Below are 288,358 nucleotides of genomic sequence, written 5' to 3'. Positions count from 1 at the left end.
CAAAGCAGCTGAATGAGCAGCATAGAGAAATTGATATGAACCAGGGACCAAATTATATGAAAACATCTTACTTCCAGAACACTAGTCCAGCAACATTGCCAAAACTAATTATCCCACAGATGAGCCCCAGAGCCAAAATCAGCATAAAATCTACAGAAGAAAACTAAGTTTTAGTGCCCTATTTTGTCCTTAAATATACACATTGTATAAATTGTAAATGTTACCAATGGACAACTAGTGAATAAGCTTCTAGGTATATAGTTCTTTCTATGAGTCCAGATATATAATTCAAGATTTAAGGAAGAGCTTCTTCAACATCAAAGCAATAAGAAACTATAATGGAATACTGAAGAAAAGTGAAATAGGGAGGAGAATTTTTTACCTCTGCAGTTTTTAAGAGAAAAAAAAGTACTTATCCAATGTCTTTATAGGGCCTGCTCTGACATAAAAATAGATGGTGCCTTCCCGCATGAAGAGGAATTTTATGGATGCTTGGGAAAGTCCATCCCTGGCAAAAAAAAAAAAAAAAGTACCCTCTTAGTCTGCCTTATTACCTGAGAATTTCAACATTAGTTTCTTTCAATTTAGACTTTATTGCCAGGGGACCTCAGAGCTAATATGTAAACAAAGAAGTACAGGATCAACATAAAAATCATTGCCTTTGAGAAATATATTAATAACTAGAGGCATGATGCATGAAATCTGTGCATGGTGGGGGTGTCCCTCAGCCTGGCCTACACCCTCTCCAATCCGGGACCCCTCAAAGGATGTCTGACTGCTGGTTTAGGTCCGATCCCACAGTTGAACATCCCTCTCATAATCTGGGATCACTGGTTCCTAACTGCTCACCTGCCTGCCTGCTTACCTGATTGCCCCCAACTGCCTTTCCCTGCTAGCCTGATCTAGCCCCTAACCACCTCTGCCTCTGCCTCGGCTCCTGCCACACAGTAGCTTTGTCAGAAAGGAAATCAGATGTCCAGATAATGTCTCATCCGTCGACACTGTCTAATTAGCATATTACTCTTTTATTAGTATAGATAACTTTCTAAATAACATCTTACTTGAATAAATATAGTGTTTACTTATGTGGATTACTATGCTACATATTTTAGGATACTATCTAATTCAATCTAAATTATGAGGAAGGTAATATTATTCCTTTTTTGCCAATGGAGAGACCAAAGCCCCAAGGTTGTAAGAGACATGGTCAAGTTCAAACAATTTGTCAGTGTCAAACCCAAAACTCATTATATAATTAAATATGCATTTTTAATTTTTTAAATTTAATTTTATTGTATTGTATTGTTGCTATTAGTACATATGTCACCAATCTTTCGCCCTTTACTGCTTTCCTCACAGGTCCTAAGTCCTGCCTCTTCCCAGGCCTTCACCACACTATTGTCTGTGTCCATTGGTTATTCATATATGTATATAACTTCTTTGGTTAATTTCTTGCCACTGCCCCCTCTCTCCTAATATATGTCAGTATGTTCCATGCTTCCATGTCTCTTCCATTTTGTTCCTCAGTTTATTATGTTCATTAGATTCCACTTATAAGTGAGGTAACATGACATTTGTCTTTCTCTGACTGGCTTATTTCACTCAGCATAATACTCCCTAGAACAATCCATGATGTTGCAAAGGGTAGGAAATATTTCCTTTTTTGTGCTACATAGTATTCCACTATGTACATAGTTTTTTAAAATTTAAATTATATATTGCTTAAAGCATTACATAAGTCTCTTTCCCCCCCACCCCCCGCCATTGACCTTGCCCAGGCCACCCCTACCCCCAGCACATGCCCTCCCACTCCCCCGTCTGTGTCCATTGGTTATGTTCATATGCAGGCATACAAGTCCTTTGGTTGATCTCTTACCCCCAACCCCCCCTCCCGCCTTCCCTCATAGGTTGGACAGTCTTTTCAATGCTTCTATGACTCTGGTTCTATTTTTGTTCATTATTTTATGTTGTTCATCATATTCCACAAATGAGTGAGATCATGTGATATTTATCCTTCTCTGACTGGCTTATTTTGCTTAACATAATGCTCTTCAGTTTCATCCAGGTGTTTCAAATGATAAGAATTCTTTTTTTTTTTTTACAGTAGTGTAGAATTCCATTGTAGTACTCACTCATCTACTGATCCACTCATCTATTGAGGGCACTTAGACTGTTTCCAAATCTTAGCTATTGTAAATTATGCTGCTATAAACATAGCATATGTTTATAGTATATAACTTTTCAGTTTGGTATTTCTGTTTGTTTGTTTTTGGATATATTCCTAGGAGTGGGATTACTGGGTCAAATGGAATTCCATTTTTAACTTTTTGAGGAAACTCCATGTTTTCTTCAGTGGCTGCACCAGTCTGCATTCCCACCAACAGCGTACTATGGTTCTCTTTTTTCCATATCCTAGCTAACACTGGACTTTGGTAATTTGTTAGTGATATCCATTCAGACAGGTGTGAGGTGATACCTCATTGCCATTTTAATTTGCATTTATGGATGATTAAGGACTTTCATAATTTTTTATATGTTTCTTAGTCATCTGAATATTCATTTCAGAACTATCTATTTAAGTCCTTTGCCCATTTTATTATTGGATTGTTTGTCTTCCTTTGGTTAAGTTGTATGAGTTACTTATATATTTTGGAAATTAACCCCTTATCAGATTTATCATTGGGAAATATATTCTCTTATGCATTGGGCTCTCGTTATTTTGTTGACAGTTATCTTTGTTGTGAAAAAGCTTTGTATTTCAATGTAGTCCCATTTTTTTCTCCTTTTTTCTGTTGTCCTAGAAGTTGTATTGGTAAACATGTTGCTATGAGAGATGTCTGAGATTTTGCTGCCTGTGGTTTCTTTTAAGATCTTTATGGCTTCACAACATACATTTAAGTATTTTATCCATTTTGAGTTTATTCTTGTGTATGGTGTAAGTTGGTGGTCTAGTCTCATTTTTACATGTACCTGTCCAATTTTCTAACACCATGCACTGAAGAGCTGTCTGGACACCAGTGTATGTTGTTGCCTCCTCTGTCAAATATTAATTGAGTATAATGACCTGGGTCAATTTCTGGGTTATCTGTTTTGTTCCATCAATCTATATGCATATTTTTCTACCAGTACCAGGTTCTTTTGATTATAATGGTTTTGTAGTACAACTTGATATCTGGTATTGTGATTTCTACAACAATATACTAGTACTTCTTTGTCAAGATGGTGGAGACTATATTGTTTTTTTTTTATGGTTCTATATAAGTTTGTTCTAGATATATGGAATATTCCATTGGTATTTTAATAGTGATTACATTGACTCTATAGATTGCTTTGGGTAATATAGACACTTTAATAGTGTTGATTCTAACAATCCATAAACCCAGGATAATCTTCCACTTGTTTATATCTTCCTCTCTTTTTTCTTTCAACATTTTGTAGTTTTCTCAATACAGATATTTTACTTCACTGGTTAAGTTTATTCCTTAAGTATCTTAATTTTTTGTTGCAATGGTACATAATATTGTTGTTTTTTTTCATTAATCTTACTGAGAATTCATTATTCTACATAATAAAGAGAGAATATGCTAATTGACCCTCATGTCATTGCAAAGATGGTGATGCCAACAGCCAATAAGGAGGAAATGTGCTAATTGACTGCCATGCCCTCAAATATGGCAGTTCCTACAGCCACAAGATGGCAGCACCCAGTCACCTCAGCCCCCCAGCTGCCCAGGGCCGGCCTGAGGCACAGGAAAGCCTTGGATGGAGGCTGCCCAGCTGATGCCCGAGGCATAGGCAAGTCTTGGATGGTGGCTTCCCAGTCACCCACTGCGGGCCCGAGGCTCAAGTAACCAGTGATGACCTAGACTTGCACTGCCAGCAAAGGCAGCAGCTGAGGTGTGATGGGGTGTTGCCTTCCCTTGGTCCCTGGGTTGCCTCCTTCCCCTGAGGGCTCATGGACCATGAGAAGGGGCAGACCAGGCTGAGTGACCCACCTCTCTAGTACATGAATTTTCATGCACTGGGCCTCTAGTTGATATATAAAAAACTCATCGATTTTTTGTTGTTAGTTTTGTATCCTGCTACATTGCCAAATTCAATTATTAAATATAGTAGTTTATGGCAGAGTCTTTAGGATTTGCTATGTACAATTTCATGTTATTGGCAAATAATATAGTTTTACTTCTGCCTGTCTAATTTGGATGCCTTTTATGTTTTCCTAATTGTCTTATATCTGAGGATCAAACATCCAATACTATGTTGAATAAGAGTGGTGAAAGTGGACATACCTGTATTTTTCCTATTCTTAGGGTAAATGGTTTTAATTTTAGCCCATTAATTATGTTGGCTGTAGGTTTGTCATATATGGCCTTTATTATGTTGAGGTATCATCATATATTCCTGCATTTCTGAGAGTTTTTATCCAAAATAGGTGTTGAATTTTGTTGAATGTTTTTTTCTGAATCAATAGTTATAATCATGTGATTTTTGTCTTCCAATCTGTTTATGTGATGTATCAAATTTATTGATTTGTGGATATTATAGCATCCTTGTATCCCCAGAATAAATTCCACTTGGTCATGGTGTATACTCTTTTTTAATGTACTGCTGGATCTGATTTGCTAATATTTTTGAATATTTTAGCATCTATGTTAATCAGGAATATTAGCCTATAATTCTCTTTATTTGTATTGTCTTGATCTGGTTTTTGAATCAGTATAATGCTGGCCTCATAAGAAGAGTTTGGAAATGTTTCCTTTCCTTGATTTTTTGGAATAGTTTGAGAAGGGTAGGTGTTAGTTATATGAATGCTTGGTAAAAATTCCCTGTAAAGCCATCCAGGCCAGATTTTTGTTTGCTTGGATTTTTTTTTCTGCTTCTATTGTATTTCATCACCAGGAGAGGTCCACAGGGAGCACATGCCAGAGAGATCTCCCACACATAAAGTTCTCACCTGTACTCCCAGAACCAGAGTCCCAAGATTATAGGTTGAAAGAAATTCTGTAACAAAACAAAGCCACCCAGAGATGACCCCAACTCTAAGCCCCAGGTCAATGCTGCCTTATCAACCTGGAGCTTCCCAGTGACTGATCCACCCCAGCCCCAGATCAGTGTTGCCCTAGAAACTATGAGCTGCCTGGCAATGGCCCCAAGACATTGCTGCCATAGCAACTGGGAACCAGACAGCGATTGCCACAACCACAGCCCCAGGTCATTGCTGCCAATGTTACTGGAAACAATCTAGTGCATGACCTGTCCCTGGCCCAGGAACCATACTTCTGGCATGACCTAGTGCACCCAACCCTAGTCACAAGACCAAACCTCAAGTATACTGCCTCAAGTACACAGTTCCAGTGCTACAAAGTGAATTGCACCCTAGAGAGCACTGGGCCTTCACAGAAAGTCGCAAACCAGAGGAAATGTGTACTCACTCCTGCTGACCCCAAACATCTAAAGGGGACAAAGGAGGGACCAGATATGTGGGAGAAGGGGGTACAACTCAGAGTAAAGCCAATACAGTTGTGAGACTCACAGCAGACCCAGCATCCAGGCTAATGAGTCCTGTATCACTGGACCACTAGGGGTTTCAATTTCTCAGAACTCAAGCAGGATGGCCAGGGTCAGAAAGAGAAAGCAAAAATGGAGAGACAAAAAAATAAAATCCCCAAAGAAAACAAAAGGAGAAATCGATAGAAGCAAAATGGAGGTAAGCAATATGACAGAGAAAGAATTCAAAGTAATGGTTATAAAGATGCTCAAACATCTGGACAAAAAAATCCATCAACATATGTAACAATCAAGTTAAAATTAAGATTAATAGAGTGTCAATAAAAAACACAATGGATAGTATCAACAGTATACTATAAGAAGCAGACATCCAAATCTGTGAGTTAGAAGACAGGGTAGAAAAACACCCAAGCTGAACAGCAATTATAAAAATTAAAAAAAATAATAAAAACCAGGAGGAGAGTATAAGAGAGCTTTGGGACAACATATAAGTGCCAAAAGAAGAGGAAAAAGGAATAGAAAACCTACTTAGAAAATAATGACAGAAAATTTCCCTGACTTGGGGAAGAAAAAAATCACAGAGAATCCCAAACAAGATAAATCCAAAAAGACCCACACCAAGACACATTGTGATTACAATGGCAAATATTAACAACAAAGAAAGAATCTTAAGGGCTACAAGATAGAAAGTTACCTACAAGGGATCTCCTAGCAGCCTATCAAATTATTTATCAACAAAAACTCATCAGGCCAGAAGGGAATGGAATGAAATACAGAAAGTGATGAAAAGCAAGGGACTGAATCCAAGTATGCTCTATCCAACAAGGCTGTCCTTCAAAATTGATGGTGAAATCAGGAGCTTCTCAGATAATAAAAGGCTAAAGGAGTGTATCACCACCATGCCAGCAATGTAACAAATGCTAAAGGGCCTGATGTAAAAAGAAGAAATATGAAGGGAAGAAAGAACATAGGCATAAAGAATAAAAATGACAAGTACTTATCAATAATAACCCTAAATGGCTGAAACCAGTTTGGCTCAATGGATAGAGCGTCGGCTTGGGGACTGAAGGGACCCGGGTTCGATTCCGGTCAAGGGCATGTACCTTGGTTGCAGGCATATCCCCAATGGGGGGTGTGCAAGAGGCAGCTGATCTATGACTCTCTCATCGATGTTTCTAGCTCTCTATCTCTCTCCCTTCCTCTCAGTACAAAATCAATAAAATATATTTAAAAAATAATAATAATAATAACCCTAAATGTACATGGATTAAATGCTCCAAGAAAAAGACATAGACTCATAGAGTGGCTGAATTAATAAGAAAACATCATATATATAAGAGACCCATCTCAGAACAAAGGACTCACAATGACTGAAAGTGAATGGATGGGGGGGAAAAAATTTCAGATAAATAGAAAGGGGGTGGAGGGTAAGCTGACATAGCAATATTTACAACTGACAAACAGACCTCAAAGAGAAGGCAATAAAAGAGATAAGGAAGGCCACTTCATAATACTAAAGGGATTGATACAAAAAGAGAATATATAGAAAGATATATGTACCCAATACAGGAGCACCTAAATACATAAAAAATAACTTATGGAACATATCAAACATGAGATTTGACAGTAATACAATTATAGTAAGGGACTTTAATATCCTATGACATCACTAGATAAATATTCTAGACAAAAAAAAAATCAAAAAAGAAACAGCAAACCTAAAAGACTCATTAGATCAGATGGATATAAGTTAACATCTTCAGAACATTTCACCCCAAAGCTACAGAATACACTTTCCACTCAAGTATACACAGAGCATATTCAAAGATAGAACACATAATAGGACACAAGCTAAATACATACAAATTTAAGAGGATTGAAATCATATCAAGCATCTTATCAGACCACAATGACATAAAATTAGAAATCAACTATAATAAAAACATTCAAAAACTAAATAGCATGCTATTAAACAATGCTTGGGTTACCAAAGAGATAAAAGCAGACATAAAGAACACCTTGGAAACAAATGACAATGAAAACACAGCAATCAGAAATCTATGGGACACAGAAAAAAACCGTCCTAGGAATGAAGAGCAAGGAACTAAAGGCCTATCAAATAAATAAATAAATAAGTAAAATAACTTAAAAAAAATAAAACAAATAAAACTAGTAATAAATTATCTGACCATACAACTTAAATAGTTAGAAAGAGAGCAACAAGATAAGACAGGAGTAAATAGAAGGAATAAAATAATAAAGATCGGAGGAGAAATAAATGACATAAAGATGAAAAAAAATAGAAAAGTTCAATAGAATCAATAGCTTTTTTCTTTGAAAAGATAAATAAGATTGATGAACAATTAGCCAGGCTCACTAAGATGCTAAGATACAGGGCACAAATAAATAAAATCAGAAATGAAATACGTGAAGGAACAACTGACCCCACAGAAATACAAAGAATAGTTAAAAAAAAAAAAAAATACTATGAGCAACTCTATTTCAACCAGAAGAACCTAGACTAAATGGACATATTCCTAAAATCATACAATCTTCCAAACCTCAATAAAGAAGAATCAGAAAATATGAATAGTCCAATAACTATGGAGGAAGGTGGAATAGTAATTCAAAAACTCCCAGGGGGGGGGGGGGGAGACAAAAAACAAAAAAAAACCCTAGTCTGGAAAGCTTCACAGGAGAGTTTTACCAAACATTCAATGAAAAAGCAAAACCTGAAGAGACAAAATGGTGGCAGAACAGATAGACCTGTTCTAAGCCTAGTCCCAGAGCAGATAGAAGGGGGGGTTAGTTGGCAAGCTAAGGGGTAGCAGAACTCTAAGAGAAGGTAGGGGTCTGCTGGACAGGATTTCCTGACCAAGCAGCCAGCACTGCGGCGGCAGAGACCTCTCCCTGAGCTACGGGCTCAGAGGCAAAACTACGCCATCTTACAAAGAAAGGGATCTTATCTGAGGCCTGAAAAAAACACAACAGAGGAGACCATAGAACAGCTGTGACGCCCCAATCAGCGCAAACACGTGGATTCAAGGGAGTTCTTTAATCACCCACAGAAAGGAGAAAGAAACCACATAACCAGACATCCTGAAAAGAGAGACCATGGGCAGACAAAGAAATAGCCCACACATGAAAGAAAAGCAGGCATCACCAGAAAAGGAAGTAAAAGAGTTAGAGGCAAGCAACCTACAAGAGCAAGAATTCAGACTAATGATCATAAGATGGCTAAAAAGAATGGAAGAGAGCCTAGACCTGTTTGGCTCAATGGATAGAGCATCGGCTTGGGGACTGAAGGGTCCCGGGTTCGATTCCGGTCAAGGGCATGTACCTTGGTTGTGGGCATATCCCCAGGAGGGGGTGTGCAAGAGGCAGCTGATCAATGACTCTCTCTCATCAATGTTTCTAGCTCTCTAGCTCTCTCCCTTCTTCTCTGTACAAAATCAATAAAAATATATTTTTTTTAAAAAAAGAATAGAAGAGAAATTTGACAACATGAGTAAGAACCAAGAAGAAATGAAGATGAACCAAGAAGAAATTAAAAAATGACATCACTACGTTGAAGACCTCAATAGAAAGCATCAAGAGTTGACTAGAAGAAGCAGAGGACAGCATCAGTGAGCTAGAGGACAAGATGGGAAAAAATACCCCATTACAGCAGCTTCTAGAAAAAACAAAATAAAAAGCTGCAGGAGAGCTTACAGGAGGTTTGGGACAATACAAAAGAAAACAATATTAGAATAATAGGGGTTCCAGAAGGAAAGGAAACTAAGGAAGACATGGAAAACTTATTTCAAGAAGTCATGACAGAAAACTTTCCTGAGAAAGAGAAGAAAAAACCCACACAAACCCAAGATGCTCGCAGAGTCCCAAGCAAAATGAATCCCAAAAGACCAACGCCAAAGCACATTATAATTAAACTGGCAAACACCAACGACAAAGTAAGAATCTTAAAAGCAGCTAGAGAGATACAGAAAGTTACATATAAAGGAACCCCCATCAGACTACAAACTGATTTCTCAACAGAAACTCATCAGGCCAGAAGGGAATGGGATGAAATATACAAAGTCATGCAAAGGAAGGGTCTGAATCCAAGAATACTGTATCCAGCAAGGCAATCAATCAAAATTGAAAGTGAAATCAGGAGCTTCACAGACAAAAAAGACTAAAGGAATTTATCTCCACCAAACCAGCAATGCAAGAAATACTAAAGGGTCTACTGTAAAAATAAAGAAATAAGAAGCAAAGAAGGAACACATGGGTATAGAATAAAAATGGCGTCAAATAAGTACCTATCAATAATAACTTTAAGTGTAAATGGATTAAATGTTCCAATCAAAAGACATAGTGTAACAGATTGGATAAAAAACAAGACCCATATATCTGCTGTCTACAAGAAACCCATTTCAGATAAAAAGATGCACACAGGCTGAGGGTGGAGGGATGGAAAAAGGTTTTCCAGGCGAATGGAAATGAAAAAAAAAAACAAAAAAACTAGGGTAGCAATACTTATATCTGACAAATTAGATCTCAAAGTGAAGGACATAACAAGAGATAATGAGGCCACTTCATAATACTAAAGGGAGCAATCCAACAAGAAGAAATAACCCTGGTAAACATATATGCACCCAATACAGGAGCACACAAATACATTAAAAAAATAAATAAAACTGCTGTGGACATTAAAGGAGAGATTAATAGCAATACAATCATAGTAGGAGATTTTAATACCCCACTGACACCTTTGGACAAATCATCTAAACAAAAAATCAGCAAAGAGCCGGGACTGGTTTGGCTCAGTGGATAGAGCGTCGGCTTGGGGACTGAAAGGTCCCGGGTTCGATTCCGGTCAAGGGCATGTACCTTGGTTGCGGGCACATCCCCAGTAGGGGGTGTGCAAGAGGCAGCTGATCAATGACTCTCTCTCATCGATGTTTCTAACTCTCTATCTCTCTCCCTTCCTCTCTGTACAAAATCAATAAAATATATTTTAAAAAAAAATCAGCAAAGAAACATCAATCCTAAATGACACATTACACCAAATGGAACAAATCAACATCTTAAGAACATTTCATCCCAAAGCCACAGAATATACATTCTTCTCAAGTACACATGGGTCATTTTCAAAAATAGACCACATATTGGGACATAGGCAAAGTCTCTTCAAATTCAAGAAGATAGAAATCATATCAAGCATTTTCTCAAATCATAGTGGCATAAAATTGGAAATCAACTACAATAAAAATAATCCAAAGAAATCAAACACATGGAGACTAAACAGCATGCTATTGAACAAGGACTGGGTTACCAGAGAAATCAAGGAAGAAATTAAAAACATCATGGCAACAAATGACAATGAAAACAAAACAATCCAAAATCTATGGGACACAGCAACAGCAACTTTGAGAGAGAAGTTCATAAAAAAAAAAAAAAGGTAACAAATTACATAACTCGACAACTCAAAGAGTTAGAAAAACAGCAATAAGAAAATCCCAGTGTAAACATAAGGAAGAAAATAACAAAAATCAGACCGAAGATACACAACATAGAGACCAAAGAAACAATACATAAGATTAACAAAACCAAGCGCTGGTTCTTTGAAAGGATAAACAAAATTGATAAACCTCTAGCCACACTAACCAAGAAACAAAGACATACGACCCAAATAAACAAAATCAGAAATGAAAGAGGTGAAATAACAACAGACTCCGCTGCAATACAAAGGATTGTTACAAAGTACTAAGAACAACTCTATTCCAACAAACTGGACAACCTGGAGGAAAGAGACATATTCCTAGGAAAATACAACCTTTCAAAACTCAACCAGGAAGAATCTAAAAATCTCAATAGACCAGTGACTAGGAAAGAAATTGAAAGAGTCATCAAAAAGCTTCCAGCAAACAAAAGCCCAGGTCCAGATGGCATTACAGGGGAGTTTTACCAAACATTCAAGAAAGAACTAAAATCTATCCTCCTCAGACTATTCCAAAAAAATTCCAATATTATGGTGATACTGGATTCATAGAACTTCCAAACTACTTCTATGAATCCAGCATCACCATAATACAAAAAACAGATAAAGACAATACAATGAAAGAGAATTACAGGCCAATATCCCTCATGAACATAGAGGCCAAAATCCTCAACAAAATTCTAGCAAATAGGCTCCAGCAGTACATCAGAAAGATCATACACCATGATCAAGTAGGATTTATTCTGGGAATGCAAGGATGGTACAATATCCACAAATCAGTAAACGTGATACATCACATAAACAAATTGAGAGATAAAAATCATATAGTCATATCAATCGATGCAGAAAAATCATTTGATAAAATCCAACACCCTTTCCTGATAAAAACTCTCAACAAGGTGGGAATAGAAGGGTCGTACCTCAAAATAATAAAAGCTATATATGATAAACCCACAGCAAACATCATACTCAATGGGCAAAAACTAAAACCATTCCCTCTAAGAACAGGAACAGAGAGGGATGCCCACTCTCACCACTCCTGTTTGACATAGTACTGGAAGTGCTAGCCATTGCAATTATACAAGAAGAGGAAATAAAAGGCATCCAAATTGGAAAAGAAGAAGTAAAGTTATCCTTATTTGCAGATGACATGATATTGTACATCGAAAACCCAAAAGACTCCATAAAAAAAACTAATTGACTTAATAAATGAATTTGGCAATGTAGCAGGATACAAAATTAATGCCAAGAAATCTATGGTATTTCTGTACACCAACAGTGAACTTACAGAAACAGAGACTAAAACAGCAATCCCATTTACCATCACACCAAAAAAACTAAGATACCTAGGAATAAACTTAATTAAGGAGGTAAAAGACCTGTACGATGAAAACTACACAACACTGAAAAAAGAGATATAGGAAGATGTAAACAGATGGAAGAACATACCATGCTCATGGATTGGTAGAATCAACATTATCAAAATGTCTATACTTCCCAAAGCAATTTATAACTTCAATGCACTCCCCATTAAAATACCAATGGCATACTTCACAGACTTAGAAGGAACTCTCCAAAAATTCATCTGGAACAAAAAAAGACCCTGAATAGCCACAGCAATTCTGAGAAAGAAGAGTAAAATAGGAGAGATCTCAATACCAGATTTCAAGCTGTATTACAAAGCCACTGTGCTCAAAACAGCCTGCTATTGGCATAAGAACAGACATATAGATCAACGGAATAGAATGGAGAATCCGGATATCGACCCAAACCTCTATACTCAATTAATATTTGACAAAGGAGGTACAAATATACAATGGAGTCAAGACAGTCTCTTCAAAAATGGTGTTGGGAAAATTGGACAGTCACTTGCAAAAGAATGAAACTAGATCACCAACTTACACCATACACAAAAATAAACTCAAACTGGATACAGAACTTACACATAAGATGGGAAGCCATACAAATACTAGAGGCATCCACATGCAGCAAATTCTCTGACATATGCCAAAAGAACTTCTTCACTGATACTGCCCCTAGGGCAATGGAAGCTAAAGAGAAAATAAACAAATTGGACTACATCAAAATAAAAAGCTTTTTTACAGCAAAAGAAACCATCAACGAAACAACAAGAAAGCCCACTGTATGGGACAATATATTTGCAAATGTTATCACTGATAAATGTTTAATCTCCAAGATCTACAGACAGCTTATACAACTAAATACAAGGAAGATAAATGACCCAATTAAAAAATGGGCAATGGACCTAAATAGAATATTTTCAAAAGAAGACAGAAGGAAGGCCAAAAGGCACATAAAAACATGCTCAAAGTTACTAATTATCCGAGAGATGCAAATCAAAACGACAATTGGACACCATTTCACACCTGTCAAAATGGCCAATATCAACAAATCAGCAAACTATAAGTGTTGGCGAGGTTGTGGAGAAAAAGGAACCCTCATGCACTGCTAGTGGGAATGCAGACTGGAGCAACCACTGTGGAGAACAGTATGGAGTTTCCTCAAAAAACTGAAAATGGAACTCCCATTTGACCCAGTAATCCCACTCCTAGGATTATATCCCAAGAAACTAGAAACACCAATCAGTAAGGATATATGCACCCCTATGTTCATAGAAGCACAATTTACAATAGCTAGGATTTGGAAACAGCCTAGGTGCCCATCAGCAGATGACTGGATAAAAAAACTATGATACATCTACACAATGGAATATTATGCTGCCATAAAAAAGAAGGAATTCTCATCATTTGCAGCAACCTGGATGGAATTGGAGAATATCATGCTGAGTGAAATAATCCAATCAATGAAAGAGAAACACCACATGACCTCACTCATTTAGGGACAATAAAGAACATTATAAACTGACAAAACAAAAGATACATATAGAGACAGTAAAGCAACAAGCAGACTGCCAAATTACAGTGGGGAGGGTAGGGAGATCTGGGGAAGATTATAGATCAACCGAAGGACTTGTATACATGCATATAAGTATAACCAATGGACACAAAACTCTGGGGAGGGAGGGCATGTATGGGGGGGGGGCAATGGTATATGTACACAGATAATAATTTAATTTTAAAAATTTAAAAAAAGAAAAAGAAAAGGTAAAACCTACCCTTCTCAGTCTATTCCAAAAAATTCAAGAGGAACACTTCCAAGCTCTTTCTATAAAACCAGTGTTACCCTAATTAACAGACCAGTCCTGGGAGGGAAGGGCATAGAACTAAAGGCCTATCTAAAAATTAATTAATTAATTAATTAATCTGGCAATACATTATCTAACCCTACACTATAAAGAAAATTACAGGCCAATCTTGTTGATGAGCATAGAAACTAAAATATTCAATAAAATATTAGCAAATTGTACCTTATAATACATTAAAAAGATCATACACCATGATCAAGTGGAATTGAATCTAGGTATGCAAGTCTGGTACATTATCTGCAAATCAATAAATGTGATACATCACATAAACAAATTGAGAGACAAAAATCACATAGATACATCAATTGATGCAGAAAAAAAACATTTGACAATATCCAACACCATTTCTTGATAAAAAAAAAATATTTCAGCAAAAGAATAGAAGAATCATACTAAACTTAATAAAAGCCATATATGACAAATCTACAGTCACCATCATACTCAATGGGAAAAACTCAATCAATTCCCATAAAAAGTGGAACAAGAAAGGGATGCCTAGTTTCACTCTTCCTGTTTAATGCAGTACTGGAAGTGCTAGCCATAGCTATCAGACAAGAAGAAATGAAGGGTATCTGAATTGGAAAAGAAAAAATAAATCTGTCATTATTTGCTGATGATATGATATTGTACATAGAAAACCAGAAATCGTCCATCAGGGAACTATTAGATTTAATAAATGAATTTGGCAGAGTAGCAGGATACAAAATTAACACCCAGAAATATATGGCTTTTTATTCACCAATAATGAACTCAGAGAAAGAGAAACTAAGTAAACAATCCCATTTACCACTGCAACAAAAACATTAAGATACCAAGGAAAAAACTTAAATAAGGAGGTAAAAAACCTATACTCTGAAAACTACAGGCCATTGAAAAAAGGAGATAAAGGAAGATATAAACAAGTAGAAGAACATACCCAGTTCATGGATTGGTAGAATCAACATCATTAAAATGTCCATGCTATCCAAAGCAATCTATAGATTCAACACAATCTCCATTAAAACACCAACAGCATATTTCACAAACTTAGATCAAACTCTCCAAAAGTTTATATGGAATAGAAAAAGACCCCAAAGAGCCACAGCAATCCTGAGAAAGAAGAACAAAGTTGGAGGGAGCACAATACCAGACATCAAATTATATTATAAATCACTGTTCTCAAAACAGCTTGATATTGGCACAAGGCATATAAATAGACCAATGAAACAGAACAGAGAACCCCGAAATAAACCTAAACCATTATGCTAAATTCACATTTGACAAATTAGGTAAGAGCATACAATGGAGTCAAGACAGTCTTTTTAATAAATGGTATTGGAAAAAATGGTCAGATACTTACAAAAAAATTTAAACTAGACCACCAACTTACACCATACACAAAAATAAACTCAAAATGGATAAAGGACTTAAACGTAAGACAGGAAACCATAAAAATCTTAGAAGCCATAGGCAGAAAAATACCAGACATTTGTCATAGGAATATCTTTACCAATACAGCTCCAGGGGCAACAGAAACTAAAGAGTAAATAAACAAACAGGACTACATCCAAATAGAAAGTTTCTGCACAGCAAAAGAAAGCAACAACGAAATAACAAGAAAGCCCACTGCATGGTAGAATATATTTGCCAATGTGACATCTGATAAGGGTTTAATCTCCAAAATTTATAGGGAACTCATAAAACTTAACAAAAGGAAGATTAAAAAATTAAATTTAAAAATAGGCAAAGGTCCTAAATACAGATTTCTGGAAAGCAGACATACAGAAGGCCAAGAGGTATATGAAAAAAAAAATGCTCAAGGTAACAAATCATCTGAAAGATTCAAATTAAAACAACAATGAGGTAACTTCTCACACCTGTCAGAATGGCTATCATCCACAAATCAACAAATGACAAGTGCAGGTGAGAATGTGGACAAAAAGGAATCCTTCTTCACTTGATGCTGCCACTGTGGAAAACAGTATGGAGTTTCCTCAGAAAAGTAAAAATGGAACTCCCATTTGACCCAGTAATCCCACTTCTAGGAATATATCCCCAAAAATCAGAAACACTAATCAGAAAGAATACATGCACACCTATGTTCATAGCAGCACAGTTTATAGTAGCTAACATTTGAAAACAGTTTAAGTGACCATCAGTAGATGGGTGGATTAAAAAACTGTGGTACATCTACACAAGGGAATACTGTACTACTGTAAAAAAAGAAAAGAAGAAAAAAAAACAAAAAACTCTTACCATTTGCAACAGCATGCATGGACCTGGAGAACATTATGCTAAGTGAAATAAGCCAGTCAGAGAAGGATAAGTATCACATGATCTCACTCATTTGTGGAATATAATGAACAACAGTAACTGATAAACAAAAATAGATCCAGGGACATAGAAGCATCAAACAGACCTACAAACCTCAAAGGGAAGTCAGGGGAGGGTGGTCAGGGAGAGACTTTGGGGGAAGAAGTAAACCAAAGAACTAACCAATGGACCTAACTATTAAACACAAACAATGGGGGGACGTGAAGGCTGGGCAGTAAGGGGAGGCAGGTTGGGAGAGGATAATTAGTGAAAAGGGGACATATGTTTCACTATACTAATAAAATGGTAATATGCTAATTAGACTGGAAGACCTTCCCGAGACCTTCTTGACATCCTTCTGGGAAAAGCCTTGGCAGTAAGGCCAAGGCACCGGTGGTTAGGATCCATCAGGCCAAGAGGGGAGGGCAATTAGGGATGATCAGGCTGGTGGGGAAACATTTGGGAGCAAGCAGGCCAACAGAGAGGACAGTTGGGGGCAAGACGGCCAATATGGGAGCAGTTGGGGTTGAGAAGGCAAGTGGGGAGGGCAGTTAGGGGCAAGCAGGCCAGCAGGCATGTGGTTAAGGGCAATCAGGCAGGTAGGCAGGTGAGTGGTTAGGACCCAGCAATCCCAGATTGCGAGAGGGTGCAGGCCAGGCTGAGGGACACCATCCCCCCGACCCCCCATGCACTTGTCAATAATAAAGAATTTAAAAATGTTCCATTACCAGTTATTATCCTACTCGGGTGTTGTAATTCTTCTTGGTTGAGTTTGGGAAGATTGTATTTTTCTAGGAATATGTCCATTTCGTCCATGTTTTTCAATTTGTTGGAAAATAGTGGTTCTTACTATATTTTTTATAGTCCTGTCTCTGGGGTCAGTTGTTACTTCACTTCTTTCATTTATAATTTTATTTTTTGGGTTCTCACTCTTTGTTTCTTTTGTTTTTGTATTTTTTAATTTTTTTATTAAAATATTACACATAACACATATATCTCCTTTTATCCCCATTAACATTCCCCCAGTCTCCCCTTAAGCCTTGTCACATGCCCTCATCCAACACCCCCGCCCCCAGTGTTTTGTGTCCATTGGTTGTGCATATATGCATGCATACAAGTCCTTCAATTGATTATTTCCCCCTCTCCCCAACACTCTCCAGCCTTCCCGTTGTAATTTAACAGTCTGTTCTATTCTTTAATGCTTCTGTATCTATCTTTTTGTTCATCAGATTAAAATGTTATTTTCCATAAATGAGTGAGATCATGAGGTATTTTACTTTCATTGCCTGACTTATTTCCCTTAGCATAATGCTCTCCAGTTCCATCCATGCTGCTGCAAATGGTAAGAATTCCTTCTTTTTTATAGCAGTGTAGTATTCCATTGTGTAGATGTACCATAGTTTTCTAATCCACTCATTTGCTAATGGGAATTTAGGGTTTTTACAACTCTTAGCTATGGTTTTTGCTGCTATGAACATAGGGTTGTGTATATCCTTTCTGATTGGTGTTTCTAGTTTCTTGGGATGTATTCCTATAAATGGGAATACTGGGCCAAATGGGAGCTCCATTTTTAGGTTGTTTTTTTTTTTTTTTTTAGGAAACTCCACAGTGGCTGCACCAGTCTGCATTCCCACCAGCAGTGTACAACGGTTCCTTTTTCTCCACATTTTCAACAACCCTTGTCATTTGTTGATTTGTTGATTCTGACAGGTGTGAGGTGATATGGCCTTGTCGTTTTGATTTGCATCTCTCAGATAATTAGTGACTTGAGCATGTTTTCATATGTCTCTTGGCCTTCCTTCTGTCTTCTTTCAAAATGTTTCTATTTAGGTCTGTTGCCCACTTTTTTATTGGATCATTTATCTTCCTTTTATTAAGTTATATGAGTTTCCTGTAAATATTGGAGATTAAGCCCTTATCAGTGGTAACATTGGCAAATATATTGTCCCATGCAGTGGGCTTTCTTGTTGTTTTGTTGTTTCTTTTATTATGAAAAAGCTTTTTATTTTGATATAGTCCTATTTCTTTATTTTCTCTTTAGTTTCAATTGCCCTAGGAGCAGTATCAGTGAAGAAATTGCTTCAGAATTTGTCTGAGATTTCTCTGCCTGTGGATTCCTCTAGTATTTTTATGGTTTCCCATCTTATATTTAAGTCCTTTATCCATTTTGAGTTTATTTTTGTGTATGGTGTAAGTTGGTGCTCTAGTTTTATTTGTTGCATGTGTCTGTCCAATTTTCCAAACACCATTTATTGAAAATACTGTCATGACTTCATTGTATGTTTAAGCCTTCTTTGTCAAATATTAATTGATCATAGTGGTTTGGGTTGATATCTTGGTTTTCTACTCTATTCCATTGGTCTATTTATTTGTTCATGTGCCAGTACCAGGTTGTTTGGAGAACAGCGGCTTTGCAATACAGCTTGAAATCTGGTATTGAGATCCCATCTACTTTGTTCTTCTTCCTCAGGATTTCTGTGGCTATTTGAGGTCATTTTTTTTTTATTTCAGATGAATTTTTGGAGAGTTGTTTTTAGGTCTGTGAAATCTGCTGTTGGTATGTAGTGGGCAGTGCATTGAATCTATAGATTGCTTTGGGTCTGTATGGACATTTTAATTATGTTGATTCTATGAATCCATGAACATGGTGTTTTCTCCCATCTGTTTATGTCTTCCTCTATCTCTTTTTTCAGTGTCCTGTAGTTTTCTGTGTATAGGTCTTTTACTTCCTTAGTTTAAGTTTATTCCTAGGTATCTTAATTTTTTTTTTTGGTGCGAAGGTAAATGGGATTGCTTCTTTAGTCTCTCTTTCTGAAAGTTCACTATTGATGTATAGAAGTGCCATAGATTTCTCTGTGTTAATTTTGTATCCTGCTACATTGCTGAATTCACTTATTAAGTGTAACAGTTTTTATTGGAGTCTTTAGGGTTTTTTATGTACAATATCATGTCATCTGTGAATAAGGACAGTTTTACTTCTTTTCCAATTTGAATGCCTTCTATTTCTTCTTCTTGTCTAATTACAATGGCTAATACTTCTACTACTATGTCAAACAGGAGTGGTGAGAGTGAGCATTTCCTGTCTTGTTTCTATTCTTAGGGGAAATGGTTTTAGTTTTTGCCCATTGAGTATGATGTTGACTGTGGGTTTCTCATATATGGCTTTTATTATGTTGTGGTGTGATCCTCCTATTCCTACCTTACTAAGAGTTTTTATCAAAAATGGGTCTTGGGTTTTGTCAAATGATTTTTCTGCATCTATTGATATGATTGTTTGGTTTATATCTTTCAATTTGTATTTATGATATATCACGTTTATTGATTTGTGGATATTGTAACATCCTTTCATCCCTGGGATAAATCCTTCTTGGGCAGGGTGTATGATCTTTGTGCTATACTTCTGGATCCGATTTGCTAGAATTTTGATGAGAATTTTAGCATCTATGTTCATGAGGGATATTGGCCTGTAATTCTCTTTCATTGTGTTATCTTTATCTGGTTTTGGTATTAGGGTGATGCTGGCTTCAAAGAAGGAGCTTGGAAGTGTTCCTTCCTCTTGAATTTTCTGCAGTAGCCTGAGGAGGAAAGGTTTTAGTTCTTCCTTGAATGTTTGGTAAAACTCCCCTGTGAAGCCATCTAGCCCCAGGCTTTTGTTTGCTAAAAGCTTTTTGATGAATGCTTCAATTTCTTCCATAGTTATCAGCCTATTTTGATTTTCAGATTCTTCCAGTTTGGGTTTTAGAAGGTTTTATTTTTCTAGGAATATGTCCATTTCCTCCAGGTTGTCCAGTTTGTTGGAACAGAGTTGTTTGCAGTATTTTTTAATAATCCTTTGTATTTTGGTGGGGTCTATTGTTATTTCACCTCTTTCATTTCTGATTTTGTTTATTTGGGTCCTCCCTCTTCGTTTCTTGTTGAGTCTGGCTAAAGGTTCATCAATCTTGTTTATCCTTTCAAAGAACCAGCGCTTGGTTTTGTTGAACTTTTGTATTGTTGTTGTTTTATTGTTTTTTTTTCTTTGTGTGTGCTTTTTGTTGTTATTGTTGTTGCTTGTCTCTATATCGTTTATCTCCACTCTGATCTTTATTATTTCATTCCTTTTGCTTACAAGGGGCTTTTTGTTGTTGTTGTTGCTCTCATTCTAACTCTTTGAGTTGTAAGGTTAGCTAATTTATTATATATATATATATATATATATATATATATATATATATATATATTTTATTATTATTATTTTTTTTATTTATTTTTTTTTTTTGCAGTAGGCTTGTAGAGCTATGAACTTCCCTCTCAGGACTGATTTTGCTGTGACCCATAGATTTTCGATTGTTGTGTTTTCATTGTCATTTGTTGCCATGATGTGTGTGTGTTTTTTTTAAATTTATATCTTCTTTGATCTCTCTGGTAAACCAGTCATTGTTTAATAGCATGCTATTTAGTGTCCATGTATTTGATTTTGTAGGCATCCTATTTTCTTATCTATCCAGCTACTCTATGTCTTTTGATTGGATCATTTAAGCCATTTACATTTATGATTATTACTGATAGGTAATTATTTGTGCCATTTTTATTCTTTATGTCTGTACTCTCTCTTTTAAAAATTTTTCTTTTTACAACAGTTCCTTAGCATTTCTTACAGTTCTGATTTGGTGATAATAAACTCTTTGAGCCTATGTTAGTCTGTGAAGCTCTTTATGTTATCTTTGATTTTGAATGACAGCCTTTCTGAACCTAGTCTTAGGTCCAGTCCCTTTGTTTTCATTACTTGGCATACTTCATACCATTTCTTTCTGGCCTGATGTGTTTCTATTGAGAAGTCAGTTGACAGTCTAATGGGAGTACCCATGCAGGTAACTTTCTGTTGCTAGCCTTTAAGATTATTTTTTTGTCTTTAATGTTTGCCATATTAATTATCATGTGCATAGGTGTAGTTTTTTAGAGGTTTATCTTGATTTGGATTATCCATATTTCCTGAACTTGACTGACTTCTTCACCAGTTTAGTAAAAATTTATGTGGTTACTTCATCAAGCAGGTTCTCTATTCCTTTCTCACATTCTTCTCCTTCTGATACCCCTATAATGCAAATGTTGTTACATTCCATATTGTCCCAAAGCTGCTTTATACTCTCTTACTATACTCACTACTATTTATTTTTTTTCTATTATTGATCTGAATGGATGTTTTTTTCTACCTTGTTTTCTAATTCACTGATTATTTTGCAGCTTCTTTTGGTTTACTGTTGAATTCTTCCAAAGTGTTCTTCATTTCAGCTGTCATTCCTCATTTCCACTTGATTCATATGCATTGTTTCAAGCTCTCTTTTCATGCTGGTATAGCACTCATTAAGACATTTATAATTCAAAATAAGTAGCTTGTATTTCTCACAGAGTTGTTTGAACTCCTTTATTGCCATTATTCTGAATTCTTTATCTGACAAATTACTTGACTCCATTTAATTAATTCCTTTTCTGGCGATTTCTCTTTGTCTTTCATGTTGAGGTTGTTTCTTTGTCTCTGAATTTTTGCTATCCCTTTGTTTTAGTTTCTATGTCTTCCATCAAACTTCTATGCCTCCCAGATTTTGTGGGGTGATCTTATGTGGTAGCTGTTTCTGGGACCCAGTGGTGCAGTCTTTTAGATCCCCTAAGCTGAGTGCTTTAGGAAAGCCTATTACTAGAGTTATTTGGTTTCTCCTGCTGTATTTAGGTTTTGAATGTTATTGCCCTATTCATGGATGGAGTCTCCTCCCAGCCTGGCTGACTATGTGGCTCAGCATGACCATGTCATGTGAGCTGTTGGGGAAGTGCTAAGTGAAGAGAATAAAACACAACACACACACAAAAAAAAAATGATACCAACCAAGAAACAAAGAAACACACAAGATCCATACAGCACCAACAAAAGGAACCACCAGAAAATAGATACTTAGGTAAAAGAAAAGAGAGAGAGGAAAAAAAAAAATTCAAACTAGAAAATAGGGGGGAAAACAGATAGACCTAAAATAAGAAAAGTAAAAAAGATGAAAAGGCAGTAGAAAAATAAAAGACAGAGAGAAAAGAGGAAAATAATTGAGTAGTGAAAAAATTGAGAAGGAAAAGGGAAGAGAAAAATTAGATATATGAATGAAACAATAGAGGCGAGAATGATAAATAAATCAGATAGATAAGAAGATAAATTTAAAAGGAGAAATACAAAGAAAAGAGAAAAAAAATTTAAAGAAAAATGAGAAAAAGGAAGAAAAACAAGAAATGAAGAAAACAAAGGTAGTATTATTTGTTTCAGTCCAGTTTAGTGCCCATGGGAGCTCTCTTTGGATCCTGCTCTTCTGTTGTGTCTGTCAATGCTAGGCTTCCTGTGTGGACTAAACACTCTCAAGTATGGTCCTCCTTTAGCTTTCAGCCACCTTCTTGAAGCTCCAGATTATCCATACCTATCTAACCTTTACATTCCTATCCATAGGACCTGACTGCAAGTAGGAGGGGCCAATCTACCCTTTAAAGTAGGTTTGTTAGTAGCAAGAGGCTCAGGGCTTTGTTAGTAAACTTCTCCTGATTCCCTGGGCTCTGCCTCTGCCCTTTTTGCCTGCTAGCTAGCTGTCAATATTAATCACTCAAAAGTATTTTCCTTAAAGGGCTTTAGGTGGGGTTAATGCCATTTAGTTTTCAGGAAATGTGGTGGATGTGTTTTCCAGTCCAAGAGCTACTCCTCTGTAAGTTACCTAAAATATAAGTCTGCCCTTGGCTGGGCAGAGATTTCTGTATGGAGTCCAGTGTGATTGTCTGAAAACCTGGCATTTTTTTAACATATTTTATTGATTTTATACAGAGTGGAAGGGAGGGAGATAGAGAGTTAGAAACATCGATGAGAGAGAGTCATCGATCAGCTGCCTCTTGCACACCCCCTACTGGGGATATGCCCACAACCAAGATACATGCCCTTGACCGGAAGAACCCTGGACCCTTCAGTCCCCAAGCCGACGCTCTATCCATTGAGCCAAACCGGTCCCGGCGAAAACCTGGAATTTTTATCAGCTCTCCTGTGCAGGAAAAGTGCCAGTCTGTTCCTCAGGATAGTGGGGCAGATGGCCCATGCTCCAATCCAGTCACTGATGCTCCTGAGACTTTTAATACTCATGATCTCGGTCTCTGCTTTTGTTTTATCTAAAAAAAGGTCAAAATGTATGGTGTGATATGCAGGGATCCTGAGAGTGGGGCAGGCTACATCATTAGGCTGATATTTTTATTTGCTTGCCCTGAGGCTATTTGGAGTAGCTACCGTGTTTCCCCAAAAATAAAACATCCTCCGAAAATAAGACCTACTTACAGGTTTCCTTCTGAGTGAAATATAAGGCATCCCCCCGAAAATAAGGCCCCCCCACCCTCAGTTTCTGTCTCAGAATGAAAATGAATTTACCATAAACTGGTCTCTAGGGCAGCCCCAACTGGCGTCTAGCAACCAGTGATGTTATGCAGAGTCCTGACATCACTGCTGTGTGGAGGCGGAGCAGAGGTCAGAGTGTGCAGTGAGCGCGAGGCTGGAGAGAGGAGGAGACTTTAGCAGATGCGTATAGAAGAACAGGAGGATTAGAGCAGATGGGACACGGCGAAGGTGGTGAGTGCTGGTCTGTCTTTGATGACACTACCTGATGCTCGCAGCTGCCCTCATGATGACTGAAGGTTCTCAGTCAGTGGCAGACCCTGCTCCAGCCCAGATCCAGGCCCCAGCAAGCCCAGTGACAGTCCCCAGGCAGGCCCCAGGGGGTAAATGTCTGATAAAGGAGTAGGGGGGATGTCTGCTGAAGGTGTTCAGTGGCACAGGGGTGGGGGGAGAGGGATCACTTAAAATGACACAGGAGGATCAAAAGGGGTTACTAAAATGGTAATCCTCCCTCTGATTCTCCTGTGCCATTTTGATTCCCCCCTCTGATTCCCCGCTATGTCATTTTAACTGATCCCCCTCCCCCCACCTTGATATCCCGATTCATTTTTTTTTTTACCCCTAGATATGAGCACAAAAAGAAAAAAAGCTACTCCATGGAGTACAAGAAAGGAATCGTGGAAGACTCTTGGGGCCAAAAATCTTACTGCTTTCTGCAAAGAGAAGATGTTGAGTATCTGATTGGTCCAAAAATGGCAAGCAGAGTATGGAAACCTCATTGAACAAGTGGACAAGGGAAATTATAAAAAGCACAAGTATGAATCAGGTCGGTAACCATTATTTTCTGAGCTGGAAGACCTGATCTGTGAATGGGTTGTTGACAGGAGAGCAAAGGCTTTGGTTGTGAATAGGGCTCAGATTCAAAAATTTGCCCTTGCAATGGCACCACAGTTTGACATAGCCCCTGAAGACTTCAAAGCATCACAACACTGGCTGGATAATTTCCTTCAGTGAAGTGAACTGTCTATAAGAAGATCTACAACATTGTTTAGGTTGGATGATACTCAAGTTATTAAGCGAGCACTTGCATTCAAGTCCTTTATTTATGATGCTGACTTCTCTAAATACAATCTTTCCAACATGATTGCTATGGATGAAACTGCAGTGTTTATACGCCAATCATCTCAAACAACAATTGAACAGCGGGGTGCCTCCTTAGTGTACATTCCCTCCACTGCTTAAGAAAGTGCACTTGTTTCCTGTATTTTGGCAATTTGTCTGGATGGCACTAAAATCCCACCTTTAATCATTTCTAAGGGCAAGAAGGAAAAGATTGAACATGTTTTGGGCGTTTTTATTCTTGAAACTGAAAAAGCCTGGGCCACACAAGCAGTTATAAGGAAGTGGGTTGATTTAATGCTGCCACTTGTTATGTGAGGGAGCCAAAGAGGTCTGCTAGTCTGGGATGCAGCCAGCACTCACCGCGCTAAAGACATGAAGACATTTCTTCACGAAAGAAAAATAGATCAGATAATGATTCCCGCAGGAATGAAGGCCTATCTCCAGACTCTTGATATTGCAATAAACAAGCCATTCAAAGACAATTTGCGCATGGAAATTAATGACTACACTGAAAATAGAATGGAAAGAAATCAGCATGGAAACTTTGTGAAACCTAAACTGCAAGAAGTTGTGACTTGGGTGAAGAATTCATGGGAGAAAATCACTGACAGTTGCCTTGCAAATGTACTGCGAGAAGGCTACCTTGACAAGAAGTACTCATTTAAAGACAGTGCTATTGCTAAACATGAGAGATTTGGTCCACTGATTCTGAAAGAAATGGAGTCACAAGAAATTCACCAGGAAATTCAGGAATTGGATTGTTATGATAATGTTCCATAAGATGATGACATGATTGTCATTGAATAAATGAGTAAATTCTTGATACTGTAGAATTCACAGTTTGCCTGGTTTGGGTTGACAACTACCATACTACCGTACTGTATACAGGTAATAAATTTCCTTTATTTTCGTTTAACAATAAATGTATACCATATTCTTCTTCATGGAAAAATAAGACATCCCCTGAAAATAAGACCTACTGCATCTTTGGGAGCAAAAATTAATATAAGACACTGTCTTATTTTCGGGAAAACAGGGTAGCTCCTCTCAGGAAAAAAAAAAAAAATGGTTATTTTGGTTTTGGGGTCTACAACCAAATATTCCTGGCTGATGTTTTTCCACATCTTCCCAAATGCTTCCCAACCCAGCCACTCCTTAGGCAATTTAAGTCTGAATCTTCATCCCTATATCAAAGCCTCAGGTGAGTACCTGCAAATGAAAACTCCTGTATAATTTTTTTTTAAAATGTTTAAATGAAACTGCAGCTTTCTCTCTGACTGGCTCTGGTCTACTGGCTCCAAACTCTTCCATAGCAAGCAGCCCTGCCACCTTTCACAGCTGGATTTTACTTGGACTACTGTTCTTGACTCTGCTACTCTGGGCTGTGGAGCCCAGCCTGGTTTCTGGGCCTCTATCTTCTGAGGGAACACACCCTCCTATAGCCAGGAACCCTCCTCACTATCAACCTGTCAGCCTGCTGCTCCTGGAAGGTGGGTCAGCTCCATTCGTGACCTTGCTCTTCCTCCTGGTCTCCAAGTGTTTTCTGTCCTTTCTTGATATAAGTCTCCTACTCAGCTGGATCTCAGTTGGTAATTTCAATTGAATTATTTCCAATTTAGTCGTATTTCCCTTCTATCTCTGTGAGGAGATGCATGACTGGTCTGCCATTTTTTCTCCCCAACACTATTTTTTTTAAATCCTCACCAGAGGATATGCTCATTGATTTTAAAGAGAAGGAAAGAGAGATAAGCATTGATGAGAGAGAAAAACATTGATCAGTTGCTTCCCATATGTGCCTAACCTGGGATCTAACACAAAACCTTTTGTGTATGGGACAATGCTCTAACCAACTAAGCCACACAAGTCAGGACAAGAAGAACACTATTTTTTTTTTTATTGAGGGTTAATACGATATAATAAAGAGCTAATATGCAAATGGTCATCATGCCCTCACACTGTCATGTCTTAATGGCTCAGTCACTCAACACTGGGGAGAGAGGAATGGGGACCAGCCAGGCACAAATGAGCTCACAAGAGATGAATGGGGACCAGCCAAGCACAAATGAGCTCATGAGGGAAGAATGGGGACTATCCAGGCTGCGGCCCAGGAGAAGGACAAGCCATCCACCATTCAGACCTGGGCACCAGTGACTGTGCCTGCACCTGTGGCAAGGGAAAGGGACAAGCTGCCTGCCCTGCGGTCCTCGGTGCATGTGCTGCAGCCCAGGTGAAGCCGCCTGCCCAAGATCCCCTGTGACTCCAGCCACTCTGGGCAAAGCTATGCCAGGTTCTGATTGCCTATGGCTGACCAAATGGAGGAAAGCCCAGGTCCCAGATGCCTGCAACTGGCTGGAGGAGGAAATCCTGGATCTTGGGTATGGGGTAAGGCAGAGGCAGTTAGGGGGCTATCAGGCTAGCAGGGGAGCAGTTAGGTGCAATCAGGCAGGTAGGCAAAGGGGTTAGGGATGACCAGGCAGACAGGAAGGTGAGTGGTTAGGAGCCAGTGGTCCCAGATTGCAAGAGGCAGTCAGACATCCCCCAAAGGGTCCTAGATTGGAGAAGGTGCAAGTCGAGCTGAGAAACCCTCTTCCCCCATGCATGAATTTCGTGCACTGGGCCTCTAGTTAATATATAACTTTACATTAGTTCCAGGTTGTGATTCAATATTTGCATATATTGCAAAATGATCACCACAATGTCTAGTTAACATAAGTCACATTAATTACTTAAAACTTTTTATTCTTGTGATGAGAACTTTTCAGATTGAGTCTCTTAGTTACTTTCAAATATTCAGTGTAGTATACTATTCACTATAGTTGCCAGGCTGTACATTATATAACCATGTCTTATTTTATAAATGGAAGTTAGTATCTTTTGATCCCTTTAACCAATTCACCCACACCCAACTGCTTGTCTCCAGCAAACAATAATCAGTTCTCTGTATCTATAAGCTTTCTTTTTTTCTTAGACATGACATATAAGTAAATCATGCATTAGTTGTCTTCTCTGTCTGATTTCACTTAGCATAATGCCTTCAACAACCATCCATGTTGTCACAAATGGCAATATTTTATCTTTTTTATGGCTAAGTGATATTCCATTATGTATATTATATGTCCTTTCACCTATGTTTAAAAATAGTCTTATTGATTTATTGAGAGAGAGAGGGAGAAAAATGGAGTGGGAGAAACAAATATCCATGAGAGAAGACATCAATGGGCTGTGTCCCATATGCCCCCAACTGGGAACTTAGCCACAATCTAGGTATGTACTGTGGCCAAGAATCAAATAGGCAACCTTTTGGTGCATGGGTGATGCCCTACCTACTGAATCACACTGGACAGAGCTCATTAATCTACTAATGGAGAACTAAGTCACTTCTATATCTTATTGTAAGTAATTGTTCAATTAACATAGGAGTGCATACATCTTTTCAAATTAATGTTTTAATTTTCTTCAGATAAATACCAATAAATGGAAGTGCTAGATCATGTTAATTCTATTTTTAATTTTTTGAGAAATTTTCGTACTGACTTTCATAGTGGTTATTCCAATTTACATTCCCATCAATATTTCACAAAGATTCCATTTTTCTCCATTCTCCAGAACACTTGTTACTTTTTTTTTTTTTAGATGCTAGCTATTCTCAAAGTTTTGAAGTGATATCTCATTGTGGTTTTGATTTGCAATGCCCTGATGATTAGTGAAGTTGAGTATCGTTTCATGTACCTGTTGACTATTTGAAAATCTTCAGTAAAATGTCTATTCAGATCTTCTGCTCACTTTTTAATCAAATTAATTGATTTTTAAAAAATTATCTTTAGTATTGAAGGTATTACAGATGTTCCCTTTTATTTTCCCATTGCAAACTTCTAGCTCACACCCGCCCCCTGCCTCAGGCCTTCACCACAGTATTGTCTGTGTCCATGGGTTATGCATATAATAATAAAAGTATAACATGCTAATTAGACTGGGCATCCTTCTGGATGACCTTTCAGATGAAGCTGGGGCTGCGAGGGAAGCCCAGGTCCCAGGTGCCTTAAGTGGCTAGAGGAATGCCCAGGTCTTGGGTGCCAGAGGGCAGCTAGTGCCAAAAGGTGAGGGAAGGAAGGCCTACTCTTGAAAGAATGTTGTGCATTGGGCCTCTACTATGTATATAAGTTCTTTGGTTAATCTCTTCCCACATATACACCCACTTCCCCCTTCCCTCTGATTTTTTTTTTTTTTTTTTTTTTTTGCTATTGAGTTGTATGATTTTTTTAAATTAGTTTTTTATATATTTTTGCTATTAATTCCTTATCAGATATATGATATGCAAATATATTCTCCCATTTATTAAATTGTCTCTTCATTTTGTTGATAATCTCCTTCGCTGTGCAGAAGCTTTTTAGTTTAATGTAATTCCATTTCTTTATATTTGCTTTGATTGTCTTGGCTTTTGGTTTAGATCCAAAAAATCATCACCAAGACCAAAGTCAAGGAGCCTACAATGTATATTTCCTTCAAGGAGTCTTCTGGTCTTACATTAAAGATTTTTATCTACAGTGGTGCCTCGCATAACAAACGCCTCGCACAGCGAACTTTGGACAGGTTTTTCATGAAACCATCGGCCAAAAAGCAGAAAATGGATGAAGATGTGCAAGATTCGGTAGACTCTACTTAGTCTGTCTTAAAATTAAAAAAATGTGTGTTTTTTTTAAAAAAAAAAAATATGTTTTTAGATGTATCTAAATAAAAATATGTCATCTTAGCGTATTTTTTTATGTCATCTTAGCATATTTTATGCTACAGAACGAATTATTTTTTTTAACATGTATTGTTATGGGAAAACGCGTTTCACATAACGAACTTTTTGCATAACAAGCTTGCTCCTGGAACGAATTAAGTTCGTTGTGTGAGGCACCACTGTATTTTTAATTTAAATATTTCAATTTTTATTATTTTATTGGGATGACATTTCTTAATAAAATTATATAGGTTTCAGTTGTACAAGTCTTCTTTTAAAATATTTATTGTTGAAAGAATTACAGATGAGGCCTTTTATTCCCCACTGATAACGTCTTCCCCATACCCTCCTACCACTCCAGGCTTTCTCCACACTACTGTCTGTGTCCATGGGTTATGAATATATGCATACAAGTTCTTTGGTTAGTATTTTCCCATCCCCACCTTCTCTCTGAGATTTGACAGTCTGTTCCATATTTCTATGTCTTGGGATTTTGTTCATCAGATAATTTTGTTCTTTAGATTCCACATATGAGTGAGATCATGTGATATTTGTCTTTTGCAATTTGGCTTATTTCACTTAGCATAATATTGTCTCAGTCCATCTATGCTGTCCCTAGGGTAAGAGAACAATATTTTTAAAGCTGCATAGTATTCCATAGTGTAAATATCCCACAGTTTCATTTTTGTGTGGTTTTTTTGTTTGTTTTGTTTTGTTCTGTTCTTTGCCACTATCAGGGAAATTTTCTGTCATTATTTCCTCAAGCAGGTTTTCTATTCCTTACTTCTCCTCCTCTCCTTCTGGTATCCCTATTCAGTGAAAGTTGTTTTGTTTTGTGTTTTCCCAAAGCCCCCTTAGGCTCCCCTCTTAATTTTTAAGTCTTCTTTCCAGTTACTGCTGTGTTTGCATGTTTTTTCCTACCCTGTGTTCTAATTCGCTGATGCAGTCCTCAGCCTCTTCTAGTCTACTGTTTAAGCCTTCCATTGAGTTCTTTATTGCAGCTATGTCGTTCTTCATCTCATCTTGGTTTCTTTTCATATTTGTGACATTCTCATTCAGCTCCTTATGGTTCTTATTGAGTTATGTGTATTTGTCATTGACTTGTGTGTATTTGTCACCCATCCATTTAAACATCCTTATAGAGGAGAGACAAGATGGCGACCAATCAGATGGATTAGTTCTGAGGCTAGTCCCAGAACAGATAGAATCAGCTTCTAAAAGTCTCTCAGGGAGTATAGATTGGCAAGCTAAGGGGTAGCAGAACTCAAAAAAAAAAGGCAAGGGTCCTCTGGACAGGATTTCCTGACCAAGCAGCCAGCACTGTGGCGGCGGAGACCTCTCCCGGAGCTACGGGCTCAGAGGGAAGGCTGCGCAATCTTACCAGGAAAGGAGGATCTTCTCTGAGGCCTGGAAAACCCACAGCAGAGGAGACCATCGAGCAGCTGTGACGCCCCAATCGGCGCAAACACGTGGATTCAAGAGAGTTCTTCAATCACCCACGGAAGGGTCAGAGTTTGCGGGGAAAACATGAGAGTTCTGGGTCACCGCGGCGCAGGCAGCGACTGTACCCACAGCGCGCCCCAGCAGCTCTACCCCCCAGCGCGTCATGCCCCAGAGTCCCCATGCTCCAGCAGCCCTGCGCCACTAACAACCCTAGCCCCACGAGGCCCCGCACCACTAGTGGCCCCATGCCTGGAGCTGCACCAAAAGAGACAGCGGCTGCAGAGAGAATCGCACGCTGCAAGACCCAGCACTAGGTTTCGTGTGATCTTCCCCCAAAATGGTGTCTTTTTTAAAAACACCAAGGGACACGGGACAAATTGTTAAGAATCTGGACCATCCCACCAAAAGCGGAACATCTGGACACCTTGGCTCAGAAACATCCTGCGCCTGATCCCCTTCACCCCCTTGCTTCTGAGTACCAGGAAAGGACTGTCCAGTTTGGCATATCCTGGGAAACTGCAGAGGGAAATTACCTTCCTGGAAACAGGGAATCAGAGCGAGAACAGACAATCTGGGATCCAGCACCCTGGCAGCCTACCAGGACAAAACATAGAGCCATAAAGAAAGAAGGCTAGAGCAACCAAAAAGACTGGGAAGTCAAACCAGAAACACTGCCACCTAGGGGCTGAATTACAAACTGACTTTTTTGTTGTTGTTGTTCCCCTTTTTTCCTTTCCTTTTTTTTTTATTTATTACTTTTAATTAATAAAAAAAAAAAAAACAGACACAAATAACTAAGATATAGCCTACTTAAAATTAAGGACTAACTTACAAAACTGAGGTACTATCATACTGGGATGCTGGGAACTGTAATACTGTCTGGACCGAGAATCAGGCGTGCCAAATAGAATAACAGAGGAAGTGAATGACCAGTACTGGACATTTTTATGCTAATTTTTCTATTCTTTATTTTATTTCCATTTTTTACATCTTTTACTTAAGAAACAAATTTTTTCTTTTTTTCCTTACTTGATTTTACCTTTTCAATTATTACATTTTTCAAATTCAATCATCATTATTACTACTGCTATATTGCATTTTTTGTTTCCTTTTTCTTTTCTTTTTTTCTTCAGAACCATTTTACTTTCTCTTTATTTTACATTGGGATTAGTCTTCATTCTATTTTAATCTCTACTATAGCATCATTCAACACTATCTCAACTCGACCTTTAAGATATCATTCTCTTACTAACCTTTACCCTTTTTGTCTCCTGTTTATCTTAACCCTTTAAGGGTTTAGTTTTTTTCTATTCTTTCTGTATACCCCTGCTAAAACTCTCACCATACTTATAGACCTAATTTCCAACCCCCTGCTCCAAGTATATAAATACCACTCTCTTCACAATATTAACTAGTTAAAAAAAAAAAATTGTTCTCCTCTCTATCCTTTTGTTGTTGTTTGCGTAAATATTGATTACAGTGAATTTTTATGATTTTTATTGAAATTGTTAGGCTTATAAAAAGTGTTGTTATTGTTGATTAGTATTTTTTAAATTACTTTGTTTTTGTTTGTTTTTTTACTTCTGTTTATTGTAGCCTTGCTTAATAATAGTGGATATTGTAGTTTGTATTAATCTCTAAGTATTATTGCTGGCATTTGCTAGGATTAGTGGTTGTTCTATGGGAATTTTCTCCATATATATATATATATATATATATATATATATATATATAGTTTGTTTCCCCTTTCTCTCTTAGTCTGCTTCTTGTCTCTCTCTCTCTCTCTCTCTCTCTCTCTCTCTCTCTCTCTCTCTCTCTCTCTTTACTTTTTTTCTTCTTGTTTCCAAAATTCATTTCAACATTACTTTTTTTCTTCTTTTTCTATCGCTTTGTCACTCCTTTTTTTTTTTTTTTCACCTTTCTTCTTTCTCTCCTATCCCCTAATTTGCCTTTCTCTAGTGGTCACCTTTAGTAGAGGTTATTAATATTGCAAATACATCCATGTTCAGTGCTTTTTTGTGTTGTACCTGATAGTGTTGTATTTTGTGCCTTTAAATCAACGCAGGAGAAAGATAACCACATAAACAGACATCCTGAAAAGAGAGACCATGGGCAGACAAAGAAATAGCCCGCACATGAAAGAAAAGCAGGCATCACCAGAAAAGGAAGTAAATGAGTTAGAGGCAAGCATCCTACCAGAGCAGGAATTCAGAGTAATGATCATAAAATGGCTAAAAAGAATGGAAGAGAAATTTGACAATAGCCAAGAAGAAATAAAGAAGAACCATGAGGAATTAAAGAAGAACCAAGAGGAAATGAAGATGAACAAAGAAGAAATGAAAAATGACATCGCAACTATGAAGAACTCAATTGAAAGCATCAAGAGTAGACTAGGAGAAGCAAAGGACCACATCAGTGAGCTAGAATACAATATGGGAAAAAATACCCAATTAAAGCAGCTTCTAGAAAAAATAAAAAAATAAAAAGCAGGAGGAGAACCTACGGAAGCTTTGGGACAATACAAAACAAAGCAATATTTGAATAATAGGGGTTCCAGAAGGAAAGGAAACTGAGGTAGACATGGAAAACATATTTCAAGAAATAATGACAGGAAACTTTCCTGATATAGAGAAGAAAAAACCCACACAAATCCAAGATGCTCGCAAAGTCCCAAGAAAAAGGAATGTCAGAAGACCGGCGCAAAGGCACATTAAAATTAAATTGGCAAATACCAAAAACAAAGTAAAAATCTTAAAAGCAGCCAGAGAGAGACAGAAAGTTACATACAAAGGAACCTCCATCAGACTAGCAACTGATTTCTCACAGAAACTTATCAAGCCAGAAGGGAATGGGATAAAATATACAAAGTCATGCAAAGGAAGGGTCTGAATCCAAGAATACTGTACCCAGCAAGGCTATCAAACAACATTGAAGGGGAAATCAGGAGCATCACAGACAAAAAAAGAGTGAAGGAATTTATCTCCACCAAACCAGCAATGCAAGAAATGCTAAAGGGTCTACTGTAAAAATAAAGAAATAGGAAGCAAAGAAGAAACACAGAGGTATAGAATAAAAATGGTGTCAAATGAGTACCTTTCAATAATATCTTTAAATGTAAATGGATTAAATGTTCCAATCAAAAGACATAGGGAAACAGATTGGATAAGAAAACAAGACCCATATATCTGTTGTCTACAAGAAACGCAGCTCAGAAAAAAAGAGGCACACAGACTGAGGGTGAAGGGATGAAAAAAGGTTTTCCAGGCGAAGGGAAATTAAAAAAAAAAAAAAAAACAAAATAAAACCGCTGGGGTAGCAATACTTATATCTGACAAATTAGATCTCAAAGTGAAGGACATAACAAGAGATAATGAAGGCCACTTCATAATACTAAAGGGAGCAATCCAACAAGAAGAAATAACCCTGGTAAATATATATGCACCCAATACAGGAGCATCGAAATACATTAAAAACAAACAAACAAACAAAAAAAAAAAACAACTGCTGTAGGACATTAAGGGAGAGATTAATAGCAATACAATCATAGTAGGAGATTTTAATACCCCACTGTCACCCTTCGACAAATCATCTAAACAAAAAATCAGCAAAGAACTATCAATCCTAAATGACTCACTAGACCAGCTGGAAATAATCAACATTTTCAGAACATTGCACCCCAAAGCCACAGAATATACATTCGTCTCAAGTACATATGCGACATTCTCAAAGATAGACCACATGTTGGGACATAGGCAAAGTTTCTTCAAATTCAAGAAAATAGAAATTATATCAAGCATCTTCTCAGATTATAGTGGCATAAAACTGGAAATTAACTACAATAAAAATAATCCAAAGAAATCAAACACATGGAGACTAAACAGCATGCTATTAAACCAGGACTGGGTTACCAGAGAAATCAAGGAAGAAATTAAAAACATCCTGGAAACAAATGACAATGAAAACACAACAATCCAAAATCTATGAGACACATCAAAAGCAGTTTTGAGAGGGAAGTTCATATCCTTACAAGCCTATTGAAAAAACAAGAAAAAATGGTAACAAATTATCTAACTCTACAACTCAAAGAGTTAGAAAAAAAAGCAACAAGAAAAACCCAGTGTAAGCAGAAGGAAGGAAATAACAAAAATCAGACGGAAGATACACAACATAGAAACCAAAGAAACAATACATAAGATCAACAAAACCAAGCGTTGGTTCTTTGAAAGGATAAACAAGATAGATGAACCTCTAGCCAGGCTAACCAAGAAACAAAGAGAGAGGACCCAAATCAACAAAATCAGAAATGAAAGAGGTGAAATAACAACAGACCCCGACGAAATTCAAAGGATTTGAATTTACTACAAACAACTCTATTCCAACAAACTGAACAACCTGGAAAAAATGGACATATTCTCAGAAAAATACAAGCTTCCAAAACTCAATCAGGAAGAATCTAAAAATCTCAATAGACCAGTGACTTGCGAAGAAATTGAAACATTCATCGAAAAGCTGTCAGCAAAAAATCAATAAAATATATTAAAAAAAAAAAAAAAAAAAAAAAAAAAAAAAAAAAAAAGCTCTCAGCAAACAAAAGCCCAGGGCCAGATGGCTTCACAGGCGAGTTTTACCAAACATTCAAGGAAGAACTAAAACATATCGTCCTCAGACTATTCCAAAAAATTCAAGAAGATGGAACACTTCCAAACTCCTATGAAGCCAGCATCACCATAATACCAAAACCAGATAAAGACAACTCAATGAAAGAGAATTACAGGCCAATATCCCTCATGAACATAGATGCTAAAATCCTCAACAAAATTCTAGGAAATCGGCTCCAGCAGAGCATCACAAAGATCATACACCATGACCAAGTAGGATTTATCCCAGGAATGCAAAGGTTGGTACAATATCCGCAAATCAATAAACATGAGACATCACATGAACAAATTGAAAGATAAAAATCATATAGTCATATCAATTGATGCAGAAAAATCATTTGATAAAATCCAACACCCTTTTCTGATAAAAACTCTCAACAAGGTGGGAGTACAAGGATTATACCTCAACATAATAAAAGCTATATATGATAAACCCACAGCAAACATCATACTCAATGGGCAAAAACTAAAACCATTCCCTCTAAGAACAGGAACAAGACAGGGATGCCCACCCTCGCCACTCCTGTTCAACATAGTACTGGAAGTACTAGCCATTGCGATCAGACAAGAAGAGGAAATAAAAGGCATCCAAATTGGAAAAGAAGAAGTAAAGTTATCCTTATTTGCAGATGACATGATATTGTACATAAAAAAAACCAAAAGACTCCATTAAAAAACTAATTGACTTAATAAATGAATTTGGCAATGTAGCAGGATACAAAATTAACGCCAAGATATCTATGGCATTTCTATACACCAACTGTGAACTTATAGAAACAGAGACTAAAATAGCAATTCCATTTACCATCGCACCAAAAAAATTAAGATACCTAGGAATAAACTTAACTAATTAAGTAAAGGACCTATATGCAGAAAACTACACGACACTGAAAAAAGAGATATAGGAAGATGTAAACAGATAGAAGAACATACCATGTTCATCGATTGGTAGAATCAACATCATCAAAATTTTATACTTTCTAAAGCAATCTATAAGTTCAATGCACTCCCCATTAAAATACCAGCAGCATATTTCACTGACCTAGAAAGAACTCTCCAAAAGTTCATTTGGAACAATAAAAAACCCCAAATAGCCACAGCAATCCTGAGAAAGAAAAGTAAAGTAGAAGGGATCTCAATACCAGACTTCAAGCTGTATTACAAAACCACTGTTCTCAAAACAGCCTGGTACTGGCACAAGAACAGACATATAGATCAATGGAATCGAATCAAGAACCCAGATATCAACCCAAATCACTATGCTCAATTAATATTTGACAAAGGAGGCACGAATATACAATGGAGTCAAGACAGTCTCTTCAATAAATGGTGTTGGGAAAATAGGACATGCAAAAGAATGAAACTAGATCACCAACTGACACCATACACAAAAATAAACTCAAAATGGATACAGGACTTAAACATAAGATGGGAAACCACAAAAATACTAGAAGCATCCACAGGCAGCAAAATCTCAGACATATGCCAAAAGAACTTCTTCACTGATACTGCCCCTAGGGCAATGGAAGCTAAAGAGAAAATAAACAAATGGGACTACATCAAAATAAAAAGCTTTTTTACAGAAAAAGAAACCATCAACAAAACAAAACAAGAAAGCCCACTGTGTGGGAGAACATATTTGCCAATGTTATCACTGATAAAGGTTTAATCTCCAACATCTATAGACAGCTTATACAACTAAATAAAAGGAAAATGAATGATCCAATTAAAAAATGGGCAATGGACCTAAATAGAATCTTTTCAAAAGAAGACAGAAGGAAGGTCAAAGAGGCACATGAAAACATGCTCAAAGTCACTAATTATCCGAGAGATGCAAATCAAAACAACAATGCAGTACCATTTCACACCTGTCAGAATAGCCAACATCAACAAATCAACAAATGACAGGTGTTGGCGAGGCTGCAGAGAAAAAGGTACCGTCATGCACTGCTGGTGGGAATGCAGACTAGTGCAACCACTGTGGAGGACATTATGGAGTTTCCTCAAAAACCTGAAAATGGAATTCCCATTTGACCCGGTAATCCCACTTCTAGGAACATATCCCAAGAAACTAGAAACACCAATCAGAAAGGATATATGCACCCCTATGCTCATAGAAGCACAAGCTACAATAGCTAGAATTTGGAAACAGCCTAGGTGCCCATCAGCAGATGATTGGATAAAAAAAACTATGGTACATCTACACAATGGAATCCTATGCTGCCATAAAAAGAAGAATTCTCATCATTTGCAGCAACCTCGATAGAATTAGAGAACATTATGCTGATTGAAATAAGCCAGTCAATGAAAGAGAAATATCACATGACCTCACTCATTTATGGATATTAAAGAACATTATAAACTGATGAACCAAAAGACAGATATAAAGACAGTAAAGCAACAAGCAGACTGTCAAATTACAGTGGGGAGGTTAGGGAGATCTGGGGGAGATAAGAGATCAACCGAAGGACTTGTATACATGCATATAAGTACAACCAATGGACACAAAACTCTGGGGAGGGAGGGTATGTATGGGAGGGGAAGCAATGTTAAAATATGTACACAGCTAATAATTTAATTAAAAAAATTAAACATCCTTATAACCATTACTCTGAATTCTATCTCTGATAAGCTGCTAGCCTCAAATTCATTTAACTCCCTTTCTGGTGGTTCCTCTTTTTCTTTCCTTTGGGGATTGCTTTTTTGTATTCCCATGTTTTCCTGTAGTGTTTTAATTGTAGATCCAATTGCTTTGCTACCCAGGTTCTTTTGGGGATGGTGCTACTGGCATAATCTCTCAGTTCTCCTGAGTTTGTTAATCTAGTGTAGCTCCCTACTTGTGCTATTTGGGTTCCTGTGATGTAGGCCTGTGAGCTTGAGAAGCACAACTGAAGTGTCTAGAAGTTAGTCGCCATGGAGGGGAGTGTCCAAATTTTTTATGTCTTGCCGAAACCGGTTTGGCTCAGTGGTAGAGCGTCGGTCTGTGGACTGGGGGGTCCCAGGTTCGATTCTGGTCAAGGGCATGTACATTGTTTGTGGGCACATCCCCAGTAGGGTGTGTGCAAGAGGCGGCTGGTCGATGTTTCTCTCTCATTGATGTTTCTAGCTCTCTATCCCTCTCTCCTCCTCTCTGTAAAAAATCAATAAAATATATTTTAAATTTTTTTTTGATGTCTTGCACCCTTAATTGAAATCACACGTGCCCAGTAGGGATTCACAGTGTCACCCAGAATCCATATGTTGGGGTTATAGGGCTCAGGGGCTCTACTCTCTGTAAATGCATGACTGTGGTGCCCAGAGTTCTGCAAACATGGGGTGGGCAGACCCAGCTTTTGCTGTTGCAGCTGTGGTGGATAGACACTGACTCCCAATGGCGGCTCACAGGAGAACCTGTGGTACATTTGCCATCAAGGCACACTGAAGGACTCTGAAGGGCCCTGGCAGTGTAGCCACACAATCGAGGTGCCTGTTGGCCGGTATCCAGTATGAGTTAATTAAAAATTTCTACTGCTGGGGTGTAGTGCACCCACGCTTGTTCAAGATTGCACCCAGGGAGAGCTCACAGTGGCTCCCACTAGCGCCCTATGGGTAGGTAGATAGGCTCAGGGTGCCTGCCTTATGGAACTTTGCCTCTGCGGGTTGCACTTTTCAGACACATGCACTCTGAGGGATGCACTGGAGTGAATGTGGGCATTTATCCAGGAAGAGGGAATTCAGAATTTCTACCATGAGGCTGCAAACCCTTGTCTTTGAAGAATCACACCCTCAGTGCTCTCAGTAGTTCCCAAGGGCTGCCGAAGGAGTGGAGTGCCCTGGCTGCCTGCACAGCTGGGCTGGAAATGTGTGGATCCAGATTGGAGTGCTCTGGCTGCCTGTGGGGCTGGATAAGCATGAATCTGGAGTTCTGCCACTGGACAGGGGGAGGGTTGCACTTAAAGCTGCTGAGCAGTGCACCTTTGGAGGTGGAGGCCCCAGGGTCCACGGGTCTGTGGGTAATGCAGCAGTATGTGGCTAGAGTGGCTGCTGGGTCGTGGGACAGTTCCAAGGCCTGTCTGGTTGGTGGTGTTGATGAGTTCCTAAAAAAAGGCCATACTCTCCTTCAAGATGACATGGGCTCCATGCTGGAGTCCCACCATCTGGGAAGTGCCCACAGCGGTGGTAGTCTCTTCTTGTCAAGGAGAGCCTGTATGCCAGCCCCTGCTGCTCCTGTGACATTTCACTTTTCTTCACTCACTCATACACACACCACGCACAACCATACACTCTCCTTTCATACCCTCACTCACTTCCTCTCCCTCACCTCTGTCCTGCCAGTGGCCATATTTTTGGGCTCCTGTCCCACAACTTTTTTTATCCATTCATGTACTGATGAGAACTTGGGCTGTTTCCAAATCTTAAGTATTGTAAATAATGCTGCTATGAACATAGGGCTGCATATATATATTCGTTGATTGGTGTTTTGGGGGTTTTATAATATATTCCAAGAAGTGGAATTGCCAGGTCAAAAGGAAGTTCCATTTTTAATATTTTGAAAAAAATGCATACTGTTTCTGTTAGTGGTTGCATCTATATGCATTCCTACCAACAGTATACTAGAATTCCTTTTTCTCCACATCCTCACCAGAACTTGTCATTTGTTAATTTGTTGATAGTAGTCATTCTTACAGGTGTGAGGTGATAGCTCATAGTTAATTTAATTTGCATCTCTCTGATTATCAGGGACATTGAGCATTTTTTCATATGTCTCTTGGCCATCTATATGTCCGATTTGGAGAAGTGTCTATTTAGGTCCATTGCCCATTTTTTTAAATTGGATTGTTTGTCTTCCTCTTAAGTTATATGAGTTTCTTATATATATGGGATATTCAATCATGATCAGATGTATCATTGCCAAATATGTTCTCCAATACAGTGGGCTACCATTTTATTTTGTTGATGATTTATTTTGCTGTGTGGATGCTTTTTATTAGGATGTAGTCCCATTTGTTTATTTTCTCTTTTGTTTCCATTGCCCTAGGAGATGTATGGGCAAACATATTGCTATGAGTGATGTATGAAACTTTGTTGCCTATGTTTTTTGTGTTTGTTTTTTTTTTTTTTTTAGGATTTTTATCATTTTGCATCTTACATTGAAGTCTTTCATCCATTTTGAATTTATTACTTTGTATGAAGTAAGTTGGTGATCTGGTTTCATTTTTTTTTTTTTTGCATGTATCTGTCCAATTTTTCCAACTCCATTTATTTAAGAGACTGTCTGGACTCCATTTTATGCTCCTGCCTCATTTGTCAAATATTTACTGAGAATAATGACTTCAGTTGATTTCTGTGTTCTCTGATCTATAATATATGACTGTTCTTGTGCCAGTACCACAATGTTTTGATTACAGTGGCTTTGTAGTATAACTTTATATCTGGTATTATGATTCCTCCAACTCTTGTTATACTTTCTCAAGATTTTGTGGCTATTTGGGGTCTTTTTTAGGTTCCATATAAAATTTTGGAGTATTTGTGCTGGATCTGTGAAATATGCCATTGGTATTTTAATAAGGATTGCATTAAATCTATACAGTAAATTGCTTTGGGTAGTGTGGGCATTTTAATGATGTTTATTCTACCAATCCATGAATTCCATATATTTCTTCACTTGTTGATATCTTTCTCTATCTTCTTTTTCAATGTCCTGCAGTTTTCTGAATACAAATAGGTGTTTTATCTCATTGGTTAAGTTTAATCCTAAGTATCTTAATTTTTTTTTGTGCAATTGTCAATGGGATTGTTTTTTTGTTTGTTTATCTTTCTCAGAATTCATTATTGTTTTTTAATGTCATCAATTTCTGGGTATTAATTTTGTATCCTGCTACATTGATGAATTCATTTATTAAATCTAATAGTTTTTTGGTGGAGTCTATAGGATCTTCTTTGTAAAATATTGTTATCTAACAATAATACAGTTTTACTTCCTTCTTTTCAAATTGGCTGCCTTTTATATTTTCTTCTTTTCTTATCACTGTGCCTAAGACTACCAGTACTATGTTGAATAAGAGTAGTGAAACTTGATGTCCCTGTCTTGTTCCTGTTTTAGTGAAAATGGTTTTAGTTTTTGCCTTTTGAGTATGATGTTGGCTGTAGGTTTGTCATATATAGCCTTTATTATGAGCCTTTATTATGTTGTGGAATGTTCCCTCTATTCCCCCATTGCTGAGAGTTTTTATCAAAAATCAGTGTTTAATTTTGTCAAATGCTTTTTCTATATCAATTGGTATGATCATGTGATTTTTGTCCTTCAATTTGTTTATGTGATATATTTCATTTACTGATTTGCAAATATTGTACCAGCCTTGCATCACTGGAATAAATCCCACTTGGTCATGGTGTATGATCTTTCTAATATAATTTGAAATCTGATTTGCTAATTTCTTTTTGAGGATTTTAGCATCTATGATCATCAGGAATATTGGCGTGTAATTTTCTTTCTTTGTAGTGTCTTTATCTGGTTTTGTAAGTAGGATAATGCTGGCTTCATAAAAAGAGCCTGGAAGTATTCCTTTCTCTTGGATATTTTATAATAGTTTAAGGAGTGTATGTGTTGGTTATCTTTTTAATGTTTGGTAAAACTCTCCTATGAAGCTCTCCAGAGTAAGGCTTTTGTTTGCTTGAAGTTTTTGTGTGTGTGTGTGTGTGTGTGTGTGTGTGTGTGTGTGTTTGTTGTTGTTGTTTTGTTTTGTTTTTTGTTTTTGTTTTTGTTTTTGGGTTTTTTTGCTGCTTCCATTTAATCAGTTGACATTGGCCTATTCAGGTTTTCTGATTCTTCCTGATTCAGCTTTGGAAGATTGTATATTTCTAGGAAATTATCTATTTCATCCACATTGTCCAACTTGTTGGCATATAGTGGTTTATAGAATTTTCTTACAACCCTTTCTGTTTCTGTGGTGTCAGTTGTTACTTCACTGCTTTCATTTCAGATTTTACTTTTTGGGGGTACTTTCTCTTTGTTCCTTGATGAATCTGTCTGAAGGTTCTTCAATCTTGTTTATCTTTTCAAAGAAACAGCTCTTGGTTTCATTGATCTTGTGTGTGTGTTAGGTTCTATGTTATTTATTTCTGCTCTGATCTTCATTATTTCCTGTCTTCTACTTACTCTGGGCTTTTCTTGTTGTTCTCCTTTAATTCTTTAAGTTGTAGGATTAGATAGTTTAATAATAATTTTTCTTATTTTTTAAGTAGTCCTGTAGTGCTATGATCTTTCTTCCCTGGACTGCTTTTGTTACGTCCCATAGATTTTTGGTTCTTGTGTGTTCATTTGCATCTTCTCCAGGATGTTCTTGATTTCTTTATTGAACTCATTGATAAGCCATTAATTGTTTAATAACATGCTATTTAACTTCCATGAGTTCGAATATTTTTTAATACATTTTATTGATTTTTCACAGAGAGAAAGGGAGAAGGATAGAAAGTTAGAAACATTGATGAGAGAGAAACATCGATCAGCTGCCTCCTGCACACCCCTGACTGGGGATGTGCCTTGACCGGAATCGAACCTGGGACCCTTCAGTCCGCAGGCCGATACTCTATCCACTGAGCCAAACCAGTTTATGCAAGTTCGAATTTTTTTATTGTTTTAACTGTATTTGATATCTAATTTTATGCCATTGTGATCTTGATATTATTTCCATCTCTTTTTTTCCTCATAATATGTGGCATATCTTTGAGAATGACCCATGTGCACTTGAAAAGAATTCATAATCTGCAGCTTTGGAGTGAAATGTTCTGAAATGTTCATTAAATCCCTCTTATCCAGTTTGTTATTTAGAGTAACTGTTTCCTTGTTGATTTTTTTTTTCTTTGTAAGATCTATCCATCAAAGTCAATGGCATATTAAAATCCTCTGCTATAATTGTATTGTTGTAGATCTCCCCCTTAAAGTTCTTCAGAATTGTTTTTTTTTTCCATATTTTGGTGTTTCTATACTGAGTGGTTACATGTTTTCAATGGTTATATCCTCTTGTTGGATCGATTTCTGTAGAATTATGAGGTGATCAGTTGTACAATTCTATAATACATCATCTGTACAATGTATTGTGTGTTCATCATCCCATGTCAAGTCCCATTCCATTAGCTTTTACCCCACCCTTTATCCTCTTCTACCTTCTCCATCACCCCTTTCCCTTTGGTAATCACCATGTTGTTGTCTGTCTATGAGTTTTTGTTTTGTTTCTTTGTGGGGATTTTTAATTAAGCACTATACCTTTTTCACCATTTCAAGTTAACTTTTGTGCATGTTGCAAGGTAATGTCCATTTTCATTATTTTGCACGTTTAATCATCTTTCCCTACACATTTTATTGAAAAGACAGTCTATTCCCCATTGCAAACTTTTGTCTTCTTTGTTGTAGATTAATTGATCTTATAAGTGTGATTTTATTTCTGGGTTTTCTATTCTGTTCCATTGATTCATGTGTTTCTTTCTGTGCCAGTACCATATTGTTTTGATTACTATAACTTTATAGTTTTGTTTTAAATCAATACCTGCACATTTATTATTCTTTCTCATTATTTCTTTGCCTATTTGGGGTGTTTTATGTATTTTTAAGGTTATTTACTCTTATTTTGGAAGAAAAATGCCATTGGTATTTTATAGATATTTCATTGAACCTGTAGTTTGCTATAAGTAGTATGGATATTTCAATGATATTATTTTTTCTGTACATTAGCATAGGCTATTTTCCTATTTATTTGCATATTTTTACATTTCTTTCAATAATGCCTTACAGTTTTCAGTATGAAAGTCTACACCTTCTTGGTTAAATTTATTTCTGGATATTTTAACTTATCAAATGAACAGAAAGAAACCTTAAAAGATTTTCTTATGTATTAAGAATAGGGTCTAAGAGCATTATTATAATAATTATAAGTAGTTGTAGGTGATCCAGATTGGTATTATTCATCATAACCTGGGGAATATGTTTCTTTCTACTTAGTGCCCTACTCTGTTTTCACCTGCTGGTTCAAAATAGCTGCTAGAGTTCCAGCCATTATTTTCTTATTTCAGCTATCAAGGGGGAGGTACAGAAGAATGGCATGCCTTCTCTTTTTAAGAACACTTCTTGAAATTCACACACCTCACTCACACATTTATCCCTGTGCTAATTACCTATTGCTGCATAATAAATTATCTCAACATTTAGCAGTTTAAAGCAGCTGTGGGTCAGGAATCTGGGCATGGCTTAGCTGCATCCCGTGTTTCATGATCTCTCTTTCATAAGGCTCAAATCAAGGGTTGGCTAAAACTATGTTTCACATGAATGCTCAACAGGGCTTATATCAGCTTCTAAATTTACTTACAGGAAAGGTGACAGGACTCAGTTTTTGCTGGCAGTTAGTTGGAGGTTGCACCCTATTTCTTGCCAGTTTTTTTTTCCTCCATCATGATCCCTTTGGTGAGAACTCAGTCACATATCCACACTCAGATTTAAAAGCACCCAGGACATGAGGTCTTTATTCTAGGTGGTCTTGTGACAAAATAAAATTAATATTTATAATACTATGAGAGAAGGATAGTATGGAATATAGGGGAACAATTTGTAGTTTGTGCAACATACATTTTATCTCATTGGTTATCATAATAATACTGTAAAGTAATCAATATTTCCCCCATTATACAGATGAAGACTTTAAGGCTCAGTATTTGTTAAGTAACTTTTCCAGAAATATAAAAGTAATTATGTTGGGTGGAAAAAAGAAAGGAGATAAAGGATGGGACAACCTTGCTTGAAAAATGTAAATTGCCTTAATCTTTCGATCTTTATGAGGGCAAGTACCTCCTGTTTTCCATATATTTCACAACTTGTAATTTAATAAAAATTAAGCTTCTATGCAAAGAAGTGTGTGATCTTGCTCAAATCTAGCTATTTTCAGGCATTATGAGTGTAGCATGTAATTATGATATATAACTTAGCCAGTAAGAAATGAAAAACCAAGGGGATTCTGCAAGCTACAATATTAAAAGAAAACCAACTGGATTGGCAATGTCTTTAAAGTAGCATATATTAGTTGGTGGTGGTGTGTTTTATAATTTACAAAGATACATGATGGTAATCACCACAAATTTATTGAAGTGCATTGAGGTATATTTTCTTTAAGCTGATCAAGATATTTTAATTCACCCATTGACAATTTTATATATGAGTACAATACAAAAGAAAATAAATGATTTACAGTGAAATAACAATGATGTTGATTATCCAGATGGCTGCTTCAATAAATTCAGCTGAGTGAATACCTGAGATTAGATTTGAACATGATTTTAATAGGTGAGCCCCGTCCTTTATAAAGTTGGAGATAATTTCATAACAAAAGATCCCAAACTAAGACTTAAAATTTGTTTGCACAAGGAAAGTAGAATTCAGGTTCTCTAGTGAGCTCAAATTCTGAGAAATTTCCCTTAACTAACTAACCCCTAGCCACATATAACTTTTTTTAATTTATTAAATTTATTTTTATTGTTTAAAATATTACAAATAGTAGTACATATGTCTCCTTTTTCCCCCATTGACCTTCCCCAGCTTCCCCTACCCCCTGGCACATGCCCTCACCCACTGACAGTGTCTGTGTCCATTGGATATACTTATATGTGTGCATAAAAGTCCTTCAGTTGATCTCTTAATCCCCCAACCCTCCCCTGACTTCCTGCTGTAGTTTGCAGTCTGTTCAATGTTGCTTTGTCTCTGTATCTATTTCTGTTAATCAGTTTATGATGTTCTTTATATTCCACAAATGAGTGAGATCATGTGATATTTATCTTTCTCTCACTGGCTTATTTAGCTTAGCATAATGCTCTGCAGTTCTATCAATGCTATTGCAAATAGTAAGGATTCCTTCATTTTTACAGCAGCACAGTATTGCATTGTGTAGATGTACCACAGTTTTCTTATTTATTTATTTATTTTATTATTTTTTATGTATTTATTGTCTAAAGTTTTACATATCTCTCCTTTTTCCCCACTTGATCCCACCACCCAGCCATTCCCACCCAGGGCAAACCCACACCGCCCAGTGTCTGTGTTCATTGGTTATGCTAATATCCATGCATACAAGCTTTTGATTCCTCTCTAACAACCCCCTTCCCTGCAATTTGTTTCTGGATCTATTCTTGTTCATCAAATTATGTTGCTCGCCGAAACCGATTTGGCTCAGTGGATGGAGCACTGGCCTGTGGACTGAAGGGTCCGGGGTTCGATTCCGGTCAAGGGCATGTACCTTGGTTGCGGGCACATCCCCAGTAGGCAGCTGATCGATGATTCTCTCTCATCGATGTTTCTAACTATCTATCCCTCTCTCTTCCTCTCTGTAAAAAATCAATAAAATATATTTTAAATAAAGAATAATAAAAAAAATTATGTTGCTCATTATATCTCACATATGAGTGAAATCATGTGATTTTTATCTTTCTCCAACCGGCTTATTTCACTTAGCATAATGCTCACCAGTATCATCCATGCTGCTACAAATTATAAAAGTCACTTCATTTTTATAGCAGCATAATATTCCACTGTGTAGATGTACCACTGTTTTTAATCCACTCACCTGCTGTTGGGGACTTAAGTTGTTTCCAAATCTTAGCTATTGTAAATTGTGCTGTTATGAACATAGCAAGCATATATCCTTTACATTAATGTTTCTGTTTTCTTGGTATATATACCTAGCAGTGGGACCACTGGGGCAAATGGTAGTTCCATTTTTAGTTTTTTGATGAAACTCCATACTGTTTTCCACAGTGGCTGCACCAGTCTGCATTCCCACCAGCAATGCAACCAGGTTCCTTTTTCTCCACATCCTCTCCAACACTTGTCACTTGCTGATTTGCTGATGATAGCCATTCAGACAGCTGTGAGATGGTACCTCCTTGTTTTGATTTGCATTTCTCAAATGATTAGTGACTTTGAGCATGTTTTCATGTCTCTTGGACTTCAAAAGTGTTTATTTAGGCTCTTGGCCCATTTTTATTGGATTATTTATCTTCCTTTTGTTAAGATGTATGAGTTCCCTATAAATTTTGGAGATTAAAACCTTATCTGAGATAGCATTGGCAAATATGTTCTCCCATGCAGTGGGCTTTCTTGTTGTTCTGTTGGTCATTTCTTTTGTTGTGCAGAAGCTTTCTATTTGGATATAGTCCTATGTGTTTATTTACTCTTTAGTTTCTGTTGCCCTTGGAGCTGTATCAGTAATTACTGTGACAAATGTCTGCTATTTTGCTTCCTATATCTTATTCTAAGATTTTTATGGTTTTCCATATTATGTTTAAGTCCTTTAGCCATTTTGAGTTTATTTTTTTGTATGGTGTAAATTGGTGGTCTAGTTTCATTTTTTTGTTTGCATGCATCTGTCCAATTTTCCCAACACTGTTTATTGAAGAGACTGTCTTGACTCCACTGTATGCCCTTGACTCCTTTGTCAAATATTAATTGAGCATAATGGCCTGTGTCACTTTCTGGGTTCTCTGTCTGTTCCATTGGTCTATATGTCTTTTCTTGTGCCAGTGCCAGGCAATTTTGAGAACCATGGCTTTGTAGTATAGCTTGATATCCGGTATTGTGACCCCTTCAACTTTGTTCTTCTTTCTCAAGGTTGCAGTAGCTATTTGAGGTCTTTTCTTTTTTTATTCCAGATGAATTTTTGGAGATTTTGTTCTAGGACTTAGAAGTATGTCCTTTGTATTTTAATGGGGATTGCACTGAAATTATAGGTTTCTTTGGGTAGTATGGACATTTATTGATGTTGATTCTACCAATCCATGAACATTGTATATTTTTTCATTTGTTTATGCCCTCCTTTATCCTTTTTTTTTTCAGTATCCTATAATATTCTGAGTGCAGGTCCTTTATCTCCTTGGTTAAATTTATTCCTAGGTATCTTAATTTTTCATTTATTTCAATGGTTAATTAGATTATTTTGTTAGTTTCTCTTTCTGTGAGTTCATTCTTGGTGTATAAAAAAGCCATCGACTTCTGGGTGTTAATTTTGTGTCCTAAAACATTGCCAAGTTCGTTTATTACATCTAGTAGTTTTTTATGGAGACTTTAGGTTTTATGTGCACAGTATCATTTCATCTTCTAATAATGACAATTTTTATTTTAATTTTCCAATTTGGCTGCCTTTTTTTACTTCTTCTTGTCTGATCGCCATGGCTAGTACTTCCATTAGAATGTGGAACAGCAGTGCTGAGTGGGGATCCCTGTCTTTTTCCTATTCTTAGAGAAAATGTTTTAGATTTTGCCCATTAGGTATGATGTTAGCTGTAGGTTTTTCATATATAGCTTTTTGTATATTGAGATATGATCCTTCTATTCCTACCTTGCTGACAGTTTGTATCCAGAAAGGTGTTGGATTTTTTCAAATGCTATTTCTGCATCAATTGATGTGATTATATGGTTTTTATCTCTCAAGAGGTTTATGGGTGTGAAGACTATAACAAGAGACAAGGAAGGCCACTTCTTAATTCTAAAGGGATTGACACAACAAGAGGATATAACTCTGGTTAACATACAATATATTCACCCAATGCAGAAGCACCCAAATACATAAAATAAAATAAAAAACACTTCTGAAAGATATCAAGGGAGTGATTGACACCAATGCAATCATTATAGGAGACGTAATACTCCATTAACATCACTGGATAAATCCTCTAGACAAAAAAAAAAAAAAAACAGCAAAGAAACAACAATCCTAAATGACTCACTATATCAGATCGACTTAATTTACATCTTCAGAACATTCCACCCCAAAGCTACAGAACATATATTCTACTAAGACTATATGGGACATTTTCAAAAATACACCACATACTAGGACACAGGCAGTCTCTCCAAATTGAAGAAGCTTATAATAATATCAAACATCTTCTCAGATCACAATGGAATAAAATTAGAAATCAGCTACAATGAAAACAATCACAAATTTTCTAACACTTAGAGGCTGAATAGCATACTATTAAAAATGATTGGGTTACCAAAGAGATCAAAGAAGAAATAGAAATAAATCTTGGAAACAAATTATAATTAAAACACAACAACCCCAAATCTATGGAACATAGTAAAAGCAGTCCTGAGAGGGAATTTGATAGCGCTACAGGCCTACCTAAAAAACAAAAACAAAATAAAATTTAAAAAAACACACTAAAAAGAAATACTGTTAATAAAAAATCTAGCTCTGCAACTTTAAGCATTAGAAACAGAGCAACAAGAAAAGCCAAGTGTGAGCAGAAAGAAATAATAAAGACCAGAGTGGAAATAAATGACATAGAGACAAAAAAAAAAATTTAAAAAAAAATAATATATATATATATATATATATATATATATATATATATATATACAAAAGATCAACAAAAGCAAAAGCTGGTTCTTTGAAAGGATAAACAAGATTGATAAACCTCTAGCCAAGCTCACCAAGAAGCAAAGAGAGAGGACACAAATAAACAAAATCAGAAATAAAAAGGTGAAATAACAACAGAACCCACTGTAATATGAATAATCATAAAAAATACTATGAGCAACTCTATTCCAACAAACTGGTCAACCTAGATGAAATGGACATATTCTTAGAAAAATACAACCTTCCAAAACTCAACCAGGAAGAATTAAAAAATCTGAATTGGCCAATAACTATGTAGAAAATTGAAGCCTGAAAATCTAAAACTGCAGCAACCACGGAATAGCTGGGAACCCCGGAACACCTCTACCCAATTGGCACAAACATGCAGATTCAGGGGAGCTCTTCACTCCATCATGGACAAGTCAGATCTCACCAGGGATAAGGAGAGAGAGAATTACATAACCAGACAAACAGAGAAGAGAGACCAAGGAACAGCCCACATAAGAAAGAAAAGCAGGCATCACCACAAAAGTAAGTAAACAAATTAGAGGCAAGCAACCTATCAGAGCAAGAATTCATATAAATGGTCATAAGGTGGCTGAAAAGAATGAAAGACAAATTCTACAATATGAGTAAGAACCAAAAAGAAATAAAGAACCAAGAAGAAATGAAAAAATGACATCGCTACTGTAAAGAACTCAATAGAAAGCATCAAGAGTAGACTAGAAAAAGAAGACTGCATCAGTGAGCTAGAAGACAAGAAGAGAAAAAAATACCCAAGTAGAGCAGCTTCTAGAAAATAAAAATAAAAATCAGGTGGAGAACCTGACGAAACTTTGAGACAACATGAAAGAAAACAACATCTGCATATAAGGGTTACAGAAGGAAAGAAAACTTAGCAAGAAGTAGAAAACCTGTTTGAAGAAATAATGACAGAAAATTTCCGTCATATAGGGAAGAAAAAACCCACACAAATCCAAGTTCAGAGACCCAAGCAAAATGAACCCCAAAAGACCAACGCCAAGGCACATTATAATAAAACTGGCAAACACCAATGACAAAGTAAGAATCTTAAAAGTGACTAGAGAGAGATAGAAAGGTACATACAAAGGAACCCCCATTAGACTAGCAACTTATTTCTCAACAAAAACTCATCAGGCCAGAAGGGAATGGAATGAAATATACAAAATCATGCAAAGGAAGGGTCTGAATCCAAGAATACTGTACTAAACAAGGCTATCAATTAAAATTGAGGGTGAAATCAGGAACATCACAGACAAAAAAAAAGGACTGAGGGAATTTATTTCAACCAAACAACAAATGCAAGAAATGCTAAAGGGTCTGCTGTAAAAATAATAATAATAATGATAATAATAATAATAATAATAATAATAATAAAAATTAAAAAAGGAAGCGAAGAAGGAACACAGAGGTATAGAATAAAAATGGTGACAAATAAGTACCTATCAATAATAACTTTCAATGTAAATAGATTAAGTGCTACAATCAAAAGACATAGGGTAAAACATTGGATAAGAAAACAAGGCCCATATATCTGCTGTCTACAAGAAACCCACCTCAGAATTAAAGACGCACACAGACACAAAGACTGAGAGTGAAGGGATGGAAAAAGGGTTTCCAAGTGAATGGAAATGAAAAAAAAGCTGGGGTAGCAATACTTACATCTGGCAAATTATATCTCAAAGTGAAGGACATAACAAGAGATAAGGAAGGCCACTTCATAATACTAAAGGGAGAAATCCAAAAAGAAGAAATGACTCTGGTAAACATATACGCACCCAATACAGAAGCACCCAAATTCTTAAAAAAATATATATATATATTCTTGGAAGATATCAACGGAGATTTCAACAGCAAGACAATCATAGTAGGGACTTTAAAACCCCAGTATCACCATTTGACAAATCCTCTAAACAAAAAATAAGCAAAGAAATATCAATCCCAAATGACTCACTAGATCAGATGGAATTACAATAATTGACATATTCAGAACATACATTTCACCCCAAAGCCACAGAATATACATTCTTCTCAAGTGCACATGGGTCATTTTCAAAGACAGACCATATGTTGGGACATAGATATAGTCTCTTCAAATTCAAAATGATGGAAATCATATCAAGCATCTTCTCATATCACAGTGGAATAACTCTGGAAATCAACTACAATAAAAATAATCCAAAGAAATCAAACACATGGAGACTAAACAGCATGCTATTAAACAATGACTGGGTCACCAGCGAGATCAAGAAAGAAATAAAAAACATCATGGCAACAAATGACAATGAAAACACAACAATCCAAAATCTATGGGACACAGCAAAAGCAGTTTTGAGAGGGAAGTTCATAGCTCTACAAGCCTAATGCAAAAAAAACAAGAAACAATGGTAATAAATTACCTAACCCTAAAAATCAAAGAGTTAGAAAGAGAGCAACAAGAAAAGCCCACTGTAAGCAGAAGGAAGGAAGGAAATAATAAAGATCAGAGTGGAGATAAACAACATAGAGACCAAACAATACAAAAGATCAACAAAACCAAGCGCTGGTTCTTTGAAAGGATAAACAAGATTGATGAACCTCTATTCAGGCTCACCAAGAAGCAAAGAGAGAGGACCCAAATAAACAAAATCAAAAACGAAAGACATGAAATAACAACAGACCCTGCTGAAATACAAAGGATTGTTAAAAAATACTACAAACAACTCTATTGCAACAAACTGGACAACGTGGAGGAAATGGACATATTCCTAGAAAAATATAATCTTCCAAAACTCAGTTAGAATCTGAATAGCTCAATAGGCCTCAATAGGCCAGTAACTTTGGAAGAAATTGAAGCAGTCATCAAAAACCTTCCAGCAAACAAAAGCCTGAGGACAGATGGCTTCACAGAAGCGTTTTACCAAACATTCAAGGAAGAACTAAAACCTATCCTCTTCAGATTATTCCCAACAATTCAAGACATAGGAACACTTCCAAGCTCCTTCTATGAAGCCAGCATCACCCAAATACCAAAACCAGATAAAGACACCACAATGAAAGAGATGCCAAAATCCTCAACAAAATTCTAGTAAATTGGCTCCAGCAGTACATCTAAAAGATCATATATGATGACCAAGTAGGATTTATCCTGGGAAGGAAAGGATGGTACAATATCTGCAAATCAATAAATGTGATACATCACATAAACAAATTGAGAAATAAAACTCACAGAGTCATATCAATTGATGCTGAAAAAGCATTTGACAAAATAAAACACCCTTTCCTGATGAAACCTCTCTACAAGGTGGGAATAGAAGGATCATACCTTAACATAATAAAAGCTATATATGATAAACCCACAGCAAACATCATACTCAATGAGCAAAAACTAAAACCATTTCCCTTAAGAACAGGAGCAAGACAGGGATGCCTACTCTCACCACTCCTGTTTGACATAGTAGTGGAAGTAATTAAAATTAGAAAGGAAGAAATAAAAGGCTTCCAAATTGGAAAAGAAGAAGTAAAGTTGTCCTTATTTGCAGATGACATGATATTGTACATGAAAAACCTGAAAGACTCCATCAAAAAACTAATATACTTAATAAATTAATTCAGCAATGTAGCAAGACACAAAATTAATGCCAAGAAATCTATGGCCTTTCTATACACCAATATTTATCTAACAAAAAAAGAGACTAAAAAATTAAGATACCTAGAGAATAAACTTAATAAAGAAGGTAAAAGACCTATACAAAGAAAACTACAAGACACTGAAAAAAGAGATGGAGGAAGACATAAACAGATAGGAACATACCATGTTCATGGATTCCTAGAATCAACCTCATTAAAATGCCCATACTACCAAAAGCAATCTATAGACGAAATGCACTCCCCATTAAAATACCAACAGAATATTTCACAGACCTAGAAAGAACTCTCCAAAAATTCATCTGGAATACAAAAAAGACCCTGAATAATCACAGCAATTGCTGAGAAAGAAGAATAAAGTAGGAGGGATCTCAATACCCGATTTCAAGCTGTATTACAAAGCCACTGTTCTCAAAACAGCCTTTTACTGGCTCAAAACAGACACATAGATCAATGGAATAGAATAGAGAATCCAGATATCGACCCAAACCACTATGCTCAATTAATATTTGATAAAGGAGGCATGAACATACAATGGAGCCAAGACAGTCTCTTCAATAAATGGTGTTGGGAAAATTGGTAAGATACATGCAAAAAATGAAACTATATCACCAACTTACACCATACACAAAAATAAACTCAAAATTGATACAGGACTTAACCATAAGACAGAAAACCGTAAAAATACTAGAGGAATCTACAGGAACCAAAATCTCAGACATAGCCAAAAGAACTTCACTGATGCTGCCCCTAGGGCAATGGAAACTAAAGAGAAAATAAACAAATGGGACTACATCAAAACAATTTTTTATAGCAAAAGAAACCATCAACAAAACAACAAGAAAGCCCACTGTATGGGAGAACATATTTGCAAATGTTATCACTGATACTGGTTTAATCTGCTACATCTACAGTCAGCTTGTACTACTTAATAAAAGGAAGATAAAAGATCCAATAAAAATATGAGCAAGGAACCTAAATAGAGTATTTTCAAAGAAGACAGAAGGAAGGCCAACAGACACATGAAATCACGCTCAGTCACTAATTATCCATGAGAAGCAAATCAAAAGGCCAATGAGGTACCATCTCACCCCTCTTAGAATGGCTATCATCAATAAATAAAAAAGGACATGTGTTGGCGAGGATGCAGAGAAAAAGGAACACTCATTCACTGCTGGTGGGCATGCAGACTGGTGCAGCCACTGTGGAGAAGAGCATGGAGTTTCCTCAAAAAACTGAAAATGGAACTCCCATTTGACCCAGTAATCCCACTCCAAGGAATATATCCTAAGAAACTAGAAACACCTATCAAGAAAGGATATATGCACCCCTATGCTCATAGCAGCACAGTTTACAATAGCTAAGATTTGGAAACAGCCTTGGTGCCAGTCATCAGATGATTGGATCAGAAAAATATGGTACATCTATACAGTGGAATACTATACTGTCATAAAAAGAAGGAATTTCTTACCATTTGCAGCAACCTGAATGGAATTGGAGAACATTATGCTAAGTTAAATAAGCCAGTCAATGAAAGAAAAATGCCACATGCTCTCATTTATTTATGGATAATAAAGAACATTATAAACTGATGAACAAAAAGATAGATACAGAGGCAGTAAAGCATCAGACTGTCAAATTACAGTGGGAAGGTTAGGGAGAGGTGGGGGAGATAAGATATCAACTGAAGGACTTCTCTGAATGCATATAAGCATAACCAGTGGACGCAAAACTCTGGGAAGTTAGGGCATGTATGGGGGGGGGGGGGCAATGGTAAGATATGTACACATATAAGACCTTAATAAAACAAAAGTGCCACCCAAGAAGCTTGTAAAGAAGACCACCATGAAACTACAATGTAAGCCTGATTACTATAAATTCTACTAATTGGAGGAAATATGTTAACTTTGAGCAGAGAGAAGAGATAGTTAATATCTCCAGTAGCTTTGGACTTCATGGAGATAAAAGGATATGAGGTAGATTGAATTTCCCTTGATTGAGAGGCAAAATAAAATTCACTGAATTTTCTTTGAATACTTAAAATTGCTAAAAGGTAGCTTTTTAAAACATAGAAATTTTATCAGTTTTTATCTGACTATCTTAACCTCTCAGTAAGCATGTTCTAAACTAATCTTTATTCAAAGTTGGATACCATTTGGTGAGAAGAGTAATTTAACATATTTAAATGGTCTTCAAAAGAGAATTCAAATGAGTTTTGTTTAAAGACAAAAAGCTATCTGACATGGTTTGCAAGGTAGGAAAAGGAAAAAGAAGGTAAAAGGAAGAAGTACTATTCACTATTTGCAGATGACATTATATATAGAAATATAGAAAACCTTAAAGACTCAACCAAAAATTATAACTAATAAATATATTCTGTGAAGTTGTACAATACAAAACTAATATATAGAAATCAGTGGTATATCTATCCTATATAAAAAAAATAGGTAATATGCAAATTGACCCTCGCGCCCTCACAAGATGGCTGCCTATGACCAGCCCAGCAAGGGGGTTAGTGAGGGATGACCAAACTACTGAATGAGCAGGCTGTGTGGGGTGACCAGTCTGGCAAAGGAGCCATGAGGGGTGACCAGGCCAGCAGGGTGAGGCAGTTGGGAGCAACCAGGCCAGCAGGAGGGGCAATTAGGTGTGACCAAGACAACAGACAGGGCAGTTGAGGGTGACCAGGCTGGGGGATGGGGGTAGTAAATGGTGACCAGACAGACAGGCAGGTGAGCAGTGACTAGGCAGACAGGCAGGTGAGCAATTAGGATCCAGGATTATGAGAAGGATGTCCAACTGCTGGTTTAGGCCTGATCCCTGGGGCCTGGATTGGAGAGGGTGCAGGCTGGGATGGAGGAACCCTCCTGCCTGATGAATGAATTTGATGCACAGGCCTCTAGTACAAAAATAATCACAAAATGGATTAAAGACTTAAATGTACTAGTAAGATGTGAATCTGCAAAACTCCTAGAAGAAAATATGGGCAATGAATTCATTCACATCATTCTTAGTAATAATTTTTTGGATGTGTCTCTTTGGGAAAAGGCAACAGAAGCAAAAATACATAAATGGGACTACAACAAATTAAGAAGCTTTAGTGCAGTAAACTATCAACAAGAAAAAAAAAACCTACTGAATGAGAGAATAATTTTACAAATGATAACAAATGGCAAGAGTTATATAGGTATTAATATCTAAAATATAAGAACACATACAAGTCAATATTTTTAAAAATCTGATTTAAAAATGGGAAGAGGACATAACACATACATATGGCCACAATACTTATCAAAAGATGCTCAACATCACTAATCATTAGGGAAATGCAAATAAAAACGAAATCTGTTACATTGGCTATTATAAAAAAGTCTCAAATAACAAGAGATGCAAGGATGTAGAGAAAAGGAATCCTCATGCAGTCTTGGTGGTATTGTAAATTGGTACATCCTTTATAAATAACTATAAAGTTTCTCAAATATTTTAAGAGAACCAGCATATGACTCAGAAATTCCACCTCTGGGTATTTATTTAAACTAATTTAAACATGAATTTGAAAAGATATATGCACCCCTATTTTCATTGAAGTATTATTTACAATAGGCAAAATATGGATCCTATATAATAATAAAAGATTAATATGCCAATTGTCCCCTCAACCAGGAGTTTGACCAGCAGGCAAACCGGCAAACCACCTATGTCCCCTTGACCTGGCCAGGCTGGCTGGACCCCAACCATCCATGCATGAACTCATGCACCAGGCCTCTAATATATATATATATATATGAGAGAGAGAGAGAGGCCAGATTATTATGATAATAATCTCGCCACTCAGAATATATATATATATATATATATATATATATATATATATATATATATATATATATATGCTAATTAGACCAGATGTCCTTCTGGACAAAGCCACAATGGTAGGGCAGTTAGGGGCAAATAGGCCAGCGGGTAAGGGCAGTTAGGGGTGATCAGGCTAGCAGGGGAGCAGTTATGGGGTGATCAGGCCAGTAGGCAGAGAGAGGTGGTTAGGGGCAATCAGGCCATCAGCAGAGCAGTTAGGAGCATCAGGCCAGCATGCAGAGTGGTTAGAGTCAATCATGTAGGCAGGTGAACAGTTAGGAGCCAGCAGTCCTAGATTGTGAGAGGGATGTCCTAATGACAGTTATCCCCCCAGGGGACCTGGATTGGAGAGGGTACAGGCCAGGCTGAGGGACTTTCATTTTATGCACTGGGCCTCTAGTATGTATGTGTGTGTGTGTGTGTATGTATGTATATATATATATATATATATATATATATATATATATATATATATATATATAAAAGCCTAAGCAACTGGTTGACCGGCCAACAAGCCAACTGCTGACCTTACGGCCATTGCTCACAATGACCACCAGGGGACTGATGCTCAAGGCACAGGCATGGAAAAATGGAGCAGACTAATGAATCTTAGAGGAAAGGGAGGAGTGGGGAGGTTGGGAAGAGACTAACCAAAGATCTTATATGCATACTAGAGTTCCCATGCACAAATTCATGCAATGGTGGGGTCCCTTGGCTTGGCCTGCAGGGAATGAGCCAAAACTGCTCTCTAATATTCCCTGAGGGGGTCCCAGATTGCAAGAGGGCTTTGGAACACTAGTGTATGTTTGTGTGTATACACACACACACACACACAAACACACACACACACGTACATGTACACATACACATACATATACATATACATATACATATACATATATATAGTTAATGTTATATATTTATATATTAAAGCCAAGTGACTGAAAACATCAGAACGACCAGAACAACTGGAACAACCCGTCACTATCATGCACACTTTGGCCAGCCAATCTGCATAAGCAGGAGCGGGGTGGACAGGCAACCTCCTGCAGCCCTTCCCCCTGGTCGGTCCTGATCAGCTCTGATTGGAGTGGGCTGGCTGGACCTCACCTGTGCATGAATTCATGCCTGGGCCTCTAGTATTATATATAAATCATTATATATACACTGAGTGTCCAGATTATTATTAATCTATGAATGCATAATAATCTCGCCACTCAGTATATATATATTAGAGGACTGGTACATAAATTCGTGCATGGGTATGGTCCAGCCAGCCTGGCCAGGGGGAGGGGACATGAGTGGTTGGCCGTCCTGCCTGTTGGTCGAACTACTGGTTAAGGGGACAATTTGCATATTAGACTTTTATTATATGGGATATACACTGAGTGGCCAGATTATTATGCATTCAGAGATCCAAATAATCTGGCCACTCAGTATATAATGTAATATTACTCAACCATACAAAAAGAATAAAATTTTGCCATTTGTAATAAAATGAATGGACCTAAAGAATATTATGCTAAGTGAAATAAGTCAGACAAAGACAAATACCATATTATAATATTTTACTTATATGCAGACTATAAGAAAAAAACAAAATGGACACAGACCCATATAAAGAACAAGGTTTATTTCCATGAGAAGAATGGGTAAAAAAGATGACAGGAATAAGTGATACAAACTTCCAGTTATGAAAACATGTCATAAGGATGTAATGTGCAGCATATGAAAAATAGTCAATAATATTGTATTATTAACTTTGTATAGTGACTGGTGTTTACTAGACTTTTTATTAGACTTATAGTGGTGATGTCCAATCATTCCAGTGTACATCTGAAATTAATATTATATTATATGTCACATATACTTCATCCAATACATTTTTTAAATAAAGCTAATATATCAGCAAACTAACAATAGCAACAATAATGCAGAAACCACTGAGATAGGCAATGTATATGCAACATACTGCCATGCAAGTAGGGTTAGGCCACTTGGGTATGCTTTTAATTGCAATCAATAGGCACAATTGTTGGGTTATGAGAACTTGCTTCTTAGTTTGCTCCCCAATTTCCAGAAATATTTAAGATATTTGCTCCCTCAATTCTTTCTTATCCTAGTTCTTTTTCCTTTAGTAACCTGTTTCCTTCTAGATATAATCTGATAGCATCACTTAAACTAAGGAATTAAAGGTTCGGGATGCTTTATTAACCCCCATGTATATACACATTTAGCAGGAGACTTCAACAAAGTATTCATCAAAGGGATGAAAGAATGATCAATGGTAGGAATTTCAGACACTGGTGCATGCTGTCTAAAAAGCCACTGGGGAGAAGGGAGGGGCTGTTAGGTATGATCAGGCAGGCAAGAAAGCAAAGGGGTTAGGGGAAATCAGGCAGGCATGCAGGTGAGCAGTTAGGAGCCAGTGGTCCCAGAATGTGAGAGGAATGTCCAACTACCAGTTTAGGCTTGATCCAGCCTGATTCCTGTGGGATTAGGCTTAAACCAGCAGTTGGACATCCCCTGAGGGGTCCCAGATTGGAGAGGGTTCAGGCAGGGCTGAGGGACACCCCTCATGCACAAATTTAATTCACTGTGCCTCTAGTGCAGCTATAAAAAAAGAAAGAACTCCTACCATTTGCAACAGCATGGATGGACCTGGAGAGTATTATGCCAAATGAAATAAGCCATTCAGAAAAAGATAAGTATCACATTATCTCAATCATATGTGGAATCTAGTAAACAAAATAAACTGATAAAGTAGATCCAGAGACATAGAAGCATGGATCAGACTTTTTGAGGGAAGGTTGGAGAGGGTGAGTGGTTGGGAGGAGATCAACCAAAGAACTTATATGCATGTCTATATAACTCATGGACTCATACAATAGGGTATTGAAGGCCTGGATTTGGGAGCAGAGGCAGGCTGGAGGAAGTCAATTGGGGAGTAAGGGACATATGTAATACTTTCAACAATAAAGATGTTTAAAAGGAAGAAGAAACTTAAGCCCTGATTCAGTTGGTTGGGCATTATTCCAAGCATGGAAAGGATGCTGGTTTGATTCCAAGTTGCAGGCTGGATCCCTAGTAAGTGCAGGGGGCAGCTGGTCAATGTTTCACTCTCACATTGATGTTTCTCTCTCCCTCTCCCTTCCTCTTTCTCTACAAAACAACAAAATGCTTTTTAAAAAATATATTTTATTGCTTTTTCACAGAGAGGAAGAGAGAGGGATAGAGAGTTAGAAACATTGATGAGAGAGAAACATTGATCAGCTGCCTTTTGCACCCCACCCCCCACTGGGGATGTGCCCGCAACCAAGGTACATGCCCTTGACCGGAATGGAACCTGGGACCTTTCAGTCCACAAGCTGACGCTCTATCCACTGAGCCAAACCAGTTTCGGCAATAAAATCTTTTTTAAAAGAATAAACTCAAAATGGATTAAAGACTTAAATGTTAAACTCAATAACACAATAATATAAAAATTTTAGAAGACATTGGCAGTAAAATCTAAGATATGTCTGGGTAGCAATATTTTTTCTGATATATTGCCTCAGCAAGGAAAACTAAAGAAAAATAAATAAATTGGACCACATCAAACTAAAACAATTTTTGCACAGCAAAGGAAACCATCAACAAAATGAAAAGACATCCCACTGAATGGGAAAATATTCACCATTACATGTGATAAAGGGTTGATATTCAAACTTTCTAACTCAACACCAAAAAAACAATCCTATGAAAAAGGGGTAAAAGACTTTAATAGACACTTCTCCAAAGAGGACATACAGATGACCAGTATACAAATGAAGATATCCTCAACATCACTAATCATCAGAGAAATACAAATTGAAACCACAATGTGCTATCACCTCTTACTGCCAGGATTTTTTTGTTTTGTTTTGTTTTTCCCCCCCAGTCTTACTAAAGGTTCAGCATTCTGGAGAAATGGGCTACATGTACATAATTAAAGAGTCTAAGGACAGCTGAAACCGGTTTGGCTCAATGGATAGAGCATTGGTCTGCGGACTGAAGGGTCCCAGGTTCATTCCTGTCAAGGGCATGTGCCTTGGTTGCGGACACATCCCCTGGTGCGGGGTATGCAGGAGGCAGCTGGTCAATATTTCTCTCTCATCCATGTTTCTAACTTTCTATCCCTCTTTTCCTCTCTGTAAAAAATCAATAAAGTATATTTAAAAAAAAAAAGAGTCCAAGGACAAAAGATATTTTTGAAAGGCATTGGAGGTCAGAGGAGCTTCAGCTAAAGGGAACTGAAGACTCTCACCTTGACCACTATTTTACTGTCAAATTTAATACTTTAACAACAATCTTAGTTTACCCTGTAAATATTAGTGGAAGAGATTTCAAAATTTTAAAATTTCTCCTTTTAATTAAATTTATAATTATAATTTTAAAGAGTATCTTTTTTGGCTAATTTGCATATACAGAGGGATCATGGGAGGCCATCAGTGACTTTCTTAGAAGACCTAATCAAATTGCTTACAAAGACATTGTCTTATTCAAAGGGAGGGGTTGGCCTTTGCTGTTTCAAGATGTTGGCCCCCAGGAGTGCAGCAAGCCATATGGCCAGCATGGTGGCTGTCTAACTGTTCTTTGACAGAAAAGATGGTTTGTTTATTCTCACAATAAACAAGGGAAGAGCAAACCAAAATTCCTAAAAGATACAGTCAAAATTATATTGCAGACAAACAGAAATCTCTCTAGCTGTTTTTGGTGGCTTTATTAGACTTTAATTGTTTATAAAAATATTGGCTTTTCATTTAGCTTAATTTATACAAGACCTTGATTATAATTTAAAAACCTAACTTATTAGGTAATTTAGGTAGGTATCTTTAATTAAAAAGGAAATAAAATTTAGTAAATGTTTATGTCTGATTCACAAGGCACAAACTCTTGCCCCACCACCATCCTAATTAAAAATGCAGGAAGATATGGCCTTTTTGTCTTTCAAATTCTGCTGTTGGATTTTAAGAAATATTTTGCCCTCCTTAGAGGCCAAAACCTTCATAATATTTGTAAGTAAATTATTAAATTTTTATTTTCTAAAGCTTTCCATGCAATGTCAAGTATATTAGATATGTTAAATTGCAAAAATATTTTCTTTAAGAAGAGAATGCACATTTCTTGAGTTACTCGAATCAACTCTCATCATCTCGAATTTAACTCGGAAAAATGATCAAATATATATATGATTTAAAGATCACAATACTTTTTCTCCCAATTTAATTTGAATCTTAAACTTTTAGAACTGGCAAGTCAAATATTTAGCAGTACTTTATATTTTTAAGAATGAATTTCAAAAATACAAGAAATAATCAATTAATAGATTCCATTATGTCCTCTAGGTTTTTCATGAGGCAAATTTAGATATTTTAGGATTTTTTTTTTCATTTCAAAATATCTAAACATTTAATTTTATTATTTATATATTGATAGTTAAGCAAAATTCCAAAAAAAAATTATTTTTTGCTGCCAAATTAGCTTGGAGGAAGTTTGTAGCCATTCAAATGCTAATTACCACATTCCTTAAAGATGGCTGCTGACTGGAACTGGTTTCAAAAGAGGCACCTTTTTTCTTTAAGTGTTTGCGCTGTGGGAAAACTACTGGCAGGGAGGGCGGGAGAAGGGGGTGGGGGTTGTCTATCTGTCTGCTAGAAATACCAGTCTCACTGCTGGTACCTAGCCTGAATTCTTTCCTTTTAGTCAAATCCAACATTTTTCTTAGGATAAAACCAGTCTTGGGTTTTTCATTTCTGTAACCCTTGTAAAGAGTTAAGTCCAGTGTAAGAGTTTATTAAAATCCCAAATCGAATTGTGTGCACATTTTGTCTTAAACTAGCTTTCTCTCTTTATACGTGAACGGATATCCCAGATGCATTTCTAAATTTTGTAAAAGTTTTTATGGCGAAAAGTTTTAAATCAGCATACTGGAAAAGTGGGCTTCCATATTGGCTTGCCACGTGTCTCCCTTCCCCCACATCCTGCATGCTTTGTGGGGGGAAGTGGGGGAATTCCAGTAACAGATCTGGCCTCATAACTTTTGCTTCATAGATAAAGACAGGTCTTATTTCCAAAGTAATTACTAGCACTTAAGCTTATCTTTGCCAAAATTTGCATTTCCCAGTGAGTTCTTCTATAATGTTTAAACAAAACTTAAAGTAATCTCATTACAGGAGAGCAGATTGCTCTGCCCTCTCCTGGCACCTTTGAATTTCTCCACACCAGAGGTGGTTTTGGCAGTTGGGTTTCATTTCTTATTACAGATTTTAGATTTCAAGTACAAATTAAGATTTTAATTTGAACAAGAAACCATATTAAAGATGACCACGGTACTCTTTTTTTTCGGCCTGATTTTTAAAAAGTACCTTTTGATATTGTTATGCCTAAGTGTCATAAACCCCAAAGACTACCAGGGAGCTGAATCCGATGCAATTGCAGAAAGCCTGTATTTATTTCGGACTAGTCCGAGCTCAGTCCCACTTACACCAAGGAGGGCATGGCTAGAAAGAGGAAGAACTTAACATATCAATGGGTTTTATTGGGAGGTTGGCGCCGCTACCTTGGCTGACCTGATTGGTTGGGTTAGGCCAAGGGTCAATTTACCAGGAGCTGGACCCGCCCCACCTTGCCCTCTCACCCCGCCCTGTCCTCTCACCCCGCCTGCCCTTTTACCTGGCCCTGCCCCCTCTCCCCGCCCTGCTCCCTCACCCCCCCCTGCCCTCTCAATATACCAATTTCTTTATAATTTTGCCTTTTGACCAAATTTTTCCCCATGATAATCTGACTTACACACAAATTATTTCCCAAGTACTTACGGATCTGTGGCATTCTGAAGCTGACATGGGCTCTACACATAGTAAATCTTCCACCACCAGGTCCAGTGATATTTTCCACTCAGGTGAATCCTTTATTCTCCAGAAGCACTCCATTAATATTGGTGCTTTCAGGGTTAGGTCCCACATTCAGGCGCCAAAATTGTTAGGGCCAGTCATTAGGGCGTCATAATGCTGGGGTTCTCTTCCCAGCCTTACATTCTGGAGAAAGGGGCTGCACATAGATTCAATAAGGAGTCCAAAAATGAAGGATATTTTTGAAAGGCATTGGGGGTCAGAGGAGCTTCTGCTAAAGGGAACTGAAGACTCTCACTTTGACCAAGGACCCTTTTATTAGAACAATTTGTCCTAAAAGCAAGGTGGAAATATACACTTCAAAGGGTAAGGTATCAAAGGGTACAGAAGCATTATCAGTTTGGGGAATAGCCTACAGCTGTTCAGGTGTTTGGCCAATAGGAGGCAATAAAATGCCCTGAGCTGTTTGGCAGTTAACAATCATATTCAGGTTTGGGAGAAGTGCCATTTAGCCATTTCCAACAGGTAAACTTCATATTGGCTCACCTCAAGTTCCATCAACCTTTTAAAGCAAATTTGTAGTTATTACATGCTGAAATTGGTTCTCAGCATCTTATCTGTCATATTGGCTATCATCAGCAACTGTTGCTCAGGACAAGGAAAAAAGTGAACCTCATTCACTGCTGGTGGAATTGTAGATTGGTGAAGTCACTGTGGAACACAGTATGGAAGTTCCTAAAAAAAACTAAAAATGGAACTGCCTTATGACCCAGTGATTTCACTTCTGGGAATTTATCTGAAGAAAACTAAAACACTAATTGGAAAGAATATATGGGCCAGTATGTTCATTTCAGTGCTATTTTCAATAAAATTTGGAAGCAGCACAAGTGTCCATTAGTATGAGTGGATAAAAGAGCTATGATGCATTTAAACAAGGGAATATTCCTCGGCCATAAAAAAGAAGAAAATTTTGTCCTTTATGACAGTAAGGATGGACCTAGCACATTATGCAAGTGAAATATGCTAATCAGAGAAAGACAAGTATCATGTGATTTCACTCCTATGTGGAATTTAATGAACAAACTGAACTCATAAGTAAGATATAGACAGACTTATAGATAGAGAGCAGGCAGACAGCTATGGTTGGGGGGTGGAGGAATTGAGCAAAACAGAAAAAAAGAAAAAAGAAAGAAAGAACTTATGGACACTGACAACAGTTTGGTGATTTGAGAGGGTAGAAGGAAGTGGGAGTGGAGATGGAAGAGGGTATGGGGGAATAAATGGTAATGGAAAATAGTAAAATAAAATAAAGAAGCAAGTTTAAATAAATAAATGAAAGAATAAATAGATAAAAACAGCCTTTGTTATGAGTTGGTTTATGTTTGTAAGGAGAATTATGTGGTAAATAGTAAATATGGTTAACAAATGAGAAGTAAGACTGCAAGGGTGAAGGTGAGTTATTATGTACTTTTTTATCCACCTCCATATAGTTTTACTCTTAACCTGTTTTTACAATGAACTTTTGTTATTTCATAATTTTAATGTAATATGCTCTTTATTTAAACTTACATTTCCATGACTACAATGAAATTGAACATGTTTTCACACACTTGTCGGTTACTTATATATTTGTTGTGAATTGCCCATTTATAGCTTTTGCTCATTTTTTTCCCCAAAGAGTTTCTTTTTCTCTATCAATTTGTGGGAACTCCTTATCTATTAATGAAATTAACCATTTTGTTACAAATATTTTTTCCAGGTCCATTGAATTTTTTAAGGGGTGTGTGTGTGTGTGTATGTGTGTGTGTGTGTGTGATCTAACCTATCAGTCTTTTCCCATAGCTCTTAAAATAATAAGTTATAGTTATATGTGTTGATGCCTATAACATATTAAGTGAAATAAATCAAGTTGATGACTAATATGTATAATATGATCCAATATGCTTAGTTTAAAATATAGAGGAAATATATTATCATTATGTATGCTTGCATAGATTTATATGAGCAAAAATGAAGTTATAGAAAGAAAATCCAGACAGTTAACATTATTTCAGTGGTATAAGATGGAGAGACAATTATTAATTTTTCTTTACACAACCCTATATGATTTGACTTGTGGCACCAGGTATATATGATTATAATAATTTTAAAAGATACAATAAAATTTTAAATTTTAAGTAATACCATCACTGTGTTTTCTGAATCCTCCTTAGATGAGAAGTTATTTCATGTAAGGCAAGCACCACTCTCACAGATTTCCCTTGAAAGCACTAGAAAAGGAATAATTTATTGAATGTATTCAATAACTTATGGGTGGATGAAAAGTATAGTCATTTAGACACATTCCCAGAGGTTACACACTACCCCATCCAACACATACACACACACACACACACACACACACACACACACGCTACCTGACCTTAAAGGTCCTCTTTAATGTTTCAACATCACAACTTGAAAAACAGAAGAGATGGAAGTAGATATTTGCAGATTGTACTCTGCATGGTAACACAGGATATGGAGGAGGTTATAGGGAAAGGAAAGGAGTGGTGGCAATGATAGCATTGCTTGGCATTTGCTCCACATATAAAAATAGTTAAGTCTTTGCATTCTAGAGAGAATCAAGATGGCAGAGCATGTAAATGCTGGTACTCACCATCTCCCACAACCACATCAAAATTAACAACTAAAATACAGAAAAAACTATCCCTCAGAATCACCTGAAATCTGGCTGAATGGAAGTCTTACAAGAAGAAAGCACATTAAGATTGGTAGGAGGAGCAAAGGTGCAGAACAGGCTGGTCCAACACCCACATGTGTGTATGTTTTTTTTAATTGGGAGGTATATCTAGTCTGCAAAGGCATCCCATGAGGACTTGGGAGTTCAGGCCCCACATCAGACCCTTTAGCACAGGGTTCCAGTGCGGTGAAGAGAAGTCCCCATAACTTTGGGCTGTGAAAACTAACTGGGATTGTAGCTGAGTGACATAGAGGCTGCAGAAATCCCAAGCAGTTCCTCTTAAAGGGCTGGCTCACAGACTTACTTGGACTCACTCTCTCTGAGTTCCAGCTCTGAGACATCAGCTTGTGGGAATTCAGGGACATATGAGGAGGAAGTGGATTATCTGGCACTGGGATAAGAACTCAGGGGCAGCTTTTTCCCAGACAAAAGTGCTGGCAGAAGTCATTATTCCTTTGTTGAGACCACCCCTGTCACAGAAGACTGGTAGGGACTATATCTGAGTTTCCATAAACTGGCTTTTACTGTTTGCTCCACTCTGGTGATTCTTTAAGATCTTGTCCCACTAAATTGTAACCCCTACCCAAGTTATTTGCAGCAGCTTTTCATTGTAGTGGGCCTGGGCTGGCTCATGCTTCAGATTTTTTTTAAATCTCTCAAATAAGCAGCAGATGGCTTCAGCATGCCCCATTCCTCAAAACCCCACTAAAGCAAGTCCTGCTCCTTACGGGTGTCACCTGCACAACAGCTCTTCCACTGTAGTCATAGCTGCTCTTACTGCCAATTGGCCTGGGGGTAAATTCCTCCCCTTGACACCAACAGTAATCAAGGCTCAAGTACAAAAAGACTGTCTACACTACCTACAAGGGGCACACCTGGAGTGCCCAGCTCAGGTGACTGGGAAGAGTGAGCCACTGGGGCTTACAGGACACCTACTACACCAGGCCATTCCACCAATTCCAGGAGACATAGCAGCTCTATCTAATAAACTGAAAAAACACAGGAAAGCAGACAAAATGTGGAGAAAAAGAAACATGACACAAATAAAAGAACAGAATAAGTCTTCAGAAAAAGAAATAAATGAAATGAAAGCAAGCAAACTATTCAATATAGTTCAAAACAATGGTTATAAGGATGCTCAAGGATCTTAATGGAATCTTAAGGAATTGGGCACCATTCAAGGGACTTAATGAGACTTTCAAAGATCTTAGTGAGAATTTCAAGGAAATTAGTGAGAACATAAAGGACATGATAAAGGACCGGTCAGAAATGAAAGGCACACTAACTGAAATAATTAACAATTTACAGGGATTAAAAGGATCAAATCAATGATTTGAATGATGCAGAAGCAAAAATACACCAATCTAAAGAGCAAAAAGAAAAAAAGAATCCAAGAATATGAAGATAGTATAAGGAGACTTTGGGACAACTTCAAGCATATGAACATAGGTGGCCCAGAATGAGAAGAGAGAGAGAAAGATATTGAAAACCTATTTGAAAAAAAAAATAGTGGTAGAAAACTTCTCCTACCTGGTGAAAGAAATAGACCTACAAGACGGGGAAGCACAAAGAGCCCCATACAAGAGGAAACCAAAGAGCCCTACACCAAAATACATTATAATTAAAATTACAAGGGCTAAAGACAAAGAGAGAATCTTAAAAGCAGCAAGAGAAAAGCAGTTACTTACCTACCAGGAAGCACCATATGACTGTCAAATGATTTCTCAACAGAAATTTTGTAGGCTTTAAGGAGTGGCAAGAAATATTCAAAGTGATGAATAGCAAGGACCTGCAACCAAGATTATGCTACCCAAGAAAGCTATCATTCATAATTGAAGGTCAGATAAAGAGCTTCCCAGACCCCTCCCCAAAAAAAGGAAGTAAAGGATTTCATCACCTCCAAAACAGTATTACATGAAATGTTGAAGGGTATTTCAGAAGAAGGAGAAGGAAGAGGAGGAGGAGGCAATAAATACTTATGTATCAACAACTGAATCTAAAAATGAACATGGACTCTAATGAACAAATTAAACTGACGAATAAAATAAGAACCAAAGTCATGGAAACATGAAACAGACCAACGAATCTCTGAGGGCAGGGAGGGGAGTAGGGAAGTTATTAACCCAAAAACATACGCATATATTCATTATCTATGGATACAAACAATAGGGTGTTGAAGGCCTGCAGTAGGGAGGGCAGAGGTGAAAGAAGTGTTTTTGTTGTTGTTGTTGTTGTTGTTGTTTTGGTTTTTTTTGTTTGTTTGTTTTGTGTGTGTGTGTCTGTGTGTGTGTGTGTTTATTGTGTGTGTGTGTGTGTGTGTGTGTGTGTGTGTGTGTGTGTGTGTGTGTTTTGGGGGGTGTATCTTTAATATTCTCAACAATAAATATTTTAATTGAAAAGTTTTGCATTTTAACCAAGTATAGAATTTGTTCTGTTACTTTATATAAAATGCAATTCCATGGTTGTGACTTCTCCTTAAGTTTGAAACAGAATAGCCATATTTTCTAAGTAAATAGTTGGACCACAAGATATAGGGAGAAATAATGGTATTTGCAAAGTGTTTCAGAATTGGAAAGATTTAGAATTATCTTATTTTAATCTATCTCCACATCTATGAGTTCTTTGTACAACCAGGGCAGATAACCATCTCATCTCCATATGAAATATTTCCATTTAGACTTCTCTCTTTAATACAACAGCTAATTTTTTGCAGTGATAATTACAAGAGTGCTCTTCCTTAATTGTTATGAGTTTTACCTTTTCAGAATCTCTATTCACCCAAAATAATGAAGATAATGACATAAGCCAGGCAATGAAAGAAAAATACCACATGATCTCACCATTTATGGAAAATAAAGAACATTATAACTTAATGAATAAAAATATAGATACAGAGGCAGTGAAATATTGAACAGACTGTCAAATTATAGTGGGAAGGCTGGGGAGTTTTGGGGAGGGGGGTAAGAGATCAACCGAAGAACTTGTATGCATGCATATAAGTATTGTACAACCAATGGACACAAGACACTGGGGAAGGTAGGGTGAGATGAAGGCATGTGCCAGGGGGTAGAGGAGGCTGGGGGAAGGTCAATGGGGGGAAAAATGGAAGGAAATATATGTACTGTTATTTGTAATACTTTAAACAATAAAATAAAAAATAAAAAATAAATGAAGATAGCTTCTTTGTCTCCCCAACTAAGCCTTCAAATCAAAAGGCTATACATCACAAATGTATAAATTGTATGATTTCTAAATTATTCACTATTCAACTTTCCCTAGTTTGGCAACTGTTTAATGTGTTTAAAATGTAATACTTTGAGATCATCTCTCCTCTTCAGATGTCTTGGCATAGAGTGCAATTAAATATCTGTCCTTTGTTTATAAATTTTACTGGTCTTTCTTATATCACTGCAATAATATATTAAAATCACCTTTTATTTTATTTTTATAACAAATATATGTTGTATTAGTTTTCTATTGCTACATAACAAATCACCTCAAAACTTAGCACTTTAAAACAACAAAGATTTATAATGTCACACCATTTCTGAGAATCAGGAATCCAAAATAAATTAAGCTAGTTACTTCTGACTCAGATTCCCTCTTCAGGTTGCAGTCAAGTTGTCATGCAAGACTGCAGTCATCCAAAGACCTAATTGGAGATGGAAGATCTGCTTCCAGGAGGGCTCACTCACACAGCTGTTGACAGGAGGACTCAGTTCCTTACCACATGAGCCTCTTGTCAAGTGTCTTCATGACATGGCAGCTGGCCTCCCCCAGAGTGAGGGATATGAGAAAAAGAGCAAGGCAGAAGGCAGATATTTTTTATGTCCCTAACTTTGAAGTCACATATCATCACGTTTGCCATAATGTATTGGTCACATAGAAAACCCTGATGTAATGTAGGAAATTACTTTATAAGGATATCATGAATACTAGGAAATGGAGATTATTGGGCACCCTCTTGGAGGCTGGTTACCACATGTGTAGGATACTTATTTCGCACAGTTGCAAAATTATAAATTGCATTTCCTTTTAATGCTTTAAAATTCCAAACCATAATTTTATTATTTTTTTATTGATTTTTTTTTGGTTAATTCTCACCTGATAATATTTTTCCATTGATTCTTAGAGAGTAGAAGGGAAGAAATAAGGGAGGGAAAAGAGAGAGAGAAAAAAACATGGATGTGAGAGACACATCAATTGGTTGCCTCCCATACATGCCCTGACTGGTGATCGAACCCAAAACCCACCTATGTACTCTGTCCTGGAACTGAACACGTGACTTTCCAGTGTAGGGAACAATGCTCCAACCAATGAGCAATGCTGATCAGGGCTATTATTTTTTAATTGAATTTATTGAGGTGACATTGATTTGCAAAACCATATAGGGTTCAAATGTATAACTAATAAAACATCATCTGCACACTACAATGTGTGCTCATTGCCCCGAACAAAGACTTTTTCCCATTCTCACGTTCCCTCCCCTTACCCACCTCCACCTAACTCTCTATCACTGTACTGTTGTCTGAGTCTATTGTGTTATTTATCTTACCTAATAATAGACAAACATGTGAATTATACATATGTCTGCTATGCCCTCAGCCAATCAGAAGTGAGTATGCAAATTAACTCAACAAAGATGGAAGGTTAATTTGCATATACAGGTGGGGAGTGACCAGCCTGGGCGGGATGCCTCCTATGAGGGGGAGGGAGGGGACGGAGGGAGCTACAGGAACAGTGCTCCAACTAGGAGAAAAGACTTGGTGGTTCCCAGGTGGCCAGGAGTGAAGCCAGGAGAAGGAAGGCCTATTCTTGCACTAATATTGTGCAACAGGCCTCTCATATATATAAAAGCCTAAGCAATGCTTATGATGGAATGACTGGAACAACCTGTCACTATGACACACACTGACCACCAGGGGACAGATGCTCAAGGCAGGAGCTGTCTCCAGCACACAGGCCCCAATTACTGATGGGGCCTGCTGGCCAATCTAGTCCCTCCCCCCCAACTAGCAGGTCTCAATTGCCCAATTGGGGCTGGGTTCCAGGCTGAAACAGGGAACTGGGAGTGAGTATCAGTGGACTGGGCAGTAAGGGAAGGAGAAGGTGGTAAGACAGGGAGGCAGGGAACCTTATCAGCCCTGATCATGGCCAGGCCTAGGGACCTCACCTATGTACGAATTTTGTGCACCAGGCCTCTAATATATATATTGGCTAACTTCTTCACCTTATTTTAAAGTTAAGTTTCTTGTTATGTTTATGGAATTATTTGTGGGTTTTGTTGTTGTTGTTGTTTGTTTGTTTGTTTGTTTTTGTTTGTTTGTTTTAACTTAGGTGCAAAGTTTTACATTTGTAACCATAAATGTTATCTGGTTGGGCTAGGCCTATAGTTCCAGACTCTGGCACAGAACGATTACCTACAGAATGACCCTGTGGCTTTAATGCCATAGCCCATGCCAAAGGGAATGCAAAGGGCCACAACCAAAAACAACAGTTTGAACAAGGAAGCCAAAAGTCAGTAAGAACTGGCTTAAATATGTGGTTTTACTTTGCCCCATTTCAGTTTGCCCCCTGCCTCCCTTTCCTAACCCCCTGATTATTCATCATTCTAGCTTCCTGTCAACTCCAGTCACATCTCTAGTTTGATCTTCTCAGCTGATCTGCTTCACTGCCTCCCAAACATATGCCTAATTTATTATTTTCCTCCTCTACCCTGTTCTGGCCTTGGAACACTTTCCTTTGAACTAAGCCTCTCAGTCCAAATCACTTTCCTAGCTCTACTCCCTTCTTGTTCCAACCTTGGAGTGCCATACCCAGGAAAAATGCTGTCAACCTATATATTAAAAAAAAATCTACCCAATTTGGGTTAATCAACAAAAGTTATACGCATGTCTTTAATATTTTCACCTAAATCATTGATAAATAAATAGAACACAGAGCTAAAAACAGAAAATATGTATCACGTTCCTTTGAGAGTTTCTATCCTTAGGATTCTAATTATTTTTCTCTAAATTTTAAAAAACCTATTTTTAAATTATTTTTTGAAATGTGTTTTATATATATTTTTAGAGAAAGAGGAAGGGAGACAATATGAATTTTTCCTGTTTTCAAATTTGTGGCATTCCTGATATATTCCAAAGATCACCACATTCACATCTCCGGGTTATTTTTTTATTATTTATTTTAAAACTGTCATTTTTCTGAACATGTAGATTTGCTCCTAACACCAGAGCTGGTTACTCCCTATCAATTTTCCCTCAGCTCTTCTCCTTCACTATTGTGTGGTATATCACAATAACTTTTGTTGAAATAATGTCCTCTCAGAATAGTATTGATTCTATGTGTATGTTGCTCTCTACAAAACAGAACCATGAAAAAAATCACTATATATATATATATATATATATATATATATATATATATATATGTAATTTCCAGATCACCAATTAGCTTTTCTATCCTTGCTCAGAAGTTTCTATCATTTCTCATTGTTTCCTTCATCTTCTAATAAATGAAATAATCATCATAGAATTTCAAGAACTTAATAGAGCTGAGCTGAAACCGGTTTGCCTCAGTGGATAGAGAGTCGGCCTGCAGACTGAAAGGTCCCGGGTTCGATTCCCATCAAGGGCATGTACCTTGGTTGTGGTCACATCCCCGGTGGGGTGTGTGCAGGAGGCAGCTGATGGATGGTTCTCTCTCATCGATGTTTTTAGCTCTCTATCCCTCTCCTTTCCTCTGTGAAAAATAAAATAAAATAAAATATATTTTAAAAAAGAAGAACTTAATAGATTCTGATTTTTCTCTTTGAAAAAAATCTAAGGAAATAATTTTAGAATTAGCTATATCTATATATTTCACCTGGAAAGAAATCATTGATACCTGTTGTGAAGCTGAAAAGTAGTGTAGGGTCTCATTCTTGTTAAAAGAGAGAGAGAGAGAGAGAGAGAGAGAGAGAGAGAGAGAGAGAGAGAACAAAGGGATAAAGAGAGAGAGCCACTTGCACGTGCATGTATGTGTGTGTGTATGTGTGTCTGTGTGTGCATTTTAGTAAGTTTATTGTCATTGAGAATAGTGTAGAAGGGTACATAGCAAATTGTTAACATCTTGAAGGATGGAGTGGTATTGCTGGTTTGTGATTTGATGGAGAAGTTAGAGATTGTTACCATTTACTGCATTCACCCTTGAATTTTTTTTTTACTTATTACAATGAATATATATTAATTTTGTAAAATTTTCTAATGCAATGATACATTAAAGATATGTTCTCTATAATTATTACTGCCTCCCCCAGTGGTACTATTATGACCTGCATTTAGTAAAGTATTGCTCATACTCCCACAACAACATTACTTCTGTGTGTGTTTTTTTCTTTTTGGGAGGGTTGGGGGCGGTGGGAGAGAGGGGTGGGAGAGGAAGGGAACCACAACCTTTTATTTTAAACCTTAAAATCTAAATGTAAATTGAAGATTTTGTATCAATTTGCATGAGAAAAGAAACACCATTCTTTTAGAGTAAATTGAAGCAGTGATTTTTAAAACAAAGAAAGCAAAACTAGAACATCTTAAATTGTTAATTATTTCTTTACAGTTTACCTAAGACCACTTTTGATTAAGAAAACTGTAGAAAGTTAGTAACTACTACAAGCCAACATCAGGTGATAGCCTGTGTCTGAAGATACTGCTTGGGGTCTCACATTCGCTGGAATCAATTGTGGCAGATTTTAGTCCACAGGTCATTTCCCCCCATATTTCTTTGTAAACACTTCAGCATTCCTACAGGACTTTTTATGGTCCTTAGAGTATTCTTCAGTTAGGTCAGCCCCAAAGGGGTGCTCAGGCTGAGAGACTGATTATCTGGTTGGTTTTTGTTGCTATCTCCAGTTTTCAGCACTAATTACTGGCAGACAGACCTGTCCCTTTTCAGGGATGTTGGGGTGATAGATCCTTTGTTTTAAATGTGAGATTTGGTGGTCTGGATGGCTATTCTGCTGAAAAGTTTATTTCTATTCTGAAGTACCCCTTATTATGTGGAGGGTTGTCAGAAAAAAATAAGCCCTTGGCAAGTCAAATAAGTTAGCTTCATTAACCTAAATGTTAAGGGAGATTTTCATTCTACATTTGTGGATTTCTTCAAGCTCCTCCATCAGCATCCTGCTTGCCACCATTTTGGATCTGGTGTTGCTCCTTTCCCAATGTGCATCTCAGCTGCCCTTCGCCCCCACTTTGTTGTCTTCAATCAAAATGATATCCATCTTATGTGATGTATTCTTTTCTACATAGATGAATAATTACTTGAATAATTACATAGATGAAAAGTTCAGTGCTATTTTTTTCTTCTTTCAGTTTTCTTTCTTTTTAAAACATGCACTTTCTAGTTGTAGACTGCTAACCACAACTCTTATTTCCTCAAGACTTAGTGATATTATGGAGATTACACACACACACACACACACACACACACACACACACATTCCTTCTATTTTTTTTCCTTTTTTTTAATGTTTGAGGTGACACTGGTTAACAAAATTATACAGGTTTGCTTTTTTAAAAAATATATTTTATTGATTTTTTACAGAGAGGAAGAGAGAGGGATAGAGAGTTAGAAACATCGATGAGAGAGAATCATCGATCAGCTGCCTCTTGCACACCCCCTACTGGGGATGTGCCCGAAACCAAGGTACAATCCCTTGACCAGAATCGAACCTGGGAACCCTCAGTTCGCAGGCTGATGCTCTATCCATTGAGCCAAACCGGTTTTGGCAATACAGGCTTTAGATGCAGAATTCTACAAGATATCACCTATACACTGTGTTGTGTGTTCAAATCATGTCAAATTTCCTTTCATGACCATTTATACCCCCATACCTTCCTCCTCCACCCCCACTCCACTTCCCCCCAACAATTATCACACTCTTGTTCCTGTCCATATGGCCACTCCCAGGCCCTTGAAAGTGCCCATGAGGAGCCTTGAGGAATAAGATTCATTAGCATCAAAATAAATATTTTCCTGTTTGTATTTGTGCTGGATGAGGGAGGGTGGCTAACCTGCAGGTTGTTAGGTTGAGAATTCCAAGACAAGGATAGTATGGCCTTCAAAGAAAGAAAACATTGAGAATAAAAAGGAAGTCCCATTACCAAAGTTAGAAATGTATCTGACTTTTGGTTTAATTTCCCTGTTTCAGTTATCTCTATAAAACAATTGTATTTTTATAGAGTAGCATTCCAGTTTTCAACATCAATAAGACCTATGCTCATCTAGGATCAGATTTCCCAGGCCCCATTTTAGAAACAAGCATAGCTCAAATCCATGCCAAGCTTAAGAGCATTCCATAACAAGTGGCAGAAGCTTTGCAAACTATGGTCAGAAGGCATATTTCATTAACTTTAGCCTGAGAAACATCAGGTGGCTTGTTGCTTTGTTCCCAGAAGAGTGGTGAATAAAAAAAATAAAAAGGAGTGGTGGCAAGAGTGTTGGGGACTGTGGCAGAAATCCTACAGTTGCAAAGATCTCTCCATAAAGAAGAAAGAAAGCCTTAAGACAGTCCTTTAGCCCAGTGGTTCCCAAAGTAGGTTCCCCCCTCTATAAGGAATTCCTGTGTCTCTTTGAGATAAACTGTCTTAATCCCTCACAGATATACTGGGAGGCATTGGACTGGAATGTTTGTAGTCACAAATGTGTGAAAATATCTTTTCAAAGAAGATTGCTATATAACCTTATTTCACTATTCTCACCCAGGACCAGTAATGTAGACAAGAAAACTTGTCCTAATAGAAGTTTGCATGAAACTAATTTTTATTATTTTTTGGAACTCTTTATATATATATATATATATATATATATATATATATATATATATATATATATGAGGTGTCAAGGTAGGTGAAGAAGAATAAATGACAGAACTTTTGGTGTGTTTAAGTGCTTAACCTGTTAACCGAGTGGGACGTATAAATATGTCAAACGTAAACAATATCGGGTACGGGTAGGACGTATGAATACGTCCTTGAAATATATGTTGCGCCCTGAAACGGGCGGGACGTATATTTCTGAACAACAAAGGTATTAGTCATCCATACATGTCTCCACATGAATTTAAGACACGAGGGAATCAGTATAATTTCGCTATTGAGAATGATGGACGTGTTCTGGGTGAGCAGTGACGGGTACGTACTTACACTTACCTACCTATTTTCATATTATATGTTATTTACTTATATTTTTTATATCTCCAACCTTTATATAATAAAAAAACATATAAAATTGATCCAATCATCAATTAATTTGTCAGAAAGGTTTAAAAGTTTTTATGTATGTGAACGAGAAATATGCATAGATGAATCTCTTTTATTATGAAAAGGGAATTTATCTTGGAAACAATATATATCTACAAAAAGAGCTAGATTTGGAATGAAGTTGTTTATTTTGAGTGAAAGCCAATCTGGATACGTACAAAATATAATTTTAAACACAGGCAAGGACACAAATTATGGTTCGAACTACCCACAAGAAAAACAATCAACAAGAATTATTTTGGAGTTAACACATGATTTACTGAATAAAGGGTATAGGATTTACTTAGATAATTTCTATACATCAATTCATTTGGCTGAACTCTTGTGTCAAAACAATACAGACATTGTTGGAACAATGAGGATAAACAGAGTCGGAATCCCCAGTGAAATAAAAACAAAAAAAATACAGAAAAATGAACATATGTAAGAATCAAAGACAAACTTACGGTTTTAAAATGGAAGGATAAAAAAGACGTATTGCTGCTCAGTTCTATTCATAATGACGAAAAGACAATGATTGAAAAGAGAGGAAGAAGGCAAGAAAAACCGAATGTTGTCCTGGATTATAACAAGAATATGGACGGCGTAGATTTGGGAGATGGAGTTATGGTGGCCTACACGGCTGCCTGTAAAATAGGGTAAAAAAATTTTATAAAAATTTTTTTCTATGATTAATTGATATGTGCTGCTTCAATGCATATATTATATACAAAAAAGATAAAGGTCATTTGGATCAATTACAGTTTTTGATAGAGTGTGTAGAGAAATTGGTAGATAACAACATAGTGAAAACCCACCCAAAGACATCAACAAGCAGCTCTACATCTAAACCATCACACTTAGTTGAAAGGCATTTTCCAGAACAAATGAAAAGCGATATAGGAAAAACTAAATCCAGGAAATGCCGAGTTTGCTACAAAAAAAGTGTTAGGAATGAATCTACATACTGGTGTCTGGATTGTAAGGTAGCACTGTATATCAACAATTGTTTTAAAATATATCACACGGAAGTTGAGTTTTGAATTTTTACATCTATATTTCAATTTTTTAAACTCAATATTTCTATTTTATTTGTGTGCTTTTGTTTATTGTTCTGTAATTGTTAACTTTTTTATATTTTTTATTGTGTATAGAAATAAAAAAAATATATTTTTTGTAATCTTTATAATTGTTTATAAAATTTATAATTTTTTAACTCGATGTTTCCATTTTTTGTAGGTATTCTTCTATATTTGTTTGTAATTTTGTATTTTCCTTTGTGCTTTATATATAAATAAATGAAAAATATATATTTCATTTATTTTAATTAAGTATAAATAAAAAAAATAATAATATAAAATTACTTCCACTGGGCTTGATGTACTGACATGTCCTAGTGAAAGAGTATGCGCCCGTTGTACGTTGCGTTATTAAAAAGGGAACTCCCTGGTTAACAGGTTAATAAATATTTAATAAATCATTTTATGAAATTCATTTTAAAAGAGTCTACTACATATTGCCAATCATAAGTACGCAAATGAAAAAAGAACAAAAAGCAGCCTAGAATCTTTTGAATCTATATTTTTCACAACATACACATGCTCTTGCATTAGTTTCTCTATAATATGGTTTAGTAATTTATATGAAAAAATATTATACAGTTCTTTGAATACAAAAACAAAAATACTGATTTTTGAGTTATTTTAGCAAAAAAGGTTGGCTGGCTGTACAAAGGAGGTGCTATCAGGGGCCAAACAGTGGAGATATGTACACTGGCCCTCTGGGAGATAAAACTCATAACCTTAGCCCCATGTCTACAGTACACCTACCATTTAATGTCTCAGTTCTGCTAAGCACCATTGCTCAAAAACACAGTCACCTTCAGGTCTTCACTGAATAAAGTTTCTTCTCAGCCAAAACACTCTCTGGAAGGAATGGGAATGGATTTTAATATTTTTAAAGCATTGAAAATTGCTGGGGGGTGTTCCTCTGGAACTTTCTTAAGCTTAAAATCCATTTTTCCCTATGAGGTGATCTACTTAGTAATCTCTGCTTAGGCAGGACACTGACTACTCTTAGGCTAAAACTGGGTTCCATTTCTTTTTATAAAGCTCTTGTTATTTCTGTTGGGAGGGCTTGAATACTGAAAGGGGGAAAGGGGAACTGGATAGCTCAGGGGACTAGCTAATGTCATCTGATCTCATTTACCCTGAAGCTTTTTTGAATTTGGCTCCTCTTCACACAGTCTCAAAATATGCACCAGCTCTTCAACAGTCATTGACAAGTAGGCTTTGGTATCAGACTGCCTGAGTGGGAAGCTAGGCTCCTCCAATAACTAGCTGTGATGCTTTAAAAATGGTACTTCATCTCTCTGTGCCTCAATTTATTTGCCTATGAAATGGAGTTAAGAACCTAGAATAATTTTTGACTAAATTAAATTAGATAATATATACAAAACACTTAGTCCAGAATATATAGTAAGCACTTAATAAATTTTAGCTATTAAAAAATACCAACAAATGTTACAAAGCACTCAGGACCTTAAGGTAACAGAATGGAATTGAGGGAAAGGGGATGGGTTAAATAGGAGACACAGAATGTTGGTATAGAAATTACTTCTGGGTAAGATTCAACCTGATAAATTCCTGGACTCTGGATGGACTAGGGTCATTTTCAGGCAGTTTGGGGTCAAGAAATAAAAAGAGAGAAAAAAAATAGCTTTGGAAAAGGATGGGGAAAGTGATGGTGCTGGGGTGAAGGGAAAAGAAGTCCTTAAGTTGGAAAATAAGTGCTCTCGGGGGCCATCTATTTGCCTTCTGGTTTGCTGGCTGGACTGACCTTCTCCAAGTGGGCCACAAAAATCCCCATAATTAAAGTTCACAAAGCAAAGTTTCCATGCCCCTCCTTGCTTCCATTTTCATTGAAAATACTAATAACTTTAAAAATGTGAAGGTTTCCTGTCATGTTCTGGTCAAAACTAATTGTGGCTAATCCCTATGGAGTCATGAAGCTGCTAGCCTCCCATAGAGCCTTGCAACTAGAGCCCACTGATATAGCCGGGATTTTTTTTTTCCTGGTTTGGACTTGTCCCCTTAGACAGGCTAAAACAGTCTATGCTATCCCCAGGCTGGGACATTTCCCCACATCCTATCTTCAGCAAACTGCATTCTCAAAAAGAAAGTCTTAACTTATTAATATGTCTTCCCTTTAGCAAAAAAGGTCTCAGAGTTCCTTTAAATGCTGTATTTCTTGATTCAATGTCTTAATTTCTGAAAAGTAGGTGTGTGTATAAAAATATAACTTTCTATTAACTCTCTCACCTGCCCACCTGTAGCTATGAAATGCTATTTCCAGACTCACATTTTGCAAGATCCAGAAGAGTTTTACCAATTATCTAGGGAATTTTAAACTGTGTTTTAAAGGGGCAAGGTTTTGTGAGTGGGGTTGTCAAGATTTAAATTCTTGGAAATATAAGTTCTGTATGGCTCACATCATATTTGAATTAACATAAAAATTTGATTCAGAACACCCGAATTTCTTTTTGTGGAGGGGTGGTAGCTGGTTTTCTCAGCACCCATTAACAGGAATTTTTCTTTATTTAGCGAGACATGATTCCTCAGACAGGCTGTTGTGATTACAGAGCTCTAAGACTCTCAGAGTTTAAGGAATGTAAAGAGGTCAAGCTCAGAAGTGATAGAGATACGAAATAAATAAAATCCACCAATATATAGAAAAAGTTAGAAGTGTGGGTCAGAAATAGTGAGCTCTTGGTCATTAGGAAGAATTATGTAGATGACTCTTCCTAGAGGAGATAGAAACTTCTTAATAAAAAGGAAAGAAAAAGGAAGCAAATCCCGGCATCAGGTTTCTACTCCGGATGGTCTGTGAGCTCCAGGGAAAGTAAGCAGCTTCAGGACATTTTTCTAAAATGCTCTTTGCAAGTGCAAGTGCTTCAAAATTGTTTAGTTTTATGCACAGACTTCTTTTCCCAAAAAGCCTTCAAAGGGAGACTTACTTCTCAAGGGTGAATTGCGTTTAATCAGATTATCTAAGCCTTGTTTCAGGCCCCTTGCACTTTGTGGGAGAATGGAGGTGAACAGCCTTGGCCCCCGGAAACGTTTTTGCAACAAATGAGCAAATGAATGAAACCCAGTCAGAAAGCTGGAGACCAGGAAGGACTCGGGGATTTTTTATGTGCATTGTGAGCGCGGGGAACTGCAAATTTAAGATCAGGTTAGCCTGGGCTTCAGAGACTGTCTCTCTTAATTAATCTCCAGCACCTGTAACAGGTGAGGTTCTGACTGCGTGTCCAGAGGCTGGTATCAACTAACTAGTTCCATAAGAGATGTGCTCCCCCCCCGCCCCCCAAGATGATTTCACACCGCTCCTGTTCACATAGCAGTGTCCTGGGCCCTTTAAAAGCCGAACTGTGGCGTATTTGTTGCTCTCCGCCTGCAAAGGATCTCTCCTAGGTCTGATCCCTATGCCAGTGGCAAAACATTTCCTTATCTAAGGATGAGCTTTTGTAATAAAAGGAGCAATAAAGTCAGAGGAACAAAAAGAGGAAATATACAACTAGAAAAGTTGCAAGCATTTTTAGGCAGATTGGGGCGCGGGCTGTTTGAACTGTGGCAGTGCTATGGGGCCCAGACTGGGAGCTTTGCAGATCAGGACCGGTTTTCTAGGGCTGGCAGCTGCCTCGCAAAAAGTTTCCTGTGGAACACTCTCCAGCAGGGGCGGGGGCAGCAGTGGACTTGGGAGGGAGCAGGAGGGCGGGGGAGGCCTTGAGGGGCTGGCTCACAAACCGTTATAGTTCGTCAGCACCTCCCTCCTGCAGTACACCCCCCCCCCCCAGCCCGCCTCCCTGCCTCGAGCTGGCTGCCCACCTGGCGACCTGACTCTGCACCAATCCCCTTCGAGCTGCTTGAGGAGGAGTGTGGGGGCGGGGGGGGGGGAGCCTCCTTGCACCGCCCCCCTCCCCACCCTGAAAGAGGCTCTCTCAGCCGGGGCAGACACTGCTCTCTCGCCAGAGGAGCACTCCTCTAGTTTCTTGGTCTTACAGATAGAAGCTCAGGCTCTTCTCTCACCTTAGCAAAACTTGCTTTCCCGCCTCTTAAACTCACGCTTCTTTCCACTCCTTAGCTCTTTTCCCTCCACTTTCCCCTCTTTTATCTCCCACACCACAAATCCCCTATTCCTTTCCCCCACTCTTTCTCTTCTCCCCCCGCCCTTCAACTCCTTAACTGCTTCCTCTTCAAACACCTAGAGTGTTTCTTAAATCCCTCAGTCGCCCACTCCTGTTCTACTGGAAGCCATGCCGGGACCTGGGGGTTGGAGGGACAAGGAGGTCACAGATCTGGGCCACTTGCCGGTGAGTAGAAGAGACCCATCGCCCCCCAAATTGCTCTTTTCTTTGGGTTCTGAACATCCGGGAGGGCACGACGTCCAAAACCTAGACTAGGCTATAATTTTGACAGGACCACTGGTGCAGGAAGGGACCCAGAGAGCAGGTTTTGGGAAAACGCGCCCCCCTGGACACTGGAGCCTCCCCAAACTCACGGAAAAGCAAAGAGACCAGGGATTATGGATGAGGGAGAATTGGCGGAGGTTATGCGGACTCTAAACAGTGGACGTTTTCTAAACGTGGCCCTTGCTATCTAGCAGCGTCCCTGTACCTGTGCAAGCTGCACTCCAGGAGAGGCCAAAGAGGGCAATTTAGAGTGGCTTCCCGAAAGCATTCCTTTCTGTCACCCAGATGCCCTATCCAGGTTTCCTTCTTGTTTTGCCAGCGAAGATGCTCACTCTCAGAATGACCTTTACTTGTAGATGATAGGGGGCTAAAAAATTAAAGCATGGGAGTTTCACTTTTCTTGCTTTCGAAAAGCACTTTCTAAAATCTTCTTACTCTGCCAGGGCACTGTTCCCAACTCAGTATTGTGAGAGCAAAGAACTGGAGGCCTCTTGAAGAAGTGAATTCTGCGTGCTTCATTTTAAAAACAAACGTATTGCCCTCACTAGCTAACCAGATTTTCTCATGGTTTTTGTTTGTGGTTCTCCTTTTTTCGGAATGCTCAGCATTCTTCCAAAGTTGTAATTGATTGGTGAGCTATTATCGCCATCGTTATTACTAGACTTATTATTTAAGCAGCGCCATTTATTTCATTGGCATCTGGTTTCTGGCAGATACTGGATCCCACCCAAATTCGTTTTTTAAGTTCTCTTTATCGAGTGGCATTTCACCCGCACCCTCTCTTGAATGCGAAGGGCCCCTGGATTCTGAAAGGGAATAAGCTTGCATGTGTTGGAATGATCCCCAGGCAACTGTAGTTCAGGCCTGCTTGCTTTGATAAAAGCTAAATATTAACCTTGAGGTTATAGGATTATTCAAGGACGCAGTGCCTCAATTTTATTCATATTTGGCATTTAAAAATTGTCTCCTTAATGGTGGCAGACGCTTGTTTCCCTCAAAAATAGGATACTCCCCCAAACCTCAGCTCTATAATTTTACACTATAATGGTGTGGAGCAGGAGGTGATGCACATGAATAACATTTTAGCAAATTGTTATTAGCCTTTGAATAATTACTAGCATTGTGGTTATTGGTGCAGTTTCATAAGATAAAGTCACAGAATTTTAAAAGATTAAATCTTTTTGTCCATCCTGCATGTACCCAGTGCATGCATAAATATGGAGGTTTCAATTGGTAGTTTCCTTTCTGAATAGAACTTTCATATTCCGACTAGATTTGCTCCCCCCAAAAAGGGGTTAAACAAAGGAATGAAATATCACTCTCTTCCAACATTTTCTGTGTTTGGTGGGAGAAAGAGAAAAAAAAGCAAACTAGCTCCTTGGAAATATGTAAAGCTACATATGGGTCAACTGAAATAATATCATTCTAAAATTGACTAAAGAGTGAAATAGGAAGGACCTCATAGAAATAATAGAGCAAAGAATCCAAATTCAAGGAAAATGAAGAAAAAAACATATCGCCACAAAAAAATGGGAGGGGGGTTGCCCGAACCGGTTTGGCTCAGTGGATAGAGCGTCAGTCTGCGAACTGAAAGGTCCCAGGTTCGATTCTGGTCGGGGACATGTACACTGGTTGCGGGCACATCCCCGGAAGGGGGTGTGCAGGAGGCAGCTGGTCGATGTTTCTCTCTCATCGACGTTTCTAGCTCACTATCCCTCTCCCTTCCTTTCTGTGGAAAATCAATAAAATATATTTTTTTTAAATGGGAGGAGGGAATGGCTCAGACTAGCTGACCAGTTCATGGTCCCAGGATATAAGAACTGGGTGAGAGTGGAAGAGATAAGGAGAAAGGCTGTAATCTTTACATTGCAGTCCAGTGAAATATTAGTTTTCTGAGGGTTAATGGTGGTGTAGAGGGAAAAAAGATAAGGTTGGTTTTTTAAGTAGGAGAAGGTTAAGACACAAAACCAAGCATTGATGCTTGGCCTTATTTTATAGACTTCACAAAAGCCTCATACATTTCTTAACTTCTGACGATTTCTAAATTGTTATTATACAGGAGTAATTTTATAACTCATAGTGAAGGTCTCTATAATATGAACAAGTTATGCATAATTATGCCCTATCCTCAGACATCCAGCTCTAAACCCTAAGAAATCCAGCAGAAAAGTAGCACCCCTTTTACAATTTCTTGTATGTCAAATTTTTAAAGATGTGAAAAGTTCACTGTTAATTTGGTCACTGGTGCATTGTTTTTAGTGATTCAGGATTTCTTTTCATTAGACTTATTTCCTGAGTCTCTGAAGAAGGAATAAAAGAAAATGAAAAGATCAAGCAACATCAAATTTAGTTCCTTGGAAATTTTCATTTTGATGAAAAATAAAGATGATAAAGTGAGAGAGAAAAAAAGACTGTATGTGATGGAAACCCTTTCAACAATTATCCTCAGTAGGATATATATGAAGGTTAGAAAGTTGGCACCTGTCAATATCAACTATACCAATTTGGCAACTACCATGTAATGGGGGGTGATTCAGACCTTAGAGTTTCATATTGATAAAACAATTATTGCAGAGTATATAGTAATTAAATATAAGTCTAGAATAAGATTTATATGTTATGTCATTGTTGGTTTGGCCAACTAAATAACCAGAAGACACGAAACCTTGAGAGAGGTCAAGCTTCTAAGCAAATTGGGATTTAAAAAAAGTGGTGGGAGGTTTTTTGTATTTTTGTTATTATATAGATATTATTGCTAAACCGAAAATAGTAAGCAAGTGTGAAATCTGGGGAAGCAGAAGAAGGGTGAGGGAATTGTATAACTTTTTTGCATGATACCCTAAAGTTATAGGGTATACCTAAAGAGACATACAAAGCCAACATAATAACCAGTAAAATGACAAGTCAACGGTATTTTGTCTGTTAATTGTTGGGTACTGTAATTTTTTCTGATTTATTATTGAATAAATATCTCCAATAGATGACAAAACAAAAAAGTACAGAGATTTATGGTTTGTGCTTTCTTTTTGAAAAAAATTTCAACACCATGTATATAGAAATTTATATCTAATCTATATCTATCTATTATATCTAATCTATATACATATATACATACATACATATATTTGTGTGTGTGCATGTATTTTTTCCACCTTGCTTGCCAGCAATACTTGAAGTTGTATGTATCTATCTATCTATCTATTTATCATCTATCTATCATCTTTTTTTCTTAGAATGCATATGTCACTCAATCTTTGGGACTGGAAACTATTTCTTCATCTCCAAATCTGGCATGTCTTCACTATAATAGTCGCCTTTGCCTTATGTGCCCAGTATGGTAATGACATTCCTCACAGTTGTGGCCTTGGTATTTGACACTGCCATGTGTAGTCCTAATCTATATTGGGGTCAGGATTAGACAGGCCTGGAGGACAGTGGTAGCAGAGGTGATCTGAAATAGCACATGATCTAAGAACTGTATTTAAATTACATTAGGTTTATATTTAAATATAAATCTCAGCTCTCTCAGTCTTCCACAACCCAGAACAAATCTGTTTTCCACACTGAGTCATGAGAAACTTCCCACTTATCAAGTCCCTTAGCCTCCTGCTTTGAGGCAGTTTTACTTTCTTATCCACAAGTATTGAAACATTCAGGATATCCTTCATTACATATTCTAGAGCATCACCCCAGCAGGTACTATATTTCACTCTATTTCCTCAGTCTTCTTTTCCAGTTTCTAGAACAGTTTATTTTATCTTAATGTACTAGAATAGTGCACAAAAATCATCTGGGGATCTTAAAACTCATCCTCAGATATTCCAATTTCATAATTCCATGGTAGTGACAAGGAATCTGTGCATTTAAATAAAATGTCCTACATGATTCTCATGTAGTGAGAGTTTATGTAGTCCACAGTTTGAGAAACACTAGTCTAGAAGAAGAGATTATTTTTCTGTTTTCAACTTGAATTGTGAAGCCTATTTCTCCACCTATCTCTGAAACTCACTCTGGCACTTCCAGTGTTATATCTGATATTTTCAGGTTCTCTTTTTGTAAAGACTTTTCACAAAATTGCTGGTTCATATTTAAAACAAAAGGTCAGCCTCAGTTATTCATCTATTCATTCTAAGTACTGTGTAATCTCTTTCCTTCCTCTAGCTCTCTGATTACTGGAACGTGTTCTCTTGGTCTGCTTCATTACTGCCCTAAATCAGAAATTTGTTTTACTCATAATGAACACTTAATGGTTTCCTTTTATTCTTAATTTAATGTCTGCCTTATTTGGTTCTGTCAATCAGTTTCTGTCTCTGAGTCTCATATAACCAGCAAACACTGCCTCCTAGTGGTTCTTTTTCTTCCTGTTATTCCCACCCCTGCCCTTAATAAAAGTAACCATCAAAGTGCTTCTTCTTTCTTCTCTGCTTGAATTCAGAAAACAGAAACAAGTCTTCTAAATGCTAGGTGTCAAGGGTGCAAACAGTCCAGGACGTTTAAATGTAACAGATAAATTACATAAACAAAGTCTGAAGTATTTGCCCAACATTTTATGGTTAAAAATATTTTAGTAATTTATTTTAAGAAAAATTTTTACAAATTAAAGTTTCTTAATTACTTTTTTTTTAACCAAACGGAACACCAAAGCATACCAAACCACCAGTTAACTTCCAAATTGATATAGCAGTCATAGAAATAAAGATCTTTCCTCATCTGCTTTTTAATCTTGGTGAGGTAGAGCAGAGGAGAGGACCAAGTAATTGTGGAGACCCCTCTCATGTAGACCTTTTTAATTTCACAGTAGTGACTTAAAAAAAAAAAAAAAAAAAAAAGAGCTTCCTTTTAAAAGCTTCCTTCCTTGGAAGCCCAGAATAAACTATTTTCTAACTATAATTAAGTGAAAATTTTGATATAAGAAAGTAATATTACCCTAGTAATTAAGATACTTCATTTTCCCCAGTTTGACAGTCATTTAATCTTAAAAATACTAGTGTGAAGAATGGGAATGAAATATATTCGATAAAACTAGTGAAAAATACTATTCGAATAGAGTAGAACATTATGCTGAGATGCCTTTAAGAACAAGAGAAAAAAATAAAACCTTTTTTATTAAATGTGAGCATGAGGAGAATTAAGATGTTTTGGTCATTTGTGAGCAAGACAAATTTTCTATACAACATGAATATAAATAAAATAAGACTAACAAGAATTCCACAGGTATTTTATTGTCTCTATCCATGTCCTTGGTGCCTTTTTTTTTTTTTTTTTTTTGAGTAATTAGATGCCTGAATTCAAAATTTATGAGCAAAGTACTTATGTCATTGAGAGGTTAAAAAAAAAAGGATTACTACATAAGTTTAAGATATTTTCAAAGATACAGAAATAAAATTCAGCTAAAATGCAGCCTTAACTATAACAAAGAATGGTTTTCCAATAGTAACCAGTTAAAATATTTTGATTTTTTTGACAGATGACCCAATGCTCTTTCTCCATAATTGATTATCTCTAATATAAATCCCGCATTGATATAATTCAAAGAAATATGCCAGTACATCTTCAAGTCAAACCCTAGCAACTCCTCTATTGGTTAATTGTTTTGCATAAAATTTTCAGTGAGTTATAACAAGAGTGATATGCTAAATATCAAGGCCATTATTGCAATATATATTTACTTCTCTTGAATCCTCAAAATTAGGATTTCAAGAAACTTTTGATTTTTCATGGGAGTATATTCCTTGAACTATTTGTTTAAAAAGATACAGTGCATATTGTGGCATTGATTTTGGTGATGATTTTGAGAAAGTAGGCTGCTGTTTTCTATAAAAATAGTTGTATTAATTCAGTGGAAACATGGATTTTAAAATGTTGGAATCTTAAATTTTGTCTTATAAGATTTTAGAACTAGAGCTGGAAAAGCACCCAACACAGCACCTTCATTTTATACAATATATGTGAAAAGTAAGTCCTGAAGAAAATAAATAACTTACCCAGAGTCATATAGTTAATTAATGGCAGAGCTAGGGCTAAACCTCCAGTCTCCTGACTATCCAGTGGAATACTTGTTGACTGAAGTAATCCCAGAATTTTGCTATTTTCCTATGATAGTTTTGGTAGATTATATAAATATCACATCAGTTTAAAGGAGTCTATAATTTCATATACAGTGCATATGCTCAATAGTTTTTCTATTTAGCTCACATTTGTCACAGTAATAAAAATGTTTTAAAACAAGGTTAAACAAAGTTTGTGTTTATAAAAAGTGCTTTCTATAGGTACATGAATTTCCAATAATTTGCCAACACAGCTACCACTTTGTGTATAAACTGGTATATATTTATACCTCAAATGAGTTTTGATAAAACAGTAAAATAAGCTGCTAGACCAAAAGTTTAAATAGTGATAAAAATGTTTTGTGGTGAATGAGAAAGGAATATCCATATTGTAAGGTAAGGAAACAATGTTCAAAGATGAATATGGAAGCCTTAGGAATTTACCCATAAACATTTTATGTTTTGTATTCTATGATGCCATATTTAGGCTTAAGATAAAGATTTTGTGCATGAAATAACATGCAAAGATTAGTTTAAAAGCAAACACCAACTTTGACTAGTTTTTTTTTAAGTGATGAACTTTTAGTGCCATAATCTTGCTTTGTGATTCATATTCAGAGATTATATTCTTTCTTAACAATTACTATTATATGCATAAGCTATCTAGATATTATATTCAGTATGTACACATCACTGCTGTAATCTATTCTGCCTGTCTGATTAGTACTAAAAAATGGATATTAAAAGAGCATTTCAATTGCAAGTAAATGAACTCATTTCTATTTTAATATTCTCTCTAATTATAGTATGACATGTACCTCAACTATACATAAAGGTATGCATTTTACAGTTTAATGATAATTAAGATACAGTTACTGTTTCTTTTTTATCAACGACTACACTTATAACAGGGAGATTGTGACATGTCTATTTATGTATTTATTTGTTTGTTTGTTTATTTTTGGTGAATGATACTTTGGTTTTTCCCATTCTAAGGGTCCAAGGCAAAATTGAAATACCATTCTTGATAATTGAATGCTTGCCTATTTTTCCACAAAGATTGACAATTTTTGTTATACATGTTTTCAGGATCCAACTGGAATATTTTCACTGGATAAAACTATTGGCCTTGGTACTTATGGCAGAATCTATTTGGTAAGTGTAAACAGATTATATATTCATTCTTACTTTTCTAATAACAGCAGTAACTGCAAGGTAAAAACCTACACTTCAACTCAAATACTACAAAACATATTTCATTTTAAGATATGAATCAAATTGAGATAGCGCAGTGATGCCTGGGACAACTATTAAAAAAGGAATGGATTTTCAATCTAGAATGAACCAGCCAACCAAACATAAGATGTAAAAAATTATTAGCAGAGAATTGATGAAATCACCAATAGGAAAGTAAACTAATTAAAATAAGATGTACCCAAATAAAAATATCACTTGTTTTATATTATACCTCCATACCATTCTAATTATTCACATTCACATTTTCAACTGAATCTTACAAAAAGGAAAGCATCCATAACATTCAGTATCATACATTGAATATGAGTGTGCACATGTGTGTGACAGTGTTTGCCAAAGAATCTAACAAGAAAAACTCTGCATTTATTTAGTAATTATTTGTTAAGCACAAAGTATGTGCCAGGCACTGTGATAATCTCTGGTACCTGTTCTTCTATGGCGTATGGTCTAGAAATGTGTGAGTGATTAAATGTGAGTATGTGTGGGTGGGTGGGAGAAACATATATATGTAAGCACATAAATAAATTACTGTATAATTGCAGTTGTAATATGTTTATGTAAGAAATTTACTAGTGATATGAGAGCATCCAACACGAGAACTTATTTTAGATTCAAGGGTAAGCATTGGCATCCTTGGGGAAGTGCTAGGTAAAGTGATACTAGCGGAACAAATATGAGATAACCAAACAAAAGCCAGGTTGATGCCTTCTAGGCAGAAGCAGGGCAATGTTAGAGATTGGGTTGGAGTTGGGGGTGCTTTAATGTCCCTATCACCCTGATCATATGCCTTCCCCCACTCTCTAATATTAGGAATACATATTTTATCAATCTTGTGTAAGTTTCTGTACAAATGCAGTATTCATCTTTTCCAAGCCTGTCCATAAAAAATCATATCACTGCTCCTAGGCTGATCCTTACTGTAGAATGACCACAGGTCCTCCACATTAGGGCCGTATAGAGGTGTATAGGTCAAGAAGAAGGGACTTCCTTCTAGTTCAGACAAGGGTGTCTTATGCTTGCCAAGTCTTATACCTTAAGGCTGCAGTTTCCCAGAAAGGGTTTCTTTTTTAAATTTATCTACCCAGGTTGGGATTGGGGGCGGGGAGGAGAGGTATCTTTAAAAATTGCACAAAAGTGCTCATAGCATAGAAGTTGAGTAGTAGAAAAAAATGATTGTGGAATGATCCTAAAAGCAGAAAGAATCTTGGTGAGTATTAGGAACAGAGAGAATGCCAATATTAATGACACAAGTTTTTTTTTTCCAAATCATTGTGTCCTTTCCTATTAAAGGAACCAGTGAACTATGGACAATTATGTTACAGGGATACATATACTGTATATTATTTATGTTATCTCTATTGAATATCAAACTAAATGATTAGTTAATATTTATGTGATATAGGTGAATTTTGCCACATGTGCATAAATACCTACACCTTATCTAAGGAAGTTCCTCTTCTTTAAGGCATAGTTATAATCTCCATATACCTATACACATTTTAATCCTGAGGTGTGTAGTGTGTGTGTGTGTGTGTGTGTGTGTGTGTGTGTTTTCTTATTTTTATTTGAAGGCATATAGCTCTCTGTACCACCATATCTTAAGAAAAAAAACTTCACTAATATAAGGTAAAAATCAAAGGTAAGGCCGAAGCCGGTTTGGCTCAGTGGTAGAGCATTGGTCTGCGGACTGAAGGGTCCCAGGTTTGATTTTGGTCAAGGGCATGTACCTGAGTTGTGGGCACATCCCCAGTAGGGGGTGTGCAAGAGGCAGTTGGTCGATGTTTCTCTCTCATCGACGTTTCTAGCTCTCTATATCTCTCCATTCCTCTCTGTAAAAAATCAATAAAAAAAAAATCAAAGGTAAGGTTTGATACCACAAAAATATGGTTTCTCATCATCAATCATCAGAACCATGATGCCATAAAACAAGAAAAATGAAGAGGGTAAAAAGGTAAGTTATGCATGATAACTTTTTAAAATTGGGGCTTATTGTGGTATACAGCAGGTCTTCAAATAATGTTGTTTTGTTCAATGTCATTTCACTATAATGTTGATGAGATGCCATAGGAAATTAACTATTGCTTATATCAATTAGCCTATTATAAAATTGGTTTCCATTATAGTACATCATTTCATCAAAAGTTAGAGAACCTATCAACATTAAGTGAGGACTTACTGCAGTTTGTATTCAGTAAAATTTAATACTGTAAATGTACAATTTTATGAGTTTGCACACATTCAGTCATGTAACTACCACCAGAATGATTGTTTTCAATATACTTCTTAACCTTCAACTAATATTCTACTTGAAATAATATCTATGTCAACTAAAGCCTTTCATATATCAATCATAATTATATTAAATTTTCTGTTTTGTACTTTATATCCAAGTTATCTATAAGTCTGGTTATATTGATTATTTGTCGAGAATGGGCTTTTCCCCTTGATTATTGCATCAGATATTTTGGTTTGAATGCCAGACATTATATGTAGAACAGTATTTATGTCTTGAAATGGTCACTCTTGTTCCGTTAGATCATTAATATCAGAGGTTGAGTCAATCTATTAATATGAGTTATGTTTTGGTTATGTTGTTGCTATAGTTACCTTCAGTTCACCACCAGCTTCAAATTTCTCTCTTACCTTGTGCTTGACATGAGAGTTTGTTTGCTGAATGCCTTTTCAAAATTCCCACTCTATCCCTATGCATCTGTGCCTCAGAGATTCTCTCTCCATGTTCTTGTGCTTCCCCTAGTGGTATACTGCTATTGCTTTCATGCTAAGTGCTTCTAAGTCTAATGGTGTGGGGCAGGGAGGTGGTCCCTGTTTTTCTGATTCAGCTTCAGTCATAGGCAGTTCCTGTGCCTCTTGGTCATTGGAGTTTGGCTTTATTAGTTATTGTGACCTTCTTCTCAATGGTCTAGTCACAGCACTAATTTCTGTCCCTCCCACAGAGTAGAGGGCTTGTGTTTTTGTTTGTTTGTTTGTTTGTTTGTTACATTTCCCCCAGCTCTAGTAGTTCTTTTTCTGCACCCTGGAAGTGGGGACAGGTTTTCTGCGCTTCCCCTAGAGATTCTATTCTTTGGAGGGAAATGAATTGGACATGATTGTATGCTTTTCTATTGCAATGGCTTCTGCTCTCCATCAGGTCATTTCTATAAATCCAAGGAGAATAATCTACAAGTGTGTATAAATTCTTCTTGTATCTGTATCTCTCAAGGGTACTGTACTCTCATGTCAGCCCTTACTTGGTCTTTAGCAGTTCATAAAAATTTAACTGAATTGTTTATACCAGTTTTTGTGGTCACCCTTTCCCCCCCTATAGCTACAGTTGAGCCAGTATTCATGTCCCATCTCTCCTTGAAGATTCTTGTATTTCTTCAGATTTTAGGCTGGTTGGTTGCTTTGATACTTCTTTTTAGGTTCAGGATAATATTATGACTTTGTAGATTATTCAGGGTTTTTGTTTGGGTGGGGGTTGTACTCTTTCAAGTTTTCCACATACACAACAGGAGCCAGAAGTCTATGTCAATTCCTTATAATTAGATCTTCATGAAGCATCTACCATATGCTAGATTTTATACACATTTATAATTCCTAATGATTGTATATGTATCTATTTACCTCCATGGATTGAGAACATTTTCTGCAATCATATCTTCAAAGGATGCACCTCTGTTTTGCAGAAGACAGATGACTACATACACTTTGTTAACATTAAATAGATTTCATGTTCTCATTCATTGTTGTGACCTCTTTTTTTCTTTTTCTTTTTTTATTCATTTATTATCTGTGTACATAATTTAACATTGCCCCCCTCCCATACATACTCCCATCCCTAGAGTTTTGTGTCCATTGGTTCTACTTATATGCATGTATACAAGTCCTTTGGTTGATCTATTATCTCCCCCAGATATCCCTACCCTGCCGGCTGTAATTGACAGTCTACTTGTTGCTTTACTGTCTCTATATCTATCTTTTGGTTCATCAGTTTATAATGTTCTTTATTATGCATAAATGAGTGTGGTCATGTGGTGTTTCTCTTTCATTGACTGGCTTATTTCACTCAGCATGAGGTTCTCCAATTCCATCCAGGTTGCTGCAAATGATGAGAATTCCTTCTTTTTATGGCAGCATAGTATTACATTGTGTAGATGTACTATCATTTTTTGATCCAATCATCTGCTGACGGGAACCTAGGCTGTTTCCAAATTCTAGCTATTATACAATAAATTCTGCTGCTATGAACATAGGGATGCATATATTCTTTCTAATTGGTGTTTCTAGTTTCTTGGGATATATTCCTAGGAGTGGGATTATTGGGTCAAATGGGAGTTCCATTTTCAGTTTTTTGAGGAAACTCCACACTGTTCTCCACAGTGGTTGCACCAGTCTGCATTCCCACCAGCAGTGCACGAGGGTTCCTTTTTCTCCGCAACCTGGCCAACACCTGTTGTTTGTTGATTTGTTGATGTTGGCTATTCTGACAGGTGTGAGATGGTACCTCATTGTTGTTTTGATTTGCAACTCTCGGATAATTAGTGACTTTGAGCATGTTTTCATGTGCCTTTTGGCCTTCCTTCTGTCTTCTTTTGAAAATATTCTATTTGGGTCCATTGCCCATTTTTTAATTGGATCATTCATTTTCCTTTTATTTAGTTGTATAAGCTGTCTATAGATGTTGGAGATTAAACCTTTATCAGTGGTAACATTTGCAAATATGTTCTCCCACACAGTGGGCTTTCCTGTTGTTTTGTTGATGGCTTCTTTTGCTGTAAAAAAGCTTTTATTTTGATGTAGTCCCATTTGTTTATTTTCTCTTTAGCTTCCATTGCCCTAGGGGCAGTATCAGTGAAGAAGTTCTTTTGGCATATGTCTGAGATTTTACTGCCTGTGGATGCTTCTAGTATTTTTATGGTTTCCGTCTAATGTTTAAGTCCTGTATCCATTTTGAGTTTATTTTTGTGTATGGTATAAGTTGGTGATCTAGTTTCATTCTTTTGCATGTATCTGTTCAATTTTCCCAGCACCATTTATTGAAGAGACTGTCTTGACTCCATTGTATATTCGTGCCTCCTTTGTCAAATATTAATTGAGCATAGTGATTTGGGTTGATATCTGGGTTCTCGATTCGATTCCATTGATCTATATGTCTGTTCTTGTGCCAGTACCAGGCTGTTTTGAGAACAGTGGCTTTGTAATACTTGAAGTCTAGTATTGAGATCCCTCCTACTTTACTCTTCTTTCTCAGGATTGTTGTGGCTATTCGGGGTCTTTTATTGTTCCAAATGAACTTTTGGAGAGTTCTTTCTAGGTCAGTGAAATATGTCGTTGGTATTTTAATGGGGAGTGCATTGAACCTATAGATTGCTTTAGGAAGTATGGACATTTTGATGATGTTGATTCTACCAATCCATGAAGATGGTATGTTCGTCCATCTGTATACATCTTCCTCTATCTCTTTTTTCAGTGTCGTGTAGTTTTCCTCAAATAGGTCCTTTACTTCCTTAGTTAAATTTATTCCTAGGTATCTTAATTTTTTTGGTGCGATGGTAAATGGAATTGCTTTTCTTAGTCTCTGTTTCTGTAATTTCACTGTTGCTGTATAGAAATGCTATGGCGTTAATTTTGTATCCTGCTACATTGCCAAATTCATTTATTAAGTCAATTAGTTTTTAAATGGAGTCTTTTGCATTTTTTATGTACAATATCATGTCATCTGCAAATAAGGATAACTTTACTTCTTCTTTTCCAATTTGGATGCCTTGTATTTCCTCTTCTTGTCTAATTGCAATGGCTAGTACTTCTAGTACTATGTCAAACAGGAGTGGCGACAGTGGGCATCCCTGTCTTGTTCCTGTTCTTAGAGGGAATGGTTTTAGTTTTTGCCCATTGAGTATAATGTTGGCTGTGGGTTTATCATATATAGCTTTCATTATGTTGAGGTATGATCCTTGTACTCACAACTTGTTGAGAGTTTTTATCAGGAAAGGGTGTTGGATTTTATCAAATGATTTTTCTGCATCAATTGATATGACTATATGATTTTTATCTTTCAATTTTTTTATGTGATGTATCACTTTTATTGATTTGCAGATATTGTACCATCCTTGCATTCCTGGAATAAATCCTACTTGGTCATGATGTATGATCTTTGTGATCCTCTGCTGGAGCCGATTTGCTAGAATTTTTTTTGAGGATTTTGGTATCTATATAAATGAGGGATATTGGCCTGTATTTCTCTTTCATTGAGTTGTCTTTATCTGGTTTTAGTATTAGGGTGATGCTGGCTTCATAGAAGGAAGTGTTCCGTCCTCTTCGATTTTTAGGAATAGTCTGAGGAGGATACGTTTTAGTTCTTTCTTGAATGTTTGGTAAAACTCTCCTGTGAAGCCATCTGGGCCTGGGCTTTTGTTTGTTGGAAGCTTTTTGATGACTGTTTCAATTTCTTCCCAAGTCACTGGTCTATTGAGATTTTTAGATTCTTCCTGATTGAGTTTTGGAAGTTTGTATTTTTCTAGGAATATGTCCATTTTTTCCAGGTTGTTCAGTTTGTCGGAATAGAGTTGTTCGTAGTATTTAGTAACAATCCGTTGTATTTCGGTGGGGTCTGTTGTTATTTCACCTCTTTCATTTCTGATTATGTTTATTTGAGTCCTCTCTCTTTGTTTCTTGGTTAGCCTGGCTAGAGGTTCATCAATCTTGTTTATCCTTTCAAAGAACCAGCTCTTGGTTTTGTTGATCTTATGTATTGTTTCTTTGGTCTCTATGTCGTGTATCTCTGCTCATATTTTTGTTATTTCCTTTCTTCTGCTTACACTGGGCTTTTCTTTTTCTAACTCTTTGAGTTGTAGAGTTAGATAATTTGTTACCATTTTTTTCTTGTTTTTTTCCAATAGGCTTGTAGGGATATGAACTTCCCTCTAAAAACTGCTTTTGCTGTGTCCCATAGATTTTGGATTGTTGTGTTTTCATTGTCATTTGTTTCCAGGATGTTTTTAATTTCTTCCTTGATTTCTCTGGTAACCCAGTCCTTGTTTAATAACATGCTGTTTAGTCTCCATGTGTTCGATTTCTTAGGTTCATTTTTATTGTAGTTAATTTCCAGTTTTATGCCATTATGATCTGAGAAGATGCTTGAAATGATTTCTATCTTCTTGAACTTGAAGAGACTTTACCTATGTCCCAAAATGTGGTCTATCTTTGAGAATGTCCCATGTGCACTTGAGAAGAATGTATATACTTGTGGCTTTGGGGTGAAATGTTCTGAAGATGTCAATTAATTCTATCTGGTCTAATGAGTCATTTAGGATTGATATTTCTTTGCTGATTTTTTTTGTTTAGATGATTTGTCCAAGGTTGACAGTGGGGTATTAAAATCTCCTACTATGATTGTATTGCTATTAATCTCTCCCTTAATGTCCTCCAGCAGTTTTTTTTTTTATGTATTTGGGTGCTCCCATATTGGGTGCATATATTTACCAGGGTTATTTCTTCTTGTTGGATTGCTCCCTTTAGTATTATGAAGTGGCCTTCATTGTCTCTTGTTATGTCCTTCACTCTGAGATCTAATTTGTCAGATATAAGTATTGCTATCCCAGCTTTTTTTTTTCATTTCCATTCGTCTGGAAAACCTTTTTCCATCCCTTCACCCTCAGTCTGTGTGCATCTTTTTTTTCTGAAGTGGGTTTCTTGTAGACAACAGATGTATGGGTCTAATTTTCTTATCCAATCTGTTACCCTATGTCTTTTGATTGGAGAATTTAATCCATTTACATTTAAAGATATTATTGATAGGTACTCATTTGATGCCATTTTTATTCTATACCCCTGTGTTCCTTCTTCGCTTCCTATTTCTTTTTTTTTTTTTTTTTTTTTTTTTTTTACAGTAGACCCTTTAGCATTTCTTGCATTGCTGGTTTAGTGGAGATAAATTCCTTTATACTTTTTTTCTCTGTGAAGCTTCTGATTACACCTTCAGTTTTGATTCATAGCCTTGCTGGGTACAGTATTCTTGGATTCAGACCTTTCCTTTGCATGACTTTGTATATTTCATCCCATTCCCTCTAGCCTGATGAGTTTCTGATGAGAATTCCGTTGCTAGTCTGATGGGGGTTCCTTTATATGTAACTTTCTGTCTCTCTCTGGCTGCTTTTAAGATTCTTACTTTGTCGTTGGTGTTTGCCAATTTAATTATAATGTGCCTTGGCGTCGGTCTTCTGGGATTCCTTTTGCTTGGGACTCTGCGAGCATCTTGGGTTTGTGTGGGTTTTTTCTTCTCTATCTCAGGAAAGTTTTCTGTCATTATTTCTTGAAATACTTTTTCCATGTGACCTCTTTTTTCTATCTCAAATTAATTTCCTTCTGTAAAAAGTTTTGGGTTGGTGGGACTATACATCATAACCTTCATGGAAAATAATTTTGAGAATGGAGAAAACACTTTAAAATGTTCATGTTTTTATACCAATAATTAAACTTTTGGAAATATATGATAAACACTAAAAATATATAAAAAGCATAAAGATATCCATTTTAGCAAAAAGGTAGTATTTTCTGGTAAAAAAAAAAAAAAGCCTATGTTTGAACTAGGCAGAGTGATTCAGTGCTTACGTGGCCATTAATTAGCTATGACCTTAAGCAAGTCACTTAACTTCTGAGTATAAATTTCCTTATTTATAAACTGAGCTAAATAATAGCTATCTCACAATATTTGATAAAATTTAGAAACAATGTATATAAAATGCCTTGTACATTGCAGATATCATTTAAAGGTAGCTATCAGTATCATCTTTACTGTTGCTATTATTTGTAAAAGGACAAAATCCTAAATGGTAAAAAATAAGATGGAGCCGAAACTGGTTTGGCTCAATGGATAGAGCATCAGTCTTTGGACTGAAAGGTCCCAGGTTCGATTCCGGTCAAAGGCATGTACATTGGTTCCGGGCTCATCCCCAGTAGGGGGTGTGCAGGAGGCAGCTGGTCGATGTTCCTAGCTCTCTATCCCTCTCTCTCCTTCTCTGTAGAAAATCAATAAAATATATATTTAAAAAAAATAAGATGGAGTAAATTGCCTTATATTCAGTCAATATATCATTCTCTGAAAAACAATGTTTATAAAGATTCTAGCAACATAAAACTGTGATTATGATGTTAAATATTCCATATCATATGTACACACTGTTTACAGTTATGTTAAAACATTCACATGAAAAATGGCAAATAATTAGATACTGGATAAGTTTATTCTATATTTTTCTATTCTATATTTCTAGTATCTGTAATGTTATATTATTTAAGTCAAGAACATATATATGGCCCAGCCAGTGTAGTTGACCTATAAACTGGGATGTCATGGTTCAATTCCTGGTCTGGGCACAGCCAGGGTTGCAAGCTCAATCCCCAGTGGGTAGAATGTGCAGAAAGCAGCCCATCAATGATTCAATCTCATCCTTGATGTTTCTATCTCTCCCTATCACTTCCTCTCTAAAATAAATAAAAACACATGTTTTTTTTTAATTAAAAAGAACATATATATGTATGTATATTTGATAGTACAAACCATGTATGACAAAATGAAAGCATGATACCATTCAAAATTAATGTCAGGTGACTCATAAAGTCCTTTGCTTTTGCTGTGCTGCTAACCACATCTCCTACTGGTACTTGTTTTTTGTTAAAGTCTCTCCAATGTCTTCCAGCTTGTTTCCAAGCCCTTGTTCTCTGGCAAGTTTCCAGCTGTCTGCTGAGGTCTGTGCACATTGAAATGAAGGCTGAGTCCCACGATTCACATTGTAAACCCTTTTCTTTCCTTCTTTTTCTTCTAATTAGGTACTTATCTTTTTACTCTCACCTACCCCCTGCCAGTACAAACTTCACTTAAAATAGTGGTTTTTATTTTTCTCTCTTGTTTTAAAAGAAAGTACTGCTCTTCCTTTTTTATTTCATCGAATATTTATTGAGGATCTACTTTATGTCAGGTTGTGGTAGGTACCAGGAATGCTATAGTAAGCAAAATATTTGCACTATATCAGGTAAGAAGCATTTTGATGCAAAAAAAGGAGGAAATCTAACTTACTGTGGCTTAGGAAACAATGTTAATTCTTTGGCTCGTATTTCTGAAAAATCAGAGAAAGACTTCATATGAGGCTTGATTCAGCATCATTGTCCTTTTTGTTTCCCCATTCTTTACTCCATAGCATCAGCCTCACCCTAAGCCTGGATCCTCTTGTGTTTCTGATACCTGGTAGTATCTCCAGGCTACATGTTTCTTGTTAAGTGCTCTTCTTTTTTTCCTATTAGTTATAAAATATATTTTAACTTTCAATTTTATCTGCTAGTCTCATGAATTAAGAGTTGTTATTTGAATTGGAGGAATTTTTAGAATTTGCCCAAGTGAGGCCATCCTATCTAATAAAAGAGTATTATGCAAATTAACTATCATTCTGCTATACCCACAAGCCATGCCCACCAGCCAATCAGGATCAAGTATGCAAATTAACCCAACCAAAATGGCTGAGGCCACAGAGAGCAGAAGGGAGGCTTGGGTTTCCCTGGTGATGGAGGAAGCCAAGTTTTCCTCACACCCTGGCCAGCCCACGCCTCCGCTTAAGGCTATAAAGTTTCAATTATAAAAGATAAATAAACCCCAACCTAAAAGGCTTCCACCATGGAGCAAGCAGAAGGCTTGGTTCCGCTCCAGGCTACAAAGTTTCAGTTGTAGAAGATAAATAATTCCCAGATACCAGGGCCTCTGCTTGGGTCGCCAGGGGGCATGGCTGGCCTCCAAACCACCACAGGTCCCTCACCCAGGCTGCCCCACACCCCAAGGGAACCCCCATCCTGATCCAGGACACCCTTCAGGGCAAATCAGCTGCCTCCCCCCCCCATGCACCAGGCCTCTATCCTATCTAATAAAAGAGTAATATGCAGATTGACCATCACTCCAACACACAAGTTGGCTGCCCCCATGTGATCAAAGATCCTGCCCCCATGTGGACACAGGATTGCCACCACAAGATGGCCAGCAGGAGAGGGCAGTTGGGAGGGACCAGGCCTGCAAGGGAGGGCCATTGTGGGTGATCAGGCTAGCAAGGGAGGGCAGTTGGGAGGGAGGGACCAGGCCTATAAGGAAGGGCAGCTGGGGGAGATCAAGCTTGCAGGGGAGGGCAGTTAGGGGTGACCAGGCCGGCAGTGGAGGGAAGTTGGAGTCAAACAGGCTGGCAGGGAAGCAGTTAGGCATCAATCAGGGTGGCAGGGGAGTGGTTAATGGGTGATCAGACTGGAGGGCAGAAGTGGTTAGGGGCAATCAGAAAGGCAGGCAGGTGAGCAGTTGGGAGTCAGCAGTCCTGAAATGTGAGAGAGGGCAGTCGGGCATCCCTTGAGGGGTCCCAGATTGGAGAGGATGCAGGCTTGGTTGAGGAACACCCCCCCCCCCCCGCCCCCGTGCACGAATTTTGTGTACTGGGCTTCTAGTATTAGTATAAAAGATAATAGGTTGAAACTAATTTATAATGGTACTATTAAAAATTAATTTCCTAAAGAATGATGTACACAGAGATACCACAGTTATTTCATAATATATTATGAAAGAGACCAAGATGCGTTAAGAGTGGCACTGTGGGTGACAACCTGAATCTCCTACTAACTGATACTATACATGTAACTTGACTTTTCTGGGCCCATTTCTTCAACTACAAAATGAATGTGTTACACTATATAACATCTAGGATATACTCTAGGTCTTCAATAATACACCTAGCACAGTGCCTGGAATTCAATAAAATGTAAGCTATTTTTCTCAATGTCATCAGCATAGTAATACCTATCTTATAATCCTTTCATCACTTTACAAATAGAAGTTGATTTTGGCTACTAGTTTGAGTAACCTCCATTTCACCAAATAAAATTATTTTCATCATGTTTTATTTCTATTCTTTCCTCTACTTTACCATCTGATAGAGATACCTAATATTTAGCTCAGTAATTTCTATGGTACCCAATGCAATAGTATAACTGGGTAGACGGTAAATTTGGAATGCAAGATGTTTTATTATATGTTACTACCGTGTTTCCCCAAAAATAAGACATCCTCCAAAAATAAGATCTAGCGCATGGAAAAATAAGATATCCCCTGAAAATAAGATCTAGCGCATCTCTGGGATCAAAAATTAATATAAGACACTGTCTTATTTTCGGGGAAACAGGGTAGTATCTAACACCATTTTTTTTTAACAGAATACTAGTGGGGTAAGACAATGAAGTGAATCTCCAAAATGAATGTACCACTTTGCTTTGACCTTAACAAAGTTTAGATTGGGGCAGGAGCGGAAGGTGGGGGGGAGCAGAAAAAAAAAAGTATATATATATATATATATATATATATATATATATATATATATATATAATTGATTTCAGAGAGGAAATGAGAGGGAGAGAGATATAGAAACATCAATGATGAGACAAAATCATTGACTGGCTGCCTCCTTCATGCCCCCCACTGGGGATTGAGCCAGTAACCCTTGCATGTGTCCTTGACTTAAATAGAACCCTTCTGTCTGCAGGCCAACACTCTATCCACTGAACCAAGCCATCTAGGGTTTTAACAAAGTTTTGACTGTACCCCTAACCTCAATTACCTATTCCCATCTGGGATCAAGGCAACTGGCTCTAACAAAGGAAAAATTAACCTGAAATGGGGTGAACTTCTACAATTGGTACTACCCACAGCATGATGCCTAGTTGAAACTCAGTTAATGCTGGTGTAAGGAAAATATTACCCCAAATATTTCATTGCTTTTGCATACCCAGGGAATAAGTAAGCAGCCATTATTTTTAAATATATATTTTTATTGATTTTAGAGAGGAATGTAGAGGAAGAAAGAGATAGAACCATCAATGATGAAAGGGAATAATTGATTGGCTGCCTCCTGCACATCTGACCAAGCCCCCAACCCAGGCATGTGCCCTTGACTGGAATCAAACCTGGGACCCTTCAGTCTGCAAGCTGACGCTCTATCTACTGAGCAAAACTGTCTTGGGAAGTAATCAGTCATTCTTGAGAGATATTAGAGTATTCACCTGTCCCTTGTAATCAGCAGATTAAGTCAGATGTATGAAGATTTGGCATTACAATCATGAGTAAATTCCCAAGTTGCTTGAACTCTGGAAGTTCACCATTGAATAAGGAAAATAATTTAAACACAATTTAATTCTTCCTTCTTAAATTTGTTTTTTAAATAACTGTTGGACACATTTTTTTACTTTGAAAATCTCATCAGACAGGTGAGATTTAGGTTTATATAGTTACATTTTCTGGATTTGAAGTTGGGGCAGGGAATAGGAACTGAAAGGCACGAAATAATGTCCTCAAATTTGATGACATACAATTTATGATATTTTAAGTTTCCGAAACATAATGCTGACATTTGGGTTTCCTTAGCCACTAGACCTATTGAATAGGGTTTGAGTATTTTTCCTTTTAAGCTGAAATCATACTATTTATTTGCCTACCAAATGTCTAGCACTGTGAATGTTTTCTTTTTAGGTAAGAAAGTTTTCTCACATCCTTTCCATTTTGCAAATATAGCTTAATTAAGTCAGCCAACAAATATTGCTTGAGCATCTGTAAAGTGCATAACACTGTGCATTTCATTATACACTGTAAGACTCAGAAGCAGAAACTGAAGCTACAGCCAAGTTGAGGCCAACTGCTTATTAGGCTATTGTGCCTTCCTAGTGTAAGGACCATAAGTCCAGAGTCTTTCTTGATTCCCCCTTTTTCCTGTGACATCAATCCTTGGTGGTAATATACTTCAAAAAAAAAAAAAGAATTAATCTTTCTTAAGTAATCTCTTGGGCTGCACTATCAGAGGAAACATTAAATGAAAATGTTGCTTTGAATGTTTAAATCTTTCTTTGATAATTTTGTCTAATATCAATTGAATACCCACTATGTTCCAAGCATTCTGTTGGGCAATAAAACTAGCTAAAATGATCAGAAAACACTGTTTTTAAAATTAGGGTCATTTTATTGACTTAGTTTTGTAGACATAAGGAAGGAAGTTATTTTCCCCATGATTGTGGCCTCTATGTTTGATGGGTTACAGGAAAAGGAGAGTTAGGGTGAACTTAGACAAAATGAGGAAGAAAATAAGATAGTTACTTATTTTCTTATTGAGAATAAACTTGCCCCAGGAGTCTCAGAAAGTTCATTAGACTTTTTCTAATGAACTTTCTGAGACTACTGGGGCAAGTTTATCCTCAATAAGAAAACTGCAATTGCAGCCGAAACAGGTTTGGCTCAGTGGATAGAGCATCGGCCTACGGACTGAAAGGTCCCAGGTTCGATTCCGTTCAAGGGCATGTATCTTAGTTGCGGGCACATCCTCAGTGGGAGGTGTGCAAGAGGCAGCTGATTGATGATTCTCTCTCATGGATGTTTCTAACTCTCTATCCCTCTCTCTTCCTCTCTGTAAAAAATCAATAAAATATATATTAAAAAAAGAAACTTAAAAAAAAAAGAAAACTGCAATTGCATATTTGTAAAGGGGGTAAAATAAACCAACATAGGCTAAATAAATTGGAGACTCAGGAGGACCATATTAGTAGAAAGTATTGAGACTTAAAGGCCTTGAAGAAAATTGATTTTTTTTTTTCATCTTGTCCATGATCTCTCTCCAACTCTGAAATATAACCCAAGCTCTGTATGTGCTATACCAAAATTTACTTCTGTCTCCTAATAAATCTTAATGAAGGAAGAAACACTGACATTATAGGAAAAAAAATGTGAAAGTAAAAGTCATATGTGGGATTTGTGCTCTCAAGAGACCCTAATTAATTTTTTAAAAAAACTCAAATATGTTTTTTCAATTATTATAGTCTGTTTAATAAGTTCACAGATATACATGGATATATATTTTAAAAATATATTTTAGATCTGTCAAATATGCCATTGGCATTTTAGTAGGAATTACACTGAACATATAGATTGCTTTGGGTAGTATGGACATTTTAATAATGTTGATTCTAACAATCCATGAACATGGTATATTTGTCCACTCACATCTTCCTCTCTCACTTTTTTCTATGTCCTATAGTTTTCAGAGTACAAGTCTTTTATCTCCTTCGATAAGTTTATTCCTCTTATTTTTGTTGTTATTGCAATGGTTATTGAAATAGGTTTTTAGGTTTCTTTATCTCAGAGTTCATTATTGGTATGTACAAATATCATTTATTTCTGGATGTTAATTTTCTATCCTGCTACATTGCCAAATTCATTTATTAAATATAGTAGTTTCTTGTGGTGTCTTTAGGGTTTCTATGTATACTATCATGTCATCTTTGAATAATAAGAGTTTTACTTCCTCCTTTCCAATTTAAGTGTCTTTTATTTTTTCTTCTTGTCTGATTGCTATGGCTTAGACTTCCACTACTATGTTGAATAAGAGTGGTGAAAGTGGACATCCCTGTCTTCTTCTGTTCTTAGGGGAAATGACTTTAGTTTTTGCCCATTGAATATGATGTTGTCTGTAGGTTTATCATATATGGCTGTATGGAGATATGATCCCTATATTCCCCCTTTGCTGAGCATTTTAATTTAAAAAATGGTGTTGGATATTATCACATGCTCACAAAATTTATATGGAACAACAAAAGACCCTGAAGGTCTGCAACAGTCTTGGGAAAGAAGAACACTGGTGGGAATGCAGACTGGTGCAGCCACTGTGGATAACAGTATGGAGTTTCCTCAAAAAACTAAAAAATGGAACTCACATTCAATCCAGTGATCCCACTTCTAGGAATACATCCCAAGAAACTAGAAACACCAGTCAGAAAAGATATATGCACCCTTATGTTCATAGCAGCATAATTCACCATAACTAAAATTTAGAAACAGCCTAAGTGCCCATCAGCAGATGAGCAGATTAAAAAACTGTTACATTTACACAATGGAATACTGCCCTGCGGTAAAAAAGAAGGAATTCTTACCATTTACAACAGAATGGATGGAACTGGAGACCATTATGCTAAGCAAAATAAGCTAATCAGAGAAATAAAAACAGATTTCACTCATTTATGGAATATAATGAACATAAACTGATGAGCAAAAACAGATCCAGAGATAGAGTAGCATTGATCAGACCATAAAACCTCACAGGGAAGGTAGGGGAGGGTCCGGGTAAGGACATGTATGCATGAATATAAGCCTAACCAATGGACACAGACAACAGGGGGGTTGAGTGAATGAGTGGGAGGTTGGGGGGAAATGGGGGTATAAGGACACATATGTAATACTTAAATCAATAAAGAAATTTTAAAAAAGAAAGAACAGAGTTGTAGGAATCACAATACCAGCTATCAAGTTACACTACAAAGCCATTGTAGTTAAAACAACATGGTACTGGCATAAGAACAGGCATATAGATCAATGGAAAAGAACAGAAACCCCAGAAATCAAACCAAGGAATTATGCTCAATTAATATTTGACAAAGGATGCAAGAGCATACAATGAGATAAACGCAGTCTCTTTAATAAATGGTGCTGGGAAAATTGGACAGGTACATCCAAAAAAAATGAACCTAGACCACCAACTTATACCATAGACAAGAATAAACTCAAAATGGAGAAGATATTTAAATGTAAGTCATGGAACCATAAAAATCTTAGAAGAAACCATAGGCCCCAAATCTCAGACATCTCTTGCAGCAATGTGTTTACAGATACAGCTCCCAGGGCAAAGGAAACTAAGGAGAAAATAAAGAAATGGGACAACATTAAAAAAAAATGAAAAGAAAACATATTTGCCAATGATGTACCAGATAATGGGTTAATTTCCAATATATACAAGGAACTCATACAACTAAATAAAAGGAAGACAAACAATCCAATTAAAAATTGGCAAATGACATAGACACTGCTTCAAAGAAGACATACAGAAAGCCAAGAGACATATGACACAATGCTCAAAGTCACTCATCATCAGAGAGATGCAAATTAAAACCACAATGAGGTATCACCTCACCTGTTAAAATGGCTACCATCAACAAATCAATAAATGACAAGAACTAGTGAGGATGTGGAAAAAAGGGAAACCTAGTACACTGCTGGTGGGAATGCAGACTTTTGCAGCCATTATGGAAAACAGGGTGGAGTTTCCTCAAAAAATAAAAGAATGGAGCTCCCATTTGACTCAGTGATCCCAATTGTAGTAACATATCCTAAGAAACCTGATACACCAATCAGAAAGAATGTATGCATAGCATCCCAATTTATGTTCATAGCAGCACAATTTACAATAGCTAAGACCTGGAAATAGCCCAATTGCCTAACAGCAGATGAGTGAATAAAATGCTGTGGTACATTTACACATTGGGATACTATGTGGACTAATACAAAAGTAACTCTTACCATTTTGCAACAGCATCCATGGACCTGGAGAGTATTAGGCTAAGGGAAATAAGCCAGTCAGAGAAAGGTAAATATGACATGATCTCACTCATATGTGGAATCTAATGAACAAAATAAACGTTGAATAAAATAGATCCATATACATAGAAGCATAGAATAGACTGACAAATTTCAGAAAGAAGGTGAGGGTGGGGGTTGGTGGGGAGTGATTAGAGGGGAAACTTATAATATGCATATATGCATAGCCTACAGACACAGACAATAGTGTGATGAAGGCCTGGGCAGGGTGGGTGAGGGGTAAGAGGTTCAATGGGTAAAAAATAAAGGTTTCTTTTTTTTATACTTTCAACAATAAAGAAAAAAATTATGGAGGAGACAAATTTATATTTCTAAATAAAAGTCAAGATTGATAACACAATATGGTAGATTTTGTCATTCATATACACACATAAAACTTTTTAATATATCAGTTTTAGGAGAATTTATGAGGTCAAGCTTTTATAAATCATTTTAAACAATGGTGGTAGCAGTGCTAAAACCAATAATGTACTCTTTGTCTAATATATTGAAAACAATGTTTTATTTTTAATATGCATATGCATATATGTACATAAATGTATATCAATGTAAATATATAATACTAGAGGTCCAGTGCATTGATTCATGCACCAGTGGGGTCCCTTGGGCTGGCTGTCCCCTCTAACAATCTGGGACCCTCAGAGGATGTCAGAGAGCCAATTTTATCCTGATACACGAAGACCAGGCTGAGGGACACCACCAGTGCATGAATCCATGGATGGGCCTCTAGTATGCATATAAGATCTTTGGTTAATCTCTTCCTGCCTTCCTCCCTTCCTCTTTCCCTATGATATTCATCAGTCTATTCCATGTTTCCATGCCTTTGGTTTCCACTCATGCATTTATCATCTGCCCTCTGGTGGTCAGAGCACATCATACTTACCAGCTGGTCAGCTGGTTGGCCAGTCACTTAGGCTTTTATATATATAGGATAGATATATTTACTTGTAAAATATATGCACACACACACATACACACACACACACACATACACACACACACACATGTATATATAAATTATACTACATAGAATATAAATTATATATGTGTATATGATTAGGGTCAGATTCTTAGTAGATTCAGTAAAGGTGGTTGGTGTTTGACTACAAATAATTTTTGTGTTTGTGCATGTTTTTGTTGTATATATATATATTTTTATTGTTTAAAGTGTTACAAATAGTAGTACATTTGTCTCCTTTTTTCCCAACCATTAACCTTCCTCCAGCCTCCCTTATTCCCCAGAACATGACCTCACCCCACCCACCCAGTGTCTTGTGTCCATTTGCTATGCCTATATATGCATGCATACAAGTCCTTCAGTTGATTTCTTATCTCCCCTCATTAGTCTTCCTGCTGTAATTTCACAGTCTGGTTGAATCTTCTTTGCCTCTATATCCATATTTTTGTTCATCAGGTTATAATGTTCTTTATTATCCATAAATGAGTAAGATCATGTGGTATTTTTCTTTCACTGACAGCTTTATTTCATTTAGCATAATGCTGTCCAGAACCATCCATGCTGCTGCAAATGGTAAAGTTCTTTCTTTTTTATAGCTGCGTAGTATTCCATTGTGTAGATGTACCATGGTTTTCGAATCCACTCATCTGCTGATGGACATTTAGGCTGTTTCCAAATCTTAGCTATTGTAAATTGTGCTGCTATGAACATAGGGGTGTATATATCCTTTCTGATTGATGTTTCTGTTTTCTTAGGATATATTCTTAGAAGTGGTATTACTGGGTCAAATGGCAGTTCCATTTTGAAATTTTTGAGGAAACACCATGCTGTTTTCCACAGTGGTTACACCACTCTGTATTACCACCAGCAGTGCACAAGGGTTCCCTTTTCTCCACATCCTCTCCAGAACTTGTCATTTATTGATTTTTTCATGATAGTCATTCTGACAGGTGTGAGGTGGTACCTCATTGTTGTTTTGATTTGCATCTTTCAGATGATTAGTGACTTCAGCATATTTTTATATGTCTGTTGGCTTTCTGAATGTCCTCTTGCAAAAAGTGTCTCAGTCCTTTGCCCATTTTTTCATTGGATTGTTTACCTTCATTTTGTTAAGTTGTATGAATTCTCAGTAAATGTTGGAGATTAAACCCTTATCTGAGACAATACTGGCAAATATCTTCTCCCATGCAGTGGGCTTTCTTATTGTTTTGTTGATGGTTTCTTTTGCTGTGCAGTAGCTTTTTATTTTGATGTAGTTCTATTTGTTTATTTTCTCCTTAGTCTCTCTTACTCTAGGATCTGTGTCTGTAAAGATATTGCTTTGACATATGTCTGCTATTTTGCTGTCTATGGATTCTTGTAGGATTTTTATGGTTTCCCGTCTTAACATTCAAGTCCTTTAGCCATTTTAAGTTTGTTTTTGTGCATGGTGTAAGTTGGTAATATAATCTTTTTTTTTTTTTTTTTTTGCATGTATCAGATCAAATTTCTCTGCACCATTTATTAAAGAGACTGTTTTTTTAAAAATATATTTTATTGATTTTTTTGCCCCCCCTCCCTCCCTCCCAAATATACCCTCCCTCCCCAGAGTTTTATGTCCATTGGTTGTACTTATATGCATGTATACAAGTCCTTCAGTTGATCTATTATCTCCCTCCCTTCCCCACCGCAATTTGACAGTCCGCCTGTTGCTCCACTGTCTCTATATCTATCTTTTGGTTCATCAGTTTATAATGTTCTTTATTATCCACAAATGAGTGAGGTTATGTGGTGTTTCTCTTTCATTGATTGGCTTATTTCACTCAGCATGATGTTCTCCAATTCCATCCAGGTTGCTGCAAATGATGAGAATTCCTTCTTTTTTATGGCAGCATAGTATTCCATTGTGTAGATGTACCATCGTTTTTTGATCCAATCATCTGCTGACAGGCACCTAGGCTGTTTCCAAATTCTGGTTATTGTAGATTGTGCTGCTATGAACATAGGGGTGCATATATCCTTTCTGATAGGTGTTTCTAGTTTCTTGGGATATATTCCTAGGAGTGGGAGTACTGGGTCAAATGGGAGTTCCATTTTCAGTTTTTTGAGGAAACTCCACACTGTTCTCCACAATGGTTGCACCAGTCTGCATTCCCACCAGCAGTGCACGAGGGTTCCTTTTTCTCCGCAACCTCGCCAACACCTGTTGTTTGTTGATTTGTTGATGTTGGCCATTCTGACAGGTGTGAGATGGTTCAGCATTGTTGTTTTGATTTGCATCTCTCGGATGATTAGTGACTTGAGTATGTTTTCATGTGCCTTTTGGCCTTCCTTTTGTCTTCTTTTGAAAAGATTCTATTTAGGTCCATTGCCCATTTTTTAATTGAATCATTCATTTTCCTTTTATTTAGTTGTATAAGCTGTCTATAGATGTTGGAGATTAAACCTTTACCAATGATAAAATTTGCAAATATGTTCTCCCATACAGTGGGCTTTCTTGTTGTTTTGTTGATGGTTTCTTTTGCTGCAAAAAGCTTTTTATTTTCTGTAATCCCATTTTTTTTTTCTCTTTAGCTTCCATTGCCCTAGGGGCAGTATCAGTGAAGAAGTTCTTTTAGCATATGTCTGAGATTTTGCTGCCTGTGGATGCCTCTAGTATTTTCATGGTTTCCCATCTTATGTATAAGTCCTGTAACCATTTTGAGTTTATTTTTCTGTACGGTGTAAGTTGATGATCTAGTTTCATTCTTTTGCATGTGTCTGTCCAATTTTCCCAACACCATTTATTGAAGAAACTGTCTTGACTCCATTGTATATTCGTGCCTCCTTTGTCAAATATTAATTGAGCATAGTGATTTGGGTTGATATCTGGGTTCTAAATTCGATTCCATTGATCTATATGTCTGTTCTTGTGCCAGTACCAGGCTGTTTTGAGAACAGTAGCTTTGTAATACAGCTTGAAATCTGGTATTGAGATCCCTCCTACTTTACTCCTCTTTCTCAGGATTGCTGTGGCTATTCAGGGTCTTTTATTGTTCCAAATGAACTTTTGGAGAGTTCTGTTTAGGTCAGTGAAATATGCCGTTGGTATTTTAATGGGGAGTCCATTGAACCTATAGATTGCTTTAGGAAGTATGGACATTTTGATGATATTGATTCTACCAATCCATGAACATGGTATGTTCTTCAATCTGCTTATATCTTCCTCTATCTCTTCTTTTTTTGTGTGGTGTAGTTTTCCGCACATAGGTCCTTTACTTCCTTAGTAAAGTTTATTCCTAGGTATCTTAATTATTTTGGTGTGATAGTCAATGGAATTCTGTTTTTAGTCTCTGTTTCTGTAATTTCACTGTTAGTGTATAGAAAGGCCATAGATTTCTTGGCGTTAATTTTGTATCCTGCTACATTGCCAAGTTCATTTATTAAGGCAATTAGTTTTTTAATGGAGTCTTTTGGTTTTTTTAAGTACAATATCATGTCATCTGCAAATAAGGATAACTTTACTTCTTCTTTTCCAATTTGGATGCCTTTTATTTCCTCTTCTTGTCTAATTGCAATGGCTAGTACTTCCAGTACTATGTCAAACAGGAGCGGTGAGAGTGGGCATCCCTGTCTTGTTCCTGTTCTTGGAATGGTTTTAGTTTTTGCCCATTGAGTATGATGTTTAATGTGGGTTTATCATATAGAGCTTTTATTATGTTGAAGTATGATCCTTGTACTCCTACCTTGTTGAGAGTTTTTATAAGGAAAGGGTGTTGGATTTTATCAAATGCTTTTTCTTCATCAATTGATATGACTATATGATTTTTATGTCTCAGTTTGTTTATGTGATGTATCACGTTTACTGATTTGCGGATATTGTACCATCCTTGCATTCGCAGTATAAATCCTACTTGGTCGTGGTGTATGATCTTTGTGATGTACTGCTGGAGTCGATTTGCTAGAATTTTGTTGAGGATTTTGGCATCTAAGTTCATGAGGTATATTGGCCTGCAATTCTCTTTCATTGAGTTGTCATTATCTGGTTATGGTATTAGAGTTATGCTGGCTTCTTTGAATGAGATTAGAAATATTCCTTCCTCTTGAATTTTTTGTAATAGTCTTAGTTCTATTTAGAACTAAGAACTAATAGTCTTAGTTCTAAAACCTTAGTTCTAATAGGTTTTAGTTCTTCCTTGAATGTTTGGTAAAACTCTCCTGTGAAGCCATCTGGCCCTGGGCTTTTGTTTGCTGGAAGCCTTTTGATGACTGTTTCAATTTCTTCCCAAGTCACTGGTCTATTGAGATTTTTAGATTCTTCCTGATTGAGTTTTGGAAGTTTGTATTTTTCTAGGAATATGTCCATTTCCTCCAGGTCTTTTCAGTTTGTTGGAATAGAATTGTTTGTAGTATTTTGTAACAATCCTATGAATTTCAGCGGGGTCTGTTGTTATTTCACCTCTTTCATTTCTGATTATGTTTATTTGGGTCCTCTGTGTTTGTTTCTTGGTTAGCCTGGCTAGAGGTTCATCAATCTTGTTTATCCTTTCAAAGAACCAGCTCTTGGTTTTGTTGATCTTATGTATTGTTTCTTTCGTCTCTATGTCCTTTATCTCCACTCTTATTTTTATTATTTCCTTCCTTCTGCTTACAATGGGCTTTTCTTGTTGCTCTTTTTCTAACTCTTTGAGTTGTAGAGTTAGATAATTTGTTACCATTTTTTCTTGTTTTTTTTGCAATAGCCTTGTAGGGATATGAACTTCCCACTCAAAGCTGCTGTTGCTGTGTCCCATAGATTTTGGGTTGTTGTGTTTTCATTGTCATTTGTTTCCAGGATGTTTTTAATTTCTTCCTTGTTTTCTCTGGTAACCCAGCCTTGTTTAATATCATGCTGTTTAGTCTCCATGTGTTTGATTTCTTTGGATTATTTTTATTGTAGTTAATTTCCAGTTTTATGCCACTATGAACTGAGACGATGCTTGATATGATTTCTATCTTCTTGAATTTGAAGAGACTTTGCCTATGTCCCAACATGTGGTCTATCTTTGAAAATGACCCATGTGCACTTGAGAAGAATGTATATTCTGTGGCTTTGGGGTGGAAAGTTTTGAAGATGTCTATTAATTCCATCTGGTCTAGTGAGTCATTTAGGATTGATATTTCTTTACTGATTTTTTTGTTTTGATGATTTGTCCAAAGGTAACAGTGGGGTATTAATGATTGTATTGCTATTAATCTCTCTCTTAATGTCCTCCAGCAGTTTTTTTTTTTATTTAATGTATTTGGGTGCTCACGTATGAAGTGCATATATATTTTCCAGGGTTATTCCTTCTTGTTGGATTGCTCCCTTTAGTATTATGAAGTGGCTTTCATTATCTCTTGTTATGTCCTTCACTCTGAGATCTAATTTGTCAGATATAAGTATTGCTTCCCCCAGCTTTTTTTTCATTTCCATTCGCCTGGAAAACCTTTTTCCATCCCTTCACCCTCAGACTGTGTGCATCTCTTTTTCTGAGGTGGGTTTCTTGTCAACAACAGATATATGGGTCTTGTTTTCTTATCCAATCTGTTACCCTATGTCTTTTGATTGGAGCATTTTATCCATTTACATTTAGAGTTATTATTTATAGGTACTCAATTGACGTCATTTTTATTCTATACCCTTGAGTTCCTTTTACTCTTTCTATTTCTTTATTTTTACAGTAGACCCTTTAGCATTTCTTGCATTGCTGGTTTGGTAGTGAGAAATTCCCTTAGTCTGTTTTTGTCTGTGAAGCTCCTGATTTCACCTTCAATTTTGATTGATAGCCTTGCTGGGTACAGTATTCTTGGATTCAGACTCTTTCTTTGCATGACTTTGTATATTTCATTCCATTCCCTTCTGGCCTGATGAGTTTCTGTGGAGAAATCAGTTTCTAGTCTGATGGGGGTTCCTTTATATGTAACTTTCTGTCTCTCTCTGGCTTCTTTTAAGATTCATACTTTGTTGTTGGTGTTTGCCAGTTTAATTATAATTTGCCTTGGCGTCAGTCTTCTGGGGTTCATTTTGCTTGGGACTGTGGGAGCATCTTAGATTTGTGTGGGTTTTTTTCTTCTCTATCTCAGGAAAGTTTTCTGTCATTATTTTTTGAAATACGTTTTCCATATCTTCCTCAGTTTCCTTTCCTTCTGGAAAACCCTATTATACTAATATTGTTTTCTTTTGTATTGTCCCAAAGTTCCCTTAGGCTCTCCTCCTGCTTTTTAATTTTTTTCCCCCTAATAGCTGCTCTAATTGGGTATTTTTTTTTCATCTTGTCTTCTAGCTCACTGATGCGGTCCTCTGCTTCTTCTAGTCTACTCTTGATGCTTTCCATTGAGTTCTTTACAGTAGCAACGTCATTTTTCATTTCTTCTTGATTCTCCTTCATTTCCTCTTGGTTCTTCCTCATATTGTCAAATTTGTCTTCCATTCTTTTTAACCATCTTATGATCATTACTCTGAATTCTTGCTCTGGTCGCTTGCTTGTCTCTAAGTCGTTTCCTTCCTTTTCTGGTGATGCCTGCTTTTCTTTCATATGCGGGCTATTAATTTGTCTCCCCATGTTCTCTCTTTTCAAGATGTCTGGTTATGTATTTCTGTCTCTCCTGCTTTGATTTGAAGGCACAAAATACAACACAACCAGGTACAACACACAAGGCACTGAATAGAATTGTGTTTGTGATATTAATAACCTCCAATAAAGGTGACTAGAACCCAGGTAACAAAAACATACAATCATAGAAAAAAAATTGCCAATCCAATCTTATAAAAAAGCATAAAACTTCAATATAGTTAACATTCAACATACATCTACAAAAGGATAGAGAGAAAGACTGTTTTTTTGTTTGTTTGTTTGTTTGTTTTGTTTTAGGACAGCGACGAGGGCGGTGTGAATGGCCTTGGAGCAGGGGGTTGGAAATTAGATATAAACAGGTAGGGTGAAATTTTAGGAGGGGGTAAACAGAAAGAATAGGGAAAATCTAGAGTAGGAAAGGGTTAAGATAAACAGGGCAACAAAGGGAAAAGATTAGGAAGAGAGTGATGGCATAAAGGTAGGGTTGAGATAGAATAAAGCATTGGAGAAGAAAAGATAAATATAGACTGTAGAACAGTAATCCCAAAATAATAATAATAATAATAATAATAATAATAATAATAATAAACAAAAGAAAATAAGATAAAAAAGGTAAAATAGTAGTAGTAATAATGTTGATTATGTATACAATGTAATAATTAAAAAGGTAAAGTCAAGCGAAGAAAAAAGAAAAAAATAGTTTCTTGAGTAAGCGTTGCAAATAATGAAAAAAAAAACAAAAATTAAAAAATTAAAAAAATAAAATTAAAAAAATTTAAATAAAATTTGCAATAATGAAAGTCATTCGCTTCCTCTATTGTTCTGTTTGGCACGCCTGTTTCCCAGTCCCAAGAGTATTGCAGTTCCCTGCGTTTCACTGCTCCTCAGTGTTGTAATCCAGTACTGATTTTTAAGCAGGTCTTGCTTTGATTTTATTACACTAGGGTCAATTTGTGATTTAGCCTCTGGGTGGCAGTGTTTCTAGGTTGACTTCCAGAGCTCTAAAGCCTCTCTAGCTCCCCCCCACCTCTGCAGCACTGATCTATGGGGAGTGGGGGGCATGTCTGAGCCAACTGTAATCCCCTGTAAATCTCCGATATCCCTATGAGTCAGATCCAAAAGTGTTGCTCTTTAGATATCTCCCCTATTAGGAGCCCTGTCCACTTTCCCGGGTGACACCCGCCTAACAGCCAGAGGCTTCTACTTGTAATCACTGCCCCTGTCCTCCAGTTTCTGTGCTCCGGAACGCGCAGTCTTTTGTCTTCACCGGGAGCACTCACTCACCCTCTCCCCGCGAAGTCTGACCTTTTCGCCATTTGGTGGGGCACTCCTTTGAGTCCAAGTGTTCACGCCGCCTGTGATCAGCGTTCTGTGGGTCACAGCTGCTTGGTGGTCGCTGCGGCTGTGGGTATTCAGGCCTCTGACAATCCAATCTTCCCATCAAGATGGCGAGATTTCCCCTTCCAAGCCCGTAGGTAGCTCCGGGAAGGGACCTAGCCCCGCTGTGGGTGCTTCCCTGTCAGGGGCATCCTGATCAGCGGCCCCCCAGTTTCTCCTGGGGTTCGGCTGTCTCTTGGCTTACTAATAAACACTCCCAGTACCACCCTCAACTACTCTCTCTTTCTGCTTTGGGACAAGGCTCAGAATCCGCCTATCTATTCTTCCGCCATTTTGTCTCCCTCCATTAGCACATTATGCTTTGATTGGTTGATGGCTGGGTAGACAACCAGACACTTAGCATATTAGGCTTTTATTATATAGGATATAATAAACTCCCTAACAAACAAATGCCCAGGACCAGATAGCTTCACTTACGCGTTCCACCAAATGTTTAAAGAAAAATTAATACCAATCCTTCTCAACATTCTCCAGAAAATGGAAGAAAAGAGAAATTTTATAAAATCATATTATGAGGCTAACATTATTACCCTGACACCAAAATCAGACAATGATACCACGGGAATAGAAACTTATAGGCCAATATCTATGATCAACATAGATACAAACTTCCTCAAGAAAATATTAGTAAACCAAATTCAAGAAAACATTAAAAGTGTCATTGCTCTGGCCAGTGTGGCTCAGTTGGTTGGGTATTATCATGTGTGCCAAAAGGTAGCTTTCAGGGCACATGCCCAGGTTGTGTGTTTGGTCCCAGTTGGGGTGAGTAAAGGAGGCAACCAATTGATGTTTCTCTCACACATTGATGCCTGATCTCTCCTCCCCTCCCTTCCTGTCCCCTCCCCTCCCCTCCCTTCCCCTCCCCTCCCTTCCCTCCCCTCCTTTTCTCTCCTCTCCTCTCCTCTTCTCTCCTCTCTTCTTCCTTTCTCTCTCTTTAAAAATCGATAAAAACATCTTTTTAAAAAACATTAAAGGGGCCGAAACCGGTTTGGCTCAATGGATAGAGCGTCGGCCTGCGGACTGAAAGGTCCCGGGTTTGATTCCGGTCAAGGGCACGTACCTTGGTTGCGGGGACATCCCCAGTGGGGGGTGTGCAAGAAGCAGCTGGTCTATGTATCTCTCTCATCGACGCTTCTAACTCTCTATCCCTCTCAATTCCTCTCTGTGTAAAAATCAATAAAATATATTTTTAAAAAATTAAAGGGTAATTAACCATGGTCAAGTAAAATATATGCAATGTTTGTTATAATGCAAGGATGGTTTAATATCCACAAATTATTCAATGTGATACACCACAGTAAAAAATTGAAGGATAAAGACCATATGATCATCTCAATACATGCAGAAAAAGCATTTGACAAAATTCAACATTTATTTATGATTCTTAAAAATTTTAAGCAAAGTGGGAGTAGAGGGTACATACTGTGAAATAATAAGATCACATGTGACAAGTCCGCAGTTATCATACTTAATGCCAAAAAGCTGAAAGCTTGTTCTCTTAGATCTCCAGAAAAATACTAGAATGCCAACTCTCACTACTTTTATTCAACATTGCATTGGAAGTCTTAGCCAGAGCAATTAGGCAATAAAAAGAAACAAAAGGCATTCAGATCAGAAAGGAAGAAGTAAACTGTTAGTATTTGCAGATAACATGAAACTATATATAGAAAACTCTAAAAACACCATGAAAATACTGTTAGAAGTAATACAAATTTTAGTAAACTTATGAAATATATTTTGCATTTCTGTACACTACTATTGAACTTATCAGAACAAGATATGAGGAAATTAATCCCATTATAATTGCATCAAAAATAATAAAATACCTATAAATAAACTTAGCCAAGATATGAAAAACCTATGCACTCAAAAGTATAAGGTATTAAAGAAAGAATTTGAAGAAGGCACATATAAATGAAAAGATACTTCATGCTCATAGAAGAACTAGTATTGCAAAAATGTCCATATTACTAAGATCAATATACACTTTCTGTGCAATCCTTATAAAAATTCCAATGGCATTTTTCATAGAAATAAAAAAATAGTTAGAATTTTTGTATGGAACTGTAAAAGAACCCAAATATCCAAAGCAATCTTGAGGAATAAAAACAAAGCAGGGAGCACCATACTCCCTGATTTTAAACTATATTACAAAGCTGTAGTAATTTAAACAAACATATGTCAATTTAAAGAATAGAAATCTAAGAAATAAACCCATGTATATATGGCAAATTAATGTACAACAAATGAGCCAAGAATATACAATGAGAAAGGACAATAACTTTAATAATTAGTATTGGAAAAATTGGACAACTGCATGCAAAAGAGTGAAACTGGACTTTTACATCATACACAAAAATTAACTCAAAATGGATTAAAGACCCAAGTGTAAGACCTAAAGTAGTAAAACTCCTAGAAGAAAATATATAAGGTAAACTCTTTGGCAATAGCCTTAGTGATAAAATTTTGAATCTGATACTAAAAAATAAAGGTAACAAAATCATAAATAAAAAGTGGGAATATGTCAAAATAAAAAAGCCTTTGAACAGAAAAAGAAGCCAAAGTAGAAATGTAACCTAGTGAATGCAAAAGCATTTGAAATAATGCATTTGAGAAGAGGTATATATTTGAAAAGCTCAATAGTAAAATAATCTGATTAAAAATTAGGAGGCCGAAACCAGTTTGCCTCACTGGATAGAGCGTCGGTCTGCGGACTGAAAGGTCCCAGGTTTGATTCAGGTCAAGAGCATGTACCTTGGTTGCGGGCACATCCGTGGTGGGGAGTGTGCAAGAGGCAGCTTATCGATGACTCTCTGTCATCGATGTTTCTAACTTTCTATCCCTCTCTCTTCCTCTCTGTAAAAAAATTAATAAAATAAATTTAAAAAATGAGTAGATCTGAATACTCATTTTTACAAAGAAGGCACACATATGGACAACATGCATATGAAAAGGTATTCTATATGGTTAATCACCAGGGAAATACAAATTAAAGCCACAATGAGATATCACCTCATACCTGTTGTAGTAGCTATTATCAGAAAAACAAGAAATAGCAAGTGTTGGTGAGGATGTTGATAAAAGGGAAAACCTGAAAAGTGTTGGTAGGAATGTAAATTGGTACAGCCACCATGGAGAACAGTATGGATGTTCTTTAAAAAATTAAAAATAAAACTACTCTATGATCCAGCAATTCAACTTTCTGGTATTCACCCAAAGAAAATGAAACCACTAATTTGAAGGGGTATGTTCACCCTCATTGAATATTGCTCAGCTATAAAAAAAATATTAAAATCTTGCCATTTGCGACATTAGTGGATCTGAATAGCATTATGCTAAGTAAAATATGTCAACCAAAGACAAATATCATATGATCTCTCTTATATGTGGAATATGTGGATGCACAAATGGATATATAGATAGGTAGATAGATAGATAGATAAGAGCTCATAGAAATAGATTAGTGATTATCAGATGTGAGAGTTGGGGGGTGGGAGTAATGAGTGAACTTATTTTTTTTAGTTGAAATAAATTGACCAAAATCTTTGTAATGATGATTCTTATGCATATAAGAATCAGAAAACCTCTTTAATACCCTTTGGCAGCCAAATGACTATTACCCCTCAATCAAATACAAAGATTTGGGCATCCTACTTCACTGTACTTTGTGGGAGTTATATAAAACATGTTTCTTAATAATCTTGTCAGTTATCAAATAGCACTTTACAAACTTTTTAAACTTTTTAAAACAAATTTAAAGTTGGAGTCTGTAGAATTCTTTTAAGGACCTTCCTAAACAGGTTGCATTTCTTTCTTTGGCAATCTTTAGAAATAAGCAAATTTTCCTGACTGATAAAGTGTAGTATGGAGGGTGATTAATTGACATGTTGCAATATATGCCCAACTCTATCCACCCATCACTACTACTAGTCAGTGCTAGGTTCTCTCCTATCTCAGCCACACCTCTAAATCCTCACTGCTCTGAATCCATTTATCTCTTTGGTGTTGTTGAATTTGTTGTTGGTGATGAAGACTAAAAAGGGAAGCAATTAAAATACTTCTGAATAAGAACCAAAAAATTATTACTTCCCATATCAAGCGCTGGTTCAGAAAAGGCACTGCTTAGAGTCAGAAATATAGACTTTCTAAGCTTTGAAGTCTTCATCATCATGTCTTTGTTTTTCTGGATAGACACAATACTGACAAAAACTATACTGCTAGCTATACTATGTCTCATCCCCCAACAGCATAGCACAAAGTACTCCTGAGTGCTGTCTTTGGCTGCAATCTTGGTGACCTTGAAGTAGCACTGGTTTGTTTGTGAGGAGAAATTTGGGATCCAAATGAAAGAGTAGAAGAACAAAACTGTTCATGAAAAGCAAGGTTTCCAAATGCACATGTGTATAGTATGTGCCTTGTAGCCTCCTTTAACCACAAAATACAATTGAAAATGAAGAAATAATGCCTAATCCCCTGGGAAGTATGTGGTTTAGCTTTGCCAATAGATGGCAAAGCAAATAACTAGGACTATGTAGAAACTGCTGAAAAATCCACAATCTTTCCACAACAGTTTCCTTAATTGCATATTTAAAAATCAGTTTTTAACCTAATCAAAATTACAAAGCAGCCAACAACTGTCTTGTATTCTTTCTGGTGAAAACATAGTAATAACTGCCACAGAATGATGGATTTTCCCAACACAGCTGTCACAACTGCTATTTTAAATCATTTGTTATGGTTTAAAATGTGTAATCCCCCCCCCCCCCAAAAAAAAAAGGTCATTACTGCAATTCAGTGCTAGGTTTTCAGTGCCTTAACCACCCTGAGCTTTGCCTCAGAGCATTACCAACAAAAATCAGTCATAAAGAATTAAACTACTAATGGCTAATTTATCAATGATCACTTCTGTTTTCTTTTAAACAAGAGTTTATTTAAAGCATTTTTACCCTCATATTTCTGATACAAACAAGTACACTCTTGCATTCTATTTTCATCTCTCTTCTTTGTGGCCACTCCCATTTTTTTTTCTCTTCTTTAGTAGCTATGCTTTCATACTCAGAATTATCTCATAGCATTTGCTCATGATGTACACTGGATCCACCCTGCACTTCAGAATCTGTTTAATTCTATGCCATTTACATTATCTTATCGATAGTCTACCTCTTCTGGGAAGCCTTCCCAGTTATTCTATTCATTATTCACCCAACTATAACTCATTAAAAGGTCTTAGATACCACCCATTGTGCTAGGCACTATATATACCTAATGATGGAGTGGCTAAATCCTTGATATAATGTGTTTGATAACTAGACTTTATTGCCTTAATATATTTTTCTATTATAATTTTCTGTCTGTAATTAATTTATCTAATGTACTTTGCATATCATTGTAAATGTGGTTATTTACTTATAAAGGATTTGAGAAGACTGAGTCCACTTAGGGCCATCACCTGTTCCCTGATCTACAATTACTCCTCTCCTTATTGTCCCTTCCACATCTACATGTCTTCTAGATTTGCTAACAGACATTATAACTAACAACTGAAATAGCTATTTATGTTCATTTGAGCAGGTCCAAAGGCAGAGAGCAGACCTTTAAATCAAAATTGGAAATCATGAGATGCTGTGTGCCAAAAAGAAGTATGTTAGACTGGTTTGTCAGTTAGAATTCAGCAAGGCTATGTCCCAAGTGACCCAGATTCTGACAATTTTCATCTGTAAATACTGGGTAACCTATAGTTTGATTCTGGATCCTCAATGTACAAGTTGACATTGCTTTCTTACATTTGAGATACTGCCCCCCTCCACAAATTGGAAGTAATCTAAAATGTGGTATTTGACTTTCCAAAATAAAATTGGAGGAGATTGGTATTTAATGAAAACTAGTACATGTTCATTCATAAACAAGAGAGTTACTTTATGACCACATATATATTTTTTCAAGATTTCCCTGCACTGGCTTTTGTTTACATCTTTTTACAATTTTTAAAATATCTTACAAGTATCCTAAATTCAGAGATATGCCACATTTTCTATTTGTAGTATAAATTCAGGATGGTAATATTCAGTTTGGAACCATTGAACAGTAACAGCACAGTAATAAATTGTTTTTCCTAGAGAAAGTGGATTAAATAATACTACTTATTTGATTATCTAAATTAATTCATTAAGAACACAAATCTTTGCCAAATTGAAATCAACACAATAAAGAATTTATGTTCTCTCCTGAGTAATTTCAAATGGTCTTGGAAAAAGAACACACATTTCTCCCAATTACTATAGTTTTACAATCTGAGAATATATCAGTTCTGAGAACATAAATTAGCTAGAGAAATTTTGTACAAGTCTCACATGGTATCATACATTTATTCTTTAAAAACCTTTAAATTGTACTTAGACTGTATTTGGAACCCAATAATTTATGTTGTTAACTACTCTTTGTATTTGATTCTCTTTCTAGTTTTTCAGATGTATACATCTTTTTTTCTTTTTTTTTTTATGTTTGTGACTTTTATTTTTATTTATTTTTTTAAATCAATCTTTATTGTTCATATTATTACAAAGGTTCCTCATTTCTTCCCCCCTCCACCAGATTCCCACCCCAACCCCCCCTTCCCATCCCCCATTGTCCTCATCCATAGGTGCACAGTTTATGTTCAGTCTCTTCCTCCCTCCCTTTCCCCGATAGTAAATCCCTTTTCAGATAGTAAATCAGTTACTTAGCATTTTCTCATATCAATAATACCTCCACATGCCCAAAGATACACTTCACACAAAAGACATTTCCAAATAGGTCAACCAACCTCATCCAGGCCCCACACAAGGCACTCACAGATCAACACCCCAGTGCTATACTAACTCAACACATCCATATCTAAGCCTTCATCACTTGATTCAACAGACCCTCAAGTTCCCGCAAAAGTTTCCAGCCATCTCTGAGAGGCAGCCTTGGGGCGGGGGCAGGCAAGGAGCGAGCTGTTCCGGGCCTGGCTGCTCCGGGCCTGGCCTCTGTTGCTCTGGTTCGTTCCACAACCAGCTGCTCCGGGTCTGGTCAATGCCACTCCCAACATGGTTGCTCCGGGCTTGGCTGCTGCTGCTCCGGGCCTGGCCGCACCCAACCCGGCTGCTCTGGGCCCGGCTGCTCCGGGCCCGGCAGCTCTGGGCCTGGCCGCTCCCAGCCTGGCAGCTGCTGCTCTGGACCTGGCAGCACCCGACCCGGCAGCTCTGGGCCTGGCCGCTCCCAGCCTGGCAGCTGCTGCCCCGGCCTGGATGCTCCGGGCTTGGCTACTGCTGTTCTGGGCCTGGTTGCTTCCGACCCGGCTGCTCTGGGCATGGCTTCTCCAGGCCCGGCCACTCCAGGTCTGGGTGTTCCTGGACTGGCCACCCTGGGCTTGGCCACCTCCGCCTCAGGCCTGGCTGCCACTGCCCCAGGTCTGGCTGCTCCAGGCCTGGCCGTTGCTGCTCTGGTTCTGGCTGCTGCTGCTCTGGGGCCTGGCCGTTGCTGCTCCAGGCCCAGCTGCCACTGCCTTGTGACTGGCCACTCTGGGCCTGGCCACCACTGTTCCAACATTCTGTCCTTTTTTTTTTTTTAATGCATTTATTTTGCAATGTTGGCTGCTGAGTTGAGTTCTGTCTTAGTCTTCGATTTTTCAAGATCTTCTTTGTATTCTTTCTTAAGTAATTTTACTATCTTTTGCTCTCACTTGATTTCTTCACAATGAGAACTTCTTTGGTTTCTTCCTCCTTGTCCTGGAAGCTCAGCAGGTTGGCCTGTGGCACCCCTTTGTTCTCCACAGGCTCCTGCACTGCTTCAGCCTGTTGCCGGGGTCGGCACCACTGCCCATGAAGCAGCACCCGGCCTCGGCTCCATTGCCTGCTCTCAGCGGTCGAAAGCTCAGAGGCACCCCCCTCCCCCCGGGGGCCCCGTCGCCCAGTTCCTTGCTGATGCCTGGCTGGCTGGTGTCTGGCAGGGGCTCCTGCTCCTCATCGTGTTCCTCCAGTCTGGAGTTTTTTTTCTCCTTCCCGTTAGGGGAGTCTAGCATCAGAGTCAACAGACTGTCCTCTGCGTGCAATGTGCGTGACTTCGGGGGCTCCGCTTTTCGCTGCTCCCCCAGGACTCCACTTCACAGCCCCGTCTCCTTCTGCTTGAGCCTGGGTCCCAGGGATTGGCCTAGAACTGGAGTTCAGGGCAGTCGGGAGTGGGGCTCATCACCGCCGGAGATTTTGTTTCTTCCCGCCAGGGGAATCCAGCATCACAGTCAACATTCCATCCTCTGCACGCAATGTGCGCGACTCTGGGGGCCCTGCTTTTCACCGTTCCCCTGGGATTCCGCCTCACAGCCCCATCTCCCCCTGCCCGAGCCTAGGTCCCCAGGGTCTGGCCCATAACTGGGGCTCAGCGCTGCCGGTTCGGGGGTTCAGCCCAGGCCGGGGATTTTATTTCCTTCCTGCTAGGGAACTCCAGGCAGGCACCCAGCCTTCTCCTCCTCTCCGGCTGCGACCTCTCCGCACGTGCGCGCACGCACATGTGGGCGCACAACATGTCTCTGTACCTTAGGCTTTTTTCAGCTCCTCTGATTTTCTTTCTGGTTTTCTCTTTCCTTCTTGTTGTAGAATTTTCAGTCAGTCGACTACCTGTAGCTCTGGGCAATGTCCACTCTACATTTTAGTTGTATTCCATTGAAATTGTTGTGTGCTGCTGCAGTTAGGTGTCTACCTGAGCAGCCATCTTGGACTCTCCTCTGTTTGTCCAGATGTATACATCTTAAAAAATGTGAATTTCTCCAATAGAATTTTGACTTGGCACTTTTTCACCTCTCCATTCCCTCCCCTACCTTCTTTATTCTTTTCACACATTGAGAAAACCTTCTCACTTACCTTTATCTTGCTTTCCATTCCAGGCACCTGCTACCTTCATTATGGCTGAGGAACAATCTCTCCTGGAACCCCTCAGACTCTAGCCCTTTCCTTCCTCCACCTCTGCTTCCATTTACACTTTACTACTTATTGCTATTCTTGGAGTTATCTAATCTGATCATCTAACTCATGCTAAAGTTGGCAAACAATAACTAAATGTGTCTTTCTCAGAACTAACATTTGAATAATCAGGGAGTTTCATGTCCTTAGTAAAATTGAGGACATAATGAATGATTTTTATAATTTGTAGCAGGTTGTGAGGTGGAGGGAGGGATTTTTGGAGTAGTTTACCTTCTGTTGCCCCCAAAATTATCATATATAATAAAAGAGTAATATGCAAATTGACCCTAATGGTCAATTTGGAATGACCAGGAGCTACTAGTCACAGGAACTACTGGTCTTTATGATGCACACTGACCACGAGGGGGCAGACACTCAATACAGGAGCTGCCCCCTGGTGGTCAGTGTGCTCCCACTGGGGGAGCTCCGTTTAGCCACAAGCTGGGCTAATAGCTGTGAGCACAACAGCAGTGTTGGGTTACTCTACCACCTCCTCACCAGTGCTAAGGATGTCCAACTGCTGCTTAGGCCTGCTCCCCATGGTCTCCTGGGCTGCCAGAGGGATGTATGACTGCCAGTTTAGGCCCTATTCCCCTGGGAGGAGGTCTAAGCTGGCAAGTGGACCTCCCCAAAGGAGTCCTGGACTGTGAGAGGGCACAGACCAGGCTGAGGAACCCTGCACCCCTGTATGCACAAATTTTCGTGCACTGGGCCTCTAGTATCATATAAGTTGAATCTATTAATAACTAACATTAAATAATTTGAACGAACTTGATGACAAGACAAATAATTGCCTGAGGGGCAGATATATTGTAGATTATTTTATTTCAAATATCTATAGGCTTGAGCCTGAGTCAAGAATAGCTACAAAACATTGTTATTAGATATCACCTTTTGTTACTAAAATATGAGAGGGCCTATGAGTTTATACAAAATATTTAAGCAGCATTTCTTGTCTTTTAATATAAATTAAAGCTTGTAGAATTTTATTCTCTGAGCTCTGTGAATCTTGATAATTAAAAGGTCATTCTTTGCATACAAAGTCTGTTTAAGGGAACATTGTTAATCCAGTGAAGCTAGTGGCTCCTATACAAAAGTAGTATAATTGATGACATAAAAACATACAAAATCTACCACATTTATATTTTAAGAATTTCCTTGTGATCTTCATTTATAATATTCACTAAGGTCAGCGGTAAATAGGAGGATATTTAACACTCACTCTAGAATACAAAACCAAACTACTGTCTTAGCATTCTTTATGTGTGTTTCCAACAAATGGCTTTTTGAACTAATTTGTTATATAATATACATTGTAATTGACAAAAGACACATTCTAGAAATTGAATTTGCTGGTTCTGGTTAAGATCTCATTTGTGAGACAATCTGGTTTTTTTTGTTTGTTTGTTTTTGTTTTGTTTGTTTGTTTGATTTTAACAATATGTCCTTAAGCTAAGGAGATTAAAAAAAACAAACAAATAAACAAACACAAAACACACACACACACACACAAAAAAAACACCTTCTATATAGTCAGTGAACCACAAGATGGCACCACTGAACAATCAATTTATCTCAAGATGACTAAAGTTTGCTAGATAAATGCATAAAAATTGTTATCCCTTTTCAAAAGCAATGAAAGTCCCTTCTAATGAATAGAGTATAAAAATGAAAAATAATAACTTTAGTGTGAAAAAACCTAACAGACATCACTTAAATCAAGTGACCAAGTATAAAATTATCACCAGTGATGGGTCATGATTATTATATCATGTATCCCTGACATGATGTAATGAGAACAGCACTTTACCTCTGTGATGTTTTTTTTTTTTGTTTTTTTTTTTTACCAAAACCATAATCTCAGTCTATTCTTGATAAAATTTCTGACAAACCCAAATTCTGACATTCTGTAAAATACTTGACCAGTACTCTTGAAAAGTGTCAAGGTCATGGAAAAAAACAACAAACAAACAAAAAAAACACAGGAAATAAGACTGAGGAACTGTCAGATTGCAAGAGCCTCAGGAGACATGACAGCTAAAAGAAATGTGGCATCCAAGTTTGGGTCTAGAAAAAGGACATTAGTAGAAGAACTGGAGAAATCCAAATAAAGACTACAATATAGTTAAGAGTAGTGTGTGTGTGTGTGTGTGTGTGTGTGTGTGTGTGTGTGATACATGCCACTGAATGGGCTCTTTACTCCTAGTGATCATATAAATGAGAAATATACACAATGTCCACATAAGTCAGCTGCTATAGACTCATAAATATTACTTATTTTAAGGAGTTAATCACTCTCAAATTTGATTTTCCTCTTTTCATGCTGCATTTCCCCCCAGGATTATTATTTATTCCAAATAATTCTGCCTTTAATGATGTGTCTGAAGTAGAACAACTTCAGTTTTGTCATTTTTGCTTCCAGTGACATTTTAATTTGTTTTAGCATGCCTAGTTTTTTATTTCTGGTGGTCTAGGTGGCCATAGAATTTTTCTTCAGAACCGTGTTTCGAATGAATCATATTTTTCCCTCTTAGCCTTCACTTTCCAATTTTCATATCTGTACATAGTAATGGGGAATGTAAATGTATAAATTATCTTAGCCTTGGACTCTAATGACACATCTTTGCTCTTGGCAATTTTTTTTCTTGATTCTTTCATTGCAACCGTTGCAAGTCTCAGCCTTCCTTTGATTTCTTGTAAGAATATTGTAAGAGTATTGGACCAATGTTAGTTTCTTAGTTTTGACAATTGTACCATGGTCAGTTACTCTGTAGTAGCTTTGAAACCATTCTCTAAGTCTAAACTTATTTCAAAATTAAATATTACAAATTCAAGATCCAGAGGGAACTCTTTGAAAGAATAGTTTAGCAAGCAGCAATTTTACAATTATCTATTATCTATATAGAGTAGACATCTAAGAAAGCTTGCATAATGGTTAGGTATATATTAACTCAGTACACGGTTCCAAGTTCTGGGGTTTATTTTCTCTACAGATCCAGGAGATTGTTTATCAAACCTCATATTAGGATACCTTATCTAAAAAAATAATTTTTTCCAGGTTTCAAGTGTGAGAATAAATCATAGATAATGAGGGTAGAATTGAGCTGATTTTTGTTGTTTTTCTTGTTGTTGTTATATGGCAATTCCTGAAACTTTAAAAGACATTTGGTTGTCTGACTAATGTGTGTCCATTTCTGACAATGGCCTCATTTAAAAACAGTGGATTGCTCAATAAGATTGAAGTAACCTTAAATGCATGGGATTAATCCTATTAGTTTTATCAGTGGGGGAAAATGGAGAAGTGTTGACACTCATGTAGCATATAGCATTGGTAGCAATGGTAGTGTGTGTGTGTGTGTGTGTGTGTGTGTGTGTGTTTAACTTTTGAACTTCTATAATCAGCTGACTTTATATTGATGAGAAATCTTGTAGCTACCATCTAAATGTAGTATCTATACTTCAAAGCCTATATTTTATAAAATAGTTTGGACAACAAACAAGCAATATAGTAAAGAATCATTTTCCTGAAATCGAGGAACCATGACCATATCCATATTTACTCATTTGACATGTTACCTAAGATAGTAACAGTACTGTCCAGAAACACAACCCTCATTCTATAAGTAAAAAAGTGTTATTATCTTTCACATGACAACTGTGAGTAGTAATAATCCTTTGGTTTGAATTTCCCTATTGTAGATTCCTACAGCTGTGATAACAAGTCCAAAAATTAGAAGGCTTGTAACAATAGAAAATTATATGCTCATATTTCTTATTTTTTAATTCAAGTGTTTTATTGTTTAAAGTATTACATGAGTCTCCTTTTCCCCCATTGACTTCTCCCCAGCTTCTCCCACACCCCCCCATCACATGCCCTCATTCCCTTCCTGTCTATGTCCATTGGTTATGCTCATATCCATGCATAAAAGTTCTTTGGTTGATCTCTTACCCCCTCACCCCCCACTTTCCCTCAGAGTTTGGATAGCCTGTTTCATGTTTCTATGTCTCTGGTTCTATTTTTGTTCACCAGTTATGTTGTTCATTATATTCCACAAATGAGTGAGATCATGTGATATTTATCTTTCTATGACTGGCTTATTTTGCTTAGTATAATGCTCTCCAGTTCCATCCATTCTGTTGGAATGATGAGTTATTTCCTTTTTACAGTAGTGTAGTATTCCATTGTGTAGATTTACCACATGTTTTTAATCCATTCATCTGATCATGGGCACTTAGACTATTTCCAAATCTTAGCTCTTATAAATTGTGCTGCTATGAAAATAGGGTGCAGACATCTTTTCTAATTGATGTTTCTGTTTTCTTGGGATAAATTCCTAGAAGAGGGATTACTGGATCAAATGGAAGTTCCATTTTTAAATTTTTGAGGAAACTTCATACTGTTTTCCACAGTGCTTGCATCAGTCTGCATTCCTACCAGCAGTACAAGAGGGTTCCTTTTTCTCCACATCTTTTCCAGCACTTGTCATTTGTTGATTTGTTGATGATAGCCATTCTTTTTTTTTTTTAATCATTTATTTATTTATTTTTACATATTTTATTTATTTATTTTTTTTGCCCCCTCCCTCCCTCCCACACATCCCCTCCCTCCCCAGAGTTTTATGTCCATTGGTTGTACTTATATGCAGATGATAGCCATTCTGACTGGTGCGAGATGGTATATCATTGTCGATTTGATTTGTACCTCTCAGATGATTAGTGAGTTTGACCTTGTTTTCATATGTCTCCTGGTCTTCTATATGTCCTCTTCCAAAAGTGTTTATTTAGGTCCTTTATCCATTTTTTTTAATTGAATTATCTTCCTTTTGTTAAATTTTATGAGTTCCCTAAAATTTTGGAGATTAAACCCTTATCGGAGATAACATTGGCATGTTCTCCCATGCAGTGGGCTCTCTTGTTTTGTTTATCATTTCTTTTGCTGTGCAGAAGCTTTTTATTTTTATATAGTCCCATTTGTTTATTTTCTCCTTAGTTTCATATTGTCCAGGGAGCTGTATTGATAAAGATATTGCTAAGATATATGTCTGCTATTGTACTGCCTGTGGATTCTTCTAAGATATTTATGGTTTCTGGCCTTAAGTTTAAGTTCTTTATCCATTTTGAGTTTATTTTTTTTTATTTTTTTAAAAATATATTTTATTGATTTTATACAGAGAGGAAGGGAGAGAGATAGAGAGTCAGAAACATCGATGAGAGAGAGTCATCTATCAGCTGCCTCTTGCACACCCCCTACTGGGGATATGCCCGCAACCAAGGTACATGCCCTTGACCGGAATCGAACCTGGGACCCTTCAGTCCCCAAGCCGACGCTCTATCCATTGAGCCAAACCGGTCCCGGCCATTTTGAGTTTATTTTAGTGTATGATATAAGTTGGTGGTTTAGTTCAATTTCTTGAATTTAGAAGTGCACAGGGCCATTCTCCCTTTGAATGCTCTAGGCATGAATCCTTCCTTCCCTCTCCTTAGATTCTAGTGGTTTCCAATAATCCTTGGCATCCCTTGGATTATAGGTTCACTGCTCTAATTTCTTTGTGTCTTCACATGACTGTATTTCCTTTATATGAGTGTTGGTGTCTGTGTCTTTGTGTCCAAATATCCAACCCTTTCTCTTATAAAGACACCAGTCATTAATCACTGTAATCCAGTGTGACCTCAATTTAACTCAATTACCTCTGCAAATGCCCTGTTTTCAAGCTCATGTTGTGAATTTATAGGAAGAACTGAATTTTGAAGAGATACCATCTAGTCCAATGGAGTCCAAGAAAGAGATTTGTTTTAACATGAAGCTTACTCATATCAACTTCAAACTTACTTTTTTCTATGACTACAGCTTGAAATATATTAAAAACAATCAGCCACAAAATAAAAACTATAATTACACACCTCTATATTCATTTTTTAATATTATAAATCTGTAACTTTGCCAGGGTTCTTGTTCCAGCATTAAGAAGGGTTCAGAAATCTGGAGATAGGCTGTGCATAGATTAAGTAGGAATCCAGAGACGAAAGATAATTTTGAAAGGCATTGGGGGTCAGAGGAGCTTTAGCTAAATGAGATAAGTTCTCCTTGTCTCAGGACCCTTGCTTTTTATTGACACAATTTGTCCTAAGGCAAAATGGAGATAATACACTTCAAAAGGTAGGGTTTTCTGCAGAAGCACTGTCAGATTGGGGAATAGCCTATGGCTGTTCAGGTGTTTGGCCAGTAGGAGACAATAACATGAAGATTAAGATGCCCTGAGCTGTCTGGCAGCAAACAATCAACCTTTTCAGGTTTGGAGGGAATGCCTTTAGCCATTCCAGGAGGTGATAACATATGTGACTCAGCCCTTTTTGAGTCCCCAAGTTCCATCAACCTTTTGATGAAATTCTTGCAATTATGACATGCTGGAACTGGCTTCTGGCCTAACTTATAATTGCATTAAGATAAGACTAAATTCTTAAAACTTATGAAGTTTTCAATGAGAAACAATCTTTCAGAACTTTGTCCTTTCATAAATATATGTTTCATATGACTGAGGGCATACAAAATGGATTAGATGTCATTAAATTAATTATGTATCCCTCTTACATGTGATCATTATGGAAAAACTTGTGTAGTATATGAAGAGCAATCTAGTAGAAAGATATGTCTGCACATAATAAAATGAAAAAGTGTTCACTAAAAATATCTCCTCTGTCCCAATCTCCAAACTGAAATGTTTACTTTCATCTAAATGCTTTGGTGCCATACAAATCTAGACTAAATATTTAAAAAAGCAGTGCCTTAAAATGGCCAATTCTGTCCACTATTAAATACAAACGTAAAAAGAAAAACTAGGACTGGGTCAATATGGTGGAGTAGGAAGATCCTGAGCTCACTTCTTTTCACAGACACATAAACACTACAACTATATATAAAACAACTATTTCTGAGAATGATATGAAGATTAGAAGAAGATATTTTCTACAGCTAAGGATAGAAAAGAAAGACACATTGAGAAGGATAGGAGGGACAGAGATGTGGTATAGTGAAGACCAAACCCCAGGGCAGCATTCCACAAGTGCAATGGTCAGCGCAACCATGGAAATCCCTTCTTAGGAACTAGAGGTCTGAACCTCATATTGAGATCCCCAGTCTGTGGGACCTGCATTTGAAAGAGAAGCCCACATAACATCTGATTTGAAATTCAACAGGGCTTATTTCTAAGAGAGCCAAAAGTGTTTAGGAAACTGAAACTCCCATCTTAAAGGATTACACAAAACCACTCAGTCTGAGTCCCAGTGAAGAGGCAGCAGTTTGAAAAGTGTCTGAATATTTCATGGAGAAACATTGAGTATGACTATGTATAGAAGATACATTAACTAAGTTTAGAAGGGGATGAATCTGATGGAACTATCTACAGGGACAAATTTGCTGTTGGGTGCCATTTTCTTTAAAAAAAAAAAAAAAACAACTATTCTACCCTAGGTGGTTCAGCACTTGCTGGCACTGTTTCTGACATTTTCTAATTTCTGCTGAGAACTGACCCCACCAATTAAGCCCTCCATAGCTGATGCAGATTCTGCACTACCATACCTAGAAAGAGGGCTCAGCCTGCACTGGCACACCTCCAAGCATCTTGTACTCTGCCCTTCTAGCCCACACACACCAGCATGCCTACAATACTCCAGGCAGGGTCTCACAGGCAACAGAGCCAGGTGTAGCCCCACTTACAGTATGCCCACAAAAGCCATAGCTTGTCCCCCAAATAGGTTGGTAGGAGACCAGACTTGCCCACCAGTGCAGCTACAGCAGTCAAAGAAATATGTTTCCAATGAAAGCATAACATAAAAACCCAGAAGAAAAAAAATAAAATGAAATGGAGATAAACAGAGTACCAGATAGATTTCAATGTAATGGTCATAAAGATACTCACTAAATTTGGGAGAAAAATGGCCCAACACAGTAGTAACTTCTACAGAGATGTATAAAATATATTTAAAAAATGAGAACTAATTGATACAATACCTGAACTTTAAAAACACACTAAAAAGAATCAATACCAGATTAGATGATGCATAAGAGCAGATAAGTAATCTGGAAGACAAAGGAGTAGAAATAACCTAATTGGAACAGCAAAAAGAATTTTTAAAAATTATAACAGTTTAAGGGACCTCTGGGAAAACATCAAGGATACTAACATTTGAATTTTAGGGTTTCCAGAAGGAGTAGAAGTAGAAAAATACAGAAACATTTATTTAAAGAAATAATTGCTGAGAAGTGAAGGGAACAGACATAAAATCTAGGAATCATAAAGTCAGAAATAAGAGGATGCAGAGATCCACACCAGGAAACCTATTAATTAAAATGTCAAAAGTTGCCTGGCTGGTGTAGTTCAGTGTTGACCTATGAACCAGGAGGTTAAGGTTCAATTCCTGGTTGGGGTACATGCCCTGATTGTGGGCTCTATCCCTAGTGTGGGGCATATAGGAGGAAGACCATGCATGATTCTCTCTCATCATTGAAATTTCTATCATTCTCTCCCTCACCCTCTCTCTAAAATCAATAGAAATATATTAAAATAAAATAAAATGTCAAAAGTTAAAGATTAAGAATTTTAAAAGCAGGAAGATAAAAACAACTAATTACCTAAAGAAACCCCCATAAAACTATAAGCTGTTTTTCAGTAGAAACTTTGCAGGCCAAAAGGTAGTGACACAATATATTCAAAGTAGTAAAAGGGGAAAAAAAAACAAAAATCCCTACAACCCAGGATACTCTACTGAACAAAGTTATTCAGAATTGAAAGAGAGATAGTTTCCTAGATAAGCAAAAGCTAAAGGACTTCACCACCACTAACCCAAAATGATATAAAACACACTATACATACACAATATAATATTAAAGGGGCTTTGTTTTTAAATAGAAAAGAAAAGGTCATAACTAAAATAAGAAAAATGTATGAAAGAAAAAAACCTTTCCAGTAAAGGCTCAATGCAGGAGCTGCCCTGTGGTGGTCATTGCACTCCTACAGTGGGACCGCAATTCAGCTGACTCACCCCTCCCAATGGCCCACCAGCCACTCACTCCATCAGTAGTATACAATCACAGGCCAGGCACAGACAGACTGGCTTCCCCTCCTTAGATGCTCCTCAAGGAAGAAACAATATAAAAGTGGCTGCCAGATGGCTCCCTACAACCTGCAATAAAGTCAGTGGGATGGATCCAGATCCTGGGCCTGCAAGGGCATCCCAATTGCTAATTGGACATCCCTCTCGCAATCCGGGACCACTGGCTCCTAACTACTTGCCTGCCTGCTGACCTGATTGCAGCCTAACTGCTTCTCTGCTGGCATGGTGGCCCCCAATTGCCCTCCCCTGCTGGCCTAATAGGCCCAACTACCCTCCCCTGCTGGCCTGATCACCCTTAACTGCCTCTCCTCAGCCTCCTCCACTGTGGCTTTATCCAAAAGGAAGTCGGACATCCGGAAGATGTCTGGTCACCCGATCTAATTAGCATATTACCCTTTTATTAGTACAGATGGTTACTGAGCAGTGCATTCTGAGGAACATGGGGAAGAGGCCTTATGATTCAGAGACCAGGGACTCAACAGGAAACTTGGAGGTCCAGTCTCACTCAGCAGAGGATGGGCCTTGGATCATGGGCGAGGCCTGGGCTGTGGTTATGTCTGAGGAGCCTTGCTCCTTCAGGCAACATTTGCTCAGTGTCCTCCTACACACACCATGTCCCGGGTTCAAACCCGCAACCTTTCAATGTACAGGACGAAGCTCCAAGTAATGGAGCCACCCAGCCAGGGCAGTTATTCTTGACTTTTCTTTTATTTTACTTTATTATTTTACTTTACCTTTTACTCTTTTATTAAACCTTTATTGTTGAAAGGTTTACATATGTCACTTTTCCCCCCATTAATGTTTTCCAGCCTACTACTCCCCCAGGCCTTCACCATCCCATTGTTTGTGTCTAAGGGTGATGCATATATTGACTGATCTCTTCCCACCCACATGCCCCTGCCTTACCTCTGAGGCTCAACAGTCTGTTCATGCTTCCATGACTCTGGGTCTATAATTTATCATCGGTTTATTTGATTCATTAGATTCCACATATGAATGAGATCATGTGATACTTATTTTTCTCTAGATTACTTTGCTCAGCATAATACACCCCAGTCCCATTCATGTTATTGGAAATGGTAAGAGTTCTTTCTTGTTTAATGCCATGGACATGAAGGGAGGAGGGAGGGGGCTGGGTAAAAGGAAGTGCATGGAAAGGCCTGGGAGTAGGAACAAGAGGGGGATATGTGGAAGGTGGGCCCCACCTGGTGATGACAGAGAGCAAGCCTGTGGGAGGTGGCCAAGTGCCCCCGGCTTTGCTGAGGGGCACATGCATCTGTCCTGGGACCTATGGCTGATGGAGTGGGAGGCTATGGCTCTATGTGGATGACTTGCCAATGAGAGCCTCCCGGCAACCACAGTACTTGGTGCTCTCAACACTGTGGGAGCACAGGATCATGTACACAACCTCACAAAAGAAAAAGCATCCTATTCCCAACTTATTCACAGACCTCTATTTCTGGTATCTATATTCCAATGTGTCCACAAGCACATTTGGAAAAAGAAAAAAGATTTGTACATGATATGACTGCATCTTTAGAAAACCCAAGTGATCATAAGCAGAGCACTTTTAACACCTAATGAGCTGAATACACTGATGAACAAAAATAGACGCAGAGACACAGATGCATGAACAGACCGTGGAACCTCAGAGGGAAGGCAGGGAAGGGTGGGTGGGAAGAGATCAAACAATTGCCTTGTGTGCATAAATGCATCACCCCTGGACATGGAAAATGGGGTGGTGAGGTTCAGGGGGAATAGTAGACTGGAAAATGTTAATGGGGGGAAAGTGGACCTATGTAAACCAACAATAAAGATTTAATGAAAGGAGTAAAATTTAAAGTAAAATAAAAATGATAAACAAGATAGATGGACCTCTAGCCAGGCTAACCAAGAAACAAAGAGAGAGGACCCAAATAAACAAAATCAGAAATGAAAGAGGTGAAATAACAACAGACCCCACCGAAATACAACGGATTGTTACAAAATACTACGAACAACTCTATTCCAACAAACTGAACAACCTGGAGGAAATGGACATATTCCTAGAAAAATACAAACTTCCAAAACTCAATCAGGAAGAATCTAAAAATCTCAATAGACCAGTGACTTGGGAAGAAATTGAAATAGTCATCAAAAAGCTTCCAGCAAACAAAAGCCCAGGGCCAGATGGCTTCACAGGAGAGTTTTACCAAACATTCAAGGAAGAACTAAAACCTATCCTCCTCAGACTATTCCAAAAAATTCAAGAGGAAGGAACACTTCCAAACTCCTTCTATGAAGCCAGCATCACCCTAATACCAAAACCCGATAAAGACAACTCAATGAAAGAGAATTACAGGCCAATATCCCTCATGAACATAGATGCCAAAATCCTCAACAAAATTCTAGCAAATCGGCTCCAGCAGAGCATCACAAAGATCATACACCATGACCAAGTAGGATTTATTCCAGGAATGCAAGGTTGGTACAATATCCGCAAATCAATAAACGTGATACATCACATAAACAAGTTGAAAGATAAAAATCATATAGTCATATCAATTGATGCAGAAAAAGCATTTGATAAAATCCAACACCCTTTCCTGATAAAAACTCTTAACAAGGTGGGAGTACAAGGATCATACCTCAACGTAATAAAAGCTATTTATGATAAACCCACAGCCAACATCATACTCAATGGGCAAAAACTAAAATCATTCCCTCTAAGAACAGGAACAAGACAGGGATGCCCACTATCGCCACTCCTCTTTGACATAGTACTGGAAGTACTAGCCATTGCAATTAGACAAGAGGAGGAAATAAAAGGCATCCAAATTGGAAAAGAAGAAGTAAAGTTATCCTTATTTGCAGACGACATGATATTGTATATAAAAAACCCAAAAGACTCCATTAAAAAACTAATTGGCTTAATAAATGAATTTGGCAATGTAGCAGGATACAAAATTAATACCAAGAAATCTATGGCATTTCTATACACCAACAGTGAGTTTATAGAAACAGAGACTAAAAAAGCAATTCCATTTACGATCGCACCAAAAAAATTAAGATACCTAGGAATAAACTTAACTAAGGAAGTAAAGGACCTATACGCGGAAAACTACACGACACTGAAAAAAGAAATAGAGGAAGATGTAAACAGATGGAAGAACATACCATGTTCATGGATTGGTAGAATCAACATCATCAAAATGTCCATACTTCCTAAAGCAATCTATAAGTTCAATGCACTCCCCATTAAAATACCAACGGCATATTTCACTGACCTAAACAGAACTCTCCAAAAGTTCATTTGGAACAATAAAAGACCCCGAATAGCCACAGCAATCCTGAGAAAGAAGAGTAAAGTAGGAGGTATCTCAATACCAGACTTCAAACTATATTACAAAGCCACTGTTCTCAAAACAGCCTGGTACTGGCACAAAAACAGACATATAGATCAATGGAATCGAATTGAGAACCCAGATATCAACCCAAATCACTATGCTCAATTAATATTTGACAAAGGAGGCACTAATATACAATGGAGTCAAGACAGTCTCTTCAATAAATGGTGTTGGGAAAATTGGACAGATACATGCAAAAGAATGAAACTAGATCACCAACTTACACCATACACAAAAATAAACTCAAAATGGATACAGGACTTAAACATCAGACGGGAAACCATAAAAATACTTGAAGCATCCACAGGCAACAAAATCTCAGACGTATGCCAAAAAAACTTCTTCACTGATACTACCCCTAGTGCAATGGAAGCTAAAGAGCAAATAAACAAATGGGACTACATCAAAATAAAAAGCTTTTTTACAGCAAAAGAAACCATCAACGAAACAACAAGAAAGCCCACTGTGTGGGAGAACATATTTGCAAATGTTACCACTGATAAAGGTTTAATCTCCAACATCTACAAACAGCTTATACAACTAAATAAAAGGAAGATGAATGATCCAATTAAAAAATGGGCAATGGACCTAAATAGAATATTTTCAAAAGAAGACAGAAGGAAGGCCAAAAAGCACATGAAAACATGCTCAAAGTCACTAATTATCCGAGAGATGCAAATCAAAACAACAATGAGGTACCATCTCACACCTGTCAGAATGGCCAACATCAACAAATCAACAAACGACAAGTGTTGGCGAGGTTGCGGAGAAAAAGGAACCCTCGTGCACTGCTGGTGGGAATGTAGACTGGTGCAACCACTGTGGAGAACAGTGTGGAGTTTCCTCAAAAAACTGAAAATGGAACTCCCATTTGACCCAGTAATCCCACTCCTAGGAATATATCCCAAGAAACTAGAAACACCAATCAGAAAGGATATATGCACCCCTATGTTCATAGCAGCACAATCTACAATAGCCAGAATTTGGAAACAGCCTAAGTGTCCGTCAGCAGATGATTGGATCCAAAAACCATGGTACATCTACACAATGGAATACTATGCTGCCATAAAAAAGAAGGATTTTTCATCATTTGCAGCATCCTGGATGGAATTGGAGAACATCATGCTGAGTGAAATAAGCCAATCAATGAAAGAGAAACACCACATGACCTCACTCATTTGTGGATAATAAAAAACATTATAAACTGATGAACCATAAGATAGATATAGAGACAGTATATCAACAAGTAGACTGTCAAGTTACAGTGGGGACGGGAGGAAGATCTGGGGGAGATAATAGATCAACCGAAGGACTTGTATACATGCATATAAGTGCAACCAATGGACACAAAACTCTGGGGAGGGAGGGGATGTGTGGGAGGGAGGGAGGGGGTCAAAAAAAATCAATAAAATATATTAAAAAAAAAAAAAGAAGACATAAGAGACGGAAAAAAAAAATAAAAATAAATAAATAAATAAAAAATAAAGTAAAATAAAAATGTAACAAAAAGTAAATAAAAGCCAAGAATAACTGCCCTGACCTGGTGGCTCCATTGCGTGGAGCTTCGTCCTGTACATTGAAAGACTGCAGAGTTAAACCTAGGTCGGGTGTGTGTGGGAGGCCACTGAGCAAGTGGTGCCTGAAGGAGGGAAGCACCTCATACCTAAACCCAGTCCATGCCTCGCCCATGATCCAAAGCCTTATTCTGCTTAGTGAGACCAGACCTCCCAGCTTCCTGTCAAGTCCCTGTTCTCTGAGTTATAGGGTCATTTCTCTATGCTCCCCAGAATGCACTGCTCAGTAACCATCTATACTATTAAAAGGGTAATATGCTAATTAGACTGACTGTCCCTCTGGACAAAATCATGATGATAGGGGCAAGGCAGAAATGGTCAGGAGCGACCAGGATGGCAGAGAAGAACAGTTAGGGGCAACCAGGCAGGCAGGTAGAGCAGTTATGAGTGATCAGGCAGGCAGGCAGGTGAGTGGTTAGAAGCCAGCATTCCTGGATTGTGAGAGGGATGTCCAACTGCCGGTTTAGGCCCAATCCCATTCAGGCCCAAACCAACAGACAGACATCCCCTGAGGGGTCCGGGACTGAAGAGGGTGCAGGCCTGCCTGATGGACCTGCCCCCTGTCCCACTCCTGCACAAATTTTGTGCACAGGGCCTCTATTTTATTTATATATATATATATATATATATATATATATATATATATATATATATATATATATATATATAATCTTTTTTAAAACATCAAAAACAAAAATGGGTGGAATACATGAATAGATATTTTTCCAAAGAAGACATAGAGATGACCAATAGATACATGAAAAGATGCTCAGCATCACTTATCTTCAGAGAAATGCAAATCAACATGACAATTAGATATCACCTCACACCTGTCAGAATGATTATTATAAAAAAGACATCAAGTAACAAGTGTTGGTGAGAATGAGGAAAAAAAAGAACCCTTGTACACTGTTGATAGGTTTATTCATTGATGCAGCCACTACAGAAAACAGTATGGAGATTCCTCAAAAAATTACAAATAAAGTTCAAAGTAGAAAGAAGGAAATAAAAAAGTAAATTCTTGGAAGTAAACTACTGTACAACCCGGAATTCCACTTCTGGGCATTTATTTGAAGAAGACATGAAACACTGATTAGAAAAGTCACATGCATGTCTGTCTGTGGCAGTATTATTTACAGTATCCAATATATGGAATTAACCTAAGTGTTCAATGATAAAATATTACTCAGCCATGAGAAATAATGAAATCGTGCCCTTTTCAACTATATGGATGGACCCAGAGTGCTAGTGAAGTAAGTCAGACAGGGAAAGACTTAATGTCAAATGATTGCACTTATATTTGGAATCTAAAATAACAACACACAAAAAATATTAGGAACAGACTCATAGATACAGAGAATGAACTGATGGCTGTCAGAATAGAAGGGGCTTGTAGGATCGGGTTAAAAAATATTAAACAAAAACACTATTACATGTTTTCTTATTTTATTAAAATAATTGAAATACAAAATATAGAAATCCTTGTTACTGTTTATAAACAGAAAGTTCAAATAAAATAGACTGAATTGCATGCAAAAAAAGATTAAGCAGATTAAAAGATAAAAACTCCCTCTTATAAAGGAAAGGGGATATAATATACAATATAAGGAATATAAACCTATATAATAAAAGCCCAGAATGACCATCAAAACTGGTTCACCAGTTGCTATGATGTGTACTGACCATCAGGGGAGCAGATGCTCAATGCGGGAGTTTCCACAGTGTGCTCCCACAGTGGGAGCTTCGCTTGGCTGACTGGGATAAGCAATGCTACCACAGCGGGAGCAGTAGCTCAGAGGGCAGGGGTTTACAGTTGCTGAGCTGACCGGGATGAATGGTGCTCCCGTAATGGGCCAAATCCCCACAGGTCACCCTCCACCAGTGCATGAATCCCATGCACCAAGCCTCTAGTCAATAATATTGTAAAAACTTCATGTCGTGACACGAACACAGTGGAATACTTACCATGGTGATCACTTCATAAGGTATTTAAATGTCAAATCACTATTTTGTACACCTGAAATAAATATAATATTGTATGTCAACAATACCGTAATAAAAAGGAAAACAAAACTACTCTATAAACTTGCTTGACTTTTTGAGTGAAATATTTTGTATTTCTTTAAAATGTTCATTGCCTGGCCAGCATGGCTCAGTGGTTGAGTATCAACCTATGAACCAGGAGGTCACGGTTCAATTTCTGGTCAGGGCTCAGTCCCCAGTGGGAAGCATTCAGGAGGCAGATTCTCTTATCATTGATATTTTTATCTCTCTCTCCCTCTCCCTTCCTCTCTGACATCAATAAAGTGTTTTAAAAAAATAAAATGTTCATAATTTAATCTTTTTGTTCTCTATATTATACCTTATATTTACTCTCCATATAGTATTTTAGATAAGCTATAGTGTTTGGACTAATTTTATTGTAATATTTGCACTTTGCTGTTCAACTGCTTGATTCTATAGCCAGCATTTAATGTTTATTACTCTGCTATGTTTCAGGGACTCCATGAAAAAACTGGTGCATTTACAGCTGTTAAAGTGATGAATGCTCGTAAGGTAATATTATATTCTATCAATATTTTATTCCCTTAATGGACTATGGTCTAAGGATAAACAGCTCAGAATTTTTTTTAAATATCTGTAATTATTATTATGTTAACCTGGATTTATTATAGTTATTTAATGTTTCCTACCCATTAGTATATTATCTTTATTATTAATTTATTATATTTGAAGGTCAAAGGCATTTATTTTGGCATTTTATAAGAATTAAGATATTATCTGTTTTTATATCTATTTATAGTTGATTATCTGTTTCTAGGGATATCAAAAAGGAGATTTCTTCTAATATTGTGTTAATCCTTGTTCCATCATATTATTTTCCCTCTCCAACTATTCTTTTTGAGAATTGAGGCCATTAAATTCTCAATGACAGGTAGAAATAAAGAACACATTTTTCTTATATTTTCTGACAGATGAGCAAGACAGTTTAATTTGCACTGTCTCTGTTAACATTCATAAAGTTGAGCCACAGTTTATAACATATTGTCAGAGAATTTCCTAAACACTGATTTCTGTCCTCTTTCTTTAGCATGAGTGCCTTTACTTTCTCAAGATAATATTAGCATGAACATAGCAAAGGTCAAAGAATTTTCACTTGAATATATCCTGAAGGAAAATTCTCAAATAGTATATTTGAAAACTATACATAGTCACTAAGCTGTTGTCTATGCCATAAATTGTTCTTTTGTAATTTGTACAGGGAGTGAATTGTTAAAGCTATTTAAAGAGTTGCATGCTTTTTTTGTTTTGCCAGTAAGTGTCAAATGTTACAAAGCAATGTGGGATGTTAATGTTTGTGGATTTATTTTGACCTTCAAACCTGACTTTCCAATAATCGATCTAGTACTATTTGAATGAGACTCCCTAAAGTACTTATTTCCTTGTTTTAACTTAAGAGACCTTGATCCACATTTAATTTTTAAAAAATATATTTTATTGATTTTTTATAAAGAGGAAGAAAGAGGGATAGAGAGTTAGAAACATCGATGAGAGAGAATCACCGACCAGCTGCCTCTTGCACACCCCCTATGGGGGATGTGCCCGCATCCGATGTACATGTCCTTGACCGGAATCGAACCTGGGACCCTTCAGCCTGCAGACCGATGCTCTACAACTGAGCCAAACCGGTTTCGGCCACATTTAATTTTTAAACACTTTAACTTTTGAAATATTTAAAAATCATATTAAGCCCATACATAGTGTCAATTCCATTGTTTTTAAGGGGAAATATCACTTTGTTAACATCAAATTATATATTTTTCCTAGGCAGTTAAATCTGTTATTATGAATTTGATGCTAAGTTTCTGCAAATATAAGAGTACAATGTTTTAGTTAAAACTATTAGCAAAATATGATAGAGGAATGATTATATGTTACTTTTCCATTTAATGCTAAGAGCACAGAGTATTATACTAAAGAGTAAATCATTTTCAGTGTGTACCAGTGGTTCTAATAGTATTTTCTTCTTGGTTTTGCAGACTCCTTTACCTGAAATAGGAAAGCGAGTGAGAGTGAATAAATATCAAAAGTCTGTTGGGTGGAGATACAGTGTGAGTACTGAAAGTCCTCATTAGCCCTCAAGTAGTCTTTCCTTATATTTCAACTTTAAACTAACCCCTTTGTGTTGTATTATCTTTAGAAGGCCACCACTAAAATGTTCTTGTGTGGAAGTGACAACATATTTATACCTTTTCACAGAGTCAATCATCATATTTGAACACTAGCATTGGTCAGAAAGCAGGGCCTAGAATAAATGGTTACTTGAACAAGTAACTGTTAACTACAGAAGAGTAAACCCATCCTATATAATAAAAGCCTAAAAAGTGTAATATGCTAATGATATGGTAAGGCCACTCAACCGCTGGCTATGACATGCACTGACCACCAGGGGGGCAGACGCTCCAACTGGTAGGTTAGCTTGTTGCTGAGGTCTGGCCAATTGGGACTGAGTGAGATGGGCCAGACACACCCTGGAGCCCTCCCGTGGTCCCTCCCAGCCGGCTCACTTCCCATGTCTCTCCCCAGCCCTGATTGTACACTGGTGGGATTCTTCAGTCTGGCCTGCGCACTCTCACAATCCGGGATTCCTCGGAGGATGTTGGAGAGCCAGTTTTGCCCCGATCACTCAGGCCAGCCCGAGGAATCCCACTGGTGCACAAATTTGTGCACTGGTTCTCTAGTAATGTATATAACACTCCAGCTGAGTAGCAACAAAGGAGATGATGGGACAAAGAGCAAATTTTGCCTAAAATTGGTCTTAGCAAGGTCCTTTGTCACACCTTCTACAAGGTATTTTGGACAGGCTTTTCTCCTATTATGATTCTAAGAAACATCGCAATATATATGAGCCAAATAAGGACTACCTTTTTAATTGTAAGAACAATAGTAGACAGAAAAACAACAAGCTGCCAAGCTTAAAAGTCTTCAGATATCTGGCATAGTACTTAAATACTGTACATGAAGGACTGTGAAGATGCTACCTACTTAAAGCTTTTTAACTGCTTTCAAAAACAGTCTCTATGTCTTGATTTGCTGACTCCAGAATAAGATCAGGCAAAGAAAAAATTTTCCAATAGACATTGGTGATTTAGATTTTGATGATCTATCAAAGTATTCTGTAGGCCAAAATCAGAATCCTTGTTCTTATCAATATATCTTTTTTTTTCTCTTACATTTCTCCCCTGCAGTCAACTCTCTGGTATTCATATACTTTCAACCTTTTGTGTCTTAATAACTATGCTCTTGGGGACATTAAAATAACCTTTTCCATTAGCATAGTCACATTTAGAAAATGCTTTTAGTTATAGTAGAATTATATTGATAAATAGCTTCATGATTCTTCCAGAAAGTAGTGAGCTCCTGTTTTATTTATAATGTATCTCAGGAGACAAAGCATATCCAAATGAAATAATTAGTACTGAATAATAACATGCTTTGCTAGATGAAGAAGTTGTAAAATGTAAGGTATGAAAAATCTAATTGACCAATTCTGGATTTATAAAACATTTGTGTTAATTTACATTTTAAATATCTTCCCCAAACCCTCTCTAATATTCTTCCTATGGGGAAAAATATTTTTATTCTAGAATTGGGTAAAATTACAAAGGAAGTTTTGGCATTCTTGCACTGCCTCTTCTTAAAAAATATCTGGATTTCAGACCACTCTGGGATAAGTTGGCTCTGAGCCAGGAAATGCTATGGCATCATATTACTAGAATAGGTGAGAGTTTTAAATTACCCACTTTGCCTAATGGTTATAAGGTACTTATGTGTTTCTCAGAAGCTCAACTCTCTGTTAGAGAATGGCAAATGCACTAATGCTTTCCAAATATATATGATCATGGTTTATTTGTTTTGGAGAATGAACATATATGTGGGAAACCCAATCTTAAAAAAAGTTGTAGTTGGGAACTTTGGATTCTCTTATTATATATTTTAGTAAGAAAAATGACTAAAAGCTGATAACCTAGTTAGCATCTCTAAGCCATCTTGAATCATTTGGGATGAGAAATTTGTGACTTGTACAGACATCCATCTCTTTCATTCGGGGTTTTATGGAAATAGAAAAAATGTGAAATGCATGAATGAGTTTAAATATAAAATCTACCACTAAATAGCCAAGAACTACTTGAAAAAAGTGATCTTACCTGTTGTCTAGGCCTCTAGTTCCTCATAGATAAAATGGCACAAGAATATTTGGCCTACCTCTAAACAGGGTTAGAAAGTAGGGTCAAATGCAACTACATAGCTACCTAGAGCCCAGCCATTATCCTATTCTTGCTTAGGGACATAGGCTTTGTAACCCAGATAGAAAAGGAAGCTCCTTGATATCAAATTATCAAACAATTCAAATGACTCAGTCTGGCCCTTGCTTCTCTTTAACCTGCTCTTCATTTGTTTATCCTAGCATCTTCATCTCATTCCTATTTATTGCACTCTTTACTAATGTTTATTTCTCTTAGTAGACCCCTGGTCCCTTACTAGGAACTAGAATGCCCATGTACATAGAGAATAGGCTAATACCTGTGGTTTATTTCTCTGTGATAGAGGAGATATTGTTATCATTTCAATGGAGAGTCACATCAGAGAGGAAGCAGAAATTTTTTAAAAATTATTTAAATTACTTTATTGATTAAGTTATCACATATTTGTCCTCATCCCCCCCCCATTCCCATCCCAAACCCCTTCCCACGCATTCCCCCACCCCCCCTATTGTCCATGAACACTGGTTAGGCTCATATGCATGCACACAAGTCCTTTGGTTGATCTCTCTCCCTTATCCCCACCCTCCCCTACTTTCCCTCTGAGGTACTTTCCCCTAGATGAGTGTGCTCATGTGATACTAGAAATACACTTATAAGGACAAAAAATGAGACCAGCCGTAATGGTTATGCTGAGAGGCAAATGATTCAGAAGAACTGTTGGCCCAGAAAGAAACTTACTATGGACTGATTCATTTGTCTCTCATGAAGCAGAAATTTTAAGGTTATTACATGGGAAGAATAAAAGCCACAAGATTGACTCTTAGCTTTGTAAAAAAAGGTAAAGGGAAATAGAAAGGATATTAGAGGATGAGATGAGACTGGAACTTGAACTTCCATAGGATTCTCATGGTACAAGTTGATTGTTTTATTTTTTCATGCCTTTATAATACAACTAGAGGACCGGTGCATGAAATTCGTGCAAGGGGAAGGGGGGGGGGCGTGTTCCTCAGCCCAGCCTGTACCCTTTCCAATCTGGGACCACTTGAGGGATGTTCAAATACCTGTTTAGACCTGATCCCACTGGGTCTAAACAGGCAGTTGGACATTCCTCTCATAATTCAGGACTGCTGGCTCCCAACTGCTCGCCTGCCCTCCTTCCTAATAGCCCCTAACCGCTTCTGCCTGCCAGCCTGATTACCCCCTAACCACTCCCATGCCAGCCTTATGGATGCTTAACTGCTCCCCTGCCAGCCTGTTTGCCCCAAACTTCCCTCCTCTGCCAGCCTGGCTACCCCTAACTGCCCTCCCCTGCAGAGTTGATCACCTCCAACTGCCATCCCTTGCAGACCTCGTCCCTCTCAACTGCCCTCCCTTTCAGGCCTGGTGCCTCCTAACTGCCCTCTCCTGCTGGTCATCTTGTGATGGCCATCTTGTGTCCACATAGGGACAGGATATTTGACCACATGGGGGCAGCCATCTTGTGTGTTAGAGTGATGGTCAATCTGCATATTACTCTTTTATTAGATGGGATAGAGGCCTGGTGCATGGGTGGGAACCAGCTGGTTTGACCTGAAGGGTGTCCCGAATCAGGATGGTGGTTCCCTTGGAGTGTGGGGCAGCCTGGGCAAGGGGCCTGTGGTAGTTTGCAGGTCAGCCATGCCCCCTAGCAACCCAAGCAGAGGCCCTGGTATCTGGAATTTATTTACCTTCTACAATTGAAACTTTGTAGCCTGGAGCGGAGCCAAACCTCCTGCTTGTTTCATGGCTGGCAGCCATTTCTGTTTGGATTTGTTTACCTTCTATAATTGAAATTTTGTATCCTTGAGTGGAGGCCTAGGCCAGCCAGGGCAGGTGGAAAGCTTGACTTCCTCCATTGCTGGGGGCAACCCTAGCCTGTTCTCTCCAGCTCCTTGGCTGCTGCCATTTTTCTTGGGATTTATCTTCTATAATTGAAACTTTGTATCCTTGAGTGGAGGCCTAGGCCAACCAGGGTGTGTGGAAAGCCTGGCTTCCCCTATTGCTGGGGAAACCCAAGCCTGGCAACTGTTCTCTGTGGCTGCAGCCATCTTAATTTTCATACTCGCTCTGATTGGCTGGTGGGCATGGTTTTGTTGGTGTAACAGAGGGGCTAATTTGCATATTACTCTTTTATTATGTAGGATTAATACAAAGAATTCCAACTGGATAAATCAGGCTCCACCTGCTTTTCCTAAAGACAAATAGGCACCTAGATTTGTTCTCTAGTAGTTTAATGTTTATTGGTAAATCCACTGGAAAATCACAGAGAAATGCTAATGAATGTCCTGCTGTTGCCTGCCATTTCACACTTTTTTTTTTTTTTTTTACAAAATATATTATGAATACTTGGGGATACTGAAAACCTAGTTTTGCCTTATATTTATTTCATAAATATTTTAAGCCAGAGCCCCAATTTAGCTAAATAGAGAAACCTAATTGCTCATCTTTTCTACTTGGTCTTAGAGAATAAGTCAAGAAGGAAGAAAAAATAAATGACTGAATATTCATTTTAGGAAAAAGAAAAGATGTATTTTTCCCCTAACCCAAATCAATAAGTCAAGGTAATTGAAGGAAATTCTGAAGAGAAGTAAAGATAGTTAGAGATTAAGCTTTAATTGCTTTTTGTGCCAATTGGCCCTTTTCTAATTGATTGCCTCAAATAAGTCAATGATATCCTTTTTCACTGGATTTCAGAAGAGGAACTTAACTCTATCATTAATTTAAAAGTCTTCCTTATTTTATATACTATTAATATATTTCACTTTGTACAATAAGAGTATTCATGAAGAGCTCCTATAAAATTGAACTTTTATACATATAGTAAGAGAGCTTTTAAAATTATAACCAAATGAAAATTAGAGTTAATAAAGATTCAAAGGATCCAGTTGTGATCCATTTGTCAAGTGCAGAATGACTTCCTGAATCATTTCATATTACCCTCAACCTCATTATGCTCTATTTTGTATTCATTAATGGTTATGCCATTCATGTATGGGAATCTTATTTTCCTGTTTTCAAGTTCCTTTAAGTTAGGACTATGATACCTAAATGCATAAAACAATGATATGTTCATTGCAAATTCCCCAAAACTTAAGTACTTCCTTAAGTTAATAATTTAAGATATTTTTCTCTAGTGCATTACACGTGTATACACAAAAGTGTGATGATTTCAAATTATTAAGAAGTTAAAAGCTTTTTTAGACTGGCTAATCAAAGTTATAGAAGACTTAGGAAACTACTGGGTTGTCATGGTATAAGGAGACATACTTGAATATTAGGGAACCATATTTGCTTCTTATTTCACTCCACTATAACAAATTTGCTGGAAATGAAATTTGCTCATGTTTGCAGATTAGGGTAAAAAGTGGAGAGAGCTGTATATTTTTATAACACTCTAATTCAAATAAGGTCAAGTAACAAAAATGCTATGTCATAAAATCTTGCATTTATAGCATTCTTCCATCAAATATTTAAAGAATTTTAAATATACTGTCTTATTTGTTTCTACTAACATCCAATAAAGTTAGGTAATGGCTAACATCTACCATGATATTTCTGAAAATAAATTGAACCTTGGGAAGATTAAGTTAATATTCAATTCTTGTCTATCAGTGCTGAAGTTGATGTGTCCTAATGCCCAGTGTAGATGCTCTTTTCTGATGACATCATAATGCTTTCTGCTAGAAATAACTCTTAGAAATTATGTACTGTACCTTGGAGGTTTATCCCAAAAAATTGCATGGACTATCACTATATAAACTATCCTTAAAAACAATATATCTATCCCTGACCTGCCCCCTGAGTGGCAGACACATATCTCCATTTTATGCAATTCTATGCATCCATAAAATGAAAGTGAATTTATATTTATTGATATACAAAAATGTTCTTTAGTTATTGAGTAAAACATGCAAGCTACAAAATAGTGAGACTAATATAAGCTTGCTTAGATTAAAATATATATATATATATATATATATATATATATATATATATATATATATATATACACACACACACACACACACACACACACACACACACACACACATACTGAGTGGCCAGATTATTATGTTCTCCGAATGCATAATAATCTCACCACTCAGTGTATTTGTATCTCATATGGGTACCAAAAGTACTCTAGATGTTTGCTGGAGATCAACCGCCTATTTGTTCTGAGCTTTCTATCAGTCAGTGCAAAGGGGAAAACTGATCAGGTGCACGATTTATAGTATCTTTGATATCAAATAAATGAGGTACTTAAGAGAAGTACACTGAGTGGCCAGATTATTATGCGTTCAGAGATCATAATAATCTGGCCACTTAGTGTATATTTAAATTATATCTCTACCTATTTATCTCCCTCTGTCATCTTTAACTACTGCGATAGTATATAAAATGTATGGAGAAATATGCAACCAACTGTTACCATTTGTAGAAGGAAAGGTGCAGATATGTACCACTGGAATGATTGATAAAGAAAATAATTGACTTGAAGTGTATATTTTAAAACAGATCACCACAGATCAAACATTTAAAGTACCTTTAAAATGCAATGAATCAAAAACTAATCACACAAACTAATCATGACTGTGTTGTATAGGCAAAAGGATAGATGTATAAGTAAACCAATAGAATGGAACTCTTTCTATCTAGGTAAGGTAAACTGATTTTTGATAAGGGTACAATGACAATTCATGCAGACAGGATAGTCTTTCCAACAAATACTGCTGAGACAACAGGATATCCACATGTAAATGAATTAATTTTGAGTCCTAGTTTGTATCAAAACTAGTGCCCTAGTGCACGGATTTGTGCACATTGAAATGAAATTAATCAAAAGGTGGCCAGCATGGTAGGACTGGGTGAGAAAGGCCAGATAGGCCCCAAAGCCAACCTCCCATGATTACTCCCTGGCTGGCCGCATGTGGGGCAGCACTGGGGCTCAAAGGGCATCTGTGGAGTGAATGGGGTCCCTCTGGAAGATGGGGTCACTCAGCCTGACCTGTGGCGATTAGACTGAAACCAGCTCTCCAGAATCCCCCAAGAAGTCTCAGATTGTTCTTGGGTGACCCACCCTGGAATTGGGCTCCCTCCACTCTGGTTCCGAGTGCATCACGCAAGAACTGCAGATTCTAAGTCCACAGCACTGCAGCTCCTGCATTGAGTATCTGTCCCCTGGTGGTCAGTAAACATCTTAGTTACTGGTCAGAGTGTTGGCTTCCTGGTGGTCATTGGGCATCATAGTTACCAGACAGTGTGATGGTTGCTTAGTCTTTTATACATATAGATTAAGTCAAAATAGATCAAAGACCTAAATGTTTAGAGAGCTAAAACTATAAAATGCTTAAAAGATAACATTGAGGTAAATCTTCATACCTAGATTTGGCAATGGATGTTTAGTTTGGCATCAAAATACAAGCAAAAAAACAATATATCAATAGATTGGACTTTATAAAAAAAATTGTGCCTCAAAGTACACTATCAAAAAAGTGGAAAGATAATCAACAAAATGGTATAAAATACTTATATTTAGAATATATAAATAATCTTATACTTCAATAATAAAAAAAACAAGTAACCCAATTAAAAAACAGAGACAACATTTTTTGATTTGACATTCCTCTGAAGATCATATACAAATGGTCAAGAAACACATGAGCCGAAACCAGTTTGGCTCAGCGGTAGAGCGTAGGTCTGCGGACTGAAAGGTCCCAGGTTCGATTCCGGTCAAGGGCATGTACATTGGTTGCGGGAACATCCCCAGTAGGGGGTGTGCAAGAGGCAGCTGGTCAATGTTTCTCTCTCATCGATGTTTCTAGCTCTCTATCCCTCTCCCTTCCTCTCTGTAAGAAAAATCAATAAAATATATATATATTTTTTAAAAGAAACACATGAAAAAAAAATCTTAACATCATTGATTGTCAGGGATTTGCAAATCAGAACTATAATTAAATACTACTTTATACCCACTAGGATGTTTATAATAATAAAAGAGAAATAATGAATATTTGTGAGGAAATGCATAAATTGGAATCATTGTTGTTGGAAATGTAAAATGCTACAGACATTGTGGCAGTTAATCATTTCACCAAAATGTTAAACATAGAGCTAGCATTTGACCTAACAATTTCATTCCTAGGTATATATCAAAGAGAAATGAAAACACATATCCATACAAAAACTCAATATGAATGCTCATATTAGCATTATTCAGATTAGCCAAAGGGTGGGAAAAAAACTAGATGTTTTTATTTAATGAATAGTAAAATTAAATGTGTGAAATACTGATATATGCTATAACATGAATGAATCTTGGAAAAAAGCTAGTCACAGAAGTCCACATATTTTATGATTGTCATTTATGTAAAGTGTTCAGGATGGATAAATCTTCAGAGATAAAAATTATAAAATAGTTGCTTAAAGCTGAGATGTGTGTGTGGTGGAATTTAGGGGCGATAGCTAACTGGTGTGGGGTTTCCTTTTGGGAGTAATAAAAACATTCTAAATTGATTGTGTTAATGGTTGCATAATTCTGTTAAAAATTGAAAACCATTGAATGTTATACTTTAAATGAATGAGTTGTATGGTATATAAATTATCATAATAAAAGCATAATATGCTAATTAGACTGGACAGCCAAATGACCTTCCAGACGTCCTTCCAGATGAAGCCACTGCAGTGGGGGCCGAGACAGAGGTGGCTAGGGGCAATCAGGCAGGCAGGCGAGTGGTTAGGGATGATTAGGCATGCAGGCAGAGAAAGTTAGGGACCATCAGACAGATTAGGGGCAATCAGGCCCGCAGGCAGGTGAACAATTAGGAGCCAGTGGTCCCAGATTGTGAGAGGGATGTCGACTGCCAGTTTATGCTGATTCTATAGGATCAGGCCTAAACCATCAGTGGGACATCCCCTGAGGGGTCCCAGATTGCAAGAGGGTGCAGGCCAGGCTGAGGGAACCCTCCACCCCGCCCCCCCCCAACCGTCCTGCATGAATCTCATGCACACAGGGGTCTTCAAACTACTGCCCGCGGGCCACATGCAGCCCCCAGGGCAGTCTGATCCTGCCCGCCAGGTTTTTTGGGCAGTGAGCGCAGCCAAGGTGTTACAGTAGAAATTAGTAGTTCATATAGTCCGGCCCTCCAGCTCTCTGAGGGACCTTGATCTGGCCCCCACTTTAAAAAGTTTGAGGACCCCTGCTAGCTCAATAAAACTGTTCAAACAAATAACTCTGTAATTATTCACTTCAGTTAAAGCTTTATATAGTGGTGCTGCTGCTGGTTCCAGGATCCCATTTAAGAACCATTGAATTGAAGCATCTTTAAACTTTATTTTCTCCAAAATTCCCAGTTCACCAAAGATCTCCATTCTCTGACAATTCTAGATAAAATTTTACTATAAATTTCTTTATGGTATAATGGATGCCACAGGATTCTCCTTTGATTTACTGTAGTTTAGATTCTCACAGTCATTGAATGGGGTAGCTTAGGAATTTACTCTCTATTCTTATTCTCCAGGATGAGGAAGAGGATCTGAGGACTGAACTCAACCTTTTGAAGAAGTACTCTTTCCACAAAAACATTGTGTCCTTCTATGGTGCATTTTTCAAGCTGAGCCCTGCTGGCCAGAGGCACCAACTTTGGGTACGTATTAATTACATTCATTTTATTCTATAATACCAGGTCATGCTTGAGGACACACACTTTCATAAGCTGAGATACCACACAACCAAAACAGTTTTTGTTTCATTCAAACTATCAGTCAGGTTTGTTCCTTACACAAGTTTCTTTTAAAGGCATGTATTCATTCTGTTTTCAATAAATTAAATATTCTTCGTTTGGAATATCTCCAAACACTACCTCTACTTTAAGGCTTAGCTCAAATCCTACCTCCTGATTAAATATACCTGGTGTGGTACCTGTTTCCCTCCTTTTCTAGATATTTATATTTTTAAAATATTTTTATTGATTTCAGAGAGGAAGGCAGAGAGAGATAGAAACATCAATGATGAGAGAGAATAATTGATCGGCTGCCTTCTGTGAGCCCCCTAGTGGGAATCAAGCCCACAACCCAGGCATGTGCCCTGATCAGGCTTTCCAACAGTTTATTTTATTTTATTTTATTGAATTTACTGGAGTGACATTGGCTAATAAAACTATATAGGTTTCAGGTGTACAATTCTATAACACAGCAGCTGTGTATTGTGTTGTGTGTTCACCACCCCAAGTCAAGTTTATTTCCATCATCATTTATTCCCCTTATATCCTCTTCTACCTCCCATAGCCCCTTCTCCCTCTGGCAATGACCATACTGTTGTCTGGGTCTATGAGTTTTTTTCTTTGCTTTGTCCTTTCACCAATTTACTCATACCCTCCCTCCCCAAGCCCTCCTCTCTGACAGTTCAGTCTATTCTCTGTATCTATGAGTCTGTTTCTATTTCATTTGTTAGTGTTTTTTTTCCCCATTTAATTCCACATATAAGTGAAATCATATGGTAATTGTCTTCCTTGACTGGCTTATTTCACTTAGTATAATACTCTCTAGGTCCATTCATGCTGTCATAAAAGGTAAGATTTCCACTGTGTAAATCTACCACAGATTTTTTAATCCACTCATCTACTGATAAAGAACTTATACAACTCAAAACCAAAAATCCAAAAATCTAATTAAAATATGGGCAAAGTTCCTAAATAGACACTTATCCAAAGAGGACATAGAGATGGCTAATAGACATGAAAAGATGCTCAATGTCACTGATCATTAAAGAAATTAAAATTAAAATCACAATGAGATTTCACCTCACAACTATCAGAATGGTTATCATCACTAATTCAACACCAACAATACCAACAACAAAAGTGTTAGCAAGGATGTATAGAAAAGAGAACCTTTGTGAACTGTTGGAGGGAATGCAGATTGGTATAGCCATTGTGGAATGCAGTATGGAGCTACCTCAAAAAATTAAAAATGAAACTGCCTTATGATCCAGTGATTCCACTTCTGGGAATATAAATGAAGAGACCTGAAACAATATATGCACCACTGTGTTCATTGTAGTGTTATTTACAATAGCCAAGATTAGGAAAAATCCCAAGTGCCCATCAGTAGATGAGTAGATAAAGCTTTGATACATTTTTCAACTCTTTATAATTCCACTAGCCATTGGAGTATTCCACCAGACAATTGAGCCTATCTTTGCAGTGTCTTAATCTCTAAACATTATACATAAATGCAAGTCATATGGACGAAAACTATCCTGATATTTTCACATAATTACTTTCTAATCCTTGATACTTTGCTGGCTTCACTGCAGATGGTGATGGAATTATGTGCAGCAGGCTCAGTTACTGATGTAGTTAGAATGACCAGAAATCAGAGTTTGAAAGAATATTGGATTGCCTATATCTGCCGAGAAATACTTCAGGTGCGTCTTTATATAATTACTGTATACTGGCCTTAAAAATACCTGGGAGTAATATATACAATGTACCTTATAACTGTTCCTATAGGTTGGTTTAAGAATTATAAGCATGACCTCTCAATCAGGATACCAAAAAAGACCTAAAGGGTTTAGAGAAAGCAGATTTTCAGTTGATGTCCTTAAACTTTAAGGTAGATCACAAGATTTGTAAGCACATTCTTCCAAATCATGACCTTTAATAGCTATGTCAATTTAAGCTATTGTGCTCAATGGATCATGGTAATAACCACATGGAATATTTGTTATGTTATTATGATTTTAGAGTTATTTTAAAGCATAGAACTGTTATTAAAGATTAAGATAAAGGTGAGGTAGAAGGTAGTGTTTTACAAAATTTCCCCAAATCATTTTGCAGACAGATACCCTCTTTTAATAAAGCCCGATTCTAAAACTTTATTTTGAATACCAAATTGAATGAAAATACCAATCTTGATCTACCAAACTCAAAATTTTCCTTGTGGCATAGGGAACACCCAAGAAAATATTAAACAGCATCACTGATACAAAGTTAAAATGTTCTTCCTCTCATTACTTGTGGTAATAGTGTAAATAGTTAAGAATGAAAATGTAGATTGAGTTTAAATTCTGGGTTATTAGCTGTGTGTCCTTGAGTCAATTACTTAATTTCTTCAAATCTCACCTTTCTCATCTATAACGGGGTAATATTAGCACCTTCCTCAAAGGGTTGCTGTGAGAATTTAATAATTTATTTCATGTAAAGCACTCAGCACAGTGCTTGGCAAAGAATAAGAACTCATTAAGTAGCAGCGTTTTTTTTACTATTACTTCTATTATTAATCCCCAGTTAGTATCTGGAATAATATCACTGAAGCCAGGTCATGTGTTAGCCAAGTCACGGGTTAATTTCAGAGGAGCCAGCATAGTAAGCCAATACAAATTGTAAATGCTTTAAAATGAATTTTTATATTCTTCCAAATTCTCAGCCTACAAGGCTGACTAGAAAATATTTTTGACTAAATAAATGGTAGGAATAGAGCAAAACAATGCCTGAACTACAATTATAAGATGTTCAGGCCTTCACTCTTAGGTTTGTTTGAAATATGAAGGCTAGAAAGGAAGGTAAATGGTACAGTGTATACACAAATACTACTTTTGATGTTCTCTTTCTTTCTTGGGTGTCCTGATTGATTTTCCTTTTCTAATAGTCAAAAATAGTATTTCTGGGAACTGGTTATAGTAATTCCAATCAAATGAAATAATTTTGTCTGAAAAATTGAAAATCTGTGCCATTTTTATTCCCAAAAGTTTGTCCAAAGATATTAAGAAAATTGTATGAAAAAAAAGAAAATATATATACTGATGTGCCTTTTTAAAAATAAATATATTATATGCAGGGCTTAGCTCATCTTCATGCACACCGTGTAATTCATCGGGACATCAAAGGTCAGAATGTGCTATTGACTCATAATGCTGAAGTAAAGCTAGGTAAGTTTATTATTACAATACCTTAAATGAGGCCCAAAATATTTTAATGGAGAAAAGTCCTTTGAAATAATTGTGTGTCCTGTCATGTTCCTAAAAATATAATTTACTTGTTTAGGCTGTGTCTTTCCTGCCTGCAAAACCAGTAGAAATTTGAAAATTTGTTTGGAAGGGAGGTAGGGTAAGACAAAGATGCACCTAACTGCTTCTCTGACATCATGTACACAGAGCAGCCAGATTATTATAATCTCTGAATGCATAATAATCTGGACACTCAGTGTACTTCTCTTAAGTACCTCATTTGTTTGATATCAAAGATACTATAAATTGTGCACGTGATCAGATTTCCCCTTTACACTGGCTGATAGAAAGCTCAGGGCAAATAGGTGGTTGATCTCCAGCAAACGTCTAGAATTCTTTTAGTAACCATTTGAGATACAAATACACTGAGTGGTGAAATTATTATGCATTCTGAGATCATAATAATCAGGCCACTCAGTGTAGATAAAACAAACTTAAATTATAATGGGAAATTTACATTTTGGTCATTGTTTTACCTTTATTAGACCTAGCTGTTATATTTATTTCAACAATCAAATTGATTATGTACTATTTGCAAGTTTCTGTGCCATGGGCAGGGGTCAAGCAATAAAACATTTCTTCCACAATACAGAGCCATAGTTTCCAAAGAATATCAATGATTTTTTAAATTACTTAAGCACAAATATTTTAAAAATGGATATAAATTAGAAAGGATGCTCCAGTATTATCTAAATCAAATTCAGAATTAGAAATCAAAAGACCAGAAAGTCCCTGACTTTCTATTCCAGGGCTCAGAATGCCATGATTCATTTGAAAATAACCACACAATTTGTCTTACAGGCACATAAGGAACAATATATTACATCCTCTAAAGTTTAAAATAATTATTTTTGTTTGATTTTAAGTATTATCATATAAATAATGTCAATATTGTATAATGGAAGATAATTGATATAGAACATAAATCAGTGGTATCAGATCCTGTATTATTTTTTAATTATATCATTTCTCACATACCTTGTCTCCAGCATGACCTTGAGATAGTCCCCATTTTTTTTTTTTTTTTTTTGGCTAAACAACCAGAGTAGAGATTTTATTCATTTACTGAGAATGTTTTTCACTAAATATTTATATAAGAATCATGAGGGAATTGTTCCTAAAATAACTGAAAATAATTTAAGAGAATATTTTATGTCTTTTATGTCTAAAAGCTACAAAACTAGAAACACAATTTTTAGATGCTGTGTTAAATACATGAAGGGAATGTGAATCTCAAATTCAAATGTAAAAGATTGATAGTCAGTCAGAAGGCTACATATTATGTTTACATGTGGCAGAACTCTCATATATTTATATATTTGGATCAGGTTGCTGACCATTCCTACCATTTACAACACAGAGGATTGTAAATATCAGTAAGTGAAAAAATCCGTCACAAATCCTGTGCACTAAAGTTCATTTACTTTGAGGGAGAGACCTTGAAACGTTGAATTAAAATTAATTTGGATTTTTTTCATACATGACCCTTATACATGTGATTTTAGATTTATAATATTCCAAAATATTTTGTAATCCTCACCAAAGAATATTTTTCCTTTGATTTTTTGAGAGAGTGAGGGGGGGGGGGGGGAGGGAGGGAGGGAGAGAGAGAGAGAGAGAGAGAGAGAGAGAGAGAGAGAGAGAGAGAAATGAGAGAGATACATCAATTTGTTGTCTCCCACAAATGCCCTGACCAGGGGAGGAGATAGAACCTACAACCAAGATATATGCCCTGGGCCAAGTATCAAACCTGAGACCCTTCAAACTGCAGGTGGATGTTCTAACCACTGAGTAACTGGACAGTATTCCAGCATATTTTTAAGGAACATTTTCTTTAAAAAATATTTATTCTTGAGATAATTATCCCCCCCCCCCCCGCCGCATTGTCTCCCTCCATCTGGTTCCTGCCTCACCCCTTCAACACCCCACTGTCTATGTCTATAGGTAAGATCTTTAGTTAATCTCTCACTACCCGCTCTCCCCCCTTCCTTCTGAGATTCATCATTCTGTATTATGCTTCCATGCCTCTGATTCTATTTTATTCACCAGTTTATTTTCTTCACTATATTTCTTGTTTATTTTTATTTTTAGATTCAAATGTTGATAGATATGTATTTGTTGCCATTTGATTGTTCCTATTTTTTATTCCTTCTTCTTCTTAAAGAATACCCTTCAACATTTTATGTAATTTTGATTTGGTGGTGATGAGCTCCTTTAGCTTTTTCTTATTTATGAAGCTCTTTATCTGACCCTCAATTCTAAATTATAGTTTGGCTAGGTAGAGTAATCTTTATTCTTGGTACTTATTGTTCATCACTTTGAATATTTTTTGCCACTCTCTTTTGGCCAGCAAAGTTTCTATTGAGAAATCAGATGACAGTCATATGGGTGCTTCCTTGTAGGTAATTAACTGCTTTTCTCTTGCTGCTTTTAATATTCTCTTTTTGTCTTTAACCTGTGTCATTTTAATTTTAATGTGTCTTGGTGTGGGACTCTTTGGGTTCCTCTTGTCTGGGACTCTCTGGGCTTCCTGAACTTGTAAGTCTATTTTTTTTCACCAGGTAGGGAAACTTTTCTGCCATTATTTTTCAAATAAGTTTTCAATATTTTTTTCTCTCTCTCTTCTCCTTCTGGCACACCCATAATGTGAATGTTGGTACACTTGAAGCTGTCCCAAAGGCTCCTTACTATCTTCATATTTGGGAATTATTTTTCTTTTTGCTCTTCTGATTGGGTGTTGTTGTTGGTTGCTTTTTTTTTTTTTTTTGCTTCCTCATATAAAAAAATAATTTATTTATTATTCAGAATCTTCTACTTTACTGAATTCCTATAAATTATTCTTTACTAGTGGCCCAGTGCATGAAATTTGTGCATGGTGTTTGGGGGAGGTGTTCCTCAGCCCGGCCTGCACCCTCTCCAATCTGGGACCCCTCGAAGGATATCCTACTGCTGTTTTACAGGGATCAGGCCTAAACTGGCAGTTGGACATCCCTTTCACAATCCAGGACTGCTGGCTCCAGCTGCTCACCTGCCGGCCTATCTGTCTGATTGCCCCTAACCACCTGCATGCCAACCTGCTTGCTCCAACTGCCCCCCCGTGTCAGCGTGCTCACCACCAACTGCCTCCTCTGCTGGCCTGCTGGCCCCCACATTCCCTTCCCACTGGCCTGCTCACCCATAATTGCCCCCCTTCTGGCCTGCTCACTCCAAACTGCCCCCCTGCTGTCCTGATCACCTCTGACTGACCCCCACTGATGGCCTGCTCACCCCCAACTGGCCCGACTGCTGGTCTGCTTACCCCCAGTGGCCCCTGCTATCTCATTCTGGCCTGAGAACCCCCCACCCCACCCCAGAAACCCAAGGTCCCAGCCCTTCTTTTTCTCTTTTTCATTTTTTTTTAACACCTCCTTGAATGGAGGCCAGGGCCAGCTTTAAGCAAGTATCTAAGATTTATTTATTTTCTATAATTGAAACTTTGTAGCCTTGAGTGGAGTCCAGGACTGGCCAGGGCTGGCAGGAAGCTTGGCTTCCTCCATTGCCAAGGCCATCTGAGCTAGGCGCTTTAGGTACACCCTTGTATGTGCTGTGTGCACAGTCTTGTTGTAATTAAGCATTGATTGCTGTTGGTTTCAGTGGAAGGAATTGGCCTCCAGGCCAACTGGCTGTGAATACCAGCTGCAACTACAATGGAAGAACTGATATTCAGGAGACAACCCTATAGAGTAGGACTTGCTTCAGTGAGGCTTTGGTGCTCACTAGGTCTGCCCCTTCAGTGTGTCACTTGTGGATATGTAGAGCTATAATCTGCTGTGGTCTAAAGCTGTCTACCAGGTGCACTGGCTCTAGGGCCTCCAGACACTGCCTGGGGCCACCTGACAGAAACTATAGAAAAATCTGCAGATGGCTGCTATTTGCTATTTGTACTGGGCTTGGAGGTTCCCAGTGAAGCAAGGCAGGATAGTGCTGGTGCTAGTGCCAGGTCTTGTTCCTTTTATCGATAGGTTTGAAGCACACTGTCACCATCTGCAGCTTGTTTGAGAGATTTTTTTTAAAATAAATCTTTATTGTTCATATTATTACAAATGTTCCCCATTTCCGCCCCTCCTCCATTGCTCCCCTTCACCAGGTTCCCACCCCACCCTCTGTCCTTTCCCCACCCCGCATTGTCCTCATCCATAGGTGTACAGTTTATGTTCAGTCTCTTCCCATACCCCCCTCTCCTCTTTTCCCTGAGAATCATCAGTTCACTCCCCTTCCATACCTCTGATTCTATTTTATTCACCAGTTAATATTCATGAGATTTTTTAAATTCCCTTGGTTTTTAGATTCACTTGTTGATAGTTACATATTTGTTGTTCATAGTTTTTAATCTTTACTTTCTCTTCCGAAAGAACCCCCTTCAGCAATTCATATAATTCTTGTTTGGTGGTGATGAACTCCTTTAGCTTTTTTTTTTATTAGTGAAGCTCTTTATCTGGCCTTTGATTCTGAGTGATAGCTTTGCTAGGTAGATTATTTTTGGCTGTAGGTTCTTGCTATTCATCACCTTGAATACTTCTTGCCATTCCCGTCTGGCCTGCATGGTTTCTGTTGAGAAATCAGCTGACAATCGTATGGGTGCTCCTTTATAGGTAACTACCTGTTTTGCTCTTGTTGCTTTAAATATTCTCTCTTTGTCTTTTGCTCTTGGGATTTTAATTATGATGTGTCTTGGTGTGGTCTTCTTTGGATTCCTTTTGTTTGGAGTTCTGTGCGCTTCCTGGACTTGTAAGTCTAATTCTTTCCCCAGGTGGGGGAAGTTTTCTGTCACTATCTCTTTCAGTATGTTTTCAGTATCTTGCTCTCTCTCTTCTTCTGAGACCCCCATAATTCTGATGTTGGTTCGCTTGAAGTTGTCCCAGAGGTTTCTTACATTATCTTCAACTTTATGGATTCTCTTGTCTTCTTGCATCTGCGGAGGAGTGTCTTCTGGCTCTTTATGTTCCAAATCTTTGACTTGATTCTGGCGATCTTCCATTCTGTTTTTAGGACTCTGTATAATATTTTTTATTTCAGACAATGTATTCTTTATTTCTTGTTGATCCCTTATTAGTTCTTGTTGATCCCTTATTAGTTCTTGTTGATCCCTTTTCATCTCCTCATAGGTCTTATCAACCTTTTCAAAGAAATTCTTGAAAAACCTTATAAGCGTGGTTTTGAACTCTACATCCAGTCTCTTCTTTTCCTCCATTTCTTTTGTTTGTGATTTATTTCCTTGTCTTGGCATTTTCACAGCTTCCCTGAGTTGGTAGGGTGGCTTTGTGTGCTAAGGTGTCCTATATTGTTCAGTGAGTGAGCCTCCCAGTTACCTGAGTTGGACAGTCTTGGTGTAGCCCTTTGTGGGCTGTGTGTGCAGTCTTGTTGTTAAGCCTTGCTTGTTGTTGGTATCACTGGGAGGCCAATTGGCTATGAGGATCAGAAGTGTCTCAGCTAGGAAGGTTTCTGTATTCCACTTGAATGGGGCGGAGTATCGGAGTGGCACAGACAAGCTTTGTTGAATCCCACACAATTGGTTGTAGACAAGCTTTAGATTCCTGTCTGCCCCTCCCTAGGAGAGTCCTATTGGCAGCGCACGAGGAAGCTAGCCACTGGAAGGGCCTCTGTGCTCCGCTTGGATGGGGCGGAGTCTTGTCTGAGAGATTTTTAGCAAAGCCTGAAGCCTGAGCCAGGACAGACCATTCATATAGAAAAGCTACTATAAAAGAGCTTGGATGGGGCTACAAATTGGATAGAGCAGAGTCTCAAGGGACATTTTCTAAGAAGGACAAAACTAATGACTGCCAAATGTAGTCCCAGAAAAGATAGAGACTGGAAAGTGTTTGTATTATAAATAAAATTCATCAATAACCCTCATATTCTGGTTACTAAATCATTACAGAACAGTTTAAATTATACCACTCTTAAAGTCTGATGTTTACTTTTATTTTCAGCTTTTCTTCCCCCCACCCCTTTTATTCCATTGGTCACTCTTTCTTCTCTTCTTTTCTCCTTTTATTTTATTCCCTGAATGTCTTATATCAGTTAGAGTTTTCATAGATATTTCTTGGCCCTTAAAATTGGCCCTCATGGATAGTTAGGTGCTTAGCTCTGCTTTAACTTATTCTCCAAAATAATTTAGATAATGATATTGTGCATAATGAATTTAACATAACATATTATATACTTTTTATTGTTGTTCTTATTAGATCCTTAAAGACTGACTGAAATGCTTACATTTTTAATTTTTCTAATTTTTCCAAACTACTTTTCATTCCATGTTTTCTCCATCCTCTTGATTCCTGGAAACTATTCTAAATTAGAAAATCTACTTCATTTTTTTTTTATCCCTGTATTATTTGTTCTCGACTAAAACCCCAGTCTACTCTAGCCTTTTTTTGTTTGTTTGTTTCTGAGGATACCATACTAAATACTTTTATATAATGTTTCCCACAGATGAATAGAAGACTGAACTCTCTTAGTCTAAGCTAAGCTATATTTACTACAGTAAATATTTGCATCTGATTCAGAAGATCTGTAGAATAATTTAAATTAGCAGAATAACTTAAAGTAGCAGAAAACTCATTTTTCTTTATTAGTGTGATAGGAATATCTAATATCATGAATAAGGCCTCCTAATAAAATAGTACTAGGTTTTAGATTTCTTATATATTGCTAATAGTGCTTGTCTTCCTCCAGCTTGGTGACATGTCCAAACACTACATGTGTTATCACTTCAGTGGTTAGGGTATACTGATGGAACATTATTTTTAATATTCATGGAAAACATTCAGCCAAACCTACTGTAGATTTATAATAGCACTGTTGAGTCTCTTTACAATATAAATAGCCTAAAAATCCTATTTCATATTATCACTGGAATAAACTTCATGGTAAGGTTTTCTGAGCTGGGATAAAAATCTGTTATCCATTGTGGCTTTTGTATTTTCTTTTTAAGTTAAAGCAATAACTTATTGAGTTTTTTGTTACTGATCAATTATTTTGACATATGCTGGATTTTTCAGTGGATTTTGGAGTGAGTGCCCAGGTGAGCAGAACTAATGGTAGGAGAAATAGCTTCATTGGGACACCATACTGGATGGCACCTGAAGTGATTGACTGTGATGAGGACCCTAGGCGCTCCTATGATTACAGAGTAAGTGCAAGGATGCAAATAGTGAGGATACAAATTTTGAAAGGGCTTTTGACTAATGTTTATTTTAAATGATAAAATAAAAGATTAAAAGACAGGCAGCTCCTCCTTTCACACTAAACTCTAATAGGAAATACTAGGCACTATTCCTATATGTGGTTTGATTATATGCAGCAAAATAATATTTTCTAAGAATCTAGACAAATTAGACCATATTTGAGGAAGAGTGTCTAGTTCTTCCTTCTTGCAACTTCTTGGTAAAATATTATGTGGCTTTATATGGAAATTAACTTTCAGGGACAGAGGAATTTTTAAATTTAAAAATGAATAAGTATAAAGTCAATTATTAATCCTTACAGTAATTAAGCTCCCCAAAAATAATTTCATTGTTCAGGGTAATAGAAAAAATATTTGGCATAGTTCACCTCCAGATCACAGAAAGCCAGCAGAATAGATAAATAATAATTCATGTTATTAAAATTTTCACTGAAGCTTCAATTTGGACAATATACATCTATGTATACATTTCAAAGAGCTGGTGTAGAAATAAAACTCTCCATTTGCTATAGACTGGAAAAACTACACTCACTCCTCACATAATAAGTCATCCAAATAATTTACTGTGGTTTCATTTTATGTGGAACCTAGGACTAGATACTTGAAGTTGATTAATTCAAGGTTCATCTCTTTTCCCTTTCCCTTAAATGCCCTCTGCTTGATAAGCAAGCAGATCTATTGAAAGTTTATTGTATAATCCAGTGCTATTAGTAGCTATGGAGACTATGGAAATATACTGTTCTTTAAGTGGCTTACTATAAAAATAATGTTTTTTCGCAACATTAATTATATATTTTTAATTTTTAGCCCCATATAACTGAAAGAAAGCTTAAACTTAGACCATCACAACAACCCTTTGAAGCTAAGAGATCTGTAAACTGCTGCTCTAATAATTTAATTAACTTTATTAGTATAGCTACACAATGTACTTCTAGCCCCTGTGTCATTTTCTCATTAGAAAAACAAAATACAATTAATAGCATTAAGGATAATTTCCTAGAAAAGTATTGAATATAATTTCTTAGAATTATAATTCCATACTCAACTTACTATATTCAAGGAACTTCTTAAAGTGTATATAAATACTAGTATACCCATATATATGTTTATTAATATATGTACCAATTTTATAAAATTGAGTCACAGAGTGTTAAATAGTTTACCTAAGATTGCACATTTAGTAAATAGATTTATGGGACAGGATTTCTTTACAACAAATTCCTTTTGGTATTTCAGTTAAGGTAATAATAGCAACACATCCATCATGGCTCTTCTTATACTTAAGCCCATCCAATATCAACAGTTGTGTAGAACAATATTAGCTGGTCACAAGTTCAGATAACGTCTCTCTATAGCAACAGTCTATAGAAAATCCATAAAATGGCTCTAGCATTGACACTACCACTACCACTACCCCAGTCAAAGAGTATTTTGAGATTCTATTCAATAACTACTATAAGTTTCTTATTTTTAACTGACTTTTTGGGGTCATCTTTTCCTCTGCAGAGTGATGTGTGGTCCGTGGGAATCACTGCTATTGAAATGGCGGAAGGGGCTCCTCGTGAGTAAAAATATTTGATATCTGTTAAAAGTTAGGAAAATATATTGTTCAAATCTGCCACTTTGAGTATGTACAAATCAGCTTATACTGACCACACAGGTGCCACATTATATGCCAAACTATAAACAGTAGCCTTTTCACTGATTACTGAATGTTTAGTCAAAATGGCCAAATATGTCTATAAAAAGAGATTTTCCTTTTCTCTTTTATATATCTTATTTTAGGCTGATTGAGTATTCTTTCAATTTAGCCTCAATAGTATTTGGTCCTGGCAGTCCTCACCCACCTGAAATAAGGGCATTTCAATAAGTATTAACTGATGGAATATTTAGGTTCCAGAACAATTACAGTCACACACAATTATTACTTCAGACAGTGACAATTGAGAAAATCTTCCAGTGGTTGGTTGAAATTGAGCCAATACGCCACAATGTTGAGAAAGTAACCTCCCTACCCCCCCCCCCCCCACTTTGGAGTCAGTCCAGCTTACCTTTGGTACCTTCTTTTAGCCATTCAGTTACCCTTAATATCTCAGAAGGTTCCATTTCATTTTGTTTCCCTTTCTTCCCATCATTTAAATGGCCTATAAGCATCCTGTTTCAGGACAATGCTTTCTGGTAGGAAAGTGAAAATGGCATGTAAATTTAGGTATATATTATTTATAGCTATCTAATGTATGGCCCCATAAGCAGAGCATATTTGTTGTCTAAATTACCTAAACCCAAAAATGTAAATAATAAATACATTCCTGGTATTATTGGATGAGAAGTGAGAGAAATGCTTGGAGTATGTTTCAGAGGTGAGGTGGGGGAACTGGATGGCTTTGCTTCTGACTCTCCAAGCAGATTCTATAGATTCCTATGTTCCTGCATGCTCCCTCTGCACAATGTCCACATACTAAGCTTTATAAGTTTGGACTATCTTATTAATGTAGTTCAAGGCCGATTGGAGCAAGTTCAAGGAGGTGCAATAGTCTTAATATAATTTTTAAGAATTGCTAGTGTCCCTCTGAATATCACAGTGGTGTCTTGGATTAAAACTGGGATAAATGTGGAGATCAAGTTTCTAATACCTTTCCTCTCATGTCCAAAAAACTACAAAGTATTGTTACAGAAAATCGGAGAAGAACCAAGCAATACTTAGAGAGATGGAGTTACATTTATTATGCGCAGATCCAGAGGAAAATGTCTCTCAAATTCTGGGCCCCAACATGGAGAAATTTTCCCTATTTATATGTTTTTACCTTCTTTGTCTCCCAAATATGAAGTGTTCCTGGCCCCCTTTGCAAGTCCTTAAAGAGCCCTATGTGCTGAGGCCTTAGTCATTGACAGGGAGGGAGTTATATTTACCCCTGAGTATTATAAGGTTAATTTTCTGCCAAATAAAGTTAGTGGGCCTACTTATAATATAAAGCCCTGGAATGAGGGCAGCAGTAATCTTTAGAGAGTCTGAAGAGTCCTGGACTCTCAGTTTTGCCTCGGCTGTCTCAAGTTGAGTGTGATGAAGCCATGTTAGGATTCCGTCGACCTTGACTGCTGTGTAGGTGGTCCTTTCCAGGTAAGAGTCAGTCCTTGGGTGGCAAATTTCTTTACCCAAACAGAGTCACCAGGGTGGAAGGGATGAACCAGATCAGAAGTTAGTACAGGCAGAGCATCTAGAAATTGCTTCCTGGGTAGACTGTAAAGCCTGCAAGAACTTGAGTAAAGATTGGTTATGGATTTCAGCTTTTCTAGATTGGATAGGTCAGGATCTGGAAGAGTCACTAGAATCTATAGAGGACCCACTGGTTTTAGGCCAGCCTCCCAGGCTACTTCTTCTGTGGCCTGGTTCCCTCTTGCTTCTGTGGAGTCCCTTTACCTTGTAAATAGCACTATGTATGTGAGCCATTGTAAAAGGGTACCTGCTATCAGTATAAATTGTTACTGATTTTTCTTTTTTTGTTTTTTATAATAAATCTTTATTGTTCAGATAATTACAGGTGTTCTTCTTTCCCCCCTCTTCCCCCATAGCTCCCCTCCACCTGACACCCAACTCCACCCCATGCCCTTACCCCCTCCCCTGTGTTCATCCATAGGTGTAAGATTTTTGTCCAATCTCTTCCCTCACCCCCTGAGAATTGTTAGTCCAATCCCTTTCTATGTCCCTGATTCTATTATATTCATTAGTCCATTTTGTTCTTCAGATTTTTGATTCAATTGATTTTTAGGTTCACTTGTTGGTAGGTATGTATTTTATGTCTTTTTGTTGTTCATAATTTTTACCTTTACTTTTTTCTTCTTCTTCCTCTCCTTAAAGAATACCCTTCAGCATTTCATGTAATTCTGATTTGGTGTTGATGAACTCCTTTAACTTTTTCTTGTCTGTGAAGCTCTTTATCTGACCTTCAATTCTGAATGATAGCTTTGCTGGGTAGAGTAATCTTGGTTGCAGGTTCTTGTTGTTCATCATTTTGAATATTTCTTGCCACTCCCTTCTGGCCTGCATAGTTTCTGTTGAGAAATCAGCTGACAGACGTATGGGTGCTCCCTTGTAGGTAACTAGCTGATTTTCTCTTGCTGCTTGTAAGATTCTCTCTTTGTCTTTTGCCCTTGGCATTTTAATTATGATGTTTCTTGGTGTGTCCCTCCTTGGATTTCTCTTGTTTGGGGTTCTGTATGCTTCCTGAACTTGTAAGTCTATTTCTTTTACCAGGTAGGGAAAGTTTTCCGTCATTATTTCTTCCATTAAGCCCTCAATATCTTGCTCGCTCTCCTCTGGCACCCCAAAAATCCGGATGTTGGTACACTTTAAGCCATCCTGGAGGCTCCTTACACTGACCTCACACTTTTGGATTCTTCTTTCTTTCTGCCTCTCTGGTTGGGTGATTTTTTCTTCCTTATATTCCAGATCTTTGGTTTGATTCCTGGGGTACGTTGATCTATAGTTGAGTTTCTGTATATCCTTTATTTCAGAGATTGTATGCTTAATTTCTGACTGGTCCTTTTCCATTTTTTTTTGGTATTGTCTTTAAGGCCCTTGAAGGTCTCACCAAGCTTCTTGGAGGTCTCATCAAGTTTCTTAAAGGTTTTTAGAAGATTCTTGAGTAATCTTATAAATATGATTCTGAACTGTGTGTCATCCATTAGTTTATTCTCCTCCAGCTCTCCCATTCGTGTCATGCTTCTGTGTTTCCTCATTTTGGCCATCTCCCTGCGTTGATAGAGTGGCTTTATATGGTTGTTGACCTATAGGGGTCAGTAGCTCAGCTTCCCCAATCACCTGAGGTGGTCACTTTTGCTATATCCCTTTGTGGGCTTAGTGCACAGTCTTGGTGTAATTAAGCCTTGATTGCTGTTGGTACACTGGAAGAATTGACCTCCAGGCCAATTGTTTGTGAGGATCCACTGTGTCTATAAAGGAAGAACTGCTGAGCTGGAGACACACCTTGTTTCAGTGGGGCTTTGGTGCTCACTGAGAGGGTCTCCCTAATGTGTAACTTATGGGTGTGAGGGATTAAAACTGAGCACTAGAACTCTTGTTTCTGGGTCTCAATGAGGTACAGTTCAGCTACTGTCTGAGGCCAGTACTGTGGCAGAAACTACAGCGTGAACTATAGTCTTGTCCTCCTTGGATCTGTTTGCCCCAGGTAAACTGCAACAGAAAGGGCCACTCATATGCAAAGTCCGCTGCTTGGAGCTTGGATGTGTTGTGAGGGGTGAAGTCTCAGGGTGTCACTAGGTTCAGGCATGGCCAACAGCAATGGTGGCCTGGCCGCCTCTCGGATGGCGTTCCCACGTCTCCCCAGGTCTCGCACCACAGCACAGTAAACAATCTCAGCTCTGCAAGCAAGCCAGCCTCACTTTCTGACCAGATGGCAGACAGTCTAACCTCTCCCCAGAAACTGGATTTCAGAGATATCGGGCTCTTGTCTCTCTTCAGGTTGAAGAAAGCACCGCTCTTTGCGCGCCGGTATCCTCCACCAACCTGTATCGCATCCTCTCCTCTCCTACCTCAGTTTTTCAGCTCTTGTTCCCTGGATTCTCCTCTTTCTCTTTCAGTCTAGATGAAAAGCTTCCTCTCAGCCAGCTTTCGTTTGGTTTTTGGGAGATAGATGTTTGTTTTATAGTTTTTCCTTGGACTTGTTGTGCCCAAAGGCAGTTTAGGTGTGTTTACCCAGCGCCACCATCTTCCTTCCATCCTGATTTTTCTTTTGTCCACCAGAAGCCTGAAACTAGGTGACTCAAGTGTTTGACATCCAGCACTCCAGTGTATTCCAGAGTAAAGCCTTGACCTCATGTGGGGCAGTTAGGATTAGTTCCTGCCCTAGGGTTAACTTATTTGATTTTTTGATAAGCATAGCTGTGGCTGCTGCTGCCTGGATGCAAGTAGGTTACCCAAATGCAAAGGGGTCAAGTCTTTTGGACAAATAGGCTACCTGCCTTTTCTAGGGCATGAGACTTTGGGTAAGTATCTCTTTGCCTATTCTCCTTGTCTCACATATGTAGAGGTGGAAAGACTTAGTTACATCTGGTAGCACTAGTTGGCCCATTGTCCTTGCTCTGCTCATGTCTATCTAACTGCCTAATATATTACCTCAAAGATCCTGGCTCTGAATTCTTTTAGGGAAAATGGACATGGAATTTCCTTTGTAGCTGCTTCTTGCTGAGGAGGGACGGAGTTTTCTCTCAGAGCCAAAAGATCCTTACTGTCTGTTGGAGGGATGATGAGGCCTAGGCACAGAAGGAGGTGGACTTGTGACCTGGCAGAAACAAACTGTAACAAATGGTCTGATGGAAGGGAAATAAAACATTTCAGTTTTAATAAGCTCTATTGAAATAGAATTTTTCTCCTCAAAATTACCTCTATGTTTATCAGAAGAGCCAGGTCAAGACCAATTTAGCTATTGTATTTAATTTGGCCTGATTGTTTGCATAAACACAATAAGAATGGTAACTGACTACCTTTGCTGGAATTTCATGATTGCATCTTAGTGTCCCCCACAGTGCTAAGAAGCCAAGCCATCCAGCTGCTGTCTGGCCTGCCTGCAGTATCTGCTGAGTTAGGTGAATCCCTCACCTTCAGTGACTCCACCTGGGCCCACGCCCTAGGTTTTAAAGCCCATCATAGTAGCCCTCCTATTTGTCAGAGCCTAGAGTGGGTTCTGCAGGGATACAGAGGCGTCCTTATTGTTCCCCTTCTACTCTGACTAACCGCCACTGATGGTAGGGCATGGGCCTGATGCTCCAGTGCCAGCCATTTTCAGGGCTACCAAGCAGGATATCAGGCTTTTCCTTGGCACTCTTATTGGCTTCAAATTTTCAGAATTAAGACAAGGGTCTTTAAAACATGACACTCTAGTCAAAGTTTTCAGTTATTAAAACTACTATTAGAAACTGAATTTTCAATAAATTCTTATTGAATTTATGTAAATAAATGTATTGCCATGATTTATTAACCATTACCAAATTTCAAAAGAATTGCATAAGGAGAAAAATATACTGACCTGTTTAAGATCTTCTGATTTCCTTGTCAGTCCTTTCTATGGATTCTTCAGAGTAACATAACTGTCTTCAAGAAGAAATTCAAAATGTGTCTATATTCAAGTAGACAATTACAGCTATCCTTGTAGTAGGGTTTTCCCATACTTAACTTGTAGTCTCACATGTCGCAGGACCTCATGGGGTCTGTAATTCCTGTAACAGGGGACTAGTACTCACCATTTCACTACTTCCCTCTGTTCCAAACAGGCCTCCTCCAGTTTCCTAAAGTTGAGGTTTATACCACCCCTGACATGAGCATAATCACACAGGCCTGCAAGACAGTAACATTGGCACTGAAGCCACTTCTGACAGCTAAATCTTCTACTAAACATGACACATGGTAGGGCTATACAAATATTTTAGGGATGTCACTAAAGTCTATTCTTGACCTTCCCACACAAAGCAAAATTGTTCTTGTCTTTCTGGAGTCATGTCCATGAAGATGCAGACATCATCTAAGTATATTATACAGTTTTCTGCAGGCCACTGTCAGAGCTGTGCATGGTGGCCAGTTCTTCTTTCTAGCCACAAACATAGCCTGTCTAATTTCCCTAAAATTTATTCTGGCATGGAAGAAAGTTGTTTTGCTGTAAATAGGCAGATTAACCTCTACCTAATTGGACTTGGACATCTGCCTAGAAAGCCGTAATCTATAAGTTTAACTTGTGGCCTTAGGTCCTTCCAACCCAACAGGGTCTCTGCCATCCCTCAGTCAGACTCCTCCTCTCTTAGAGAATCTCAAAGTCCTGAAGGCTCCCTGGTCCAGGGAGAGCCCCTTTCCTTTGTCCTTTGACTTTAAGCTTCCAGTCCAAAACAGCCAGAGTTGCAGTTAGAAACAGCTTTGCATATTGTAAAGCACTTCTGTGACAGTGGCTTGGGCATTAGACCCTTTATCTTTCCACCAGTCCCCTTTGTGGCAGAGCAGCGACCAGGCCTCTCACAAGGGAGTGCACTGGAAGGGGATCTCAGCCCCTCCCTCCTCTTCCAGCAGCAACAGGTACTGAACCCTTTCAGTACATTTGCAAATAGGGAGCTTTCACTAGCTCTATCTGCTGCTTTCACAGATCCCGGACCTGCTGCTCTATTCCTGGAGCTGCAGGAAGGCTAGTAGCAGTCACTGGCTTATGATTTAACTGCTTCAGCCAACAAGCCAAAGGCCTAAGTCTTGTATTGCTTATTGTAAAATGTTCATTACTCACTGGGCAGCAATGGGGCAGCTCTAGTGTCAGGTAAATGTCTGCTTCCCCTGCTTTTCTCGCTGCTACAGCTTCTTTCAGGGCCACTGCAGTCAGATCGGGCATCCAGCCCTACCTTGTCCCCTTCTTTCACCTGGCTTTGGGGGCTGAGTCTGCTTAGCAACCAGTTTTAAATTACCAGGGCAGCTGTGGACTTCAACTCTGTTTCTCCTCCACTTAGCTCCTGAGAGTTTAGTGTTGTTGTTTTTAATGCATTAGAATTCTTTATTCTTAGACACCTCAGTCCTTTAATGATTATCAAAAGTGAACAGTCAGCATTTTTAGATTAATATTTATGAACACATTTTAAATGTACTTTTCAAGAAAATATAACCAGACCTTCAGTGATAAAATCTAAGAGCAGGTATCTAGTAAAAACTATTATATTTTTCCTTATGTGATTTCAAGTATATTATAACGGTCTAATTTAGCATTGGAAGGGTTAAGAAAGAATAGACCAGGGCAGAAAAGATTTATTATGCTTGCAGACACGTGCGACCTTGAATCTAGTGAGGTTCTGATAAGACACCTGGACCAGACCCCTACGCTAGCAGAGTGGTCTGCAGCCAGTAAAAATCAACAAAAACCTATCTCTCCCTGCTTAATAATTAACTGTGGACACACACTCCCCTTTTCTGCATTAACCATTTACTCTGTCCTGAACCTAAGCAAATGGTCTGAAATCCTATATATTTAGGCTTTTTACATTTAAGGATAATTTTTCTTTCTGTAACCATTTTTTTCCCACATAGATTTTTCACTGTAAGCCTCTAGAAAATCCTAAATCCTCCTCCTTTACCATTCTTGATTTCTCCAACCACCCCTCCCCCCGCCCACCCCATCTGTCCCTCAGTCCAGTTGCTTTATCTCCCTTTCTGATAGTGAGTCAGAGGAAGACAATTTTTCCAGAGGGGAGAAATAGAAACAGTGGGGGTTTTGGAGAAAACTACAGACTATCGCTGTAGTAATCCTCCCTCCTGGAGGCTGGGGTCTAACCTGTGGAGAAAAATGACTCTTAGTTGGCCTGGAAAAATAGCAGGTGAGGATGAGTATGTGTACGGATATTTCTTGCAGACTGAAAGCCAGGAGGGCCTTCTAAAAGAAAATATCTTTAATCCGGTTATAGATGCTATTAGAATCAGGATGAGAGAGGAAGGGAAAGACCAGGTTATGTCCTCTATGAGGATTCTAATAAATAACTGAAAACAGCAATTCAAACAAAACACACAACCACAAAGGCAACAGACAGCACAAGACATACAACCAGTGTTAACGACATCCATAGACAGTTAATAATAAATTCAGCCTTAGTTCCGCCACAGGTGGCTCATGTTGGACTATGATGTCACAAGCAGGGGGCAGAGCCGTAAATCTCTCTGCCCTGCGGAGCTGTAAGCCCTGTACCTGGAAGTCTCCGACCACCAAAAGAGATAAGAATGCAATAAATAAAAGTTCTTCGTTACATTTAAATTAACTCTAGGAACTTCAAAATTTAGAGAAATTTTTATTAGCTAAGTGGGTTGATTCCCTCTGTCGGAGAGCAAAAGGCTCTGAGAAAAAGAAATCTCACAGCTGCTAGAGACTTTTGCATTCTGTCACAGCTAACCCACCCTATCTTTAAACAAATTAAACAATAGAAAGATATACTTCTACTAGATATTTACCCAGAGTTTAAACAGTTCACCTGATTCCTGATTAATTTGCGTTAGGACAGCGTTTTTCAACCGCTGTTCCGCGGCACACTAGTGAGATGTTGCCTGGTGTGCCGTAGGTGCAGACAAGACAAGAATTTTATAATTTTTCACTATTTTGTTTACTTAATATTTCATAATAAAGTAATTATAAAATACTTTCTTTGTATTTATTTGATTCCTATTCAAGAGAATTACTTTATATATAGTCAATATAGGCACAGAGTTAAATTTTTTAACATTTTCTAATGGTGGTGTGCCTCGTGACTTTTTTCATGAAACAAGTGTGCCTTTGCCCAAAAAAGGTTGAAAAACACTGCCTTAGGAAGTCCTTGACTTCCGGAGAAGTCTTCAAGCTCCCCCTTTGACACACTAGGAGTGGGCCTGACTGACTGGGACCCCTACCTTACTGATTCTGTTGACAGTCAAGAAGCGTCCATCCACTCTCTCCAGATGCCAGCCGGGTCCTGGGCTGAGGGTCCGGGAGCGCCCAGAATCCCTCTGTTCAATTCTGCTAAATCAGCAGAGTGGCACCTTCTGGAGGCCTATCCGCCTCTCCCTCCTCTTCCCCCCCCCCCTTACAGGCCCCAAAGCTGGCCCATTCACTGGATGCAAAATGCCAAGCACAATTGTTTCTTGGTCAGGGAATCATTAATGTTACAGAAAACCAGAGAAGAACCAAGCAATACTTAGAGAGATGGAGTTACTTTTAGTACGTGTGGGTGAGTAAAAAATAAATGATGGACAAAATGATATATGCTACATATATAAAATTGAAATGAGATTGGGAAAATATAGATTACTGTTCATCATCACTCAATTCTTTTTCTGTGAAAAAAACATGCTTATATTCTCTCTCTCTCTCTCCACAATATGATAATATGATATTTCATATGAGCATTGATGCATGTATTTGGTTAGGATTGATGACTGTATCAAGTAGTATATTTTTTCTATTGTTTCTGAGTGTTCCTCACCACTGTCTTTTTAAAAATCTAGCTTTCTGCATTTTATAGATTTGTACTTTTTAGTTCACCTTTTGAATTTCATTTTTTATTCTAAAGTATAAAATTATAGCAGGAAAAGAGGTAATGAGCAAATTTACAGAAGGAGTGTAAAGATAGGTTAAGTAATTTTCCCAAGATCACAAGTTTTGCACAGAGTATACAAATGGCAAACTTCTTGTAAAAGACAAATGAGGAACAAAAGATTCTTAACTTTCAATGAGAAAAGATTTAAAATCTCAATGGACACAGACAATAGGGTGGTGGAGGCCTGGGGCTGGGAGTGGCCTATAAGGGTTCAATGGGGAAAAAAAGGGGGACATATGTAATACTTTCAATGATTAAGATTTTTTAAAATGAAAACAGGATCAGCATTCCTGTATAAGTAATTGAAATGGTGTGACTTTTGGTCATAAGTAACTTGAAATAGCCACAATGTTAAAAAATTGTTTTTCAACAGCCTTCTGTATTGCTTGAAGTAATAACTTTGTACAGAAATTATCTTCATCGATTTAACAGCAGAAATTCAGGTTATAGTTATCATCTCAGAGAGAATGACCTTCTGAAACAACAATTCTGTGATAATTGTCTCTGAGGTCTAGATAACAAAATTCCTTTCTTTCTTTGGTGAATCTCTCCCAGAGAAATAAATAGAGAGGGAGAATAACCTCTTATTGAATGGGTGCTATAGGGGCTCTCAGAGGAGAGAAGATAGGACTGCAGTTTACCCAAACCTTCTTAAGTCCTTGAGTTCTGGGTAGGAATTCAAACAATGTAAAGATGTGAAGACCTTCAAACCAAGGCCAGAATATTGCTAATAGTTGGAACATCAGAACATCATAGGCCAATATTGAATAGATGCAGTTCTTAGTTTCTTTGCTATTATTTGAAAATTAAATTGTTGTCTAGTGAAGAGGTAGAATCAGGTTGACAGTTTATTGCAACTCGCCTTCCTTGTCAAGAATCTACACCAGCAATCTACCTTAATCTAAATTATACATTTCTCTATATTAGTATTCCCCTTAGTGTTGTAGAGATTATTTTTAATATTGTCATCCATGTTTGTTTACAGTCCTACTTCTCTTTCTTGTAATGTCCCCACTTTACACACAGATCAATGTTTACATTATTGTCTCATGACTCAAATGTAATAGTCCAATTAAGATACCAATTTTTTAATTATTCAAAAGTTTTCTTCAGATCTCAACATATTGTGGGAATAAACCACATTATCAAATCAATTCAAATTGTTCCCAGTTAAATGTTTCCAACCCATCAACAGATGTATTTTTAAAGGAGTTTTGCTATTTCAAAGGAATGTTCTTGTAATGGTGAAATGTGGGCACTGTTAAATAATATGGTGTGAAGAGGTATTTATTATTTACTAGTATTCCTAAAATTAGACCATATAGGAAACTTCTACAATTGCTGTTTTATATAGCTTTTTTAAAAAACCACCCTATGCTCTATTCCTTTGTGGACTTCTCCTTTCCTTTAATGAAAACCTACCAAGTCTATACCTTAACTCTTAACTCCTAAAGATATTGTTAGTTGACTGAATGATGCTCAGCTGTTAATAAATGACAACTGCTTAATATTGTACAAACTCATTTGCAATGTATTTATGGGATAGAATCTGATGGCTGATTGGACATAGTAAAAGAATGAAGACAGTCAAATATGACCCTGATCTTTTGAGCTTGGAGCCCATTCTGTCCTCAATTAGAAACCTGCACTTTCTATTAATTTATACCCATGTAATTGAAACAAAGCATGACCTTTGAACAATTGCCTTTATATCACTCTAATGAAGTTGCTGTAGCAGGCTTTTTTTTTCTACTGTTATGAGAGACCAGTTTGACATTTTAATTTTTCTAGATATGTATTTTGGAAGAGGAAGGATGACTTTAAAGTGGCATTAATATCAAATTGTCTTAACATTAATGACACACTTGAAGTGTTAGGTGAAATTTACACTATGATTCTTTTTTGGGAAATTTTTACATAGCTAGTTTTCTTTAATCAAAACATAAGAGGAAATAAGTGAAGTGAAACACATTTAAACATAGGAAAGTACAGAATTCTCAAACCAATGAGGTAATGAATTTGTATAGCACATATTGGAATAGGCTTTTCTTTGTAGGGTTGTGTGTCTGAAAAAGGGAATGAAAGTCCAATAATTTGGTACAGACTCAAATTGTCAGACAGTTAAAATCTTTATGATAATTTCAATAGCTTATATTTATTAAGTGCCTAATCTGTGCTAGACACTTATACTTATAGCTGGCCATTTAATCCTCACAGCAACTCCCTGAAGGAATTCTTGATATATTTCTTGTCTTTCCAATGAAAAAAAAAATGAGGAAAGATAGGTTAAGTAACTTTCCCAAGATCACAAAGGCTGAGCATAAATTGAACCCAGGCCACCTTACCCTAGAAAATGAGTTCTTAACAGTTAATTACACTATATCTACCTCTTTTCGTAGGACTGTCAACATCCGAAACAGATTCTTATCATCTTTTTAGACTAATAAATCATCTTTATACATTATTTTGCTTAACTACTAGTCTGATTGATGTTTTCAGTTTATAATTACATATTCCAATTTTATAACATAGATTGCTGCAGTACAAAAACACAAAAGAGTGCTTTGTCTTCTCCACTTTGGTTTCCTTCTAAGGATATGTTATCAATAACATATTTCAAACATATTACCTAGTGCAATTTATTATTTATTTGTCACAACTAGCAATAATGAGCCTTTAGGATCTTATATAAAGTATTATTTGTGTTAAAGTGAACTTTTCGTGAACTTCATATGCTTAGAATTCCTTCTTGAATGAGGAGTATGCTCTGTAGTTACCTTTTTTATTCATTCTATATTTTATTTATTAATTGATTAGGGTGACATTGGTCAAAATGAACATATAGGTTTCAGATGTGGCAACTACCCCCTTCCCTCTGGCAACTAACCATTGCTGTTTGTGTTCACGAGTTTCAGTTTTATATGAGTGAAATAATATGGTTATTAGCTTTTCTTACTGACTTATTTTATTTAGCATAATGTTCTCAAGGTCCACCCATGTTGTTGCAAATGGAAGTATTTCATCCTATATTATAACTGCATAGAACTCCACTGTGTATATGTACCACATCTTCTTTATCCAATCCTCTCTAGTAGGACACTTAGACTGTTTCCATGTCTCTATCCAGTGAATAATCCTACAATGAACATAGTGGTGCATATATCTTTGTGAATACATGATTTTGAATTTTTTGGGTATACCTGGTATACCCAGGAGTGGGATTGCTGGGTCATATGGTAGCTCTACTCTTAATTTTTTTAGGAATTGCCAGACTGCTTTCCATAATGGTTATACCAGTCTACATTCCCACCAGCAGTGAATGAAGGTTTCCCCTTTTCCATAACCTCTCCAACACTTGTCAGTGCTTATCTTGTTGATAATGGCCACTCTAACAGCTATAAGGGGGTATCTCACTGTAGTTTTGATTTGCATTTTCCTAATGGCCAGTGAGGTTGAACATCTTTTCATATATCTATTGGCTATTGGTTTATCTTCTTGGGAGAGCTGTATTTTCAGGTCCTCTGCCCACTTTTGGATTAAATTGTTTGTTTGGTCTTGAGTTTTATGAGTTCTTTATATATTTGGAAATTAAACCTTTGTTGGAAGAGCTATGTTCAAAAATATCATCTCCCATTTGGTTGACTGCCTCTTTGTTTTATTATCAGTTTCATTTGCTGTGCAGAAGCTTTGTACTTTGATACAGTCCTGTTCATTTATTTTTTGCCTTTATTTCCCCTACCTTTAGGGGAAGTTCATAAAATGTTCTCTACGACCCAGGTCCATAAATTTGGTACCCATATTTTCTTCTATGTATCTTATTGTTTTGGGTCTTATATATTTAGGTCTTTGATCCATTTTGAATTAATTTTTGTACATGGGACAAACTGTAATCCAGTCTCATTCAATTGTATGTAGCTTTCCAGTTTTCTCAGCACCACTTATTGAAGAGACTATCTGGCTCCTTTGTCAAAAATTATCTGTCCATATACATGTGGTTTTAGAGCTGACTCTCCATTCTATTCCATTGATCTGAGTGTTTGTTCTCTGCCAATGCCATGCTGTTTTGATTGTCATAGCTTTTTACTGTAATTTGAAGTCAGGTAGCATGGCACCTTCATTCTTTTTTCTCAGTCATTCATTCTAAACTTATCTATTTTCCTTTGCAGCGCTGTGTAACCTTCAGCCCTTGGAAGCTCTCTTTGTAATTTTGCGGGAATCTGCTCCCAAAGTCAAATCCAGTGGATGGTAAAAATGAATGCCCTAATTTCCCAAACACATTAAGTTGGTATTTTTTATTTAGCAGAGAAGTGTTAATTCATTTGGTCAGTCCTGCTTCAACATTTTTGTTCAACAATATTTCCTAAAATGCAATACCTTAAGTGTGGTGTCTAAATGACTAGTTTTCTTTAAAAAGTATCTAACCAACTAGAAATAATACCATCTAGAATATATTATGATGACGTTATAGTACTGACATTAGTGGAATATTCCATTGCTTCTCCAGTAATGGGATGTACCTATGGAAATCATTTTTAACATTTCTCACTGTGCTTAGATAGGCAGTCAGTGATTATTATATATAGCCCAGTTGCTTGGCCCATTCATTAAGCTAAACACCCACAGACCTAGAAAAGAAGACTTCTTGTCCTAGGGTGATACAACCCAAATAAATTTGGAAATCCTTTTCAATGAAGCTTATTGATCTAGTACTTGACATTCTTGCTTATTAGTATTGCTTGCCCTGATAGAAGTGATGACTGTGATTTGATCACTAACATTCTTGACTGCTATTCAATTTAACCATTCCCACATATACAGGCTTTCTGGGCACATCTGATTTCATGGGTCATTTTATAAAGTTAGCCTCAATAACACCTGTTTTTGTGGATCATTATATCTAAGCCTCTCTATTTCCATATAGTCAAGTGAAACATTCAGATTTCAAAGTGTGACTGCTGTGGGCTGACAGATCTAGTCTCATGATCTACATTTATTACATTAACCATTTAATTGCTGTTCTAGTACTTGACTTTTTACCATGTACACACTTCTGAACTCACTGAAGTTTCTACTATTATTTGGGTAGAAATCTTCTGAGGTTTGAATGGCATTTGTATAATGTATATTGCACATTGTTAAGCTGCAGGATATTTAGCAATTAAAAGACAATTATAGTGATAGGCAACTGTTTCCACAAATATGAACTTCATAGTGGCATGTGGGTGGGCATATGGATGGGTGTGACAGGCCTGAGAATGCCCTTTTATCTCTTTGGCTCATGTCTTTTAGGTCCCGCAAGTTCCACAATTTCATGGAAAAATGCATGATAAAAAATTTCTTATTTCGTCCTACTTCTGCAAATATGCTTCATCATCCATTTGTTCAGAATATAAAACATGAAGGACATGTTGTTGAATCACTAAAGAAACATCTTACTGGAATCATTAAAAAGAGACAGAAAAAAGGTAGAATATATGAACTTCCATTTCTCTGGAATGACTGTTTAGATGAAAGTGGAACTTACTCTTTTTTCCCAGGAAAAATCTTTTTTTTTTTTTTTTTAATTAGGTTGAAAGTAAAAATTCTGAGTCCCTCAGTACTTGGTTTTCCTAATAATGTGCCATGTGTACTTAATTCATTATCTCCAGCTGTTACAACTGGCAAGTGTTCGTATTTACAGACCTAGAAAGCCTCAGGAGAAATTTTGGGATGTGCCAGTTTTATTTTTTTAACTCTTAACTAAAGAAATAAATAAAAAGCTATAAATACTTGGATTATTTAGCTGACATCTTAATTAACTCTAATAAGATAAATGGCTTTGTAATTAACCATTTATTAACTTTTAATTTTGAAGTCTGTGCATCATACAAAGTTTGTTTTATGTTCTAATCTCCAACTAACTACACTAATAAAAAAGAAACATGCTATGCCAAACCATGCCCACCAGCCAATCAGGAACAAGTATGCAAATTAACCCATTCGGCTACAGAGCTGGAGCAAGCAGGAGGCTTGGGTGGTCCCAGCAATGGAGGAAGCCAAGCTTCCCCCCATGCTCTGGCTGGCCCTGGCCTCTGCTCAAGGCTACAAAGTTTCAATTATAGAAAATGAATAAATCCCAACAAAAATAATGGTGGCCACGGAGCTGGAGCAAGCAGGAGGCTTGGGTTCCCCCCAGCAATGGAGGAAGCCAAGCTTTCCACCCACCCTGGCCTCTGCTCAAGGCTACAAAGTTTTAATTATAGAAGTCAAATAAATCCTAGATACTTGCTTCCAGCTGGCCCAGGTCTTGGCTAAAGGAGGCACTGAAAAAAAAGGAAAGGAAAGGAAAGGAAAGGAAAGGAAAGGAAAGGAAAGGAAAGAAAAGAAAAGAAAAGAAAAGAAAAGAAAAGAAAAGAAAAGAAAAGGAAAGGAAAAAAAAAAAGAAAAAGGAAAAGAAAAGAAATAAAGGAGGGGCTGGGACCTTGGGTCACCTGGGGGTGATCAGGCCAGAACGGGACGGCAGTTGTGGGTGATCAGGACTGGTGGGGTTAAGCAGTTGGGGTGAGCAGGCCTTCATTGGGAGTCAGTTGGAGGTGATCAGGACAGCAAGGGGGAATTTGGAGTGAGTAGGCCAGCAGGGTGGCAGTTGGGGGTGAGCAGGCCAGTGGGGAGGGAAGGTAGGGGCGAGCAGGCCAGCAAGGGGTGCAGTTAGGGGTGATCAGGTTGGCAGGGGGGACAGTTGGGAGTGAGCAGGCCGGCAGGCAGAGTGGTTAGGGACAATCAGGCAGACAGGCAGACAGGTGAGTGGTTGGAGCCAGCAGTCCCAAATTGTGAGAGGGATGTCCAACTGCTGGTTTAGGCCCAATCCCTGTAAATCGGCAGTAGGACATCCTTCAAGGGGTCCCAGATTGGAGAGGTTGCAGGCTGGGCTAAGGACCTCCCCCCTCACCCCTGCACAAATTTCATGCACCAGGCCACTAGTAAAATATAAGGAACTATTGATATTTGTACAAACAAAAATAAGCTTCTATATATTAATACTAAAAATTGCAGGATGGATTATTATCAAATCCAGAGGAAACAATTTAGGAAGTTCTACCTTATAGATTGTATGGGAAATTCTACACTTAATTTGAGGCACCATAGACAAAGTTGAGAGTGGTTATAGAGTGGGAAAGGGGGAACCTGAAAAATACAGCACGCATTTTCAAATTAGCTTCAGGATTTATTTCAGTGTAACTTCTTTCATTTATCCTATATAATAAAAGCTAATACGCTAAGTGTCTGGTCATCCAGTTGTTTGTTCAACCAACCAAAGTGTAATATGCTAATGATGCTCAACCACTCGCTATGACATGCACTGACCACCAGGGGGCAGACGCTCCAACTGGTAGGTTAGCTTGCTAGTGGGATCCAAGAGATTGGGACTGAGCAAGAAGGGCTGGACATGCCCTGGAGCCCTCTCGTGGTCCCTCCCTGCATGGCCAACCTCCCATGTCCCTCCCTTGCCCTAATTGTGAACTGGTGGCGTCTGTCAGCCTGGCCTGTGCCCTCTTGCAATTCGGAAACCCTTGGCAGATGTCAGAGAGCTGGTTTCAGCTCAATCCCACAGGCCTGCCCAAGGGACCCTACTGGTGCACAAAGTTGTGCACTGGTCTTCCAGTATAACTATATTCTATTTTGGAATGAGGAGTAGCAAGAGTTAATGTATTTAGCCATGGTGGAGAATTCATTGGATGAGCATCACAAAAGCCAGCCGGTCTCAAATGGGTGCATGAAGACCACACATCTACTTGATTTGCTACATTCCATAGTTGCAAGTTTTCCATATGGTTAACTACAGGAAAAGTAACATCATATGAAGATTATATGGAAGATATACACTGAGTGGCCAGATTATTATGATCTCTGAATGCATAATAATCTGGACGCTCAGTGTGCTTCTCTTAAGTACCTCATTTGTTTGATATCAAAGATACTATAAATTGTGCACGTGATCAGTTTTCCCCTTTGCACTGGCTGATAGAAAGCTCAGAACAAATAGGCGGTTGATCTCCAGCAAACATCTAGAGTACTTTTGGTACCCATTTGAGATACAAATACACTGAGTGGTCAGATTATTATGTGTTCAGATATTGTAATAGTCTGTCTGGCTACTCAGTGTAAATATAGTTGCCCTAAACACTTTAACATAGCTTTACAAAAACAAACTTATTTGTTTGGGTCTATATTTCAGTTCAGCACAGCTGACAGGATAAAATGCTGAACTTTTCAATGCATTAAGTATGAAACCCAGAATTTTGATTTTTAACTTCGCCTTGAAAGGACCTAAGATCTTTATCATCATTTACAATCCTCTCTGAAAGGACCAAAGATGGGTATGGGTTCAAGTTATAAAGTCCTTAAATCTAGAGCACACACCTAGAAACCATGTTCACCAACCATCTATAGTTTATCTTGTTCCTTTCTCCCTTTGTCTTTCTCAATTATTTCTATTTAGAATTGTAGCAGATTGCTAAATTTTCTTTCCTATTACCAGAGAAATTAGTCTGTATGGAACACCTGCACTGTAGTATAAAAGTAGACCCAAGAACCTGGATATTGGCTACATCACCAACCAGATGTGATTTGAAGGGTTACCTTCTTGTCCTTTTAAATTCACTCAACATCCTGAGCAATAAAGGGTTAAAGTTGGATAAACTGGATTACATTAATCTCTGCTGATTGTTATTATTTTTTCTTTAATAAAAAGGAATACCTCTGATCTTTGAAAGAGAAGAAGCTATTAAGGAGCAGTACACCACAAAAAAATTCAGGTATGTTAGAGACAACTTACATATGGAATTTGATGTTAGAAATTGACTTAAGAAAGTTGATTTCCATACTGTTTTATTTGACTAAAAAACAAAACAAAACAAAACAAAAAAACACAATTTTTTCTCATACAACAAAAAACAAATCTATATTTTCAAGAGATATTTATGTGAAAATGTTGAAAAAATATTTGATTACTATTAAAAGATTCCTTAATATCTGACAACAGAATGATCAAGTATATTTAGTAATACAGATAATAATTTAGACATTACAGGAATTATTCAAGAAAGATTTACTAAAACTGTCTTTGATAAGGAAAATTATTATCTTTCAAAATAAAAGCATTTCCCCTGAATGGCTTCACTCCACTGACAATTCTAATTGTATGGCAAACATTTGTATGTTTCTTTCTAGAGGACATTGTTGTACCCATGAACTTCTGAGACTGCCCACCAGCAGTAGATGCAGACCACTTAGAGTCCTACATGGAGAACCCTCTCAGCCAAGGTGGTTACCTGATCAAGAAGAGCCACAGATCCAGGCACTTCAGCGTCCACAGGAAGAAGCCAGGGTGTTCAAGCCACTACAGGCTCAGAACAATGCACTTAAATCTCTTCAGGCTCAAGTTCAGCCATCTCAGAGACTACAAGGGGCAGCTCAGGTGTTCATGCCACTACAGGCTCAGATTAAGGCTAAAACATCTAGGCCCCTACAGATGCAGATTAAAGCACCTCCACGACTACGGAGGGTAGCCTGGATGCTCATGCCACTACAGGCTCAGGTTAAGGTACCTAGGTCTCTACAGCTGCAGGCCCAGGAATCCAAAGACCAGAAAGCTCAGGCTCAGCCCCAAGCATCAGAAGAGCCACAGGATCTGGACCGGGTACCAGAAGAATTTCAGGGGCAAAATCAGGTACCTGAACAACAACAAAGGCAAGTTCAAGCCCCTGGACAACAGCAAGAGCAGAACCAGGTACCTGAACAGCAGCTGGAGCAGAATCAAGTACCCGAACAGCCAGAGGTACAGGAACAGGCTGCTGAGCCTACACAGGCAGAGACTGAGGCAGAGGAACTAGAGTCATTACATGTACATGCCCAAGTGTTCTTGCCTCTACTGTCACAGAACCACCATGTGCTATTTCCACTACATTTGGATACTCAGGTGCTCATTCCAGTAAAAGGACAAACCAAAGAGTCACATCAGGCACAGGCCTGGGCACTAGAGGCCTCACAGGGCATTGGCTCAATTCAAGCACTGATAGAGGGACTATCAAGAAACTTACTTAGAGCACCAAACTCACATAACTCAAAGCCACTTGGTCCACTGCAAACCCTGATGGAAAACCTGTCATCAAACATATTTTACTCTCAACCAGAACAGGCACAGAAGAAAAAATCAAAGGTTTTTAGTCTAAGGCAAGCACTAGCAAAAAGATTATCACCAAAGAAGTTCTGGGCAAAGTTATCACAGAGACCTGAAGAGCTTGAGCTCTCAGATTTAGAAGCCCACAGGCGAAGGCGCCAACGCAGATGGGAAGATATCTGTAATCAACATGAGGAGGAATTGAGACAAATTGCAAGTGTAAGAGATTTTAATATTTTTATTTAGTGAAATATGCAGAGAAAATATGCTAGCTCACACTTATATTTTCCCTTTGTAAAATCAAATGAAATAAATATTCCTGTGTTCCAGAGAAGATTAGCTAAATAGTTTGTGCTGCAAATAAATTATCCTGAAATTTCCAGATAATTTTCACTTAATTTGAGAAAGAAAAATTTGCTTGAATGATCCAGGTAATTGCTTAATACCCCTGTGGAAATATAACTTTAATTATTAGTTTACTACCTATTATTCCCTTGACCAATAAAGATACACCATACGTATGCATACTTAAAATTACTAGTTGGATATTTTTTAACTTTATTTTTATTGTTGGCACTATTGCAGATGTCCCCATTCCCCCTACTCCTTGTCCATATCCACCGAGCCCTCATCCCTCCTTCCATCTGGGCTATGCAATAGTTGGATCTTTAAAATTACTTTCAAAGTTCAAACTTTGCAATATTTATATAACTTTTATTAACCAATATCATCCCAATAAATTCAATTAAAAAAATTTAAAAAGCTTTCCAATATAATGCAGTATTAAAAATAAACGACAAAAACAAATTGGAAAAAAAACACACACAAATTTGGTTTCATTTTTTTTTTTCATTCCTTAACATCTAAGTTACTTTATTTGCTTTTTCTTTTCATGGACTGATTAACTGTACCATTTAAATGAATTGCACTATTTTTTATACTTCAAGGTGTTTAAGTCAAGCTTAAAATGAGAAGAAAAATCAGTTTCTAAAGCATTTTGCATACAGTTACCATATGTATAACTTATCTCCCTAATTTTTCACCAATTTTACATAATTAATTAATGAAGTGGTTGCATCGAATTGACACATTGCAAATTTGCCTCTGCATTCTTTCAAAATGTGGAATACATTATCTTAATCTCTTTACCTTATTTTGGAATAGTAAAAAAACTTTGTTCTTTCAAAATTGTCTAATATCAATGGATTATAATTTGTCCAGGGTTCATGAATTCAATGTGACAAATCTGATTTGACAATGAATGGTTTGTGAGCTTCCTAAGCAAATTAATGAGGTCAACAAGATTAGGAGATCATTTTTTACTAATATTTCAAAGCATGTGTTTACATAAAAGAAATCACTGTGAGGTTCCTAAATTAAACTCTGGTATCAACACCCATTTAATCTAATAATAATTAATGTAGTAATTAAAAATGAACATTGTCTGAATGGTGTGGATTGCAAATCCACACCTTTTGCTTTGTGCCCATGGGCCAATTTAACAAATGTTATTTCCCTGACATATTTAACAAGAAAAAAAGTAAAAGCAGCAAGAGAAAACCCAAAAGGGGAAATGGATATCTATTATAATCCCCCCAAAATGGGAGATAGGGAGAAAAAGAAACCAGATAGTCAAGAGAAAATATGAGTTCAGAATGGTGATATCTGTCCTGAAATTGGGATATTTAAAATGCTAATGACCAGTTAAAGACAAATATCACATGTTCTTATTCATATGTGGAATCTAAAGAACAAAATAAACTGATGAATTAAATAGATCCAGAGACATAGAAGCATGGAACTGACAGTTGAATCTCAGAGGGAAGGCTGGGGGGGTAGAGGGTGGGAATAGATTAACTAATGAATTTACATGCACATATGCATAAGCCATGGACACAGACAATAGTATGATGAAGACTTGGGGCACAGGGTGGAAGTGGGCTAGAGGAGTCAATGGGGGGTTGGGGAAAGGGGACATGTATATGTCTTTCAACAAAAAAGATAAATTTAAAACAAACAAAAATAAATAAAATGCTCATGACTATTCTCAATGAGCCCTAGTAACAACTGAATCAAATGGGTTTTGCATTTGTGAAAAAAAAATTTTATGCATTCTTGCAAAACTCTGAGTATGTACCATGCACATATTTATTATAATGTTTTAAATATATATGAGAGAAACCACTCTAAAAACAAAAGAAAAAATTAATAGGTAGCAGTTACTAATCTCATGACCCTATGATCATGTACAGGCATTCCTGTCTTTAATGTACATTATTGATACTGTAGTCAAATTCATAGGTCTTTTGGAATACCTGATAATGTATTAGCACTCAGAGACATATGTAAGTGCTTCAATTCACCAGAAGCAAAGAAAACACATTTTTATTACTCTATTTGAATAGAAGAAATAATATTGACTGGCTTAAATGGGGAAACAGAAACTTTTGTAAACTTCCATGGCTCAATTAAGGAAAAATATTTACACTCCTGTATTTCAGAACTTCTGTTGCACAAGAAGACCACATTTAATACTTATAAATGCATTCAAAACATGACAGTTTGGGATTATGAGTTAAGCTTTAAACCATAGATTATTTTTAATTTATTGGGATGACATTGGTTAATAGGATCATATAGATTTCAAGTACATATTTCTATGATACATGATCTGTATATTGCATTGTGTGCTCACCACTGGTGCACAGCTGAATCATCTTCCATTACCATATATCTAGCTCCCTTTATCCTTTACTAACCCCCAACAACTTTCCCTCTGGAAGGCACCATACTATTGTCTGTGTCTATGAGTTTCAATTTTGTATCTTACATATGAGTGAAATCATATGATTCTTAACTTTTTTTTTACTGACTTACTTTGCTTAGCATAATATTATCAAGGCCCATCCATCTTATAACAAATGGTAATATTTCATCTCTTTTTATGACTCAGTATTATTCCATTATATATACACCGACTGGCCAGATTATTATGACCTCTGAAAACATAATAATCTGGCCACTCAATGTATATCCTATATAATAAGAGGCTAATATGCCAAATTGTTCCCTCAACCAGTAGTTTGGCCAGCAGGCAGACTGACCAACCTCCCTTGTCCCCTCCCCCTGGCCTCTAATTCATGCAACTGGCTATAAATATATATATATATATATATATATATATATATATATATATATATATATATACTTAGTGGCCAGATTATTATGTGCTTAGAGATAATAATAATCTGGCCACTCAGTGTATGTACCTCATCTTCTTTATCCAATCATCTGTCAAAGGCCATTTTGGTTGTCTCCATGTCTTGGCCACTGTGTAATGGTGCAATGAAGATAAGGATGCATTTGCATATATCTTTGCAAATCCACAGATTATTAATCTGAATCTAATAGGTGAGCTGAGAGTGGTCAATGGTCCTTCTGAAAATATGTAGAGACATGTGTGTCTATATACCATTTTCTATGGATAATTTGTAGCATTCCTTAGATTCTAAAAGAGACACAGAGCCAAAAACTAGTATAAGCTACTGGTTTTAATTAATTTTAATATCGGAAATGATTGATTTATATTATGAATCAGGATGATGGAGTTGTTCCTATAATTTTCATAAACAGCAATTAAAATAATTATTTTCCTTTTATTTCAAAAGGACAAAGAAGATGAATCATCAGACAATGATGAAGTGTTTCATTCAATTCAAGCTGAAGCCCAAATAGAACCATTGCAGGCATTCATAGCAAATCCTAATGGAAATGAGGTAAATTTCTCAATATCAGTTGGCATGACATTAACAAGTTCCTAGAATTGTGGTTCTTAAATGTTTTGGACTTGGGATCTTTTTATACTCTTTATATTGTATTGCTTTTTTTACAGAGAGGAAGGGGGAGTGATAGAGAGTTAAAAACATCGATGAGAGAGAAACATCGATCAGCTGCCTCGTGCACACCTCCTACTGGGGATGTGCCTGCAACTAAGGTACATGCCCTTGACCAGAATCAAACCTTTTATTTACTTTTTTATTGTTTGAAGGATTACAAATAGTAGTACATATGTCTCCTTTTTTCCCCCTTGAACTCCCCCAGCCTCCCTTACCCCCCCAGCATATGCCTTCATCTCTCCACCTCCCCCCATGTCGGTATCCATTGGTTATGTTTATATGCATGCATACAAGTTCTTCGGTTGATCTCTTACAGACCCCCACCCCCGCCTCCCTTGCCTTCCCACTATAGTTTGACAGTCTGTTCAATGGTTCTTTATCTCTATTACTATTTTCCCCATTTCTTTTCTTTTGAAAAATCTTGCAATTGCAGACTAGAAATAAACATATAATAACAAAAAATGTTTGAGTCAAATTTCAGTGTCCAACAGTTCTGAGACCCAGTTTCAATGTCAAATAGTTCCTTATATGTACATGTCAGCAATGATATCTGGATGATGGAGAATTCTATCAAAGTATTGCATTGTGTCTTTAAGGTCCAAGAAAGATGTACTTCTATGCCTTATAACCAGGATCATGCACACCATGTCATGTACTCTTCAAGGTAAGTGTCTCTGATATTTTTATTCACTATTTATTATCACATGGATAATTAAAGCTTATCTGTTTGACACTAAAGTCTGTGTTAAGTTAAAACTAAAATATCAATAACAACATCATCATCAATGACCCATATTTAAAACTTTAATTTCAATGATCCATTAACTAGATTTTTCACATTTGGATGTATGCAGTCTCAGTGTCATTTAGTTTGATAGTTAGCTAGTAAGATCCCCAATTTAATAAAAGTAACAACATTGAATTCTTTGACAGCTTTCTATTGGTAATTTACAATAAAAACAAGTATAATTTCATTTGTATCATGTACTTCAATGATAAATCCTATCTAATAAAAGAGTAATATGCAAATCGAACATACCTCCCCTACAACTAAAAGCAACACCCACAAGCCAATCAGAAACAAGTATGCAAATTAACCCAACCAAGATGTCCGAGGCCACAGAACAAGCAGGAGGCTTGGGTTTCCCTGGCAATGGAGGAAGTCAAGCTTTCTGAGTACCCTGGCTGGTCTTGAAATCCACTCAAAGCTACAAAGTTTCAATTGTAGAATATAAATAAATTCCAGTTACCAGGACCTTCTCTTGGGTCACCAGGGGGCGTGGCTGGCCTGAAAACCACCACAGGCCCCTTGCCCAGGCCGCCCCACACACGAAGGGAGCCCTCACCCTGATCTGGGACACCCTTCAGGGCAAACCAGCTGACTCCCACCCATGCACCAGGCCTCTATCCTATCTAATAAAAGAGTAATTCGCAAATTGACCATCATTTCAACACACAAGATTGCTGTCCCTATGTGGACACAAGATGGCCCCCACAAGATGGCCAGCAGGGGTAAGAAGTTGGGAGGGACCAGGCTTGCAAGGAAGGGCAGTTGGGGGTGATCAAGCCTGCAGGGGAGGGCAGCTCGGGGGGAGCCAGGACTGCAGGGTAGAGCAGTTGAAGGGGACCAGGCCTGCAGGAGAGGCAGTTAGGGGAGACCAGGCCTGCAGGGGAGAGCAGTTAGGAGTGATCAGGCCTACAGGGGAGGGCGGTTAGCAGCAAACAGGCTGGCAAGGGAGCAATTAGGCATCCATCAGGCTAGCAGAGGAGTGGTTAGGGGTGATCAGGCTGAAAGGTAAAAGTGGTTAGGGATAATCAGGAAGGTAGGCAGGCGAGCAGTTGGGAGCCAGTAGTCCTGGATTGTGAGAGAGATGTCCGACTGCCCGTTTAGGTCCAATCCTACTGGGATCGGGCCTAAACAGGCAGTTGGACATGCCTCAAGGGGTCCCAGATTGAAGAAGGTGCAGGCTGGACTGAGGGACACCCCCCTCCCCCCCATGCATGAATTTCGTGCACTGGACCTCTAGTTTTATTATGTACTACATGAAAAAACATACCTGAACACATAAATAATTCCTAACCTCAGAATCTATTGACACAGAATGTGCAACCCTGAAATGACCTATGGGGGAAAATCAAATCTAAAAATCAACATTATATCAGTGATAGTTTATATCAGTCACTGTAATTCTTATCTCTGTAATATTGGTGAAATTTCATTAATTTTCAAAGTTCATGCTTTATATTTTAGATGTTGTATGCAATGTGTTATATTTGGGACTACATTTAAATGAAAATTTTCCTTGAAAATCATACTCCTTCCAACCCCAATTTATGGGTACAACTTAGCTTATATTCATTCACTCAGTCATCCAGTAAATATTGAGCACTGACTATATTCAAGATACTAGACAGAATGTCCAGATGGAATAGAGTTGATAGTATATAGTATTATATTCCTACCATATTACACTTTAAAAGTCCATAGATTTATGTCCTTATATTTTATGTGTAGAAATCTTAGAAAATTTGAAACCTAGATTGGGAACTTTCTCTTTCTCTGTATTCAATGAAGGATTGTCATGGTCCTTCTGGCCACAAAGAGAAGAAGAATCCACTTTAGTTTTGTGTAACTGTTTTTAGTATCATGGGTTATGACTTTAATGATATTATATATATATTACTGTATATATAATTGTTATTTCTGTTAAACTGGAATTGGTTGATCATGTGACAAAATAATTTTTGAAATTATGAATAAGAAATGTATTAACTTTAAGTATGATTAAATTTATAAAATTGACTTAATTGAAACTTGAGTCTTTCCTGAAATTTTGTTTCATAGAAAAACTTGTCTGTCTCAATCTTAAGTTAATAACTATAGTCCTTCCTATGCAGAAACTCCAAAGCAACTATAAAATTTAGCAGCACTTATTCCAAAAATCTTTCTAAATACTCTCTGCATTTGAATAGTAAAAATTTAAGTGTTCTACCTGTGTCCATCTATCGATCATCTATCTATCTATCTATTTATCTATCTATCTATCTATCTATCTATCATCTATCTATCTATCATCTGTATCTGGAAGTAGACATAAAAATTGTAGATTTAAAGCATTTTAAATCAGGATGATAATAATGGAATATTTTACATTAAAATATGCATATATTATCTTTTTTATCATGTTGAAATCCTCACATACTGTACACTATAAAGTTATGTTTGTTGCTGTACTACTTTATTAATGTCTGAATACTTGCTTAAAGAAACTTTATAGCAATTTTCAGAAGTAAATATTATATGTGGAAGAAACACATGGTAACTTTTTTTATATTTTGGAAATGGATTCTTTGTTAAAGATAAAATAGCATGTTTGGGGGAAAGTGAAAATTAGAAAATATTACTTAAGTTCTCCTTTTCCCAGTTTGGTATATGCCCATATACATAAATAAAACTTTTTTTACCCTAATATTGAGTTGTACATATTAAGACATGACACATACTTTTCTGTCTCTTCATTAGTGTTCCTCAGTGGTCTCTTTTGGAACAAGTTCAGAAGCCCATTGACACCAGACAAAGGAGTTTGCAAAATCCTCAAAATTGCCTAGCAACATCAGGTAATTCAAAGCACAAACTGTAAAAACACAGCTAATGATTCACAATTTATATTGTAAAAGTCAAGAAATTATTTCAATAAAAAATTAATTGAAAGTGTCATGGAGTTCAAGTAGGATTAATACCAGGAGGACATTGGATTTGGCAATTGGGTGTTTGATGGTGACATATTAGAAATGAAAATTGATTTTTCAAAAGTTTCTTCTTTCAGTTGAGTAGTAGCTAAGAATGTGTCTAGGGAGATTGAGTGTATCTACTTTAATTTCTATAATATATGTGAAATATATGGGAAAGTCACTTGGGAGAGGCCTCTACAATAAGCTTAATTTTATAGGTTACCTTTAGTATATGGAAATATTAGATGAAGTAGTTGTGAGTATGTGTTTATTTCTACCACCTATTTTGAAATAAGGAAATCCTGCATTAAGCCTCAAAGCAGTCTGAACCCTGATTAGTGGGAGAAAGAAATGGATAGCAATTGTGTAGACAATAGCTAAATTTCTCTTCAGCTCTAAAATTATATTATTTTATTGTGTGCTATATAGAACATTTTAAGTTCCCACGGGATAGCAAAGGAGAGCACATACTATAAACTTGCCTCAAAATCTCAAACACTTGCCTAATATTCCTATTTAGCCTAATAACACACCAAGAGACTTGAGAGAAAATGATTTCCTGCAGAAAGATAAGAAACTGCAAATATACAACTGTATCGGAAGATGGAGACACAAATTGTAGGGTGTGTTCAGCATAATACTCTCAAAAGATACTACCGTATTTTCCGGCGTATAAGACGACCACCGTGTTCTAATAAAAAGCCTGCTCAGATTGGCCAGAGTCAGAGAGGCGGTCTATTAAAAAAAGAACTGGTGTTGCCTCGGAAGTGGGGGGTAGTCTTATACAGCGAATATAGGCCTAAACCTATGTTTTAACTGTAATATTAGGGGGAGGGGGTCGTCTTATACGCCCGGTTGTCTTATACGCCGGAAAATACGGTATTATATGCAAATACATGTTTTCTTGAGTTGTAATGCCAATACTTTGCCTATATATACCAATTCTGAAAATAAAAGTGGGATAGTACTATTGATTTTAAAATTAAGTGCACAAAAACAATAAATAGGGACCTGAGTGTCCCCTTAGTGAAGCTTTTTCAAAGTACACTCACCCATACTCTCACTAGATTTAAATCATAGGTGTTAATTACTATACCACAAATTTTCATCTCAAAAATCCAGACTTCTAATCCAGATAAATTTGCATTGTAAATAGAAATATTTACACTAAATTTTAGCTGTGCATTGTGATAGCAAGTAACTACATGTGGCTGTTAAAATTAAAACCAAAATGAAAAGAAAATTATATTTAGCCGAAACCGGTTTGGCTCAGTGCATAGAGCCTCGGCCTGTGGACTGAAAGGTCCCATGTTCGATTCCAGTCAAGGTCATATACCTTGGTTGTGGGCACATCCCCTGTGGGGGGTGTGCAGGAGGCAGCTGATTGATGATTCTCTCTCATCGATGTTTCTAACTCTCTATCCCTCTCTCTTCCTCTCTGTAAAAAATCAATAAAATATATTTTAAAAAAAGAAAAGAAAATTATATTTAAAAGTCAACCCCACAGGCACACTGTCCATATTTCAAATGCTCAATAGACATGTGTGCCTAATGGCTACTATATAGAACAGTACAGATACAGAACACTATTGCTAAATAAAGTTCTATTGCACAGCACCACTATAGAAAGTTTCCCAGCTTTATAAAAAGGGCTAAGTTTTGTCTTTTTTTTCAGTTGTTCACTTCTCACCTATATAGAAATACTTAAGGCTATATCCTTCAGTGGAAGTGGCATGATAATGATTGTAGTCAACTCTCTTGAGAGTTTTGTCTTTTGTCTAATCTATCATCTTTAATATACTGTTGGGCTCTTTTTGTACTGGTTATTATAGTAGGCCAGTGATACCACCCAGCACTTCCTGTTATTATTTCTCTTAATAAAACTGTCTACCAGTCTTACTGTGTACCTTCTTACACAGATATAAATGCTTAGCTAGTGTAGCCTAAATATTGAAAACAGAATAGCCATGTAGCTATATAATTTTGTTAACTAGTGTCATGTCAATAAGTTAAATAAACAGAAAATAAAGAATAGTCATGTAGTTCTACAGGCAGTACAAACCTTGAGCCTGTTTCTGTAACTTAAAACAGAACAAATAATCCTGGCTCCATAAGAATTTATTGGGTAATGTTTCCTGAATGAAAAGTTACTTGAAAAATACTAACAGATAGAACTGTACACTATAAAAATGAAGGCAATTGCTATGATCACCACTGTTACTAATGCCTTTTTGACATTCCACAGACTCTTCCAAGGAAGATAATCCAGTGATTAGGAGAAGGTCCCAGTCATCACCTCCTTATTCTACAATTGATCAGAAGTTGCTGGTTGATATCCATGTAGGTTTCTATCATAACTCATATTTATGTTTGTTCTTTTTTCATTTTAAATTGCTTTTGACTTATTTTCATTTTAAATTTATTTTGACTTGAGGGAAAGGTTAAAGTGTTTAGTTTTTAAGTTAATCTTTCAAAGACTTCTATTGATATGAGTATGCACAAGATGAAATCTATAAATTAAACTTGAAATGGAAAAACATTTAATTGATCAACAAACAACAAGTGCTGGTGAGGATATGGAGAAAAGAGAATGCTTCTAGTGTACTGTTTATGGGAATGAAAACTGGTGCAGCCACTATGGAAAGCAGTATGAAGTTACCTAAAATAATTTAAAATGGAACTGCCTTTTACCCAGTGATCCCACTTCTAGGAATACATCCTAAGAATCCTGAAACACCAATCAGAAAGAATATATATGAACCCCAATGTTCATACAGCATTATTTACAGTAGCTACGATCTGGAAACAGCCTAAGTGCCTATCAGAACATAAGATAAAAAAGTTATCGTACCTTCACACAATGGAATACTATACAGCTATTAAAAAATCTCTTATTTTTTGAGATAGCATGGAGGAACCTGAAGAGTATTATGCTAAGCGAAATAAACTAGTTAAAGGAAAACAAATATCACATGATTTCACTTATATGTAGAATCTAATGAATAAAATACACTGACAAACAAAGTAGTACAATCAATATGGAAGCATGGAACAGACTGAAAGATCTCATATGGAAGGGGGATGGGAAGAGATTAACCAAAAAACTTATATGCGTATATGCATTGCCCGTGGTCACAACAATAGTGCAGTAAAGGACTGAGGTGGAGCGGGAACCAGATGGAGGAGAGCAATGGGGGGGAAGAAGAGGAGAGAGCTGTAATACTTCAAAATAAAGATAAAAACATTTTTTATTTTCACACTAGTGGCCTGCAGCATGAAATTTGTGCATAGGGGGGGTTCCCTAAGCCCAGCCTGCACTGTATCCAATCGGGGACCCCTTGGGGGATGTCCAACTGCCAGTTTAGGCCAAATCCCACAGTCGGACATTCCTCTCACAATCTGGAACCACTTGCTTCTAACTGCTTGCCTGCCTGCTTGCCTGATCACCCCCTAACCACTCCCCTGCCAGCTTGATCTCACCCTAAACTGCTCTCCCCTGCAGGTCTGGTTGCCCCAACTGCCCTACCCTGCTGGCTTGATCTTGCCCCCAACAGCCCCCCTTGTTGGCTTGATCTTGTCCCCAACTGTCCCCTGCAGGCCTGATCTCTCCCTTAACTGCTCTTCCCTGCCAGCCAATTTGGTTCTGATTGGTCAGTTTCTATACCAGCCAGCATCAAAAGCTCCACCTCCTAGCAGCCATTGGCTCCTCACAGTTCACCAAGATTTGGTTCTGATTAGCTGGTTTTTATGCCAGTCAGCATCTCCAGGCCTATCTCCAGACCTGATCAGAGAGGTGGGGCTGATCAGCAGCCCTCGTGGAGGCCCAGAGAGAAGCAGAAGCACAGCTGCTGGTGAAGCCTGGAGAGAAAGAGAGAGGCAATGGCTGATCAACAGCTGCCATGGAGGCTGCAGATAAGACCCTGCCTCTCTTTCCAGGCCTTTCTCCAGGCCTGATTTGCAGCCCCCTTGGCAGTCAGTCCTGGGTTGCCTCGCAGGATTGACTTCCAGTGGGTCAAGCTTTCAGTTGTTTTTGATGTTACAGACCCTGGATTTTTATATATTAAGATTCTTATGTCAGACCATATTCAAGTGAAGATTATTACAAGAAATATTTTTAGAAGCTAATCTCAAATTAAGGAGTAGAGGCTAGCTGCTCAATTTTTGTCTTATTTCTTAGATGATCAGGCAATATATAAAAAAATAAAGAAAAATAAAATTCCCTCCATTTGCATAAATAAAAAGTATTCCAATTCTTTGTGTATTGTGCTTTTAGATCATTTCATTTTACTTTTTTAATTACTCCTACCCTACCCCCCACACACACACAATCATTTATAACTTATTCAAAGGTTGCTTATATGATACATCACATACTTAAATGTGAATTTATATTAATATGCTTAAAAAGTGTTTGAGTTATTTTAAGACAACCTATGTTGTAAAAAACTAGAGCTTACAAATTAACATATCAATTTTAAGAGGTATGTATTAATCCCAATGTTAGGGAATAAAACAAGAGGGAAAAGTTATTCTGTCTTTTATAGTGCATCGAATCATTTGTTTTACTCTCTAACACCAAAACTTAATGTCTATTCTTGAGAAGACAAGTAAGGGTAATTTAAAAAGTGAGTAAAATTTTTTCTTGTGTTATCCAGAAAGTTCATTAATGATCACAGCTTGAGGTTTGGGTTTGTCATCTTATCATTACAAAAATGTTGGTTTTATCTACTGAGTAAACATCTTCATTTCAATTGAAAATATATTTTTAAAATATTGTCAGCTTGGAAATGTTTCAATCTAGATGAAATGCAAGGATACTAGAAACTACATTAATCTTTCTTGTGCACACAGGTTCCAGATGGATTTAAAGTAGGAAAAATATCACCCCCCGTTTATTTGACAAATGAATGGGTAGGCTATAATGCACTCTCTGAAATCTTCCGGAATGATTGGTTAACTCCTGCACCTTTCATTCAGCCACCTGAAGAAGATGGTGATTATGTTGAACTCTATGATGCTGGTACTGATACTGATGGTGATGATAATGATTCTAATGATGTGTATGAAGATACTTATGAGCATGACAATGGCAATGTTACCTTGGATAACCATGTTGGTCAGGCCAGTGATGTTGGTGAAGATCAGGATGATGATGGCAATGATGAAGCTGTTGATGACAAAGACAATAATCATAATGATGCTCCTAGTTGGCCAAGGTTGTTTTTTGGTTTTTTTTTCTGGATTATTTACATTGTATATTTTTTATAACTTCAAAAATATTTGCATCTTTGGTTTACTTGCAAAATTTATTGCCAAGTGGGTGAAGGAATTTCACTTTCAAATTGGTAAATGTTGATTTTTGATAATATAATTATTCAGTGATAACATTTAATTTTCATTTTATACTGTATTTCATTAATATTCAAGTATTTGTTAAATTCTTTAATTTTTATAAACAAAAACCTCATTTGTTTATTTTTTCTGTTCACTTCCTTTTTATTGAATTTATTGGGGTGATATTGGTTAACAAAAATCATACAGGTTTCTGGTGCAAAATTCCACAACACATAATTTGTACAGTACACTGTATTGTGTATTCCCCACCTCAAGTCATCTGTTAACATTAATATTACTGAAACATCCTACCTTGTGAAACTGCAATAAGTATGAGAAATGGGGATGACAAATTAATATTGTGTTACTTTAAAGCTATAAGGTAAAGTCCTGGTATTTTCAAACAAAATATCTAAATTTGCTTTAAAATGTATAAAATTTTCACTTTCACTTCATATTTTCAGGCTGCAACTTACTAACATGGCATTATTCTTGGAATTCTGAAAACTGCTATAACTAAATTCAGCACTTGTTAAATTTTATATATTTTAGAGTATCTGCCCAAAGTGATAATAGTTAGTGAAATAGTATTTTTTGGCATGCTATCAGTTATTTTCTATATGTATTTAGTTCCTTGCTCCTGCTCTAAATACCCATTGTGTTCTTATTTATATATGCTCATGGCTTGTATTCAAACATATCTCAAAGAAGGTTAGTTAATATAATATGCTTTTACGTTTGTATAAAATAATTAACAGTGGGTGATTATTTTCTTTATAATATTGAAATCCATATCTTGCTTTGATTCAATTTTAATTTTGTTGGAGGATATATATGACAGAAGATACTTTGTTTTCTTTTTTGCTAACTAAAATTTTATGAGGAATTCCTGTGCCAAATAAACTTGCTTTTAGAGTTATAATAGATACATGTTAATGATGCCTGTTATGCAAAAGATCATTGAGACATTTTGTTAAGCTTGGTTTTCTTAGCAGCTAATTAAATTACTATCTTAGCTTAATTAAATCTATATTACTTCCCTTCCTTGTGCTATAGAATGGGATTCTATAGAAAAGCAATTGATGCACATGTTAGAAAAACAAGGCACATTAGCATAATTTAGATATATTGCAAGAAGAATTAGTCAAATACATTGTGATTGGGTCAAGAGTCTGGATTTAATCATTCATGTAACTGTGAATTTGCTAATGCATAAAATAGTCTATTATTTAAAAATACATATTCTTACTACCAACCTGACATATGCTCTTGATAAAGGATTAAAGTTATCTTCCATCTGCGATCCAAATGCAGCTAGGAAACTAATGATGGCTATGGTGTTAATTCAGTATACTATATTAAATTGAAAGAACATAGGGACATATTTTTTCTATATACATTACCAATATTCACATAGAGCAAAAATGTGCCTAGAGATAGTACATACTATGCAACACATTCTAATTCCGTTTAATTTGCTAACTTTCAGACATGTTTTTGTTGGGTTGCTTTCTCCCAATCATTAATTGTATCTTGTTATCAGGTCAAGCTATGGCAGAGGTGAAAACTGGAACCAAAATGGTAGAGATGATGATAATGGAGGAGAAGGTACCTACAGCAGCTATGGAAGCCAGAAAGCCAGTAGAAGCCATCTAAGATATACAGCCAGTGGGAACAATACAGCTATGAGAGATCACAAAGAAGATAAGGCCAATATAGGAAGCGGGAGAAGAGGCATGGAGGGTAATGAAAGTAGGGGAGTCCATGAAAAAAATGAAGAGAGTGAAGTCTTTGAACTCAATGAAGGAGAAAGTTGCTCAGAGAGAGATGATCCAGGTTTGGAGAGACCAACATCCCAGGACTTTGAACATCAACAAGAGGTAATTCACTATTTGAAAAGGAAAGTGAATTACTCTCCTTGTCAATGTGTTTTTTCATGTGATATGTCAAATTTTCAGCCATTCCATGTATATTTCAAATGTTATACATTCAATGTATATAATTAAACATTTTTAATTATAGCTGTAGGTGGATCTTTGATTCTTCTAATTTGGATGATTCCTATTTACTTTCAGAGACAAAAAATATCTTCTTTATTTGCCTTTATTACTCAGATCATATGCTTGTTTTAACACATACTTTTTTAGGAAGTTTTTATTTTGGTAAAATATGCATAACATGTTTTCTATTTTAACTATTTTAAGTATAGGATTCAGTAAAATTAAGTACATTCACAATGTTGTACAACCATCATTGCTATATGTGTAATTGTTATTGTGGTATTGCTAGATTCTATTTTAGTTTTCTAAGGAACTGTTCACACATAACACCTAAGTAACAAACTATTTTCACATGATGATTTGTCATTCACAAAAGATTTGCTGACTATAAATAGGTTTAAAAATACTCAGATAGCTACACAGATTATATATTATATATTAGAGGACTGGTGCATGAAAATTGTGCACTTGGGGGAGGGGGTCCCTCAGCCCAGCCTGCGCCCTCTCGCAGTTCCGGAGCCCTCAGAGGATATCCAACTGATGGATTAGGCTGAACGACTGGTCGCTATGATGCGCACTTTACACTAGGAGGCAGATGCTTAATGCAGGAGCTCCCACAGGGGGAGTGCTGCTCAGCCAGAAACCCTGAGCTGAGCTCATGGCTGGCAAGCACATCGGTAGTGGTGGGAGCCTCTCCCACCTCCACGGCAGTGCTAAGAATGTCTGACTGCCGACTTAGGCCTGCTCCCCGGACTGCGTTGGGCCTTTAGTGTGTAAGTAAGATGTCTGGCAGAGTACCTAGGACATAATAAAAATTCCACAAATGTTATGTTTCCAAATTTTACAGTTAGATATTTCAAGCTCCTTGAATTTCTCCTGTGATATAAATTATCTCAACATAAGTTATATCTCTCTTTCAGATGAAATTGTTGGGTTCATCTGGTAAATGTGCATTTTATATAGGTGCAGAATTATAGACATCAACAAATTTTGCATTTGTTTTTCAAATGACCCCAGAAATATTGTATTTCTCTCACTGTTAAGCTCCTAATAAAATCAAAATTAATTTTTCATCTTTTAGGAATCAGTTTGCAGAAGTAGGACCTCAAATGCCATTGCCTCAACACCTGATAAGAATGACAGTATAGACATATCAGAAGCATCAACAGAATCAGTTTTTTCTGCCTGTCACTCATCTCCTTTCAACATTTCTGGGAGTGCTTCAAATACTGAGTTTTCCAATTCCATCTGTAAGTATGTTTAAGCTCAAAACACTGCTGTCTTTTCACATATTAAATATAGTGTTTGACCATTGGTTCATGATCTGAAAAGAATTAAATACTTTCTGATATTCAGTTGACATTAAGCCAGATGGAGATAAGCTTTAAAAATCTATTCTTCTCTGAGTCTATATGGCACCTAAATTTGAATTAAGTTGAGAAAGTGAGTCCCTAATTTGTAAATTTTTTGCAATATAAGCATAGTAACTTGAAATACATTTGTATTCAGAAATGTGTTATCTGATTTTGTTATCTGATGGTTTAGGAGTTACAGAAATTATACCTACATTTTTAAAATAAAATGCCATAGGAAAAAGGGAACTTATCTAAGCTATGTCTCATTTGTGGAAACAGGCAAGCACGTATCGTGTAAACATTAGTAATTTCTCTCAATATCTTCTCCTTACTTCTTGATAGTATATACTGGATTAGTGGAAGTACCTGAGAAATCACCTAAGAAAACCTCTGAAGTCAATGTTAACCCACTATATGTCTCTCCTGCATGTAAAAAACCACTAATCCACATGTATGAAAAGGAATTCACTTCTGAGATCTGCTGTGGTTCTTTGTGGGGTGAGTTTGGTTTCTTTAAAATAAGCTCTTGCTCTTTTGAATATTATATTTCATCTATGTAATAAAGGGGTGAAAAAATCATAGGTATAAAACATTTATTTTCTATTGCCAAATAATTACCAAGAAATTAAAAATATATTTATATAATTAATTTGCTCCTTTTTCCTGATTTATCTTCCCTGAATGTAGTTTGATGTTTGAATTGGTGCTCCCTACCCTTTTTATTCTATTTTTCTTTTTAACCTGAATTAACTGAGCTAAAATATAAAATTAAATTACGTTATGATTTTTTTTTAATTTTGAGCTTAGTATGTTTTAATATAAGAGGATGTGCAGCATATAATAAGATATCAGAAGAAATATTTCTGCAAGTTCTTGTTTTAAAATAATCTTGAGGATTTTTTGAGAAAGTTACTTCTATGTCATTGATAGACTTTTTCAGTCCTTTATTCCAGAAGAGTGAATTATAACCACATTAGTAGTGCTGAGACAATATTTTATCTTAAGCCAGTTTGTAGCATAAATGAACAGAAGAAGGGGAGAAAGCCAAAGTAAATGCCAACCTCCAATTTGCAATTTCATAAATTTTACTTCATGTAAGATTTAACACGGGACAGAACTTTATATTAAAAATAGAGGAATGTAATGGACATTATAGTTATAGGGATTGAACAATTTAGGGAAAAACCTAACATCCTTAAAGTTTTGCTAAAGTAATGTATCAGATTACAAGAAAATCAAGTTTACTTCATTATCATTTCAGTCAGGTGACTGCCCAATTTATGCCTAGTAATTAATTTTCATTATTTTTTAAAAATTATTTTGGAAAACAAAAGATTACAGTAAAAATTGACTGCACTTCCTTCTCCCTCTCAGATTCATGTGTAGTAGAAAAATATAGTTTGTAAATCTGCAACTGGCCTGGACATTTACTTATAGAACTGATAAAAGACAGAATGGGAAAATGAAGGCAGAGATCCTTGCCTTTACCCCTAGAGAAAAATATTCTCCAAGAAGGAACATATTGAAGTACTCTTTGTTATATTACTTTTCTGATGTGTCTTAGGATATGTAGGAAAACTCCCACAGTAGTTTGAAATACATTCTAACTTTAGTTTAATCTTCTATTTCAGTTCTGTCATTCTGGTCTTTTAAAACAGTGATTATATGTTTTGTTTGTTTGTTTGTTATTGTTTTTTGAGTGACCAGAACCAACAAAGAGTGTCAAAATTTAAATACATAAAAGTAGGGATTAATTTTGGCAATGTAAATATTTATTATATGTATGAACACAGAATCATTCAATTTTAAATCAGTTTACATATAATTATTTTTAAAACATTAAAACCCATAGATAGAATTAGAAATAAGAAATCAACTGAATTGATGCCTATAGGTGCTAGACATCTTCAATATTTAATGGTAACTTTCCAAGAGGTTGATTGATTTTTATAAAGTTTGGGATACAACTAAGGGTTCTATGATATACATAAAGGCTTATTTGTAATATGGAAGACTAGACACCACCCAGTATAATATTTCCAAAGGGTATTATCTTCCATATTTGTATGCATTTCAATGAAATTTTTTCTGTTGGTAGAAATTCCATTTTTACACAGAATAAATCTAAGATTAGCCTAAAATGATATGCTACCTTTATATAAATCAGAACATTGGCATAACAAAAATCTTACCTAATAATAGACAAACATGTAAATTGATCATACCTCTGCTATGCCCACAGCCAATTAGAGTGAGTATTCAAATTAACCAATAAATATGGCAGGATAATTTGCATATGCATTCATGGAGAGGCTGGGAGGGGTGGGATGCCTGCTATGAGGGGTGGGGGGTGGCAAAGAGAACTACATGAGCAGTGTTGTGGATAGAAGCAAGGACTTGCTCTCTTCTGGGCGGGCTAGGAGCAGGAACTTGCTGGGCTGGGAGTGAAGCCAGGGGAAGGAAAGCCTATTCTTGCATAAATATCATGCAGTGGGCCTCTAGTACTAATATAAAAGTTATTTATAAAAATGTAATCTGAGCTAATATAGAACTTTTCTTTTTATATATAAACAGGAGTGAATTTGCTGTTGGGAACCAGATCTAATCTGTATCTTATGGACAGAAGTGGAAAGGCAGATATTACAACACTTATAAAACGAAGACCATTTCGTCAGATCCAAGTTGTAGAGCCACTCAATTTGCTGATTACTATCTCGGGTTTGTTTAAGAACTAAAATTAGCTGAGTAATTATACAGATTAATTAGGTTTCAAACTGGGCTAAAGTATTTCTCAGGAGAAGGTGTTCATAGGAAAGAACTTTAAATATCACATTTATTTGGGACACCAGACTTTCCAACTAGTGGGTTTTTTTAACCTATTTATAATTTAAACTAACTTCTGATTTTCCTTTGGTATCTGTATATTTGATTGCAACACACTTAACCTAGGTCAATTATAAGAAAAGCCATGTGTTTTATTAATTATTTTAGAGCAAGATGAGGAGAGAGAAAGGGAGAGAGAGAGAGAGAGAGAGAGAGAGAGAGAGAGAGAGAGAGGGAGAGAGAGAGAGGCATCAATGTAAGAGATTGTAATGTAAATATCTGTGTTTTCTGGTGGTCTTAGGCTCTTCAGCAATAGTTCTCAACCTGTGAGTCGCGACCCACAGGTTGAGAACCGCTGCTGTAGAGCCTAAAACCATTGGAAAACATATGTATTTACATTACAATTCATAACAGTAGCAAAATTACAGTTATGAAGTAGCAATGAAAATAATTTTATGGTTGGGGGTCACCACAACATGAGGAACTGTATTAAAGGGTTGTGGCATTAGGAAGGTTGAGAACCAGTGCTCTAAGGCCTCTCCACTCTTTCCATATAGTAGTTAAATTTCTTAGCTTTGATCAGTCTGAGCTTGAACCTTTAAATATGAGAGACCAAGTATTTGGATGTTATTGATAGTAATGTTAGCATTAAAATTGACTATAGGCCAAAGATGGTAGACAAAAGGACAGAAATTTTTAAAAAATGGTTTGAGTGTAGAATAAATTGATGTTAAATACAGTCATTTAGATATGTATATGTACTCCCAGTCTATACCTAATAGCCATATTGTACATTGATTAATGTTTATCTATATTCTTAAATATTAACTTTGCTTCAAGTTTTAGTAAGAGAAAAAATCCTCTATAAATGCTAAAACTTCACAATTTTTATCATGTTATACAGTCATCCATTTATAACTTCTTGATGTACATAAAAGCAACATTTAGCAACATTTGTAAATACTTGGGTGGCTGGAAAACACGGTGCTTTACTTTCTATTCAATTTTCTCTAACCTAAATGTGCCATTTTTAATGCTTAAGATTTTTTCAAATGTGGATTATTTTTGCCTCAGATAGTATAGAGAACATCAGTGTATAAATATGCCTAATAGTTTAGGGCACACATTTATTTTATATTTAAGAATAGAATGGCAACAGACATGGATGTCTGAATTCTAACACTACTTTTTAAAGTATCACATAAAGCTATATTTAAGATTTATCTCATAAATAAGAATCATATTATTGGGCCTAGAAATATTTTAATCATAAACCCTAAAATGAATATAAAGTCACTTAAAAAAAAAACATGAAATTTTAATGGCCAAGTTTTCCTGAAGGAATTATAAAATGTTGATGGGATTTATAATTAGAAAATTAATATTAAAGATAAATTGGGTTGAGAAAAAAATAATAAAACCATTCAACTATTTTTTAAGTATGCCAAAATGTAAGAGCACAGAGAGATCCATCCTACTGTCCCTGAATGTCTAACAGTGAATATTTAGGCATTCCTCTCATTCATACCCAACACCAAGGACAGTTTCTCTATCTTTGAATTCTAGAAGGATCATGACTTAGATGAAAGCCAAGATACAAATGAATGGATGGTAATTATGTTGCCTGCACAGTGTCAAGCTTAACCTGCCCCAAGGAAATATTTCACATTCACTTCAGACAGGCACATAGGTAGCTGGTAGACACTTTTACTATCTTTTGGAAGTGAGAAACATTGCTATCACATTTACAAACTCTGAAGGGAAGACTGATGCAACTTTTTTAAAAGTGCTTTTTACCTTAATGAAAATATTTGGCTACAAAGGCAAAATGCCTTTACTTTTTTATTCTTTTAGTATATAAAGAAACTAGATTGAAACACTGCATTGTATTTTAATGTCAGGCCATAAAAACAGACTTCGGGTGTATCATCTGACCTGGCTGAGGAACAAGATTTTGAATGATGATCCAGAAAGTAAAAGAAGACAAGTGGAAATGCTAAAGACAGAGGAAGCCTGCAAAGCTATCGATAAGTTGACAGGCTGTGAACACTTCAGTGTTCGTAAGTCCCATTTCATATTTACTATAGGTATACAAATTTTGATTCCCTTCACTTGGTGAAGTACATTGTTATGAAAGGCAGAGAAAGGACAAAGTTTCAACTTCATATAAAAAAATGAGTGAATTTCATTGCCACATTTTCCAGAGTTTTTATGCCACAATTATAGCTATTATTGAAAAAAATATAAATTGACTGAAATAGCTATTGAAGTTAAATTTGGTTTACTTTCTCACCTTGCTTTTCTTCTCAGTCACTTTACTCCATATAAACTATTATTTTCCTGTTTCTACATTACTTCAACTATATAATGCTTTTGTGTTTCTTCAAAAACACACAAGATTTTTTATGTGACACTTTCCTCTAATAGCAATAAAATAGAATCATATAATAATTCCTTTTATTTTTAACTAGAGGCCCGGGTAATGAAATTTGTGCATGGGAGGGGGGGTGTCCCTCAGCTAAGCCTGCATCCTCTACAATCTGGTACTCCTAGGAGGGTATCCAACTTCCAGGATGGGTCCTAAACTGGCAGCCAGACATCCCTCTCACAATCTGGGACCACTGGCTCCTAACCACTCGGCTGCCTGATTGCCCCAAACCACTTCTGCTTGCCAGCTGATCACCTCCTAACTGCTCCCTGCCACCATCTGCCCTCCACTGCTGACCTGATCACCCATAACCACCCTCCCCTGCCACCATCCACCTTCTCCTCCAGGCCCCACCTCCACTGTGGGCACAGCTATATTGTGGTGGCCATCCTGTGATGGCCATCTTTGTGGCAGCCCTCTTGTAGTGACCCTCTTGTACAGGCCATCTTGTGGTGGCCATCTTTGTGGTGGCCATCTTGTGATGACATCACATTTGAGGGCCACCTAGGCTTTTATTAGTATAGATTAGCAAATCCCTTTTAACACTGATGAGGAAAATTTACAATAAGTCAAAAGAAAAAGTCTCCTATGGTCTGCTCACTCTTGCTCCCACTATTGATATTCATGAATATGATTGCTAAATATTTCCTGTCTGATTAGAATGTTTTCATATCCCTGCCTCTTCAAAATTATTCACTTTGAACGGAGTAACAACGCCAGGGTCTCAGAATCCTACTCTCAATCTGTCAACAACTGGGAAGTAATATTACCTCATTTTGTTCTGTTTCTAAAGCAAATTTCCTCCACTCTCAGCCTTAATTTCCTTTTTTCCTCTTCACTAATTCCCCTTTAGGCAGAACTAGTGACATAAGTACGAGAAAGGTAGAATCACCTAGTATGATTTGCATCAGAATATTTCTATCCTGACTAACCATTTCTGCTCCACATATAAAGAGGTTTTCCCATGATAGATTTACATATGTGTGTACATATGTACACATACCTCATTGAATAGAGAAACGAGTATCTGAATTGGGCATTAAATAAATACATTACTTTCTTCTAGTTTTATCTTTTTTAATGTTTTTTAAAATTTATTTCAGAGAGGGAAAGGGAAAGAGGAATAGGAGCATCAATGATAAAAGAGAATCATTGATAAACTGCCTCCTGCATGCTCCTGACTAGGGATTGAGCCCACAACCCAGGCATGTGCCCTGACCAGAATCAATGTGTGACCTCCTGGTTTGTGTGTCAGTGCTCAACCACTGAGCCACACTAACCGGGCTCTTCTAGTTTTATGTATCACCACTTTTCTTCACAGTGTATTATGTAAATTTTGTAGCCAGAGGTGAATGACATCCCCCAATGTTAACCCAGGAGTTTACATTGAACTGCTTACTACCAGCTAGTAAATATTTTAGTTCAATAAGAGTTTCCCAACTGTAATGGCTCAGTGGTTGAATGCCAATCTGTGAACCATAAGGTTGAAGTTTGATTCCAGATCAGGGCACATGCCAAGTTGTGGGTTTGATCCCCATTGTGTGGTATGCAGGAGGCAACAGATCAATGATTCTCTTTCATCATTGATGTTTTATCTCCATCTTTCTTCCTCTCTGAAATCAATAAAAATATATTTGTTCTTTTAAAAAAAAAGAGAGAGAGTTAACTAACCATCTTGCAAATATGGGCTCTTTGTAAGCAGAAGGACTAGCTAAGTCTAGTTTTCTTCTGGCTGATCTCATTCCAACCCATCCCAGTTCTTATAAAAATAAAAAACATTTGACCTACTAACAGACTAGCAGATGGAACACTAGGTTTCTTTTGCTTGTTGGGAGTTATTAATCATACCTATTTGACCATCTTGGGAGCAGTGCAAAAGAAAAAGAATGAGAGAGAGAGAGAGAAAGAGAGAGAGAGAGAGAGAGAGAGAGAGAGAGAGAGAGAGAGAGAGAGACCTTATATTATATATTGGTCTCAGATGAAGTCTGGCTAGAGAGGACAGAAGTAATATCACTGCCAAGTAAGAGCACAAAGTAAAAATCCAACAGGTAGGACAACATATCCTACAAGAGTACAAGAGCCAAAAGGTCTAGCTGAGAACAAGCATATATTTTTTCTATATTTATTCTTTTAAAAAAGCCATTGAAATAATTCACATACCATAAAGTGTACCTATTTAAAAGTACGTATATAATTTTAGTATACTTATAGAGTTGTGTAATAACCATCTCTGTAATCTAATTTTCATTGTCCACCCCAAATAAAACCCCATAGTCATTAGCAACCTCTCCACATTCAAATAGTCTTACATTCACATTATTCTCCTCACAATCCTAGGTAATGTTGCCTGATAGTTCTTGGCTCATTACCATTTTTGGATGCAGTGAAAAAAGGAACCGTTATTCAGTGCATACAGCCAATTGTGTTAAGTTATGGCTAACACAGCTGTGGAACAGCTCAATTGTATTACAGCTCAATTATGAAGCAGAATGGCTGTGAAACACCAAGGCTGTGAGGAGGCCTTGGGGAGAGGCACTGAGCAATATAGCCCTGGGAGGGACAGCCCTGGGGCTAGTTCCCTCTCAGGCTAGACAGATCTACTCTAGTCTGGTCTGCTCCACCTTGTTTTAGGTGTTTCAGCTCCTAAGAGAAATGTGGTCTTTAACCTTCAATGAAAAGTGAAAGTGCACTATACAAAGGAGGGCTGCCTTATATAGACAGAAGTCTCCACACCTGGTCCAAGATTTGCCCATCCACATGCAAATTAGCACTTAAAATCCTATCAGTTTGGGCCTAAAAGCAATGTCCTGATTGGTCATCTGGGCCCACTCTGAGTGGTTTGTGAAAATGCTAATATGGATATAGCTGTGCAACTCCAATTGGATGGAGAAAGCCTCAGTCGTATTCATTGAAATACAAATTCCATAAATTCCTTTATAAGGGCTGGCTCAGCTGTTAGGAACACACTGCAGTTAGGCAGTTCATTGTAGGCTTCTTCCTGAAGTACAGTTTGTGTGGAATACTCTTATTTAGAAAGAGCTACTAGACTCTTTTAAATTTGAGCCAAGTTAGCCACTAGGAGCCTTTCTTCGTAGGTATCTTCTTTCTCAGGGTTCACATTAACCACTTATCTACTTTATTTTGCTATAAATTTGTCTATTTGGACAACTTATTTAAATACAATCATACATTATGTGTTTGTTTGTTTGTTTTTGTTTGTTTGTTTTGTTTTTTTGTGAGAGGCTTCTGTCACTTATATTTTCAAGGTTCATTCATCCTGTTGGTATGTTGTTGTGTTTGTTTTTTTTCTTTTTCTGTTTAATCGCTTATTCCATGTATTTCAATTCAGAAAAATCTATTTTGTTTTTTGTATTCAAAATTTTAGCATTCCATTTGAGAACTTTGCCATTCATTATGATTTATTTTTATTCTTTTTAAAGTCCTTTTATGTGTTGCTCATCTTTTAGCATGCATTCTATAGCGAGTGTGAGGCAAAAGTAGGTTTATAGTTGTATACAGAGTTTATTGTTGTACTATTAATTATTAGTAATTGTATTATTTTCCATAGCAACAACTTTAAAGATACTTTAACCCCACTCTTTTGTATGTGGATATTCAATTCTCCTAGTACCATTTATTGAAAAGTCTATTCCTTTCTAATCAAATGGTCTTGACATCATTGGCCAAAGGTGTATTGATTTATTTGTAGATTCCCAATAATTCTCCATTGATCTATATGCCTATCTTTATGCCAGTACTATGTTGTTTTAATTAGTGTAGCTTGTAGTAAGTTTTGAAATTGGGAAGTATGAGTTCCCAAACTTTTTTTCTTTTCTTTTCTTTTCTTTTTAATGAATCTTTATTGTTCATATTATTACAAATGTTCCTCATTTTTCACCCCTCCATTGCTCCCCTCCACCAGGTTCCCACCCCACCCTCTGCCCTTTCCCCACCTCCCATTGTCCTCATCCATAGGTGTACAGTTTATGTTCAGTCTCTTCCCACAGCCCCAACTCCCCTTTTCCCTGAGAATTGTCAGTTCACTCCCCTTCCATACCTCTGATTCTATTATATTCACCAGTTAATATTGTTCATCATTTTTTTTAATTCCCTTGGTTTTTAGATTCACTTGTTGATAGTTACCTATTTGTTGTTCATAATTTTTATCTTTGTTTTCTTCCTCTTCCTAAAGAACCCCCTTCAGCAATTCATATAATTCTGGTTTGGCGGTGATGAATTCCTTTAGCTTTTTTTTATTAATGAAGCTCTTTATCAGGCCTTTGATTCTGAGTGATAGCTTTGCTGGGTAGATTATTTTTGGCTGTAGGTTCTTGCTATTCATCACCTTGAATATTTCTTGCCATTCCCATCTGGCCTGCATGGTTTCTGTTGAGAAATCAGCTGACAATCTTATGGGTGCTCCTTTATAGGTAACTACCTGCTTTTCTCTTGCTGCTTTTAATATTCTCTCTCTGTCTTTTGCTCTTGGGATTTTAAATATGATGTGTCTTGGTGTGGTCCTCTTTGGATTCCTTTTGTTTAGGGTTCTGTGCTCTTCCTAGACTTCTAAGTCTAATTCTTTCATCATGTGGGGGAAGTTTTCTGTCACTATTTCTTTCAGTATGTTTTCATTATCTTGCTCTCTCTCTTCTTCTGGGACCCCCATAATTTTGATGTTGGTTCGCTTGAAGTTGTCCCAGAGGTTTCTTACATTATCTTCAACTTTCTGGATTCTCTTGTCTTCTTCTTCTTTTTTTTTTTTTTAATATATTTTATTGATTTTTGTACAGAGAGGTAGGGAGAGGGATAGAGAGTTAGAAACATCAATGAGAGAGAGTCATCGATCAGCTGCCTCCTGCACACCCACTACTGGGGACATGCCCGCAACCAAGGCACATGCCCTTGACCGGAATCAAACCTGGGACCCTTTAGTCCCCAAGCCGATGCTCTATCCATCGAGCCAAACCGGTTTCGGCTTGTCTTCTTGTTTCTGCGGAGGAGTGTCTTCTGGCTCTTTATGTTCCAAATCTTTGACTTGATTCTTGCGATCTTCCATTCTGTTTTTAGGACTCTGTATAATATTTTTTTTATTTCAGACAATGTATTCTTTATTTCTTGTTGATCCTTTATTATTTTTTGTTGATCCCTTATTATTTCTAGTTGATCCCTTTTCATATCCTCATAGATCTCATTCATTTTATCAGTCTTTTCTAAGAAATTCTTGAAAAACCTTATAAGCGTGGTTTTGAACTCTATATCCAGTTGCTTTTTGTCCTCCATTTCTTTCGTTTGTGATCTGTTTCCTTGTCTCGGCATTTTCGCAGCTTCCCTGAGTTGGTAGCCTTAAAAGTCTCTGTGTTCAGCTTGGATGGGGCGCAGTTTCAGGGTGGAGCCTACAGCCTTGGCTTCCATCAGCCCCGCCCTATGATGCTCCTGAGTCTCAGTGTTCCTCAGTGTCCTTTGATACTCGCTGCAAGCACCTCTGGAGAGAAAGGTTCCCTCGAGTTTCGCCCACTACCAAACAGTCTAGGCTCTCCCCCAATGAGCCTGGAACTGGGGTTCAGTTCAGTTGGAAGTGGGATTGGAAGTGGGGTTCAGAGCAGTCTGGAGCTTTTGTCTCCTTTCCGCTAGGGCAATCCAGAGGCACAGTCAACTGTCTGTTCTCTGCTCACAATGTGCGGGCCTCCGGGACTTCCTTTCGCAGCTCCCCTGGGTTTCTGCCTACAGCCCAGGCTCCCTCTGTATGAGCCTGGGTCCTCACGGTCTGGCCTAGAACTGGGGTTCAGTGCTGTCGGATCTGGTGTTCAGCACAGTTCGGAGCTTTTATCTCCTTCCCGCTAGGGAACGCCAGCCAGGAACTCAGCCTTCTCCTCCTCTCCGGCTCTTCCTCTCTGCGCGCGCAACGTATCTCTGTACCTTAGGCTTTTACAGCGCCTCTGATTTTCCTTCTGGTTTTCTCTTTCCTTCTCATTGTAGAATTTCCAGTCAGTCGACTTTCCTGTAGTTCTGGGTAATGTCCATTTTGTATTTTAGTTGTATTTTATTGAAATTGTTGTGTGAGGCTGCAGTTACCTAGGTGTTTACCTATGCCACCATCTTGGATTCTCCCCTTTTTTTCTTTATCAAGATTGTTTTGGCTATGTGGGCCTCTTTCAATTCCATGTGAATTTTAGAACCAGCATTAGCATTTCTGCATAAAAAGTCATTAGGATCTCAATTGCATTTAATATGTAGATCACTTTGGGGATTTTTACCCTCTTAACAATATTAAGTCTACCCATGCATAAACAAAAGAAGTCTTCCTGTTTATTTAGGGCTTCTTTAATTTCTTTGAACACTGTTTTGTAGTTTGTAGTGTACAATATAGAGTGCTTTTGAAGGCTAATGCTTACAGTCCATTAAATAACACAATGATTTTGTTGCCTTGATGAGGGGAATAACAAATTGTAACCAGATAACTTTTCTAAAAATATATGATCTGTGATCTTACATTGTGGTTTTAACATTTTCAATAACAAATATAAATATTTACTTGAGTGTTCTTGTTAACTCTGTGGCATTGTTACTTCTTTGTATTTTATCATTGTAGTCCAACATGAAGAAACAACATATATTGCAATTGCTTTGAAATCATCAATTCACCTTTATGCATGGGCACCAAAGTCCTTTGATGAAAGCACTGCTATTAAAGTGAGTGGTAACCTTTTCCTTTGATAATGTTTTTCTTTTGAAAAAATGTAAATCGAAAAAATATTTTAGAATATAGTAGCAGAAATATATACAATTCTTCTAGTTATTTTAATTTGTATATACCATGTCAATCATTATCATTTAACTATCTTTAGACAATTCACAGGCACCAAAGCAAAGGGAAGTGGAGGGAAATCCCTGATACATCCAGTTAGAGGAACTCACCACCATCTCATCACTCCCAATTTCCTGTAGTCACATAAAGACCTTCTCTTCTAGAGCCCCAACACAGGCTTTGTATGTCATCCCAATGACTTGAAATGGAGAAAGTCCCTGTCCAATTTCAGTGGAGTGTGGAGAGCAAATGGAGGAGAAGAAAAGGCTTGGCAATATTAGAGGTTGGAATCCAATGGTAAAGTGATAGAGGAAGAGAAAGCCTTTACTTTAATTACCAGGGCTACAATAGCTAGGGATGGGAAGAGAAAGGTGGGTCTATATGCCTTCCAGGCTGAAACTCCAAATACATTTCTCTCTAGAACTATTGCAATGAATGGTGTTTAGGCTTATTTTGACTACCAGTCCTATTTCTATTTTTATATGATTTAACTGAACTTCTATAGATTAGTCTCTTTATTTATTTGTTTGTTTGTTTGTTTGTTTGTTTTTATTGACTAAGGTATTACATATGTATCCTTACCTCCCATTGCCCCCTAACCCCTCACACTCATGCCCTCTTAAGGTAACCGTTTTGGATCCCAAATAATTAGGTTGCAGATGAGTTTTTAATCTAATCTTATAAACTGGGGACTCCTTTTATATATATTGTCTTTTTATTCTATCTCCAAAATTCTACTTAAATAGGATTATTTTATACTTAGTCCATAGTATTGAGGACTGATTAATAAATTAACAGTATTATATAAAGTATTAATCTAGGGTGTATATCAGAATTGGCTGACACATTTCCTAAAAGTTTAGATTTCAGACACAACCCCAGGTTAATTAGTATGTCTAAAGTGGGGTCTGGAAATCTATATATTTAGCAAATGTTCCAGATATATTTGAACAAGTTGGTCCATCTACAATTTTTTTACAGAGTGCTGGTAAGAACATATCATAATAGACCTCATCCAGGTATTTATGAAATACTTTTGTATATTAGGTCAGGATCTCTTCACATGATATATTTTGTAGGACAAAACTTATCACAAATCACATCTATACAATAAAGATAAGCTAATTTTATGACTGATCCTCAATGTATATTTGCAAAATAAATATATTATTTTATGAGTAATATATAATACTATACAGATAGTCTGGGCCTTCCAGAGTCACATCCCTGATCTGATCTGATCTCCCTGAATTGAGCTTTGGTTCGGCTGTCAGTACTTAGATACGGGTTTGTTCTTGGGTGTCTACTGATTGGTCAGAGCTGCCTGGTATGGATCTGGAAAGCAAAGAAGATAAGTACCAACAGTCTGTCTGGCCTGATACACAGTTCCTAGTTCAAGTCCTCATTCCAATGCTTCAACCTGAATCCTGTGGTGCCAGTCCTCCACTGTGAGCTGAACTTGGTAATGAATCTAGTTTGGCTTTTTATTTCATTGAACTAGCAACCATAGGAGGCTAGAGTACATCCAATTTATGGTAGGTTAACATGTCTGGCCTTTTTCATTCCCTATCAAGTCTGCATTGATCAATCAGCAGACTCCAAAGGAGACTACATGTCCTATGAAGCCTGTACGAATTCTGGCAAAAATACAAGCAGCTGATCCAGCGAACCATTTTAAGAGACCAGATGAGCTGCTTCATTTGCTGAAGCTCAAGGCAAGGAATTTAAAGACAGCAAACAGAGTGCAGAGTCATGCAAGTCTCTTACAATTATTAAAGATTTGACCTTCAAAGGGAAACTCAATATTTAAGATCTAAATATAATTATGTTCTTATTGTAGTACCAAATCTATTAAAAGTTACAATACATAGTTCTCTAAATACATCATGTGATTTTATTTTTATAATCACCTGTTTTTTATAAACCTGTTAAGCAAAGGGCAGGGGAATTTTGCCTTAGAGTGTCATTTTTGGCCTTTTGGCCATATTTGCTTTTGTATCTCCAGGTATTTCCAACACTTGGTCATAAGCCAGTTACAGTTGACCTGGCTATTGGTTCTGAAAAAAGGCTAAAGATTTTCTTCAGCTCAGCAAATGGATATCACATTATTGATGCAGAATCTGAGGTTATGTCTGATGTGAACCTGCCAAATAACGTAAGATCCTTGAAAAGTATTGTTTATCACAATTTGAGTTTTTCACAACTGTCAAACTCTTAAAGGAATAAAAATATGATTATCAATATCTATACTGGACTTGAGACCCCCAAAGGTAAGTATAGAGTGCCAGGAAATAATAATGTATAAACAAAAATCACTGATTTTTTCTTAGTCCAGATAACTATATCTGTTTTGTAGACAAATATTGTTTGTCTCTAGCACAATGTTTTTTTTGTCTGTTTGTTTTTTAATGAATAGAGTTTACACTTAAAAAATTGGACTTTTATTGATAAACCAAGAAAGCTGACTACATTAAACCCACATAACTATCTAATCATTATCAATTGGAAATTATTTGTGCCTGCCTCCTTTTACATGGAATAAATGCTATACATTATCCATTTATCTTTATATATTTATAATAACTGGCATATGAGTTTGCATTCCTTCAGTCTTTCTGCAACCCATAATGCACTAAAAGATTCTCTAAAACATACACCACCAGTATTGCAACATTATTATGTATATCACCCTTCTTTATTCAGATTGTAGTACTTTAACTATGATATATAAAAATTATCATAAAAACCTCTCTTGTAGCATCAAGTATAGTTAAAATTTCTGATCAAATGATTCAGCATTTAAAAAGCTAATTAACCTCAACTCTTAAATAATTGTAAATAATAAAAATATGACACATCAAAGAAATGGGGAGTTGTAAAAACACTATATACATTATTTATATAAAAATCTGGAACATAACATAATACCTCTTCATAAGCATGCCATACAAAATATAATTACGTTGTGTCTCAAATTTGTTGATAGCAATGATATTTGTCCTATTGAAAAAGGAAGGGCTGAACCAACAAATCTGCTTCACCTTTTCTTAATTCACCAGTTTGTCAACAAGTAAAATTTTAGCAATTTAACATTATACAAAAGTCCAAGAAAATACTTTCTGTATTTTTAAATCACTGTAGTAATCTGATACTTTGCATAATATTCAGGATTATTTCATACATCTCTAACAAATTACATAAATCATTAGTAGAGACATTTTTAAAGTCTGGTCATATGAACAATATAATTAACTGATCACTTAGTAGTTATCTATGATTATATAGAAATCACCCTGATTATAATATGGAAAATGCTGAAACAAGCCATGCCAAAGTCACTTAAATATCAGTGCAAGTTCATTTTTATTTAAATATTATAGTACTCTTTGGTTGGGGTGTCTTCCATAGCTTCCTGCATCTTATTTTTAAATGTCATGTCAGACAGTGTTATTTTGAAGCTAGTACAGTATTGAACATTGCAGCACTTGTCCAAGTTTATACTTACAGTATTTCAAAGAGTTCAAGAGATTAAACCCAAGTTACACTTGACTATTACTCAAGGAGAATTATTTGCTTTTGAAAGCAATCAGGTAATTATTGTAAAAGCAAGGAGAGAAGATGAGTTTTTAAAAAAAACAAAAAACACTTTTCTGACCTAATTAGGATATCTCAAGTATATTAAAAAAATAGTATTTTTAGCTGAGCACCCTAGTGTCTTGGCCCACTAAATGAGAAAGGTCTCTAATATAAGGTTGGGAGAGTGTTTTCTGAAACAGCATGTACTAAAAATAATATTTTTTCAACAGTGCTAGATTACAAATGTTATAATGCTACAAGGAAGCCAGGTGTACTAAAGAATATGTGGTTACTTTAGGAACTATCTGAGAAGCAAGAAAACTACCTCTCGGCTGTCTGGATTTACAGCAGTCCACCTTTGTTCTAAACAAATTTTCTTGAAGCAAACTTCTTTCTTGCATTTTCTTTTTCTCTCTTCCTTCATCTATTTTCTGATTCTATTGCTCATGCTAGTGCCCAGGGAACGCATAAAAATTGCTTTTCGACTCTGGGTCCCCATTTTGGTTTTAAGGATTGTTGTTGCTGAGACATGGCCTCAAGCACTTGGCCTGAATACACTGGGTTTGGCAAGTATAATTTCTGAGCTTTCTTTCTTTAATTTTACTAATATGGATAAATGATAGAGGAATGTAATTGTTCATTTCTCAGGAAAATACTATCAACATGAAAATGTCTGTAGTTTGAGTAACTTTTCTCCCATTGTTTTACGCATCATGAAATTTAGAAAATCTTAGATATTTCTGATCATTTGATATTGTCACCTAATACATCTCTGAATTTGTGTATTAAAGGAATTTAATATTTTATTAATTGAAAAATGAATCCTACATTTTTGTGAAGGGAGGATGACATATTTCAAGCAGTGAAGAATATTATAAAACTGCCCCTTATAAACATTTTAAGTTCAAGCTATTTTTAAGTTATTTTTTTTCCGTTTTGAATGAGTTGGTGTATAACCAGTTGTTGTGTATTTTACTTGATTCATGCTTTAATTAATAAAGTATTCATTAATGTCCTGAAATCCAACTCCATAACAAGTAATAATGATTCGATCATTATTCATAAAACTTTATGAAATTTCAATGAATTTCTGTTTGTTGGAAATAAATCTCTGCTTTTTTCAAAAACAGATTTTTCTTAAATATAAAGAAGAATATTAAATAGCAATGACTTTATGACATGGAAGGTTCTTTTTGAGTATTGGATAACATGATGTTTAATATTGAGATAAAAATTTTTCTTCCTCCCTGCAATTTGAGTCCCCTTTTAATCTTTATTGCTCAACCAATCTGTATCAATTAAAATAGTAGCGATCAAATTTTGGACATATAAATCCTTATGAAACATAATTCCAGCCCCTGGAAATCATTATACCACAGAATATCATCATTTTACCTGATTCTTTGGGAATTGGCATGATGCTCACCTTCAATGCTGAAGCCCTTTCTATGGAAGCAAATGAACAACTCTTTAAGAAGATTCTTGAAGTGTGGAAAGATATACCAACTTCAGTAGGTAGGTATAAAATTTTTCCTCTTTCACATGATGCCATAGAAGCTTCAATTTTCTGATATATCACATTTATTCAAAGCACATAGAGTTAATTTGGGATACTGCATAGTTGTTCCCTTAGTGAAGTGATGTGTGTTTGTTATATGCTTAATAAATCTACAACCTATCACAAAGAGACTGATTTTGGCTTAATTGTTCATTTGCAATAATATTATAAGTAAAATAAAAAAGGAATTTCTTTACGCAATGATGTATAATTGTATTTTAACTCCTTTTGCTTGCAGATTTTACACAGATGTTGAAAATGTTTCATTCTATCACATTTACTTTGGGGTTTACCTTTTTCTGAGAATACTGACAAATAGTCATAAAAGAAGAGTAAAATGTTTCTATTTCATATAGCCAATAGTGTTCTGTTTATTGAGTAATAGTCTCATGAAGAATTAAATACAAACTGAATATGTGACATTTACAACAAGATAAATATGACTTACTGGAATGCCTATTTGGTACCACCCAGATGTCAAAGTAAAGAAAACTGCCTTTTAATCTTCATCAGGCCAGGATATTTTTTTCTTGCTGACCAATACAGGACTACAGATATGAGAAATCTGAATAATTTGATATTTGTGCATATGTCTCTGAGACTACAGAGGTAATTCTAGATAGGAAACAGAATATATATGGACAGTGAAAATATTAGAGAGAATAGAATGGTCTGATGGAGAATAAATGTTCCTGGAAGGGGAAGAAGTTTAAAGAAGCAAATGAAGAAGGAGAGAGGGGGAGAGAGAAAAAAGAGAGAAAGGTAGTTTGTCAATAGAGAAGCCAGAAGCTTCTGAAATCTCTATTAAAGAGCTAAATTTGACCCTCATATGGCTATAAAGACCAATTTACAAGAACTGCTTTTTAATTGACTTTTTTTTCCCATTATGGGATGATAACACTTTGCATGGTGTCTGCAGATTCTTTTGTTTTTCATATATATTGTTAATGATTGTCTTGAAAACCTCCTCCAATTGCTTCAAACAGGTAAGAACTCACAGAGGGTTTAAAGCCATTTTAAGTGATGAAAGGTAAATGCTTACAATATAATTAATAGACCCAGGGCAAATGAAACTGAAAATAATGAATCTTTATATAACCATTACACTGGTACTTTTTAATCAATTTGATAATCAGAAACTGAAATAAGAAAATTTCTTTCAGGAATGGAACAAACCTCTGGTTTATATGCCATTAAGCAATCCTAAGAATCAAAGGGTTCTTAAAAAGTCATCTGGTATAGCTCTTGTCCTTAAAACAGCTTCTGACCTAAAACAAAAAAGAAGCTTTAGTTGTTAGAATTTGAAAACCATCTCTTTATTTGTAAAATAAATTATAAGAACATGATATATTGGTTTGTATACTAGGGGCATTTTGAGAGTATACTGAAAACTACAGTACAATGCTGATATTAAAGATATAAATTATTTTTTTTCTATCTAAAACAACTGCTTTGTTATTTAAACCTAGATTCAGATTTCCCCAATCTGAATTTTACATTTTCTTGAGATATACTAAATGTGTTAAATAATAAGATCATTTCTCTAGATATTCAAATATATATAGAAGCTTAACAATCACAGCAAATATCACTAACCATTTCAATCCGAATCATTAGATTCCACTTCATAAGCGGGCTAGCTCAGTAGCTAGGTTAAGTGGCAGATTACTGTGTTTCAATATTAAATTGGAAATCATGTAATACCATATGAACTGTGTACTTGACTCAGCAAGTAAGCCGTGCATTAAGTTTAGAAATTTTTGCTCTCTTTGCTGACAAAAATTTAACTTTAATGACGTATTCACATAGGTGAAACAATTCAAATCTGAATATACAAAAAACTAATACTTGTTCTCATCACTCAAGCTATGTATTCCCATAACTTTACTTATATCTGGAGTGATTTTAATTCTAGTCTGAAATTGGGTTTGTGAACCATTGTCTCAATAAAATATGGTTGCAATTTAATTACAAGCTTATGTCAATTTCATGTGCATAAATATTTGGAAATGTAATATAAAAGGAAGCAAGAAATAATAAATTCTTGCTAAGTTTTAGTTGAGAGATTCAAAATGGCTCACACTGCCTATAAGTAGTCAGTTTCATAAAAGTTTAATAATTTTTCATGAATCTTTTTATGCATTTTTACATACTTATGTATAAGCCAGTAAAATTTTGGTTTATTTATTTATTCATTTATTTACTTAATGTTTATTCTTTTATTGAATCTATTGGAGTTTCATTGGTTAATAAAACTATATAGTTTTAAGGTGTACAATTCTATAATACATTATCTATATATTATTTGTTCACCTCCCATGTCATGTTTCTTTCCATTATCATTTCTCCCCCGATTTTCCCTCTCTTACTTCCCCAACCTCATTTCTTTCTGGTAATGACAATACTGTTGTCTCTCAATGAGGTTTGGGGTAGTTTGTTTAATCCTTTCACCATTTTTTACTTAGTCCCCTCCAAATACCCTCCCTTCTGAAAACCATGATTCTGTTTCTATTTTGTTCACCAGTTTATTTTGTTCATTAGAATCCACATATAAGTGAAATCATATGGTATTTGTCTTTCTCTGACTGACTCACTTCACTTTGCTTAATACTCTCCAGGTCTATTCTTATCCTAGAACTTTTGCGGCCAGATAAAGGAAAAAATTTAATTATGTTATTATTATATCAACTCAGATTTATTGACTTTATAATAGAAGGAAATGAATTGAATTCTAATTTTAGTCATGTTAATATGAGAATGTTTTAGTGTTTTCTAGACTATTTTAATTTGACTTAAAATTTTGAGATTTTAAGTGCAGTATTATATTTATTTATGGAAATTTGCCTCCCCATAAAGTACATAAAGAATATCAACTTGAAAGTTAAACATTTGACAATAATACTGCCCCCCTGTGTCAAAAATACCTTACAGCACCAGCCAACTGTATGGCTATTATATAATTAGGTTTTCTGCTTTAAAGCAATTGTCATAACCTTTATTGTCACCAAGTAAAACAGGTTATAAAAATTGAAATCTTATAAAAATTTCCTGAGAAATAAAATTAACAGTATCAAATTAGCTTTAGTTCTCTTTATAACATAGTAATTCATTGAACTAAATTAGAGTTGCTGAAGTCATTATTTGAGCAGGTCATTTTTACCAGTTTTAATTTTGAAAAGTTTGTCAGTTTTCCATGTATGTTACTTAAACACAATTATAAATCCTTATGGAATGTTGTACCTCAACTAGATTGTAAAAAGAGGAATTGTTGTGGATAGATTTGACTTTCTACCAATGAGGTAGAATTAATCCTTAGCTTTATTCTGTAATATTAGAGAATATGAGTAGTGAAATTAATTGAGATCTAGTTATTTAGTATTAATCACAATGCTAACAATAAATAGCTGGTTTAAATACCACTGCTAAGTAGCATAATGGCGAAATGGCTGACTATAGAAAGAGGAAATAAAGTGTTTACCTGAACTGTAATAATCAGCTCCTTAATAATCAAGTGGTGGCTGTGGTTATAATTTTCTATCTCTGTTAGAAGTATTTAGTGTTTTTATATATATATTTTTTATTGTAGCTTATGAATGTACACAGCGAACCACAGGATGGGGCCAAAAGGCCATTGAAGTTTGCTCTTTGCAGTCAAGGCTTCTAGAAAGTGAACTGAAGCACAGGTCAATTAAGAAGCTGAGATTTCTGTGTACCCGAGGTGACAAGGTAATATATCCTTCAGTTAAAGAAAAGGTACTAGTTTTCAATATATAGTAATATAATGGCAAGAACTGGTGTTTGAAGTCTGATAGACTTAGGATGCAATACTGGCTTTGCCGCCTGACTGGGTGTAAGAACCTTGAAGTTTGAGTTATCTTTTTGGGCCTTAGTTTTTTCATCTCCTTTCTAATTATGTTTATTTATGGTACAAAACATATTTACATGACATGTTTCTCTCTAAGCCAATCAATTTAGCTCATAATATCAATCTATTGATGACAGTGCATTCCACTGACAAAGAAAATTAAAATTGGACCAAATAGAAAATTTCATAAAAACCAGCAACAATGGTGAATAATACCAAAACAATTTAATCATTTCCCTATATTTAACAAAGTCAACAATAAAAGTTGATTTTTTTAAAGCAAAGAATTGTTAACCAAAATTAATCAAAAACTTTACTAGATAATTGTCACCTACAGAAAAACTAATTTTGTTTAAATATAGTGCCATTTTTTGGGATACTGGTGGAAGCCTGGTGCACAAAATTCATGCACTCAAGGGGGGAGGGTCCCTCAGCCCAGATTGTGAGAGGGCACAGGCCAAGCAGAGGGACCCAACCTGTGCATGATTGGGCCAGTGAGGGATGCAGGAGGTTGACCAGCCAGGGAGGAACCACGGGAGGGCTCCAGGGCTTCTCTGGCCTGTCTCACTCAGTCTCAATCTCCCAGACCTCAGCAGGAAGCTAACCTATTGGTTGGGGTGTCTGCCCCTAGTGGTCAGTGCATGTCATAGTGAGTGGTTAAGGAGCCTTAGCATATCATTAGCATATTACACTTTGATTGGTTGAATGGATGACTGGAAACAGCATATTAGGCTTTTATTATATGGGATGGTAAAAGGTTGTTTTTTAAAATATATTTAGACTACATTCTATTTTAAAATTCTTAGTCTTTAATTTGAGGAAACTATTCTAAAAAGCAGTATAGCTTAATATTTTAAATGATTGATGCAGATAAATTGAAATTATAATTGTGTTTAAGAAATGTCAGGTTGCAATGTACTAAACAATTACTAATGGTGTTTTTCTTTCTTTTTAAAGCTATTCTTTACCTCTATTTTGCGCAATCGCCACAGCCGGGTTTACTTTATGACCCTTGGAAAACTTGAAGATCTCCAAAGCAATTTCAGTGTTTAAAAGATTACAATGGTTGATTACAACATTTACAAACATCATAAATATGCAATTTGCATTTTAAAATTTCTGAGATTAAGTTAGCATTCAGTTTTATTATTAGTAAAATGTTAAATCACAAACTTTACTTTTAATGTAGTGCATAGTAGTTCTAATGAGAAATGCAGCTTTATATATATAATTAACTATAGCAAGCTCTATGTACTCCAATGGTGTACAATATCTTTTGCACAAACTTTGTAATTTTTGTTACTGTGAATTCAAGCATTATTCTTTGGACAGTTTGGACAGTATTTATATTCAGATATTGTAACATGGAGTAAAGAAACCAGTAATGAGTTAGATTTCAAGTAATTTTCAAAAGAATTGGCATTGAATGAGCTTTTTCAAAAAAGTAAGAGTAGAAATGAGCCTTATAGGAATTTGCAAAGTCATATAAAGAACTAAAGGTTAGATTATGAAATGAAAATAACAAAGACTATGCTATGAACCAAATAAAGGTTGAACAATCTATATGCCTGGAGAAAACTACAGTGATAAAGGGGGGAAAGACCACCCATTTTTTCATTACCCCATGGCAGTTAAACTCACTGTAAGAGAGCAATTGTGCTCTTTTCACTGCATGTTAAGCTATTTTTCTCCTGATAAGAAGAAAGGATGAAAACCTCAGATGCTTTATTTTCCTCAGAACCCCTAACAATGTGCAATAGCTTTTAAAAACCTCCAAATAATACACCTGCATGCCTGAATACAGGACTGAGCTCCTATACACATGTACTGTAGAATTCGTTTATTTTTTAATGTAGGTGTCAAATTCTAACCCCAAGATCAATTGGTTGATTTATCAAAATTCTTATCTGGCCCACAGATGTTAAATATTTTCCCAATCCCAGATTAAACTATATAAAAATTTCGCTTCAGTTATTAAAAAATATAACAAAAAAATTTAGCTGATAAAATTGTCTTTTTACATTTATATTTTTGTAAAATTGGAAATTTATCTCAAGTGATGAATCCACATGTAGGGACTTAATGTTTTAGGTTAAAAAAAAAAAAGAAAATATTTTGAAAAAATAAAACTTTGATCAGATACTCAAACCCACAAATTTAGAGTGCTGAACATCATACTAGTTTATCATCCATATATGTTATAGATGCCATAAGTCAGTGATTTTTGGTCACTTATGGTAACTGCTACCTGGTGAAAAGCAAAATTTCTGCATATCCATCATCAATACTATGGTTAGCTCTGAGGCAATAGAGAGGCAACTGAACTACCACAAAGTTTACCTCAGTATAATTCCTCTAGCCTGCTTCTAAAATATGAAGACAGTGTTAGTGGGATCATAATTTTTAAACTACCTTGTTAACCAAAATACAAAAGCAGCTGACTACATGCAATTTCATGATAGCATGTTATTTCCTTAGGACTGTAGTACCAGGGATGATGGGATTTGTATTTTCCTAACTTATATCAAGAGTTTAGTAGCTCAATAGTGAGAATTTTGGAGAACCTGAATGCATGAATTAAAAAAATAAATGTGATTCACATTTCTGTTACTGTGATAAAATAATGTGATCCTAAAACTGGTTTATTCTTGAGTGTTTACCATTAAAATAACATTTTAAATGAAGTAGTTCAAAAAGAAAAAAAACTTTCATGTCAAATTATTTCCTTAGAAGTAGTCTTCATTATGATAAATCTGTACACCTAAAAGGTCATGGGGAACTTTGTGCAAGTACCTCATCACTGAGCAAATGGAGCTTGCTATGTTTGAATTTCAGAAAATGTTCTCATTTAAGTAGTATGTAGAATCATGTCTTTTAGAAATTAATTTTTCTTCAAAATATTTACTCAAAGTTAAGTTTCAAAAATAAGTTTTTTGTTAAAAATCATATTTTAAGGAATTAAGTGGGTAAACTATTTTAGATTGTCAACTCCCATTGTACCCTGTGGTTGTTATTCTAATTCACATAGACAATAGTGAGCTACATATACAGAAATGTCCCAAAGTAAACAAACCAGAGAGATTAAAAAATGGGTAACTGAGCTTTAAAGGATAAGGTGTTAGTGAAGAAAGCAAGGTGATCATATACTAAGAAGAAACATTGAAAGGTTGGATAGCCAAATAAGACTGAACATATTTAAAGTGATTCAGAGGTAATGAATATTTTTGATTTATATGTTAATTCATCTGGAATTTTTATATCATTTGCCAGTTAAAACAAGTAAGTGAAGGGACAATGAAATGTCATAGTGAATGCACTGTAATAGAAGAAATTATATCAATACCTTATCTTCTAGCAGCAGCACATGGAAGTCCTGTCCTATCACAGAAATGTAGTGGGGGATACTTGACAAGCCAATTCCCTCTCCTGTGTTTTAAAGCATGAATGTTGTGGTAGGTTGTGAGTAGTATTGGGACAGAGGAAGTTTTATTTCAGTGTACTTTAATTTTTTCATCAAAACCCTTCTAATAAAATCATTGGAAATATTTGAAAACTAGAAATGATGTGTGAAAAGGATTGTCAAGAAAAGCTCTGATTAAGTAGGCTAAAGAAAGGTAAGATCCTCAGAGGGAACAGTAAGGAAGGATAATGATTAAGATAGTAAAATAGGCAAAGCAGAAAATACATATGTATGCACACACACAAACCATTAGAATACACAAATTTTAACACTTTTAGTGCTACCAGTTTCTATATAAATTAATCACTAATTGTTTTCTGCCAGGTCTTATTTAATTGAGATAGTACCCATAAAACCAGGAATAATACCACATGAATACAATGGGAACTTTTAGGTATTCTTCTATTCTTTTTAAAAAATGTGCTTATTTAAATTGATATGTATTCAATCTGTACTCTAAAAATTATTGAAATAATCTTTGAGACTGCTAATTGTTTCATCAGAAAGTCTTCAACGAACCATTGTTCAACCTCTGAAAATAAAAAAATAAACTTGAATTACTGATTGATGTCATTATTTGAAATATACTTATCTCAATGCCTCTGAATTAGGACTCATTTAAGGAATATTAATTTACTTAAAATGTATAATAACACACTAATTAAAAGGTATTAGGGGTTCTGCCTATTGTTCCATTAATAAGTTTGGCCAACTAGTGGTATATTATTAATCTGGCTATAATATTCCTGAATATAGTGGAATTAGAAACTGATTCGTTTTCTTCTAAATGTGTTGAACTTTACATAGACACAGACTCGCAGGATGTGAGTTAAACCCAAGCATGTTTTAATGCTGACTTTTTTCCCATCCCATCCCAGTGTCCTGAATTCCTGTGGAGAAGAGGAGGAACCTTATTGAAAGGGTAACTTTATCCAAAGAGAGGAGTAAAGATTTATAGTTTCTTAGCATTTAAGAAAGAGATTAAGGTAGGCTGATGATGGGAAATAGGAGGTGGAGTAATCCTGGTAGGTTGTCAAGGAAGCTGAACCCTTTGATAAGGGCCAGAAAGGAATAGTACTTCTCTCAGCAGGCAGCAGAAGCATTTATTAGTAAGACATGGTGCCATGAATGTTTATTGTCTTGGAACATTCTGGAGAGATGCTCATCAAGCTTTCCCAGTAGGGCTAGCTGGGTGTGGTCCCAAATTTGTTAAGTGTGGCCAGGCATTCATAAATCAGTTTATTCAGACATGACAAGCTTGTCTGGGCTTTTAGAGACTAAATTCAAAATGTTCCATTACAATCAACTGGATATATAAGTCTCAGAGACTTTAGTTATTTTAAGAGACAATGTTATAAGCCAAGGAACAAAATTATCATCAGAGATTGATATTAGAATGGGCAGGGTGATGCTCCAAAGTCAATAAAGGACATTTTCCTTGGGATTCTTTACCAAAACATGGGGATAGGGTAGGTCATGAGTAGAAGTCACTATTAGTAACTTTATCACTCTTAAAGGAAACAGTACATTTGAAGATTCCAGTAATGCAAGTCTATTAACTGAGTCTTATCCAAACACTGTGATTTCCAACATAATAGCACTTTTTTTATTTGTAGGGACTTTAATCCTTAAGGATTTCTGGTTCTTGGAAGTAATAAAGCCACCAAATATGGCTGCTCTTTAATTTAAAAAAATGAATGGAGGCAACTAATGAAGTAAAGGCCAGAGATACTTTAGAAAACAGTACTATATGCCATGTCTTGTATTGATCACAACTATGTCAATTAATTTAAAAAGAATAGTTTCTAAGGGAGTAAAATTGATTCTATATGGATGAGTAAAATATCAGAATAGAGATTCGCTTTTTTTGATAGCTTTGCTATCCCATATGTCAAAGTGCTTCATTTGGTTCTTTAACATACAGCAAAGGCTCAAGAAAAACATGAGTTGAAAGGGAGAATTGGGCCTTTTTAACCTTAATTGTATTTATCACTATTTTATTAAAAGAGATTAAAATTTACAAATCCATTAAATTCATCAAAGTACTATCTGTGTTCTGGTAACTAAAAGGTGACCTGTTTGGGAAAGTTTGAAATGATCTTACCCTACACAACTGAAATTAAACAATATGTCAAAATAAAATTAAAATAGTATATTTTTACACTTTGTTTACCTTTAAAAGCAACACAAAGGGGAGCACTATGACCCTTTAGTAATGACAAAGATTATTTAAAAACATAAAAACAGGATATAAGAATCCATTCAACTGGTTGTTTTGTACAAACATTTGGTTTAAATGTGATTTTTTCCCACAAGATTAACTATGTTATACCACCCTGAGCCATATGTAGTGGTCATCAAAGCCTTCAGCATGTACTTTTGAGTTCAAATTTTTTAATTATGTTCCAATAAACAGGTATATCTAATTTCAGGCATTCCCTAAAGGTACTTTTTAGAAGATGAGTGTGTATGACTTGTGGGTGAACAGGTAGCTATTAAATTACATGCCAATTGGGAACATCTCTCCGAAATTCTAAAAGCATGCATGCAACACCATGAAATTGAGTCTCAAGTTGAGATAGTCAGAAATGAGTATAATAAAGTCCAAAGATAAATGGACTACAAAAAAAAAAATGAAAATCTCCCTACAGCTCATTGAAAGCGGGGACACCAGCTCTGGTCGGTCTGTGCCAGCCGAACGCGCACGCCAGCAACCATATGGAAGGGACCTGCAGTTGGCATTGATCTTGGCACCACCTACTCTTGTCTGGGTGTATTCCAGCATGGAAAAGTGGAAATAATTGCCAACGATCAGGGAAACCGAACCACCCCAAGTTATGTTGCCTTTACTGATACTGAACGATTGATCGGTGATGCTGCAAAGAATCAAGTAGCAATGAATCCTACCAACACGGTATTTGATGCCAAGCGCTTGATTGGACGTAGGTTTGATGATGCAGTTGTCCAGTCTGACATGAAGCACTGGCCTTTTATGGTGGTGAATGATGCTGGCAGGCCTAAGGTCCAAGTAGAATACAAGGGAGAGACAAAAAGCTTTTATCCAGGAGAGGTGTCATCCATGGTTTTGACAAAGATGAAGGAGATCGCTGAAGCCTACCTTGGGAAGACTGTTACCAATGCTGCTGTCACAGTTCCTGCTTACTTCAATGACTCTCAGCGTCAGGCCACCAAAGGTGCTGGAACTATTACTGGTCTCAATGTACTTAGAATCATCAATGAGCCAACTGCCGCTGCTATTGCTTACGGTTTAGACAAAAAGGTTGGAGCTGAAAGAAACGTGCTGATCTTTGACTTGCGAAGTGGCACTTTCGATGTGTCAATCCTCACAATTGAAGATGGCATCTTTGAGGTCAAATCTACAGCTGGGGACACCCACTTAGGTGGAGAAGACTTTGACAAATGAATGGTCAATCATTTCATTGCAGAGTTCAAACGCAAGCACAAGAAGGATATCAGTGAGAACAAGAGGGCTGTCCGTCGCCTTCGTACTGCTTGTGAATGCGTTAAGCGTACCCTCTCTTCCAGCACCCAGGCCAGTATTGAGATTGATTCACTCTATGAAGGAATCAACTTCTATACCTCTATCACAAGTGCCCGATTTGAAGAATTGAATGCTGACCTTTTCTGTGGCACCCTGGACCCTGTAGAGAAAGCCCTTCGGGATGCCAAGCTTGACAAGTCCCAGATCCATGATATTGTCCTGGTGGATGGCTCTACTCGTATCCTCAAGATTCAGAAACTCCTCCAGGACTTCTTCAATGGAAAAGAGTTGAATAAGAGCATCAACCCTGATGAGGCTGTCACTTACGGTGCACGCACCCATCCCTGTGACATAATTTAATCTTAACGTCCTGTCAGGTTGGGGGTCTGGGGGCGCGGGGACGGGGGGCGCGGGGACGAGGGGCGGGGACGGGGGCGCGGGGACGGAGGGCGCAGGGAGGGGGGGGGGCACGGGGACAGGGGGGGCGTGGGGACGGGGGTGCAGGCTGAGAATGTTCAAGATCTGCTGCTGCTGAATGTCACCCCTCTCTCCCTTGGCATTGAGACAGCTGGAGGCGTCATGACGGTCCTGATCAAGCACAACACCACCATCCCCACCAAGCAGACACAGACCTTCACCACCTACTCCGACAACCAGCCGGGCGTGCTCATCCAGGTTTATGAAAGTGAGCGTGCCATGACCAAGGACAACAACCTGCTTGGCAAGTTTGAACTCACAGGCATACCTCCTGCACCTCGTGGTGTTCCTCAGATTGAAGTCACTTTTGATATTGATGCCAACAGCATCCTCAATGTCTCTGCTGTGGATAAGAGTACAGGAAAAGAGAACAAGATTACCATCACCAACGACAAGGGTCGTCTGAGCAAGGAAGACATTGAGCGCATGGTCCAAGAAGCTAAGAAGTACAAAGCGGAAGATGAGAAGCAGTGGGACAAGGTGTCTTCCAAGAATTCACTTGAATCCTATGCATTCAACATGAAAGCAACTATTGAGGATGAAAAACTTCAAGGCAAGATAAATGATAAGGACAAACAGAAGATTCTTGACAAGTGCAATGAAATCATTAACTGGCTTGATAAGAACCAGACTGCAGAAAAGGAAGAATTTGAACACCAGCAGAAAGAGTTGGAAAAGGTCTGCAACCCCATCATTACCAAGCTGTACCAGAGTGCAGGGGGCATGCCAGGAGGAATGCCTGGGGGCTTCCCCGGTGGTGGACCGCCTCCATCTGGTGGTGCCTCCTCTGGGCCCACCATTGAAGAGGTTGACTAAGCCAGCTTTGAGCATAGATCTAGCATTGTTCCACACAAAATATTGAAGGACCCAAATTTGTAGCAAATTCCATGGCAGTTTTAAAAATTAAGCTGCTGCCAGCCGAAACCGGTTTGGCTCAATGGATAGAGCGTCAGCTTGGGGACTGAAAGGTCCCGGGTTTGATTCCGGTCAAGGGCATGTACCTTGGTTGCGGGCATATCCCCAGTGCGGGTGTGCAAGAGGCAGCTGGTTGATGACTCTCTCTCATCGATGTTTCTAACTCTCTATCTCTCTCCCTTCCTCTCTGTACAAAATCAATAAAATATATTTTTAAATAAATAAATAAATAAATAAATAAATAAATAAATAAAAATAAAAATTAAGCTGCTGTATAGTAAATAACTGGGCATTCTTGATACTTGAATATGGACTGTGCACAGGGAAAGGAAATATAATGCACTTTATAACTGTATCTTAAAGTGGAAAATGCAATGTCTTAAATAAAACTATTTAAAATTGGCAACATAAAAAAAAAATCTCGCTACAAATAAAATGAATATTATATGTCAGGCTGGAAAAATAGATTTTTTATTTGATAGTTCCAAAAGCATTAATGAATTTTACTTCACAAACTTGAATGTGCAAAAACCAAACCAATACCAAAAATGATTATTTGGACGGCATTTCTTATCCCACCAATCTGGGCAGAAATTTAATCGTAATCACTATCTGGACTTTTCTCATTCATCCATTAGGATTATACAAAGGTCTGGGGGCATCAAAAAATCTAGGGCTACTCCAATGATCAACACTAGTCAACACTGATACATTTATTGTTCACTTAGTTCCTTACAGTAACTAAGACTTCTGTGGCATGTGTGGTCATGGAAATTTCTGTCAAAGCAAGAAGCCTAGATACCTAGGTTCATATCCACTTTGATCACACTACCTCCCTAGGTGCTGAATTGCCATGGGTCCTTGTTGCTTTAGAAACCACAGTTCCTCATATCCTTTCTTATCCCTGGTTAATCTTTCCCTTTCCCACTAAGTTCTTTACTTCTGTCCCCACCTCATTCTATATAAAATGTAATCGCATCTTTCCCTCCCCTTTATGAGAATGACCTAACATAATTTTGTAAAAGAGCTTGGGCTTAAAAAATCCAGCAAGAGATTTTGAGACAGTTTTTGCTTTAAGTTTCAGTATCTGCCCAAGAAAAATGAGCCCTCTATAAATGTGGGGAGAAGAAATTCTGCGAACAAATTAAATTTTAATTGTGAGAACAAATTAAAACCACAATTAGTAATCGTGTCACCTACATATAAAACAATTCAGCTTCATGTAGTCAAGCAAATGAAAATTTTGAAATAAGACAATATTATTGTTATGAAGTAGAAGTCCAGACATTCCTAATCATCTCTCATTACCCTCTCTACATCCCCTTCTCCAGTACTCTCATCTTTTCCTTTATGCTGTGTTATAGCTTCCAAACAACTGTCTCTTTTAGATAGTTGTCCCTCAATTCTCCTCAATAGCCCTCACCTTTGAATTCCTTGCTACCAAATTGTGCTACCCATTTCCCATCCTAATTACAGTCATGTATAGACCCACCATATCATTCCTGATTATTACTTAAACATTTTAGCACTGGTTGGCTGTCATTTTCTCCAATACTATCAATATTTCTAATTATTGGTAAAGTTCATAACTACTTTCATGATTCTGTCAATATTCTTCCCACTTCAATCCATGAATTCTTATCTAAATAAACTTTCCTATCACAACCACCCCTCTAGACCATATCATTATCAGTAACTATACTTCTTTTCTGGTAGAGAGGGAGAGAGAGAGAGATTAATTTTTTGTTCCACTTATTTATTCACTCATTGGTTGATTCCTGTATGTGCCCTGACCAGAGATTGAACCCACAACCTTGGCGCATCAGGACGACCTTCTAGACAACTAAGCTATCCAGCCATGGTGATAAATATACTTCTTTCATAAACTCGGTTTCAATTGTCCCATTCTCAGACCACTTCATTTTCAAGTGACTTCCTCTCACACTGGACTACAAAAATTAGTTTACCTCATATGGAGCCACAATCCATTCAACCTAATACCTCTTCACTGCCCTTACCCCAAGAAGTTCTCCAAAGAAGTTCTTAATCACTTACTCAGCTAAGATTTCCTGTTGTATTAACATTATCAATCCTTTGCATGGACCCTTAACTCCATTGTCTTTCCTTAGGTTTGCAGAATCACAAATCTTGAATTCAACTATTTGTCTCTTCCACACCACAGCAGAGGTAGCTATAGGAAATACACAACTATACTAACTGGCCACAATTTTAAATTCATGACTGAAAGCCACCCAGTAACTAATACTACATTTACCTAGCCCACTCACTCTTCCCATTCACACTTAGAAATTATACATTCATATTTTCTCTCTGTCCTTAATCCTCTAAAACAATGGTTCTCAACCTTTCTAATGCTGCAACCCTTTAGTACAATTCCTCATGTTGTGGTGATCCCCAACCATAAAATTATTTCCGTTGCTACTTCATAACTGTAATTTTTCTACTGTTATGAATCATAATGTAAATACCTGTGTTTTCCGATGGTCTTAGGCGACCCCTGTGAAAGGATCGTTCGACCCCCAAAGGGAGTCTCAAGCCACAGGTTGAGAATCGCTGCTCTAAAATATCCTCTCTCATTCTTATTCTCACCTAAAGACATACATGTATAGTTCATGGAGAAAATAAAAAGTCATTAGTTTTCACCATCTTATCTACCCATGTATCATGTTAACCCTCTGCAATTTATCTTCCCCAAGTCAGTTTTATATTAATTCCAATTGAAGTTTCATCCTCACCATTCCAGGGAAATAGCTAAGACCTCTTGTACAGGTCATCAATGATGTTTACATTGTCAGATCCAATGCCAACTCTTTTTATTTTATTTTATTTTTTTATTTCAGAAAGGGAGAGAGAGAGATATATAAAAAAAATCAATGATAAGAGAGAATCATTGATTGGCTGTCTTTTGCATCCCCCATTTTGGACTGAGCCCACAACTGACACATGTGTTCTAACTAGGAATTGAACTGTGGCCTCCTTATTCATATGTCAACATTCAATCACTGAGCCATGTAGAACAGTCAATGTCAATTCTTTCCATTCCCTTTTTACTAAACATACCAGCAATGTTTGGCAAAATTGATAACTACCTCTTCCTTGAAACAATTTCCTCTCTTGGTTTCCATGACACCATTTTCTCCTGATTTGTCTCCTACATCATTACTGTAATTGATTGTGTCTGTAGGAAAACATATAACTGTGCTAACTGCTCTCATTTCTTATAGGCTCCTCTTCTGGTTTGTTCTCATCTCTCATCTCTAAATGTTATAATACCTCAGGGCTCATTTCTAGTATCTTATATCTCTTCATATATAATTTTTTATACTTTATAACATCTATTCTCATGCATTTTAATGCCATCTATACACTGGCAAGACACAAATAATTATCTCCAGTCTGAACCACTTCCTTGAGATTCAGATTCATATAACCTGCTGCTTATATAATGTATTCAATTTTAAAAAACAGCTTTATTCAAAGTGGGAATAGAGGGATCATACCTCAACATAGCAAAAACTTTATATAACAAAGCTACAACCAACATTATCCTCAATGGGCAAAAATGAAAATCATTTCCCCTAAGAATAGGAATAGGATAAGGATGCCCACTTTCACCACTGCTGTTTGATATAGTACTGGAAGTACTAGCCACATCAATCAGACAATAAGAAGAAATAAAAGAAATCCAAATTGGAAAAAAATAAATGAAAGTGTCATTATTTGCAGATGACATGATACTGTACATAGAAAACCCTAAAGACTGCATAAAAAATACTAGACTTGCCAAAACGGGTTTTTCTCAGTGGATAGAGCATTGGCCTGCGGACTGAAGGATCCCAGGTTTGATTCCGGTCAAGGGCATGTACCATGGTTGCGGGCACATCTTTAGTAGGGGGCGTGCAAGAGGCAGATGATCGATGACTCTCTCTCTTCGATATTTCTAACTCTATCTCTCTCTCTTCCTCTCTGTAAAGAATCAATCATATATATATATATATATATATATATATATATATATATATATATTTTAAAGATTGTTTATTGATGTGTGAACATGCTCACAATAAGTGAAGAAGAAAGGTATCTAAGCAATAATTTAGAATATAACATAATTGCAAACACATAAATGCAGCAAAGAAGAAAAGAATATAAGAAAAATCAGCAAAGGTTTCATTACAGTTATTTCTAGGTGGTGAACTTACAGAGGATTTTAATTTTCTTTTTTTTATGATATAGTTCTTGCTGTTTTGTATTTTTAAATCAATCTTTATTGTTCATATTATTACAAAGGTTCCTCATTTCTTCCCCCCTCCACCAGGTTCCCACCCCACCCTCTGCCCTTTCCCCACCCCCCATTGTCCTCATCCATAGACGCTCAGTTTATGTTCAGTCTCTTCCCGCATCCATCACTCCCCTTTTCCCCGAGAATTGTCAGTCCACTCCCCTCCTTTACCTCTGATTCTATTATATTCAACAGTTAAATGAGAAGGCAGGGTGGGGTGAGGATGGGCTCCTGACTCCACTGTGGGGCAGGGCGGAGTTATCCTCCATTCTGTAACTGAATCCTAGCCCTCACCCAACCAATCAGGGTTAGCCGAGGCAGTGACATCACCACCGACCGGAGTAAAACCCCTGGACTGGGCGAAATTCGCTCTCTTCCGCCATGCTGCTAGTGTGAGTGGGACAGAGCCCATGCTAGCATGGAAAAGGCTCTTTTGTTTATTGCATCGGACTCGACTCCCTGGTGGTCCTTGGGGATCACGAAGTCTGGGCATAACATAAGGGGGTTCGTCCGGTATCCCCAGCCAGGACCATAAGGGACCCCGATCAGGAGAGCCTGACTGTCCGCAGTAGGTGTGTGTTGTCTGTGTCCTTGTGTGAGCGCTCTGGAGGGACGTAAAACCCCTCATGGAATTGGTGCCCAAATACGCCTGGTGGACACACCATTAAGGCCACGGGCAGGAGGATTCAGAAGATGTTCTGACCTCCCGAGGGCCCTCGAGGGACCCTCATATGGGGAGATGGATGGTAGCCTCTCCCAGGACGAGGTGAGCAGAGTGAGCCATTGCCTCACCTGCGGAAAGTGACAGGAACCTTTCCCAGGTCTGATTTTGGTATCTGGGGGCGACATGGCGCCCCAGGATGGAGCAGGCAAAATGTGGCCAGAGTGGTGGTGCGGGGCCCCTGGCGGCATTGGGTCGGAAAGGGTGCTCCCACGGAGCTCAGTCTGCACTTTGGAGCGCAGCTGGGCAGTGGTGGCCTTGCTCAGGGAGCAGGCACCTGGGATAATTTTGCTGGCTGCCTGGAGAAGGGGAGGCGGAGCCGGGAAGCCGCCGGAGCGACCCACACTTCCTCTTCGGGGGCCACCTGAGCAGTGTGGCTGGTGCCGCGGCCGAAGCAGCCTTGCTTGTGGGGCCTGGGCCGGCGTGGCAGCATAGGCCTCAAGGGCGAATTTCTGTGCTCATGTAAAGGGAAAAGGCCAGTTCAAAACGAGTGCGCATAGTTTTGGGCTGTGCTTAAAACTCTTTTCTGTGTACAGAATGAGATTTAAAAATGGTGGAGATTAACTGGGAGATAAATTAAAACTGGTTTCCTAAGTCATTGTAAGCAGCTTTTGAAATTCCCCTCTGTGAGGCAGGAACTAGACATGAATGGCTGGGAGTCTTCAGCTAAAGAATGTGTTAATTTGCATTTGAATGCTACTCCAGTGATCTGCAGGGAGTGGCAGGTGATTCCATGGTGAAGCTGCCCAGATGGCCTTGCTTACAATGTTTAGCCTTTGTCATTGGTATCAGCTAAGCAGAGTCATATAGCTAGTTAAGTATGAATTGTGATTGACCTATGAACAAAATTCATTCTTTTTTCTGACATTGTCTTAAATCTTAGTAAACTGCCTCTGTTGTGGAGAGGTTTAGGGGGGGGACGGACAGGGCAAGACTATTTGCTCTCCTGCAAAGAGATTATTCAGTGCTTTGTTTATATTTGACTTGCCAGCTTTAAAAGTTCAAAGTATAAATTGAATTAGGAAGAGTTAATTGCAGTAACTAAATGCCTAGAATATGGCAGGCTAAACTGTATTACATGTGTTAAGAATAAGCAGTAATGATCAAAGATCTCAAGGATTGATTTATTCTCATTTGTCAGATGAGGAATCTATATGACGCTTGAGCCCTATCCAGGTTGTTTCATACAGATCTAAGTAAATTTGTTGGGAATTTATAGTGTGCCTCTTGTGAAGAAATAGGCCAAGTCATATATTTTTCTCTTAATGTAGAAAAAGTGATAGCCATATTAATTTGTTTTATTTTGCTTTTCTCATATGCCATTGTTGTTATCATTTGTAATCACATTGTAAGCTTGAATTTGGGCTTGTATCTGCATCTAGTATTTTGTACATTCGGTTGTTTAAACTTTGGGAATCATTTTTGGTTTCAGTCATGTGTGTCTACTTTATAGATTTAAGTAGACTTCATCACAAAGGTTTATAATTTATTTAGAATTGTGTTAAAATAATGTGAAAACAATTATTTGTATGATTTAACCTCCTGAGAATACTTGGACAATTTTCACCGATGTTCTGCAGGGGGGGGGGGGGGGGGAGTATAGGGGGTTTAGAAATGTAGATAAATCTGTATCTGTAGGAAAAATGTGGCATTTTAAATTTCAAGCGGCTGGAGGCCTGGGAACAGTGTACTGGACCTGCTCCCTCCTTCCTTGCCTTTTCTTTAAAATTTGAGGCATGGTTATGTATTTTTGGAAGATAAGATTTTTATAAAAGTTATAAAGAGAATGTCCTGACGGGTTAGCAAGGAGAGGCAAGCCTATTAGTTTCCTGATGGGCATTGGGACAGCCTATTTAGTCTTGAGAGAGCTGATAGGACCCATACATCAGCCCAGGAAGCCACCAGACAAACTGCCTGTTTTCCTTGGACATCAAGGACTGTGGTCCTCAGAAGGAACACGTACTGGGGGAATGCAGCTGTTGAACTGGTCCAAAGTGGAACAACGAGTCTTTGAGGAGCTAAAGAAGGCTCTCATTTCAGCAGCTGCCCTAGCCTTGCCAGACGTCGCGAAGCCCTTCCACCTCTACGTGAGTGAGGTAAGAGGCATTGCCAAAGGGGTTCTCACTCAGACTCTAGGTCCCTGGAAGAGACCTGTTGCCTATCTGTCTAAGAGACTGGACCCTGTGGCAGCAGGGTGGCCAGCGTGCTTCCAGGCAGTGGCCACCACAGCATTGCTGGAGAAGGAGGCAGATAAGCAGACTGGGCCAGGAGCTAACCTGGATGGGCCAAGCTTTTCTCCTGGACCAGCCCTGTGTCCGGATTCATAAGACTCTGGCCATCAACCCTGCCAGCCTGCTTCCAGATGATGATAGAGGAACCCATTCATGACTGCACAGAGGTAACAGACGACAAGGTACTGTTCACGGATGGGAGCAGTTATGTTCAGGATGGGACCTGATATGCAGGGGCAGTGGACCAAACCATTTGGGCACAAGTCCAGAACTTTTGGCCTTAATCCAGGCTCTTTGATGGAGACACTGTGCCATCCACAGAGAAAAGAGGGTTACCAACTGCAGCCAGAAGGAATCGGCTGAACAGAAGCAAGTCACTGAAGGACCAGATGACTGGTGGACCCTCCAGATGACAAGACTGTTGGTCCCAGAGGCTCTAGGTCAGAGTTGCCCAGTGACACCAGGTTACCCACTTAAGTGTCACCAAGACTTCTGAACTTCTGTGAGGCAGAGTTGCTAGAAGTACTGTCTGTGCACAGGTAAATGCCAAGCAATGTAAGGGTTCCCCCTGGGAATTCGGGTACCAGGGAACTTCCCCAGGAGAGCATTGGTAGGTGGATTTCAGAGATTAAACCACCAGCATTAAGGTCTAATTTTTGTAGACACTTCAGATTAGGTTGAAGTATACCCCACTAGAATGGAAACTACCTCTCTAGTGGTCAGGAGATTACTCCAGGAGATTATACCTAGATTCGGGCTGCCAATATCAGATAACAGCCCCACCTTTGTAGCCAAGGTATCTCAAAGTATGGCTCTAGCCTTAGGACAGGCAAAAATGAGACTCTGGAAAAAGGGTTTAACTAAATGTGTCCTAGAATCGGTGAAAATTGTACCAACCCCCTGTCCTTTGCCCTCTTAAGGCAAGGTGTACCCCTTACTGGGACAAGTTTCCCCTTTTTCTGGGGGGGATCATGTATGGTAGCCATTCCCTTGCTCAAGTCCTTACAGGCTCTCCAGTTTGCTTGTTCCAGATGCACTGCCAATGCCCACTGCAGACCCTGTAGCCCAGGAACTCAATGTGGGTAAAGAAATTCACTGCCCAAGGACTCAAAGGGATGCTGCACTGTTATCCTGAGCACGCCCACTGCTGTTGAAGTAGATGGCACCCAGACCTGACTACATGACTCCCAGCTCCTGCATGGCCTGGATCCTGGCAACTAGCAGCCTCACCTGTGAGATCTCCAGCCTGGGCTCCACACAGGCCAGGAGGAGAACTGATGCCTGCAGGAGGGGAACTAAACTTCAGTGAGGACAATACTGATGGGAACTGTGATACTAAGGGTCTTGGTAACTGTATTTGTTGTTTATGCTGAAAGGAAGTAGGCTGAGTCAATGATTTGACTCAGGCACATTAGACAAGGGGGGAAAGAGAGGGCAGGGCAGGGCGAGGATGGGCTCCTGACTCCACTGTGGGGCAGGGCGGAGTTATCCTCCATTCTGTAACTGAATCCTAGCCCTCACCCAACCAATCAGGGTTAGCCGAGGCAGTGACATCACCACCGACCGGAGTAAAACCCCTGGACTGGGCGAAATTCGCTCTCTCTTCCGACATGCTGCCGGCGTGTGTGGGACAGAGCCCATGCTAGCATGGAAAAGGCTCTTTTGTTTATTGCATCGGACTCGGCTCCCTGGTGGTCCTTGGGGATCATGAAGTCTGGGCGTAACAATTACAAATAGTAGTACATATGTCTCCCTTCCCCTCCATTGACTTCTCCCTGACAGTTCCCAACCCCTCCCCCCAAGTGTATCCCTTTAACCCCCTATTGTCTGTGTCCATGGGTTATGCTTATATGCATACATACATACAAGTCCATTGGTTGATTTCTTACCCCCCCCCTTCCCTGGCCTTTCCTCTGAGGTTGCATGGTCTGTTCAATGCTTCTATGACTCTGGAACTATTTTTGTTCATCAGTTTATGTTATTAATCATATTCCATAAATGAGTGAGATCATGTTATATTTATCTTTCTCAGGCTAGCTTATTTTACTTAGCATAATGCTCTCCAGATCCATCCATGATGTTGAAAATGGTATTTATATTTTCATAGTAGCATAGTACTCCATTGTGTAGATGTACCACAGTTTTCTAATCCACTCATCTGCTGATGGACACTTAGGGTGTTTCCAAATCTTAGCTATGGTAAATTGAGCTACAATGAACATAGGGGTACATATATCTTTTCTGATTGATGTATCTAGTTTCTTGGGATATATTCCTAGAAGTGGGAGCACTGAGTCAAATGGTAGTTCCATTCTTAGTTTTTTGAGCAAACTCCACACTGTTCTCCACAATGGCTGCACCAGTCTGCATTCCCACCAGCAGTGCGTAAGGGTTCCTTTTTCTCTGCATCCTTGTCAACACTTGTCATTTGTTGATTTGTTGATGATAGCCATTCTGACTGGTATGAAATACCACATTGTCGATTTGTTTTGCATCTCTTGGATAATTAGTGACTTTGAGCATGTTTTCATATGTCTCTTGGCCATCCTTCTGTCTTCCTAGAATTTTCTATTTAGGTCCTTTGCCCATTTTTTTTTTATTGGACTGTATCTTCCTTTTGGTAAGTTGTATGAGTTTCCTGTAAATGTTGGGGATTAAACCCTTATCAGTGATAACATATGCAAATATGTCCTACCATGTAGTGGGCTTTCTTGTTTTGTTGATGATTTCTTTTGCTGTGAAAAAAGCTTTTTATTTTGATATAGTTCCATTTGTTTATTTTTTCTTTAGCTTCCATTGCCCTAGGGGCAGTATCAGTGAAAAAGTTCCTTTGGCATATGTCTGAGATTTTGCTGCCTGTGGATTCCTCTAAAATTTTTTATGGTTTCCCGTCTTACGTTTAAGTCCTGTATCCATTTTTAGTTTATTTTTGTGTACGGTGTAATTTGGTTGTCTAGTTTCATTTTTTGCATGTATCTGTCCAGTTTTCTCAACACCATTCATTGAAGAGACTGTCTTGACTCCATTATATGTTCATGCCTTCTTTGTCAAATATTCATTGGGTTTAGTGGTTTGGGTCTATTTCTGGGTTCTCTATTCTATTCCATTTATCTATATGTCTGTTGTTATGCCAGTCACAGGCTGTTTTGAGGACAGTCGCTTTGTAATACTGCTTGATATCTAGCATTGAGAACCCACTTACTTTGTTCTTCTTTCTCAAGATTGCTGCAGCTATTTGGGGTCTTTTTTATTATTATTATTCCAGATGAATTTTTGGAGAATTCATTCTAATATTCTATTGGTATTTTAATGGGGATTGCATTGAATCTATAGATTGCTTTGTGTAGTATGGACATTTTGATGATGTTGATTCTACGAATCCATGAACATGTTATGTTCTTTCATCTTTTTATGTCTTCCTGTATCTTTTTTTCAGTGTCCTGTAATTTTTTACATGAAGATCTTTTACCTCCTTAGTTAAGTTTAATCCTAAGTATCTTAATTTTTTTGTGCAATGGTAAGTAGTATTTCTTTTTTAGTCTCTCTTTCTATAAGTTCACTATTAGTGTATAGAAATGCCATATATTTCTTGGTGTTAATTTTGTATCCTGCTACTTTGCCAAATTCATTCATTAAGTCTAACAATTTTTGATGGAGTCTTTAGGGTTTTCTATGTACAGTATCATGTCATCAGCAAATAAGGAGAGTTTTACTGCTTCTTTTTCAATTTGGATGCCTTTTATTTCTTCTTGTTTTTTTGTTTTGTTTTGTTTTTCCATTCAGCCACTAGATGTCTTTTGATTGGAGCATTTAGTCCGTTAACATTTATAGTTATTATTGAAAGGTACTTATTTGTAGCCATTTTTATTTTTTTGAGGCTGATAGCAATGGCTAGTACTTCCAGTACTAAGTCAAACAGGAGTTGTGAGAATGGGCATCCTTGTCTTGTTCTTATTCTTAGGGAAAATGGTTTTAGTTTTTTCTATTGAGTGTGATATTGGTTGTGGTTTTATCATATATGGCTTTTATGATCTTAAGGTATGATCCTTCTATTCCCACCTTGCTGAGAGTTTTTACCAAGAAAGGGTGATGCTTTTTCTGCATCAATTGATATGACTATGTGATTTTTCTCCCTCAATTTGTTTATGTGTTGTATCGATTTAATTGATATTGTCCCATCCTTGCATCCCTGGGATAAATCCTGCTTGGTCATGGTGTATGATCTTTCTGATGTACTGCTATATCCAATTTGCTAGAATTTTGTTGAGTATTTTAGCATCTATATTCATGAAAGATATTGGCCTACAATTCTCTTATATATTTTTTGTATTGTCTTTATCTGGCGTTGGTATTAGGGTAATGCTGGCTTCATAGAAGGAGCTTGGAAGTGTTTCTTCTTCTTGAATTTTTTGGAATAGTCTGTAAAGGATAGGTTTTAGTTATTTGAATATTTGGTGAATCTCCTATGAAGCCATCTGGCCCTGGGCTTTTGCCTGCTGGAAGCTTTTTGATGACTGCTTCAATTTCTTCCACAGTTATCAGCCTATTGAGATGTTTAGATTCTTCCTGATTGAGTATTGAAAGGTTGTATTTTTCTAGGAATATGTCCATTTCCTCCAGGTTGTCTAATTTGTTGGAATAGAGTTGTTCATAGTATTTTTTAACTATCCTTTGTATTTCTATGGGGTCTGTTTTTATTTCGCCTCTATCATTTATGATTTTATTTGGGTCCTCTCTCTTTGCTTCTTGGTGAGCCTGGCTAGAGGTTCATCAATCTTGTTTACCCTTTCAAAGAACCATCTCTTGTTTCCTTGGTCTTTTGTATTGTGTTTGTTTTTTTGTTTTGTTTTGTTTTTTGTCTCTATTTCATTTATTTCTGCTCTAATCTTTATTATATCCTTCTTTCTGCTCACTCTGGGTTTTTTTCTTATTGCTCTTTTCTAATTCTTTGAGTTGTAGAGTTACATGATGATTTATTACCATTTTTTTCTTATTTTTTAGGTAGGCCTATAGAGCTATAAACTTCCTTCTCAGGGCTGCTTTAATTGTGTCCCATAGGTTTTGGATTGTTGTTTTTTTACTGTTGTTAGTTTTGAGAATGTTTTTAATTTCTTTTTTTATCTCATTGGTAACCAAATCAATATTTAATATCATACTATTCAACTTCCAAGTGTTTGAGTGTTTTGGATTATTTTTATTATAGTTTATTTATAATATTATGCCATTGTGGTCTGAGAAGATGCTTGGTATGATTTCAATCTTCTTAAATTTTAGAATACTTTGCTTGTGACCCAATATGTGGTCTATTTTTGAAAATTTCTCATGTGCATTGGAAATATACATTGAGAAGAATTTATATTCTGTGGCTTTGGGGTGAAATGTTCTGAAGATGTCAGTTAAGTCCATACAATCTAGTGAGTCATTTAGGATTGCTATTTCTTTGCTGATTTTTCATCTATAGGATTTATCCAGTGATATCAGTGGTGTATTAAAGTCCAACAGTCTATGATTGTATTGTTGTTGATCTCTCCCTTGATATCTTCCAGAAGTTGTGTGTTGCTTTTTTATGTGTTTGGGTGTTCCTGCATTGGGTGCATATATGTTTATCAGGGTTATATCCTCTTGTTGTATAGATCCCTTTAGTATTATGAAGTGGCCTTCCCTATCTCTTGTTATGGCCTTCACTTTGAGGTCTGCTTTGTCAAATATAAGTGTTGCTATCCCATCTTTTGTTTTTATTTCCATTTGCCTGAAAAATATTTTTCCATCCCTTCACTTTCAGTCTGTGTGAGTCCCTTGTTCTGAAGTGGGTCTCTTGTAGAGAGCATATATATGGGTCATGATTTTTTTTTATCCATTCAGCCACTAGATGTCTTTTGATTGGAGCATTTAGTCCATTTACATTTAAAGCTATTATTTAAAGGTACTTGTTTGTAGCCATTTTTATTTTTTTGAAGCTGTCTTTCTTTTTACCTTTATAATATATATATATATTATTGATTTTTTTACAGAGAGGAAGGGAGATGGACAGAAAGCTAGAAACATAAATGAGAGAGAAACATCCATCAGCTGCCTCCTGCACACCCCCCACTGGGAATGTGCCCACAACCAAGATACATACCCTTGACCGGAATTGAACCCTGGACCCTTTAGTCAGCAGACCGATGCTCTATCCACTGAGCCAAACCAGTTTCAGCTCTTCTTACCTTTTTATTTCTTCTTTTTAGAGCATTTCCTTTAGCATTTTTTGCATTGTTGGATTGATAGTGATAAACGCTTTTAGCCTTTTTTTAAAAAAAATATATTTTATTGATTTTTAACAGAGAGAAAGGGAGAGAGATAGAGAGCTAGAAACGTCGATGAGAGAGAAACATCGACCAGCTGCCTCTTGCACACCCCCTACCAGGGCTGTGCCCGCAACCAAGGTACATACCCTTGACCGGAATCGAACCTGGGACCTTTCAGTCCGCAGACCGACGCTCTACCACTGAGCCAAACCCGCTTTGGCGAGCCTTTTTTTTTTTTTTTTTTTTGTCTGTGAAGCTCCTGATTTCCCCTTCAGTTTTGATTGATAATCTTGCTGGATAGAGTATTATTGGATTCAGTCCCTTGCTTTGCATCACTTTGTATATCTCCTTCCATTCCCTTCTAGCTTGATGTATTTGTGTTGAGAAATCATTTTATAATTTAATGGGGGATCCTTTGTAGGTAACTCTCTGTCTCTCTTTTGCAGCCTTTAAGTTTCTTTGTCGTTAACATTTGCCATTGTAATTATGGCATGTCTTGGTGTGGGTCTTTTGGGATTCATCTTGCTTGGGACTCTCTGTACTTGTGTAACTTTTTTGTTCCCCATATCCAGAAAGTTTTCTGTCATTTTTTCAAATAAATTTTCTAATCCTTACTGCTCTTCTTGTCTTTCTGGAAACCCTATTGTATGTATGTTATTTTGTTTTGCATTGTCCCAAAGCTCCCTTAGGCTCTCCTGCTTTTTAATATTTTTCTCTAGTTGCTGTTCAGATTGGGCTTGTTTCTCTGCTTTATATTCTATCTTTCTAATTCAGTCCTCTGCTTCTCCTAATTTACTGCAGCAGCCTTCCATGGTGTTTTTCATTGCAGCTATATCATTTTTCATTTCTTTCTGATTTTTGCATAAGTTGTTGATTTTCTTGTCCATCTGGTGCATGAACTGTATGATCAATTCTCTGAATTCTTTTTCTGCCATGTTGCATGTTTCTGTTTAACTTATTTCCTTTCTTGGTGACTCCTCCTTTTCTTTCCTCTGTGGTTTATTCGTTGTCTCTCCATCCTGACTATCACCATAAGGTTCAAATGTTGAGTTGTGGGGGCCTGGGTCATGTGCAGTGGGAATTTTGCACCCTCCAAGTGTCACTGAAGAGCTCTGACACCAAGACATGTGGCTGTTGTGGGTTGGTTGGAACCACACTCGCCCCAAGTCAGAGTCACAGGTGCTTAATGTGGCCCGTGTGCACACCTAGAATAAGGGACCATGCCTGCACCACCTTGAAACAGAGAACCCATTGGTGTGTGCCAAAAATCAAAGTCCCCTAGTGTGTCAGGAGCCAGAGGCTCCCTGTGTCCGCACTGAGAATCAAGTATCAGAGTCTCCCTTGCTTAGTGCTACCTCACACTGAGAATCAGGGTCCCTGTGTGCACGTGTGACAAGAATTGGTGTCACTAGCTCTTAGTGTGAATGTACTGGGAATTAGGGATCCCAGGTGCACGCAATGAGAAACAGAATCTAAAAACTGGTACTCATTGCTGCCTCTTGTGTAGAGATACAGGGTCCCCAATCTGCTTGGGATACCAGGTTGCATAGTTGCACTGTGTCTGCAGGAGATCCACTCCTGCCCTGCAGAAAACAGTCTTCTGTGTGTGCTTACCCTGAATCAAAGTCAGTTGTCACTGCAGTTCAGTGTGGAGGTGGGGTCTGGTCAAGTGAGTGTACACTGTAGAAAATAAACTCCCCGTGTCCATGCACCCAGGTTCAAATTCAACCCTACCCCCCTATGTGGGCACAGGGTCTGGTTGTGGGGAACAAACTTCCCTAGTTCGGATGTTCAGGTTCAAATTCAGCGCAGCCTCCCTACTTGGGTGTAGGGTCTGGTCATGGGCAACAAACTCCCCGGGTTTGCTCCCCCAGGCTTAAATTTAGCACTGTCTCCCAGCATGGATACAGGATTTGGTTGAGGAAAACAAATCTACCCAAGGTTATGTACCTAGGTTCAAATTCAGCACAGCTTCCCTTCCTGGGTGTGGAGCCTAGGCGAGGGAAATAAACTCCCCTGAGTTTGCACATCCAGGTTCAAATTCAGCATACCCTCTCTGCTAGGGTGCCAGGTCTGGTTGTGGTAAACAAACTCCCCAGGTTTGCACCCTCAGGCTCAAATTCAGCACTGCCTACCTGTGTGGGCGTAGGATCTGGTCGCAGAAAACAATCTCCCCAAGTTTGTGCACATAGGCTCAAATTCAACTGACTCCCTGCCTGGGCACAGAGTTTAGATGCAGGAGACGAATTCCCCAAGTTCCCACGTTCAGGCTCAAATTCAGCACTGTATCCCTGTTCTATGTGGGCACGGGATCTGGTTACAGAAAACAATATCCCCAAGGATGTGCACCTAGGCTCAAATTCAGCAGAGTCTCCCTGCCTGGGCACAGAGCCTGGGAGCAGGAAACAAACTTCCTGTGTCGGACACCAAGGCTCAAAGTCAGGTAGAGCTGCAGCTGCTGTGTGTGTGCAGAGAGCCTTATTGTGTGGCCAGCATAGTTCCTATGCTGCTGCTGCTGCTGCTGCTGCAGTGGCTGAGGGGGAGGGGGATTGGCTTTGTGACTCACAGAAATCTGTGGCCGGGGTACCTGGAGTCTTGGTATCCCTGGATCTGCAGCTGTAGTCTCAGATCTGTTACCAGAATCTCGGTTTGCTACTAAGACCACACTAGGTGGTGGCAAGGCTAGGATCCTAGTCTCAAGCAGTTCTGTTCTTCAAGATGGTGTGGTTTCTGTGCCACTGGTATCCTCTCAGGAGTGTTTGCAGTGGTAGTGGGGTTTTGCCATCTAAGACTGCCCAGATTGACAATCCTTTGGAAGACCTGAAGGATCTAACTGTCCCTATTTCACTCACACATCCACCCACACATGTCCACACACTCCTCTATCTCTCCCTCACTCTCTCACACACTCTCCCTCCCTACCTTCTTGCTGGTTGCCATCTTTCCTCTCTTGTTGTTTTGTTGATTGTTTCTTTTGCTGTACAGAAGCTTTCTATTTTGATGTACTCCTATTTGTTTCTTTCCTCCCTAGTTTCTATTGCTTTAGGAACTGTATCAGTAAATATATTATTACAACATACGTATTTTTCGGACCATAAGACGCACTTTTTTCCCCCCAGAAGTGGGGGGAAAAAGTCCCTGCATCTTATGGTCCAAATATAGCCTACACATATACTGTAAAAAAAAAAGTTTTTTTACTTGCCTGGCTCTGTGTGGTCTCTGTGTGCTTGCCCGGCTCTAAAATGGTTCTAAATGCTGCTGTTTACTTTACAGGGTTGATTACATGTGTTTATGACTGTGATGTTGGGTTTTAATGCACATAAAATATTTTAGGACACTATTTGTTTCAGAATCTTTTTTTCTTCATTTCCCTTCTCTAAAAACTGGTGCGTCTTATGGTCCGGTGCGTCTTATGGTCCAAAAAATACGGTATGCCTGATATTTTGCTTCTTATGCATTCTTCTAAGTTATTTATGGTTTCTGGTCTTAAGTTTAAGTCCTTTATGCAATTTGAGTTTATTTTTGTGTATGGTGTAAGTTGTTGGTCTAGTTTCAGTTTTTTGCATGTATCTGTCCAATTTTCCCAATATTATTTATTGAAGACAGTGTCTTGATTCCATTTTATGCTCTTGCCTCCTTTGACAAATACTAATTGAGCTTAATGATTTGGGTTAATTTCTGGGTTTTCTGTTCTGTCCCATTGGTCTATATGTCTGTTCATGTGCCAGCACCAGGCAGTTTTGAGAACAGTGTCTTTATAGTATAGCTTGATATCTCATATTGTGGTCCCTCCAACATTGTTATTTTTTCTCAGAGAAAAGATTGCTGAAGCTATTTGGGGTCTTTTTTATTCCAGATGAATTTTTGATGAGTTTGTTCCATGCATTTAAAGTATGCCATTGGTGCAGAAACCGAAACCGGTTTGGCTCAATGGATAGAACGTCGGCTTGGGGACTGAAGGGTCCCGGGTTCGATTCCGGTCAAGGGCATGTACCTTGGTTGCGGGCATATCCCCAGTAGGGGGGGTGGTGCAGGAGGCAGCTGATTGATGACTCTTTCTCATCGATGTTTCTAACTCTCTATCTCTCTCCCTTCCTCTCTGTACAAAATCAATAAAATATATATTTTTTTAAAAAATAAATAAATAAAAATAAAATATGCCATTTGTATTTTAATGGGGATTGCATTGAATGTATAGGTTGCTTTGGGTAGTAGGGACATTTTGATTATGTTGATTCTACCAATCCATGAACATGGTTTATTCTTCCATTTGTTCAAATCTTCCTATATCTCTTTTTTCAGCATCCTGACATTTTCTGAGTATAGGTCTTTTATCTTCTTGGGTAAATTTATTCCTAGATATCTTAATTTTTTGCAATGGTAAATGGGATTTTTTTTAAATTTTAATTTCTGTGAGTTCATTATTGGTGTATAAAAAAGTCATAGACTTCTGGGTGTTAATTTTGTATCTTGCTACATTGCTGAATTAATCTATTAAGTCTAGTAGTTTTTTGATGGAGTCTTTGGGGTTTTCTATGTGCAATATTATGTCATCTGTGAATAAGGACAGTTTTACTTCTTCCTTTGTGATAAGCAGCTACAGAATTGGGACAGGTTCAAGCTTCGGTGACAGTCCTCTTGTGGCAAAGCCACATACAAGTCCCAGGTTGGAGGGCAAAGCCCTCCCAGTACAATTATAGCCACAGGTTATGGATGTAAGCTTGACATTATAGTCTAACCTTGTGGTCCTAGGTAGCTGAGGGATGTGAGCTGCAGAACGTGCAGCAAGTGCTGCCAAACAAAGCTTGATGGAGTTCTCAGGTACATTTAATTAAGTAGATTTTAAACTCACAAGAACATTGTAAACATCTTTATCACTCCCTCATTTTTTTTGTGTGTGTGATCTGACTATAAAATAAAGACTTGGTTAACAGGCTGTGTCACTATTTCTCATCCAGTCACAGTGATCCACTTGGCCCCAACTATATTCTCTTGTCTGTTTTCTTTAATTCTTCACAGCCCCTCCTCAGGTTCACCCCTGGTCTTGCTGGATGCAGTTCATTCTTTTCAAATTTGGATATCATTTATTTCTTCTTCTTGTCTGATCTCAAAGGCTACTACTTTCAATACTATGTCAAACATGAGAGGTGAAAGTGGGCAGCTCTGTATTGTTCCTGTTCTTAGGGAAAATGGTTTTAGTTTTTGCCCATTGAGTATGATGTTGGCTGTGGGATTGTCATATAAGGCTTTATTATGTTGAGATATGATCCTTTTATTCCCACTTTTATTAGTTGAGGAATGATCTTTCTATTCCCACATTGCTGAGAGCCAATGGCATATTTCACAAAACTAGAACATACTCTCCAAAAATTCATATGTAATAAAAAAGACCCCTAATAGCTGCAGCAATCCTGAGGAAGAGAAACAATGTTGGAGGGATCACAATATCAGATATCAAGCAGTAATACAAAGCCACTGTTCACAAAACTGCCTAGTACCGACACAAGAACAAACATAGATCAATGGGACAGAACAGAGAACACAGAAATCAATCCAAATCATTAAGCTCAATTAATATTTAACAAAAGAGGCAAGAGCATACAATGGAATCAAGACAGTGTCTTCAATAAATGGTATTGGGAAAATTGGACAGATACATGCAAAAAACTGAAACTAGACCATAAATTTATACCATACTTAAGAAACTAATTTTTCCCTCATTTTATTTTACCTTGTCTATTATATTTTTAATTTTAACTATTAATACTCTTATTTTACCCTTTTTAAGTGTTATTTTATGTTACTTTTCTTTATATTATTTTATTTTGTGATTAGTGTCTTATATTCTCTTTATTTTCCCTTTAACATTATTTTACTCTAGCTCAATTTTTACTTTATGCCAACACTCTTTTACTCATTTCCCCCTTTTTGTCCTGTTTCTCTTATCCTGTTCCTGCTTTAGTTTTTCTCTATTGTTTCTTTTTACTCCCTGTTAAAAATTGATCTTATTCATATATCTAATTTCCTCTCTCCTGCTGCAAGTCCATACATACTTCTCTATTCTCTTTTTTTTTTTTTTACTTCTTTCTTTTTTTGCTTCTGTTTTCCCTCTCCTTGCTTTTTCTCTTTTTCTACTAATAGCATAACTAATTCCAATAATCAACTCAGGCCTATCTACTCTCTATTCTCCTTTTCTAATAGTAAAGGAATACATTAATAGATAGATTAAAGAAAGGGGAAAATTTACATATATATATATATATATATATATATATATATATATATATCCTGTTTCCCTGAAAATAAGACAGTGTCTTATATTAATTTTTGCTCCCAAAGATGCGCTAGCTCTTATTTTCAGGGGATGTCTTATTTTTCCATGCATTAGCTCTTATTTTCGGAGGATGTCTTATTTTCAGGGAAACACAGTATATATATATATATATATATTCTTTTTGTATTATGTTTTATACTTCTTATACACTCATTTTCTTTCTACATCCTATATACTGAATTGTGGCTATTTCCCAATTAATTAAATTTCATGGCCTTACCTTCTGGAAATAAGCTCTGCTTCCTCAGATTCATCTGGGTGTTTGCTGTTTGGAGGTTTGTTGTGTGCATTTTTTTGGATTAGTTGTTTGTAGTTTACATTCATCTCTGGGTTTTTGTTTAGATTTTTTGGATTAGTTAATGTTTTATTGGAGTTTTCTCCCCATATACATATACAATATTTTCCCTTTCTTTTTTCTTCTCCTTCTTTCCACTCTTACATTTGAACTCTTTTCTATGCCCTACTTTTCTGTTCTCTGGTGTCACCTTTATTTGGGGGTATTGGTATTGTGAATACATTTGTGTATGGGAACCTGGGCATTGTGCCTTGTTGTGTTGCATTTTGTGCCTTTAAGTCAATGCAGGATAGAGGGAACTACATAACCAGACATCCTGAAAAGAGATCATGGGAGACAAAGAAACAGCCCTCATATGAAAGAAAATGAAGAATTACCAGAAAAGGAAGTAAATGAAATAGAGGCAAGCAATAAGACAGAGAAAGAATTAAGAGCAATGGTTATAAGGTCATTAAAAAGGATGGAAGACAAATTCAACAACATGTGTAAGAATAAAGTTGAAATGAAGAAGAACCAAGAAAAAATTAAAAATGACATTGCTGCAATAAAGAACTCAATGGAAAGCATCAAGAGTAGACAGTAAGAAGTGGAGGACCACATTAGTGAGCTAGAAGACAAGGTGGGAAAAAATACCCAAGCAGAAAAAAAACATCTAAAAAAAAAAACAAAAAAAAAACAACACTTAAAAATTGGAGGAGAGCCTAAGGGAATTTGGGACAACACGAAATGAAACAACATCCACATAATAAGGGTGCTAGAAGGAGAGGAATCTGAGGAAGGAATATGAAACCTGTTTGAAGAAATAATTACAGAAAATTTTCCTGATATAGGGAAGAAAAAACTCATACAAGTCCAAGAAGCTCACAGAGTCCCAAACAACATGAACCCCAAAAGATTGTCACCAAGACACATTATAATTAAATTTGCAAATACCAACAACAAATTTAGAATCTTAAAGTCTACCAGAGAGAGACAGAAAATTACCTACAAAGAATCTCTCATCAGACTATCGACTGATTTCTCAAAAGAAACACATCAGGCCAGAAGTGAATGGAATGAAATACACAAAGTTATGCAAAACAAGGGGCTGAATCCAAGAATACTATACCCAGCAAGGCTACCAATCAAAATTGAGGGAGAAATCAGGAGCTTCACAGACAAAAAAAGGACTAAGGGCATTGATTACCACCAAACCAGCAATGCAAGAAATGCTAAAGGGTCTGCTATAAAAAAAAAAGAAATAGGAAGGGAAGAAGGATCACAGGCATAAAGAGTAAAAATGGCAAGAAACAAGAACCTATCAATAATAACTTTATATATAAATGGACATATCAATCAAAAGACATAAGGGAGCTGAGTGAATAAGAAAACATGACCCATATATTTGCTGCCAACAGGAAATCCACCTAAGGAGAAAAAAAAAACTTACACAGACTGCTGGTGAAGGTATGGAAAAAGGTTTTCAGACAAACGGAAATGAGGTATCAATAATTAAAAAAAAGCTGAGGTAGCAATACTTATATTTGACAAATTCAACCTCAAAGTGAAGGTCATAACAACAAATAAAGCAATTTCATAATACAAAAGGGAGCAATTCAACAAGAAGATAAAACTCTGGTAAACATATATGTACCCAATACAGGAGCACCCAAATACATAAAAATACTTCTGAAAGACATGAAGGGAGAGATTGACAGCAATACAGTCACAGTAGGGGACTTAAATACCCCACTAACACCACTGGACAAATCCTCAAACAAAAAAATCAGCAAATATCAATCCTAAATGACTCCCTAGAGCAGATGGATTTAATTGACATCTTCAAAACATTCCTCCCCAAAGCCACAGAATGTACATTCTTCTCAAGTGGACATGGGTCATTCATTTTCAAAGATAACCCACATATTGGAGCACAGGCAAAGTCTCTTTAAATTCAAGAAGATAGAAATCATATCAAGCATCTTCTCAGATCAGAATGGCATAGAACTGCAAATAAACTGCAATTAAATTAAAAAAAAACTGAATAGGCCATTAAGTACTGAAGAAATTGAAGCAGTGGACAAACTTTTTCTAGTAACCAAAACACTGGTCTGGATGGTTTTACAGGGGAGTTCAATCAAGCATTCAAAGAAGAACTAAAACCGATACTCCTCAGACTCTTCCAAAAAATTCAAAAGGCACACTTCCAAGCTCTTTCTATGAAGCCAGCATTACCCTAATTCCAAAACCAAATAAATATACCTCAAAAAAAGAAAACTACATCCTTGATGAACATATAGATGCTAAAATACACTACAAAATTCTAGTAAATCGGATTCAGCATTACATTAGGAAGATCATACCCCATGACCAAGTGCAATTTATTCACAGATGCAAGGATGGTACAATAAATGCGATACATTACATAAACCAACTGAGAGACAAAAATCACATAATCATATCAATTGATGCACAAAGAGCATTTGACAAAATCCAACACACTTTCTTGATAAAAACTCTCAGCAAAGTGGGAATATAGGGATCATATCTGAACATAATAAAAGCCTTATATGACAAACCTACAGCCAACATTGTACTAAATGGCAAAAACTAAACTAATTTCCCCTACGAACAGGAACAAGACAGGAATGCCCACTTTCACCACTCCTGTTTGATATAGTACTGGAATTGCTAGCCATAGAGATTAGGAAAAAAAAGAAATAAAAGTCATCCAAATTGGAAAAGAAGTAAAACTATCCTTATTTGCAGATGCCATGATACTATACAAAGACTCCATAAAAAAATGATAATAATAAATAATTTTAAAAAACCACCAAACCAGCAATGCAGGATAGAGGGAACATATGTAAACATGTTGGACATATGTAAACATGTCCAACAACAACAACAAAATAAACAACTACTAGATCTAATAAATGAATTCGGCAAGGTAGCCGGATACAAAATCAACACCCAGAAATCTATGGCCTTTTTATACACCAATAATGACCTCACAGAAAAAGAAGTGAAAAAAAACAACAACAATCCCATTTACCATTGCACCAAAATAATAATAATAATAATAATAATAATAATAATAATAATAATAATTTAAAATACCTAGGAATAAACTTAACTAAGGATGTAAAAGAACTGTGCTCAGAAAGCTAGAGGACATTGAATAAAGGGATAGAGGAAGACATAAACAAATGGAAGAATATATCATGTGCATGCATTGGTACAATCAACATCATCAAAATGTCCATTCTACTTAAATCAATATACAGATTAAATTCAATCTCCATTAAAATACCAATGGCATATTTCAAAGATGTAGAACAAACTCTCCAAAAATTCATCTTGAATAAAAAAAAGACCCTGAATAGCCATAGCTATTAATCCTGAGAAAAAAAGAACAAAGTTGGAGGGAACACAATACCAGATATCAAGCCGTATTACCAAACCACAGTTCTTAAAACTGCATGGTACTGGCACAAGAACAGATATATAGACCAATAGAACAGAACATAGAATTCAGAAATCAACCCAAGCCATTATAATCAATTAATATTTGGCAAAGAAGGCAAGAGCATACAATGGAGTTAAGACTGTCTCTTCAAATAATGGTGCTGGGAAATTTGATCAGATACATGCAAAAACATGAAACTAGATCATCAACTTACATCATACAGAAAAAACAAACTCAAAATGGCTAAAGGGCTTAAATGGAGGATGGTAAACCATAAAAATCCTACAATAAGCAGCAAAATAGCAGACGTATGTCATAGCAATAGCTTTACAGACACAGCTCCTATGGCAGTGAAGACTAAGGAAAAAATAAACAAATGGGACCAAAGGGTACATCAAAATAAAGAGCTTCTGCACAGCAAAACAAAACATCAACAGAACAACAAGAAAGGCCACTGCATGGGAGAACATAATGCCAATGATATTTTTTATAAAGGTTGAATCTCCAAAATTTACAAAGAACTCATACAACTTAACGAAAGGAAGATAAATGATCCAATCAAAAGATGGGCAAAGATTCTAAATAGAGTATTTTCAAGAGGACATACAGAAGGTGCAAAGACATATGAAAACATGCTCAAAGTCACTAATCATCTGAGAGATGCAAATCAAAACAACAATGAGATATCTTACACCTGTCAAAATGGCTATCATCAACAAATGACAAGTGCTGGAGAGGATGTGGGGAAAATGGAACCCTCCTGCAGTGCAGGTGGGAATGCAGGCTGGTGCAGCCACTATGGAAGACAGTATTGAGTTTCCTCAAAAAGTTAAAAATGAAACTCCATTTGACCCAGTAATCCAATTTCTAGGACTATATTTGAAGAAACCAGAAACACTAATCAGAAAGGATATATCCACCCCTTTGTTCATAGAAGCACAATTTACAATATCTAAGATTTGTAAATAACCTAAATGCCCATCATCAAATGAGTGGATTGAAAAACTATGGTACATCTATACAATGAAATAGTATGCTGCTATAAAAAAGAAGGAACTTATACCATTTGCAACAGCATGGATGGAACTGGAGAGCATTATGTTAAGCGAAATAAACCAGTCAGAGAAAGATAAATATCGCATGACCTTACTCATATGTGGGATATAATGATCAACATAATTTGATGAACAGGAATAGATCCAGAGACAAATGATAGGGGAGAGTGTGATAAAGAGCAACCAAAGGACTTGTATGCATGTATGTTAGCATAACCAATGGACACAGACACTGGGACGGTGGTGGCTTTTCTGGGATCGGAATGGTTGGGGCTGGGAGGGGGGTCAACTGGGGAAAAAGAAGACATATGTAAAACTTTAGACAATAAAAAATAAAAATGAATAAAAAAGAATAATAATAATGTATAAACTTATTAAAATGTTTGACCCACTTATAATAAAATAAGAATGATAAATAAAGATAACACTTTGTATCTGTCATATTGGCAGAGGTTAAAGATTTTAATATTATGCCTCATTGTAATCTCTTTGCAAGACAGTTCGACTATAGCTCTCAAAATACACATATCCTTTGATTTAGCCATTTTACTTCTAGAAATATATACCACAGATGTACTCATACATATATAGGTATATGCATAAGGGTGTTTGTTGCAGGATTGGTGGTATTAAAGCACTGGACTAGGGAGAAATCATTGAATTTCCACCAGTAAGCTATTGATTTTAAAAGTATGGTAAATCCATAAAGTAGGAAATATTCCATCAAAAAATAAAGCATGTCTATGTAGGATGATATAGAAAAATATCACAGATTCAGTAAAGAAATAATGTAAGGTGCAAAAATGCACATAGTATAATTGAGAATTATTTATACCGTTACACATAATAACTTTTAACATTAATAAATATTGCCTCTGAGAAAAGAAAAACAGTTTTTGAGTAGGTGAAATATATTTTTCATTTTCTATATTTTGTACTCAGAATTTTTAGTCATGCTCACATATTATTTTCAATTATAAAAATTTCATCAAATTAATAATGGATGTGTGTTCCTTAATTGCAATTGAAATTAATCTTCAATTTAATTTTGATTGCTGATTTAGTTTGAGAGGGAAAAACTATTTGTTCTCTAGAATTTGTGCATAGAAAAATACTACACACACACACACACACACACACACATATCAAAATGTTAAAAGTAATAATCTACATAAAGAAAAGCCTATATATTACTCTATTTATTATACATAATTTCTTGAAATATTTGTAATGTGCATGTATATTTAAATAATGAAAGATTATTAAAATAATTTTAAATTATTTAAACAAATACAGTACTGTTATTATATTTTAAAAACTTATTTCCTCAAAAAATATATATTTTAATAAACTATGGCATGTCTGGATGTCAACATCCTCCTCACTACAAAACTATTTTATCCTATTACTAGCTATCCTTTTTCCTTTGACTCTTCTACCTTGTTCTAATTGCTGCTTTTGGAGTATAATCAGGAAGTACATGAGAGATAGAGTCCCCTCACTTACACACTTGAGCTTAAGCCTCTAATGCAATATCTATGAAGGGGAATATGATTTTTCCTTGAGATTAGATGAATCTACAACTCTTTCATACGTAGATTATAATTCTGCTGCACTTTATTATTTTAAGCGAGTGTTGTAATAAAATAAAAATATAAAAATATTATCTATTGCCCAAGTTCAGTGGTTAGAACTTCGGCCTGCAGAGTAAAAGGTTGCAGGCTCAATCAGTGGTCCCCGTCAAGGCACATGCAGGAGGCAACCAATCAATGTGACTCTTTCACAACGATGTTCCTCTCTTTCTCTGTCTGCCCCCCTCCCTTCCACTCTCTCTAAAAATCAATGGAAAAAAATATCCTTAGGTGAGGATTAACAACAACAAAATGAAAGATCTATAATCCTAATAGATTTAGGAGGAAAACTACTCTTAAACTTGCTTTTCTTATGAACCACACTAGCCACTAGGTGGAGGTACAGGCACAATTATGAGAAATATGAGGCATGAGATTAGTTATTTTGTGAAAATAAATATAATGATATTCTTGAAGTCCAAGAATAATGACAAAAATTCAGGTCTATTTTTGTCTCAAAATTACACTCCCTTGCTCAAAATGATTATTTATAAGCTGTAATGTTGAAGGACTGGATGAAGTCATTTAGAAGGTCTAGGAATGAGATATAGTGCTGGCATTCAGTTTTATTATTTCACTTTGTAGCAAATTATTTAAAGCAATTGCAGTATTATAGAAAGTATAACAATTTCAGAATTATAACATGTATTTTTATTTAAAATTTAAGTTCCCAACAATCCTTTACAATTTCATTAGAGGTGAATTAATAATAGAAAGTATTTTTCCCAAGGAAATTGAACAAAATAAGGAAAAGATTATCAGAGTCATCAAACACTGTGTATATGTGTAAGCACACATATCTTGGTGAGGGTCTGTGGGCTCATTATAAGTAGAATTAGAGGCCCGGTGCACAAAATTCGTGCACGAGGTAGGGGAGTGTTCCTCAGCCCAGCCTGCACCCTCCAGAGATGTTAAACGGCCCATTTAGATCCGATCCCACCGGGTCAGGTCTGAATGGGCAGTCGGACACCCCTCTCACAATCCAGGACTGCAGGCTCCCAACTGCTCACCTGCCTGCCTTCCTGATTGCCCCTAACTGCTTCTGCCTGCCAACCTGATCACTCCCTAACCACTCCTATGCCAGCCTGATTGATGTCTAACTGCTCCCCTGCCAGCCTGTTTGCCCTCAACTTCCCTCCTCTGCCGGCCCTGCCACCCCTAACTGCCCTCCCCTGCAGGGTTAATTGCCTCCAAGTGCCCTCCGTTGCAGGCCTGGTGCCTCCCAACTGCCCTGTTTGCCTCTCCCTGTTTTGCTCCCGAACTTCCACAAAATCACCTTCTCCTGCACTACAGTTTTGGTGAGTGTTTGTAATTGAAAGATCCTATGTACTGGGTTTAATGAACTGCCATTTTTCTCCTGAAGACTATGCTCCTAGCAGCACAGCAGCATCCAGCCTTGAGCATGGCAGGGAATCAAAGATTCTGAATACCCCCAAGGAGCCCTTGGGGACTGGGTTGAGGGGACATTTGGTCCAGGAAACTAATATACCGTGTTTCCCCGAAAATAAGACATCCCCTGAAAATAAGACCTAGTGCAACTTTGGGAGAAAAATTTAATATAAGACACTGTCTTATTTTCGGGGAAACAGGGTAGCAATACCACCACCTAGAAGCCATATCAGAAATAAATGCTTGTATGAAAACAACGGAAAGCAGGCAGAAAAACAAAGTGGGCAGATTGATCCTGCCTGCCTGAAACCAAGGTTGTGGAGTCTGACATGGAAGAGAGGTGGAAACTTCAACAGGGTGCTGACTTCCTAACAGGAAACTAAGATATGGCAGACAGAACAGTAAAGAGGGGGTCTTAAAGGAGCCCTCATGGGACATTAAAAGTCAGCTGAAGCAAACAACACTTCACTTTTTATTTTTTATCACTTTTTTATTTTATACTTCACTTTTTTATTTTATATTTTACTTAAGAAATTAAATTTTTATTGTATTTTTAATTATTTTATTACTTATTATTGTTATTTATTATTATTTTTACTAGAAGCCCAATGAAGGAAATTTGTGCACTGGGGTGGGGGGGCGGGGCCCTCAGGCCAGCCTGCACCTTCTTCAATCTGGGACTCTTTGGGTGTTTTATGACTGCCAGCTTAGGCCTGAACCTGCAGTTGGACATCCCTTTCACAATCCTGGTTGCCCCAAACTTCTCTCCCATGCTGGGCTTGTCACCCCCAACTACCCTCCCCTTAAAGCCTGGTCACACCCAACTGCCCTCCTTCCCCTGAAGGCCTGGTCACCCCTCACTGCCCTCCCTTGCAGGTCTGGTCCCCCTCCAACTGCTCTCCCCTGTGGGCCTGGTTGCCCCCAACTGCCCTTCCCTGATAGCCTGATCACCCCAAACTGCCCTCCCTGCCAAACTAGTCATCCCTAACTGTCCTCTCCTGCAGGCCCAATTGCCCCAAACTGCCCTCCCATGCTGGCCTAGTCACCCCTAACTGCCCTCCCTGCTGGCCTGATCACCCACAACTGCCCTACCTGCAGGCCATCTTGTGGCAGCCATCTTGTGTGAGGGCATGACGGTCAATTTGCATATTACCTCTTTATTATATAGGATTTAAACTTTTATTTATTTTGTATTCATGTTTCACATTCTATTTTTATTTTTATTTCTTTATCATTATTTTATTTTATCTAATTTTTTCCTTTTGCCAACATTTTCTTCTCCTCACTTCTCTCTTTTTCAACCTGTTGCTTTCTCATTTCCTGCTTTAATTTTTCACTCTCCTTTTTTTTACTCATTGTTAAAAAATGATCTTCTTTATGTGCTTTATTTTTATAGTAGTCTCTGTAGGCTTACTCATGTAACTAATTTAATTTCCTCTCCCCTTCTCCAAGTCCATGCACCCTTCTCTTTTTATTTTCTAGCCAATTTTTTTTGTTGAATTTTGTTTGATTGTTTGTTTTATTTTTATTTTATGCTTTTGTTTTTCTTCTCCTTGCTTGCTCTCTACAATCACCAAACTCAGGCCCATATGCTCTCTACTCATTTCTATTTTCTAAAAATAGATGAATATATAGATAAATTAAAGAAATGGGGAAAAAATTCTTACATATACATTTATATTTTTAATATATAATATTTTAAAAATATTTTTTAATTATTTCTTTTGTAATGAGTATTTTGTTTCTTACTTTTCTTCTTATACACTTACTAGAGGCCCAATGCATGAAATTCATGCAAGGGTCTAGGCCTTACTTCCCCCAGCTTCCAGCACAGGCTTCCCTCTAGCACCCAGGACCCAGGCTTCCCTCACAGTCCCAGCTTCATCTGGAAGGTCATCCAGAAGGATGTCCTTTCTAATTAGCATATTATGCTTTTATGATTATAGACTAGAAGCCCAGTGAATGAAATTTGTGCACTATGGAGGGGTACCTCAGCCTAGTCTGCCCCCTCTCGCAGTCTGGTCTCCCTCTATGAAAGGTGACCAAGCTTATCAGGGGAAGACCCCTCCCCCATCACCCCACTGCTACTGCCATTGCTGGCCACTGCAACTGCCAAGGTATTTACATCAACACAGACTCCACTCCTTCACGATGAAAAAATGACAACTTTCTTTAGGCATTTTCAAGATGTCTCTTTTATAGGATATGACATTTCTATTTCTTTCTTTCTTTTTTTTTTTTTTTTTTAATCCTCACCTGAGGATTTTTTCCCATTGATTTTTAGAGAGTATGGAAGAGAGAGAAAGACTGGATAAACATCAATGTGAGAGCGACACTGTGGTTGATTGCCTCCTGCATGAGCCCTGACCTGGGCCCCAGCCAGGGAGGAGCCTGCAACCTAGGTACATGCCCTTGATCAGAATCAAACATGAACTCTGCAGTCCGCAGGCAAAGGTTGTATCCACTGAGCCAAACTGGCTAGGGCAGGATATGACATTTCTTAGCTCCTCCAGCAGTGGACCTTCATTTTCTCCTCTAGGAGTGAGGTGAAAAAAAAAAAAACAAAAAAAAACCTAGATCTCTTTCTTGGATTCTTATACCCAAGTTACCAAGAACACTGTAAGTGGTGTACCAGGAGTTTAGCCAATGAACCGTCAGAAAAGGTGTTTCCTCTGCAGCTCATGCGCAGAGGTGGGACTTCTGGAATATGGAAGCTTGCAGCCCCCCATCTGTTTGCTCTGGGCCTGCTCAAACCACCATGGCCAGCACTGGCAGGCCCCTTATCTGTCTCTGATCTGGGCCTGTTCAAGCCGTCAAGGCCAAGCGCCCCTGTCTGTCTCCACTCCGGGCCTACTCAAGCCACAACAGCATCCGTGGCTTGCCTCACCTCCCACACAGTCCCTTCCTATCCACCTACATGCATACCTTCCTTGTGATGTTACAGGGCATCACGTGAAACTTATGTATTTTCTCTCTCTCTCTCTCTCTCTCTCTCTCTCTCTCTCTCTCTCGATATATATATATATATATATATATATATATATATATATATATATTCTTTCTATCTCCTCTATACTAAATCATGGTCATTCCCCCATTCATTCAATTCCTTTACCTTACCTTCTGGAAATAAGCTATGCTTCTTCAGATTCAGCCCCCCCCCCCCCCGCCCCATTTTTTCTGGGTGTCTGTTGTTTGTATTTTTTTATTTATATGTTGGTTTTGTGGAATTTTCCCCACATATACATATATTTTTCACCTTCTTTTATTTCTTTCTCTTTTCTTTTACCTTTTCCATTTTCTCAATAATATTTTTGTGCTCTTTTGTCAGCCCTAATTCTCTTTCTATCATGGTCACATTTATTTAGGGTTATAGGTGACATGAACACATTTGCGTTTTGATCCCTCTGTGTCATATCTTGTGACATTGTATTTTATGCCATTTGATCAAAGTGGTAAAGAGTGAGCCACATAACCAAGCACCCTGAGATGATCAAAAATGGGGAGACAAATAAACAACCCCATAAGAAAGAAAATAAAGAATCACCAGAAAAGGAAGTAAGGAAATGGAAACAAACAATTTGCCAGAGAAAGAATGCAGAGCAATGGTTATAAGACCACTGAAAAGGATGGAATACAAATTCAACAACATGTGTAAGAATCAAGAGGAAATGAAGAACCAAGAAAAAATGAAGAATGACATAGCTGCAATAAAGAACACAATAGAAAGCATCTACAATAGATGAGAAGAAGCTGAGGCCGCATCAGTGAGCCAGAAGACAAGGTAGGAAAAAATACCCAAGCAGAGCTTCAACTGGAAAAAAAAATAAAAACAACAACTTAAAAAGCAGAAGGAGTGCCTAAGGGAGCTGTGGGATAATACAAAACTAAACAACATCAACATAATAGGTGTTCCAGAAGGAGAGTGAATTGAGCAAAGTATAGAAAACCTGTTTGAAGAAATAATTACATAAAACTTTGGGGAAGAAAAAAACTCACACAAACCCAAGAAGCTCACAGAGTCCCAAACAACATGAACCCAAAAAGACCAACACCAAGACACATCATAATTAAATTGGCAAATACCAAAGACAAACGCTTCCAGAGAGATACAGAAAGTTAGCTATAAGGGAATGCCCATTAGACAATCAACTGATTTCTCAACAGAAATACATCAAGCCAGAAAGAAATGGAATGAAATATACAAAGTAATGCAAAGCAAGGGTCTGAATCTAAGAATACTATACCCAGCAAGGCTACCAATCAAAATTGAGGGAGAAATCAGAAGCTTCACAGACAAAAAAAAAAAAAAAAAAAAGTGCTAAAGGGACTGCTGTAGAAAGAAGAAATAAAGAACACAGGTGTAAAGAATAAAAATGGCTTCAAACAAGTACCTAGCAATAATAACCTTAACCATAAATGGATGAAATGCTCCAATCAAAACACATAAGGTAGGAGGTTCAAGATGGTGACTGGCAGGAAGGTAGGGAGGGAGAGAGTGTGAGAGAGTGAGGGACCCATAGAGAAAAGTGTAAATGTGTGTAGTGTGTGTGTATGAGCTAGAGACAGATTCTGCAGGTCCTCCAAGGGGCTGCCAAACAAGGCAGTCTTAGATGGCAGAGCCCCACACACAAAATGGACATTTCTGGGAGGCCGGTGGCGGCACGGAGACCACACCATCTTGAAAACAATGCTACTTCAGATTAGGATCCTGGTCTCAGACACAAACCAGGACCCTGCAGCCACTGGAGACAGTGACCACAGCTGCAGACCAACAGACTTCCCAGCAGCAGTTTTCTGTGAGTCAAAGAGCCTATCCTCCTCTCTGCAGGCTTGTGGATAGCACCATAGTAACTGATAGACCCACCCCTTGCTTGAGCTGCAGCACCCTTAAAGGGAATTTGAGCTTGACAGCACACAAAAGACACAGCTCCCTATGGGGAATTTGAGCATGAGAGAGCTCACATGCAGACCAAACCACTGCTACTGGAATTTGAGAGACTGGAATCTGCTCCCCACAATGGTATCAGGCGACCAAACCCAAAGCCCATTCAGGGTAGTAGTGCCACCTGACTTTTATTCTGGGCAAGCCCACATAGAAGTCAGTTTTCCACATCACAGAGCTATTGTGCAACCCAGTCCCCCATGGTGACAGAGACCCAAATTCTCCAGGCAAGAGGCAGCACTGAGTACCACCAACTTGACGCTGTTTCTTATCGTGTGTGTCTGGGATTCCTGACTCAGAGTGCATTCATGTTAAAAGCGAGTAACTCCAACTATTTGTGCATGTGCACACAGAGACCCTGATTTTCAACAAGAAGCCTCATGAGGCAAGAGAGACTCTGATATTTGATTCTTGGTGCAGACTTAAGAAAACTCTGACTCTTGGCACACGTTAAGGGAATTACTTTTGGCACACACCAACAGTGTGATGCAGGCAAGGTCCCTGACTCTAAAGGCACACACAAGGCCAAACTGAATGCTGGAAATGCTGACCCTGGGCAAACCTGGTTCCCACCAACCCATGGCAGCCAAATGTTCTAGTGTCAGAGTACTTCAGTGAAACTCGGGCAGTGAGAAGTTCCCAGAGCACATGGCCTAGATCTACACAACTTGAAGCTTGAACCTTCTGGTGGTAGTCAGAATGGGGATACAGCACAATCCCCAGATGAAAGAAAATGAGGAGTCACCAAGAAGTGAAATTGAAGCATGCAACATGACTGAAAAAGAGTTCAGAGTAAAATAAATATTGGAGCAGAAATAAAAGACATAGAGACAAAAAAAAAGATCAATGAAACCAGGAGCTGGTTCTTTGAAAGGATAAACAAGATTGATGAACCTCTAGCCAGGCTCACCAAGAAGCAAAGAAAGAGAAGCCAAATAAAATCAGAAATGAGAGAGGTGAAATAACAACCAACCACAAAGAAATACAAAGGATTGTTTACAAATATTATGAACAACTCTATTCCAACAAACTAGACAACCTGGAGGAAATTGACACATTCCTAGAAAAATACAACCTTCCAAAACTCAATCGGGAAGATTCAAAACATCTGAATAGGCCGATAACTATGGAAGAAATTGAAGCAGTCATCAAAAATCTCCCAGCAAACAAAAGCCCGGGGCCATACAGCTTCACAGGGGAGAATTACCAAACATTTAAGGAAGAACTAAAACCTGTCTTCCTTAGACTATTCCAAAAAATTCAAGACGAAAGAACACTTCCAAACTCCTTCTATGAACCCAGAATCACCCTAATTCCAAAACCAGATAAAGATAACACAATGAAAGGGAATTATAGACTAATATCCCTCATGAATATAGAAGACAAAATCCTTAACAAAATTCTAGCAAACCGGATCCAGCAATATCAGAAAGATCATACACCATGACCAAGCAGTATTTATCCCAGGAATGCAAGGATGGTACAATATCCACAAATCAATAAACGTGATACATCACATATACAAATTGAGAGATAAAAATTACATAACCATATCAATTGACGCAAAAAAGCATTTTACAAAACCCAACACCACTTCTTGAAAAAAACATTCAGCAAAGTGGGAATAGAAGGATCATACCTCAACATAATAAAATACATATATGAAAAACCCATAGCTAACATCATACTCAATGAACAAAAACTAAAACCATTTCCCATAAGAACAGGAACAAGACAGGGAAGCACACTCTGATCACTCCTGATCAACATAGTACTGGAAGTACTAGCCATTGCAATTAGACAAGAAGAAGAAATAAAAGGCATCCAAATTGGAAAAGAAGTAAAACTGTCCTTATTTGCAGATGACATGATATTGTACATAGAAAACCTTAAAGATTCCATCAAAAAATTATTAGACTTAATAAATAACTTTGGCAATGTAGCAGGATACAAAATAAATGTCAAGAAATCTCTGACTTTTATTTACACCAATAGTGAACTTATAGAAAGAAAGACTAAAAAAGCAATCCCATTTATCATCACACACAAAGAAAAATGATACCTAGGAATAAACTTAACTAAGGAGGTAAAAGACATATATGTGAAAAACTACATGAAACTGATAAAAGAGATAGAGGAAGACATAAATAGATGGAAGAACATACCATGTTCATGGATTGGTAGAATCAACATAATCAAAATGCCCACACTACCCAAAGCAATCTACAGATTCAATGCAATTCCCATTAAAATACCAATGGCATATTTCACAGACCTAGAAAAAACTCGCCAAAAATTCCTCTGGAATAAAACAAAACAAACAAAACAAAACAAAGCAAAACAAAACAAAAAAACTGAATAGCTGCAGCAATCCTGAGAAATAAGAAAAAAGTAGGAGGGATCTCAATACCAGATTTCAAGCTGTATTGCAAAGCCACTGTCCTCAAAAAGTCTCTTCAACAAATGGTGTTAGGAAAATTGAACAGATACATGCAAAAAAAAAAAAAATGAAACAAGACCACCAACTTATACCACACACAAAAATAAACTCAAAATGGACAAAGGACTTAAACACAAGATGGAAAACCATGAAAATACTAGAGGAATCCACAAGCAGAAAAATCTTGGACATATGTCGAAGGAACTTCTTCACTGCTACGGCTTCTAGGGCAATGGAAAATAAAGAGAAAATAAAAAATGGGACTACATCAAAATAAAAAGCTTTTACACAGCAAAAGAAACCATCAACAAAACAATAAGAAACCCCACTGCATGGGAGAACATATTTGCCAATGACATCATTAGTAAGGGTTTAAACTCCATCATTTACAGGCAACTCATACAACTTAACAAAAGGAAGATAAACAATCCAGTCAAAAAATGGGCAATGGACTTAAATAGACACTTTTTGAAGGAGAACAGCAGGAAGGCTAAGAGACATATGAAAACATGCTCAAAGTCACTAATTATCCTAGAGATGCAAATCAAAACAACAATGCAGTATTATCTCACACCTGTGAGAATGGCCATCATCAACAAATCAACAAATGACAAATGTTGGTGAGAATGCTGAGAAAAAGGAACTCTTTTGCACTTCTAGTGGGAATGCAGACTGGTGAAGCCACTGTCGAGAACAGTATGGAGTTTGCTCAAAAAACTAAAAATGGACCTCCCATTTGACCCAGTGATCCCACTTCTGGGAATATATTCCAAGAAACTAGAAATAGGAATCAGAAAGGATATATGCACCCCTATGTTCATAGCAGCACAATTCACCATAGCTAAGATTTGGAAACTGCTTAAGTGCCCATTAGCAGATGAGTGGATTAGAAAATCGTAGTATATCTAAACAATGGAACACTATGCTGCAGTAAAAAAGAAGGAACTCTTACCATTTGCAACAGCATGGCTGGAACTGGAGAGCATTATGCTAAGTAAAATAAACCAGTCAGAGAAAGACAAATACCACATGATCACACTAATTTATGAAATATAATGAACAACATAAACTAATGAACAGGGATAGATCCAAAGGCAGAGAAGCATCAATTAGACTTCCAGACCTCATAGGGAAGGTAGGGGAGGGTGGGAGAAAGGAGGAGAGATCAACCAAAGGACTTGTATGCATGAATATAAGCCTAACCAATGTACATGAACAACTGGGGGTGAGGACATGAGAGGGGTGGTGAGTTAGGGGGTTAATGGAGGGATGAGGAAACATATATCATACCTTAATAAAAAAAGAAATTTAAAAAATCCTTTTATTTTTGAAATATTAATGTTTGTTGCATGTAATATTATTATATGTAAAATCATTTTTTCTTTAATAATTGGTGTTTATTGTATGTAACATTTTAAAAATAAATTTCTTGAGATATTAATGCTTACTGCATGAAACATTATATTTAAGATCATTTTTCTTGAAATATAAGATTTATTACATGTAACACTATTACATTTAAAATTGTTTTTCTGGAAATAAAATAAAATAAAATAAAAGACATAGGGTATCTGAATGGATAACAAAACATGACCCATATATCGGCTGTCTACAACAGAACCACCTCAGAACAATGGACTCACACAGACTGATTTTGAAGAGAAGGAAAATTTTTTTTCAGGTGAATGGAGATGAAAATAAAAGCTGTGGTAGCAATACTTATATTTGACAAATTAGATTTCAAATTGAAGGCTATAACAAGAGATAAAGAAGGCCACTTCATAATACTAAAGGGAGAAAATCAACAAGAGAGTTATAACTTTGGTAAACATCAATGCAGCAAATACAAGAGCACTCAAATACATTAAAAAAAAAATTCTGTGTCCCATAGATTGCAAAGAAACAAGAAAAAATTGGTAACAAATTATCTAACTCTAAAACTCAAAGAGTTAGAAAAAAGAGCAACAAGAAAAGCCCAGTGAAAGCAGAAGGAAGGAAATAACAAAAATCAGAGCGGAGATAAATGAAATAGAGATGAAAGAAACAATACATAAGATCAACAAAACCAAGAGCTGGTTCTTTGAAAGAATAAAGAAGATAGATGAACCTCTAGCCAGGCTAACCAAGAAACAAAGAGAGAGGACTCAAATAAACAAAATCAGAAACGAAAGAGGTGAAATAACAACAGACCCCACCAAAATACAACAGATTGTTACAAAATACTAGGAACAACTCTATTCGAACAAACTGAACAACCTGGAGGAAATGGACATATTCCTAGAAAAATACAAGCTTCCAAAACTCAATCAGGAAGAATCTAAAAATCTCAATAGAGCAGTGACTTGGGAAGAAATTGAAACAGTCATCAAAAAGCTTCCAGCAAACAAAAGCCCAGGGCCAGATGGCTTCACAGGAGAGTTTTACCAAACATTCAAGGAAGAACTAAAACCTATCCTCCTCAGACTATTCCAAAAAAATTCAAGAGGAAGGAACACTTCCAAACTCCTTCTATGAAGCCAGCATCACCTTAATACCAAAACCAGATAAAGACAACTTAATGAAAGAGAAATACAAGCCAATATCTCTCATGAACATAGATGCCAAAATCCTCAACAAAATTCTAGCAAATCAGCTCCAGCAGAACATCACAAAAATCATACACCATGACCAAGTAGGATTTATTCCAGGAATGCAAGGTTGGTACAATATCCGCAAATCAATAAAGGTGATACATCACATAAACAAATTGAAAGATAAAAATCATATAGTCATATCAATTGATGGAGAAAAAGCATTTGATAAAATCCAGCAACCTTTGCTGATAAAAACTCTCAACAAGGTGGGAGTACAAGGATCATATCTCAACATAATAAAAGCTATATATGATAAACCCACAGCCAACATCATACTCAATGGGCAAAAACTAAAACCATCCCCTCTAAGAACAGGAACAAGACAGGGATGCCCACTATCGCCACTCCTCTTTGACATAGTACTGGAAGTACTACCCATTGCAATTAGACACGAAGAGGAAATAAAAGGCATCCAAATTGGAAAAGAAGTAGTAAAGTTGTCCTTATTTGCAGATGACATGATATTGTACATAAAAAAACCAAAAGACTCCATTAAAAAACTAATTGACTTAATAAATGAATTTGGCAATGTAGCAGGATACAAAATTAATGCCAAAAAATCCATAGCATATCTATACACCAACAGTGAAATTACAGAAACAGAGACTAAAAAAGCAATTCCGTTTACCATCGCACCAAAACAATTAAGATACCTAGGAATAAATTTAACTAAGGAAGTAAAGGACCTATATGAGGAAAACTACACGACACTGAACAAAGAGATAGAGGAAGATGTAAAGAGATGGAAGAACATACCATGTTCATGGATTGGTAGAATCAACATAATCAAAATGTCCATACTTCCTAAAGCAATCTATAGGTTCAATGCACTCCCCATTAAAATACCAACGGCATATTTCACTGACCTAGAAAGAACTCTCCAAAAGTTCATTTGGAACAATAAAAGACCCCGAATAGCAACAGCAATCCTGAGAAAGAAGAGTAAAGTAAGAGGGATCTCAATACCAGACTTCAAACTGTATTACAAAGCCACTGTTCTCAAAACAGCCTGGCACAAGAACAGACATATAGATTAATGGAATCGAATTGAGAACCCAGATATCAACCCAAATCACTATGCTCAATTAATATTTGACAAAGGAGGCACGGATATACAATGGAGTCAAGACAGTCTCTTCAATAAATGGTGTTGGAAAAATTGGACAGATACATGCAAAAGAATGAAGCTAGATCACCAACTGACACCATACACAAAAATAAACTCAAAATGGATACAGGACTTAAACATCAGACGGGAAACCATAAAAATACTAGAAGCATCCACAGGCAACAAAATCTCAGACATATGCCAAAAGAACTTCTTCACTGATACTGCCCCTAGGGCAATGGAAGCTAAAGAGAAAATAAATAAATGGGACTACATCAAAATAAAAAGCTTTTTTACATTAAAAGAAACCATCAACAAAACAACAAGAAAGCCTAGTGTGTGGGAGAACATATTTGCAAATGTTACCAATGATAAAGGTTTTACCTCCAACATCTACAGACAGCTTATACAACTAAATAAAAGGAAGATGAATGATCCCATTAAATAAATGGGCAATGGACCTAAATAGAATATTTTCAAAAGAAGACAGAAGGAAGGAGGAGGTAAGATGGTGGAAGAATAGATGGGCGGATTCTGAGCCCTCTCCGGAAGCAGAAAGAGAGAGCAGCTGACGGTTTTGAGCTGTGAGTGTTTATTAGCAAGCTGGGAGACAGTGAACACCAGAAGAAACTTCTGGGGGGCCGCTGACAGAGGTACCCCTCACAGGGAAGCACCCACAAGGGCTACGTCCCTGCCCGGAGCTACCTATCGGCTTGGATGGGGAAACCTCGCCATCTTGAGAGGAAGATTGGATTGTGTCAGAGGCCTGAATATCCACAGCCACAGTGACCACCAAGCAGCTGTGACCCCCAGAACGCGGATCCCAGGCAGCACGAACACCTGGCCTCACTGGAGTGCCCCACAGCAAGGCGAAAAGGTCAGATTTCGCGGGGAGAGGGTGGAGAGTTCTTGCAGGGAAGACAAAGCCTGCGTGCACAGAGCGCGGAAGCTGGAGGACAAGGGCGGTGATTACAAGTAGAAGCCCTAGCTGTTGGGAGGGTGTCACCCGTGAAAGTGGACGGGGCTCCTAACAGGGGATATATCTAAAGAGCAACACATTTGGATCTGGCTTGGAGGGATATCGGAGAGTTGCGGGAGATTGCAGTTGCTTGGACCTGCCCCCTCCCCACTCCGTAGTTCCTGCTTCTGAGAAAAAAAGAAAAAAAAAAAGCTGGAGAGGCTCTAGAGTCTGGGAAGTCAACCTAGAAACACTGCCTCCGGAGGCTAATTCACAAATTGACTCTAGTGTAATAAAAGCAAAGCAAAACCTGCCTAAAAATCAGGACTGGATCATAACAATAGAGGAAGCGAATGACTTTCATTACTGCAAATTTTATTTAAATTTTTTGAATTTTATTATTATTTTTTAATTAAATTTTTGTTTTTTATTTTTGTTTTCATTATTTGCAACGTTTACCCAAGAAAATATTTTTTTTTCTTTTTCCTCACTTGATTTTATCTTTATAATTATTACATTGCATACATAATCAACATTATTACTACTACTAATTTACCTTTTTCATCTTATTTTCTTTTGTTTATTTTTATTATTTTTATTTCATTTTATTATATATATATTTTTTTTATTTCAGGATTACTGTTCTACAGTCTTTATCTATCTTTCCTTCTCCACCGCTTTACTCTATCTCAACCCTACCTTTATGCCTTCACCCTCTTTCCGATCTTTTCCTTTGGTACCCCGTTTATCTTAACCCTTTCCTGCTCTAGATTTTCCCCATTCCTTCTGTCTACCCCCTCCTAAAATTTCACCCTACTTGTATATATATAATTTCCAACTACCTGCTCCAAGCCCATTCACACCTCCCTCGCAGTTGTCCTAAGAACAAAACAAAACAAAACAAAACAAAACAAACAAACAATCTTTCTCTCTAACTCTTTGAAGTTGTATGTTGAATGTTAACTATACTAAAGTTGTATGCTTTTTTTTATAAGATTGATTTGCCTATACTTTTTGTTTGATGGTATGTTTTTGTTAGCTGGGTTCTAGTCACCTTTATTGGTGGTTATTAATATCAGAAACACATTTCTATTCAGTGCCTTGTGTGTTGTACCTGGTTATGTTGTATTTTGTGCCTTTAAATCAAAGGAGGAGAGAGAGAACTACACAACCAGACAGCCTAGATCATGGGGAGAACAAAAAACAGCCCGTATATGAAAGAAAAGCAGGCTTCACTAGAAAAGGAATAAACGAGATAGAGGCAAGCAACTTACCAGAGCAAGAATTCAGAGTAATCATCATAAGATGGCTAAAAAGAATGGAAGACAAATTTGAAAATATGAGTAAGAACCAAGAGGAAATGAAGAAGAACCAAGAAGAAATGAAAACTGACATCGCTACTGTAAAGAACTCAATAGAAAGCATCAAGAGTAGATTAGAAGAAGCAGAGGACCGCATCAGCGAGCTAGAAGACAAGAGGGGAAAAAATACCCAATTAGAACAGCTTCTGGGAAAAAAAATTAAAAAACAGGAGGAAAGTCTAAGGGAACTTTGGGACAATACAAAACAAAACAATATTATAATAATAGGGGTTCCAGAAGGAAAGGGAATTGAGGAAGACATGGAAAATGTATTTCAAGAAATAATGACAGAAAACTTTCCTGAGATAGAGAAGAAAAAACCCACACAAATCCAAGATGCTCACAGAATCCCAAGCAGAATGAACCCCAGAAAACCGACCGCTAGGCACATTATAATTAAGCTGGCAAACACCAACGACAAAAAAAGAACTTTAAAAGCAGCCAGAGAGAGACAGAAAGTTACATATAAAGGAACACCCATCAGACTAGCAACTGATTTCTCCACAGAAACTTATCAGGCCAGAAGAGAATGGGATGAAATATACAAAGTTATGCAAAGGAAGGGTCTGAATCCAAGAATACTGTACCCTGCAAGGCTATCAATCAAAAGTGAAGGTGAAATCAGGAGCTTCACAGACAAAAAGAGACTAAGGGAATTTATCTCCACCAAACCAGCAATGCAAGAAATGCTAAAGGGTCTACTGTAAAATTAAAGAAATAGAAAGCAAAGAAGGAACACAGGGGTATAGAATAACAATAGCATCTAATAAGTATCTATCAATAATAACTTTAAATATAAATGGACTAAATGCTCCAATCAAAAGACATAGAGTAACAGATTGGATAAGAAAACAAGACCCATATATCTGTTGTCTACAAGAAACCCACCTTAGAAAAAAAGATGCACACAGACTGAGGGTGAAGGGATGGAAAAAGGTTTTCCAGGTGAATGGAAATGAAAAGAAAGCTGGGGTAGCAATACTTATATCTGACAAATTAGATCTCAGAGTGAAGGACATAACAAGAGATAATGAAGGCCACTTCATAATACTAAAGGGAGCAATCCAACAAGAAGAAATAACCCCGGTAAATATATATGCACCCAATACGGGAGCACCCCAATATATAAAAAAAACTGCAGGAGGACATTAAGGGAGAGATTAATAGCAATACAATCATAGTAGGAGACTTTAATACCCCACTGTCACCCTTTGACAAATCATCTAAACAAAAAATCAGCAAAGAAATATCAATCCTAAATAACTCGCTAGACCAGATGGAATTAATCGATATCTTCAGAACATTCCACCACAAAGCCACAGAATATACATTCTTCTCAAGTGCACATGGGACATTCTCAAAGATAGACCACATTTTGGGACATAGGCAAAGTCTCTTCAAATTCAAGAAGACAGAAATCATATCAAGCATCTTCTCAGATCATAGTGGCATAAAACTGGAAATTAACTACAATGAAAAAAATCCAAAGAAATCAAACACATGGAGACTAAACAGCATGCTATTAAACAAGGACTGGGTTACCAAAGAAATCAAGGAAGAAATTAAAAACATCCTGGAAACAAATGACAATGAAAACACAACTATCCAAAATCTATGGGACACAGCAAAAGCAGTTTTGAGAGGGAAGTTCATATCCCTACAAGCCTATTGCAAAAAAAATAGAAAAAAATGGTAACACATGATCTAACACTACAACTCAAAGAGTTAGAAAAAGAGCAACAAGAAAAGCCCAGTGTAAGCAGACGGAAGGAAATAACAAAAATCAGAGCGGAGATAAACGACATAGAGACCAAAGAAACAATACATAAGATCAACAAAACGAAGAGCTGGTTCTTTGAAAGAATAAAGAAGATAGATGAACCTCTAGCCAGGCTAACCAAGAAACAAAGAGAGAGGACCCAAATCAACAAAATCAGAAACGAAAGAGGTGAAATAACAACAGACCCCACCAAAATACAACAGATTGTTAAAAAATACTACGAACAACTCTATTCCAACAAACTGAACAACCTGGAAGAAATGGACATATTCCTAGAAAAATACAAGCTTCCAAAACTCAATCAAGAAGAATCTAAAAATCTCAATAGAGCCGTGACTTGGGAAGAAATTGAAACAGTCATCAAAAAGCTTCCAGCAAACAAAAGCCCAGGGCCAGATGGCTTCACAGGAGAGTTTTACCAAACATTCAAGGAAGAACTAAAACCTATCCTCCTCAGACTTTTCCAAAAAAATTCAAGAGTAAGGAACACTTCCAAACTCCTTCTATGAAGGCAGCATCACCCTAATACCAAAACCAGATAAATACAACTCAATGAAAGAGCATTACAGGCCAATATCCCTCATGAACATAGATGCCAAAATCCTCAACAAAATTCTAGCAAATCGGCTCCAGCAGAGCATCACAAAGATCATACACCATGACCAAGTAGGATTTATTCCAGGAATGCAAGGTTGGTAAATTATCTGCAAATCAATAAACGTGATACATCACCTAAACAAATTGAAAGATAAAAATCTTATAGTCATATCTTTTGATGCAGAAAAAGCATTTGATAAAATCCAACACCGTTTCCTGTTAAAAACTCTCAACAAGGTGGGAGTACAAGGATCATACCTCAACATAATAAAAGCAATATATGATAAACCCACAGCCAACATCATACTCAATGGGCAAAAACTAAATCCATTCCCTCTAAGAACAGGAACAAGACAGGGATGCCCACTATCGCCACTCCTCTTTGACATAGTACTGGAAGTACTAGCCATTGCAATTAGACAAGAGGAAGAAATAAAAGGCATCCAAATTGGAAATGAAGAAGTAAAGTTATCCTTATTTGCAGATGACATGATATTGTATATAAAAAACCCAAAAGACTCCATTAAAAAACTCATTGGCTTAATAAATGAATTTGGCAATGTAGCAAGATACAAAATTAACGCCAAGAAATCTATGACATTTCTATACACCAACAGCGAATTTATAGAAACAGAGACTAAAAAAGCAATTCCATTTACCATCGCACCAAAAAAATTAAGATACCTAGGAATAAACTTAACTAAGGAAGTAAAGGATTTATACCCGGAAAACTACACGACACTGAACAAAGAGATAAAGGAAGATGTAAACAGATGGAAGAACATACCATGTTCATGGATTGGTAGAATCAACATCATCAAAATGTCCATACTTCCTAAAGCAATCTATAGGTTCAATGCACTCCCCATTAAAATACCAATGGCATATTTCACTGACCTAGAAAGAACTCTCCAAAAGTTCATTTGGAACAATAAAAGACCCCGAATAGCCACAGCAATCCTGAGAAAGAAGAGTAAAGTAGGAGGGATCTCAATACCAGACTTCAAACTGTATTACAAAGCCACTGTTCTCAAAACAGCCTGGTACTGGCACAAGAACAGACATATAGATCAATGGAATCAAATCGAGAACCCAGATATCAACCCAAATCACTATGCTCAATTAATATTTGACAAAGGAGGCATGAATATACAATGGAGTCAAGACAGTCTCTTCGATAAATGGTGTTGGGAAAATTGGACAGATACATGCAAAAGAATGAAACTGGATCACCAACTAACACCATACACAAAAAATAAACTCAAAATGGATACAGGACTTAAACATCAGATGGGAAACCATAAAAATACTAGAAGCATCCACAGGCAACAAAATCTCAGACGTATGCCAAAAGAACTTCTTCACTGATACTACCCCTAGCACAATGGAAGCTAAAGAGAAAATAAACAAATGGGACTACATCAAAATAAAAAGCTTTTTTACAGCAAAAGAAACCATCATCAAAACAACAAGAAAGCCCACTGTGTGGGAGAACATATTTGCAAATGTTACCACTGATAAAGGTTTAATCTCCAACATCTACGAACAGCTTATACAAGTAAATAAAGGGAAGATGAATGATCCAATTAAAAAATGGACAATGGACCTAAATAGAATATTTTCAATAGAAGACAGAAGGAAGGCCAAAAGGCACATGAAAACATGCTCAAAGTCACTCATTATCCGAGAGATGCAAATCAAAACAACAATGCGGTACCATCTCACACCTGTCAGAATGGCCAACATCAACAAATCAACAAATGACAAGTGTTGGCGAGGTTGCGGAGAAAAAGGAACCCCCGTGCACTGCTGGTGGGAATGCAGACTGGTGCAACCACTGTGGAGAACAGTGTGAAGTTTCCTCAAAAAACTGAAAATGGAACTCCCATTTGACCCAGTAATCCCACTCCTAGGAATATATCCCAAGAAACTAGAAACACCAATCAGAAAGGATATATGCACCCCTATGTTCATAGCAGCACAATCTACAATAGCTAGAATCTGGAAACAGCTGAGGTGCCCATCAGCAGATGATTGGATCAAAAAACCATGGTACATCTACACAATGGAATACTATGCTGCCATAAAAAAGAAGGAATTCTTATCATTTCCAGCAACCTGGATGGAATTGGAGAACATCATGCCGAGTGAAATAAGCCAATCAATGAAAGAGAAACACCACATGACCTCACTCATTTATGGATAATAAAGAAAATTATAAACTGATGAACCAAAAGATACATATAGAGACAGTAAAGCAACAAGCATACTGTCAAATTACAGCAGGTAGGGTAGGGAGATCTGGGGGAGATAATAGATCAACCGAAGGACTTGTATACATGCATATAAGTACAACCAATGGACATAAAGCTCTGGGGAGGGAGGGTATGTATGGGAAGGGGCCAGTGTTAAAATATGTACACAGATAATAATTTAATAAAAAAATAAAATAAAGAAAAAAAAATCTGAAAATTTTCAAGGGAGAGACCAACAGCAATACAATTACAGTAGCAGTCTTTAATACCCCATTGACACCACTGCAAAAACCCTCTACACACACACACAAAAAAAAAAAAAAATCAGCAAAGAAACATCAATCCTAAGTAACTTACTAGATCAGATGGAATTAATTGGCATCTTCAGAACATTTCACCTCAAAGATACAGAATATACATTCCTCAAGTGGGCATTGGACATTTTCAAAAATAGACCACATAATGGGACATAGGCAAAGTCTTCAAATTCAAGTACATAGAAATCACATCAAGCACCTTTAAGATCCACAATGGCATAAAATTAGAAATCAACTACAATAAAAACAAAGAAAAAAATCAAGCACTTGGAAGCTAAACAGCATACTATTAAACAATGACTGGGTTGCCAAAGAGACCTAAGAAGAAATAAAAAGCATACTAGTAACATACGACAATGGAAATACAACAATCCAAAAGGAATGGGACACAGTGAAAGCAGTCCTGAGAGGGAAGTTCATAACTGTAGAGAACAACTTAAAAAAACAAGAAATAAAAGGTAATAAAATATCTAACCCTCCATCTCAAAGAGATAGAAAGTGGGCAATAAGAAAAACTCAGAGTAAGTAGAAGGAATGAAATAATAAAGATTAGGGTGGAAATAAATGACATAGAGACAGAAAAACAACAACACACTATACAAAAGATCAATAAAACTAAGAACTGATTCTTGGAAAGGATAAATAAGATTGATAATCCTCTATCCAGGCTCACTAAGAAGCAAAATGAGGACCCCAGATGCTGGAAACCAATCATTGTCTCACTAATAGAAAGAGGCTGGTCGACCTTGAAGCTCTGAAAGGTCAGAGCCAACCACACTCTATCTAATTGAGACAATAGTAACTGATGCAACTTTCGCATCTTGTAATCATGTAAATCCTTACTGATATGATAATCAGCTTATTACCTGCCTAAGGGCTATACCCAAAGCTGCTTAAGGGTTCTGGGTGTTTCCCAAAGCTGCTTAAGGGTAATGGGTGTATCCCATAGCAGCCTCAATAAAAGGGATAGCGAGGCCAGAGCCTAGAGAGTCTTCCCACTAGAGTTTGATTCCCACCTGGCCCCCCATTTGTCCCAAATTAAGTCTTTTCTAGTCTCTCTCTTCATTTTAGTGTGTGGCCTCCACCAGAAACCGGATCCTGAGTGGGCCCTAATCACGTGGGTCGTGTTAAGGGTTCCCATATCTGGCGCCCAGCTCCCAATAAATAAAATCATAAAGGAAAGAGGTGATGTAACAATTGACCCCACTGAAAAACAAAGGATTATTCGTAAAAACGATGAACAACTCTATTTCAACAAACTGGACAACCTAGATCAAATGGAACACATTCTTGGAAGAATACAAGCTTCCAAACTCAATCAGGAAGAATATAAAATAAAATAAAAATAAAAAAAAACCCTGAATAGGCTGATAACTACTGAAGAAATAGAAACGGTAATAAAAAATCTTCCAGAGGGAAAAAAAGAAAGTCCTGGTCCAGAAGAATTTATAAGGACTTCTACCAAGCATTCAAAACAGAACTAAAACCTATCCTCTTCAGACTATTCCAAAAAATTCAAGAAGAAGGCACATTTCTAAGCTCTTTCTATGAATCCAGCATTACTCTAATTCTTAAACCAAAGAAAGACATCACAAAGAGAGAGAACTACAAATGAATATCCTTGATGAATATAGATGTTAAAATTGGCAACAAAATTCTAGCAAATCAGATCCAGTATTACATTAGAAAGATCATACACCATTACCAACTGGGATTTATTCTGGGGATGTAAAAATGGTACAATATCTGCAAATCAATAAATATAATACATCACATAAACAAATTGAGAGAAAAAAAAATCACATAATTGTATCAATTGATGATGCACAAAGAGCATTTGACAAAATCCAACACACTTTCTTGATAAAAATTCTCAGCAAAGTGAGAATAGATGGCTCAAACCTCAACATTATAAAAGACTTACATAAAGAACATGTCATGTTCATGGATTGGTAGAATCAACATCATTAAAATGTTCACACTACTCAAATCAATATACAGATTCAATGCAATCCCTATTAAAATACCAATGGCATATTTCACAGTCCTAGAACAAGCTCTCCAAAAATTCATCTGGAATAAAAAAAAAGACCCCAAATAGCCACAGCAATCCTGAGAAAGGAGAACAAAGTTGGAGGGATCACAATACCAGATATCAAGCTATACTACAAAGCCATAATTCTCAAAACTGCCTGGTAGTGGCACAAGAACAGACATGTAGACCAATGGAACAGAACAAACACCCAGAAATATACCCAAGCCATTATTATCAATTAATATTTGACTTAGGGGGCCAGAGCATACAAAAGAGTCAGGACAGTCTCTTCAATAAATGGTGCTGGGAAAATTGGTCAGATACATGCAAAAAAAGAAAAAAAGAAACTAGATCACCTACTTACATCATACACAAAAATAAAACCAAAATGGCTAAAGGACTTAAATGTATGATGGGAAACCATAAACAACTTAGAATACTCAATATGAAGCAAAATATCAGACATATGTCCTAGCAGTAGCTTTTACCAATATAGCACCTATGGTAATGGAAACTATAGAGAAAATAAACAAATGAGACTACATCAAAATAAAAAGCTTCTGCAAAGCATACATATAACAAGAAATCCCACTGCATGGGAGAACATATTTACCAATGTTATTTCTGATAAAGTTTTAATATCCAACATTTATAGGAAACTCATACAATTTAACAAAATAAGATAAGAAAAATAAACAATAAAAAAATGGGCAAAAACCTAAATAGGCACTTTTTGAAAGAGAACATACAGATGGCGGAGAGACATATGAAAACATGTTCAAAGTCATTAATCACCCAAGAAATGCAAATCAAAATGACAATGAGGTATGATCTCACACCTGTCAGAATGGCTATCATCAACAAATCAACAAATGACAAGTGCTGGTGATGATGTGGAGAAAAAGCAACCCTCCTGGTAAGAATGCTGACTAGTACAGCCAGTGTGGAAAAGAGTATTGAATTTTCTCAAAAAGTTAAAATGGAACTCCCATTTGACCCAGTGATCCCACTTCTAGGATTATATCCCAGGATTATAATCAGAAACACAAATCAGAAAGGATATATGCACCTTTATGTTTATAGCAACACAATTTATTATAGATAACATTTGAAAATAGCCTAAGTGCCCATCAGCAGATGAGTGGATTAAAAAACATTCCAAGTAAAGAGCCAGTGCAAATATCCTAAAGTAAGAGTGTGTTTGTCACACAGGTACAAAAAAAACAACAAGGAGGTTAATGTGGATGGAATAGAGAAATTAAAAGAGGATAATTCCAGGATAGAAGCAAAATAGGAAGCTTTTGGAACAGAGAACATGAAGGTCCTTGTGGATAAAGACTGGGGCTTATCTGAGTGAAATATGAACCTATGGATGATTTTTCAGCAGAATAGCTATATAATCTAATTCATACCATAAAAATTATTATAGAAACTTTATTGAAAATAAGTTGTATCTATGGTAAAGGGGAGGTAGGTAAAGGTGGGAAACAGGGGGATTAGTTAGGAGGCTAAGGCAATAAATCCCAAATATTTTCCCCAATGAAAATAAAAGTTTTAGAATTGAGTTATTCATAAATGAACACAATCTAATTAAAGCTGTAGGTTTACCTACCTTCAACTATAATTTAAGAGGAATCTAAATAATCAATCTCTCAACCTAGCCTGTAGACTAGGAGTCAGCAAACTACAGTTCATGGGCAATTTTTGCTTTCCATATATTTCCACAAATACAGTTTGAAATAGAGACACATCTGTTCATTCATTTATGCATTGTTTATAGCTGTGTTTCCACTATAATAGCAGAGTTGAGAAGATGCAACAGAAATCCTATAGCCTACAAAAATATTTATTATTTAGCTCTTTGTGGAAGTGTCCCTCTTACATTGATGTTTCTCTCTGTCTTTCCTCTCTCTTCCAAGCTCTCTAAAAACCAATGGAAACATATCCTCAGGTGAGGATAAAAAAGAAAGAAAAGAAATGTCATATCCTATGAAAGACACATCTTGAAAGTGCCTAAAGAAAGTTGTAATTTTTTCATGATGAAGGGACTGGAGTCCATGTTTATGAAAACACCTTGGTGACTGTGACAGTGGCAGCAGCAGTGAGGTGATGAGGATGGCACCTTTTCCTGACCAGCCCAGTCACCTCCTGCAGAGGAAGGACAGACTGCGCCTTAGGCCCGTTTCTTGTCAGTAGGACATCTCCTAAGGGCTCCCAATCTGTGAGAGGGGGCAGGCTTGGCTGAGAGACAACACCCCCCCCCCAGTGCACAAATTTTGTGCACCAGGCCTATAGTGCAAATTATAATAAAACATGAATGTGTGTGTGCAAGAAAGAGAGAATGTAAGAGAGAATAGAGAATGGAATGAGAGGAATTGGAGACATCAGATATTAATAATTGTTTTAGTGTTGCTGTGCAAGTGAATAAAAGAATGTGGTACCAGTTAACAGGGACCTGAGATCAAAGAACATTTTCTTTTATGTTGGAAGAAACTATTTGAAATTTACATGCATCCTATGTAATAAAAGGCCAGACCATAAGGGTAATGACCGGAATGACACCTTGACCAGTTCCAATCAGGTGGGGGACCAGCAAGGGGAACCAGCTGGCTGGTGGAGGTGGTGGGGTAGGACCAGGGCCTGTGAGGGAAACCAGGTGTCTGGCATGCAGAAGAGGGGTGAGATGAGGGCCTTCTAGGGAAACCATGTGGATAGCTTGCAGTGGTGGCAGCAGGGCAGGACTAGGGCCTGCAAGGGGAACCAGCTGGCTAGTGGCAGCAGCGGCAGCCAGGGACTGGCAAGTGGGTGGAAAATAACCCTGATCACAGGCTAGACTAAGGACCCTAACCACATATGATTTCATACTCTGGGCCTCTAATATTGGAATGATTAACTAAAGAGAAAAATTAAGATACTCCAGCAACAAGCTAAATTATTGGTTGAGAGTCTACTGCCTGGTCATCAGTGCATATCATAGTGAGTGGTTGTGTGGCTTTAGCATATCATTACCATAATAGAGGCCTAGTGCATGAAATTTGTGCATGGAGAAGGGATTCCCTCAACTCAGCCTGCACCCTCTCCAATTCGGGACCCCTTGGAGGATGTCTGACTGTCATTTTAGGCCCGATCAGGGATCAGGCCTAAACGGGCAGTCAGACATCTCTCTCACAATCTGGGACCACTGACTCCTAACTGCTCACCTGTCTGCCTGATTATCCCTAACTGCTTCTGCCTGCCAGCCTGATCACCCCTAACTGTCTTATCTCGCAGGCCTGATATTGCCCCCAACTGCCCTCCTCTGCTGGCCAATTTGGTTCTGATTGGTTGGTTCCTATGCCAGTGTCAAAAGCTCCACCTCTTAGACAGCCTTTCGCTCCCCATAGCACCCACCTTTGGTTCTGATTGGTCGGTTCCTATGCCAGTCATCATCAAAAGCTCTGCCTCCTAGGCAGCCATTGGTTCCCCACAGCACCCACCTTTGTTTCTCATTGTTCAGTTCCTAGGCCAGTCAGGGTCAGAAGCTCCACCTCCTAAGTAGCCATTGGTTCCCCACAGCACCCACCTTTGGTTCTGATTGGTTAGTTCCTATGCCAGTCAGCATTTCCAGGCCTATCTCTGGGCCTGATCAAAGAGGTGGGGCTTAACAGCAGCTCCTGTGGAGGCCGGGAGAGAAAGAAAAGCCTGGCTGCTGGTAAAGATCAGAAAGAAAGAGGGAGAGAAAGAGAGAGGTAAGTACACTGATCAACAGCTTCCACTGTGGCTGCAGATTAGACCCCGACTCACTTTTGGGCCTCAGCGACCTGAGCAGTCAGTGTTGAGTCGCCAGGCTGAAACTGGGCAACCCAGTGCTGACTTCTGGATGGTCTGCATTTGGTCGCAGGCCGGCCCCTTCCCAAGCCCCAGGCTTTAGACTTGGGGAGATCCCCCCCCCCCCCCCCCCCCCCCCCCCCCCCCCCGCTCTCACCCCACCTTCACCTCACCCCTCCGATAGCCAGCTGGGAGTGACCTGGGTGCCCAGGACCCATGTACGTATGCAAATTAACCGCCATTTTTGTTGTGTTAATTTGCATAGTCACTCTGATTGGCTGTGGGCGTAGTGGAGGTACAGTCAATTTACATGTTTATTATTAGGTAAGATTACACTGTGATTGATTGAAAGGACAATAGTATGATGGGACACTTAGCATATTAGGCTTTAATTATATAGAAATTTTCTTAAGAAAATAGCTTTAGAAATATCTGTAACTTCTAAAAATGTATAATTATGAAAGCATCACATGTTCCTGTTTTGAGAAAATGATAAATATTAATAAAATATCCACACCTCCACCCCCTACTACTGTTAAATGTTTAATTGACTTTCAAATCCTTTCCTTACAGATATAGTATTTTGGTGAGTAAAAGTCTTGCATTCCTAGAAAGAATGATTCATGGTGGGATAAGTCCAGACTCCCATAGAATTAGTAAATTCTGGGAGCATAAATTAGGATAAGCAATAGGAAAATATTTCCTCTAATAATTAGTCATCTTTATTAAAAGCAGAGATTTTTCTCAAGTAGTTCTGTCCTACCACCAGGGAAAGAGGCCTTTGAACCCTGTCTGGAGCAAAACATTTTACTATCAGATGCAAAAATCAAAGTGCTTAATGGAAAGAGTTTAAAGGTCCTTAGTGTTTTCAAAGTACACACTAGTTAAATAATACTGTGGAAATGCTTTAGAACTCTGAGGCAGGTTAGTGGGAATGTTATGAACCATAGGGCTATTGTGTCAAATATTTAACTATATGTGTGTTGGTGATGAAGACTTGATTACATAAAACAATGGTAAAATGAGAACAGATAAAGTATTGATAACCATTGCCTAGAAAATAAATTATTGAGAGAGTGGGCAAGAAAGAATGCTTCAGGAGAAGCTGTCAAGAACAGGTCAAGGGAGAACCCTCCCTCATACCATTCACACACCTAATTTATTTAAATTAATACAAAGTAAAGCGTGTTATCCCTGGTAAGTTACACCCCATTATTACATTCAAAAGATTCCAGACTGATAGACAAAAATTTATTGAAAACCAATTTAAAATAAAATTTCCTAGGAGTAGCTCCTGGCCCTATACAATGTAAACTGAGCTAACCTTTTAAGCAGCCTTCATTTATGCAGCTCTTATCCAATCAATACAATAAAATCACATGTCTGGGAACAGGATATGTTACAGGGTATTCTTCCTTATAACATGGTATTGAAGGACCAAGGGCAGGAATATTTAATTTAAGAAAGTTTAGTCAATTACACAAGAGTAAAACCTAAGGTTTATTGGGCACTTACCACAATAACTAAAATGTAGATGCCATTTTATTATCTCCTTTCTACAAATAATGAAACTGAGGTCCAGAAAAGTTTAAGTGGTATTACCAAAATTTAAACCCATGCTCTGATGCTAGTAGCCATGTACATCATTGGCTTATTATATATGATCTTTCTACTGAAGTTATTTAAAAGTCAGGAAAAACAAAACAGCTCAGGAAAATTTAAGCAAAAGTGAATTTTTAGAATTATATTAAGGGTTCAGAGAACCAACAGGAATCTAGAAAACTGAGCTAGGAATGACCAGAAGTGTTGGTATAGCATAATACTGACATTTTGTTGCCCTGTTCCTCAGACACTTTCATTGATTTATATTTTGGTGCCCACCTCTCAATCTAGATAACATTTTGAGATTGTTTCCCTAGCATTGTATTCATTTAATACCATTAAGTCATTAAGTAATTTTCCAAAGTGTCCAGAGCCAATAAATTATAAAACTAAAGTATTAAACTCAGGCTTTTCCGACTCCCAAATTCACACTTGTGAAGTTAGACCAGTTATTTGAGGAAAAAACTAGACACTGAGATAAGCAGAAAATAAAAGGAACAACATCAGAGGGAGTTTTTTCTTTTTCTTTTTTTTAAATTTTTTACGAAATTATTATCTGTGTACATATACCATTGCTCCCCTCCCCCTCCCATACATGCCCTCCCTCAGAGGGAGTTTTTTCTTAACATAGTCCACAATCATCAAAGAACAAGCCTGTTTTGTGGCCAGTAGATAGATGGAAAATAGAAAAGACAGCTGCTACAATAGGATGGGGGTAGGGAGGTGCAGACTGAGACAAGCCCTTGCAACATCATGCCTTGCAAAGTTAATAATTTGTAAGAAAATAAAACAAATAAGTGATAGGAAAAACAAAAATTAACTTACTTTGTTGGGGCGTTTTAACTCAAGTTCTGAGAAGTGTGGTATATCAAACAAAAAGAGTAACCCTTATTTCTCCAAACTGAAGAAATGAACTATTATATCTGAATTGCTATACTTTCCTTCTTTCCTACTTTATTGTCCTTCATGGTACTTACAACCATGTAAGACCTGATGTTTTCACTTAGTTAGCTCATTTTCTGTCTCTCCACATTTGAAATATAAACTCCATTAATATGTTTGTTTTATTTTGTTGGAAAATATTTTGGCACCTGGTAAGTCCTCCATTAATGTCTGTTGAGTGAATGAGTGAATGAATGCATCATCAAAAGGATTTGTGATCCCCTCCATTCTGATGAAGATATTGAGGCTATAATACTATGTTTCAAATTTCTAACTGCATCTAAGAAGCTTATGGCTCCTTCTCAAAACCTGATGAAGCTTTCTGATTGCTTTTGTTTAATGCTTTCTATTTACTTTGTGGGTGGCCACCTACTACAGCAGGAAATTTGGAAAGGTACCATTACAGTGGCACTGCCCTTTCTCCTACTATTTCCCTGGAAATGAGTATTGGCCTAGCCAAGAGCAAAGGCTCAGGAATGAGATGACCTGGGTGGGAATCCTGGTTTCAACACTAGAAAGTCATGTGCTTTTGTAAAAGTTCCTTAAGATCTGAGCCTTTCTCTAAGCACCTAGGAGAAGGGGGAAGCCTGGGCAGGTGAGATCTTATAGAAATAAAAACTTTTAACTCCCATGAAAATTAGCAATTCAATCTCTTTGTTTTTTATAGGGGTACTAGGGGCCAGGTGCACAAAATTCATACATGGGGGAGGGAGGGTGTCCCTCAGCCTGACCTGCACCCTCTCCAATCTGGGAGCCCTCAAAGAATGTCCTACTGTTGGCTTAGGCCTGCTCCCTGTGGTTCTCTGCTCTCTGCAGAACTGCTTGCTTGACTCCACCATAAGCCCTGGTGTCTACGCTCTTTGGGGGCCTGCTTTCCCTTAGCTGCCGGGGCCAGGGGCAAGCAAAGCCCTGGTGTCTGCTCTCTGTGGGTGCCCTGTGGGGGACTACTTGCCCCTCGCCGCCCTGGTCTGCTGTCTGCTTGCTCGCTGCGGGGGACATTTCCGCCATGCCTCTGGCCACTTGTACACATGCCACCTCAGAGCACCTGGATCCCAGGGGTGTTCCCGCCCTGCCCCTGGCTGCTCTACACCTGCACATGTAGGCCCAGAGTGGCCAGGGACTCATTCTAGGATCCCAGCCACTCAGGCCTATGCGCAGGCCTACAGGCTCAGAGCAGCCTGGCTCCTGAGGATGCCTATCCCCGGGACACAGGCAACTTGGCGCTGGCATGCATGGAAGCAGCAACCCCACCCCCAGCCACTCCACACCTGCATATGCAAATTAACCCACCATCTTTGTTGGGTTAATTTGCAAACTCACTATTGTTTGGCTGGTTGGATTTGCAGAGGTATGGTCAATTTGCATATTCTTCTTTTATTAGTGTAGATTCATATTTTATATATTTTTGAGTTATTTTTAATAAATTTTTATCTTTATGGTAATTTTTCATTTTATCTAGGTTATCTAAGTATTGGCATACAATAAGATATAGTATCCTCTTTATAATCTTTTTTTTGTTTGTTTCCCTAAGGTCTGTAGTAATGTCTCCACTTTCATTTCTGATTTCAGTAATTTGGTTATTTTCTCTTGGTCAGTCTACCTAGTGCAGGTCAATATGGTTGTTCTATTCAAACAGCTAACGTTTGCTTTTGTTAATCCTATCTAGTATCTTGTTAGTCTCAATTTTCTTTATCCCTAATTTCATATTGATATTTTCTTTTTTGTTTGTTTGTTTATTTGCTTCCAGTTTTATTTTCTGTTGTCTTTCTAGTTTCATAAAATAGAAGGTTAGATATTGAGATAACTTTTCCTTTAATGTTACAGATATATATTTTCTTCTAAGTAATATTTTTGCAATATCTCATAATTACTGTTATGCAGTTTTTTTATTTATTGTAAACTATTTTCTAATTTATCTTATGATTTTTTCTTTAGCTTATTTGTTATTTAATAGTGTAATGTTTAATTTTCACATATTTCTGTGATTTCCAGATTTTCTTATGTTATTGCTTTGTACTTATATTCCTGTGAGGTCAGAGAAGATACTTTATATGATTTCAATATTTTTTTTATTGATTATGGTCTCACATAATTGTCCTTATTCCCCCATTCCCATCCCAAACCCCTCCCTAGATATGCCCCCTACCCCCCCCCTTGTCCATAGCCACTGGCTAGGCCCATATGTATGCACATAAGTCCTTTGGTTTATCTCTTCCTCTTACCCCCATCCCCCCTTATTTTCCCACTGAGGTTTGAGAGTCTTATCTCTGGTTCTCTTTCTCTGGGTCTGTTTGTGTTGTTCATTATTTCCTCTAGATGTGTGAGATAATGTGATCCAAGAAATACCCTTGTAAGAACCTAAACTGCAACAAGCCATAATGGTTATGCTGAGAGGTAAATGAATCAGTCTGTACTACCTGGCATTGAAATTGAGACTCAATATCTTTAAATGTATTGAAACACTTTTATTGGTTAACACATGGTCTATCCTATAATAGGTTCTATGGGTACATGAGGAAAAAAACTTATATTCTGCTGTTCTTGAGTGGTGTGTTCCATATATATCTGTTA

General features: G+C 37.2%; 1 protein-coding gene and 2 pseudogenes across 3 annotated transcripts; 2 read left to right on the top strand and 1 right to left on the bottom strand.

Moving 5' to 3' along the window:
- Window positions 1-75,163: 75,163 nt before the first annotated feature.
- On the bottom strand, window positions 75,164-75,495 carry LOC311614814 (ubiquitin-conjugating enzyme E2 L5-like; annotated as a pseudogene). Its single transcript has one exon. The product of its transcript is annotated as a ubiquitin-conjugating enzyme E2 L5-like (transcript).
- Window positions 75,496-82,653: 7,158 nt separating this feature from the next.
- On the top strand, window positions 82,654-226,976 carry NRK (Nik related kinase). The gene is given in 30 exon segments (XM_084870436.1): window positions 82,654-82,973; window positions 90,209-90,274; window positions 142,317-142,373; window positions 143,858-143,929; window positions 153,619-153,744; window positions 155,415-155,525; window positions 156,938-157,028; window positions 164,147-164,277; window positions 165,838-165,892; window positions 179,595-179,673; window positions 180,718-180,893; window positions 184,160-184,223; window positions 184,639-185,806; window positions 189,256-189,363; window positions 190,080-190,147; window positions 193,007-193,101; window positions 195,461-195,555; window positions 198,067-198,431; window positions 200,093-200,429; window positions 201,631-201,799; window positions 202,247-202,402; window positions 204,479-204,622; window positions 206,629-206,787; window positions 213,745-213,849; window positions 215,535-215,586; window positions 215,588-215,675; window positions 215,966-216,115; window positions 218,916-219,051; window positions 222,681-222,820; window positions 223,917-226,976. Coding segments are annotated over 30 exon segments (4,716 nt in total). The 5' UTR covers window positions 82,654-82,916; the 3' UTR covers window positions 224,013-226,976.
- On the top strand, window positions 224,584-231,282 carry LOC311614813 (heat shock cognate 71 kDa protein-like; annotated as a pseudogene). The gene is made up of 3 exons: window positions 224,584-224,601; window positions 229,082-230,262; window positions 230,401-231,282. The product of its transcript is annotated as a heat shock cognate 71 kDa protein-like (transcript).
- Window positions 231,283-288,358: the final 57,076 nt, after the last annotated feature.

The sequence above is a fragment of the Pipistrellus hanaki genome (assembly GCF_964339955.1).
Source record: "Pipistrellus hanaki genome assembly, chromosome: X".
In the NCBI taxonomy this organism is placed as follows: Eukaryota; Metazoa; Chordata; class Mammalia; order Chiroptera; family Vespertilionidae; genus Pipistrellus; species Pipistrellus hanaki.
This window is presented reverse-complemented; position numbering and strand designations above follow the sequence as displayed.